This window comes from Polypterus senegalus, chromosome 17 (genome assembly GCF_016835505.1).
Source record: "Polypterus senegalus isolate Bchr_013 chromosome 17, ASM1683550v1, whole genome shotgun sequence".
In the NCBI taxonomy this organism is placed as follows: domain Eukaryota; kingdom Metazoa; phylum Chordata; class Cladistia; order Polypteriformes; family Polypteridae; genus Polypterus; species Polypterus senegalus.
In genome coordinates, this window is record NC_053170.1 from 72,437,929 (window position 1) to 72,726,286 (window position 288,358).

At 38.4% G+C, this 288,358-nt stretch overlaps 2 protein-coding genes and 1 long non-coding RNA gene across 11 annotated transcripts in view; 1 reads left to right on the top strand and 2 right to left on the bottom strand.

The window, feature by feature from the left end:
- Nucleotides 1-10,310: 10,310 nt before the first annotated feature.
- On the bottom strand, nt 10,311-28,831 carry LOC120517561. The gene is made up of 3 exons (XR_005631055.1): nt 28,757-28,831; nt 15,997-16,147; nt 10,311-10,942 (listed from the first exon to the last, which is right to left on the bottom strand). It is a non-coding gene; the product is annotated as an uncharacterized LOC120517561 (long non-coding RNA).
- LOC120517560 (potassium voltage-gated channel subfamily KQT member 4-like) lies at nt 28,011-219,047 on the top strand. Of its 3 annotated transcripts, none has more exons than XM_039739960.1 (15): nt 28,011-29,203; nt 136,839-136,929; nt 137,021-137,147; nt 137,728-137,903; nt 141,869-141,994; nt 143,431-143,541; nt 148,434-148,529; nt 151,369-151,457; nt 155,265-155,420; nt 158,639-158,695; nt 161,212-161,435; nt 163,459-163,561; nt 190,802-190,933; nt 212,147-212,285; nt 216,408-219,047. In XM_039739960.1, the coding sequence occupies exons 1-15, from the start codon at nt 28,905-28,907 to the stop codon at nt 216,618-216,620; spliced, it is 2,139 nt and encodes a 712-aa protein (XP_039595894.1). In that variant the 5' UTR covers nt 28,011-28,904; the 3' UTR covers nt 216,621-219,047. The 3 variants fall into 3 exon arrangements, with proteins under 3 accessions (XP_039595894.1, XP_039595895.1, XP_039595896.1); XM_039739961.1 differs by having other exon boundaries at nt 161,212-161,429; XM_039739962.1 differs by lacking the exon at nt 158,639-158,695.
- Nucleotides 219,048-280,076: 61,029 nt separating this feature from the next.
- LOC120517354 (gap junction beta-3 protein-like) overlaps nt 280,077-288,358 on the bottom strand; it is a 12,618-nt gene continuing 4,336 nt past the window's right edge. For 5 of the 7 annotated variants that reach the window (XM_039739614.1, XM_039739613.1, XM_039739612.1 and 2 more), the window contains exon 2: nt 280,077-284,296. In XM_039739614.1, coding sequence (XP_039595548.1) covers nt 283,435-284,238 — 804 coding nt within the window. In that variant the 5' untranslated portion in view covers nt 284,239-284,296 and the 3' untranslated portion in view covers nt 280,077-283,434. Of the gene's footprint in view, nt 284,297-284,383; nt 284,447-288,358 lie in introns of all 7 variants that reach the window. The other 2 variants (XM_039739609.1, XM_039739610.1) reach the window with 1 other exon arrangement.

Sequence of the window (288,358 nt, forward strand, 5' to 3'; positions counted from 1 at the left end):
TATAGATGTGGTGTTTTACTAAATGTTGTTTTGTACCATTGTTGTGGGGAGGACTTCAACTCCATACTGCCATTTTCAAACTTTCCGGGGTTCTCTGGACAATACCTACAAGATCCAAAATGAATATGCACTTTAAAAAAGAAAAAATCCCCAAGTTAAATTTTGTCATATGCTTCTTCTGATATTTCTAATTATATGACATTTTTATTTTTTATTCAGTTAATTTTATACATTTTACATTAATTTTGCCATGCTTTAATTGTATGTCAGCAATGCCTTTCCCTTAAGTTGTTTTTCTTGTACTTTGAATTTCAAGGTGCTATTCTTACCTTCCCACGTTTCAGTAGGATTAAATATTATGTTGTATATAACATAAAATTGTTTAGAAACATCTGGAGCAGACTGTTTCCGGTTGCTCAGTATGTGCTGTCTTCAAGGGACGTGTGTGTTTTTATTTTTATATATATATATAATAGTGTGAATTTTGTTCTCCTGGATTTTTTTTTTTTTTTTAATTTTTTTGTTTTTTTTAGCATGTAATTGAACTGGAACCACGACCTAAAATAAACTTTTTTTTCCTTTGTTTTGGCAGTGATGCCTAAGTTTATTTGTTATTCGTGTTATCCATTTTACTGAATATTAAATATATGTGAGGCTGGGAAGTAATAGAGTGTGTTGAAATTGTAAAATATTGCATATAATACTGCCCTATTAAATGAATAGTGAATAATAAAATGAACTGATTTTGCACACTTCAGATATATAATTGTATGCCATATATTTGATGATCATTTCATCACATGACTGACTGCAATAATTATGACTTTTTTTTTAGTACCATTTATTCTTTAATATTTCCTGGCTTTGCAGATTAAAGCCCTTTGCTGGTTTGATCATCAATATTTATGTAAACCACAAGGTGGCAGCATCCACATTACATGCACTTCTCCGTGTAGTTGTATGACTGTTCTTCCAAAAAATTGCATCAAAACTTTATCCTATGGTAGTGATGTCTCTGAATCACTTACTTCCAATGACTTCCTCAGCATTACAAAACATTTATCAAACCAGTTGTATTTAAATTGTTGAACTTGAAAGCAGACTATGTGGTGTAGTGGTTAAGGCTTTGGACTTCAACCTCTGAAGTTGTGGGTCCAAATCTCCCTACTGGCACATTCTGTGGCCATGAGTAATTCACTTGACCTGGCTGTGTTCAAATTGGATAACCAAAAGGAATGTAACCATTTGTATCATAAATGTTGCAAGTTGCCTTGGATAAAAGTGTCAGCCAAATAAATGAATGAAATGAATGGAAAGGAGAATTTTCTTCTAGTTTGATCAGCTTTACGGACCTTAGCTGGCACTACAGTTTATTTTTGGTATTCTGTAGAAAACCTATCATTGTCTTCCCTGAAGTGTGTTTTTTTTTTATATATAATTACCTGGAGTTTAAAATCTGCCTACACTCAAATTTTATTGTTTAAACTGATAAATTATGTCTATTTTTAATTTGAAAATCCCTTCAAACCTAGCATTAATTTACCTGAAAGTTACTTTTGGTGTTTCAGTATGAGTCTTCAACAGAGGCCAACAGTACACAGTATGATTACCTTAATCGTATGTTTTATTTTTGCTAGATATCCTTTTCCCACAGATCTGGTTGACTACACATTTGAAAAAACTATTAACCCATTGTTTAGTTGAGTTGGGAACAGTGGCTTAAACAGCGACACATTTATTTTCTTTCTACAGTTTTGTCCGGCTTTTTCTCATTTTTCACTATTTAGCAGTGTTGTGCAAATGGTTGTTTCCTGCCAAGTACCTGATTTTCCTAGGGTAGACTCTGTCCATCATAAACCTTAACTGCATTTAGAGGAATTTGGAAATGGAAGGCAGGAATAATTGTCTTTCTCATTATTGGAATTGCCTAATACTTGATTTTTAATCAGACAGGAAAATGTGACATGTCTGTGACTTACTTTATTTACAGTGAACTATTTTAGAGTTCTGGTCATGGGTAATCCTTTGTAAGCACAGTGGTTGAAGGTCATTTTCACATCTGGTTTGCTGCTTTTGTAATCTTGAACAAATTAGGATTTGTTTTCTCATTGTAGAGGTGTATCTGTTGTATTGAATTCCCTATAACTAGTCCTTTTTTAGACAGACATCTTCATACATTTAAAAAGTTATCAAGTTAGTGTACTGTTTCCATGAGTTTTGATAATTAAGATACTAACGTAAGCATGAATTTGACAGTGCAAGATGCATTTCTAACTTTATCTGTGTCTATCCTGAGCAAAGGCTGATAGTTCTGGATCCACACTGTTTACACATCCCAGCATTGGAACATTAGAACAGTTATGGTAAGAAATGGCCAACTTAAGCTTGTACATTCATTCCGTGTGTCAGGGTTCATTACGTGATGAAAAACCTTGAAACATTTTTGCAGAATCAGCCCTTGACAAATTTCCAGCTTTGTCCCCATATTCTTGTTACAGAAATTTTAAAGGAACAGCTGGGATCTACTGTACTGTTTCCCTTCATAATTTTGAACACTTCAATCACATTACCTGTTAATTTTTGTTTGCTTAACTTGAAATGATTGTGCCCTTTTAGTTTCTCCATATCTCTCATAGCCCATTCCTCTTGACTTTTCTAGTACTGTTGTCTAAACCCCCCCCCCAAAATATGGAAGCCAAAGCTGTACATAATACAGTGCATTATATAACTTAAGCATAACCTCCCTTGGCTTACACACACATCTTATTTAGCTTTCTTGATTGCGTTTGTAATCTATTTGGATGCGGACAGTGACAAGTCCACTATGACTCCCAGGTCCTTCTCATAAAGTCTGTTTTAATTGGAATACTTTACATTTATTTAACTGTATGTGGCAGATTAAAATTAATGTATTTACCCAGCCTGTATTCTGTTCTAGTGCATCTAATTTATCTGATACTATTAACCATCCCTTAAAAGTTTTTGCAGATTGCTTTTCAATTTGTTAGATTGCATTCTGTGTTCACAGTTGCGTAGTTACTTTATTGAATTTATTTCCCAGAAGTAAAGAAAAGGCATGGCAAAAAGAGCAGCAAGTAAGAGTATATACTTATATATTTGTGAAATCTCTGCAATGTGTGTTTTGTTCTGGGAGATTGAGGTTTGTTGAGGAGTAATTAAACACATTTACCATCTTAGATGGAACAAATGCTACTACATCAGACTTAACTGAATTTAAAGGGTTAAATACAAGTGGTAAGATTTCTGTAGAAGATGAAAGTTTGAAAGGTAGTCCAAGAGGTGCATGGTGGGATGATAAAAAAGCCAGCATCAGAATGTGCAGATTGTAACCATAGGGTAAGCAGCACAGACTGGTAGTTTTAAGCACAAAGTAATTTCTGGGCAGTTTTAGCAGAATCTCAGCATGGAAGGGTGTGAACCCAAGAGGAAAGAAGAGCAAGAAACATTTCACCTAACAATTATATTGCTTTCCTCATGTGTTTTTTTCCAACTAACAAAAAAAAGTAATAATGTTTAATAGAGAATGAAAAGAGTAAAAAATGTTTATAATACAAGCTGATGGTGATCAATGCTATACAATGGCAAATAATACACAAAAATGTCCATGGAAGAAGAAAAGCTAACATTACTGCTGTCCGATAATCCACATGTGAGTTATCCAGCCAGCCTGTTTGGCTAGTAATGCTTATACTATATCGTTATCTTTGTCTTCAAACCTGCCTAAAAGTGAATGTCTGAAATGCTCTGGGTGTTAAATGTATGGATAACTTGTTTATCACAAGTTGTGGGTAACTTTTTTCAGGAAGTTTTTCCTCATGACAGCGAGGTCATAGAGTGACATATATTGTGCTTGGATGTCCTTCCAAAGGTAAACCTTATACTTTTCACTTGTGCTGGTTGGTACTGGAAAAGTCACTAAAAGTCCTGGAATTTGAATGAACCCTGAATTCACATGGAATTGTGGTTTTGAACTGACAACAGAACTCTTGACCAATGGAAAAAGTGGAAGAGGTACATCTTCAATTATGGAAATGTATTTTGTGTTTCGAGAAGTATTTCCTGTGTTTTGCAAGTTGTGAGCAGACACCTGGATAATCGACTTGTGGATTATATGATCTGATTAGCATAAGATTATACCCCTAAGATGTTTTTTGCATATTTTGCTGATGTACTGCATTAGTCATCATTGGCTTGTGTTGTATCATATGTTTTTATCTTCATGAAAACCTGAGATTAAAATTTTTATCTTTGGTAACGTACAACAGTGAAGGGGGGATGTTAAGATTTCAATCTTAAAGAAAGTGTGGAGTAATTGCATTGGTCCCCCTTCTGACTTTGCCCAAATGAAGGCAGATGTCATTATATCTGAAACCCTTAATTGAATCCAGACTACTGCACCAGGTCAGTCTGCCTTTTTAAAGTTAACATGCTAGTAACCACTAAAGTTTGTACCACTCCTTGGTACTCTTTTCCCAACCCAGGATGGCATGATTACACTACCAGAAAGATTGGTAAAGAAAAAAGAAAAACAATATGAATAAATGATCTGCACCATAAATGAAGAACACTACCTTACTATCCTCACAAGTACAGAGCACACCAACAAAAGCTGAAATAAAGTTAGTATTGTGAACAAATCGGCCATTTACATCAATCCCAAGCTGCAGTACTCTCCTCACTTTGATGGATTACTAGACGGGATACACGAATGATAGAAAATGAATACACAAATAACAATAATCATAAAAGATTAACTAAGAATGAGAAAAATTATCCTTTAAATCTACATAAGTGTTTTTTTTTTTTTTGTTTTTTTTTTTATGACTGTTGTTGCAAGGCTTACACCAAGTACTGCCTCAATACTGAAAAACTTCTCATGTGGGTATGTCAGGCCCTCTCCCCTGTTCCCCATAAAAATTAAAATTATACTGTTTCATTGCCCAGACCTCCTGCCTTCCAAAAATGAACCTGAGATCACCTGCATTTTCCTGTAGGGAGCGTTGTTTTCCCCGTGATATCCATGACTTCCTCTCTCCTCCCCTCCCTTGTGCACCTTCTCTTTTTTAGGTATGCTCAGCGGCTCCCCTTTTAGCTTTTGTTGGTGCTTTCTTTCCAGGTAGTTCATAGGTTTCTAATTTCTGTACAGATTCTTGACTGTAATGATGAAAAGGTGTAGCCTGACAATGACACCAAACACACATGACAGCTGTTACAAATTTATTTTTGTTTATTATTTTGAATTACTCTGTCAACATTGTTGGTCCTCTTTCTGACCCTTCAGTCTCTACATAGTGTGTTTGCTCTCGTTATGAAGCAATTTAAGAATCTGTGGTATCACAAGTCTATGAGTGAGACTGGGGTTGAAGTTACATAATAATAGATTACTGTGCACTAAATTGCCTGGCCTGTATGGTAGCCATCTGAGCTAATTCTGCTAAGGATGGAGACTAAAGTGACTGTGCTGGTTGATGCCTAAAAATAGCAGGACATCGGGGCAGCATGTGACTGCCATACCTCTCAGGAACCACAACATCTGCGAACAGTGGGCACCTTAATAACAGCAGTTTCACAAGTGTGTTTGCTAAAATGGTGGTCTGATATTCTAACAGACATAATCCTGTTTTGTTAGTTAACAGTTGACTCATTGATGGAGCACTTCTTGGCTGCCTGCTTCCTCTCGGCGGGCCTGCGTCTGGAAGCGGGGCATTACTGCCACTGAATCAACAGCATTCAAGTTACTCAAACGTCATACAGTAAGTGGTTGGGTGTCTACGGTGAGAGAGAGTTGACTTTGCTTGTTTTTCCCCTTGCCAAGGCCCACGTTTTTCCATCCATAAAAGCTATGTGACCTGATCCCAGCTGGCAGACTTGCAGTTATTTATTTTATTTATTTATTTTTTTATTAAATAAGTTTGGTGTTTACTTCTGTCCTTAATGCCAGTAAGTCAGTCTGTTGTGTGCAAGAACGCAATAGTCTAACCTTAACAAATCTGTTCTGTAATATGTAGATTTGTATACATAGGTTCAAATAACAGACTACATTAACACCATTATTTTCTGCAAAGCTCTTAAAATATTTCCTGCATTGAGAGGTGAAACAAAGTGGCACTTTTTATTGGCTAACTGACTAGATTACAATGTGCAAGCTTTGAAGGCAGCTCGGGCCTTTCTTCAGGCAAGATGTAATCATGTTAACAGGTAGGCTTTGATTGTTGCTATTAAGACTGGGCACACAACTCGCTGTTTTTGATCACAAATTCACAATCCCCTGTATTTTGATTAAGTTCATCATATAAGAGAAACCATGCAGTGCACAGAATTGTAGGATAGGCCACACACACACACACTTTGTCACCACAGATGTTGCTGCTGCAATGGTGTAATTGCCAGCCATTTAAAGTGGCCAAGTGACGGAGGCTCTGTAATTTGTAATGTGTCAGCCCATCAAGTAATACATTTCTTAAGAAGGTTTGCATCTCCTCAACCCTGGAATCGGTCAGGGTCACTGGAAAGTGGATGAATGGACAGTATGGTGTGTGTTTAATATTTGCTTCTCAATCCTGTTCAGGAAGCAGTGTTGGTTGCCATTTACTTGTAATTCTAACTAATTTTTTAAGCCTCAATAAACATGTTATACTAAAATGGCATTTACTTTTACAAATGCATCATTTTAATCATTCATTTACATCACTGAATGATTCTGAAAATGTTATTTTGCTAAATGAAAAGCACACACAAGTAAGACAGATAAGGAAATGGAAAAATTTTACTTCATAATAGTAATACAACACAGTTGTTGCATTAGATCTCCACCCAGAGCCTGCCACGCTCAGGGTTGTCAAGTGCTGCAGTAGGTGGCAAAGGCCACACAAAGTATTGCCAGCAACCGGCTGCCATCTGTTCAGGATGTGTACAACACACACTGGCTTAGAAGGGTATGCCACATCATTAGAGACCTCCTCCATCCTGCATGGTCGCTTTTCTCCCTCCTCTGTTCTAGCAGACAGTACACAAGATTCCATGACAGGGATTCAGCTCATTAGCTGTTCATACTGACTTAGTGTTTCTTTTTTATATTTTTATATACTAGGGGGCTCTGCCCCTTGCTCGCTTCGCTCACCAACCCCTGGGCGGGCACTACACACTAGCCACTTCACGGCTCTGTCGTTTGCATATGGGGAAGCGAATGTACAATTCAAACAGATTATTTTCATGGGAATTGTTACTTATGCATCATCTTTCGGCTTTTCCCCTCGGGTGTTACCACAGCGGATCATCTGTTACTTATGCATAGTAGAACTAAATATTTTACATTACAATGAGTAATTAACCATAGTAAAATGTATCCTATCACTCATACATAAATTACGCAATAACATTACGATACATTCTTCTTTCATCAGTAATTCAGCCGGTGGAAGACCGGATGGTGTTAATGGTTGTAGTTATTTTATTGGATATTGTAAATTGATGTTCTCATCTTCCGCACCCTCACCACCAACTGTTTCAGCATAGTCTATTGATACGCATGTAACCAATTTGCTGTGTAACCGATCGACTATTTTCACGTTAATTTGTTTGACTTCATCGTTTCTTGGTGCTAGGGTTCTCCGTGTACTCATTTCTTCTGTTGATAACAATATGTCTTCTTTAATTGGGAACTGAAGTGAGGAAATCGTAAAAATGTATAAGAGCTGAGAGCGCAGGAACTTTGTCCGACCAAAAGCATTTACACGAATGAGAGGCGAGGGGACCATGAGCATGGGCCGTTAACCGGAAATGGCTGAGATGAGGGCAGGACTTGAAAAAAATCTCTTGACAATAGTCTTGTCTCAAGATTTTCTTTTATTATCTATCTATCTATCTATCTATGTATGTATGTGTGTATATGTATGTTATGACATTTTATTTATTATTTAATGTTTACGTTCATTGTCGTTTATTGGTATTTTACTACTGTGGTAGACATGCAAGGAATGTGTAGTGATTGTGTGGATTTACAGTATTTTTATTTGTTAATTATGAAGTATCTTTTATAATATCCTATCCTATAAATATCCTTTTCCATTTTTGGATGTGTATATTTAAGTTATTTTGTAATGTTTAATATTTTCCTTGTTTCATTTTGTGTCATTTATTTTTTTTTTCTTATTTCTTGACAAGATGACTTTTTTTCCACCCTTCCCAATCACATGGCTACCGTGATCTATGCCAGACTTCAAGTATAAAGTATGGCGCTGTACGGTATTAGTCGATATTGTACAGTGAATATTTTCTGCAATAAAAAACCTTCCTAATATTTGTTAGTTTTCTTTTTGAGTAGGCTAGTATTACGTTTGTCTTTTTCGTGACTTCGACCCTGTTTTTTTCCTCACTCACTCTTGAATTTGCTCTCGCCCTTTGGTTTTGACATTGTGATTGTTATGCCTTTCTTCTTTTGACCTCACGCCCCCAGCCACGTCTTCAGCCATTCATTTCATATCCTGGATATTAACCACATAATTTTTAACATATAAAGCATTAAATGGCCAAGGTCCGGCTTACTTGTCTGAACTTATCATGACTTACAAAACTGAGCGCACATTAAGATCTCAAGATGCCGGTCTGGTTTTGATTCCAAGGATTAATAAAATAACAGTGGGAGGTCGAGCTTTTAGTTACAGGGCCCCTAAACTGTGGAATGGTCTTCCTGCTTCCATAAGAGATGCCCCTTCAGTCTCAGCCTTTAAATCTCGGCTGAAGACTCACTACTTCAGTTCAGCATATCCTGACTAGAGCTGCTGATTAACTGTACACACTGCATGTTTTTTGTTAGTCATTAGCACTAAAACATAAGTAACATGATAGTTATAATTTGTTACTAACCCTCACCTATTCTGTTCTCAGTACTCAAATGTGGCAATTGGTGCCACGGCCCACCTGCTAAGTTGTTTGCCTGCCTGTGGTAAAGGCATCCCTGATGGAGGATCACAGGAATCATGGGACAAAGGAGTCCTTTCATCGGATTGGCTGGCTGAGCAACTTTTCAGCCGTGAAATGGCCAAATGGGGAGGCAGCTTGATGGATGAGGTCTCCAGGACTCTAAAAATATCCAAATCTTGTTATGTGATATCATCTACTGTTAAATTCTGCTCCGTACTTCTAAAATTTTAATTTTTATGCTGTATTGAGGATTGTTCTGTTCTGTGTATTGTATTGTATTGACCCCCTTCTTTTGACACCCACTGCACGCCCAACCTACCAGGAAAGGGGACTCTCTTTGAACTGCCTTTCCCAAGGTTTCTTCCATTTTTCCCTACGAGGTTTTTTTGGGAGTTTTTCCTTGTTTTCTCAGAGAGTCAAGGCTGGGGTGCTGTCAAGAGGCAGGGCCTGTTAAAGCCCATTGTGGCACTTCCTGTGTGATTTTGGGCTATACAAAAATAAACTGTATTGTATTGTATAATATTATCAGGCACTTCTCACAACAGAATGTCATTGTACAAGTGTGGTACCACTGATTCGCTGATTTGGCTGACACCTTTATCTCAGGTGACGTAAAATTTCATGTATTTCTTATGTTTTTCCAAGTTCAAGCAAAGGCAAATGAAGAGAACCCTTGCTTATGGTTACACAGTATTATTAATGGAATTTGATCCTAGTCTAAAGTCATAATTCCTACTACACATCCTACAGATATGGTGTTGAATTGCACACCCAGTTATTGTTTGTGTGAATTTTTCATTACCTTTGTCCCTGTGTTGAGTGGGCTTTCCTCCTGTTGTTCTTGTCTTCCTCAAGCAACCCCCAAAGATTTGCCTGTTAGGTGATTTGGTGATTGTGAATTTTCCCAATGTGTGAGTTAGGCTCCGTGAAGCATGTCCAGGGCTGTTTTCTGTCTTGTGCCCAATGCTGCTGTGGATTGCCTACAGAACGCACAACCCTAAATTGGGTTAAGTAGGTATAACAATGTTATGTACAACTAACAATAAATTTAAACTTGAGTGTTTAAAGAGTAGCAGTGAAACCAGCATTATTTCAATATCTGTGTGCTCATCTATTCGTTTAAAAGGGAATAAGAAACCTCCATTTTGCAGAACTAATCTGTGTTTCTGGCCAGGTGCTGTATTTCTATTTTCACACAGATGGCACATCACAAACCTTTGCAGTTAAAAAAAAAAGCATTGTCTTTGTCATTCCAACAGATGGTGCATTACAGGAATTAACAGTACAAATCCTATACCAAATGGCATACAACACAGCCATATGCATTCCGTTTGTCATTCCAGCAGATGACGCATCAATGCATTGTACAACATGCATTATGACATAAATTCCAATAGTGCACTGTAAAAGGTGTTGCTGGGGTCTACATTGATTTCATAGAAATGTTAATTCTCCAAGATGCCAATAGATAAAGTGCAGCCACAAACATGCAAGTTGTGAATTAAACATGATCTTAAAGAATGTTTGTTTGAGCTGGAAATCAGGGGGAGGATTAAGAGGCACCGACTTCCAGGTATGGCTTCCTGAATGGTACTAATATGCGCAAATAAGATGAATCACATTTGTGCAAAGTACAATCTCCTAATAGTGATTTAGTCTAAAACTTACATTTGTATTATTGCACACTTCAAATGATTTTTCAAAAGATTCTCTGGAGGATTCAGGATTGGTGGGAAGACCATCAGTAATCTCAGGTAGGCTGATGACATTGTTTTATTGTCTGTGTCGCCAAAATAACTACAAGAGTTGGTGTGCTGAGTTGAAAGGGCTTCAGAAGAGTATGTCATACTGATCAGTGCAACAAAAATGAAAGTAATGATGAAGAACTTTCAGTCATGGAGAATGGAGGCATGTGCAGTCAAGGAGGAGAACAAAGGATGCTGTCTCTGCAGGTGTGGTGAAGTTGAGATGGGCCATGGGAATGACAGTGATGATTAAGCTGAAATATATAGAGAAAAACAAGTCAGTCAGCAGCACCACAAAGCTGTGTTTAATGAAAGCCTTGGTCTGGCCAGTAGTGATGTATGAATGCAAGGTCTGCATCTTGAAGAATCATCAGGCTTTCTAAAATAAATGCATCAGAAAGTTGCTGAGAGTCTTATAGACTACAACAGGGGTACCCAACTCTGGTCCAAGAGAGCTGCAATCGCTGCAGGTTTTTATTCTAACTGCTTTCTTAATTAGTGACTTGTTTTTGCTGCTAATTAACATCTTTTAAATTCATTTTAATTTACTTGTTTTTTAAGATTAGTTTCACTGGATTTCTTCATCGTTCCTCTGAATTGCTTCATTGCTTTCTTTAAACGGGACCCAAACAAAAATGAAATGTGAAGTGAGTGAGCCAACAGCAAACCAACTAAGTCAGGGCCTCAAACGCCAACCAATTTCATTCCAACCAGCTGCTTAATGAGGTGCTGATTCTGTTCATTAATTAATTCCATGGCTTGTTGCTGCTCCCGTGGTGCATTAGCAGACATTTCTGAAATTGTTGATTTTCTATTTTCTAATAGCTCTGTTAAAGTGTTTTGAGGACCTGAGCAGACCAACATTCCTGAGACCTTCACCTTCCTTTACTTACAGATATTGTATGATTGACACAGTTTGCTGGTCATGTTTTGGTTCATTTTGTATGTTATTATTGTTTGGCTGTTAATTAGGGAAAAAAGAAACAAGGAGTCTAAGTCTTCAAGAACAAGTCAATTAAAATTAATTGAAAAGAAGTTAATTAGCAGGTGTTTTATCGGTAGAGTAATATATGTATTGCTCTATTTTCCCCTATTGTATTATTAATATACAGCCTTAGAATGCCTAAACTCACAGACTTACCACTGTTTATAAGATATTATTTTATATAACTTCTTCCCACCTTCCCTTCTATATCTATAACCTCAGGTAATTAGATGTAGTAAAAGGACAAGCAGGAGTTAAGTTACACATAAAATAATGTATTACTGATAATATTCATAAATAATAACAAAATGCAAAGTACATTTGAATATTGGCAGCCATACAACCTGATTAAATGGTGATGTGTAATTCAGGTGGCACACAGACTTGCAGTTACTTAAAATGTCTCTAGTTAAGGCATCGTTGGTGCTCAGCTTTCAGCCACATGTCTGTTCAATATGGCTGCTGAGCTGTGCTCTTCATTGTGTTGTCTTCATCATCACAGGTTAGCAAGAGAGATGTTTCTTCATCATATGTTGGTTAGAGAGAGGGAATGTGATTGAGCAAATACATTTATAGATGTTCTCTCCAATTCCTAGAACCAATAGGACATCATGGTACTTAAAGGCCTCTGAGACAAGCCAATTCCAAACAGCCATACCTCAGACCAATGAGAGAAATAGTACATTTAACACCTCAACCCCCACACAAGACCATATGTTAAGCTAACCTGGTTTTGTGTGGGGGATGAGACAAAGACTTTAGCAGTGAAATACTCAAACTGGTTTAAGACACATCCCCCCAAATCCTGTCATAAAATTACAAAGAGACCGTCATAAAAAAGGGGGGGGGTGCAAACATGAATATCTCTCACCACTTGGTTTGCCTAAATTATAAATAAAGACATACAAAACATTTATCAAGTTATATGCAAAATCTCACATCACAACAGCAGGAAAAACAGGTCACTAATGAGCTCACAGTCAGCACAGGATCCACATAGGACTGCTGCCTCAGCCCCAAACTCTTCACCCTGTACACTTAAGCCTCCACCCAGGATAATGCCATCGTCATTAAATATGATGATGACACCACCATCCTTGGGCTTATCGGGGGTTTGCTCGAACGAGTCAGGGTACAGTACCCTGGTAAACCACATTCTTGTCTATTGGAGAGGAGAATGAACTCATCCCCAACACAGACAAGACCAAAGAAATAATACTGGACTTTAGGAAGAATCCTCCCCATCTACAGCCTCTTATCATCAAAGGGACTTAGGTGGAGAGGGCCGACATCCACAGATTCCTGGGACTGCAGGTTACATCAGTCCTGAGCTGGACTGTTAACACCACAGCCAGAGTGAAAAAAGCCCAGGAAAGGCTTTATTTCACTAGGCTGCTCAGGAAAGCTGACCTGAACCATCGCCCTCTCACCCAGGCCTACAGAGGATTGATAGAGAGTATTCTCACCGCAAGCATCACTGTCTGATATGGAAACACCACACAGGCAGAGAGGAAGGCTTTGCAAAGAGTCATAAAGATTGCGGAGAGGATCATGGGTACAAAACTTCCTTCTATGGACTCCATGGATGCACATCGCTATCGGAAAAGAGCAGAGGGAATTATCAGGGACTCGCTCCATCCAGCTCACTTTCTGCTCAGATACAAAAACTGGATGTATAATCTGAGACACAGCAGAGCGGACAGCATCATCACTCACAGAACAAGGTTTTTCAATAGCTTTTTCCCCGCCACAGTCAGACTGATGGCAAAACAAATTACTGAACATGTGAAATAACCTCACACTACCTCACTTCACTTGTCATGTAAATGACGAGTGATAAATGTGAAATATTTAAACTGTGCAATATAATTGTATTTCTTTGTGTAGATATTACCACAATTTTGTATAGTATTGGTATAATTAATATTATGTATTTATATTGTTTTATTGTTTTGTACTTTTTTTCTTTTTAAATGTTTACTATGATGATTCTGAAAAAGCTCTGCACAAGAATTCCAATGTGCTTTGACTGTCGGTTTTATGCACAAATGGCAAGTAAAGAAACCTTAACCTAACCTTAACTTTCCTCCTGTTGTTTGGACAAAAGGATGGACAGAAATAACTTAGAATTTCATATTTTCATGGAGAATAGAGACAACAAATTTTCTGATACAATGAGGACCAAAAATGAAAAACAGGAACCCCCAATATCAAAATATCCATTAAAAAACCCTGATTATTTATCTTGCATAAACAGATATTTAGTCATATGTTCACAACACCCAAAATGCGCACTTTTGATAAAATACTGTTAAATAAACATTTTCTGGAAAATCTCGGGCGGCACGGTGGCGCAGTGGTAGTGCTGCTGCCTCGCAGTTAGGAGACCTGGGTTCGCTTCTCGGGTCCCCTGCGTGGAGTTTGCATGTTCTCCCCGTGTCTGTGTGGGTTTCCTCCGGGCGCTCCGGTTTCCTTCCACAATCCAAAGACATGCAGGTTAGGTGGATTGGCGATTCCAAATTGGCCCTAGTGTGTGCTTGGTATGTGGGTGTGTTTGTGTGTGTCCTGCGGTGGGTTGGCACTCTGCCCAGGATTGGTTCCTGCCTTGTGCCCTGTGTTGGCTGGGATTGGCTCCAGCAGACCCCCGTGACCCTGTGTTTGGATTCAGCGGGTTAGTAAATGGATGGATGGATGGAAAATCTCATAAACAACAGTGAAGTGCACTCAAACAAAACTGAGCTTTTTCTTGGTTTTCACTGCATCCAACGAGAGGTGAATACCAGATACAAAAATGATCAATTCTGGCTGCAATATTCCTTTAGGAATAAAAAAATTTCCTTCTCTCCGTGCAGAAATCAGTCGAATCAAAATTATTCACAATGGAAAAGTGAAGTCCAATAGTCCAGAAGTCCAGTGTGCCTAGTGGAAGGATGACTGACAAAGCGTTCAAATGGATTCAGACAGAAAAATATGGACGTACCATGTGGGAACATGAACTACAAGTTGAAGTGTGAAGTATAAGGTTGAACCAGACAGATCTATAGGAATAAAAGACCTTAGCTACAGAAACTGCATCTTGGGACATGGAACACAACTTCTCTAGAGTTGAAGGATCCAGAGATTGTCAAGGAGTTTGAAAAATGCAAACTAAATATATTCAAATTTGGGAGAGACTTGAGGGGGGGTTTGTGAAAGGTTACTTAAAGCCCCTCTGCTATATGCTGTACATTTGGAGTTTATACTGTTGGAATAAAATGTTTCCTCATTTAAATTACAGGCTACAGAGAATAAACCTCTGAACACAGTGTTCATGTATATGCCTATTAACTATTTGGAATATATAGTCTTTTTACAAACCCTGGATTTAGTGCTTGAAAGGATACTACCTTCCACACTCCTATTAAAAGACTTCATTGCTCTCCTGTGGAATGATGAATGATGAAGATACCTGGAGGTTAAGTGTTAGAGCAGCCTGCCTAATCTGATTCAGAATGGTAAATTATCATTTGATTTCTGTGTTACTCATGGATTGCCTATAATAGGCAAACATAATATTGCTCAGAAATGCATCTGGTACCAAAGTGTCTTTAGCCAACGATCACGGATCAACTTCAAAGTTATGTAATTGGATTTCAGACTATAACCTCAGGTAAGGAGAGGTGCTGAGCTGTTAACTGTTTACCACTTGGTGGTGAGCTCTACTCAGGAAAGTATCTGGAAAGTAGACTCTGTCTGAAAATGTAACTTCAGGTCCAGGAGAAACAAGCAAATATTGTCCTGGACATAGGGCAGGATTAGAATTTATTGTATTAATGCTTTGAGGGCTTATGAGAATTTGATGATCTTGTCTTTATGTGGTTTTTGGATATGACAAAAGCTTAGGAATGTAAAAGCTACAGGTATTTGGGGAAGATATTACAAGAGCATGAGGTTATGGCGCCATTGCTGTGTGCCATTCAAACTTTGCATTTATGGTGCAATAGTTGTGTTCATATACTTGAGGTTAACACTGAATGCAAAATCAGCTGCACAGGATTGTTGTAGTGGTAAACAGGAGAATCGTCTTAGGACAATTATTTTGATTTATCAGTCAACCAGTCTATACAGTATCATCATCCTCGCCTACATTCATGAGCTCTTTTCTGAAAGAAACAGATAGCAAGTGTATGGTATTCTTAATGACATTTCTGTACAGTATTCCTGGATACAATATATTAGCTAGGCTGAGAAGTTCAAAGTGGAACTGCTAATCAAGAACAGTTGTTGAGGTCATTTGTGAAATATAGATAATAGCCCCCCTGAACATCTCCTATTGGTCTTTACCCTTCATTGTCCACTTTGGTCCCAGGTGCAGATCCAGGAGATGCTGGAAGGATTCTATATCTTGTTTGCCCTGGAAGCATGTGGGAATTCTCCAGGGGTAGCTGGAACCTATTACTGTTGCCATGATGGTCTGGTAGTCCAACTCCGCGTGCTGCCACAGGAAAAATGGAAGAAAGTGAACTGTGATGGTCATCTTAGTTATTTGTTTTTATGGACACTACGATTTTATTCCCACATAACAAAGATTTACTTGTTAGATTCATCTGTTGGCATTACATTGATGAGTTGGATTGTAAACGTATGTAAATAAATGAGACTGTTGATTGCATTCACTACACTGTTGGCACGCAGACTTATTCTGATAAACTGGAAGAACCCAAACTCTCCTCTTTTAAGTCAGTGGGAAACTGATGTGTTATATTATTTAAAATTGGAAAAAATCAAATACTCAGTTAGAGGATCTGTGCAGACTTTTTTCAAAACATGGCAGGATCTAATCAGTAATATTTTGAAATGATTTTATAAAGCACAGAGAATTTGTTGATTTAGGTATTTTTAAAAGCCTTAAATTTTACACCGTTTGGCTTGCTCTCTCTCTCAAGGGTGGGGATCGATCTGTTCTTAGCATAATTCTTTTTTTTTTTGTAAAACTTGATTGCTATGTATTGATTGTAATAAAATTAATAAATAAATAAATAAAAAAAAATAAAAAAAAAAAAAATAAATGAGACTGTGCTGACCAGATTGTCTGCGGTGGGTTGGCACCCTGCCCAGGATTGGTTCCTGCCTTGTGCCCTGTGTTGGCTGGGATTGGCTCCAGCAGACCCCCGTGACCCTGTATTCGGATTCAGCGGGTTAGAAAATGGATGGATGGATGACCAGATTGTCCTGTGATAGACTTATGTCCTGCCTGGATTGCTACCTTTCACACACTAAGTGCCACTAGGATAGGCGCTTGCTGCTTGACAACCCCAAACTATTTGGATTATCAGTAATGTAAGCTTACCCCTGTATATTATGAGGTGCTTTTGTCTCATCATCTTGATGAGAAGATGTTAACCTGTCCACACTGAATTCTACATAATCACACAGCCTTGGAGCTACAAGGAGATTCTTCTGCTGAAGTTGTGTCAAAAATCAAAGTATCACAGCAAAATGCCAAAAAAGATTACACATACTACAACAGCTGTAAATATAATGATATTATGAACAGTGTCCTTCAGGAGAATTCATACTTCTTTAATGCCACCGTAATAATTAAAAAAGCATTTTTCTAAAGTCCTAAATGTTACATGCATTAAGCATATTTTGTAGAACACCATTAATTTTAATTTAACAACTTACTCTTTATAAAAAGCAGGAAGCTCCCTTATTAGAAGGTGGCATGTAATGTCTTTCCCTTTGCATTAATTTCAAAGGACACCTCTGAGACAAGCATTTCTGGTCCAGAAGTGCATCTGACATTTTCTTTCTGTAATTAGACCTAACCTATGGCATTAGTTATTATATATGAAGAAGTATAGAGAAGGCAGAAGGAGTTGCATTGTGTCTTTGTGGACCTGGAGAAAGCATATGACAGGGTGCCTTGAGAGGAGTTGTGGTATTGTATGATGAAGTCGGGAGTGGCAGAGAAGTATGTAAGAGTTGTACAGGATACGTACGAGGGAAGTATGACTGTGGTGAGGTCTGCTGTAGGAGTGACAGATGCATTCCAAGTGGAGGTGGGATTACATCAGGGATCGGCTCTGAGCCCTTTCTTATTTGCAATGGTGATGGACAGGTTGACAGACGAGATTAGACAGCAGTGCCTGTGACTATGATATTTACTGATGACATTGTGATCTGTAGCAATAGTAGGGAGTAGGCTGAGGAGACCCTGAAGAGGTGGAGATATGCTCTAGAGAGGAGAGGAATGAAGGTCAGTAGGAACAAGACAGAATACATGTGTGTAAATTAAAGGGACGTCAGTGGAATGCTGAGGATGCAGGGAGTAGAGTTGGTGAAGGTGGATGAGTTTAAATACTTGGGATCAACAATTCAGAGTAATGTGGATTGTGGAAGAGAGTGCAGGTAGGGTGGAATGGGTGGAGAAGAGTGTAAGGTGTAATTTGTGACAGACAGTTATCAGCAAGAGTGAAAGGGAAGATCTAGAGGACAGTAGTGAGACCAGCTTTGTTATATGGGTTGGAGACGGCAGCACTGACCAGAAAGAAGGAGACAGAGCTGGAGGTAGCAGAGTTAAAGATGTTAAGATTTGCATTGGGTGTGACAAGGATGGATAGGATTAGAAATGAGTACATTAGAGGGTCAGCTCAAGTTGGATGGTTGGGAGACAAAGTCAGAGAGGCAAGATTGTGTTGGTTTGGATGTGTGCAGAGGAGAGATCCTGAGTATATTGGGAGACGGATGCTAAGGATAGAGCTGCCAGGCAAGAGGAAATGAGGAACGCCTGAGAGAAGGTTTATGGATGTGGAGAGAGAGGACATGCAGGTGATGGGTGTGACAGAGCAAGATGCAGAGGACAGGAAGATATGGAAGAAGATGATCCGCTATGGGAACTCCTAATGGGAGCAGCCAAAAGAAGAAGAAGAAAAATATATATATATATATATATATATATATAGTCACACATGTGTGCTTGGACAATAATCTAACGATTTAGGTATAATTTATCACCAAGACATAAAGAGACACTGTCTAATAATGTTCTCTCTTCAACTTCCTTGTCTCTGGAAAGGGGAAAATTGACACCTCTCCCACTCTGATTTCACTTCCAGGGTCAGACCACCTGGACCCACCTCTTCTGCCCAAAACTCCAACATAAGAGAAAGCAACACGATCTTGAGCAGACTGTCTGAATTTTATGAAGTTTCAATCTTGCACTTTAACACGTGTTTTATTTTATGCCTTTTGCGTAACTTCAGTATGCAGGGTTTGTGTTTGGGTATCCCAGACCCTTTATATTGTGCCTTTGTCTCTTTACAATAGATATACTGTATATATTAGACATATATAAACTAAATGTGTGTGTGTGTGTGTGTGTATGTGGAGCAGTCTTCTCTGCTCATTCTGAACCACAGCCACTAGATAGTGCATGCATGCACTTTTACATTTTTTTGGAACTTGCTACGAAAGACCTGTGTGCAACAAATGCCAATGCAATAACAACGTTGAGCTAATGACACAGATGAAGAGACAAAAATTTGAAATGAAGGAATCAGCTCAGCTCAACAACGTGCAGGTGGAAACACATCAGCAACGGAAGGCAAGGCTTGAAGTTTTTACTAAAAACATTGTCTATCTGGAGGTATTTTCTCGAAACAAAGACTGGTATGACTCGTATGCCAGTGATATGGGTAAGATATGGTATCACCAGTGTCTTTTTATGAAAGCCAGTGGGGCAGTAAGCACAAGGTGGGTCTTTCATAGACAAATACAAACACCAGGGTAAAATCAAGCTTTTTCTTATGTTATGAACATCGTAGAATCAAATTTTGAATCTCATTTGATTACAAATTCTTGACTCATTCACCAAACCTCCTTTTACATGGAGGTAATTAATCTTACTGAGACAGTTAACATAGACTAATTCTACATATTTCATTAAAATATAAGGGTCTTTCCTTTAAGAGTCATAAAGAAAGGAAGCAGCATGCATAAAGCTCAAGTGTCTAAAGTAAAAATGGGAAAGCAATGCCAAGATTTTCAGAGATTCCACTTTCATGAATATCAGGTACTTACTCACTGAAACAGAAACACAATTTAACAACTACCACTTTTCAGTATACTTTTCCAAACTACCTTTTTATTTGTGATGCATTTCTTTCTATCTATCTATCTATCTATCTATCTATCTATCTATCTATCTATCTATCTATCTATCTATCTATCTTTTTAGTTAGTCAATAAAAGGTGTCATTTTGCTTGACTTCTCATTGCATCCATAATGGCTAACACGGTACAACACCCTAGTACTACACCAATCAAGATAAAGAGAATAGTATCAATCTCACACCATATTCCTTATTTGGATAAGAATTACACTGTATGGATAATACAATTAATGCAAGACTTAACAGTTCCATGAAAACCCTAAATACAAAGAGGACTGTTTGATTTATGTTAGGTAGATTGCCCAGAGGGGACTGGGCGGTCTCTTGGTCTGGAAGCCCTACAGATTTTATTTTTTTTCTCCAGCTTTTGGAGTTTTTTTTTTTGTTTGTTTTTTCTGTCCACCCTGGCCATCGGACCTTACTTATTCTATGTTAATTAATGTTGACTTATGTTTATTTTTTATTGTGTCTTCTATTTTTCTATTCTTCATTTTGTAAAGCACTTTGAGCTACATTTTTTTGTATGAAAATGTACTATATAAATAAATGTTGATTGATTGAGTGAACAGTTGATCATGTGATTTCCTTGTCTCCATCTTGGATACAACTGGCAAGAATTCTTATTTGCATAGAAAAGAATATAAAAAAAATAACGCATAACGATAATACACACAAAGTTTCCCTTACCATTCCCATCTAGGGTTTGTTCCTGCCCTGCTATCCTGCTTTGAGCAGGTTTCAGAATGTTATGCTCTGTTATAAGCTTTAGAAGTATACAGTCCTTTTTTAATGCCATTTTTAAGGCATAATGTTAATAAATATAGGGTAAAAAGAGAAAAGTTGTTTATATAGAATGGTGGAGGTGGATGGTGACTCTTAAAACTCTGAGGTGGTAGGCAGGGATGAGGAAAATAATCTGGTCACCTCAAATCCAGCTCCCAGAATCAGGGAATAGTGGGAGACTCTTTCATTGAAGGATTGAAACTCAAGACAGGGGGTCTTATTTGGTGTGTTGCCTCCTGGGCACACAGGTGAGAGACCTCCCTGGAAGTGTTTGGCCATACAGTAGCAGGGATAGATGTCATTGTTACTGTTCATGTTGGAACAAATGGAATACTGTATGTAAGAAAAGGCTGCCAGTTCTGCAATGTGAATTTAAAGATAGGTGGTCTACTCTGAAGTTCTGTATATGCCACGTGTCACTTCATGTATGACTGATAAGATTAGAAGAGTTGTCTCAAAACTTGATTCAGGATAGAGGAGCAGAGTTTTTTTGGCCATTGGGACTCCTGAAACAGATGGCATCAGTTTGACCATGACAAGATACAGTCGGCCCCGTGGGGATCCAATATACCGGAAAGTCATATAAGTCAAGTAGAGTATAAACTAGGGAATGTTTAAAATATTCAAAAATGCTGTTTAAATGTAGTGGAAATTCTAAAGCAGTCAAAAGTACATTTTTAACCAGGATGCAAAATTATTCAGTCTGGCTAACATGTTCAGTTTCGTCTTTGGTTAATTAGGTCAACGCCATAGGAGAGCTCAGACATGACACATTGAAGTCTGTTGGAGTTATGGTGAATACCATGCTTTTTATTTGAATTTCTGTTTTGTTTTTTTCTGGTTTTTGTTTTTTGGACTTTTTATTAGATTTTGTTATTGGATTTGTGTATTGGAACTTATTTGCCTTTGGATTGCCATTTGGCAACTCAAGGTGCCCCTTTTCTGTTCCTTTGAGCTTCTTTGCTGTTTTGTAATTTTTCACAATAAAACCTTTTATTGATAAAGATTCTTTGTTGTCCTTATCTGTGCAAGCCAAAGTTTTATTGGTCATCCTCTTCTTGTATGGCTTTTGATATATTTTAGGAATATTTTTGAGGCCTAATTCCTCTTTTAAACTTTAAGGCTTGAGGCAGGCCGGTAGAGCTTAGATTAGGCCCCTTAGGGTAAGGCCTTTTCCAGGCATTCATAGGAGGCCTGGCCTTTCAGTTATGCCTTTTGGGGCTTCAAAACCCAATCTCATTATGATTCTGACTCCAGTTCATGACAGACAGGATTCTTTGCGTCATTATTCAGAAGAAAAGTTGGTGTTCTGTCAAGTAATGGAGCAAATGACAGGCCCCACGCAAGAAATGTAGGGACTAGAAGATAAACACTCAAATGTCTGAGCCCAATCATAAATTAAAAATCAGAGTCAAAAGGCAGAGCTTTGTTTCAATAACCAGTAAGCAAAATAACAAATAAAGTAAGTCATCAGGTTTCTTCTAATCTTAGACACAAAACGGCCAACGAGATGACCTTTTAAACCCTCACCAATTATCCCGATGTCATGATCCTTGAGGTCATGACCCAAGATACCAGGACCTGCATCTTGACAACTGAAGCCACAAAATGGCAGCCAAACAGACTAAAAAAATGGTGTCCAAAAAGATATTAAATATAAGTCCATTTTTAAACGAAGGTCCCAATCAACAAAATAACCACACAAAAAAAATTCCCAGAGTTTATAAACTCCATTAACAACACCTTAGTGATTTTTATAGCCTCAGAAAAGCCTTAAAAATTTCAAAAGAAATTATATTCATAACAGGGCCCCCTGACTATAACGCACTCTCCAAACATGCCCATTAGGCTTTTGGGGAACCATTTATGAAACCTAGAAAGTAGATAAGATTAATTAATGTCATTGAAATCAATCCTAGGGTGGTCCTCTAAGCCATAATTTTTCCAGTGCACAACATACTTGACCTCTTTATTCCGGGAAGGAGAATCTAAACTGGACTGAATCTGGAATTCTTCAGAACCATCCAAATACACCTGGGGAGGAGGAGTCTTATTAAAATAATATAGACTACAACTCAGACATTTTAACCAGGAAACATGACATGTATAATGTATCTTAAAGTGGATGGGCAAAGCTAGCCCATAAGAAACTAGTCCCACTCACCTTCTGATGACCTAAGAGTCTATATAACCCATTGCCAGTTTACAGGACAGTACCTTTAGGCAGATATCATGTATTTCCAGACATATTTTTTGCCTCGTTTACTGGAGCTGACCTCTTTTCATGGTCTACAAAACTCTGAGGCAATTTAGCCCACCATTATCAAATTTACTAAACCAGCAGCGACATAATCTTCAAAAGAGTTAAGATATTTAGCTACATTAAGAACTAAGGATGTAACTGATGGAAGATCCACGAGGACTAAAACCATACAAGCAATTAATCTTAGACATTATAATTGTTGAATGATAAAGAACATTTCTCACAAATTCTGCCAACAGCAGGAAATCAATTCAATTAGACTGACATAAACTGCTTAAACATCTAAAGAATTTCTTAGGGTCTTGATTATACCTTTCTGTTTGTCCATTGGCTTGAGGATAATATCCTGAGGTCATATTTACTGTACATCGCATATTATCAAAAAACACCTTTCAAAACTTAGAAATAAACTGATGGCCATGATCTGATATAGTAGAGCTGGCAAAGCAATATATTGGAAATAAAGATTAGTGCTAATTTATTAGCCAAATAGAGTTTCTTAAGTAAAATGAAATGTGCACATTTGAAGAAATGATTGGCAATTACACAAATAGTTGAGTGGCCATCAGAAGGAGAGAAATCGATGATAAAGCCCATCGAGTGTGTCTCCCATGAATTTGAAAGGCTAAGAACAGGTTGCAACAAACTTACATGGAGAACCTGAGAGGATTTTGCCCTACAGAAAAACTCACAATATATTTCCTGGTGTTTTTTTGCATATTTTCCCATTTTAAATATCTCTTGAGGTTTCCTAGAATTTGTGACACTCCCAGGTGGTCAAACATATTAGACCTCAGAGCCCAATCAAATAACTTACTATGTAGCTTTGGAGGAACATAATAAATACACTTTGGTAATGTCTTGATGCATGCTCAATAATCCAGGTAAGGACATTCTAGAAAGTTAATTCTGTTCACCTGGACATAGTTTTTTTTCCGATATGTTTCATCACTCATCCAAGAGACTTCCTCAATCTCAGTAGACTGCAGGTTTCTCCAGCCTTATAAACAGTACCTTGGCCTAATGACCAAACTAGCACCATTGACTAACAATGGGCTGAAGAAGAGCTACCTCGTCAGGCCAGGACTCCACAGTCTTTTGACATCTACAGGACAGTGGTCACTATTTCAGTGATGAAGATGTGCACATCCTGGACAGGGAGGAACGCTGCTTTGACCGAGGAGTCAAAGAGGCCATTTACGTGAAAAAGGAACAATCAATCAATCAATCAACATTTATTTATATAGCACATATTCATACAAAAAAAATGTAGCTCAAAGTGCTTTACAAAATGAATAGTGAAATAGAAGACACAATAAAAAATAAACATAAGTCAACATTAATTAACATAGAATAAGAGTAAGGTCCGATGGCCAGGGTGGACAGAAAAACAAAAAAAACTCCAAAGGCTGGAGAAAAAAATAAAATCTGTAGGGGTTCCAGACCAAGAGACCGCCCAGTCCCCTCTGGGCAATCTACCTAACATAAGTCAAACAGTCCTCTTTGTATTTAGGGTTTTCATGGAAGGACCTGATGATGATGGTCACGTAGACTTCTGGCTTTCAGAAACGACCATCTCTGAACTGAGGAGGGGGCCTAAGGGTACACATCTTTCACCATGTTACAATGTGGTGACTGCAGCCATTCCTCAGCTCTCTGTGAATGGTACTCATGGCCATTGATCAATGGACAATTTGCATATCACTGATCACATGGCTCATTGTTAGTCAATGGTGCTAGTTCGGTCATTAGGCCAAGGTACTGTTTATAAGGTTGGAGAAACCTGCAGTCAACTGAGACTGAGGAAGTCACTTGGATGAGTGATGAAACATATCAGCAAAAAAATATATCTTGATGAACAGAATCAACTTTCTAGAACACTTTGGTAATGTTACAGTTGGAGGCATAGTAGACTAGACTCTGTACATTCCATTTAACAAAATGTTTTACACAATCCACATTAATCATCCTTCAACATCTGCAGATGTTCTACCAGATGGTTGTGGCGAGTGCCCTCTTCTACGCGGTGGTGTGCTGGGTTGGCAGCATAAAGATGAAAGACGCCTCACGACTGGACATACTTGTTAAGAAGGCAGGCTGTATTGTAGGAGTAAAGTTGGACAGTTTAACATCTGTGGCAGAGCGACAGGCACTAAGCAAACTCCTGTCAATCATGAAGAATCCACTGCATCCATTGAACAGTGTCATCTCCAGGCAGAGGAGTAGCTTCAGTGACAGACTTTTGTCACTGTCCTGCTCCACTGACAGACTAAAGAGATCGTTCCTCCCCCACACTATGCGACTCTTCAATTCCACCCGGGGGAGTAAATGCTAACATTCATTTTATTTTTATTTTTTTCATTTTTATTACTATTTAATTTAATATTGTTTCTTTGTATCAGTATACTGCTGCTGGATTATGTGAATTTCCCCTTGGGATTAATAAAGTATCTATCTATCTATCTATCTATCTATCTATCTATCTATCTAATCTGTTTTTGAATTTTAGGAGACATTAATCAGTTAAAATGAAAAAATGTGATCCTTTCAGATTATGACTTTTGCTATGTTTCTTTCCAGGTCTTGCCACAACTGCAAAAACTAATTAAAGCAAATACAGAGGTATCATCCTCACTGTGACTAGTTCAGAAATATATTTTATGTTATTTGAATAATTTTAGGAAAATAATTACCTCATACTAATAGAAATTCACTTCAAAGCATAAAGTAAATATTATCAATTAGGAAGACCTTCAATACAGAAATCCCTGTTCTGATTTGCATTTATTCTACCCGAGGGCAAGAAGAGGACCAGAAGATTAAATGTAGTCAAAACCAAAAATTAAACCTTAAAGATAAAACTTTTTTCTACCAAAGTGTGATCGATTACCAGAAAGCAAAGTGAGAGAGAAAACAGTAAGATTGGAAATTAGAAATTCAAGAAAGAAATACATGCTAAGGTTGATAGTTCTATTAACCAAATCCTGAATATGGAATGAGTCGTTGTGCTGTATTTATAGGGCTCTACTGATGACACCAGGTGACAAGGTGACATCCGAAACGACATTCTGTGGCATCCGGGAGCAGCATGCCAATAACAGGAATCATGGCACTGCCCAAATGCAAAACAAAACAATGAATGAATCATTACATTCATGAAACATAATACAAGGACACCATACAGAAAAGATCTAAAACCCATATCCCCACATATATTTATGTTCTAAAAAAATGTGTTTTAGGAGAAAAGAAATCTGAAATTGAACAAATCATAACAGCTTTGGCCCAGCTGACTAGTGCAGAATACAAGACATGTGGCAAAATCAAATGAGAGTTGACCAAATGCATTAGGTGTAGTCTACTCAGACACATAAAGTAAATCTGACATTTTCCTGCCTTGTGCCCAATGATTGCTGGAATACTTTACAGCATCCTGGTGATCCATTTACTCTGGATAAATGAGTTTAGAAAATGAATATTAGAAAGATCAGTCCCTTCAGTTATTTATTTTTTTTAAGTATAAGGAACAAACACTGTCATTCACCATCTACTGTCAGCACTGACTCTGACTGATGTGGCTTCAGAGCATTGAAGGCTAGAACAGTCACATGAGTCTTACCAATAATCTCAATATAATTGATAAATTTTGCAGATGAAAATCAGTTGGTTTAGCTATATAATTAAACCTTAGTGACTATTACTGGATGTTAAAGAAATGTATCATTTGAAATATATTGCTTCTCTGTGCAATTATGTTTGTGTTGCAGTGGTTAACATTACTGCCTCATAACTTCAGAAAACAGCTCATACAGTATCTGGACTCATCATTGCCTGACTGGAGATTGCATGTCCTCTGGTTTTTATTCCAAAAAACGTGCAGATTAGGTTAGCTGGTAACTCGAGACACACCCATCTTAAGTGCCCAAGAATACTTTACAACAGACTGGCATCCAGTCCAGGATCAGTCCCTGTCTTGTAGTACTGCAAAGATAATCTCAGTCTCCTCTCCTATAAACTGAACTGTACAAATTAAAAATGAATCGATTTATGTAAATATTTTACCTTAATGACTGGAAATGCGATGGCAATTGCATATTTTGTAGCAGCTAACAGAGATCCCAGCTCTCCTGGTGTTACCCTGAAATCAAGTTCTCCTTTCTGACTTCCCCATGTGATCCATAATCTCCTCAAAATTCAACCCGGATTTATTCTTCAGCTGACACCACTGGCCCAAGCAATCATATACTAATAAGAAGGCGTCTGTACATTTTTTTAAGGAAAGCATTGGTACATATTTTAAGGGTTTAAATATTAGGACAAAGTTATTGAAATCTGAAAAAACCCATAAATTAGTTTCTTGAAATTAATTAGTATAACTGAACCACATTCGTTTGCTAGGCTCTGCGATGGCCTGGTACACCATGAAGAAATGTATTACAAATTGCACCCGTGTCTAGAAGAAGCTGGTCTAGATTAATGTACTGGAGAAGCTATTTTCAGCAGTTCGTTACAGTGCCCATTCATCCACACTCCCACAATGGGCATATTTATAGTGAAGAAATGGTATTAGGTGACTTATTCATTTGAAGCTACAATGACGATGCATAGTTAAAGGCTAAACGTAATGGACGAATGCTGCGCGATTGCTTCATTTATGACTTGTAAAGGAAGGAGACCAGCGTATTGCCTATTTGCGCAAAACTAAAAAAGTAAAAACTTTTTTTTTTTCTTTTTCATAACATGATGATCCATCATTGATGACACGGGAGTATATCTCTGATTAAAATAATTGGCGTGTATTAACCTTTCATTTCTGGAGCACTGCATGTATCTCTTATTGCGGAGGTCCCCCGAAAAACAAATGGTCTATCTGGGAACATTCTGCTCCTGATTTGCCAGTGTGAAGCGCTTCGATACTGCGACTCCTCGATCCTTGGTTATCAAATCATAAAGCTAAAAAAAAAGGTACGGTTGTAAGCAAACAGCAGGTGCAAGCCAGTTGGGGGTTGTGATTTGTGAACAAATCCCCGAAGGAAAGAGAGAGCGAGTGAGCGAGCAATGGAGCGAGAGAGAGAGAGAATGTGTGTGAGAGAAACAGAGAGAGAGAGAGAGAGAGAGAGCTGGGGGGAGGCGAGCGAGCCAGTCAGCTCCTCCACCACAGGGACCATCTCTCCACTTTGCTGACATTAACCAGCCGCTTGATGCCATGTAAACTTGCTCTGTTAGGAACTGTTATCGCAGATAGCTGCGTGAAGCGAAGCAGATCCCCATTGAACGAGAAGCGGCGAGGACTTCAGGGCCCCCATCTCAGAAGCTTTGCCAGGAACCCAGCGGCATCCCCCGACAGATTTAAAAGCAACGCTCGTCCAAGAAAAGTTTCTTCTAAAGGCTCAAAAATAGTGTTTTAAAAACTGCTCCCCTGAGACAGCGTTGACGATGACGATGGAAGCAAATTGAGAAACAAATGCGAGATGGAATTAAGCAAGTCGGGCTACCGTATAAAAATGACTGTAAAGTTTTGAGCAACACAGCGGACTTTATGTGAATGCAGTGTTTTAGATTGTAATTAATATGAGGATTAACAGATATGTCATCATTTCTTTGTGTCTGATTCAGATTTTCTATCGGTGGAATTCCTGTGTACCCAGTATCTGACCTTTTATGAACTCTTAAAGTAGTCGGAAAAGTCGAAAGAAAAAAATGTCCCAGAGAATGAAAAAGTGCAGAAAGCGAATTTCCTAAAGAGTTCGCCTCACAAAGGTTTGTAGTTCAGGTTGCCAAAGTGCTCCTCTTATGTTATAAAACTGGCACTGCGAGAACGAGAAATTGAGGCTGTTTTAAAAAGCAGACAATTCTGTAAAAACAGATGAAAGTTACTTACAGAGCGACAGTCATTGGAATGGCCTCATTGTGTTTCGAGCACAGCAACTAAGGCGTACATTACCGGACAATGACCCTACTTTGAATAGGACACTGAAGTAAAAAAAAAAAGGAAAGGAAAATCGAAATATTAATTTTGTTAAAACGGTATGGTGGGAAGCTCTTCCAACAACGGCGGCACGAGGATGCTCTCCCCTACTGGAGGCAGCGGCGACAGGCGAGTGGAGTTCGTGGCGCTGACGGCGGTCCATACAGAAAGAAGCGAGCCGTCTTCTCCGGAGCGCGGTCAACACACCCGCACAGGTCTGCTTGGGACCCCTTTACCTACGCCCCCTGGAGGGAGGGCTGTGAACTCTGCATCCAGTAAACGCTACCGTAGGCTCCAGAACTGCCTGTACAACGTACTGGAGCGACCCCGGGGCTGGGCGTTCATCTACCATGCATTCATGTAAGTTTTCCGAAGGGATCCTCGCCAGGGGTGTTGGGGTAAAAAGTGTATTGTTAAAAGGATGAAACTGTCTCCGTATTCGTGTGTTATAGCTGAGGGCTTTTATTTCAGCTAGTACGCTCAGAAGAGTTTAATATCTGGTACGAAATCTAAGAAGCCCATCGTGGTTACTAACCGTTTTATGTGGTCGTCTTGAAGAGCCGTCTTTGACTCTGCATTATTTGTTTAATCAGTACTCTCCAGGCACGCAGAAGGAACATAAATCATTAAGGTGCGTGTTAGGTACAAAGTGTATCAAACGCAGGGCAGACAATGCAGCCTGAGTCATGTGGCAGTATTAATATCAAGTACACCTCAGCTGCTGACATTGACTGAACGGCTAATAACTTTGAAATCAGCTGACAGTTTTACCGAGTGCACGTGAGCACACAGTCACAATCCCATAGTGAATCAAAACTGTACTTTTTACAGCCACGTTTAGCCTTTCCTCTTCTTAGTAGTCTTTTGTTTACTTCCACACTGTTCGGTAAAATGCGTTTGAAGCCCTTGTTCCCAAGCTGGTATTACCCCGTATACAGTGTAGTACCCAAAGCAAATGGGTTTAAACGGCTGATTATCTCAGTCTTTGTTTAAACAACAACTCCAGCCATGCGTCCAATTCAGAATCCCGAAAGGAACGGTTTGTAGACATTGTGAATCATGATATATAAAATGGTCCATACAGTAAAAGAGATAACAAGTAGTTTTCTTTTGTGTTCCATCTGATTCAGTTCTTTTTTGTGATTTAAATGACATCGATGACACCCGGTTATAGTTTCTTTGGATTTAAAACCGGATTTCCTATACTTCATAACTGATGAAATTGTTCAGTGCTGGCTTTTATCTTCTGTGGCATATCCTGCTGAAAAGCTTCATGTTGTAATTTTTGTTTAAAAATTGCTAGGTGAATAAGCGTAATTTGAGCTTTCCTGATCGTGAAGAGATTGCTGAGATTCAAAATGTGTCCCTAGCAGAGCACGTGGCTGAAAGCGAATACACTGGGCGTGCTGATGTCCTGCGTGCGCTCGTCACACTCCCGCGGGGATTCGCTGTCGTCGCTTCTCCACTTCGTGAGCTCAGCTGTTCTTTTGGAATTCTATCTATCTATCTATCTATCTATCTATCTATCTATCTATCTATCTATCTATCTATTTCAGTTCCTGCATTTCCGTTCACGCATATTTTCGGAGTTTTTGTTCCGGTAAATAATTCAGATAAATAAAAAAGATATATTCTGCAAACTGTTCGTTAACTGTTTGTTTTCACGAAAAAGGGACAAATTTAGTTTATTTAGTTGTGTTGTTCTCAATTTTCTGACCACTCTAAAATATTCATTGCACAACTGGGAAGAAGTTGGAAACTCAAACACCGTTAAAGTTGGACCAGCTGTCGCTCGTGTCTGTCATACACCAGAGAGTCGCATGCAGGTGGAAAACTGCAAAAACTGCAGACATGCCAGCTTTCGTTTACTTTGATCAAAGTGATTAAATGCCTGGTAACTTTATTAATAATTATTTCAGAGAAATTACGGTCCAGTGACAATGTGCTTGTTTTCATTGTTCTAAAGATTATAACTCTTTCATATAAACTAAATTGTACTAAAAAGGGAGGAGCTGCGAATAGGTGAGGACTGTTGATTCCTATAAAAGTCTTATCGATATCTGCATTGATTTTTGATGAAAGATTGAAAATTTGCATTTCACACTATTCACCTTGAAGAAGATGCTGGCATTTGATGAGAAAGTCACAATTTGCTTTTTTAATCAGATGTAAACACTATTTTGTGTTGACGTTTGTTGTTATAGTACAATTATTGAGGTTGTATGTCTCTTTAATTAAGAGAGGGTTAACGTATTCTTAGCAAGGTCTCACCTTAATTCCTATGATATCGCATGATAACAAATACATTATATAAATAACAAATTAGCCCCTAAGTTTCATGATATCAAACTTTCTATATATGCGTCTTTAAGGGTTAATTCGGCACAATACAAGTTAATTTAATACTGCCAATGATTTTGTTCTTATACGCTATACACAATGTAAAAATACTGATTTTTTGTGGGGGAATCCAAGCCAAGACCATTTTCATTTTGTTATAATTGCTTTGTGCTGTTAAGTTTACGGAGACGAGCTGGTAAGGCGCTAGCCTGTCGGGTCCTCGACAGCTACTTGATATAGGAGCGCTCAGCCTTTGTGTTTACTTTGTTACGAAGATCACTGCAGACAACAGTTGGAAACAGGCTACGCACAGAAGCCCCGGACATGCCTTAAGTCATCCTGTTGGCAGTGGAGTGCTGGATTCTGGCAAAGGCACAGTCGAAAGCGTTGTTAAGATAACAACGCAGATTTGTATTGTCAGTTAAGGCAGTATTGATCAGTTGTCCAGATAGTTTGTGCAATCGCAGTTTGATGAGTATGTCTTGTAATGTGGCACAGAAGGAAAATTAAAAAGATCATGCACGTTTTGGTTTAGAATGACGAGTCACCAACTGACCTTTAAGTATCCAAACAAGAGCTTCGGGCGCGAGACAGAAGGGAGCCACATACGATATAATATAATGTAATATGCGGCCGCATTGTAGTGCATATGAAAAGCAAGCAGGCAGGTGCGAAGCTTCCCGTTATACCGGAGGATGAGGCAGTGAGAATGCATGGGTGGTGCTGAAGGGCATTTTAAGTGAATGTTCCTGAGTAACTACACTTCCACGAGAGTTTGGCTTGTGCTAAAAGTTAAAGTGAAAACATGTAGGACTTGCGCTACAATCAACAGATGCGCAGCCTCTCTGGCGCTTGACGGCAGATGAGTGAGATGCGTGGAGATCGACCGCAGGGACACCTCCCGCTCCATTACCATTCCTTGCAGTGAGCTTTTGATTTTTCCACATTAATCCACGCTATTCTTTGTTCCCATGTATCCCTTTTAACTGCAGCATAAAGGGCACTTCTTAATTTAGAAAAACCGCCTACGAGCGGCCAGCGTATTTCATAGCAATGTTCGTAGTGAGTCACTAATGATGCGCCTTATGGAATAGTACATTAAGAACATAAATGTTTTACAGCAAGTGGCGATAGAGGTGAAAGCAGAATTGTTGGAAAAGTCTCATCAAGTCTGATAATCCGTGATTTTGTTTGGCAGTGCATTGTTCGCATATACAGCAGGTAGTACTTCTACCTCAGAGTTTTTGGAGCCGGCGGTGTGGAGTGTGGTCATCCTCTCCGTGGATTTTCCAAACTGTACTGGTGTTTTCCTTCTATTTTGACGACTGTAGTTGGCCCAGTATGTGAGTGTGAAGATTAACGAGCTTTCAGTGCAGAGCTGTCGATTAACGCACAGGACTTTTTTTGTGAACTGAAGTAGGTATACCTCAGGTTAAATGTGGGAGAATGAGTTGGGTGTTCCCTCTTTCTCCCGGTGGCACGTGTATTCTATGTGAAACATTTTGTTCTCATTAATTGATCTGCAACTCAATTTATGTGTAAAAAACGAGTTTTTTTTTTTTTTTTGCGACTTTTCATTTTAATCTTGCGTTTCAGTGGAATAGCTGGCTTAGTTCCACATGGCTTTCTAATGTTAAAAACAAAATAATGAAAGATCGATGTATTGCTTTGCATTCGGCGCCCCTTCATTGTTACCTGGAATACTTAGGGAAAAGCTTGTGTCCCCAGAATAGTATGTATGTATGTAGTTTATAGAGAGATGTATGGGACAGTTGCAATTCAATCGTTAAAAGTCCTAAATTCAAGTAAATGGTTTTAACTTGGACCCACACTCCTCCATAAACGTCTCCGTAAATATAAGTAGGACAACGGGACACTGAACGCGATGAATGTTTGTCTTACAAATGAGCAGAGCTCTGGCCTTCAAAGCTTGTCATCAGACGCCCGAGATAAGGGCTCCACTTTAAGGGCCACTCATTCCGATAATAATAGCTTATACTCCGCTCTAGTGCTTGCCTTTATCTTGAACATGGATTCGCTTTGTTCCTGCTTCATGTATGTAATTCAGTGCAACACTTCTAAATAATCGCTGTAACCTGTGCTTGTCTGGCCTCGGCTGCTTTAAATATTTGGTACAGACATATTAATCTCGAGCCTTGGGACGGGACAACTGGTCTTCCCAGTGAACTCGCACTCATGGAGCACGGCCGCTGTGTTCAAAAGTGATCAAAAGTGAAAGGGTCCTTCTGAAGCGGGACAACTGGCATAATTCTGGTCGACAAAATAACTAGCAATTTTCATTATCTTGTGCAGTCAAAACCTGGGAATTTAGCGGATCATCCAACAGTGCCCCTGCGTTTGTCTGTAACTAACGCATGTAACGTACTTACTTCGCGATTTGTTGGGTTATTTTCAGCGGACGTATTTTATTTTATTTTTGTGTTTTCCCTTTACGGTATCTTCAACCGAACATTTTGAGATGTGAGATTTATACAGTCCCTGCGGGAAGAAACAAGAAACACGACTAACGTATAACTGTCTCCAGCTTGAAGAGTGAACTGCAAAAGTCTGCAGATTGCCATTCAGATTAATCGGTGCTATTGCTCTGTCCTTCACCTGTTGCCACTTCATGAGTTTTTAATGTAAACAACGTTATGGGTGATTTGAGCTGCTTTGTATAAGTGCAGCGCAAAGAACCTTGAACAATTTTGTGCACATTTGGTTCGCGGGGTTAACCTGAAAACACCTCCCAACGTCGGATTAGCCGTAGCTGCCTTGTACCAGTCGGCGGATTTGGTTCTTTGAGTTTATCATTAAATATGATCGAGTCTCTCCGTTCATTACGTGGCTTCATTAACAGCTATGTCTTGCGCGCTAAAGGTCTATGAAATTTGGTACCCAACGTTTTGTTTTCTGACATAAGACCCTCAATACCACCCACTTCCCTAATGCTTGCTCGACACTCAGTTGTACGCAGTCTAGTGCCACACGGGTGCCACCCTTCATTCTGGAAACCCATCAAAAACAGATTTGTATTGTACGGAGTATTTTATTTTGACACGGCTCTTGCGAGATTTCAGATTACTTTTTGAGAAAATCATTTGGAGCAATCCAATCTTTCATACTAACATAAAAAGTTTTTTTTTTTTTTTAGTTTGCGCGTCTTCTAAATAGCCTACCTCCCGTCAGTAACCCTGCACGATATGAAGTCATTTATAGGCTGCCAGTTTGTATCATAGACCTCCAAAACTTTCAAGGACACTCCATCCCTGTCATACACGACAGTTTCTCTCTTTTTTATTTTTACATAACCATTGACGATTTTTCTAGGAACCCCCTAATTCTTACTAGAATCACTGGCTGCTTTACAGTCACTCTGTTCTACATTTGTCATTTTAATGAGCTCCAATCGCAGAAGCCGACGCATGCTGCTTCGTGCACCATCACGTCGTAGGCATCTGAAGCGAATCGACACGCTGAGCCATTTAATTGCTTTGCTTTTCCAGTTTACGCGCTTTTTCTTTATCGCAGACTAGTTGTACTTGCGGTAAATCAGCTATGTGCTGGGTCGTTATAAAAGATGGAAAGTTGAGATACATGGTGAGTTGGCGGTGACAGCTGCCTCACTTGGGCTGGCCTGAAAGGGTGAGACAGGAGTTAGACTTTTTAACTGTGGCTGGATGAACTAAAACTAGACAAGATAACTCTGGAGGCCCTGGGGTTTGAAGATGTTGCGCTGGGAATTTGGGCGTTGGGTGGTGATCGTAATATGTCAGCTAATTTGTTATCAGGTGAAAGTTTTTTTAACCCTCACCATACCAATCGTAAACAGGAAAGATCAATATTGTCCATATTGTTATACTGCTTACCCCCAAGGGTCCTGGCATTTATAGTTTTGAATAATATCGCTCTTTCGTCCGTAAAGCACCTTGCCCATGCCCAAATTTGGAAGGCGCTATACGAAGGTAAGTTGGATTGTAGTTAACTGGGCTACATCTGCTTGTGTTAGACCCTGCCTACTGGGTAACTGTAATGCTTTTCCAGAGCTGAACCAACTAGACTCGGAACATTGGTGCAATGTAACCCTCAGATCAGTTGTGAGTCGTAGAGAGAAACGTCTTGATATTTAAAGTCACATTTATTTATTTGTTTATTTCGTGGTGTAAGTAAAACAAACCAGGCGGAAAGTGTATAAAAAGCAACCTAAAGCAAATAAAAAAGCAGCCTACAAACATTCCGTCTGTCACGCTGAAAAGAACATTTTCACATTGATCGAAAGTGCAAATTATAAAGCTGAACAGATAGTTTTGTACGGGCTGCGATTGCGCGAAGATCAGCAGGAGCGTGTCATCTCTGATCCATTGCACTCAGCTCGCTGTCTAATTAGCCGCGCACTACGAAAAGAATGAAAAAGAAAAGTGCTCAGCGCCGCTATTCCCTCAACACACAGCGGCCGCACCGATAACCTGATTTATTCGGTGAAGCTCCTCCTGGTGATTCAAGCTGTTAATGGCGCTATATAAAATAAAGACTGGTTGATTGCTCTCGCGGCTTTATTACTCATCGCAAAGACTCGCAGGCAGGGGTCAGCTACTAAATGGCGGGGTTAGGAAGTTTGCTCTGAAGTGCATAGTCTTCAGTTCATTCGGGATAATTTTTTAGTTGTCAGATCACCACCATACCCCCTCTCTCTCTCTCTCTCTCTCTCTCGCAGTTAGCCGCGCACTCTTATGTCTTCAGAGGCGACCTTGAAGCGTCAGTATGCCCTCCCGGTTGTCCGTCATGCGACCCCATTACCGTTTACTGAAAGCTTTTAAGGCGGACTGAGTTTGGCGACCAGAGCTTTGGGTGGGGGAGCTTGTCAGACACAGAATGTTGCTCCTGAGCCGAAGAGCTGAGCTTGCACCTCACAGTTATGGACATTTACATTGAAACGGGGAGCTTCAGGCTCAAAATGCCACTGAGGTTCCATTGTGCAGTGCTTTAAAGACGGTAATATTTATTTTCAGTGTTACACATTTGGAAAAAGTGGGTAAAAATTACTTACACACTGACAAAAAAATTATGGCTGGGTACACAAATTTTGTCTGTGTAGTCTTCATCAGGTGCGTGCATTTGCAAGGATAAAGTGATGACAAACAACTAATGAATGACCTGGACCAGTGCTTTACATGTATGGTCAGCATTTGAGGATTTTGAATCTGAAACATATAAAATAATGACGACTTTCAAATAGTGGTCCATTGAGTAAAACTAAACTCACCTTGGATTCCAGTAATATTTCAAGACCAGTTTGAGGTTTAACCGTTCCCAGTATGTTACTTAGCACTACTCTGTTAAGAATGTGATTCTTTGTATTAAACACAGAGCATGACACTCATTGGTCTAGCTATAACTGATGTTAGAGGTGGAGATGTGTCTAGTTATTTCTTACAAGACACCATGAGTATCTCCTTCATTCACAATATAGGCCGAATAATCAGGGCGTCCACTTACAAACTGGCACGTCTCTGGACACCTCCGCTCCAGCAGGTTTACTCTGTATGGGACTTTGACTGATGAGCTCTCTGTATGGATCTGGCAAGCTTTCACAGGATATTGTGAGGTAAGAAGGAAGTTTATTTTGCACATGAGTTCATCCTGTCCCTTCCGGTTGGTTGTTCACTGTAACTGGTGCTCCCTCGCAGACAGCTTGCTTGTAACTTTGGTTCTCCCAACAGAGGGAGGAAAACAGTGATAAATGAGGCTGGTGACTCAAGATTTCTGTAGCAGTCGTTTTTGCCTACAAAACATGGATTTTGCAAAAATCACCAATCACACGATGGTTTCCCTGAAAGTGAAGGATGCTTGCAGTTAACTAAGAACTAACGTGCCAATGTCTCATTCAAGGTACTGTCCCTTTTCCCTGCATACCTCTCTTGCGTTCACATTTTGATATCTCACATTTCTGCTACCTGCAATAATGGGCATTATGTACAGTTTGCTCTGTTTATCAGGCACTAAACTGTGGCAACACAATGATGCTGGTACTTCCATTGTAAAACCAGACCCTCATTCATGTTGCCTTTCAAAAGTGCTTTTCCTGAAAAATGCTTTCCTGGATTATTCATGAAACCTGCCCTTATGATTTACCAGACTGACCTACTGTTCCAACCACTGACATATGTAAGGAATGAGCAGAAGAGTGCTGTTTGAGGGACCAAAGCACCTCTTCATTTGCTGGCTACCTTATTTGTTGTCACAATCATGCTGCGCATTTGGAGGAGCTCAGGACCCATCACGGCGGTGGGCTGGGAACAGCAGTCAACCACAGAATAGCAGCTTGTGTAGAAGGAGGACAGTCAAGTCAACGTTTGATAATGAAAGTGGGAGCTGCCTGGCCATAGAGAATCACAGGCCAAAGAATTGAACGTCAACAGAGCATTCTCAGTGTGACTTTGCATGAATTGTGCAACAATGTTCTAGACCAGGGTGCCAATCTTTGGTGGACTTCTGAAGGTAAAGCACATCAACTGCCATTATGCTCTTGGCTTCACTTTCATTTTTAAAATTAATTTTATTGAGCATAAAGATTGTTTTCTTTTGTGAATGCCTGGAAATACTGCAATATCGTTTTAGATGTTTTGGGAGCTGAGACGTGTAAGCATATTAATTAATGATTGATACGTTTGGATAGCAATGTCACTTTGTTTTTTTCGTTACCTACATTCATCAGTACCACATGAATAGACCAGCCTATTGCAATGTTTAAGTTATCAATGAGCAATTTAATATTTGAGAACAGTACTTATTTTTATTATTATTTTGTGCATGTTGAAAGGACTGTTTTACCAAAGCAAAACAAAATGGCAATTTTACAAACATCTAATGCATAAAAGACAACTTTTAGACATGCTCTTCATAAAGCTTTTGTTTCGCAAAGGCTTTGACATTAATGTTGCTTCAGGGTTAATGCTTTACCTATTGAGCTCTAAACAGGCATTTTATTAAAAAGGAGTGGTGCAATAATGTTACTATTATAAAATTAAGCAAGGTTTATTTTATATAGCACCTTTTCACAATACCATTCTTTCCATTCATGGAATATTTGCAGGTTGGAGTGACACAAAGTCCAGTGTTTTAGCTTTTGCTTTTGATATAAACGTTAGCGTCACATTCTCAAAAATTGTGGAATCCAGTTTAGGCTTGCAGAGGTGCTGGACCCCATCTCAGCAACACTTCATTCAAGGTAGACCCATCCCTGGGTGGGATACCAGTCCTTTAAAAGACCCAGGTATGCACACCTCTGTTCACATGGGCTCAATTTAAAATGCATTGTGAAACTATTGTGCACGTCTTTGGGGATGTGGGATGAAAACATGAGTAGGCCTAACTGAGAAAAAAAAGGCGATAGACACCCAGAAAATGTGGAAACTACACAGAAACACTGATCAGGCATGGGTTTCAAACCAAGATGTCGGGACCTGTGAAGGAGCAGTGCTTAATCTCTGTGACACTGTGATGGCCAGAAAATTGGAGTGGACTCAAACTCCTCACAGAAATCAATGGAGCATGGAATCCAAACCCACGCTGCTGCATCCATAATATTTTTCTTAAATGTGATGCATTTTCTCAGTTTTTGACTGTGTTAAGGCTTCTCCATAAATTTTAAATAATTCAGTGATCTAACTCATACTAGGAACAATACTCAAATGTTACAGTGCTTTGTTTTTCACATAATCAATTTTAATGCATGCAAACATTCTTATCTGTCATGTATGTGCCCATAAACGAACCTCCCAAGCCTTCCAGTAGGCCCAGTAGGTACCCAGTGATTTATAGTTTAACATCCATTCAGTGGTCTAACAATCAATAGATTATCTGAAGAATACAATGGCAACCATGAACTGGTCATTGTTTGACCACTGATACATGGTGAACTCGAGGAATCCTAAATGATGGTGCGTTAAAATCTTTGTCAAGGTAACAAAGAGTTGACATCGGAAGTGAACTGTGTACTGTGCACTTGGATATAGAAATGAAAGTTGTTATCTTCTTTATTGGTGTTATTGAACAAGTAAGACACTGTTTGCCTGCTGTAATATTCAGATGCATTTGGAGACTTGGTTAGCTGGTTTGAAAGCTAGAGCATTTTTAAATTTTGTAATGACTTCAACAAACAGTTTGTCATCCTAATTTTGTCCATTACATGTTTTTGTAATTGTCATATTCAAAAATCATAGTGATAACAGAATGTAATTATAAGTATTAGCAGTGTACATAAACATGTTTGTTGAAACCATTTTAAAATATCACGTGGCTTAAACTGCTTTCACAGAGAGTAAAATTCAACTCAAGTGATGTAAAGGTTCACGTGCTGTTGTACGTTGTTCTTGGATGTGGAGGGTCTGCGGCTAATTGTAGTTTAAATTCCTTAAACACAATATTTCTCAAAGAAGTAACTAATCTGTCTTAAGCTAAAATTGTTCACTACATCTGAGCCTGATAGACAGTGGATCATTGTGACTCTTTGATAATTAATTACAGTGTCAGAAAAAAATTTGAATCACTGTAATCGTCAGTTAATACAGCATTGAGGTTGTTTTTGTTGGAATGCAAATACTGAGTTCAAGTTTAGTCACACTAGCATAAAGTGCTGCTGAGCCATCTTCAATATATTTTTATATAAGTTAAGTTGCTTTTATTCTTTCGTTTATGAACATAAACATCATGTCACTTACCCAACTTTGATTTCAAGGAGCAGAAGATGTGAGCTGCCGTGACTGAGGTTTGTGCAGATGCCACACAGCCACAGAGACTAATGTGAGAAGGGGTGGAGGCAGTATTGCGGTAAAATAAGAGAACGGTACAGTGACAGATAAATACATAATATCATAACTACCATATTTAATAAATAAAGTTTTTAGCAAACTGACATCTAACGTACCTTTCATGTCAAGCAATCTGAGGTCATCCAACCCCTTCCAATTTTGACCCCACCATGTCCTGCAGTGAGACATGCTTGCTTCAGTCAGACTTTGACATGCAGTTTAGGCTGTAGTTGTGATATTTCAGTGAGAACTAATCCATCTCAACAAATGTTCTTGAAGAACAAGTGAGCCAAATTTTGACATAATTAGTCCACCGGGAGCCGTGTTTTTATACAAACACACATAAAATTGGGGCTCCTATTTGACAAAGTGTCATTTTTTGTATGAGTTAAGTGTTATTTTCCAACCATCCATCCATCCATTATCCAACCCGCTATATCCTAACTACAGGGCCACGGGAGTCTCCTGGAGTCAAACCCAGCCAACACAGGGCACAAGGCAGGAAACAAACCCTGGACAGGGTGCCAGCCCACCACAGCTTGTTTTCTATATGTATATTTGCTTAAGATTCAAAAGACAGAACATTTAAAGGCCAGTTGCAAATATTATCCCTAAAATTAATCGGATTAATGGATGAAAAATTATGTACAGTATTTGTGAAATCCTCATGAGATGCCATTAAATGATCATTTAGCTCATCAGGTGACATGGATTTATAGTTTTGACTTATGTAATAATCTTTTGACGTCCTTTGAAGTGATCTGGCATGTACTCAGTATTTACAGAATAGGCTTTGATCCAACATGACCCTCAACAGAATGAATAAAAGTGAGTAACACAAGGAATACGTTTTCCATCGAACACAGTGAGCTGGACTAGTGCTGATGCTGGCGGTACAAATATGTGTCTGCCTTTTTAAGGGACATAGTTAGACTCATTCACTATATGCAAAGCAGTTTTAAAAGTGACAGTGATTCCCGTGCTTTTATATTACACAAGAAATTAGTGAAGAACGAAGTACGAGGCTACAGCATGAAGCTGAAAGGAAGCAATTCTGTTGCCAAAGTGAAACCACCGCCCTAATGCACAAGTGAGGCGAGCACATCGGCAAAACGAAACAACCAACTCTGCATTTAAATTTTTTTTCTGATGATTTCAATAGTTTCTAGGAGCCCGGCCGTTTTACAGCACAGGCTTACACAGCTATATACATATATATAAAACTAACATTCCCAAATCTCCTTAATTCAATTCTGGGTCATAGGAAAATCTGTGGACATGGCAACACCCCATTGTAGGGTCCACTCACACACACACCCGCACTCACACGTTGCCAATTTGAAATCTCCAGTCAACTTAACCAGCAAATCTTTGGTAATGAAGGAGGAAAACCCATGCATTTATGAACCATATCTAGGAATGGAATTAAAACTCAAAAACTGTATTTTTGCTAATAGGGCATGTTTCATTTGTTTAATAAATAACGTGAGATCAGTCAATTTAAGAGTTTAAACCATTTTACACAAACACACTTTTTACAGTGATGCACGATGACACAGATTAGCTTGATATACTCTAAACATCAATAGCTAACTCTTACACCACACTCAAGGATATCATAAATGTATAATGTAAAAAGGTCACGGCAGGCCAGAGTCTGTCTCTGCAGCACGAGGCACAAGACCGGAAACAGCCATGAGGGGATTGCAGTCCATTGCAGAACCCATAATAATTGATATGTTGCATATTGTTGTACAAATTATACAATGTGATGATCTGGTGCTGTGTCAGTGACCAGTGATGTCTAATATTATCAGTCTCTATTTGTCAAAGTGATGCAAAGGGCCACAGCAGGATACACAGAAAAAAAAAGAAACAGCAAGGGAAGGGGTCAGTAACAGCAGGTTATATCTCCCACATTTATATTAAAAAAAAAGCTAAGAAATAGTATCACAATATGAGTGAAGTTCTTCCCGGATTTCTCTCTAAGCACCGAAATGCAAAGCTTCCATCATACCTTGGGTCTCCTCTCAGTATCCCTGTGAACTCCTACTTTCACATTAAATTTTTGTTTCACTCACTCTAAAATGAGAACAGAGTACTCCCTATAGAAATACTAGGTCATAAAAACCAGCACCAGTGGCTACCAAGCATCATATTTTAAATCATGTCCCATAAAACACCACGGGGTACTTAAGACTTTCAAATACCCATGTCCTGTTAAATGTATGTGCAAAGAAAAGGAGTTGGTTCATTGTTAAAGAGCAAATTCTGCATTGTTTATTCTGTATGAGACTGGAGTTCAAGCACCATGATGAAGGTGGTCCAGGTAGGCTTGTCACTACCGGACACTATCATGTCACAGTTTTTAAAATTTGAGATTATCACCCAAGCCAGCCAATATGGCGCGCCTATCTTAGACTGTCTTACAATAATTCTGTGGCATAATAAACTTGACACTCCTCCTGTATGACTTGTTCTTTGTTTTTTCATGCAAATGTCATCTACTGCAGACTTACCAAGATGGAGTTTCAAAACCATCATGAAATGGATGCAATCCATAAGAAACACATTCAGCACTAACTTCTCCAAGTAAGGTGTGTGCAGCAGGTTTTAGAGGTACCCCCTATTGCTGATAGCAGCCTGGAAACCAGCTTGTTGTCATTCTTAGGAAAATGTTCTTCACAGTTTGATACTCCATGTCTGTCCAGTCGATGATTTGGCCCACCTGTGTTGGCTCAACATCATGTAGTGAATAGATCAGCACATCTCTTGAATGTCTAGAACATATGGCCTTAGATCAGTTGATTCAACTACAAAGTTGATCATTGATTTTTGGCCCTATGTCCACTCAGGTAAACTTATAATTCTCATCCAAAACAAATGCAATAACAGTTGAAACTTGACTTCAGATTAGGCAAGTCGTTCCTCTCTGTCAAACCCTTCCAGCTCATCAGTTGACATGTACTCCAGGTATCTCCATCATTCTCTCATATGATTGTTAAACTCTTTCAGTAGGAGTACACACTGAGCCAGTGTACCCAGTCAAACAGTGAACTTATTTTCTATATTATAAGCCCACTTTAGTCAAAGGTTTGCTCTCTTTAAATTTAAATTTCATTGAAGTGACTGTCTCATTCATGGGTTACAACGTCCAACAGCACAGCTCGCAGATGTCAGCTTGTGATCAGGCCCAAGCCTGCCCATGGATTCTACTGTAGAAAAACAGAGCAGGAGAGAGAGAGATCATCCTCAATTAGAAAATCTGGATATAGAGCAGGGCGGCACAGTGGCACAGTGGGTAGTGCTGCTGCCTCACAGTTAGGGGACCTGGGTTCGCCTCCCAGGTCCTCTCTGCATGGAACTTGCATGCTCTCCCCATGTCTGCGTGGGTTTCCTCCGGGTGCTCCGGTTTCATCCCACAGTCTAAAGACATGCAGGTTAGGTGTATTGGTGATCCTAAAATTGTGCTGCGTGTGTGTATGCCCTTTGGTGGGCTGGTGCCCTGCATGGAGTTTGTTTCCTGCCTTGTGCCCTGGGATTGGCTATAGCAGACTCCTGTGGCCCTGTAGTTGGATAATGGATGGATGGATATAGAGCAAGTATTGGGCCCAGAGGAGAGTCTGACTGGATTTAGTTCCAAAGGCCCCCTGCCAGTAAATTGACACCCCATTTTTCAAGGGATAACATCCATTGCCAAAGTCTAGTCTGGATACATGTTCATCTGACCCCTAGCTTCCACTTTATAGTTAACGAATCCAAATGATTGATGAACAAGTTTGGGATCTAATTTGAATTTTAAGAATGTACTGTGACAAAAATGAGTGGAAGCAAACTTTTATTTAACAATTGAAATGAGAAATGCCTCTGAAAATATTATTGCATGAATAAAAAGAAATGGAGAGTTAGTGTTTTATTACTAAGAAGTTGAGGCAGACATTAGTTACAATTGTGGAATCAGGACTGTACAGCTGGCCATGTCCCTTATGGAGTCTCCCTGATTTCAGTTTTTGGCCTGCAGTTTCAGGTACCTCACCTGCTATTGATGCACGGCATTTATTCGTCATGCATGCATTTTTTTCCCATTTCTGAAAATGAGGAGGTCGAGACCCTCTTGTACTCAGCAGAAGATGACTAATTATAGTGGCACTGGTTCCTTTTGAAATCACAGGTCTCCTCTGATGGTTTGTCTTTCTCCCTGAAAATGCAGCTGAGCATTTCCCCTCGAGTCAGGTGCCTGGTTTCTCTGAGTCATTTGCCCAACGGATTTAAAGCCATCACTCCTGGACTAGTCTCCTTACATTATATGAATGCCAGATGTCTACAGTGACCCTGCTTTTAAGATGGGGAAAGATAGTGAGAAATACTGTATCTTCAGATAAAAGAAGCAGTATTGTTCAAAAGCATTCTTTTCTTACAAATATCTCAACGATGTAAGTAGTATATTCCAAAGGGAATCTTAAAGCAACATAGGCTTGGCAAACTTGCATTCTTGTACTGTTGGGGTCAAATAAATCTCCAACGGGCTTCCCTCTGTGGCTCATTTCCCATCATTATCTGGCTTTGCAATAATAATGAACCTTTGGGAGAAATGCTTTCAGGGCTGTTGCTGGTGACCTTACAGTGATGGCTGCCACTGAACATCAGGCCATCTCCATCTTGGTGAGGTTGCTGACTCTTTGGTTTTCAGGTAATGAAAGATATCGTTGTTGGTAAGAACGATAAGAACGGGCATGGTTAATTGATGTGGTGTATTTTATTTTTTCTTCATTAAGCGTGTTTGTTAAGATTTTTCTTTCAACATGAACAAGGTAATTGTGAATTTCAATTTACTGTATATCAATAATGAAAGTGACCGTTCCTTTGTCGAAAAACAGTCAAACTTGTCAACTAACTGCACAGAATTCATTTAGAGGCAAAACAATTCATTAATGTTGGTGAGGAAGGAGGGGGGTAAGGGTTGTCTTCTTCTCACCCAGGTTTTTAGTGGCCATCCACATGGGGTTTAGCAGCTGAGCTAGCTTCTGCTATGGCCTCCAACATAAAAGCATAAGATTAAATTGTTGTTAAGAGATTTAATTTAAAACAGCTGGCTGTATATAACGTGGGAACTCTTGCTATGGCAACAGGGCTCAAACAAATTCATAATAAAGAGCATTATTTATAACGAGGAGGCCACTGAGCTCGAGAGGTGTAATCGCCCAGTGGAGAGGTAGACAGGCTGGACTCTGGTGGAAGATTAATGTGAGGTTATGTTTAGACTGCACGTGTCTCTTTAAAAACAGGTACCTGTCTAGTGCAGCGGCTGGGTCTCCTCCCTCTCCCTCTCCCTCTCTCCCTCTCTCGTTCACTTTTTGTGTAAAATCCCTGACACTGCATAAAGCCACTCTCATGTTTTTCAGCAATGAAATAGAGGTCATAATGATTTCTAAAAATATCATTTTTTACTTTGAATGTTGCTGTAGCAAAATAAAGATGTTTTTCTTTTTTGCTTTTTTTCCTTTCCAGTATTGGAGAATTGGACTAATATCTTTTCTTAATATTTTAACAATTTCAGTATAAATCTTAAAAAATTAACGACATTTTTCTTTTCTTTGCTATTACAAGGGAAACTTGTAGAAGCCCAGCAGCTTGGCCGCTTTCTTATATGGCTTTGGCTGCACTCTTTTGTCACATTTGTTCAGTTGTTTTTAATGGGCAGCTGACAAATTGCTGACACACTCTAAGAGCTGCCAGGAAATCCCTGTTCCCTGTTCTTTAGGGGACTCAAGTTAAAATAAAGCTTTCTCACATGACTTTTGTAACCTGCTCAGCAGATCAGATGCGTATGCCGGGATGTGGAACGAGGAAAGCTTCTACTCCTTCATGTACAGTATTTCAGTGATTTGCTGCCAGTGGCTTCAGGGTATGCTGTGTGTGTGTACTTACTTATACATTACTATTTTATTCTATTATTATAGTAACAAAGTTTAAGAACCTAATGAAAAGTGAATGTGTGTATTTGCATAAACAATTAGCTGCTTTACAAATACAGGTAACTGAGTTTCACTTGCGGTGCAGAGTTGTCTGTACAGGTTTTCTTTGAATATTATTATTGCCTTCAAGCATTCAAAAACTTGAACACTGGATTCGTTAGTGACTCTGAATTGGCCAAGCATGACGGAGTTTAGTCGTGAGGATGAGTAGGTGATGGGCTGGTGCCCCATCCAGGGTGAGTTTCCTGCCTTGAACCTGATGCTGCTGAGATAGCCATTTAAAACAAATTTTAAGTGGATTTTTGCAGCACCTAAACTCGAGTGTTACCAAACGAACTGACTGAATGTATTTACTAGAATGACTTTAAATAGCTCATAACCCAGTACTCTGTTAGACACCTTTTCATCTTCTTCTCATGATGCCTTAGCAATATCAATAGTAACTACTAAACAAACTGCGTGGATATTGCATAATGATTTGTGTTTTATTTAATTTTATTAATCCATTTTTATTCCTACTTTGTAAATTACAAGGTTTGTAGGATACGATATTAACTTAGAGGTAAGATCCATTCCAGATTGTGACACCAGGCCATTATTGGGTGTTTTTAAAAACAAACTTATACTCATTGATGCTAGACCAAATTAGACATACAAATTAAATATTTATGCACATCTTAGGAAAGAGGAATGTCCAGAGAAATGTATCATGGACACAAGAGACAAATTGAAACGTGGACTGTAGCTGGGCCGGGAATGAAAATTAAAGCCCAGGAGTGTGAGCTAGCAGCACCAGCCATTTCAACTCTGACGTATTATATTGTATATGCTGACATATTGTACTTTAACTTACCAGGTTTCATTTGTTGTGTGTGGGGATACATAACATTAAGTTAAATGAAGAAGCAGGATTTGTTTGGGCCTTTTATTATTGATAGATGCTTCTTGATCCAATTCTCCCCTCGCTGCAGTTTTTTCTTTCACTCGACATTTAGTAAACTTAACTCTAGTTCAAGACGTTGACTTTGGAAACCTGTATTCTGTCTCTTCTATTTGCTACTGTAGGACTAAGTAAATTATTTATAACTGTTAATCTTCAATCTGTTGACCAGACACAGGTATAATATTCAAAGGTGCTGCTCTTCCATGTTGTTCAGAATTGAGCTTGCTCAGTAATTATCTATTAAAAGACATTTTTAAAAGAGTCAAAATCTGAAGATGCCAGTCAGAGTGTAAATGCAGTCCTGTTGATCTAATGAATCATGACGGTAATATATGAATGACTACTTGTCATCCTTCCATATTTTGTTGCAGATTTTTCAGTTACAGGATTGTAGGGAGTCCCGACACAAGGCAGGAAACAACAAGGAACGGGGCACTCATACACGTCTTTGGAGCACTTTTCATTTGTTTATCATATCAATGGTGTCTATTTTGAATTTATGGTTATGAAGGGAAAAATAAAAATCAACTTTTTGATAAAAATATTAATTTAGTTTATTCAGTTTTCTTCTGGAGACATCGGTGGCTATTTAAATGAAGGATAACACTTAAGTTTAGGTATTGCAAAAATGCATCTATTATTCACATGTAACAAGATTTTCACAAAGGCTTCTTTGGTCTTCATAACTCTTATAAAACAACAGCACATAGGTTATTCATCTCTGTGCTGTGTGGCATATTGACATTGTTGTAAAATGACTTATTAATATGAAGGATTCATAGGTCTTATACTAAATATGGAATATCAAGAGAAACGTGTCTCAGTTAAGCCACCTCAGACCACTTCAAAGTGAAGATATGTTAGTAGGTCCCATTGCAGAGATGAATAAATGCTTTTTCTGACGCTATGCAAGTTTAATGAAGACACAAATTTAAGGTCTTGTTATGTAGTAGTAAATGTGTAATAGATGCATTTTTGCAGCACCTTAACTGAAGTGTTACAAAATGAACTGACTGAATGTATTGACTAGAATGACTTTATTATATGCCATGACCCTTGTGAGTTTTATACTCTGTTTGGCAGCTTTTCATCTTCTTCTCATGATGCCTGGCAATATCAATGGTAACTACTAAACAAATTGCATACACACTGTATATACAGTGTATGCAAAATTCACCAATGGATTGTATCAATGTTTGTAAGACAGGGCCGTGAAGAAGGCCTTCATATGGGAAAACTACAAGAACGTATCTGAAGTTGCATTTGAAGTGTGATATACCTGTGATATGGTGTAATCCTCAAAAGTTTATCAGTGTCCAGTTTTCATGGAATAAACCGGGGCAAGTAACTATGCGTTTCATAAATATCAGAATGGTGAGAGACTCCATGAGACACAATTTTTCCTGATATGTGAAATGCTGAATGGAGTTAGCTTTACTGAGAACAGGCTTTTGGTAAACTGATGGAGTTTATCATATTGTAATGCATAGTCTCAACAGGAAAACAGGTAACTAAAACTTAAAAAGACGTACCAAAGTGTGTAATAAGAAAGATTAATGGTGAAGGCTACTGCACAATAACATTTTAAGAATACAATTATGGAAAAAATAATAGAGTGATTTGCTGATTGTGAATGGCAACAACAAATTTATTCCTAAAATACAAACACCCATGCTTGCTCACAGCAGACTTGTTTAAAGTAATCCTAACACACACAACTTTGGGCAGTTGGAAGAAAGTGGAGAGTCCATTTGGACATGGGATAAATCTTCACAAGGCTGGGATTTTAATCTTAGTCACTGACTTCAAAACTCAGTAATGGAATGAAGAAAATAAAAAGTTACTCTAATCTAGGAGTTAATACTCAATCGGGGAGGAAGAGGCTGGCTGTACTGAAAATGCACAGTCGCTGTGGCACTCCCAGGGCTGACATGAGCTGACCTGTTTTGCAGCATGCTTCATTGTTCCAACTGCATGGCACATTACAAAAAGCTTCACAAGCTAATCCTCTGTAAATGTCAAGCAGTCAGAAGAGCCTTCTATCCAAATATCTGAAAAGAAGGAAATGCTCTGGTCTCTGGTCTTTGATCTAGTACAGACTCAGAAAGTAAGTCTGCAATATTTCAAGAGTTGTCTCTCCAATCCGTTTATTTTAACTTTCATTCGCTTCATAAGGCAAGGTGCGTTTAAGCTTTATTTCTGTGACCTGCACATCTCAGAGCTAAAAGACTATTATTCATGGCAGAGGGAAATAGACTTTGAAGTGAACCGTGTGTCAAGTCCTCTTCCCATTGGGTTCATCTTTGCTAAAGTCTGCACATTCACTGTCAACTGACCCTGTGAGTCCATGTGATAACAGGCTAGACTACTGGTGTCAATGAGAAATTAAGCTAAATAAATCATTTCGCTTTCAAAGTCACAGAGATGACGCTGTGTAGAGTTAGGGTAGTGAGGCTGGCCTTGTCTAACCTGCTGTGATGAGAGCTGGTTAGGAGAGTGGGGGTACATCTAGAATATCAGATGAAAGGAGAATTAAAGGTGTATGCGAATTTAGTAAAAACAAAAGGCTTATTATTTGGATTAGACAATCCTGAAAAAATTACTGATATATCATGATGCTTCACTCTATATTATTTAAATATAACTTCCTAAAATAAAAAAATACAGAATCTTTGAGTGATGATCCCTAATACAAATCTTGTGTTACTTCAGATCCTAAATTGTCCTTAGTGTGTGCTTGGTGTGTGGGTGTGTGTGCCCTGCGGTGGGCTGGCGCCCTGCCTGGGGTTTGTTTCCTGTCTTGCGCCCTGTGTTGGCTGGGAATGGCTCCAGCAGACCCCCGTGACCCTGTAGTTAGGATATAGCGGGTTTGATAATAGATGGATGGATGTTACTTCAGAATTTTTATTGTATGGAAGATTATTCGTTCCAAAGTTAAATGCAATCCAGTGTGTTAACCGCATTGCAATGCAATGGATATGTATGTGGTGCATTTAATTCTGGCACAGTTTTATGGTCATAATTAACTGATGATTGATTGATTTCTTTTCACTACAGCACACAGTGTTTGTGTTCGTATAAAATACTATACAAAAGTGTATTGAATTTTAATTCATGTCCATAGATTACATTTCAAAAATGAAAGTAAAGCAAATGTATTGCATTTTGCTTAGTGGCTGCTCCGAGTATGCTGCACTTCGATTCAATACCACACGTTAATCATGCCAGACTGGCACAAGGGGTCCCTATGAACATGGGGGGAACATGCAAGGTTTGTGCAGGAGGCATCTCTGCCGGAAGTCAAACCCAGGAGCCAACTAGAGAGAGCCAGCAAGTCTAACTGCTGCACTGGCTGCTCAGTTCCTCTGATTCTTTTAATTCCATTACTGTGAGCTGTACCATTTGTATTTCTCTCACTCATGTTGTTCCAAAAAGCTTAAATTAAGTTGGCACTACCAGCACTCCAGAACCTATTGTTATTTTCCACATGGAGTGAAAAGCAGTCTACTGTAGAGTATCCAAAACTATCCTAACCTGCCAGGAAACAATAACTGCTCTTGAAGAAAGAGTGAAGCAGTAGGGGACATGGTGAAAGGAAATTACAAAAAGTTAAAAATTGGCTCTTCTAATGGTAAGGGGCATAACGAACTAGAGAAGGGAAGGAAGTAATTATCAAGTGAGAATGGAATGTTTCTATCTAAAGAAAGCAGCAGAGTGGAAAGTGAAACAATTGAGTTTCCCTTTTTTGTAAATCAAGCAGTCATAGACTTCGAGAACACACAGCCCCTTCAGGCAAAGTGCAAATAAATCATCTGTGTTGTTTGAATGTGCATTCGTTGATTTGCATGGCAGTTGCAGTAGCCATGTGGTCAGTCCTACAACTACAACCCTTGAGCTGATCACATAAGCAGCAGACTCTTTGAAGGCAGGTGTAATGTAAAGTTATATTTCATACTTTTTGATAATTGTTTGTAAATTGTCATTTAAGAATTAATTGGTGACTTAAAGAAACAGCTTTTTGAAAATAAGCCATTGTAATTTTCTTCCCGCAAAGTTTTAGGAATGCTACCACTGATAAGAACTTTTTTAAGAGATGCTTTGGGGAATGCAGTTGGAGTGGGGAGGGGTAGAAGGCTTTAAATCAATCTACTTGTAACTGGCTTAGCAAAGCTGCAAGACATTCGATGAGCCATCCGCCCAGGACTCGACAAGTAGAATTATTCGGTTGGTTACTGGATCTGAGTCATGACTCCTTAGGATTGCTATGAAATAGGGAGCCAGCTTGTCCTCTTGGTCCATGGGTACATTAAGACAGTCAGTCTAAGATAAAGACAGAATTAACAAAGAAGCACATTCTTTCTGCCATTTTTTAATCCATGGAGGAGGGAAGGACTATCTCTATTGGCATCAGTATTCAAAGTTCACACAGGAGCAAAGATCAAGACCAAGCCACTTGGCAGTTAAACAAGATGAACTGATTATTATCCAGGTTGTATTATTATTATTTTGCCAACACACACATTTGAAGTCTGCTAATATTTTGGGGCACATTATCAGTTATACCTAATTAAATAGTAGCAGAAATGCCCGGCTGTCGTTTAGGTTGGAGAAACGTGAAACAGTTTCCATTTATTATTTGGCAATTAATTTATTATTTGAATATTGTTTAAAAGTCCATCCATCCCGCTGTATCCTAACACAGGGTCTGCTGGAGCCAATCCCAGCCAACACAGGGTGCCAAGCAGGAAATAAACCTCAGGCAGGGCGCCAGCCCACTGCAGTGCACACACACACCAAGCACAATTTAGGATCGCTAATGCACCTAACCTGCATGTCTTTGGATTGTGGGAGGAAACCGGAGTACCCGGAGGAAACCCACGCAGACACGGGGAGAACATGCAAACTCCACACAGGGAGGACCAAAGAAACGAACCCGGGTCTCCTAACTGCGAGGCAGAAGCGCTACCCACTGCGCCACTCTGTTCAAAAGTCAAACTGCCATTATTAATGAATAACGGATTATCCCTGCTACAAATCATTTAGAGTACCTTATGATAACCTGTGTTTTTTATTTCACCATTAGGAGCACAAACTTATAAATTCTTTCCTGATCCTACTTTGGAACAGGTGGCGTATAGCTGGCCATGTAAAAAGCACGGTTCTTTGAGGTAAACTCCAGTAACTTTAAGAGATTCTCCTTGCACTTTATTTATGGACATCGCAAATGCAAGATGTACTGAAAATTAAAGTTATTTGAAGTTCATTGGTATCATAGGTATACGTGGAATGAAAAGATTACTCTCCATATCCGGTTAGAATAGTAACCTTGATCACATGTGGATGATGTGACAGTGTTGCCACATTTCTCACAAATAATTTTTTTAATGTAAATTAGAATTTGCTGTGTTAGGGTTTTTTTTAATATTTCAAATCATGTTCACACATGTAAATTTTTTTTATTAATTACCAAAAGCTTTTAGATATTTACTCTACCTCTCACTTGCATTGTGACAAACATTGGAACAGACACACTTTCTTACTTATTTATTAGATGTAACTTCTTCTCTTGCCTGTTCTGGTGCTCTATATTGTTGCCTGAGGTCATAGACAGAAAAGGTAACATAACATATAAGGGCTATGGCAAGGTTTTGGAGGCATTTTGTTAGGCTGTGCATAATAAAGAGTATAAAGAGGAAAATAGGGTTACCTCAGGACCCTAACATGACAACACAGAATGGATGTGAACGCTTGGCCAACTGAAGGCATTTCTTTTTTTTTCTTTTTTACAAATTAACCACTATACAGGTGTGGAAACATTTCTGTTTTGTTTTCAGTGAAATGTTAATGTTATCGAATGCTTGTTATGACAAGGATCACTTCAGTGGCATCTTTAATAGGTTCAACTGCTTTGGCATCATCTCTTAGAGTAGAAGTGCTGTAGGTCCATTCTGTAGTAGGGTGATTAAAAAGAATTGTTACAAGATCTTACATCTGAGTGCACCTGCAGAAGCTCATAAAGCCCTGTTTCTGGGTTGGACATTAATACTTGTAAAAAATTGTCAGCTAGTGCCACTGTGCCCTTCCCCATCATTGGTGATGACAAGAGGTTGGTCTAGGTTCTTATTTTGTTCCAATTACCCACTCAGGAAGGATTAACTTTGTTTATAGCAGCAGCTCTAACTCTTAATTTTCTTGTTTTTCGTTTTGCACGAAGATTATAGTCAAAGTGGCAAGAGAAGTTTATATGGGGATGGGGGGTGAGCGGTGGTATGATGGATGCTTCTCAGCATGTAGCTCAACATGTTTCCAGGGTTTTAAGTAGTAAGCAACCAGTGATTGATGCTGAGAGATAGATGCTCCCTAGCAACTGAGAGATGAAGCTTGAAAGGAAGCAGAATAGTTCAAGGAGGAGGGAAGAATGACATCTGTTGACATGCCATTGGAGACTGAAAAAGATGTCTGCTTGTCCATGCGCTTTGACCTTCAGAACGAAATAGAACATCAATAAATCTGAAGGAGCTGTTCTCTGCATTTATGGTTGTGGCCCATAGGGAATGCTTGTGAATCTTCACCAATGCCAAAATAGAATCAAATAGGCCAAGGAAGTACAATACAGTAAATGGTGATTTTATTACAAAATAAACAGACAAGAGAGGGATTATGAATCGGGGTAAACATAATACAGAAATGAATAAAAGGGGAAACAGCTGCCATTCAGGTTTGCCTGGTATTACTTGTCCCTCACTCTCATTTTGGAGGGTCTAACACACATGCCCTATAGTGGCAGTGCTGTGCAGAAAGTTGGGGGTGAGTGAAAGCATGAGCTCAACTGATGTCACTAGGATGTCTCTGCATGTCAGAGAATGGATGGTCCTCTATTGCTCTTGCTGTAGACAATCTGCTTCTGAGCACTATTTTAATCCTGATGTTGCAAGTTTGTGACTAACCACTGACAGTTACCGCAGTGCAAAATTTGGGATGCATCATGTTGTGATCCTACAACAAAATAAACTTGCAACTTCGTATAACACATTCTGTCACATAAGCTGTCGTTACCTCTCATTCACCACCTTCACCTTAACTCTTCTAGACAGATAAATTCTTGTCAAGATTTGCTGTTCCAAGTTCACTCTTTCAGGTTCTTTGGATGGAAGGGCCTTTTAATTCCTCTCTTGTTACCATTTAAGTGATTGCACCCATTTATCTCAGAATTACTTCCTGGGTTAAGGGTCATCACCACTTGGATCTGAGACATCTGATTAGAGCACCACAATGCAGGTCATGTTTTCCTTGCAATCCCAGACCTAATTATGTGATTAAAGGGCCAGAACGGCACGATAACCCTTTTACAGGTTTTTAAAGGGATTTCTTTCAGGATCATTTTTATCTTGATTTTATGTTAAAACAAGCAGAAAATGTGGAGTATTGGTTAAGGCATTGAACTTTACACCACACTTTTATTTGTGGCTCACTCTGTGACACAAAACAAGCCACTTATCCTGCCTCTGTTCCAGCTGTAATAAATACAAGTAAACATTTGTAACATGTTCTGGTCACACAAGTTGCCTTGGGTAAAGGAGTCTACCACAGCTACAATAATAGACTTCAATCACATAAGCAGTTTGCAGTGGGATGTGCAGTACGTCATGCTGGATCTTGTTCTCTATTACAAAGAGATGGCCCAGCCTTACAAAAAACACCTAGCTTAGTTTACGATGACTGGCTTCTTCACTCAAATTATGGTTAGATGAACAAAATCCTGAAATTGCCAAAACAGAAGTCTGCTCCTGTTGCCCACACCCACCAAAGACATAAACTCAGACTCCATGATATATCCTTACTGTGATGGAAGCAGCACATTAGCAGCTACTTAGAGGCTGAGATAGTACATTATGCACCTATTACAGCTCACTGGAAGTTACTTACTGACACCAGACAAAGTGCTATAGGGCAGCTTGCCAAGGGACAAGCATCTATGGCAAAGAGGGCAGTCTGCTGTGCTTAATGTGCTGTATAGTTCAGTGCCCAAATGGCAAATTTTAAGAAATCCTCAATCATTTTTCAGTAGAAAATTGGCAGCTCCTACCATGTAGTAGCATTGTAAGCCAAACTGATTCCCCACTCGTGCTCGTCTCATAGACTGCTGTCACCAACCCACTAGTGAAGTTTCTCCATCTCTGTCGGTATTGTTTCTGTATTCTTCTTTGTTTGCAACTTCAGGTTATATCAAATAGGACCCAGTGCTTTTTCTGAACTACTGTTTGGACAATTCAAGCTCCTGTCATCTCAGTTCCTTAATCATTGCTTATCTCATTATCCACCTCTGTCACCTGGATGACCAGCATAACCTTTCTTTTTGGACACTTGCTTCCATTTGTCAGCCTGTCATTTATAAGGATGCTTAATGTCAGAACCAAGGTAATTAAGTTGTTGTCTCTTTTATGGTTCTTCACCTTAGCTGAAAAAGTCGGTGGACAGGAATGAAAGTGAAAACTGATATCCTGTGGTTAGTAAGTGTTACCAGCAAATCAGAGAGCTGTACACAACAGAGGGGCATGCAGCTCAAAGGTGGAAATTCCCACTTTTGGAGGCTCAGACACGATAGGTTTAAGCAGAGGTGGCTGTAGGGATAGCTTCATCTTCAGCTGAGCAAAGTGTTACGAATATCAGCAAGCAGCTGTCCTGATCAGCAGGCACAAGTTTTCCGAATGTGTTTAAAGGGTAGCCACGAGATACCTGGGATTGCTTTAACGTGACAGATCATCTGAATCAGTAAAATAGACGAGGATAGTACTCTTCTGAGCAGCTGTGCTAGTGGGACTGCATTTGAGGTTACAGGGGTTGTTTTGTGTCCATCATGCTACAAAACAGAGAAAGCAACGCTTGAACCCATGCAGAGAGCAACTAAATGCATCAGAAGATGAAAGGGCTTGTCCGTCTTTGTTGTGTTAAGGACATTAACCTGCTTATTTTATAACAACTAAGTCTGTACTGATAAAGTTGATTCAGCTAGACTATGCCAGTTATACTTCAAATCTGGTACTGTGGATATTAAGTGCAAAGCAATTCAATATGGAAATTAGGGAGCAGCTCTTATTGTGAAGGACCATGGAAATCCCTAATAAACTAACAAGTCAGGTAGATGAAACTGAAACTTTCACAAAAAAATGTGTGGATGTGGTATTGGAGACACTTAACTTTAATAAACTGAACCCAGATTAATGGATCCAATGGCCTCCACTTTTTTGTACAATTTATGTGAACTTTAGCACCTTGATGAGAAACCCAAGAGACTATCAGAATATAGCAGATGTTGAGCATAGTTTTGCACTGTTTAACATTATTATTGTTTTTAACAGATTATTATTTGGCCATTTTTATATATTTTTTGCATTTTTGCCTTTGCACAGTTAATGATGTTATCGAGAAAACTCTGAAGGATACAATTGCTGTGCCACTTGCATTGTCATAATGTTCAAACATGCACACTTTTCCACAGAAACATTTTGTATTTAAACTTGTGCCTTACAGTTCTTCCTTCCCTGAAATTCTATGTGTTACTAGCCAGAGAAAATGAAAATAAATTTAGTACAAAATTTATGTGTACATGCTGAATATTGTTTTCATACCAGACTCTGCCAGTAAACAATAACAAATACAGCAATCCAGTGATCGTATTATTTGTTGAATCATATCATATTGTATTGTATTAGGTGTGCCTGCCCTTTTACGCAAACTGTTCCTTATCAAGGATGGCTGGTGGCGTCCTTACCTGGGAAATAAGACAGGTTACACAAGGCTTTATCTTCCGCAGGACACTAGATAGTACGAGCCCAGGCTTAGATTCCCACATCGGTGCCAGAAAGGCATAACGGGTATTGTAGTCCCAAGAACAGCCATGTTGGGTCCCATGGGGAATGCCACTGGGAGCTGTAGGACTAGGGAGTCCTTACATCATGGGGTGTCTGCCTCACCCAGAAGTGCTGACAGACCACGTGTGTGGAAGATTGGGAGCACATCCAGGGCAGTTAAAATAAGGAGCTGCCTTCCTTACATCATGGAGCCTGACTCTGGTGGAGGACGAAGCCTGTGAGAGGAGCGAAGGATGCATTGATAGACAGAGCGAGGAAAAGACAAAGAGTGTGCTGTATTGTGTTTGCTGTACTTGTGGCTGAGGTGGTGGGAAACCATTATGAAAGAAGAGTTTTCCCAAAGTAAAACACTCTTTGCCTTTTAACCTGTGTGACTGGTGGTGCTAGCATCCCAGAAGCAGCTGCTCTGCAGCAGTTTTCTTGCGCAACCATTTCTTGACTTTGCAAAGTATGGTGAGATAAACAATGAACATCCAATGACTGGTATTTTTGGAGGAGAAAACATCTTGTTAATGAAAAGGGTTAGAGGAGAGTTGCTGGGCTTGGCTCAGTTAGCTGACAGGCCACAAATACCCCAATAACAGCTCATTACAAAAGTGGGATGCAGAATGAGCACCACATCAAACTTTGAGGTGGACCAGATGTGGAAACAGAAGCCTATGACGGGTCCACTCTTGTTAGCTTAGTGTTAGAAGATCAGGGTAGAGTATACATGTAATTACCAAAACTAGATGACTGAATATAGGAACAGTGTCACCTGGACTGACAAATCTTGATTTCTGATGTTGACCTATTGATGGTAAGATTGGAATTTGATGTAAACAGCTTGAATTTATGTATTTGTCCTGCCTGTTGTCAGCAGTATCTAGTTTAGATAGTCTAATAGCTTGAGGAATGTTTTCTGGCACATATTGGACTGATGAGCATCATCTACATGTCATTGAGTGCCTAACATCACTGTTGACCATCTACATCCCCACAGTCTACCATTTCTCAAATGGACACTTCCACTAATATATTGCGCCATTTCACAAAGCACTTATCATCTCGAGTCAGTTTCCGTGAATATCACAGTGATTTCAGTTTACTCCAGTGGCACAGGCCTCAGTATGACAATGAAACGTCTGAGATGCAGTGGAACGGGAGGTTTGCAGCATAGATATCTGGCAATAAATGTGCAGGAACCGTGCAATACTATAGAAGCAGCATGAACCACAAGGCCTGAGGAGTGATTCCAACGCCAAATCCTTTTCTAAATGTGAGCTACTACTCATCACTTGATACAAATACCTAATAAAGTGACAATGAGTGTACATCAGTGAAGTGAAAAATGGCAAAACACATTTAATGTTTGTTACTATGGGTGCTGCTTCTGGGACAAAATTGAAAGTATTGGTTGAGAAACAACACCTATTTTGTTATGTGATCAAAAAAATAGTGTTTTTTATTAAATAAATGGTACTAGTTCAAAATTGGTCAGATCAGGTCAGTTGAGGTTAGGAAGCATGCACTAGCACATTGCATTGCCGCAGCCACCACCCAACAAAACAGGTTGGGATCCTGGTTGGCGACCTCCTAGGCAGACAAGATGTCCAGTCCCACCCTCCAGAAATGACCATCTATATGCTTTAGGTGTTATATATGTCCTCTTGGCTTGGTTCAGCTGCCCGGGTCCTCAGCAATGAGGATTTTGCCAGCTGGATCACCCTCGGGGAATTGTGCCACATGGCCGTAGAGGCGTAACTGAGGTTGCCTCACGGTTCAAGCAAGGTGCTTCATTCGGGACTCCATGAGCAACCACTTGTTTAACACAAAGTCAAACCAGCGGTACCCAAGGATTCTCCAAAGAGACACAGTACCAAAGGAGTCCAGTGTTCATTTCAGGTTACTGGATAGCATCCATGTCTCACAACCGTATAACAAAACTGGAAGCACCAGGACTCTAAAGACTTGGACCTTCGTCTTTTTGCAAAGATATTGGGAGCGCCACCCACTGATCTTGATCATATGGCTTTTTCCTTCTTTGCTCTTCAGCCATTTTTCAAACTGTCACTGGTTTACACTGTACTGCATTCAATGTTTTTCTGCCGTGTGTGTAGCTCTTTTATAATATACAACAGCAAAGCATGTTCATGAAAGGACTTCCCATTTGACCGGCAATTGAACTGGTTAGTCTAATTTTAATGTTATTTCCTAATGTTATTTCATCATGCGTTTTGTGGTCCACGTAAGAAGTGCATCATACTGGTTCTTGACAGGATTATCCTTTGTTAAAATTAGATGAGTAATGTGCAGTAAGCCCATTCCTCCACACTGCAGTTTTTATTGGCTAAAGTGTGTTGGAGGGACTACTTGTGAAAAACCCTGCTGTCTTAGTGGTGCCCACACTTATCTTCTAAGTAAAGAAACACAAAGGGCCAGAATTTATTCTAACATGCTGACTTTTTATAGGAACTTCATGGTAACCACCGACCCATTTAGAGGTTTTCAGTCTATGGGAGCAGAGGACACATATGCACCCTTGGGCTATTTCTGTCCCATGCTCACAGCTTAGACCCTCATACAGAGGAATATACTGTCTTAAACAGAACCTATAGCCCCTTTAGTTTTTTCACTAACCTCTCAATCCACATGCCTGTGGAGTTTGCTTTTGTTGCTTATCCAATGAACAGTAAGCTTGTGGTTTCTATTTTTTCTGTTTAGTGAGTTGTGTCATTGGGTTAAAACATTTATTACAAGTATTGTATGCCTTGGACTATTTAAAAGGTGTTAATGATCAGCGCTTAAAGACCATGCTGTTTACATTGGGCTGTGTGCCACGTGTGGGATTTCATCGAGACAGCTAAGTGGGTTTTCTCTCTCACTTCCATTTAGAATGTCTCATTAGGAGCCTTGCATAACCTCTAAACATTACAGTGCTGGAAATATTTATACTAGGAGGCCTGTAGCCTCGTACATCAGGCCCTGGATTTGCCATTTACTTCTTGTGCGCTTTGCTCTGCTCAATGAGCTGTGGTACCTGCAGCAACTGAGATGGCATTGTCTAAAGAGGGCAGTGATAAAATGCAGAACGTTGAAAAGTTCATATGTCTAACTCATTATTCACCTCATGAACACACAATAAGACTTCATTTTACTGCACCTTCCTATGCTGCATAACCTCCCAAGGTACATTGCACTGTACTATAATGACATTTGAAGTACTGGGTGGTTATGTGGAGTTGCCCAGGACTGGTACCCTACCTCAGGTCTGGCACCAGTGACCCTGAGCAAGATAAAGTGTCTGTGATTTATAAGAATAAATTATGATTATTATTATGGAGGATCTGTGGTGGGCTGACCGAGGTTTGTTTCCTGCCTTGCGCCCTGTGCTGGCTGAGATTGGTTCCAGCAGATCCCCTGTAGTTAGGATATAGTGGGTTGGATAATGGATGGATGGATGAATTATGGAGGATTATGTTTGACAAAATTAAATAAATACTCAGATAAAGAAATATATTCTGAAATGTGACAATAAATACATAAAAGCACAATAACAGGTGACCATAAATAATTCAAAGTGTTATGAAATGTGTTTTTTCATGCTTATTTCTTTATGTATTTATTTGTTTGTTTCTTCATTTATTTAACTGAGAGACGCACAAGCAACATAAATTATTGCTTAAGATTTAAACTGTAATTTTCAGTAATCAAATTTCAGACGGTGGGTTCCAGAGGGTACTGCTGCAAAAAGTGGTTGTGGAAGTAAAAGAATGAGCATGGGAGGAGTTGGAAGAGGTCATGGAGAAAGACTATCAGATAGCCTTGAGGATGTTTGGGCTAACTGTTTGACAGCTCAGATGGAGAACGTGTAACCATGCCCGGACTGAGTTAAGCAAGGATGGAGAAGTGTTGTCCTTTGATATACTCAACCTGGTGGATATGCCTTCCTATCAGGACATTTGGTGGGGAGGATCTCATCACTGTTGCTGAATTTACTATGTTAGTCAGAGGACTCCAAGTAGGTAAGGCTGCTGGGGTATATGAAAACACAACTGGAGATGCTAAAAGCACAGAACATTGCTGAGATAGTTAATTTGTCTATTTGGTGTCACATGGAAGACTGGTAAAGCACCCTTGGAATAGCAGACTGGTGTGGTGGTCCCCATATTTAAGAAAGATGTCCAAAGGGTGTACTCCAGCTAAAGATGGATCATATTCCTCAGCCTTCCAGGTAAGTCTTGGGCCAACATGCTGGAGGGAAGACTCTATTCAATTCAAGCACTGCAGACATGATGAAGTGAAGTATGGCTGAGATGCCAGCTTCCTGGTAAGTAACAATAGGTAGCTGATACAAATTGACAAAAATCCAAATAAGTTCTTCAGTGTAAATATGTAGCATTGGCTCTCTCAATTTGAAAAAGTCAATGTTTTGATTGCATATCTTTCATTGTGAATATTGTCAGTTCATTTTCAAACACAAGTAGTACAGTTAGATAACAGGAACACTAAGTGAGCAAATAATGGCAAATTGTGATACATATTTTTTTGTTAAAGTGTGTCATGATGGCAAAGTGGTTAGTGCTGCTGCCTCACAGCCTGTGATTGAATCCCTGCCTGGGTTTTTGGCTGTTTGAAGTAAACATGTTGTCTCCGGGTGTGTGTGTCTCTTCCTCTGCACTCTCCTGTTTCCCAAGCATTTGATTGATAATGCCAGACAGGCCTCATATTATGTTTTACCCTGGCTCGTTTCCTTTCCTTTTATTCATTTATTGTGTGCGTTCATTTATTATTTAGTTATTAGATTATTTGTTTGCATTCTCTTTTTATATTTTAACAATTATGGTCTTGTTAAAATTTGATTCTGTGTTATGTGTATTTTGTTTTAACGTATTATCTGCCTTTCATCTTGTTTGTGAAACCACAGGGGGCAGGGCCCCCAATATTATAACTGAGGGGCCACTCTTAGCCTGTATACTCAGAGTTGAAAGTCAGCATCTCTTTTCGGACCATTGCTATATATTGCGAGCTCTTCTGCTTTGGCTTCATTTTGATTCTGTAAGTTCTTTCTTTTCTGCATTTGCGGTTTTTGGTCTTTTACTTGTGATTGATGATTTAGTGTTATTGGTTCATGGACTGGTTTAGTTACATTTGTAGGCCACCTTTTTAGACATAACTTTGCTATCTTTTGCTTTTGAGCTAATTTTGTAAATTGAACTTTAATTATTAAGTGACTTTGTTGTGTTATTGTGGGTCTGAGGTTTGACATTTATCCTCTTTTGACTTTTTCTAAGTTTTGAACATTTTTGGGCCTTTTCTCCAATTCGTAGTATGTGTAGGCCGAAGCCTGCTGTTTAGGGAAAGGCTGATTTTGACTTTTTGACCTTATTTGAAGCCCAAAGCAGAATTTTGAAGTCTTTCCCTTGTTTAGAGAGGATCCTGCAAGAATCACAACATATATAAATAAGTGTGCCTACTCCATGGTTGCTCCTGGCATTATATGTAATGCTTTATGGATAGAAATATAGAGGGATTTATTATTAAAGAAGGTTGCACTATAGCAGTATAATTGTGCCTTGTGAAAATATAATTATCCCCTTAGATGCAATGGTTACTCAAGCTTTAGCAGCAATAATCAAACACTGTCTGTTTTTATTGATCAATCTCTTACACTGCCGTGGAGGAATTCTGACCCAATTCTTATTGAAGAATTGCTTTAAGTCTTTCACATTTCTACCTGTCCTGATAATAATGTACCTTGGAAGAAAGGCACAAGTATAATTTGTAAAGAGTGATATACTTTAGATATACAGTACATAGTAGAAAAGAAACAAACATGTCCAAGAGGGGATCCTGTTTAAATGTCACAAGGCAAGGAATTTCAAATAAAAGATGTGAGACATGGCAATGCTTTCCTGTGTCAATCTTGGTTTTGATCTTTCCTCATTGAAGGTAATCTGTCAGATGATGACCATCTTCTGGTTGGTGCCATCCTCTTATTCTAATTGACCTTGGGGAGGGGGGTTGGCAGAGTTATCATCACCCAGAGCAGATGTCAGCACAATTCAACACTAAAAAGGGAAACAGAGACTTTATTAAAGCCGATGTTCTCCCTTTGCTCCCATGACCACGAAACACTCCCCAAACTCATTTACAATGCCATAAAAAGTTGCATATCCATTTGTTTTTTCAGTACTTTAAACCTGATGTAGCAGATTGTTTGCCATCAACTATACTTCAAGTTTAATTGACTGGTGTTTACTCCTCCATGCAAGAATGCTGTGTGAGCTTTTCACCTATGCCACGTTACCCGCTGTCTCTGCCACTTGCTCTGCAGAATTACCCAAAACCCTTAGAACTCAGTACAAGAAAACAATTTTCTTATAGTTCAATCTTTCTCCTTTATTTTACTTTTCCCATGTATTGACCATCTTCCTACCTTCCATTCCAGTTTTTATGGTATATTGAAATTCCACTGCAGTCTTCTTTGTCTTTTATATTTCTCTAGACTTTCTGACATTATTATGATACAGAAAAAGTAAAAGGAACATATGTGAAAGTTAAAACCTTCTTCGTGTTTCTCAATGAATAATTACATCCAACTGTCACCACATATACAATTTAACCTGACAAGGTCTTCTAAGTTTTTGATATTCTCTGTTAGCTAATTTTCCCTAACATTATTAGTACTAGAGTGTTGTACCGTGTTAGCCATTATGAATGTAGAGAAAAGCCAAGCAAAATGACACCTTTTATTGGCTAACTAAAAAGATTACAATATGCAGACTTTTGAGGCAACTCAGGCCCCTTCTTCAGGCAATCTTGAATTGCCTTGAAAGCTTGCATATTGTAATCTTTTTAGGTGGCCAATAAAAGATGTCATTTTCCTTGGCTTTTTCCTAACATTATTAGTAATTTATTGACTTAATGGAACAAAGACCTAAGGCAGAAGGTGGCATAGCTCTACCTAACTTTCAGTTTTATTACTGGGCTGCAAATATTCAAGCTATAAAAACCTGGACATGGACACAAATAAATGAACACACACAGGCTTGGTCCGCAATAGAAATAAAATCCTGCATTAATTCTTTATATTCCTTGCTTTGCAACCCAATTAATACAAGTTATTTCCAACTAACAACCCAATTGTGCTTCACGCACACAGAATATGGAACCAATGTAGGAAGTATTTTTAAGATAGAGAAGCTTTTAACTGTGGCACCTTTGCACAAGAACCACCTTGTCAAACGTATGCAGTTTTTAATGTCTGGAAAACATTTGGGATTAAATCACTTAGAGATCTTTATATAGACAACATCTTTGCATCCTACAAACAATTACATTCCAAATTTATCTTTCCAGCAACACATTTCTTTCACTATCTTCAAATTAGAAACTTTGTTAAACAGAATCTTCCCATTTTTCCTCACCTCCCATATACCTCTATGCCTGAAAAAATATTGATCAGTCTTGAGGACTCAGACAACATTTCTGTAATATATAAAATTATTTTAAAGTCCCTGCCTTTTAAACATCCCAGCGGTACAGCGGGAAAAGGATCTCACACTCGACATCTCAGAAAATGGAAGGTAGCAATGCACAGAATTCACTCGAGCTCGATATGTACAAAGCATAGTTATTCAGCTCAAAATTATATATTGAGCACATCTCTCTCATTTAAAATGAACCTCTGTTCATCCATAGTTACAATTTTTGGCAAAGTTTAATTCTTGTAAAGTGAATTTTTTGACTGGTTAAATCTGGAGCTGCTGGTTATACAAACTTACAAAATTCTAAGTAAAATGCAACATAACAGGAAAGATCACTGTTTATCTCATACTTTGCAAAAGAGATGATAACCATGAATCAGAAAGTGGAAATAAAGAGAATTACATTAACGGCCACAGTCATGTTACTGGCCAGAAAGACAACTTTGCTCCTCAATGTACATGTACATGTCTGCTTCTGTGTCAGATCTGATGTTGCATGGTCATTTCCTTTGAGATAACAGATAAAGGGAGCGATGATCATAGAGCTTCATTGACTGAGATTTCTTCAAAAATTGTGTTAGCAGGCTAATACGTTGGATAAGCTTGCAATCCCAGATTAAAAGAATCATCATATAGATTGAGATATTAGGAGATAGCTTATTTAAAGAGGTACAGCATATGTATCATCGTAACGTTTGTGAAACATCTATTCCCACCATTGAAGATTAACATAAACACAGATGCACACACATACATATAGAGAACCTTGCCACTATTACCAGCAATAGCAAACCTAAAAACGCAACTCTTTTGGTTTTATGCCACTTATCAACCAAAAAAGTCCGACTTTTACCACAGTTGTTCTAATTATTGAGAAGCAACCTCAATAACTTTGATAAACCCTGTAGGTAAGAAAGCAAAATCTTCCCACAGTTGGTGCTCTTTTATTATTTAAATCACTCTAGATAAAAAGAAAAGTATAAAAAAAAAGAAAAACCAGCACATTATTTATTAATTTATAACAATACCAAAATAGAAGAAAATACAATAGAAAATAAAATAGAGATGGCAAAGTCTGGATATGAACAGATCGTGTTATTCATAGGTTACGTTTTCTGATGTCCAAATCAGATGACCTCACATCTCCTGATCTCTCATGTCGTTTCCTACGTTGTTGCCTTTGTGTCATTGTTTTTTGGGCCTGTGGATGAGCCATGTTTATGTGAAAATGTACACATGGGTTTTTGAGACATGTGACATATACACGTTTGATTGGCAATCTTGTCCTTATGATGAATGACTCTGATCAGAGTGTTTGATCTTTAAGTACCTCTCAAGCTGTAAACTAATTCTGTAATTTCTAGTCCTGCAGTGTCCATACATTCCCAGAGTATAAAATAATGTGGCTCTGTGGAGTGTACTTGCCTTCTTTTCTTTCCACCATTAAGGTGTAAACCAGTTAACACTGACTAATACATCACAGAAAGAATGTGAGGAAGGATGCTTGCAATGCCTGTAAATTCAGTTCATCCTGGCTTGTTTGAGAAAGATAATTAAAACTTAATGTAATCATTCTGCAGTTTAAGAAAATTGAAGATTTTCCTCTCCAGGACAGTAGAATATCTGTGCATACATCATATAGCCGTGGAGATGACAGTTGACTCCTTATGTTTAGCACCCATTGACCATCTGCTGAAAAAAATGTTTGTTTTAATATACAGTAATCCCTCCTCGATCGCGGGGGTTGTGTTCCAGACCCCCCCGCGATAGGTGAAAATCCGCGAAGTAGAAACCATATGTTTCTATGGTTATTTTTATATATTTTAAGCCCTTATAAACTCTCCCACACTGTTTATAAATATTCCCCGCAGAGTTATACAGCATAATCCCTTTGTATTCTCTTAGATATTAGGTAAGATTCATTGAAATTATGTATGTAAGCACACTGTTTATATACAGTAAAACCTAAATATTATTTTAAAGATATCGAGTGTCTCCGATAGCACATATGTTACAGCCATTACGATAGACATGCCACCAGCAATAAATACGTACAATACAAGAAAAATAGTATACAGTAAATGTGTGTACAGTGACACTAAACGCACGTACATGTACTAAGTACTGTAAGTAGAAAATTAATTATGGTTACTCACCACCAATGACACGATGACTTGTCCGATAACAATGAGTTTTATTTTACTGCACAACAAAGGAGAGCGTTACAGCCCTTAAAGGAGCCACTTCAGGCGATTGTGTAGCACTGCCGTTGTTCTTCTGGCAGTCTTCAATTCAAATCCCTAAAGCAGATTCCATCCGGACTACTGCCTTATTACATCCACTTACAACTCGTTTTGCACCCTGGTTAAAAGGACACTGCAGCCGTAGATCTTATATTCCTTTCCTACTTTTTAAATAAAAAGAATCGTAGCCTTCAACAAATCCAAAACGTTTACCTTTTCGGCAATCATTAACATCTTCCGTCTGCACTTGGCCACGGCCCCTGAAGCAGTAGCAGATCATTTTGGAGCCATAATGAAGGGCTTGACTATGCACAAAGATAAACACAAAAGAGCACAACTCTTTACACAGCGAAACACGTTGATGCTGAATGAGCGAGACGAGACTTCCTGGTTAACACTGCATTCAGCAAGCAGGAACTTAACTGCGTGCTCTGATTGGTTAGCTTCTCAGTCATCCACCAATAGCGTTCCTTGTATGAAATCAACTGGGCAAACCAACTGAGGAAGCATGTACAGGAAGTAAAAAGACACATTGTCCGCAGAACTCGCGAAGCAGCGAAAAATCCGCATTATATATTTAATTATGCTTTCATATAAAATCCGCGATAGAGTGAAGCCGCGAAAGTCGAAGCGCGATATAGCGAGGGATTACTGTATAACTAAAGGTAAAGATGAAAGTACAGGAGTGTGGTGGCCCTTCACAGTCCGTGTCATGTTTCAATTCCCAATTTGGTCAATTAGCCTGTGTTGGTTTTTACTCGGGACACAAGTGTGATGGGTAGCACTAAGCTGCCCCAGAGTTTTTGTGTGTGTGTTGTGAGTCTTCTGTGTGATGAACTGCAGTCCTGTCTGGGTCTGGGTCTGAAATTCTCATTAGTGCTGCCAGGGTGGGCCCCAGCTGCCCCTGACCTTGAAGTAGCATAGACAGATGGATTAAAAGAAATGTGAATCGGAGACACCAAATACTGGTTAAGAAATCCTTGCCAAAATTCATCCATTTGTTGCTCTTGGGCTGTCATGTGAGTTGAAATTTTGGCAGTGAGCAGAATGCTTGATTTTTAGAGATCCTCAGGGTTACATATATTATATCTTTGTGTATCCACTGGTTTCTTTTACTAGTCCAAATATTTGCTGTCAGGTTGAATGGCATGGCTAAACTATCCAGAAGAGCTGATGTCAGGGATTTCGTAAGAAATGTGAGGGAACATTTTAGGAAAAATGTCTTTTCCAAGGCAACCTATGAGAAACGAACTAAGGACTGTACTGTGGAAAATCTTTATTGGCTCAACTTATGTGAGAAAACTAAAAGAGCAAAAACTTTGTAAGATTAATCAATTTAACCCTATAGTGGCTCTAAGGTTCAGAAATTAGAGAGCTGGCTGGGGAGATCGTGTTTTAAGATCGTGGTGATTTTTTATTTGGGTGCAGCTAAGAAAGGTGAGAGTTAAAGGATGTCACCACTCTACTTGAGTCAAAGTTCAAATAGCCCAAGGCTCTTAAAAACAATCCCAAACAGCAGAAGTCAAACTACCTGCGGCTGTGAGAAGGAAAAGGTGTTGCGTCAGGTTTTGTATGACAAACTCAAAGTGGTGTGAGTGGCACTTAGACTTCTCTCTTAACATCTTTTGGTATAACTCCTTAAGGTGTGACCTGAAAGAGGGTAGTATTTTAGCACAATTGGACAGAGCAGTGTACCAACAATTAAAGTATGAGAAATTACCATAGAAGACCCTGATAAGCAACCTCACATTTTTAACTTCTGTAACATTTTCACAAGAGGCCTTGCTATAATTCCATAACAACATGGAGCTGCAAAGACACTGAAAATGTCATTTGTGAAGTGCAACCTGAGTAGGTTCTTAAGTTAAACACTAATACAATACTACTAATGGAATAGTGGAAGGTTAAACAAACAAGTAAGAAAATGTCTGCAAGACAACATGCTGGTGCACTCCTAGACGCTTCTAGCTGGTTTGAAAGAGTATTTTAAAATGTTCTAGTCACTTTATCAAAGAGTTTGTGATCACAATTTTGTTTATTACATATTTTGTAACCGTGAGTAATATTCAAAAATAACAGTGAGAACAGAATCTAATTACATGTTTTAGTATTGTGCATAAAGCATGTTTTTAAATACAATTTTACATTTTCCTGTGGCTGAAATTGCTTTACAAACAGCAGATTCCTACTCAAGTGATGCAAACATTCTGTGCTATTGTTAATTATTGGATGTGGACAATCCTGTGACAAAGTGGAGTTCATATTTCTTAAATATATTTTTTTTTCAAAGAAATACCTGACAGGGGTTTAAAATACATGCTGAAAGTCTTAAGCTAAAACTGTTGGCTGCATCCAAACATAATAGATGACAGATCATTGTGACATTTTGCTGATTAATTACAGTGGCAGAGAAATATCAAATCATTATAATCTTTAGAACACCCTGTCTGGGTATTGTTCCTGCCTTGCACCTGATGACTGCTGGGATAGATTTCAGACGCCCAGTAATCCCTGCCCTGAATAAGGAAAATGTTATAAAAATGAATGTATGGATGGATGGATAATCTTTAGGTTGTTTTTAGTGTGATGGAAGCACTAAGTACACATTTAGTCAATGCAGCATAAAGTGTCACTGGGCCAATTTCCATACATTTCTACTTAAGTTAAATTGCTTTTCTTTTTTAATTTTATGGGCATGAACACTGTGTCACTAGCTTTGGTTTCAAGGAGCAGCAGGATATCAGCGGCTGTGACTGAGGGTCACACAAGATGGTTTTCAGCTGCAGAGAAGAATTCAGGATGGGGCCGTGGCAGAAGCCAGACTGTTAGGATATAATATGACCCACCACTGTATTGTGATACATTAAGGAACAGTGATAAATTACCATAAAAAGTTATGTGAATTTCCCCTTGGGTTAATAAAGTATCTATCTATCTATCTATCTATCTATCTATCTATCTATCTATCTATCTATCTATCTATCTATCTATCTATCTATCTATCTAAATGAATCAACAATATCATTTCTACCAAACTGAATAAAGAAAGATTATCATTATTTGCAGAATAAATAAATAAATAAATACATATCTGACATTATACCTTCCATATATGGTAATTCTCGGACATTCAACCCTGTACACATCTGACCCCATCCCAGCTTGAGCTTCAGCACTCACGACTGTCTGTGTTTCACTGTTTTGCTGTTAGGAGCAAATGATTCATGAGTGAAAGAAAAAAAATATTAAAAAATATACAAGTTGAAGTACCTGCATTGTAAAATTGAAATAGTAATCTAATTTGTAGTTAAAGGGGCTCAGAGCATTTGTCTGTTTTAAGACAGGCAAGTATGCAAATTCTCCAGTGCTTCTAAATGGGAGATTTTTTAATTTCACAAATGTGTACAGCACGCTGTTTGTAAGATATCTCAAAAAAACCTCCACAGTCCATATAAATGTCCTTTAAGAATAAGTGTGCCAAATTTTAACAAAATTTATTTGCATGAGAGTCATGTTCTTTCGCGCAGCCTGACAGACAGATAGACACATTTATATGTGAACACAACTGAAAAGGTCAAGGTCAGTGCCTCGGCAAGAACTTAAAGATGTTACCACCAGCAGAAAGGTCTTGCTAAGCTGTTGAATACAAAGTCCCAAAACTATGACAATGACCAAAAGTGCAGAGATATAGACAAGAGTGTGAGTCCATGTTTGTCAGTTATTTCTTTATTATAGTGAATGTTTGTTTGTGGTTCGCTTCCCGGGTCCTCCCTGCGTGGAGTTTGCATGTTCTCCCCGTGTCTGCGTGGGTTTCCTCCGGCGCTCGGTTTCTCTCCAATCCAAAGACATGCAGGTTAGGTGGATTGGCAATTCTGAATTGGCCCTAGTGTGTGCTTGGTGTGTGGGTGTGTTTGTGCATGTCCTGCGGTGGGTTGGCACCCTGGCCAGGATAGGTTCCTGCCTTGTGCCCTGTGTTGGCTGGGATTGGCTCCAGCAGACCCCCGTGACCCTGTATTCGGATTCAGCGGCTTAGAAAATGGATGGATGGATGGAAGTTTGCTTTGTTGCTCTGGTGCTTTGCTCAAACAAACACATATTATCCATCCATCCATTATCTAACCCGCTGAATCCGAATACAGGGTCACGGGGGTCTGCTGGAGCCAATCCCAGCCAACACAGGAACCAATCCTGGGCAGGGTGCCAACCCACCACAGGACACACACAAACACACCAAGCACAGACTAGGGCCAATTCAGAATTGCCAATCCACCTAACCTGCATGTCTTTGGATTGTGGGAGGAAACCGAGCACCCGGAGGAAACCCACGCAGACACGGGAGAACATGCAACTCCATCCAGGGAGGACCCGGGAAGCAAACCCGGGTCTCCTAACTGCGAGGCAGTAGCGCTACCACTGCGCCACCGTGCCACCAACACATATTATTATTATTATTATTAAATTATCAACAAGTCATCATGTTAACAATTTTAGTGACACACTCTCTCAGTGTATGTGTGTATATTTAATTATACTAGATGGACAATTAGAATTATTACCAAAATATCAGGAGATAAAAAGAGGTTTATTGAGTCAAATCAAGAGGGAGAGAAGTTGGAAGCAGGCACTGAAGCAGTGTGATGCTGCACCAACCACACAACAAACTACCTGAGTGCAGTCAAACAATGGGTGACACCTCAGCACCACACTAGTCTGAATGGAGTCGAACAGGATGATTTATTTTTACAGTGGCTGGAGTGCCAATCCTGCCATCAAAATCAAAAGGAGAGTTGGTAAATAAAGAAGAGGCATAAAACTGGGCAATTAAGCAATATCAGTAACCAAAACAAAAACTAAAAGCCAAAAATACACAACGTAAAGCCCTAGCAATCATCCATCTATCCTCCAACCCTCTATATCCTAACTACAGGGTCACAGGGGTCTGCTGGAGCCAATCCCAGCCAACACAAGGCACAAGGCAGGAAACAAACCCTGGACAGTGCGCCAGCCCACCGCAGGGTGTGCAAACACACACACACACACCAAGCACACACTAGGGTCAATTTAGACTCGCCAATCCACCTAACCTGCATGTCTTTGGACTGTGGGAGAAAACCGGAGTACCCGGAGGAAACCGACACAAACACGGGAAGAACATGCAAACTCCACGCAGGGAGGACCCAGGAAGCGAACACGGGTCTCCTAACTGAGAGGCAGCTGCACTACCCACTGCGTCACCGTGCCGCCCATGCCCTAGCAATCACTATTTCGTAATTAATTTCCAACAGTAAATTGACTTCTGTTAACTTTTTATATAAATCCAAATGCCTGGAACTCGATTATTCGATATTTAACATCCTTAGGAAACATTGCATATTTCTTTTCTGGAAGCCACTCAATCTCCATTGCATGTGTCCTCGTCCTTTGCCATTCCTGTGCACCAATGCACAGCGATATCTCCACGCTCCAGTAGCCCAAGCATAGCCCTATCCCTGTGCCATCTTGGTGGTTAATTCACAAAACAATCAGTTGCTGTTAAAATACATACACAGCAGGCCATTTTGCCCTTTCATTTTCAGTTCATTGTACAACATTTACACCAATCACTGGTGTGCTATTGTTTTCATACTATAAGACATTTTTTTCAATATTGTCTAAGATTATACAATACAATACAATTTATTTTTGTATAACCCAAATCACACAAGGAGTGCCACATTGGGCTTTAACAGGGCCTACCTTTTGACACCCCCCGAGCCTTGACTCTCTAAGAATACAAGGAGAAACTCCCCAAAAAAACCTTGTAGTGTAAAAAAATGGGAGAAACCTTGGGGAAGGCATTTCAAGAGAGACCCCTTTGCAGGTAGGTTGGGCATGCAGTGAGTGTCAAAAAGAAGGGGGTAAATACAATACAATATACAGAACAGAACACAAGTAATCCTCAATACAATATAATAGTACAATAGAAATATTTCAAGAACCGAGAAGAATTGAATAGTAGATGATATTACATAATATGATTTGGATTTGTTTAGAGTCCTGGGGCCTCATGCATAATGCCGTGCGAAGAATTCACACTATAACGTGGTATACAGACAAAAGCGGAAATGTTCATATGCACAAAAAAATCCAGATGCATAAATATGTGCATTCGTCAACTTCCACGTTCTTCCGCTACATAAATCCCAGTCAGCATGAAAAGTAACACACGTGCACGTGCCTGCTGTCCCAACCCAACTCCTCCCAGAATTACGCCTCTTTGAATAAGCAAAGCAATATAAATATATATAAATAGTTCTGTGAAAAGGCACTGGGAAAAGCATGGGGGGAAATAGAAGAATTTCAGCGAATACCAAATGGAGGCAAGGAAAAACATACTATTTGTTGGTTTAAACAGTGGTAAAAACAACAAAATGAAGTTGATCGAGTGACATAGATTGTGTTACAAACTCGAATGTTCAAGTTCACAAAGTTGCACAGTGCCCAAAATTAAAAAGAAGTTGTTAGATATCAAAGTTGCTGTGAAAAGGCGAGTCGTAGCCCACCGTCTGAGTGTCATATGAAAACTTATTAGGGTACAGAAAAAAAATAGGCACACAGTGGGAAAAAAGCACGAAATATCAACTTTAATCTCGAAATTTCCACTTTAATCACATAATTTATTTTGTCATTAAAGTAGAACATCATAAAATTCATCTTAAAATCGTTTAATTTACTAATTTCTCAAATCCCATTGTAACTAAAGTAGCACATTAAATGCTTTGTTTTGTATTTGATCTTCTATGTGCTCTATGTGTGTGAATCACTACGTACTTTTTAAACGCTCTTTCTCTTCCTCTGACAGGATGCAAAATCCATTACATTCGTGATATTACAGCTCTCTGAATCATTAAAATACTGAGATGTATACTTGATATCATTTTCATGATGATATGAGTTAAAGCATGTTATTAAACATGGGAACACGGTGGCACAGTGATTGTTCATGCCTCACACAAGATGCTTGCTGCGACGTGCGCGACCTACGATGAAGTATTTTATTGTAGCAGTACTGTCTCTTTCAAACGTACTAACCTCCAATTCCTGTCTTTACTTTTCTTTCTCCAAATACCCAATTGCCACACAATCACCTCTGTAATAGACATTAAGCCATCTGTAAACTTAGAACGCTGATTCTTCAAAACCTTTAAGGCACATTGAAATATCTTCGTAGTACATGTTAAATTATTCTATCCATCCAGTGTTGCGCCAGTCCCAGCAAGAATACAGCGCGAGGCAGGAACAATCCGTGAACGGAGCGCCAGCGCCTTGCTAGCGATGCGGCACTGTGTCCTCACATGTTTGATTATTAACAATATAGATTATTTAAATGAAGTTAAAGTTTTATCTGTATAATATAAACATATTTTGCTGCATTTCATCTTAAAAATGATATTGTCATCATATGTAAATATGCGCTTTATAAAGTGGCTCAGGTTGTGCAATATTATAACTGTATCGCAAGTGTACAGTGAGGTAATTGTACTTATACGTACAAACAGTTCTACAAGGAGCACTTTATGGACTGATTGAGTGCGTTTAGAGTTCTTGGGATGAATGTTTCTGAACCGCGAGGAAAGGCTCTGAAGTGTTTGCCGTATGAGTGCAGTTCAATAAACAGCATGGCTGAGGAAGCATTTGCTTGATGCTGTATACCGATAATTCTCTTTCCAATCAGCTGCTGTAGAGCTGTGATTCCCCACTCAGATACACTGTTTTGACGCCGGGTGCCACCAGTCTGCAAAACAGAGAGCAGGACTTGTGTACGCCAGGGTATGAGCTACCGCGGAAATGTGCATGGCTTTATGCCAAGTTTAGGTTTTATACATTGCAATTTGAATGTGGAAATGTTCATACGCAACATTTTTGTGCGTACGCACCATTTATACAGTATATGAGGCCCCTGGAGACATCAGTCATCAAACTGCCTCCCCCTATTGGCCATTCCACCGCTGAGTCAGTGCTGGGCTAGCCAATCCAATGAAAGAACCCCTCTACCTGACGATCTTCCATCAGAGATGACTTTATCTTAGGCAGGCAGAACAACTTGGCAGGTGGACCGTAGCACCAAATGCCACATTTGGGTACTGAGAAGACAAACAGAATAGGTGAGGGTTAGTAACAAATTATAACTGTCATATTACTTATGTTTTAGTGCTAATGACTAACTGTATGCACAGTTATGTAAACAACACAAAGAGCAAAATTAGTGACATATTTTATTTCTACAAAGCACAGTTTAAAAAAATACAAGAATCCATGTCTTGTGAAAGGTAGCTTCCGGGATCAGAGTAATTGGGAAGTCTACCTCTCCACCGACTTATACAGGTCTTCATGACAAAATCATTTTAAAGTTTGTTTGGATAAAATTGTAGGCTTATGAAATAGAGAAACAAAATCGAGTTGAGAGAAAAGGTAAAAGGACAAATACAGAGTTTCATAATGCTTTATTTTTGTCTCTGTGCCCTTTTATTTTACAATAAAAAAAGCAGGAAGATGAATTGTTTTGCTCATTATCAAAAACAAGAAGCCTCTGCAAATCAATGCTTTGTTCGCTTTCTTTATTATCAGTCATTACTTGTGTGGTTTTGTTTTGAACAATGTCTTATGTACTGTAAGTACTTCATCTGTGTGTAAAAGTATTTCTTTATTCACCTACTAACGAGCTCAGTCATTTAACATGTAACTAAACCAATGTCACATTTAATTTTTCTTATGTTCAAAATTTTTACCTTTCTTAGCCCTGCCCTGTATAATATTTTATTATGAACAAAACATCTTGATAACTAAAGGAGTTCACACATGAAATAACCTCTGGTAAAATGTCTCATATTGCAATCCTGCTAGTCCTCTTTTTAGACATTGTGTTCATTGAACAGAATCTTAAAAAATAGGTTTGACTAAATTATGCCCCTAAAAATGAAAAAAAAGACCAAACCAAACATTCTTATCAGTTTGCATATTTGATAAATGCAAATTATATTTTTGGGTTCAGAAAACACCTGAATGGATCCACAGTAGTTTTTACTTGTGAAAAATGCCGTCTAAGTATGACCATCCTGAGATATCATTTCACGGTTGGGGGAGCCAAATTTTCTCAGAGTGGTGCCACACACTGGCATATGCTGCAGAGAAGATAAACAGAACAGGAACAACTTAGTACAAGCTGTGGTAGATAGGGGGCGCTCTCGCTCCCTTGAACCCCTGTCCACGACTCCAGACACCAGGTAAAAGTCCAAACCTTGACTTTATTCAATCGCCACAGTGCACAAAGCACCCTCTCCTCCACTATATTCATACAAATCAATAATAATCACAAACAAACAATCCTCCAGCTCCCAGACGCGTTGCCACCCTTCCACCCAGCTCAGCTCGCTGTCTGGGAGCTCCCACAGTCCTTTTATATCTCCTGACCCGGAAGTGTTCCTAACCCCCAGTCCATGTGACTCTCAATCACTTCCGGGTCAGGTACAAGTTCTTTTCTTCACCCCGGAAGCACTTCATTCCTCTTGTCCACATGTGCTTCCGGGGCGTAGGGAAAATATCCGTTGTGCACCCCTGCAGTGTCCCCTAGTGGCCCCCATTGCACCCAGCATGGCTGTGCATAAAACTCCATTGTCCATGATGCCCTGCTGATCTTTTGGGGACCTCCATGCTGCAAGGAGGGCTCCACCTGGTGGCTTGGGGGTATTGGCTGGGATAAACAGCCGGCCATCCTCCACAAAGCCAATCACAACATTTGCCACAATTAATAAAATGCAGACACAACAGCAAGTCACATGTGGAAGAAACCCCCGAAAAAGACAGGAATAGTTCAACCAATCAGTCTTTATTCAGGCACCGGTGAGTACATGGATTCATGTGTTGCAAGATCCCCCTTTGTGGTCGGCTTTATATTTTTTTCCCTCCCTTCACCTTCCCCTTACTGATCAAAAAGAATAATATCTTTTACCCACGCATTTAATTTTATTATGCAAATTGGCCATCTGTTTCTTTTTTGTGTATGTGTCAGATGGACCCTAAAGAAGGAAAGCTCATCTTACCTGTCTGTTTCTAACAGACGTGTTCATGAAGAGGAAATTATCCTGGGTCAGCTTACTGCACCCTGTCTTATGACAGACACCTGTATGAATAACCTGCCATTATAGCAAAACAGCTTTGTCAGCTTTTAACCCTTAGTAGCCTGCAAGCAGTTCATTTTTCTTTCAAACACACCAAAGTACTTTCTTTGGAATGCTTCTTTGAAAACTTGCACATTTGCTAGAAATGTATGTGTTGCAGCTCATAATGCTTGGACACGTGAGGAAAATCTATGTAATATGACATGTAATGCATAAATGGAGTATCAGAATCATAGAGACGCACAGTTGGAGGGGCTTCTCAAGCAGCAGAATTTCTTGCTGAAAGTGAATCAGCAAACAATAAAATTGTTTAGTTTGTTGGGTTTATGTAAATGTTCATTACTATAAAAATTAAAATGTGACAAATGCAGTGAAAGCACCTAGAAACGTATTTGAATTATTGGTAGTGAATGGGCTGGAGTATGTAGTTAGAAGTAATTACTGCACTTAAGGACAGTATAATTCAGTGGCTTATTCTGGATTTGCTCACCGACATTTGCAAAAATGAAAGCCCGGTCAACAATATCATGCCCACAGAAAACAACAGAATAAAGGTTATTTTGCGTTAGCTCTGAAATAGCAGATTAATCTTCAGCGCTGTCCAGGGTTATCCCCAGGCCAATGTTTCAGACTTTTTTTCAGAATTTTGTTTGCTTTAACCCCTGTTAAGTGTGCTCAGTTCAGACTTACTAGTAGCAAAACCACCAAAATCTAAGATAATTCCTTTTTTTAATTGAAAGACAAACCTTTTTCTCTAATTGCATGTTTATTGTAGTAAAGCAGTTAATTAATAATATAAATAAAGAAATATTATCGTATATTTGAGTGCCATCCACATAAGAATGAGTATATTTACTGTGCTTACCAGTCTTACAATGCCAATGGGAAGGAGAGAATTCCATCAGCATTTTATATATTGAAATTGATTGAATAAATACTAAGTGAACCAAATAGAAAAGCATTCCAATAAACTGTCAGACCTTTGTGTTGTAGTTGAATTTTAATCTAAAACCATAATGAAGATGACATTTCCTATACTTATGAGGAAATTAAAATATAAATTTAAACCACAAGTTGAGGCTGTTTTTGTACAGTGACTGGATTGGCAGTCATAATAAAATTTCTTATTGATGTCACGTTTTTCCTAAACATTTTCAGAGAAAAGTTACATTTGAAATCAGTTTATACTTCTTAAAAACAGACACATGCTGTCTTCTTGGAATGATTGACTGATACTGAAAGGTGTATTAATTATGTCCAGTGTTGGGGTGCAATTGCTGTAGGGAAGTTTTCCAGAAATCTAACTTGATTTAGGTTTAATAAAGAGGCAGAAAGTTTCATTTTATCTGTATGTAAAATCTCCGTTCTCTTACTAAGGTAGTAAGTGTGTAAGATTACACATAGTTTATTATTAAAGAAATTCATAAAGTAATTGATATTATTATTGGTAAGACTTGTGACACACATTTTTCATTTCTTGCTTGTAAGGGTAGTTATTATTAGATGTGAAACACAAGTTAGTGTCAGGGTGGTATTTCACTTGTACCTCTGGGAATTCTAATATTGCAGACAATGTAGTTAGGATATAGCGGGTTGGATAATGGATGGATGGAATTGACAAGAGTATTTGCTTTATTTTCAGCACAAACAGGCATGCTGCAATCTTTTAAATTAAGAAATCATCTCCTGGATTTTGGGCAGGTAAATTTTGATGTCTTGATTGATGCTCTATGATTGTGAACCATACACTTGAATGTGAATTTGGTGCTGCTTCTGGCTTTGCCCACTCTCTTGAGGCCAGCTCGATCTAACCTAATTAAGGCCATTAAGTTTTTGAAATATTTAAAGCTGTCAGGGTGCTTATGTGCTCCTGTAATTTACTGTATGTGGTATAATTTTCCTACTATCTATACTAATAAAAGGCAAAACCCTCACTGACTCACTCACTCACTCACTGACTCATCACTAATTCTCCAATTTCCCGTGTAGGTAGAAGGCTGAAATTTGGCAGGCTTATTCCTTACTGCTTACTTACAAAAGTTAAGCAGGTTTCATTTCGAAATTCTACGTGTAACAGTCATAACGGTTGACAACGTTCGCCATGTTGAAGTTTCTTATTTATGGCCCCATCTTCACGAAATTTGGTAGGCGGCTTCCCTGCGCTAACCGAAACCAATGTATGTACTTATTTTGGTGGTATGATGCCACTGTTGGCCGCCATATTGAACTTTTCAACGGTCTTTGTTACTTATGGGAAATTTGATACGCGGGTTCCCAACGCTAACTGAATCCTACTTACGTACATATATACGTCCATAGGCTGCAGCTCGGTCACCATGTGAGGCGGCGTTGGGTCCCCCATCCCAACGCCTCCCACGTTGTTGGCTGCCTGCCTATATAAGGCCGTCCGTCACTCCAGTCTCTACATTACCTTCCTTGCTACGCCACGGGATTCACGTCTCCCTGCTGATAACTACAGCCTTTTAATTTAATTCACGGCTTCTCCGCTCTTTTATTGTTCGTTTATTACGATTATAGTTATTGTATAGGTATTTTAGACTTACTTTACATTGTTCAGGTACCCATTTCCTTTATCATTCCAACCGTAACCCCATTACCATGTCTATCAAGGTGATCACCATCGATCAAAGAACTGTCACTTACCAAGTGGTTTCCATGCCCAGAGATGGCACCTGCCTTTTCCATTCTCTTTGTTACATATTGCACGGCCGTATCAGGCTCAATCTTGATATCCGGAGGAACATTGTGTCTTATGAATTGAATGACTGGGACAGGTTCAAGGTGTGGACTGATGACGGTACAGGAGATAATCAGACTACACAGGAGCAGTATAAGAGTGAAATGTTTAAGCCCTTCACCTATGGATCTGCATGTGAGTTGATGGCGGCTGCTGAATTGTTCGGTTGTCGCTTTCTAGTGTACCAAAATGGCCAAATATTTCACACCTTTTGACAACCGCCAATGCCTCTTAAATATCTTAGATTCACAGGTGACGATTTCAGTAGTGGACACTTTGATGTTTATGAATGTTTAAACTCTCAAAAGCTGTATGTGAAGTTATCGATGAAACCGGTTGTATGCTTACAACGCTTGACAGATGCCGAATGTCACTTCAACACAAGTTCTGCAAATACTGTCGTAATTGAAACAAACCATGAAACTCAAACCGATTATGACAGCAGCAATCCAAGCTGTGAGATTTGAGACAAGATTACTGTTCACATGGCCAACTGTACGTTGCATGCTTAAGAGTAAGCTCAGCGCACAGCTTGGTCATATTACAACCGGAGGGCCGAACTGACAACGTGGAATCCAAAGAGATCCTTAACAAACAATTATTGGTATATTTTCCCTCAGTTTAAAAAGGTTTAATTTTCTTCTTAATAAAAATTTTAAGGCAGTACTTCGCTGCTGCAAAGCGCGAGTATTTTGCTAGTCTCTAAATAAAGTGAGGTTTGTTTTGGCATTTAAATGTTTAACGACAGCCGGTGAAACTGACATATCACAGAAGATGAAAAGGAGACTTTTGCTAATTTTAAATCTGAATTAAATGCCACTTGCAAAAGCAGTATTGAACACATTGCATAGGATGACTGATCTGAAAGTAATTTCTGATGGTAGTGAATTGATTGAACTCCACTGAAAGAATCTGTGAATACTGATTCAAACTTTAGTATATTATGTGAAATGTGATGTCAGTCAGGTGAGCTTTGCTGAATCTGTAAATGCACACCATGACACTGCAGGCAATTTTAGACCCTACTGGTGTGAAGTATGCAACATTGTGCTGTCCATTGCAGTCCTTGTACAGTTCAGATCAAGAATAGTAAAGACTCGTCACTCACTCTTTTGTGCAGAGTAGAAAGACTAAACAGAATATCACGCAGAAACCATTATTTGATAAAGCAGAGAAAAAGCATTAGAACAGTAGGAAAATGTTATTTTCTTGAAAGATGTTAATTAGAAGTAATCTGAAATATGTCACTGACATTAAAATGCATGACATTGTGTTTCCCACACAAATAGTCCAAGAGACTTGCACTGCTGAAACTAAGTGAAGAAACAAGTTTAGAACAGAATCACTTGCACATCTTAAAGCATCACATTTTAAAGCATTGTACTGTGGGTATTTGGCGACATTGCTGCCCCTAAGCAAGCATCTTTCTTGTATTTACTATTGATTAGTCAGTGACAAGGCTGCCTCCCTATTTGTAAGGCACATTGGAAGTGCTGGGGTGCTTTTGTCTGGGCTATTAATGGTGTAGAAATTGTTAAAGAAATATGGGACAGCACTTCATTTGGCATTTTTTATCCATGATCTGATCCTGCAATGCCCATATTCAGGGATATGGTGCACCAGAGTCTCTCTCACACTCTCGTATTCACGGCACACACACATGTAAGGTCAGTTTAGAGGTGGCACATGTTAGGAATGATGGAAGAAAACCACAGCACCTGAAAAAAAAAAAACAGTTACGGGGGGAAGGTACAAACAGCAGCCATTACTCAAACCCTGGACTCTGCCAATAATTTTGCATTTTATGTCATGGGCATACAAACCCATTAAAAGGTGCGTTTCAGGGAGAAGTGGAAAATAAGCTCTACTGCATTTTTAAATACAGGTATATCTGAAGTCAGATTATTGTGTCTTTTTTTTACAACATTTATCAAGTTCAGACAGTTTCTTCTGTTCCAATGCAGTTAATTGAATGTATACAGAATACAAAGCGTAGACTGTAAAAATAGTGTATATGTAAAGTAGAAAAGAAGCATATAATTGTTAAGTAAAAGAACAGTTTATCTAGCTTTTGCCTTTGGCTTTTTTGTGAATTATTCATTTTGTTCTTTGTGACTGGCCACTAAAGGCTGCTTTGAAACTATTGACACTACTGACATAAGCACTGAAGTTTGCTGAACTCACTTATTTTAAAAGCACAGCAGCATGTAGCATTTCTAAAAACCAGACGTCTTATTCTGCGCTTTTTTGAAGAATCTTCATTCAGTTTTGTATTGTTCCTTTCAATCCTGATATCTGTGACAGCAGTCTTGCTTTAGCTGCAGGATTTATAGTGCTGGATATTTCATATTGGTGTAATAGTTGGGACTACTGTTTCTCAGCTATTACTGTCTGTGTGGAGTTTGTCTGATCTCTACGTAGTCTCTTTTACTTCCCTAACACACACACATCCATCCATCCATATACAGTTGTGTTTGAAAGTTTGTGAACCCTTTAGAATTTTCTATATTTCTGCATAAATATGACCTAAAACATCATCAGATTTTCACTCAAGTCCTAAAAGTAGATACAGAGAAACCAGTTAAACAAATGAGACAAAAATATTATACTTGGTCATTTATTTCTTAAGGAAAATTATCGAATATTACATATTTGTGAGTGGCAAAGTATGTGAACTTTTGCTTTCAGTATCTGGTGTGACACCCCTTTGCTGCAATAACTGCAACTAAACGTTTCCGGTAACTTTTGATTATTCCTACACACTGGCTTGGAGGAATTTTAGCCCATTCCTCTGTACAGAACAGCTTCAACTCTGGGATGTTGGTGGGTTTCCTCACATTAACTGCTCGCTTCAGGTCCTTCCACAACATTTCAATTGGATTAAGGTCAGGACTTTGACTTGGCCATTCCAAAACATTAACTGACCCACCTTCTCTTGAGATTCCGTTCATGGACAGATGTCCTGACATTTTCCTTTAGAATTCTCTGATATAATTCAGAATTCATTGTTCCATCAATGAAGGCAAGCCGTCCTGGCCCAGAGGCAGCAAAACAGGCCCAAACCATGATACTACCACCACCATGTTTCACAAATGGGATAAGGTTCTTATGCTGGAATGCAGTGTTTTCCTTTCTCCAAACATAACGCTTTTCATTTAAACCAAAAAGTTCTATTTTGGTCTCATCCGTCCACAAAACATTCTTCCAATAGCCTTCTGGTTTGTTCACGTGATCTTTAGCAAACTGCAGACGAGCAGCAATGTTTTTTTGGAGAGCAGTGGCTTTCTCCTTGCAACCCTGCCATGTACACCATTGTTGTTCAGTGTTCTGCTGATAGTCGACTCATGAACATGAACATTAGCCAATGTTAGAGAGGCCTTCAGTTGCTTAGAAGTTACACTGGGGTCCTTTGTGACCTCGCCGACTATTACATGCCTTGGTCTTGGAGTGATCTTTGTTGGTCAACCCCTCCTGGGGAGGGTAACAATGGTCTTGAATTTTCTCCATTTGTACACAATCTGTCTGCCTGTGGATTGGTGGAGTCCAAACTATTTACAGATGGTTTTGTAAAACTTTCCAGCCTGATGAGCAGAAACAACTCTTTTGCTGAGGTCTTCAAAAATCTTGTTTGTTTTTGCCATGATACACTTCCACAAACATGTGTTGTGAAGAGCAGACTTTGATAGATCCCTGTTCTTTAAATAACACAGGGTGCCCACTCACACCTGATTGTCATCCCATTGATTGAAAACACCTGACTCTAATTTCACCTTCAAACTAACTGCTAATCCTAGAGGTTCATATACCTTTGCCACTCACAAATATGTAATATTCGATCATTTTTCTCAATAAATAAATGACCAAGTATAATATTTTTGTCTCATTTGTTTAACTGGTTTCTCTTTATCTACTTTTAGGACTTGAGTGAAAATCTGATGATGTTTTAGGTCATATGTATGCAGAAATATAGAAAATTCTAAAGGGTTCACAAACTTTCAAGCACAACTGTATCTATTTTATTAAGCTTCTTGTTCTGTTACAGGCCACTCAGACCCCTCATTTCTAAATATTGGATTAAATACCGTTGCTGTCTCTTTACTGCCTATGCTAAATAATTTGCAGCAAATTTCCCTGTATTTCTTGTATGAATTTTTTGCTCACACCTATTCATCTGAAAAAATTTCAGCTTCTACGAGTCCTTCATGATCTCTTTCCATCTTCAATGCCTATTGACAATTTTGGAGTCCCTTTAAAGAAATTTGTTGATGCAGACTGTTTACCTATCATTGGAGGAACACTGCAAATGTCTTGCCAGCTAGACACTTCCATAAACTAAGATAAGATAAGATAAGATCTTAAATCATCTTAATCCAATTCATGGCCTTTTAGGCCAGAGACTCTCTTTACAGCAAAGGGAACAAAGCAGGAAACAGCCCAGGAGAGTCCACTGTAGGGCCCGCTTACACATATATACTTAAATTCAGACAGGGGACAATTTTAAATTACCAGGCAACCTAACCTGTAGTCTTTGAGGATATGGGAGGAAAGCTAGGCTAGGAAGAACATCCACACTCCTTACGGCATGAGTTTTATACTTAGGAAGCAACACTTTTATACTTATAATTATATAAGTATAATATACTATATAAATATAATATTTAAAGTATATACATATATATCACTTCCTGGGTCCTCCCTGCATGGAGTTTGCATGTTCTCCCCGTGTCTGTGTGGGTTTCCTCCGGGTTCTCTGGTTTCCTCCCACAGTCCAAAGACATGCAGTTTAGGTGCATTGGCGATCCTAAATTGTCCCTAGTGTGTGCTTGGTGTGTGTGTGCCCTGCAGCTGGGCTGGCTCCCTGCCTGGGGTTTATTTCCTACCTTGCACCCTGTGTTGGCTGGGATTTGCTCCAACAGACCCCCGTGACCCTGTAGTTAGGATATAGTGGGTTGGATAATGGATGAATGGATATACATATATATATCTATACTAATAAAAGGCAAAACCCTCACTAACTGACTCACTGACTCATCACTAATTCTCCAACTTCCCGTGTTGGTAGAAGGCTGAATTTTGGCAGGCTCATTCCTCGGCTCACGTGAACTGACTGTGAACGCAGTACACAGACAACAAGCAAAAGCTCCAAAGAGCGCAGAACAAAAAACGCATTACACAATTGAGAAGGCAGCAAAAAAATATGAAGCGAGTGACGCATACAAGCATATTCATAAGTGCAGCTACTGCAGAAACAAAGCACACGGTGGAAAAAGTTAGTGAGAAGACGCAAGGTATAAACGAGACTTTTGATCACTTTTAAAGTGTTAAAATTGCTGGTGAAGGACTGTGCTTATGCAAACGAAGATGAGATGGTCAGGGATAGAACACTGTTTGGCACAAACTCAGCAAAAGTGCGAGAGAGACTTTTAAGTGCCGGGTCTGAGCTAACATTAAATAAAGCCGTGGACATCGCAAGATCGCACGAGAGAGCAAACCTTTGATGCATGTACTCCAAGCGGCTCATGTGAACTGACTATGAACGCAGTACACAGACAAAAAGCAAAAGCTCCAAAGAGCGCTGAACAAAAAACGCATTACACAATTGAGAAGGCAGCAAAAGAATATGAAGCGAGTGATGCATACAAGCATATTCATAAGTGCAGCTACTGCGGAAACAGCACACGGTGGAAAAAGTCAATGTCCAGCTAAAGGAAGACAGTGTAAAAAATGTGGTAAATTGAACCACTTCGCTAAAGTTTGCAGGACTGGGAAAAGGTAAACCCGTGCATGCATTGTGTGATGTCTCAGATAAAGAGGAAGACGAGCAGTTTATTGATGCAGTAAGAAAGGAACAACCCTCTGAAGCTGAACAAGCCTTTGTAGACATATCAATAGGAAAGCAAGTTGTAAAGCTTAAGTTTAAATTAAGTTCATAGACATGCTGACGCTAAATATTCGCAGGCAAATCCACAACTTAATACCGGGAATGCCTGTTAAACATCTTAGATTCACGAGTACCGATTTGGGTAGCGAACACTTCGATGAATGAAACCTGTTATCTTTACAACGGTTGACAAACACGGAATGTAACTTGAATACAACACATCCTCCAAATACAAACCTGATTGAAAGAAATAATGATAATCAAATCCTTGATGACAGCAACACTCATAACAGTCACAAAACAATTACATTGACAATCATATTACGTTATTTTTAAAATGTTTCCTTTTCTTTTTCATAACTTCTTTAACACACTACTTCTCCGCTGCGAAGCGTGGGTATTTTGCTAGTATATATATATATATATATATATATCTTATACATAAAAGTCTACGCTTGGAAGTGTGTGTGTCTGTCTGGCCTGGAAGTGAGAGGTGGAGTTGGGGTAAGGGCTCCACCTCCGAGAATACACAAGCAAGGCCAGCACGTCGGCAAAACGAAACCTCTGAAAAAAGAGTCACTTGCTTAGTGGCTAATACAGAAGTGAGGTGAGCACGCTGGCAAAACGAAACCTCCTAGGAGAGAGATGCCCAGAGTACCTTTCAATTAATTGACATCTCTACATTTCAATTTTTTCTCTGATGATTTCAGTAGTTTCTCGGACCCCGTGCTTTTTACAGCAATATATATTACGCAGCTATATATATTTCGTGAACTTGCTATTTTTCATTACAAGGTTGTAGGGAGACAGAGCTTATAATGGCAACATCAGTCACAAGTCAAGAATTAACACAGGTTTTTCAAAGAGCACACTCATGCAGTCACCCATTCTGTCTAATTAATGGGCCAATAGAGTTACAATTTAACCTGAAATTAATGCCTTCAGGATGTGTGAGGAACTTGAAATATCTAAATACAGTCGCCATGGACATGGGAAGGCTAGGAATCAAAGCATGGCATTTAATATAGTACCACTTTACCCTTTTTTTTAAACATTGTTTTGCTGATTTACAAAGCACTTTGCAATACTACAGTATAACAGTCAAAGATGTTATATAAAATAAATTGACCTATTGATTCAGAATTCCAAGATGCCAAGAAAGAATGGCAGAAGAAGAAAAAGTTAATTCACAAAAGAGGACCATGCTGTGCATCGAAAGTTAGAAATGAATGATTAATAATGCACAAGTCCAGGTTATTATCTCCTCTGCTGGCCTTGCTCTCACTTGTTCGCTTTCTATCTAATTGGTCATGTTGTGAGAAGGGGAGGATTATGTATAGTTAATGCCTCAGGCGGGGATCGAACAATGGGCCTACCCAAGTGCCATGACTTCCTGAGATCAACTGCCAACAGAGCAATTAAAAAAAAGCAGTGTCTCAGATTTACGAGCCTTGCTGAACAAGTGGGCGCCGCTGTCATTTTTTGCCAGCAGCTTATCAGAAGTTCATCTGATGTGATTGCAGTAAAATGCCTGTCAATTCTGTTTGTGGAATAGGGGCTACAGTTAGTAAAGCACTGACCATCAGCTACTTAGAGCTGCCGTCCTCATTTGCTTAAAAGCTCCTCTTCATAAAGCAGTTCTTCAAAATTGTCAAATCCGCTGTGCTGAGGAGAGACCAGCAGGCTAGTGAAGTTTGTGGGACTCAGGACTGAGGCATAGTGCTTCCACAGGCTTAGTATGCACTTAAACTTAGGAGGTGTTTATCTTTCTAGAAGATCATGGACTAATGGGGTTTCCTAGCATTTTGCACAGACAGAGAATTTTGCTGGAATATGGGATCATGGGGTCTTCACCAGTTTCAAAACCAAGAGGCTCACTCTGGAATTCTCTCCAAGTTTTGATTACAGAGGACAGGTTTTGGTGTGTGGACTTTTGGGGTTTCTTCCTGCGTTCACAAACTTTCACAAAGTACTGTTGCCTGCAGCCCTGCTCTCTGTCAGAAGCACTTTCTAACATACTTTTTGGACATTTTTATTTATTTATTTAATTTTGTCCCTGATATTCCTCCAAACGCATCATGAAATACAACTTGAAATACACCTGTCACTTTCATTTGTCAGAGGTGAGAGGGTGGGCTCCAGAGATGGTGGGCCCTAGAACACTGTTTTGATGGTTGAATCACCTTCTGTAGATTGCTCATGCTTAATTCAATATGTCTGTGTGGGAGATAGGGGCAGGGCCATCTTAACACATGGGCATGCTGGGCAGTTGCCCGCGGGCCCCACAAGCATAGGGGCCCCATGCTAATCTATGTATGTTGGGACTTGCTGTCAATAAATAAATACTATTCAATACTAAACTATAAATATTTGTTATTGTGTTACAAGTGGACATTGGCATTCGCCTCTGATTTAGTTTCACAGTCACCTCTGCAACATCACTTGCATGTATGTGTATGGATCTCACGCATTATATAACGTAAAAGCGTATGTTAACGTCACTTCAACTTAATTCTCTGCAAAGAAATTCTGCAAATATTTGTGTTGAACACTTGATTAAAAATGAATAATTTATAGTAATTTCATACTGTGCCATCTCTGTCTATATGGTTTATCAATTGAGTATCATTTATATGTTGAAATATTTGTGTTTTTCAAGGCTCATGTTATATCGTTTAAACATTTGTGTTAATTAATCTTTGCTGTACAGCATGTTTTTTAATGTTTAAACACTGATTTTGCTGTAAGTACCTATGCAATAAATATATTTTTAATGTTATCATTACCATTTACATTTTTATTCCTGTGAGTGGTGGTGTAGGTAGGGGCTAAAGTGCACTGCTTTGCCGTGGGGGCCTATAATGCTGTTAAGGCAGGCCTGAATAGGGGTAATGGGACAGCGCAAGAATTAATTAGAAAAATACTTACTACTGCCAATGAAATGGTTTCTGCCAAAGTCATCACGTATTTCAGAGAGAAAATTGAAGATTTATCAGAGGAAATTACACTGTTGATGGCCCTTTCAGACCGTAAAATCGTTTAAACTATTTTTGAAGACAGCAAAGAACTTGGTGCAATGGACTAGGCTACACGTCGGATCAGGTGAGGAAGTGTCCTGCCCTGGACGCCCATCCTTTTACATTCCAACTGAGTCAATAGAACACTTTCTTTTATGCAGTTTAAAAGTATCACAGATTGCAGATCTATACTTATACTATACTATTATACTTCAACTTTATTGTCATATGTACTCAATGCAATGAAAATCTCCAGTAATAAGCAAGAATACACAGCAAATATAGTAGAGTCTCGCTTATCCTACCTTCACTTATCCAACATTCTGTATTATCCAACGTCCCACCACAAAAAAACTCATCAATCGGCAACAAGAACTGCAAGTTGCGAGCATGAGCGTAGTCTATTTTTAGTTGCTAAGTTCATTTTTTCAGTTAAATTTTTCTGTTTTGGTTGTAAAACATGATTACAGTGGATTATGTGGCCAGCCCTCTTTGGCGTGTGTGTGTGTGCGCGTGTGTCTCTTTCGCTTGCGTGTGTGTGCGCCTGTGTCTCTCTTGCTCGTGTGTGTGTGTGTGTGTGTGCGCGCCTGTGTCTCTCTCGCACACGTGTGTGTGTGTGTCCGCCTGTGTCTCTCTCGCACGGCCTCTCTCGTGCGCGTGTGTGTTCGTGCGTATGTGTCTCTCTTTCTCTCTTGCGTGTGTGTGTGTGCGTGTGTCTCTCTCTCTCGCACGACTGTGTGTGTGCGTGTGTCTCTTTCACGCACGCGCATGTGTCTGTCTGTGTCTCTCTCTCGCGCTCTTTCTCTCTCGCTGCACAGGGAATACACAGGGAGAGACTGAACACGTGCGGAAATCATTAGCGCGCACAAACAGAAAGGGAAACTGGCTCGTTCGTATACCTAGTGTGTGGTTATGAACAGATGCAAAAGTTTGGTGAACTTTTTGGTCATAACCCGATTTGTACGTGTCCAGAGACGTTTGTAAACCAAGGTTCCACTGTATTAGGTTCGTAATGTGTAAAATTATAAAATAGTTTGACGTTTAATAGGCTTCTTCTTAACACCTCCCATTATCCAACATTTTCACTTATCTGACGTTCTGCCGGCCCGTTTATGTCGAATAAGCGAGACTCTGCTGAAACAAGAAAATGAACACAATGTTCAAATAAACACTTGCATACAATTCAAATTAAAAAGTAAAGATATGCCTTTTGAGTCAACCAGACTATATCATTTACTGAAACAAGTACTAAAGCCATGAAAATTAAAAACAAGCTTTGCCGCCATGAGTCCCAAAATCAATCCAAAATATGCTCAGGAAGTACTTAGTGACAAAAAAAAAAATCATATCTAGGAGTGTTTGGGAGAATTTTTCTTCTGGAGTTCTACATAATTGCATTCTGTAGAAACAGCATTTTCTTTAATGAGAACAATTTAAGTGCTGCTGTTTGCAGGTATGAGACTGTTGCATTTGAAACATCTTAGACAATTTTGGAAATCGTACTACAATTATCTTTGTGACCTTTTGTTTGATTGTCCCTCTAATTTTAATTGTGATGACTCAAGGCTTTGTTCCAAGTAGAAATAACAGTATTGCTAGAAATGCCTTCTACTGGAGAGCTCATTAGTGAACATTACCTGGCAGTGAACAGATGCTGGTTAAAGGTATCTCCTGCCAAGTCAACACACCCTCTCTCCCTGGAGAGAAGCCAATTGTGATCTCTCCAGATACGTCTCCTTTACTTTTCAGGTAATGAGTAATATGAAATGGGAAAGCAATTCTGTTGTGTGCAGTCTGAAATTTTTATTTACTTTTTAAAGTTAATGTTCTTTCTTTTGTTTAGAATATTTAGTCAACAGATGTCAGGACCACTGTATTTTTTGTTTATTTCACATTTATTACTAGAATCTTTTAATTAACACAATATGTTAATAAAATTTGTCCTGTCAGCAACCTGTAACCTTTAAATAATCATCAGAGTGATAAGATTTTTTTTGATGAGTCAGGCATTATTTCATAGGGTGGCTTGACTACAACACAGATGGAAAATAAGTAACGGCCCAGTTGTGGTGCAATGCTTATCGCTTTCATTTTGCCTACATACCACTATGGAATGAAAGTAACAAACTCATCCATATTTGACTTCCATAATACAAATCACAAATCAGCCGTTATTAAACCATATCTCATTTATTCTATGGGCCAGAAGTGGGCCACAACACAGCCAAAACAGAGCCTTCTAAAGGCAACGTGTGAAGAACACCTGGGCCAGAGCACATCAATACGTAAGCCTTCATAGCACCTCATTTGAAGTACGATTTGAGCCAGAGCACAGGCAAAACAAAACTTACTGAAAAAACACTATACTAAATATTCAAAAAGAAGAGCAAAGACTAGATGCAACCATTCGTTAAACATTTGTATTAATCTTGAAAGCAAGAAATAACATTGCTTGAATTCAGAAAACAAAAGGGTATCTCAACAATGGTAGAATAAATTAAAAGTACATTTAAGAATGGCAGGTAAGCAAAACTATACTTGATTATAATTTTTATTTTTTAAAGACATTTTTTCAAATTATAAATAAAATACTTTCTCAAACAAAGTTTTACAGATGCTGTTTCTGAAATTTTGCCCTGAACTCTCATTGTTAATACAGTTTTTCAGGTAATGTGAAAAATATACATTTACTAAAAATGTGAACATTAATTGTATTAAAATTCACAAGGACATCATTCAAGAATAGACTTTTAAAGATGTTAAATATCTGCTGTCATCCACTTCAAGAGGCGGTTTTACAGCACTTCCTGGCTTGGAGCCCCCCACCCTGGCGCCATCGCTTCACCCAGTCCAGGGTTCCATTTTTTGATCAGTCGCTCTTGAAGTCAGGTGGTATTGACAGTTTGCATCTTAACATGAAAATTAAAAGCAGACAATTTTACAAATGCATCAGCAACTATAGTGGTAAAATATGCACTACTGGGCACAAAATGTTACTTTTAATTGAATTTGACAATTTTTACTTTATATATTGCACAGGTATATGCATCAGGAACCTGTTTGTGACAGAAAAAATGTAGTTTAGATTTCCAAACAGTAAAATATTACAGCGACATTTGTGTATGATGGCACAGAAAACACATATAATGATGAAACAGAGATGAAAAAGTAATTAAACAAGTGCAATAGGTGCCGGTGATCAGTAACATACTTATATGTATAAACTGAGCCAAACTATTAACTAAAACAGAATAGAGACGCATAGAGGGAGTAAAACTGAATGAGGATCAAACCATACTATTGCTGAGGTCATGGCAGTTTAACATTCAAATCTTAAAAATATCAGTGGTGCTCAACAGGAAGGTACCAAGCACAAATCCAGCAGACAGGTTGTTTCTATACGTGTGCTCTCCAAGCTCTTCTGCAAAAGCACAAAAGGGAAAAACTGTTGACAAGAAACACAGCAGTCAGCCATATATTGTAGCAGACAATTAGTGATACCATTTGAAATCAGGAGATTTTCAGTACCGCTATCAGCTTGGGACTTGCAGAACCTATTTGACCTTGATAAATCCATCTAATGTTTGGGAAAGCCATGCTAGAAGTGGTCTTAAGTGGAAGAGCTGTAACTAAAAAGTATTTTTCCAAGTTGGAAAGAAGGCAAGTGATTCACCTCCACACTTAAGGGTCGGGGTGCAAAAAAATTGACAGCAGTGCATCTGTAATGGTGTATCAAATTTGAAAATGTAACAAAGGGCAGGCATCTCCTGAAGGGCTGGAGAGCACAAGAGGGATTGATGCCTGCAGGTCCCCTCCAGGTTTGGGATTGCATTTCAGCAAATCTTCTAAGAAGTATCGGCAACTACACCAAGCAAAGGAATTGTACAGCAGATGGTAAGACCCCCACAGACCCCTGATCTCAACAACATCAAGCCATGCACTCAGAGATTGCATGCAGAAGTAAGAGAGAGAGAGACCCAGTGACAGCCTACCAGATGATTACCTTCAAAAACTGCCCAAAAGAAGTGAGGCCACAGCAAATATTAATTGGATGCAGTTTTTTGTTTGCTCTCTAGAAGTTTTGTTGATTAAAGCAATTCATGTCATTATTTTTGGGAGCATCCTACTTAATAGCATTTAATCACAAGTGTCTGAAACTTTTGCGCAGTACTCTTATACACTGTCATTAAAGTGTCCTTGCCAAGTAGATCTTTTACAGTTAAATGTAGCCCGTTATAACACTGTTAACCCAAAATGGAAATGATAGTTTGTTGTATTTGTACCACATTAGGTCTAGAATGCATATTCCATTAAAATCCCTGAATGCTTCTGGTTACTCTTAGGCCTTATTAGGCCAAAAACTGCAATTCCAGGCATGCTGTACTTTTCTTTAATTGTATTTTGGCAGGGTTTGCTATGGAATCTAAATGGTATGCAACCCTCACATATGGCTGAAAAAACAGTATCTACTTTTGGCCCATAATCAAATTGTCTACATGTTCTTTGCATATGGGCCATGTTTGGTCCAGCATACAAATGGCATGAACGCTCCTAAATGTGGCTGGTTACAGTTTGGCCATAATTGGCCCATACCGTTAATGCCAGACATACCTAACATGTGACTGACTGTGTCTGGGCCTTGTTTGTGCCCTTGTTTAGTCCAGAATCCTTATACCATAAAATCGTTAATTGTGGCTGGTGCAATTTGGGCCATAATACATTTGCCATTGCCATAACTGAACCTTAAGTGCCTAAATCAACTACATTTGGCACAGAATAGTCTGCTATCATGGAAGCAAATACTTTCAAAATTAACAATAACAACAGGTAGAACAGAAAAGCCAAAGGAACACCAATCAGAAAAACAAGGATAGGTTTTGGCAGTGGTAACAATCTCAATTTTCAAATGACATAGGCTGTTCTTGCTCCTGTGTCACTCACAACCTCATGTGACAAAACGCCTCATGTTTTGCATCTTGGTTCTCCAGAGGGCTGCCAATCTCAAGAGTCTTCCCATTCTTTTCCCATAAGTCATTGAAGCTACTTTATGTGGCTTCTTAATTATTTATCCTGGTGTCTTTGACACACAAAAAGCATTGGTTGCATCTGAAGATTTCTTTATTCTCTTTTGCTTGTTTGTTACATTGTCTGTGTGCCTTACGATTTATTAGTATATGAGGCTCTGTGAGAATGTGCCTGGAAAAGAAGGTGCATCAAGAATCAGACTTCTTAAAATCAGAAACTGAATATCGACTGTGGCTGATAGCCAGGGCAATGTAAGGCCCGGGGGAGAGAGCTTTTTCAGGACATTTTCTTCCCTTGACCAATATAAGGCAGCCTCCTTAGCTTACAGTGGGGCCAAGAGCTTAGAGCACGGAAGATAAAACCCTCTTTGGGCCCATGGCCACCACCAGGGGGCGTATGGACGTTTACATGGCCCTGTTTGAGAAGGTCACTGGACACCTGGAGTCCTTCCGGGCGTCCTATAAAAGGGACCAGTTGCCACTACTCAACAGCCAGAATCAGGAGGAAGAAAGATGAAGCTGCTGAGGAGGACTGGAGGTGAAAGGACTGTTCTTTGGTGCTGTGTTTTGCTGAAGATATTGTGTTCTTGTGGAGAGCGAAGAAAGCAATTCCCCATGTAAAAATAAAGGTGTGCTGTGCAACATTTGTGTCTCTGTCTTTCTGTGTCGCAGTTGGGGTGACTGGAGCACCCCAGTATTCCACACTATATGTAATGTCCTATATTTTAAAATGTGCTGAAAGACAGCTATGGCCAAATCCATGGTTACGTTACATGAAAGCTGTTACACAAAATATGTATCATACAAGTTATGATTCCAGCCACTAAGACGGCTAACAGAATGTTAGGTTAAATAGCACTGTGTGTAGAGTACGTGTCCAAGGAGGTTATGCTCAACCTTTACAATGCACTGGTGAAACCTCATTTGGAGTACTGTGTGCAGATTTGGTCTCCAGGGTACAAAAAGAACATAGCAGCGCTAGAAAAGGTCCAGAGAAGAGCAACTAGGCTGATTCCAGGGCTAAAGGGGATGAATTATGAGGATCAGTTAAAAGAGCTGAGCCTTTTTAGTTTAAGCAAAAGAATATTAACAACAGACAGGACTGAAGTGTTTAAAATTATGAAGGGAATTAAAACTGTGGATGTTATTTTAAAGTGAGTTCATCAAGAACATATGGACACAGTTGGAGATTTGTTAAGGATAAATTTCATACTTTCATTAGGCAGTTTTTCTTTACACAGAGAACCACAGACACTTGGAATAAGCTACCAAGTAGTGTGGTAGACAGTAAGACTTTCAAAACTAGAATTGATGTTATTTTGGAAGAATTAATTGGATAGGCCTAGCGAGCTTGTTGGAGTGAATGACCTGTTCTCGTCTAGATTGCTCTAATGTTCCAACACCATAGCACAGAAGTGCTTCATTCATTCAGAACAAGGCTATGCTTCGATGTTGAAACACCCAATTATTTACAATATGAGCAGTTATGCTTCGTGACTTTAAGTCATACCGGCATGTTTGCTGAATGGTGTCCTGTGGCACAAATTACATTTTTTACATTTGTTTTTGAAAAGGGAATATTTTAACTAGAAATGTGGTACTGGTCCTGCAAAGGTTGTGGAGTAGTCAATTTCTGTAGTCCCAGAATATCTCACACGCACACCTCCAGAGAGATGCTGAGGGAAATGGGCAATAAGGAAAGAGTGCTGAAGTGACACAGGCATTCTTAGAAGATGGTACTCATGTAAAGATTGCCCTAGTCCTTTTGGAAACTGGTTCCAGGCTGATGTTCCACAAAAAAAATGAATAATGAGTAACACAATCTTGTTTCAGCTATTATTAAATGGTCAAGGTGCAACTAACCACCTGCTGTTTTAGGTGATGGTTCACAATAGTTTGACACGCGTTGCTTTGGATGTGTCCTGCTTGAAAGTATTCTCCAGACTTTACACGTTGATACACATTGCTTCTGTGTGTGTCAATCCCTTGGTCATAAGTCTCAAAGGTGTTATGATGTTAAGTGTTTGAATTTTCACATACCATTTCTGCATGAAATCCACAATTTTATTGTAATTTTGAGCATGTCATTGTCTTTTATCATTGTTTTTACACCATTAGAACACTTTCATTTTGTTTGTTGTTTTTAACCACAGATGTTGCCATTTCGTGTATATTTAGTTGGCTGTGGCCCTTTTGGGACCCTGTTGCCACCATGTGATGGCCAAAGTTGTGACATGTGGTGTCATAGTGTCAAGATTTTGGATTTGAAATAAACAAACTTCTCTTCAGTTTTCTTTTTTTGTATTATTATTAATCCACTTTGTCCCGAAAGGCGCATAAGGCTTCAACAATTTGCCTCCATCTGGTCTTGTCTTGAGCTACATGTTCTTCTTCACCCCGTGTTATGCCAATCTCGTTCAGCTCATTTATCACAGATCACCGCCAGGTTGTTTGAGGTAGGCCTTGTTTGCACTTCACAGGTAGTGTCCATCTCTTTTGATTTAGCTAGCATTATAATCAATTCAGGATGAAATGGCTTTGCATGCTTTTTGAGTAATATTTCTCTTTTTTTAATTGGACTTTGACATTTTGGTACTTTTGAACGTCTTGCTTTTGACCCTTCCTTTTCTCATACCACGATTTTTATTTCATCTTGTGGTCCTAGCCTTCTTTGTTCCTTTTGGCCTGACATCTTTTGTACCTTGACAGAACAATGGGTATACCAGGATTCTTGGCTGAGATTCACCCAACACTACTTCTCCGTCTGTATGAATACTTCAGTATTCCAGATGCAGTTGGTTGTGATTGTCAGTTTATAGCAGACAATGTAATAGCAAGTGGGGAATGAATCTTACCTGCAGATGCTCTTTAACCATGGAGCTATTCAGTGATCCATGAAGGACAGTACATTTCTGTATACAGATGTTATGAGGGACTCTTGTGTAGTTCACTGGCACTCCCACAATGTTGTTCTTCTAAGTGTTCAAGTTTTTCCTAAAAGGCCTAAAGTATTTTCTGCAACCATCATTACCAGCAGTGTCCCTCTGTCCCTTCTGTATGGCCAATTGGTACCACAGTGAGTCAAATGATCATATTTCCTCCTGAAAACCAATAATCTAGCCACTGTCAATCTCATTTAATTATTTATATAACTTAAAAAAAAAAATCATGAAAGAATTGTTGATGTACTTCTGAGATGATATGAGTAACTCAAGGAACTTTGCTCTTGCCCTCTTCTCTTATTTCCTTTTTTTGTGAATCTCTAATGGCAGTCATGAGTGTAAAGGATACACTACCCTAATCATTTGCACCTGGGCTTGCTCCCACAGAAAGGAATTATTGTCCGTATTTGAACTTATCATATCTTAGGTTCAATTTTGCCACTTACTTAGTATGCAGTTCTCAGTTACTGCTGAGCCATCATAGGCACATACTAAATGTCCCCAAATGAGGCATGCTGCCACTGCCTCATGTAGGGACTTTCACACTTTGTAATGATGACGTTTGTTAGGAAATAACTACCAAAGATATGGTTTTTTGATTAAAAAGACAACCACATCGTGAAAAGAAAAGACTATTAATGGTTTCAGTGACCTTTTAATTTGCTGCTGCTAGTACACTTTAATTAATTGGAGAAAGTGCTGAAATGCCAGCAAAAAAAAGTATACGTAAACGATATCTAAATGTCTGGCACTAATTAATGAGGGTATTTATTGATCTTTTCAAAATCCTGATCGGGTGACTGGTTTCATAAGTGATGTGCTGGCATAATAAATAACTGATCTTATGAATATGAGTCATTGCCCAAATCTGTGCTTTTTCTATTTCGGTTTAAGAGTAACTTTCTAAGACAGGATAGTCGGAACAGAAAGCATTGAACTAACAGATGAAAGTGAACACTAGGACATTTTCCTCATTTGCAGTTTTTTGTTGAAGAGCTAATTTTTCATGGCACCATCTTTTATGTATCCCATGGTCAATGAATCCATGTGGAGGACTTTCCAGAAACATTGCACCTGTTTGACAGATTATGGACATAACCATCATGGCCTTATCCAGAATGAAAGCCCTCAACAGTTTGGAAATACACCAGAGGGCTGTGCCATTTAAATATGACCTAGTGTCCAGTGCTACGATAGTACACCAGGCTCTCCTGCCAACTAGGATAAGTAGACTTAATGTGGTAAGAGTTCTTTTAGCTAGGAGTTTCATACCTGTGCTTCTAGTCATAAAAATACAACATGGGGCAGGAAGACTAATCAATGTTTCAATGTTCCTACTCTTAACTTTAGCGGCATTCTGTCATTTGTTTTGTAATTTTAGGCAGAACTGCTGGTGCCTTCTGAAAGTTTTCACAGGGTCAGTGGTTAGAGATTAATGTTTAGTGCTGCTTTCCACCTCCTTTGGTGTCCTCTCATACCATAACCCGGTAGTTATAACATATTAACTGTTGAATCTACAATAAAAGAGTAATGAAAGACATCTCAAATGGAATAGTATTGACTATGGCCCTAGCATCCATGGTCTATAGGTCAGACTTTATGAATCACATACAGTACATGCAGTACCTTTTGCTTAATCCTTACACTAAACATTTTTTTTCTCAACTTCCGTTATTGAGCCAAAACATAATTGCAACCAGAATTAAATTAAAGTAGGTTTTTATGATAAGACAAATCTCTGCAAAATGCAACCCCAAATCAGATAAAGTTAGGATGGTATGGGAAAAACAAATTTAAAAAAGCAGCAATTCTTAAATTTTAGTAACTTTTAATTCATTGCAGACAGTCTGAACCCAAGATATTTCATGTTTTGCCTGGTCAACTTCATTTCATTTGTTAAACTGGGACGGTAAAGCATTCACCACTTTGTCGCCATTCTTTCTCACAACACCAAAAACACATTTAGGAACTGAGGATACCAAGTGATAAAGCATTTCCGGTGTTATTTTGTCTCATTCTTCCTGCAAACACGTCTTAAGGTGTGCAACAATATGGGGTCATCACATTGTTGCATTTTTTCCTTCAAAATTCACCACACATTATCTATTGGGGACAGGTCAGAACTGAAGGCAGCTCAGTCCAGTTCCCATACCCTCTTCTTCTGTAGCCATGGCTTTGTAATGTGGGCAGAATGCAGTTTTGCATTGTTTTGCTGTTGAAAAATGCATGGACGTTGCTGGAAGAGATGTTGTCTTGAAGGCAGCTCTAAAATCTCAGTGTACTTTTCTGTATTAATGCTGCCATCACCAAGATGTATAAATTACCTTTGCCAAGGGCACTAACACAACCTCATACCCTGACAGACCCTGGCTTTTGGACTTGTTGCTGATAACAGTCTACGTGGTCTTTTTCGTCTTTGGTCTGGAGCACACAGCGTCCAATTCTGACAATAAAGATCTAGAATACTGATTTGACTGACCACAGTACACATTTGCACTGCGTGATGGTCCATCCCAGACACCTTCGAGCCCAGAGAAAACAATGCCACTTCTGGACATGAATAACATAAGGCTTCTTTTCTGCACAGTAGTTGTAAGTAGCATTTGTGAATGTACAGTAACTCCGTATTGCAGTGCTTGACAAAGGTTTGCCAAAGTAATCCCTTGCCCATGTGGTTATATTGATGAATGGCGAATCTTAATGAAGTGCCTTCTATGGGATCAGAGATCACGGGTGTTCAGCTTAACCTTGCGCCCTTGCCCTTTATGCACTGAAATTCCACCAGATTGCTTGAATCGTTTAATGATATGCACTGTAGAGGGAGAAATATACAAACATTGTGTTTAAACATTTCAATACTTTTCTCATGCATTTGTTGAGAAACTGAAGATCCTGTACCTCTCTTTACTCCTCAAAGACTCAGCCTTTTATAGATACTGCTTTTGTACCAAATCGAGATTACACCTGTTCACATCACCTACTTGAAATCACATCATTATTTAATTACTTTATCTCATTACTTGTCCTTGTTTCATCTCAACTTTTTTGGAATGTGCTGCAGGCCAGACATGCATTAATGGATGTATATTAGCAAATGAAATGAAGTTGACCAGAAAATACATAAAATATCATGGGTTCATATTGTCTGCAATAAAATATAAGTCAAAGTAAATTTAAGAAACATTTTTTTTGATTGTTTTTGTTTTTCCTGTTCCATACCGTCCCTGCTTTTTCTTATTTGGGGTTGTAGTTAGATGGTGGGATGGTACAGAAGGTATCTAGAAAGTGTTGAGTTTAAGGTCTTACTGGATTTTCTTACAGGTTCTCCAGTATCCTTACACATCCTAATAATGTGCAAGGTTGGACTATAGTCAACTGTAAATCGTTATGGTGTGAGAGATTGGTATCTTACCCAGGGATGGTTCCTGCCTTGTTCCAGAAACTGCTGATTTTCTGTGATCCTGTAATGAAAAATAGGTTCTTTAAACAAATTCAATCAAATTATTAAAATAGCATTAAAAGTGCCTAGTATACAAATATAAATGCAACAATCTGCAATGCAATCCTCCAGCTGTAAACATAGACAGAACATGAGAAGAACAAGAATCAAAGTCTTTTTGAGCCCAAATGTTCTAGAGACCTCTTAACAAGTTCACACCTTCAGTCACAAAGAGTTCATCACAAAGGACCTGCCAATTAACTCTAATTACCAAAAGCGTAGCTTACCAAAGTCGACAAAGTCAAGGGCTGGCAGGATTCCATGCTTCAGCTAATTAACTTTCAAAACAGGAAAAATGGGTTTAAAACAAATTGCCAAATTAACTGCACTTTTTTGTAAATGATCAAATTAACAAGGTTGTTATTTAGCAGGCACACTGAAGAGTATGTTAAGTGGTTTTAATCAAGAGGACAATCAACAAATAGTTTTAGAAGTTCGGAAGCTCTGTGTTGACTCAGACAAGCAGGCCACCAGCTGGGAAAAGAAATGCAGCACAACTCACTTAAATAATAAAAAAACAGGTGAAAATGAAAGCTTAGTGTTGAGTAAGCATATCTGTGGCTGAGACCAGGGGATTACAGATGAATATTTTTCCTCCCAGTTTAGCAACAAGTTAGCATAAATGAATCAAGGGTCTGGACCTGAAGATGTGATGGCTTGGATCATGGGTGTGCAGGCTGGTTGTCCTTTCAATGTCTGTTGGAGTTTAATATTGTACAAAAATGTCAAACAATACAGCACTACTTATAAATCACAGCAGTTTCTTATGTTGGAATTTTTTTTTTTTGTAGAGGATGTTGGGCAGGAAAAACTGTATGAGGTTTCAACATTTTAACCATTCAGAACTGACTGGTCCTCATTTTTGAGCCTCCTGTTTTAGAAACAGCTGCCTATTTCTAAGGGGGAACAGCAGTTAGTCCTGGTTTTTAGATCCCAAGCCTGGCTACTGTCCGGGTGGAGTTTGCACAGTCATGGTCGCTCTGAGTGAGCTTTCCTATAGGTACTCCAAGTTTCCACACACATCCTGGAAATTGTGCTGGTTAGGTTGACCAATTGTTGACACTAAAATAGCTGAGTGTAGGTGTGTGTGCAAGTGGGCCCTGAAATGGACTAACAAATCCCAGGCAGGGCACCAGCCCACCAGTGGGGACACACACACACACGCATGTCTTTGGACAGTGGGAGGAAACCCACACAGACACGGGAAGAACATGCAAACTCCACACAGAAAGGACCTGGGAAGCGAACCCAGGTCTCCTTACTGCGAGGCAGCAGTGCTACCACTGTGCCACTGTGTTGCCCAGCCCATGGGAATGCTTACTACAAATTAATTGTAATTCGCATACCCTGTGGCAAGCAGTTACCGTATATACTCACGTATAAGTTCTCCCGTGGATGTCAGGGCTTGATTTTACCATATAATTTCCAGTATTTTATAATGTCAGTCGAATGTGGAAAACTCATCCGATTGGTCCAAGAGATTATGATATGCTTTTGCCCACCTGAGAGAGTAATCATGGAGCACACTGCCTTTTTTTATGTATTGTGCCTACGTGACCACACGGTAATACCCAAACTATTTTCGAAGCGATGTTTGCTATGGCGTTATTTCAGTGCCACTATTCTGAGCGCACGTAAAAAAATATTGCAAGTGCAAGTGTTGCATTTTGAGGAGAAATTTATTTTGAGCGTACAAAAGCTGAATTTGAGTGAACAAAATTCATTGCTGCGTGCAAAAAATGTATTTCAGTGTTTGCACTTATCCATATACACACACACAATAGCACCCCCTCTCGCTCAGTTTTTTCATTTGCGCTTGCTCAATGTGTTGCTTGCGCTCACAACATTCTCTGCTGCGAGCGCTCAACTCTCTGTACACCGTTATAAGTGTGCCACAAAACCAACCAATCACAGACTTGGTTTCAAAAATTCTGATTGGCTCTTATGGTCTCCAATCAGCTCGCTAGCTGCTGCATTCCGGAAACAGTCCGAAATGTAGCTAAATCCAGCTAAACTCAATTAAACCCCAATTTTAAAATAAAATAATTAAAGATATTATCCGCAAATTGGGGTTTAAATGAAAAAACTGAGCGAGAGGGGGTGCTATTGTGTGTGTGTATATGGATAAGTGCAAACACTGAAATACATTTTTTGCACGCAGCAATGAATTTTGTTCACTCAAATTCAGCTTTTGTACGCTCAAAATAAATTTCTCCTCAAAATGCAACACTTGCACTTGCAATATTTTTTTACGTGTGCTCAGAATAGTGGCACTGAAATAACGCCATAGTTTGCACTGTTTTGCGTTTTTTGTATCTTACACCCTCATACACCTTTATTGTAAGAGCATCCCTTATCTACAATGGAGCGTTCAATCAGAAGAAAATATGAAGCTGGTTTTAAATTAAAAGTTGTTGAAGTGGTGAAAGAAATTGATAACTGCACTGCTGCAACAAAATTTGATGTGTCTGAGAAACTGAGGTAATCCCATTTTTAATTTGCAAAATGGACAGACATTTCCATTCAAATCCACTAAAGATTTTTGTTCATCCAAAGATAGCTAATTATGCAGATCCAGATCATCTGGATGACTTTAATTTATGCAAAGACGATTCCAGTTCAGCGTGAAGGCGATTCTTCAAATCGTCAGTTCATACACTTCTCGATGGTCTGGAATTTTTCGGGTGATTTAATAAGTTATAGCGTAATGAAAATTGCATAATTAGATCTGGACCACTCTATATATAACAAATAATACTCATCAGCCATTTGATAATAGATGTGTACTTTTAACAAAACCAGTCTGAGCTTGTGACATTTCCTTAAACTAGTATCTTGACATCATTGTCCAGTAGGGAGGTTGGTCTGTAGTACGTACAGTCTAAGAGGTTTTATATTTTTCTTTTAAAAATCCATTATTGTTGCACAGTGTATTGTTTTTGGTAATATGCTATCTTTTCTAGCTTTCTCAAACATTTTTTTTTTAATAAAATTCCTGCTTTTTTATGGAATTTAATAATAATAATTCATTACATTTATATAGCGCTTTTCCCAGTACTCAAAGCACTATCCACACAGGGAAAAACCGGGAAGCGAACCCACAATCTTCTTACTGCAAAGCAGCAGCACTACCCCTGCGCCACCAGTGAGGAAGCATCAATGGTTTATTTAGCCACTCTTACCACAATTACATTTTACATTTAAATCACTGGTATGACATAAATTGTTTTTTAAATCCGATAGTTTTTCTTTTGTGTTCACTAATTTTACCTTCATTTATATTGTTAAGTCTATAAAGTTTCATTCTAAACTTCCTTTTTATATATTTGTTGAGCTAAAATGTTATTTGCAATGTTTCTTTGTGTCTTTAATAAGAATGGAGGGGCTTTTTTCTTTCTTTTGTGGTCAAAAATGAATTCTGCTTGTAATGAAGACCACCTAATAATAATTTATTTCCCAGTGTAGAGAGCTCACTGATTTTTTTCATATACTTTATAGGTTATTAGAATAATTTTGTCAAGAACAGGCCATTCAGGTCAGTTTGCCAATACTTTTCACCTAGATTCTCCAAATAACATCAAGTGAAGATCAGAAGGTCCTAAAGTTCCACTTTCTACCACACTACTGTGATGTTCCACGCTTTCAGCCAAGGGCACTATCTTTAGTTCCAGAACATCATTACCAAGATGGACTAGGGTGAGTGAGGAGGAAGGCAAGACTTAGTATTTAAAAGAATAGCAGTTTTAATGCAATAAATAATGAATAAATAAATACTTTAAAAATACTTTTTAAATCACAGTTCTCTGCATGATATTATTCTTCCTTCATCCTTATCAATCCACTCACATAGGCACCCTTATCCCTTTCTGCCATGCAGACCCGAACTGTCACCTTATTCGGTAACCTGTAGTTTCCAGAGATGCCACCTCATTAGGTCTCCACAGCTCCCCAGGATGCTATGCCTTTCACACAGATTTGATCATGTTTTTGATTTGCTGCTATTCATTTGGTCTCCCCTCATTCTTATCTACCCCTCTATTCAGTAGTCGCACTCTCGAGCCTTCAGTCAATGATTGGTCCTGCTCCGTTTGAATTATTCAGGACAGTTGATACTGCCTGTCCTGCACTCCCAACATGGAATACTTACCATGCCCAACAGTCCAAAGCAAGCATCTGCTTTTGCTCCTTTTATTTTTTTTCTTAGGTTTTACTCACACTAGCAATTCATTCCATGCCTGAGCATGTTTGTCTGCAAGTAACCCCCAAACGTCTAGTTTGTTTGACTAGTGTGATTGCTCCATGCCAGGCCAACTGTACTGTGCTCTGGCCCACTTGAAAGAGGTGGACTCGAGCACAGTTCAATAGGATTAAGGAACAGTGTGATCGCTAAACGTGCCCGAGCACAGAACACAAACATGATGTCAATAAAGCAAGTAGCCAGATAGTGCAATTCTCCTCTCATTCAGTACCATTTGAGTTAAAAAACAGGTTTTTCTTTTCACCTTACACATGAACTTGAATTGTAGTTAGCAAGAAAAGCTGAAAATTACTCCCTTAACATCATTTGTCTCCTCTGGTGAGTCGCTGGGGCTGCAACCCAGCCGGGATGCCAGGAAGGACTGGTAGGTGGCATGTACGTCTTCCAGGCCACGAGGGGGCAAAAACAGGAGAAGAGCAAGGAGGATCAAGCCTGTTGGGGCCCGTGGCCACTGCCAGGGGGTGCCCCGAATCTCAGAGGGCCCGGGAACTATCTACTTCCGCCACACCTGGATAGATGGAGAAGGGATGCCCGGAGTGCTTCCGAGTTATAAAAAGGCCTGCCTTCCTACAGTCTGGGAGCTAGAGTTGGTAGTGGGAGTGGGACGAAGCTCCCGTGGAGAGAGGAAAGGCCGTCCAAGGACATTAAAGAGGAAAGTCTGGAGGAAAGGTGACTAGGGCGAATAGCCCAGTGTACTGTGTGGGACCGTGTTGTGATGTCGGAAAATAAAACATGCTTTTTTATAAAGATGCGGTGTCTGTCTGGTGGTGTTCGGGCATGTCTCACACTCCATAAAAATCTTCTTGTACGTGCAGCACGATTAACAGCAAAATACTGCACTGCACACTTGATTATTCTGTAAAACATTATCCTGCCCCACATGACCCCGGAAGAATGCAAAATAAGTAAAATCATTTTGATATACATGCTGTCCCTCCACGTTCAGTTCCTGTTTTGGCTTTACACATGGTCATGATGAAAGGGTTTCCAGACCCAGAACATTAAGTACAGTGTGAGTGCAGGCCAGCAGGGGGTAGGGACGGGGGGCAATTGTGCTTGGGCACAGTACGAAACAACCATGCCTGGTGTGAGTACACCCTTATTTTCTTTTTTTTTTCTCCCTTTCTAGCACTGATCCACCATTTCCTTTATCCTGTGGCAAACTCTAGTTGATACCAGTCTATTACATGCGACACCTGTGTGATTAACTAAATACTGGTGATCACACGTGTTCACATGCAAAACGCTCATTCACTGTTCCAGCAAACTTTTGCTCTTTATGTTTTGTAATTTATTCTTATGCAAAACATAATAAATGTTTTTTTTCCTCAAATGTTCTTTTCAGTATTTCTGCAGATAGTTTGGATGTTGGTCTTAACGAAAAGATCAATTTGTGTGGAAATTAATAAAATGTAGTTAGTATTATTGAACTGAGTGTCAATTTCTCAGTTGTATTAGTGGAAAATAATGATTAGAGTTTCAAAATGCAAGGAGCATAGTGAGAAATAACAAGAACCACAAAGTTGAAAGATTAAGAGTGGACAAAGTCACTGTCAATTAAAAGGAACTTAATTTGTGAGTTACTCTGATGCACTGGAAAAAAAAAAGAAATATTGGCATAAAGCTCTTTATCAACAAAATTTCGCCGTCTGCATGGAAAAAATTAAACAAGACTTGCATAGATGGTCAACCCTTCATCTCACACTAGCTGGAAGAATTAACACTTTTAAGATGAATATTCTTCCTAAGCTCCTTTTTTTATTCCAAAACATTCCAATATACATTAATAAATCGTTCTTTAAGCAATTAGATTCAACAATAACCTCATTTATTTGGAATTCAAAACATCCACGCATCAAAAGAGCGACCCTACAAAGACAAAAGGCAGAAGGCGGCATGGCTCTACCTAACTTCCAGTTTTATTACTGGGCAGCAAATATGCAGGCGATAAGAACCTGGACACAAACAGAAGAACATACACAGGCTTGGACAGCAATAGAAGTAAAATCCTGCAGTACTGCTTTGTGTTCCCTGCTCTGCGCTCCAATAAACACACGTTATCGGCAATATACTAATAACCCAATTGTGCTCCACTCACTTAGAATCTGGAACCAATGTAGAAAGCATTTTAAGACAGAGAAGCTTCTATCTGTGGCACCCCTGCAAAAGAACCACCTCTTTCAACCCTCACAAACATGTGCAGTTTTTAATATTTGGAAAAAATGTGGAATTAACTTGCTTAAAGATCTTTATATAGAAAACGTCTTTGCATCCTATGAACAATTACATTCCAAATTTTACATTCCAGCTACACATTTCTTTCACTATCTTCAAATCAGGAACTTTGTTAAACAGAACCTTCCCGATTTTCCTCATCTTCCACCCTCATCCATGCTGGAAAAAATATTGCTCAATCTCAAGGACTTAGACACAATCTCTACAATATATAAAATCATTTTACAATCCCTCCCTTTCAAAGATCCAAGAGGACACTGGGAAAAAGATCTCTCAATTAATATATCAGAAAAAGAGTGGAAAGTAGCAATGCAGAGAATTCATTCGAGCTCCATATGCGCAAAGCATACAATTATACAACTTAAAATTATATATCGAGCACATCTGTCTCGACTAAAACTCTCCAAAATGTTTCCAGGGCATGATCCAACCTGCGAACGTTGCAACCAAGTCCCAGCCTCACTGGGTCACATGTTCTGGGCCTGCACCAAATTAACATTATTCTGGACAAAAATTTTTAATTACCTGTCAGACAGCCTTGGACTCACAATCCCTCCTAACCCATTAACAGCTGTGTTTGGTGTTCTTCCAGATAAGTTAAAAGTGGAGAAAGACAAACAAATTGTGATTGCATTCACTACACTCCTGGCACGCAGACTTATTCTGATAAACTGGAAGAACCCAAACTCTCCTCTTTCAAGTCAGTGGGAAACCGATGTGTTATATTATTTGAAATTGGAAAAAATCAGATACTCAGTTAGAGGATCTGTACAGACTTTTTTCAAAACATGGCAGGATCTAATCAGCAATATTTTAAAATAAGTTCATAAAGCACAGAGAATTTATTAGTTTAGGTATTTTTACAAGCCTTAAATTTCACACCGTTTGCCTTGCTCTCTCTCTCAGGGGTGGGGATCGATTTGTCCTTAACTCAATTTTTCTTTTTGTAAAAACTTGATTGATTTGTATGGATTGCAATAAAATTAATATAATATTGATATAATAATAATAAAAAAAAAGAAATATTGTCTCAAATTATTGATGCAGCTTTATATATTGTAGTTCCATTTGTTGATGAGTTAATCCAGGTCTAATAAGCAATTAAAATCTCCTACCATTATAATAAAAGCATATATTGGGTTCCCCTCTGGGCTGGCAGCTTGGCCTTTGCCACGTATGTAGCACACTGGTAGGGATCTTTCCACAACTACAGCGCTAGGCAGATTAGGGCCCACATCAGAGCCTATGTCTGTCACCTCTTCCTCTGCATCATGCTGTAACAAGCTGTATCTTGCCAATCTTTCTGGCTTAAACAGCTCATAATGAAGTTGTCATTTTGGGTTAATATAGTGCTCCTTGCCACAGGAATCCTATCCAATAATATTAGAAAGCAGAGAGCTTGAATAATTAAAGAATAATGATATGAGGCACTGCTGCAAGATTAATTCCTAACTAGTGTAGGCTAATTTCTTTAAATTGGTAAATCACATTCCCAAAACCTGTCCACTATATAATAAAACACTAAGGTCTGTGTGTCCAGTCCCTCTGAACAATCTGATTGGTCAGTTTGGTTTTGGTGATGTGACGAGTGAGGAAGTGAGAATGTGAGAGGCATAAGGAGGTGTATGAGGCATCCTGACTGAGCTGCCTCCAAAGATGGCAAGTATAAAACCAGGTAGTAGGTGACAAAATAATGACAGAATCTGAGAATCAGGCTTAAAGGGAACATGCTTAAGAGACTGCACATCTATGAAGAGACATTTACAAACACTTGAATACAGAAGACAGACACTGAAGGTAGGGCAAGAGATAGCAAATATCTTTTAATTGCTCTCTTATTTGTCTTACGCAGGTGCCCTGGCTATTTTTTTTTACTAAAATATCACTTTCAGGGTGCAAGTCATATTCCTGCCTCCACCTCCAGCAGGTATCGGAAGTTGATTAATCTCAAATAAATCTTGAGCATAAATGCCCCAATATAAAACCTTCTTAACTATAATTTTTGTTTGGTTTTACCGAGAACAGGGCTGGCAACAGACAATGTTCAAACAGGGACATTGTAGTTTTAACAGATAGGCACCCATAAAATGGATGAAATAGGAGATGCTATATGCATGGCATAGCTCAGCCTGGTGTAATTATTTATAGAATATGATCATTTCAAATGCTAAAACCCTCTGAGCAAACCATCATGAGATCAAAATGACGAAAATCCGGTCAATTAATGACTAGGTAGTGTAAATTGTAAAATAAACCTCTACAGGAAATAAGCAAAATTTGATTCTGTACTCAGTAAACCATCTGAAGATGATGACTGTGGACAGAGTATTTCCTTCCATTCAGTTCTGCATTTCTTTGTCATATCTTTTTTGAATACATGCTGTAGATGATGTCCTTGTCTTTAATGCATCATACTCTGTGCCTAGAAACCACATTTTTAAGAGAAGAGAAAAAGCCTTCACAGATTGCAATAAAAGCACCAAAGAGCAAAACCAGCTGTAAAACTGTCAACGGCGTGGGCATTGCTGTAGGAGTTTTGTGTGTGTTTTGCCAAACGCAGTGTTAAATGCAGTTGCACATCTTAGTCTGCAAATGCTTCTTATTTGTGTTTACTGTGAGTTTCACACTAGACAGAAGGTGAATTTCTTTAGCGTACAAAATTGTTTAGTGTATCTAAAATCAATAATATCTTTAGTACTTTAGCACTGTATGTCTTAGAAGCAGAAGTTTGTTTTTTTTAATTAAAAAAAACATTTTCTTCCCCTTTGATCAATAATCCATGAGCCTGAATTTGTCTTTTCTTGCATAATCCTACAAGAACATTCTCCAAGCTTCCATCAACAAATAACCAGTACAAAGCGGTTTTAAAAATCGTATCAATGTGTCTCCTTTGTAAATGACAGATACTCTAGGATTTCTGAAAAAAAATTTGTAGAGCATTTCACACACATTAAAAACTTTCAAACTGCTTCTTCTGTGGAGCAGGCGTATACAACAGCAAGATGGAGCTGGTGGTTTGTAAAGTGCATGGGTGGTATTTCACTCTTTAGTGTCTGTTGGAACAGCTACTGCACCCATAAATGTATCCCAGATATGAGTAAGAAACCACTGTAGCACTGACTAAAAATCTTGGATGTTCCAAGCCCAGCTCATTTTAGTTTAGCTATAACAGTTTCCATCAGTTTATGTTCCACCATAAGACACAAAGGTCAAAGTCAGCAAATGCTGTCCTCTTGGTTGTCTCTTTTGATAAAAAGAAACTTCATCATTATTGATATTTCCTTGTATTCAGTTTGATCATGTGTCCTGTCAACTTTGAAACCAACATCATTCACAATGGCATCTCACACAACACTACTCATTATTGCAGTCAGTTAATTTTATATAGCATCACTTGTGTAGATTAATTCAAATGAATTACATTTATTTAGTGTTTTTCTGCCCTACTCAAAGCACTTTACATAGACAATTAGGAACCGCTTAATACACCAAAATGTGTAGCATCCTCCTGGATGATGAGATGCCAGACATTTTTACACCAGTACACTTGCCACACATTAGCATTTAGATGATGAAGTTACCAAGTTAGAAACAGGGCATGATTAAGGGGCCAGAATGACCGGAACATGGTGGCTAATTCAGGTAGGACACTGGAAAGCACTCTACTATTTTTCAAAAGGAACCCAGGAGTTTTTAATGACCAGAGAAAGTCAGTACCTTGGTTTTACATCTCATCTAAAGGACATCACTTAACTGGGACACTGGGATCCACACACAAGTCACAGTGTACATGCCCTCTAATGACATCACCAACACCCCTTCCAGAAGCAACCCAACATTTTCTTAGATGGCTCCCCATCCAAGTAATATGGCTTAGCTTATGGTGGATTGCCTACTCTGAAAAACACGCGGTATGGCTGCATCCTATAATGTGCAATGGTTTTGACCTATTCTGGCTAATACTGACACTTTCCTATGTGTATATTGTTTTCTTACCTACTCTGAAATACTTTGGAAGACGTCTAGATTGTCTCTCAAAGCAAATGACTTCTAACTAATAACACTGTGTACAGTATGTAATGCTGTAGCAGTGATTTCTGTCTAGGTCATACTCAGCATGGAAATGTCTATGCACATTTTTTAAAAATAGAATTTAAAGTGCTATTTTCATTTATTCAATTATTTTATTTATATGTAATGTTTAATATGCATTATATATATATATATATATTATATATATATATATTATAACAGTGAATTATAATGGGCAGAATGGTGGCTCTGAGGCTAGGGATTTGCACTGGCAATTGGAAAGTTGACAGGCTGAAAAAATGTAAATGCCAGAAGCGACTCTACCCTGTTGGGCCCTTGAGCAAGGCCCTTTACAAGCAATTGCTCCGTCCTGGGTATGACATTAATATGCATCCAGCCCTTCAAGTAGGCCCTTCAACCTACAGGGAAAAACCTGGGGGTTTGTAGCAGAATTGGCACTCCAGCCACCATTAAAAACCTCACATTGGTTCCACTCCATCTGAACTAGTGTGGTGCTGAGGTGTCACCTATTGCATGGCTGCACTTGGGTCCTAATCGGGGATCCTGAGGTGGTTTGTCATGTGGTGGGTGCGGCAATGCGCTGTATCAGTCCGTGCTCCTAACCTCCTTTCTGAGAGCTATAAAACTGAGGTCTTAATAGCAGGGCCTGTTTTGATTGCAGTCCTTTAGACAATGCAGCCCACTCTCGGAAATTCTGAATGTTGTGTGAGGGACACATCATTTAGTTCCTGCAGGCATGGCACTGGCACTGGTTTTGTTCAAACCAGCTGGAATTGAATTCTATGTCCTCATTTGGCCCTTCGCTAAAGCATTTAGGATTTTGTCTTGCTGCTCACTGTAGTTAAACCCATTCCTTGAAGACCTCAACAATCCCTGAAGCACAGTTTCAGCACAGTCTGGTTGTCTATATTTCAATCATGGCCCTTATCTAATTAAAGCTGGCGTCTCTGTACCCCAGTCGTCTTGTTGTCCAACTCAGATGATATGCACTGATTATGGCAGATGATGTAGTCAGCTGATTAAGAATCTGGAGTTGGATTTGTATTCTTGAAACTTGAAGCTCATACCAGGCACATGGACAGTAAACCACTGACGACTGATATTGTTGAAAAGTTTTTTTTTGTTTATACTAGAAGGCTCCGCCCTCTGCTCGCTTCTCTCGCCCATTCCGGGTTTGGTTTACCAGATATACAATTTAAAGAGATTGTTATTTTTGTGGGAATTATTACATATGCATTATTTTCACTTTTACGTTAAAACTTTTGTAAAAACAATACTTGTCCTTTATTTCCAGCCCTGGGCTTGATTCCATCTCTTTCTCGCAGGATGCATAACGCTGCTTGCCTTGTGAAGGGCGTGCGGCTGAACACACACTAAGGAGATGCTATTGGATCATCTGCTGTCATTGTGCTGCTGACGAGCTGCCTGTTCTGCTTGTCTCGCTGCCCAATCATTTCCAAGCCTGTACAACAGCTGTTCTTTTTCCACTTCGTGTCTCTGACGCTTGCGTTGTGAAGGGGGGTTAGGGTGGCTGAACACACGCAAGGAGAAGCGGTCAGATAATCTGCTGGCTTTCTGCTGCTGGTGAGCTGCGTGTTTTGCTTGTTGCTTGTCGTTGTTTTAAGAGCTGGGAAAAAGTTCAAGTGTCTCTCGCGGGACTTGATTTTTTATAATAGAGAGATATCTTTGCAATAAAGAAGAGAATGACTAGATCATAACAATCTCAATGAGCCAAAAGATTAAATATATAGCTGCACCTATGGCATAGAATGACAAACAGTATCATGGTCAAGGCTCAAGTGAATTGAATCTGCTGCTTCTATGCAGAAGTCTTTCTCACCCAGGAACTGACTCACGGACACTCAACACCAGAATTATATTAAAGGCTTTCTTTAGAGTTGCAAAATCTGTAAAAAAATATTTTTAAACCACTCAATAGTCTGTCCTAGATTCCATTTGATGTGTTTTCCTTTGTTTCCTTTCACCCTAATGTTTGCATGATACTTATCATCTGAGCTGTGTGCTGAAATCTAATCTTTGGCTTTCATCAACCATTGTATTCTTCTCATTTGAGTTTTTTAGTTGTTGAGAAGTGACAGGGATTTATGTGTACTGTGGCCGATAGTAAGCTCACTTCTCCTCTGTTAAATTCAGATAATTAAGGAGAAAGTGCAGGACCATGGGGCCAGGGTTTTATGTACTTTTTAAATGTCAGCATAGTCAAGGAAATTACTATCTTTCCCCAGTTTTGTTGGTTCTTTTCAGTGGCTGGGAAGTGGGACTGGGGTCTTAATTGCTTGGCTAGGACATAATCTAACAGTGTGTTCTACTTACGTTATTTCATGCAGCACAGGTTACATAATTTAACATATCCATCCATTTTCATTCCAATTTTTCTTGGATGAAGACTGTAGTAAGCCAGCAACCAGCCCATGCTGCAGTGAGTGTAAAGTACCAATAAGTCATGAAAAAAATGCAAGTCCATTGCAAGACACACTTGCAAATGAGCGTATTCTCGCACACACTCTTTTCTAGCAGAGAATCTTAGACATGACAGTCAGCCTAGCAGCATGTCTTTAGTTGGTGGGTGAAAATGACAGTATCTGCACGTAAGTCATTACAATCCTTCTTGTCATTTTTTAAAAGTACTTAATCCAGTTTTAGGATCACATGGGTCTATGGCTTATCTCACTAGTATTGGGAACAGAGGCAGGAACTAGTCATGAATGGGTTGCTGGTTTAATACAGGACACTCTTTAAGACATCTATAAGCAATATCCCTTAATGGGGAACAGTTTAGAGTTGCCAGTAATCTTAATATGTTTTAGAAAGTGGAAGGTGGACTGGAGTACCTGGAGAAGTACGAAGGTGCAGACACTTTACAGACTATAACCTGAACAAGATTGAACCAGAGTATCTTAAGGTCTGAGACAGCAGTGCTAACCTCTGTGCCACATTGTCACCCTAATATTGACAGTGTCATTACTTTTTTAAGGAACTTAGTTACATTATTCATTACTTACCAAAAAAAACAGCTAAATATACATTTACTATAAAATGTAACATGTTACAAACAGTGTGTTACTTATTCTTCTTTTTTGTGTAACCTGAATATTTCATTGACTAGCATTTGGTACTAAATCTGAAACTCATATATGGACCTTCATGAAGCTAACCTGAAACACACCCAAATTTGATTATTCTCTTGTGTTTCATTAATGCTTTTAGACCAGGGGTCCTCAATTCACAGGGCCGCAGTGGCTGCAGATTTTCCCTTCAGCCAGTTTCCTAATTAGAAGATGGTCCTTGCTGAGAATGAAACTTGGTATTTAACTGTTTGGCTTCTTAGTGCTTTTATTCATTTAAGAGAAATTTTAATTGCACTGTAGAGATTCCTTCTCTGAGAACATTATCCATAGGTTTTGTAGACCAGAACAGATTTAAACTTAAAGGTTCTTCCAATTCCTCTCTCATTTATTTTGAAACATATTTTTAACACAGATACTTCATGGTGTATATGTACAGGTTTAAAAGGAAGCACGTTAGCTGGAGAGTTGCTGGTTTATTTTTTTTCTGCATTTCATTATTAACTAATGTCTAATTAAGAAAACAGGTAACAATTAAAACTTAAATGCAGCTACTAAAAACTAAAATAGGCAATTAAGGGCCCTGAATGGCAACAGGCAAGATACCTAAAATTAAGCTCAAAAATTGTTTTGCTTTAGTAGTAAATAAATGGGGTCTAATTAAAAATTGGTTAAAATGAAAACCTGCAGGCCACTGCGGACCTCTAGGACTGTAACTGAGGACCACTGATCTGCAATTTGTCTTTGTAATTTGTTTACATTCATAATCTTCTTATATAATACGTTACCATGGCTGTCTGTTTGTCTGTCCAGGATTTAAAATCACCTGTAGCTCGGAAACCGTTTGAACTATTGACCTGAAATTTGGGACACATATACTGAGTAATGTCTACTATCCACTTTCGGGGTGATGATTGACCTCCAAGGTTATTCCTTTTTAATTTTTATTTTATTTTATTGTAGAATCAATTCTCGGCCGCAGCCAGCATGCATACGGGCGCCGTTCTCATCCCTACCACCTTCTCCATCACTTGCCCTACCTCTTCATATCTTAAATCATTCTTGAGGCAGATTGAAGAGTTAGGTGCCATCTTAAGTGAAACATTAAGGAAAACGTACTAAGTAATTGCAACACAAACACTGACTTAATCAGTTTTAATGCGAAAAGATGCCGACGAAAGAAGAGAAGAAGTGGGGCGCTAGGGTGAAGAAAAGAAGTGCTGCTCAGGAAGCAGCAAGCGCATCAATCTCTGAGCAAACAAATGCTAAACAGAGACAGAGTATGAAAACTAGGAATTCTCAAGCCAAGTGTATTCACTGCATGTTATCCTGCGCCGTTACTGGTGTATTGTATATGTGTTGATGTACTGTATGGTGTTCACAGGTAGCTTTCTTTGTATGAATTATTTGTTGCTTTATTTCACCACCTTTGTCTGTCATTTCTTTTTGTATCAATTTAAATTGTAAAATGTTTTTCAGGTCATGTTCCTAATACCATAATACTGATGATTTATTGCATACTTTAAAAAAAGACAAATTGTTATCCATGAGATCTTTTTTAGCATAATACAAATATTTTCTTTACTTTAAACGAATATTTGCTTACCAGAAATCTTTTTATACTGCAACCATTTCCTTAATTCTTTTTTTGATGTAGGCAGAGATGTGTGTACACATTGACAGGACAAATTTTGTTGTGCGTAGAGTTAAGAGAAAGGTGTAAAATTGCAGAGAGAAAATGAAAAGGAGCAACAGTTATTAGCTCTTCTCTACATCCACATCCTTAGCAATAGAAATGAAGAAGTGAAGCTGGACAAGAGAGAAAATGCATACAAGCCTGTGAGCCCCTTAGGGCTGTGCTTGATATACTGTAAATGAACAGTGTGGAAGCAAAATATTGTTTTCCTTATATTATACAGAATTTACACTCAAAATTTTCTATACTTCGGAAAGCAGGTAATTTCTTATTGGAAGTGACAAGACAGTTAAACAGGTGGACCACTGGGTGAATAGCTTGCTCTGCAGATTGAATTTCTTGGGTTTTTTTAAATACATTTATGTTTAATATAATTTAAAACATTTAATTGGTGATCAGTCAATATTTTCATTCTTATGTATGGTCAAAAAAATCTTGAGATTGTGCGAACAAGTCACCAGAATATGATTCCTTCCCAGAGTTTTTTTGCTCATTTTTCTGTATTAGGGTGAGAAGCTCAAAATATTAAAGTACCTTCGATTGTAAGCGCTGCTTCTCTGCATCAAGAAAAGACAGTGGAGTTGGTATGGATCTGTAGGTTGATTAACCTGGACTGGGAGTGTCTAGAAATTCCCCAGGACAAGGTTGTGGATACGGAAGATATGGTGACATGGACTGTCTTGGTCATCATGCTGCTAATAGGACTGTCATTGGGTGAGCCTTGAGAATGTGAATTGAAGCATTTACTTGGTGTTAACTGGCCAAATGGGAAAAGAACTTTGACTACTAAGGACAAGGATTCAAAGCTTGCCAGAGTTTAGCCCAGCCCCCAGCACAACTTCCTAGTATCAAACATTTTCTGCCTAAACACGATAGTTAATATTTAGTAAATAACAAAAATCCCCAGAAATAGCATCTATACAACCATGCTGTCAATATCAAGTATATACTGTACATCATATATTATACATCTATATATCATTTTTGTTTGTCTTCATTAGGAGAATACAAAAATGATACTCTCATGTCAATACAACCAATTTAACGTGCGTACATTAAACAAAATACCTTATTTACATCAACTCTGCTAAGAATAGTAGTAGTTCAGTTGTGTGTTAGCAGTCGACAAATAAAGCCTATGTAATGGCACATGCTTACAAATTGTAAAATTGCATAAACATTCAATTACCAACAAAGTCATGACTGCTGATCATGCAGGAGAAGTCGTATTCCTTCCACGTATTAAGTTAGATACTGATGATACTTCAGCAAGTAGATTAACATTTATCTTGCATAAACAACAATTTTCAGTAGTTTTAGAATTTGCTATAACTATACATAAATCTCAGGGCCAGTTTTGACCGTGTTTGAATATACCAATAGACAGATAGTGAACAAAGCAAGCTGTCAAGGTGGGGTTGAGTTGCCAGTGGTGGCAAGGGGGACACCCACCCCTAGGGTAATATATAAAAAGATAGCACCTTATTGCTGCATGTAATTTAATAAAATAATACAATTTGTTTACTCAAAGACAAATTAATGAACACAACACTAATAATACAGCTAATAGTCACTAACATCAATTATATTGAACACTACCTGCTGCCACTGAGTATTATTTAGCAATGTTCATCGTAATGGACAAAGTTAGAAGGAATTGAAGCACTAAGGTCACTCATTATTTTTAACACAAGATAATTAAATCAAAGAAAATGCATTTTATTTGTACCCTTACAATGTCAGACATAACAAGATTAAAGTACAGTGTGTTTAGTTGGATAAAACAGATTAAAAAATAGATGGATTTGTGAATAAAAATAGGTAACCATTTACTGTAGGTGAAATCTAATTAGAAATCTAATATTGTGGGTCGCATAATCACATGATATCCATAAAGCTGGTCATCGTGACGTGACATACATCCCTTTCTTTCTGAAGAGCATCAGACTTGGCTTTCATTGTAATCAAAATATTTAAATGCATACATAAATGGTGTTGTTTTTTGTTCCATTTTCTGCATATTCCAGTTTGTCTTGCTTTGCCTTTTACAGTTTATTTTTTCTTGAGAATTAAAATCAGCAGGTTTTCCGTAAGCGTAAAGCTGAGCTATCAGTTTTTAGGGGTTATATTGCTATGTAAGCAAAGCCGGGCCACTCCAGGTGACAGCTGGAAAGCAAATCAATCTATTTTTTCTTCTTTATTTGTAAGATACTGTATTGTGCCATTCAAGTCATTCCCCACAGGACACTAATTTCACTTCTAAGCATAGTGATGGTGTTGCCTGCATGGGCAGTGCCCGTGCGGCTGTTTCCTGTTCACACAATCCATCATCTGATTTGTTTGTAGTGCTCTGTCATTGCTGGAAAACAGTGGACTCACATGTTTTTGCCTACTCAGTTTTCTCCATTTGATTTATACGTCATTTTTTTTAAAGTGGGTTCTTTCTTTCTTTCTTTCTTTCTTTCTTTCTTTCTTTTCCTATCACATCTACTACTTCATACGTCATTTTTTTAAAGTGGGTTCTTTCTTTCTTTCTTTCTTTTCCTATCACATCTACTACTTGCAATCTGCTAACTTGCAGGCATTTTGACAAAGGCTATAAAACCATCTCCAAGCACCTTGGTGTTCTGTAACAACAGTTGCAAATATTAAGAAGTTTAAGCTCCATGGGACTGTAGCCAACCTCCCTGGACAAAGTCACACAAGGAAAATCGATCCCAGAATGGAAAAAAGAATAGTGAGAATGATAGACATAAAGCCAAGGACAACTTCCAAAGAGATACAAGCTGAACTCCAAGGTCAAGGTCTATCAGTGTCTGATCGCATCATCCATTGCTTTTGAGTGACAATGATCTCAATGGAGGGAGGATTCCACTGTTGAAAGAAAAACATAAAACAACCAGACTGGAATTTGCCAAAATGTCTATTGACAAGCAGCAATGCTTCAAGGAGAATGTCCTTTGGGCGGATGAGATAAAACTGGTACTTTTTGGCAAATTATATCAGCTCTGTGTCCACAGACAAAAATAAGCTTTCAACGAAACAAACACCATAACTATGGTTGTGTTTCCGGGCTGCTTTGCAGCATCTGGTACAGGAGAGCTTTGAGTCTGTGCAGGAAACGGCGAAATCTCCAGTCTATCAAGACATTCTGGAGTGAAACATACTACCCTGTAAGAAAGCTCTGTTTCAGGCTCAGGTTAGTGTTCCTCCAACAGGATAATAACCGAAAACACACAGCTACAAGCACCCAGGAAAGAAATGAAACATGCAGTCTGGAGAAGGCACCCTTCAAACCTGGCCCAGCTCGATCAGCTTGCCAAGGAAGAGTGGGCCAAACAACCTGCTGACAGGTGCAGAAGTGTCATTGAGAGTCACTTGTTTCCAGTGATTGCCACTAAAGGTTGAGCAACAAAATGTTAGGTTAATGGTCCCATTATTTTTGTCCATGCCATTTGCATTTGTGTTATTAATTGAAATATTCTGTTACATGAAAACTCCAAAGCAAAATCAGATTTTTGTTAAATACAGAATTGTCAGTGATTGGTGCCAATTACATTTGTCAATTTCAAGTTATTTCAGAGACAATTGTGAGTTCTTTATTTTGTGGAGGAGTACCAACAAGTTTCTTCAAGGCTTCACATGAACACGGAACCTGTATAGTTAGGCGACTACAAAGGAAAGGCCGCACTTCTTTATCTCTGCTTGCTTAACTTTGTATACTGATATCTACAAATTACAGTAAAGCAGAGAACAAACACAGAGGTTGACAAACTGTTATCAGTGCCTTCAGGAAGAAATCAGTTGAAGGCAGACTTGCTACTGTCAGTCACAACTGAACAACCATACAGTATACTTGGAATTCAATGCAGGACACACATTTGGCACCCAGACCTTTAGTGATTTGTGTATTGATAATACCTTTTTGAACAATGACTCTTTGTCCTACATATGGGCCCTCACAAAAACATTTCAATTACATGCAAGTCAGAGACTTTACTAAAAATAACAAATTATTTCCCTCATTTATCCCACTTATTGACTATAAGGCTTTAATACAAAGGGCTAATATACAAACTATACCTCCACTTTTATAAAAAAAAATACATTCTTAGACATCTAAGGCTACACTGTAAACAGGACCTTACATTATTCTTATCATCTGTACACTGTGTACGAGTGTGCTGCTCCACTTTTCGTGAAATGTGTGTCATTTGTGTATGTTTACTATGTCCACTACTCCATCAGGAACTGTTTAGTTGTGACACTTTGTGGTATTTTGTTTTTAAACTTGTTAAAGTTTCAGTGTAGTGGTTATTTTTGAAGCACACAGAGAGAAAGGAGTTTGTTCTAATTTCTGCTATAACTTTCTAAGTTTTCTTACTAATTTAGTTCTCAGACAGGATCAGACTTCCTTAACTGAAATACTAATTTGGTTCATTATGGCTTTTACATTTTTTAGTTATCATTTTATCTGTACGGACAGTGTACAAACTTACATAGTCTGTGTGTAGCAGAGCTGTTGAACTAGTGAAGCAGAAAGAGGCTTCTTGGAGGGAAGATTATTGTGTTATGGCAGTGCTGGAGACCACTGGTGGCAGATTCACAGCATGTGCTTAATGAAGCAGATGATTAATTGACTTTCATTTATATCCTTATGATGAAAACCATCTCAGTGTAGATGTTTAGCATTACACTTACCAGAGGCTCTGTGTAGTTTCTGCTAGGCTTTCGTTTGTCTTATCCTGTTCTACCGGATGTTGGCATCTCTCCTCTGGGTTCTCTGGTACATCCTAAAAAGTGTTGATTAGACTCATTGGTATTTCTGAATTGGCTCCCTGTGATTTACAAATAATGCGAATTTGCGTGCAATTTGTAAAGCACAATATAAACCTGTAGTTCCTAATCTTGCTTCTGGGAACCCATTATAGGTTCTGGTTTTTGTTACAGCTGAATTGTTTTTTTAGAAGCTAATCTCTGCTGTAAAGTCAATTTATTACTTAATTAAATTAATAGTTCCATTCTCTGTTTCTTTGGTCTCAGAAGTGACCCAAACTGCAGGTTATACGTATGTGTAGAAAAATGTATAAAGTGTAAATAGCTTTATAAGATTTCTTGCTAGAAGTATCCACCAAATTAATAAATAAGTAATTTCCCTGCAATGAACTGGCATCCTGCTGAGCCATAGCTCAACCATAGCTCTATACTGCACTGAGTGTATTTTAAAAATGAATACTTTTTTGTGATCAAATTTGTAATAAAAATAAATAAATAATTATTTGTAATAATTTAGTTCTCACAATTCATCCTTTATCTTCATTCAATTTCTTGTTGGAATTACAAGCCCATAATTGCTTCTTTTTTTTCTGTAAACCAGCTACCAACTGGAATTCATTCTCTCATTGATTTATTTCCTAAATTTGGTTATTACAATGCAGTGGCATTAGTTTGGTTCTGGGAGAAAGTCAAGAACATATTCTCAGTTAAGCACCCATTCATTCAGGACTTTCCCACACATACACACAGACACACGTGCCAGCATTCACTCAGATCAGAACAGTTTAGAGTGACCAGTACACCTGACCTGCATGTTTTCAGGACAGAGGAGAAAAACTGAGTAATTAAAAAAAGAATCTGATATGGGGAGAACATGCAAACTACATACAGACAGTGACTGGGCCACTTGGCAGCTGTTGTGTGGCAGCAGCACTTACCACTTCAGCAATATACACCTCTGCCAGTTTAAAAAGGAAAGCGAACAATAAGGTGGACAGCAGAGAAGCAGGTAGCAGGCCGTTATTTGATGTGTTTATAATTAAGAGGTGGTCTCTATAACATGTTTAGAGGGAATTAATAGTGACTAATTATATTTGTTTGCATAACATTTGTTGGTTTTCCTGAAAATGAAAAGTCTGGTCAAATAGGAGTTCTTTATACAGATGAAAAAGAAATAACTGAATGAGTTTTGGTGCTCATGAATGACAAACATTGGCTTCTAATTAAGAAACTCTTTGGATTGAAACTTTCTACTTGCAGTGGTTCATCTAGAGCAGGTTTAGACACTTCAAACATAAACTAAACATCAGACTTTTTAAATGTACTTTACAGTCAAGTTGTTAACTGCTTAACATCCCTTCATGACTGTGACTGTAACACTGACTTGGACCTTTTATGATCAGACTTCACCCCCCAGTTATCAATAATTCTCACTTTTTTCCTCCATGTTACTTTCCTCTATTGCATCACTTATTTTTTCTGTCATTCCTTTTTTAGTTGATTTTTTTTGTCATAATGTCACAATTGTATACTATTGACTAATATGACTATTATTCATATTTAGCTTGTGCTCTTTTATATTATTATATGTTGTGTGTGTGATTTTTTTTTTCCTGCAATAGTTCATTTGGTTTAATTTTCCATGCATTATGCTTTGGTTCCTAGTAGTGCTTTTATTTTCCTATAGAGATTCTTATTTCTGAATATTGCATTCTGTCTTTATTTCCTTTCATCATTTTGTCGAGCATGGGAAAGGTACCATATAAATAAAATGTATTATTATTATTATTATTATTATTATTATTATATCCTCTGCTCAGCACATGGCCTTTTAGTTTTTTCCTCCTCTGTATTGTTATTTTTCTTCATTGCTGTCTAAAATGTTTCTTTTTACTTAAATCTGTAGCATTTACTCTTCATCAAAGATTGTGAATATTTGCCTCATTGTGAGCATCGCTTATTTTATTAAAAATAAGACACGAAGACTCTTTGAAGGTAAAAAAAATAAGACATCCACACTAAGAATTCCAAGAGGTCAACAGATATTTATAGACTGAGAACAGAATTGCTGCAGCACATTTGTGAAAGTCACAAGTCGGAGACAGACATTGGATTCTTCTGCACGGAAAAGGGTGCTGATCTGATATGCATGTGAACTGCATCTGTGGTACTGCTTCTCCTGAAGGAGCCTTCTTAATGTTAAGAGTACCACACTCACCATGTAGCACATCACCGGAATGCCACACCACATACAGTAGCAGCACAGGGTACACCAAAGCCTAGCAACTTTGGATAAATATAGATTGCCCTACAAATGAGTATGAATCTAAAGTCAATTTCATATTTACTTCAATTGACTCTACTACAATATCACCTCTAAAAGCAGATGGGCTACAAAATATTTAATTTAATAAATTATTAATGTCTTGATATGTCATTTTTATTAAAAAGAATAAGTAAATATAATTTAAAAAACAGAGTCAAGAGAAATCTAGCCATTGTCCATTTTATTTTTCTCTACTGTTTTCATTGATTTTTCTCCAGGCAATAAACCTTTCCTCATACATGTTAATTGACATAGGAGTACCCTGCTGTAGTTTACCATGATTTCCAAGGTTGGATCTGTTACAGTACTCTAAAAAGTCTAAAACTCAAACTAGTTAATTCACTCTAAAAGTCAGCGATACTCCAGACACCAGGTAATAGTCAAACTAGCACCTACCACACTCCTCACAAATCTCTTTCCACTAATAATCAATAACCTCTCCTCCTAGACATCCCACCCAGCACAGCTCAGTGTCTGGATGGGAGCCCCTGACCCGGAGGTGTTCCTGTCGCAGCAGTCCACAGTTCCTTATTCCTTCCGGGTCAGGGCAATATATATATATATATATACTCCCGGTCATATAATACTCCTGGTAGGTATATATAAACACCACAGAGTCCATAAGGCCCTGCTGGATCGGGCATGATCCCGCTGTATGCGGATAGTCTTATATATATATATATATATATATATATATATATATATATATATATATATATATATATATATATATATAAATTTATTGTAAATGTGTGCAGCAGTTGTGGCCTATCCCTTGACAAGACCACAGTTCATTATTACAATGGGTAGCAAGATATATGTCACATACTGGGGATGTAGAGTGAGAAACTATGGGAGAACAAATGATTTTGTAATGAAATGGGTAGACAGAAAGGAGCTTTTGTATTTTGCAAAATAAACACAAGAAACATTGAACAAGAGTTGGCTTTCCAAGTTGGAAAAATCACATTTAGTAGATGTAAGTAGTTTTAGGAACACAAACTGTTTACATTATTGAATTCAAAAAGAAATACTGTAGTTATATTTTTCCCCATTCAATTTTTCCAGGGTCTTTTGAAATGATGGATGACATAGTAAAGGTGGACCAGTGGGCAAAGATGACTGACCATCACAGCTTTGTCAGGACTATGGGAGAAGAAGACAGGAAAGTGGGTCCCTTTTGCATAATCACAGTGAAGTTAAGTGATCAGGCACATAAAAACATCCTTAACACTACTATAGTACATAGTGAGTCTATAAATATATGTCAGGATATTTGTGTTGCATTGACACTTTTTGACTCCTGTCAGTGTGAGTACTATAACACATGCATAAAATAAATAACATAAAATATCTGCCATGGATTTTAATTCTCCTGTTCAGTTGCAGGAAATCATAGTGTTACACACCATATATTTGGTCAGAGCTTGCACTCTAAAAATGCTTGATGCTGTATTTCCCAATTTCTTTTGAATTAGTATTATTTAACTCTTTCTTAGGACATAATAGAATCTTTTAATAAAATATATTAGAAGCTTGTTGCCACTCCTTGTTCTTGAAACAAAGGAGTGTCCTTTACAAAAAGTTAAATGTGAGCTTAGTGTGCACCAAAGGTGACACCTAGCCTCAGTGATTGGGGCGCCTGAGGCTTCAGAGACTGTAGACTGAATTCTGTGCCTGATCTTGGCGTGGAGCTCCTTTTTTGCTCTTTTGCGATGCAGTTAGTTTTCATATATTATCACTTATTTCAGGAGAAGCAGCTGCACTTGATCAATGATGAGATACTGAGGAGACTGAAAGATTGCTGACTGTTTTCATGCTTTCTTTTACCGCAGGGATTCCAAAACGCCTTGGGTTGTAAGCCACAGATATTGATTTCACAAAAGTCTTTGCATTTCAGCAATTGTCTGGGCCTCTTTTGCCACCTAACAGAAAGCTTGCTTTTCCTCAACTAGACTCTCGTGTCGACCTGGTCTAATCATTCAGTAGCTAGAAAAAGGGACACGCTAAGATGGCTCTTAGAAATTTTCAGTTGAGATGAGGACATTATTGCTGTGGGTCAGTGGGGCACTGACTAATGTAGAATGGCTTGTTTAAGCTGACCTCAATCTTCTGTGGGTTTCCCTGATGAGGAACCACAGATGGCTTAAGGTTTAATGTCTGCTGCCAAGCAGACAGACCAGCCTCTACCGAGACTAACTTGTAATAGACTCTGTCAACTGTGGAAAATGGATCTGTTGCCAGGAATACACATACTCACTCAACTGCACAGCCAATAGAAATTGTCAACCAGCAGTCTTGCCCAAACCCAAGGGATGTTGGGAAGCAGGGGCATGAAGGCAAGGGAATGAACATGCAGCAAAGAGATGGCCACATGGGACAGAAATTCAGCGTTTAGTTTTGTCTGTCCATTTTATACCAATACAGGAGCGTGCCTCTGCAATGAGAATAATACACATTTGGAAAGTAATGGATGCAAATGAATCTGGACTAGACATTCAATTTAAGCATATGCCAGTACTCCCTCCCCGCAGCTAATACACCATTAATTGGTGATGTTTCTTTAGTAAAGATGCAAGGAGTGCAAATCTTTATGTTATTATCTTTAATGGTATGAAACTCCATCTTCTGGACATTTTAGTGGGGGGCCATCTGATTGTATTGCTCATGTATGTGCAGGAATACAATCTATTCATATCTCTTAATGGCACTGCTTCAAATTGCATCTCATCAGCAAAAGCCCCTCCACCCTGCTGAATCAGCCTAGGTTTACTGGAACACTTGAAAGTTTCTCATGAATCCATGTGTAAAAAAAAAAGAAAAGAAATGAACAACAACTACCACCACAGTCTCCATTTTGCAGTTTTGGATTTCGCTATGGTCAATTACTTCTTTGAGCTTCCCATAAACTTAATTGACTGAAGCAAATTCTTCAGTCAAAAGAATTAGGACCAAACGAATGGCATATGGAGTGCAGCAGTGCTAAAGTTAGCAGTGGCATCACATGACATAAGTCTGTCAAGCTATCTGTCAGTTTTCTGTCCCTGCTTTTCCTCCTATTTGGGGCAGTGAGGAGTTGAAGTCTGTCATAGTGGTGGTTAGCACTGGACCAGTGCCATAGTCAGCCACAAGAGGGAAATTTGAAGACTCCAGAGGATCAAGAAATATGGCAGTAGGCTGGAGTTCCTGAAAGATAACCTTGCAAACACCATAGGGAAAGGAATCCAAAATGAAAATGGAATTGGCTTAAAATAACAATGAGAAGTTAAAAAGTTCTTTGTTATTTATGTATGAATTTGTTTTTCATCAAGTCATACAGCACATGTGTATATGTAATGTTTGCATTTTACCAATATTCTGTAACATCTATTCATGCATATTTTGAATCAGCACCATCTTGGCGACAATTGTGTACAATCTGAGCCAATTACAGCAGCATAAGAAGAAAGAAAACCCTGAACGGAATTCCAGTCAGACACACCCCACACATTAGGCTAATTTATGATCTCTAATAATATTTCAATATATGTCATGTACTGTAAGGCTAAAAATAATGGTGGCTGGTTGTGCCCTAAAGATGTTATAGAGATGGGCAGATAACATATTTTATATATTTTTTTAAAAATAATGTTCTACATCTTGATAGGTGATAAATTCAAAAAAGTCATACTAAGCATCATTATACGCTAGGTTTAATCAGATCCTCAGAAACTGAAGAAGCTCAAAGAACCTTAGATGATATGGCAGCAGCCTCTGTCCAACAACTTGAGTACCGTATGGCTCAAGCAAAAAACTACCACTGTGTCAGATTTTGAATTATGTTTAGTCTTATGCATGAAGGATTTTTTAAAGGAATCTCTTAGACATGTTTTTGCACAACTAATGAGATTTAATACTGTTAATCTTTGCGATCATTAGTCTGTGCAGAATTTGGATAAATGTCTCCATGATTCTTGACTTCTGGAAGTGAGCACAGTGATAGACAGGCACAGTCGTTTGTCCCTTAAAGGATTCACCACACCAAAGGCACTATACTACACTCCACCTTTGTGAACCGTGTTTGTAGGTATGCTATTTGAAAAGGTCTGTCTATGTGTGCATTACTGTAGGGATCTTTAAGAGCAACATGTACTGGAGTGCCTTGGAAGTGCATGGGGTGCATGAGACTAAAACATAAAAGGAATAAAATGGTTTTAATGTTGATAGCCTTCTGCCAGCTCTAATTAATTAGTACATTTGAAATAGACCCCCGTGACCCTGTAGTTAGGATATAGCGGGTTGGATAATGGATGGATGGATAGTTTAAATCATGTTCAGAGGGTTAACTTTTTAGGAAAAAAATAAAACATGAAAAAGCATTAGAATTTTTAAAAATTGTTTCCCTAAACTAATAATGGCATGACTAACATTATCAGATGGTTATAATCCGTTTCAGGGGTGCAATCAGGGAAAGACTGTATCTATTTTTGCATAATCATGTTAATTTTTATTGGCTTATTTATCAAACTTCATTTTGGAAAAGCCCAGGGACAAAATCTGATATTAAAAAAAAACTTGCAGAACCAAAATGAAAATGTTGTGGCTTCTGTCTCTGAGAATATTTCCTTTTTCTATTGTTACTTCCTGTAACATCGCTGTGTAGAGTCTGGGTGTGGTAATGTGCCCACCCAAGCATTACCAAAGAAAGAAAAAAATATTTTTCAGGTGCCTGCATTTTTCAGGAAAGGAGAACAGAAAAAGAAAAAATGGTGTTTACCCTTCTTGTTCAGCAGATGAAAAGACAAGACAATACTTTCACTAGCAATTTAGCACAGCTTCAGTGGTGCGTTGTAGCGGGCTGTTGGCGAAATGGCCACAAGTCGCCATGGAAGCTATATTGCTTTACATTCAGTCCAATTCTTTTATAGTGGCTCATGGCCACCTGCTACTGGATAAAGTAAGAGAAAAAGATGCAAAGTGTTTAGTTTAGTTTACCACAGAGAGCTAAAGGGATCCTGGAGGTTAACAATTATAGGCATTAACTTACCCTCTTACCTTCAGTACAGAGTCGTAAAGTGTTCAAGTTCTGTCCCCATACTTGCAAGTGTGCACACCCAAAAGGCTGCTTGTATTTTAATAGAGGCTTTGCAGAAATGGGAGTGAAGTGATGATGAATGATGTAGGAATGTGCCTGCATCACCTGCAGTTGGTTAGAGGGTGCTGGAGAGCTTCAAGATTATTTAGCAAAATGGCGGCAAGTATAAAAGGCACTTCCTGCATGCAGTTATAGTGGTGTATCTTAGCCTTAAAGTACATCAAACATTATTTTTGTATAGGCCTATATTTTCCTTTGTATATATATCCACAAAAAAAGAAGATCACGTAAAAATCACATGTTGGATCTCAGTGAATAAAATATTCAAGTGGAATAGCTCTACTGAGTAGTACTGTGTAATTTGTTGCAATAAAATATACATTACTCCTGTATTTCTTTTAGATTTTTGTGAGTTATGTGTTTCATAATATTTGATGTACTGTAGACTAACAAATCAAGTCAAACTATCTTAGAAAGTGGAATTTTGGGGAATTTATTTGAATTCAGTTCCTGACATTCCAATTCAATTCCAATTCCATTTCCCTTTAGCTGCATACAATTCTATTTCCAATTCCAATTCCAGGAAGTGAATTGGGATTTACCATGCATTTTCAATTCAATTCATGAATGGCCCCAACCCTGATGTGCAACCTAAATCGGCTACAGGTACCGCCTCATGCTACCAGTTGTGACAAGGGCATTAGCAAAATGGAAAACTTGAAAAGAATCAGTCAGGGAGGTTAAGAAGAGAGCAATTATCTGTGGCCACCACCTACAAAAGCATTCCCTTTCTTGCTGTTGCCTCTCCAGTGCACTTGTTGTCACTTTCATTTGCACCAAAGCAGGTGAAGTTGATTCACAATCGATTATGCTTCCTAACTAGACAGATTGATATACCTTAAGGTTAATTGACTTGGTGTTAGACTGTGATGATTAAGTGTTCCGATAATTTATTTCAGCAGTATATGTATATACAGTACCTGTATATATGCATAGGTCTGAATCACAATCTGATTATTTGGGTGATGATCTACCAGGTAGCCGTTATGGTTAGTCGGCCAGTTGGCAAACATCCGCCACTCCCTCTCAGTTGTGAGAGGCACATCGTAGGCATGTTATATAGTAACTGTCAAATTAGATAGATAAATCTTTATTGTCATTGTCACTTTTATAAAAGAACAACAAAATTATACAAAGAGTACACAACACATGCTTTGCCCTAATTGGGGCTCATCAAGTGTACATATATCTGCTTCCCCTTGGACGTGCCAAGTATTATAGTCTCAGAGGACAGCCCTGTTGGATCCCGTGGTGGCCACCAAGGGGAACTGGACGATTGGGGAGTCTCTGTGTCATGGAGTTTCCGCCTCACCTGGAAGTGCTTACAGATCACATGTGCGGAAGATCATACCTTAATCCATGAAGCCAGAGTCAGATGGAAGGTGGATGAAGCTTGTGTGGAGGAGTGGAGGATGCAGTAAAAGACCAAGAAAAGGAAGACAAAGAGTGTGTTTATTGCACTGTATATTGCTTAATGCATATACATGTGGCTCTGATGGTGGGAAACACTTGTTAAAAAGAGTTTTCACCAATGAAAAACTCATTGGGTTTTTACCTTGTGTCCATGAGTGTTTGTGTTGGGTGTTTGGAGAACTGGAACACCACCTGGTGTCCAGTAAATAAATATATATACTGTATATACGTGTGTGTGTGTGTGTGTAATAGTATAGTTTTGAGGGAGGTATTTATGTGAATTGGGTTTGTGGTAAACTTTTTCTCTATTGTATATACACTGATTTTTCTCCTTGTAAATATTTTTGTGGATCATACTATTCAAAGAAGAGTGTTTTGTGTAGTATCCTCCTGTCTGCATTTTTTTATTCTGGAAAACTGATGATGTTTCTGTATATACATTTATTGTTCTCTCTTTTATTTGCGGAAGAACTCAATGTAGATATTGTACAGTTTCACTACTTTTTTTGGTACATTGCATTTTTGTGTTATTTTTTTGTGTCAGTTGTGGTGAGAAGTGTGTAAAAATCCTGCCTGGCACTATTTGATATGCACCTGTAAATAAAAACACACTTTTGGTTTGCAATTGAACCTTTTTGTGTCTGTGCCTTAATGCCTAACATCTCTCATTTCTGATGTTGATTGATTGTAGAAGAAGTACAAGACACCCAGTGTGTAGTCTGATGCCCTCTTTCCCAACACACGGGGTGTCACACCAGGCAACAGGGGTCTACCACTGCGGCAAATCCTGTATTACATGGCATCCGGGGATTGGTACTTTATGCTAATTATAAAATGCTTGCTTTGTTTCAGCAGCGTTTAATCCCCACCTTATGTACATGGAGATCGTGACGGGCTGGATCAACTTCTATCTTCTAAGGGAAAAAGTAGTTCAGAGTTATTTCTACACTTTTTTTAACACACCTGATGAGGATTAATTGTGAAAAGTAACCGTCTTATACATTTTATGTTGGACTGAAATAACTTTACTGACTTCTTTCATATGTCAATTGATTAGCTTTATTGTATTTTGTATGTAACTTTTTTGAATTTGACTTAAGTTATTTGTTGGCAAATGCTTCTGGAGTTAATGTATATATTTATAAACTTTTGTCAAACAAAGCACACTGTGTGTAAAAAGTGAATTCTCAATACTTAGCTGTGTCGCAGATAACGCTCTTGTCCATCTCTTCAACCCTCAGGTACCACTCCAGACACCGGATAAAAGTCCAAGACTTCTTTATTAAATAACAATAACGTGCACAAAGCACCCTCCACACTACTCATAAACTAAATAAACAACAATACTACTCTCACCTCCTCGCCCAGACACTTTGCCCCTCTAGCTCCCAGCTCAGCTCAGTCTCAGGGCTTTCCCACAGTCCTTTTATACACCCTGACCCGGAGGTGTTCCTACCCAATCAGTCCACAGTTCCTTATTCCTTCCGGGTCCGGGTAAACAGTCCCTTTCTTCAACCCGGGAGCACGTCGTTCCTTCCTGTCACGTGACTGTGACGTACTCCCGGGTTATAGGGCACATAAGAGCCCACGAGCCCCCTCCCGGTGGCCCCCAAGGTATCCAGCAGGGCTGTGTATAAACACTACATAGTCCATGAGGCCCTGCTGGAACTCAGGGCACGATCCTGCTGTCTGGAGAGCTCCTCCTGGCGGCCTGGGGGTGAGGGCCGGAGTAAGAAGCCGGCAGTCCTCCACAGCTGTAAGTGTCTACTTATATAAATACAGTATTGTAAGTGTAACACAGTCTTCATTTATGAGCTCAGAATGCTGTACACTTTAACAAATACAGTTACAACAAAAATAATTTTCAATAAAAACATAATGAACCATTTAGTAAAACATTAAAACATCACAGAATATGTACACAGAAATACATAACATGTTTTGGAAACCGGGGCGCTCCAGTTGCCCCAACCCCGACACAGAGAGGCAGAGACACAAGTTCAGCACATTTATTTTCACATGTGGAGCGCATCTCCCTCCCTGCCCACAGTGGCACAGTACATAAGCACTAAATACAGTCCTTCTTCTTCCTTCTACTTCTTCTCTCTTTGTCGTCAGCCTCCACTTCTCTTGGCAAGCTTCATCCCTCTTCCTCCTGACTCTGGCTCCCCGAATGGAGTGAGGAGGCTTGTTTTAAGCAGGCCCTGGGAGTGTTCCTGACGGCTTGTTAATCAGACCTGGAATCATCCCTGGTGTGGTGAAAGCCCCCTGTAGGGCTCTGCAGCTCCCCATAGCTGTCCAAATGGAACCCAATAGGGCTGGAAAACACTCCAACTACCAGCGTGCCCCGAGGGAATCCATGGTGCCACAGCGGCCCAGGAGGGCTGCCCTCTAGCGTCCCGGGGAAGATAGTGCCCTGTCGATATTCTCTACATCGGTCCTTCCATCCAGCTGCTGTCCTGGCCAGGTAATGGCTGTGGACGCCTGTCACAATGTTTATTAAGTTTCTGTAGTTATTAGCGCTCCCCACAATCCCAGGACAGGCCTAAGCAGATGTAGAGAATGGATGGTTGGCTAAACAGAGACCATTCTTTTCCCAGTTTTTACATATAAATTGGATCATTAAAGCTGCTAATAGTAATCATGTAAATAAAGGCTAATATCAACATGTTAAGCTGAGGCCAGCAGAGGAGAAAAAAACAAAAAACAAAACTCCAGTCTACATGCAGCTGGTTGCAGAGAAAATAATCCTCAGGACCAACAGTCGAGATAAAAACAGAAGTCAATGTCCATCAGACTAACTGGTGTCCATGATTTTGTTTAATTATGACAGTGGTCTGACGCTGGATTAGCTAGATACTTGCTTTTTTTAGCAACTGCTTATGTTGGCCTTATTGATTTAACTTTGGTTGACTTACTTCTTCAGCCTAATTATTTTTTAACACTTTGATCTACATATGTCTATAAAAAAGGCAGTAAAGAAAAAAATGGAAAAATTTTTTTTTTAGAAAGGCAAAGAGTAGGTTTTCCTAAACCAAGGATTTCATAGTGTAGTACTGTATATATGAATTATGAAAATCTGCAATATGAGCTCACATGCTTTCAAGCAACACTGCCTTTGAAATGATTTTATTTATGTGTTCAGCTAATAAATAGTTATATTATTGTTCTCCCTTTACTTCCAGAATCAGTCACCACTGCTTCACATCATGTTTATGAAATAACGTAAGATGAACTGCAACTTGTCAAAATTTTGCTATGGAGCCAGTTTCCACTGTCCATTTAATCTGAGGTTTTTGGTTTGTCAGATCTTTCAGAAAGAGCTGGGTTTTTTCACCCTCTCCCTCTATTCCAGGCATATACATACACAAGAAATGTAAGCAATTTTCATCATAACACAAATGTTCAGCCATTCGTCAGTCCTTGTACCTATCTGTGTAGGACTCTATACATCTATCAATGTAGGTCTGACCAGTTTATGGACTCCAGTGTGTGTCTGACACCCTTTATAAATAAAGGGACTTTATATTTTATAGCAAACACTCAGTGACAGCTGTCAGTTTATTTTTCCTTGGTTTTTACTATATGTGCTGCTAATTCATTTTTTCTGGTTAATTTTAAGTAACAAACTTTATGTGGAGTTTAAACATCAGTACCACAGAATCTCCTCTACAGGCCAACCATAATGCTTTTCAGTGATATCACAAAAGTGAACTCACACTTCAGCCCAGGGTGACCCTCTTCCATCTTTTATATGATTTTACATTTCTAGCCTTTGTCAGAGTGTTAGTGTGAAATGAGTTGCTGCTATCTCATCTTTAAATTTGCAGGTAACCTTCTATCTGAAGCCATTGGGTAGATGTATTGTGTTTGCCTGAATCTCTAAGATGCCATTGCAGAGTGCTAGAGTTAGAAATACTATATAAGATAGACCTCACTGACTTTATAATGTAAATGACTTGAGTTTCAACTGCTTTAGACATTAGTCACAAAATTTACATGTCATTAGATGGCAAAACTAAGACCAGAGTTTGAAGTGTAATTAAAAATAGATTTAGTTATCATTTTGCAGTAAATATGTTGTTGTCTGTAAAGCTTCTTCAGCAGACACATTCAAATCGCTCTTCCTTTTCTCTCATACATTTTCATATTTGGAACTTTGCTCTCTTATCTTATATATGGACTGTTCAGATCTTAATTTTTCAGTATCGTCATCTCACACCATCAATCTGCTCCTACATACTCAGTTTACTTATGCTGTATGTAGGTTCATCATGATTTGCTTCTTTGTACTTTTTCAGGGCTGACCATGTATTTCATCTTGTTACATGTTGTTGCTCTTACTTGCTTTGTAAAGTGCCTCATATATAACATATAAATGAATTTATTCACTTGGTGCACATTTAAGTGAGACTTTTCAGACTAGGTTTCCTCTTATTGCATGGCACCAGACTCCTTCAGTTTTTCCTGTGAGGTGATGCTAACAGTTTGATCTTTAAATCATGTTGCACAGTTTACAAAGGCAAAACTTTTTCTGGTGACCAGTACAATGAATACTCTAGGAGAGGCAATAATGCTTAGCCTGATGGGATGCTGCTCCCTGATTGGCTGGTTGGAGAGCATTTCTAAACTCCATCCTCACATGGCTGCCTGAGTGTAGCCTGTGTGCTCGGGCCAAACAGCAGTGTGGAGAACAGCCCTTAGCCCTTTGGAAGTGGACCTAAAGCTGCCAGCCAGTCTTTGGATCACTGGCCAAGACAAGCATCGATATCGAGGCTGTGAGAAAAGCATCTTAAAATACTTTTGTGTAGAAATGTGATGCCACAGTGTCAGCAGAGTGAAAGTCACAAGCGATGCTGGGTTCTTGGCAGCTTGTCATGCAGAAGGGATTTGCTGTTCCTGCCCATATAAAAATCAGGAATCAAGCTGTGCGCTGAAAGCTATTGCATTTTTTGTTTTAAAATGTTCTCCTTCTAGGCTCTGTAAATACTCTCAAAATAAAACGACACACCATGCTTTTTCACAGAACACTGAAGCTAAACTTGAAAGGTTCAATTAATGCATGTGTTTTTGTTGTTCTGCTGAGCTCTGCATTGGCAACAGTGACTTTTTGCAAATGAGAAAGTCACTGAGAAGTGCTAAAGATGAAGGTAATGAAATGTGAGTAAGTGTCCTCTGTCGCTGACCTCCTGACCTTTAGAGAAGGTGGCATGCCAGCTTACCTGCTGACCTAACAGCTCTTCTGTCATATTTTATGGATGTAGCATTTTTAGATTTAGTTTGATTTCTCCCAGTACCTCATTGGTGAGCAGACCATCGATTTGCGGTTCAGTGGAGATGTTTCAAATGTCAGAACATCAGCAGTTACTTTGAAGAGTGTGTGCGCGTGCATGCGCAAGCCTTTACATGAGGTTGCTGTGCCAGTTTCTGGCATTTAACCTGCTCTTCTTTCCTGTTCTGCTTACAAATTACAGTAAACATAAGGTATAAAAGTTAGGCCTGCTAGTTTGCAGTCTATTATGAAGCAACATCATGGGAAACAACGGCCGTGTCAAGAGGACAGTGACTGTGGGATGCACCTCTACTTGGCAATGTAACTTGGTAGCAGTTTTGGAAGATGAGGAATATAATTATTTGACTAAATCTAATTACGTGTAGATCTTGGCATCACATGAAAGACTAATATCGCTTTATATTTTACCTCTAGCAGTGAATTACATTTAAGTAATATTTTTGATGATGACAATGTTATCTCTGAAGCTGCATAATATAAAAAATGTTTCCTTCTCATTTTGTGGCCATACTCTAGGTGGCTTTATCTACAGTTTTTTAAATTATATTATCGCTAGCTGCATTTGGTCTTCAGGATAAAAAACAACCCAAAGACCCCCTAGCAGTTTCACTATATTCATGAACTTGGAGTGGCATTAGCCAACTCTTAAGGATTACCCAGGCAGAGGACGTGGACCCACCTGTGCTTGCTGCCCCACTGGCTTTCATAATAAGTTTTTAACTTTTTTTTTTTTTACTTTTTAACAAGTCGTCCTCAGATGTGTATTTTTCCTCAAGAATCACTTTGCCCTGGGAGACTAAATTAGAGCTGGTGGTTGAACCTGAAACTATGTGGATTAATACTTTGTGGGAATAGCATCTATGAAAGGCAGTATATGAAACAACATTTGATTGGGCACATTCTTACAAGCATATTCTCAATATTCAATATTCTTTATTTGTCACATACACAAGTATAACATGTAGTGAATTGGGCCCTGAATCAACTATGCAATAAAGTTAACAAATAGATAATTAAATTAAGTTAAATTTAAATTTAAAAAATTAAACAAAAAAAAGAAGAAATTTAAGTTAAAACGAAAATTTAAAAGGTACAACTAAGGTGATACAATATATATGGAAATATTATATATCCAAAGCATTACAAGTAATCAAGATCTGAGCTGTGTGCAAATATAAGAGCATAGAATATTTTTATACTGTGAAGTGCAGTGTACTGGTTACAATAGATATAAATGACATGGTGGCAGCTAAGAAGCAATGAGATAGAGAATTCAGTTTGTGTTAATGAACAGTTGAAAAAAATTGTGGAGGCACATCCAGGGCAAGTCGTCTTATAGCCTGTGGATAGAAGATTCTCCTGAGCCTCTCTGTTCTGGCCATAATGCTCTGTTTGCCTGATTTCTGTAGACCAAAATGATAGCTTCTGGGATGAATTGAGTATGTGATGATCCTAGCTGCACTGATCATGAATCTCCAAGTACAGATATCCTGCAGAGATGATAGATCAGATCTTGTACAGGGTTCTGCCATCTGGATCACTTTCTGTAGTTCCTTAATTCCATATGCAGATGTTCCCAAACCAGGAGGTGATGTTCTGAATCAAGACACTTTCTACAGCACCAAAGTAAAAAGTTCTTATGATCACTGGAGAAACCCAAAAATTACCTAACTGCCTATGATGGTAAAGACATTGCCTTGCCTATTTGGATTTGGCTTGAATATGAACAGTTCATGTCAAATCCTCCTGTGTTGTGAACCTCCAGATACCCTCTCCACTGTGACTCTATTGATCTATTTGTGTAGGACCACTGCTATCTCCTTCTGAAGTCCACCACCAACTCCTTGGTTTTGCTGACATTCATTTGGAGGCAGTTCTTCTGACACCATGATGCCAGGTTCTCCACTTCCTCCATGTATACTGTCTTATCATTGTTGGAGATGAAGCCCAGCACCATTGTGTCATCAGCAAATTTGATGGTGGAGTTGGACGCATATGTGGCCACACAGTCAGGAGTGTAGAGGGTGTAGAGCAAAGGGCTGAGTACACAGCTTTATGGTGCTCCCATTTTAAGTGTGATAATGTTGGAGGCACAAATACCAACTCTCAACATCCACGGTCTCCCTATGGAGAAGTTGAAAACCTAGGCATACTAGGCATACAAACCTGTTAAGTCCCAGGTCTCTCAGCTTGGTGAACAGTCTATGGGGTAGACAATTGTATTTAGACCTGAACTTGAACTATGAATCAGTGAACAGCAATCTTACATAGTTCCCCTGCTTCATATCCATGTGGCTGAGGATAGTATGCAGGATGTGGAAGATGGCATTCTCTGTTCATCTATTGGGGTGGTAAGTAAACTGGAATGGGTCTGTGGAGCTGGAGATGGATGCTGTAATTAAGACTTTAATGAGCCTCTCAAAAACCTTCATGACTACCGAGGTTAGTACAACAGGTTGGTAGAAATTTAGGCACAAGGGTTTGTTGTTCTTTGGTATTGGGACAATAGTGAACCTTTTAACGCATATAGGAACCAAAGAGTGAATATATACTGTAGGCAGATAATGTCTACCAGGTACAGCCTGTCTGAAAGACCAAAGTTTAATCACCAAGAACGTTATGCTTTAAAAATAATTTTTGGGCAATTGTTTTATGGCAGAATGGCTGTCAACTTTGGCTGACTCATTTACAGTATATGTGCTGTTTTCTCTTTCTTCTAAGGAAGCCTCAATGGCCTAAAATGAGATGCCTTTTAAATTGCGTTTCCCCTTCTTATTTATTTTGTCTCTTTGCAGATTCCTTCTGGTCTTCAGCTGCCTGGTGCTTTCAGTCTTTTCTACCATCCCAGACCACCAAAAAATGGCCAATGAGGGCCTCTTCATTTTGGTAAGCAATTGTCACCATCTTATTTGCGCCTCACCTTTCATGATTAAAAGTGCATCTCACCTCTTTCTGTGTTCTCTCTCACCTCCTTCAGGAGTTTGCCATGATAGTTGTGTTTGGGCTGGAGTATATCATCAGGATCTGGTCAGCAGGATGCTGCTGTCGTTATCGTGGTTGGCAAGGGCGGCTCAGGTTTGCCAGAAAGCCATTCTGTGTCATAGGTTAGTCATACTACTGTAATAAAATTACTCTGTTCACCATTTCATTATCTAATTTTTTTTTCTGTTCATTTTTTGAATCTGCTTTTAAACCTTATGCCATAAAATATCAATTCTGATTGGTATTCCTCTGATGCCTAAATCATTTTGAGAGTTGTGTACTAAAAGGACCTGCATAAAAATGGGAGTCTTTATTATAAACAGACCCCCTTCAGGTGGCCCTACATCTCCCCAGCCAAACTGGGAAGTTGAGCACTAATATCACATCAATCAAAGTTGTACAGAATTTGTGATTTGTGGTTCCAGCTGGAGGGTAAGCTCTGTCATTGTCACACTAGGAAGAAAGGTGAGGGGGAGCAGCCTCTTGTCCTGGAAATAACTCAGTACCAGAGTCTGTGCGAGGGTAAACCCAACTGAGTCCAAGGTGGGCTATACATTAGGAAGAGCACTACTCAAATGACACCCAGTATATGTTAGCCATACTCACTTCAAAAAGAACTACAAAAATTACTAAAACTAATTAACTCCATGTCCATATCAGCTTGTTTTGTTCTGCTGACAGGCTGTCCATCCTGCTTTTCAGATTTCATTGTTTTTGTGGCATCGGTGGCCGTGATTGCCGCTGGGACACAGGGGAACATCTTTGCCACCTCAGCACTGCGCAGCATGCGTTTTCTTCAAATCTTACGCATGGTACGGATGGACAGGAGGGGTGGCACATGGAAGCTCCTCGGATCTGTGGTATATGCACACAGTAAGGTACAGGAACAGTCTTTATGATAGTAATGGACAATTTTTGCTTTTAGAATGTGAATTAATGTGCCATTGCACAGCAAAGTGCCACTAAGATTTTATTTCAAATGAGCTCTGTAGTCACATATTAGAAATGATGTCATTACAATTAAAAAACACTTTGCATCAATAGATTCATGACTTTGTCAGGAAAGTGCAGGTTTGATGACTCAACTGTTATGAGTAGAGAACTTAATTTCTTGCTAAAATTGGCCCCTTAAGAGTACTAAACAAATGTTAAATACTTGAAATATGTTCACATGGTACATCCAGTCTTTGCATGTGTCTCTGATTGAGTGATATTGTTGCCTCATGGCTGACACTTCTAGAATTGAAGAGAATGTATGTCCTCTTAATGTCTTTGGCACTGAGTGAAATACTAGCAACGCATGTGTATTGGAAGTGGTTCAAAGCTTGTGCTTTGCTTGATGGAAGGTCAACAAGTGGAAAGATTTAGAAACCGTTCAGCCCACTGCCTACTGGACATAAGATAAAAAATGTATTTCCCTACAGCCACTCTTTTGAATGCAGTTTCCACCTGATCAGTTTTTATGCTAACATCATAGATTATGATTCTAGTAAGACTTTTTTGATATTGTCCCCTTTTGGCTTTGTGACTGGTCTTTAGTTGCCTGAATTAAGGTTTGTATGCCCTGGATGTTTTTAGACTGATATGTTCAGTACAGTGGGGGGTGTTGCTGTAGCAGAGATGTACTGCCCTGCTTTTGTCTAAGTGGAGTTTCCATGTTCTCCCCAAGTCTTTGTAGCAAGTCCTCAGTTGCTGCACTATGCATTGTGTAATAAAAGGTAAATCAGATGGGAGTCAGTTTGAGTCCCTTCAGTTTACTGAGGTAGAAAACATGGGTGCTGAATAAAATGACAACAAAAACATAACAATATCGAAAAAAAGAGTGATTAAAGGCAGACAGTCTCTCGTCACACATACTGTACCTGCTATCCTCAGCCAAATCAAAGATAACATTAACTCATCAAACCACAATATTATAATGCTACATAAATTAATACCACATATTAAGCGCAAGTAAGAAAAGATATGTGTTGTGCATTATTAAGGTGCATTCAGTTAGCTAGTTTGAAAGTTGTAGCATTTTAACATTTTCTAGTCACTTCATCAAAGAGTTTTTATCTTAATTTTATGTGTTACTAGGGGGCTTTTCCCCCTGCTCACTTTGCTTGCCAGCAACCTCGGGCGGTTCTGCCGCTTGCATATGGGGATGCGAATGTACAATTTAAACAGATTGTTATTTTGATGGGAATTGCTACATATGCCTAATAGAACTAACTATTTTACATTACAGAGAGTAGTAAAACGTAATAATTTGAAAGTAAATTGTGTTTCATGTTGCATTAGAGTTATTCATTGCATAATACAATTTCATTCTGTTTGGCTTTGAAATTAACACGCAAATATTTTTTAAACTTACACTTTTACTGTAAAACTTCAGTAAAAACATTTTTTTGAATTACATTTTCATCAATATCATATTGAATTTTGATTCTGTGATTGGACTTTCATCGTGACAATGCAAGGTATAACTGCCTTTGATTGAATTTTGTTTCTTTCTCTTTGATAAATAAAACGACTTTTTTCAAATGTTTGTCTCAATTTGCCGGGTAACTGATCGTCAATTTTGCCATTGATTTGTTTAACTTCATTGTTTTTCGGTGATATGATTGCCCGTGTACTCATTTCTTCTGTTGATAACCCTTCGTGATGAAATTCTTCATTACGATTTGGACATAATACGTCTTCTTTAATTGAGAACTTAAAGTGAGGAAAATGTAAAAATGTATAAGAGCTGGGAGAGCAGGAACTGTGACTGTCAAAAGCATTCACACGAATGAGAGGTGTGTGTGGTTGAATATGGTTTAGAGGAGGGTAGGACTTGAAAAAATCTCATGGCCAAAGTCTTGTCTCGCAGGACTTGAAAAAATCTCTTGAAAAAAGTCTTGTCTCATCTCAGGATTATTTTATATAATAGAGCAGCGTTTCTCAACCTTTAAATATTTGCGACCCGAGTTTTCATAACAGTTTTAATCGCACCCCCTAACGTTTTTTTGAAAGGAGCCCACTAATACCAATTTGTTCTTTTTTAATTAATAACATCATAGATGCATATTTTATTATCTACGGTGCGCTGGTGCTTGCACCCTGTGTTGGCTGGATTGGCTCCAGCATACCCCCGTGACCCTCTAGTTAGGATATAGCAGGTTGGATAATGGTTGGATGGATGAATATTTTATTATACCTACTTAATATCAACATTTATCTAACTCTATATTTATTTTTATAGTATCAGAATGTAGTTTAAGTTCATTTGTTTTGGTTTCAATAGATGGATTTTTCATATTTTCGATTCTTGTTTTCTTTTTTTCACATCTTCGCGCCCCCCTTTTTGTTACTTTGCGCCCCCCCAAAGGGGGCCCGCCCCACAGGTTGAGAACCACTGTAATAGAGAGACATACTTTTGTAAATGCAAGTCATATTCAGAAATCACAGTAGTAGTGGAAATAACTACTTTCACTATTAATAGTTTTTTAATACCATTTTATAATATTATGTGGATAATATTGCTTTCATATTCAGTGAAGAAAAGATTAATGTGCTATTGAACTTCAAATTTATTAAACACAACATTTTAAAAGTACTCAATAGAGATTTAAAATCTGTACTGAAGTCTCAAGCTAAAATTGTTGGCTACACAATAGTAATAGATTTTTGTGGCATTTTGTGCTGATAAATTACAATATCACAGAAAAATTGAATCAATATAATCCTTACAAATGCAGCACTGCGGTTGTTTTTAGTGTAATGGGAACACTGAATACACATTTATCCAATGTAGCATAAAGTGTCACCAAGCCATCTTTCATGCCTTTTTATATAGGTTAAATTGCTTTTCTTTTTCACTTTTATGGACATGAAAATCATGTCACTAAACTGCTTCTACTGAGATTTGCACAAGACACCTTGAAGCCGCAGAGACAAACATGGAATGTGGTGGAGGCAGAAGGCAGACTGTTAGTATTTAACAAGACCCACCTCTGCATTAAGTACATAATGAACTACAATTATAACGATGAATGAACAAACAATAAAAACAATATAATTACTACCATATTGATAAATAAAAAATATTATTATTAGTGAATTAAACAAATAAATATATATATATATAAAACGCCATACCTTACTTACATGGTTATACTTGGTCAAACAACTCTGCCCACTTTTGACCCCATCCTATCCCCAAGTCCTGCAATAAGGTGTATTTACTTACTGCAACACAATTGCAGGTGTTGTACAGTTATGCCATCAGAAGTGGGTGTTAAATGAGTAAAACGTTTGTATGTGGGTGCAGGTCTGCAAGAGTGGGCCTTGCAATGGACTGGCTCCCTACCTTGCATTCAGGACCCTGAATTGGATTAAAGCAGGTTTGAGAAGGAAATGAAAAAATGTGGTTTATAATTTGTGATTCATGACATCATGTATAAACTCTCAGTCTGGGAAGTAGTGTAGATAATGGAGGGATTTTTCAGGTTTAGACCTTTCTATAGATTCTCCTCTCTGTAATTTATCTTATCTTAAAGCACAAAGTGGCATAAAATTGCACAGAGATGATTTGAAATTATGCGCTTAGTATGTTTAGAGTAAAGCTGCTTTCATGGAGATTAAAGAACAAGGTCTGCAAAAGCACATAACTTATGGTTTGATTGAGTTTGCTAATAATGAATGGGTTTTAACTGTGTGTCCTTTGTGCTCTAAAGGAATTTAAGTGTGTATGCTTGCGACTGCCCCTGGATGGTATGTGTGCTCAGATATTGTTAACAACTCTTTGGCTTGAATGATTTTCTAATGGCATTTAACCTGAATGTGTTGACAGTTCCAGTTTGCCTTTATCTGTGTGCAGGAGCTCATCACAGCTTGGTACATTGGATTTCTGGTCCTCATTTTTGCCTCTTTCCTGGTCTACTTGGCAGAAAAAGACGTCAACACTGAATTTGCCACCTACGCTGACTCACTGTGGTGGGGGACAGTAAGTATCCTCTTTTAATTTTTATTTTTTTTATTTTATTTTTTCTCCAGCCGTCTGGAGTTTTTTTGTTTTTTCTGTCCCCCCTGGGCATTGAACCTTACTCTTATTCGATGTTAATTAATGTTGATTTATTTTGTTTTATAATTGTGTCTTTCATTTTTCTATTCTTTAATATGTAAAGCACTTTGAGCTACTGTTTGTATGAAAATGTGCTATATAAATAAATGTTGTTGTTGTTGTTGTTAATGCTCCACGGAGGTATCACAAGCAAGAAATGCAAGTTACGCAGGAAGCTTACATATAATAACAGGCTTTATGTTGAAAATGTCTCTTTGAATTTAGTTAAAAAAGAATTTTAAGTTGGATGGCACATTTACTTTATTGCGATGACAGCACCACTTGCATGGAACTTAACTTAGTGAAGCTTATTCAAATAAAGCATCAATACACATGTACAGTATAGGGACACCAAAAGTTGTCCTTCCCCTTGACAAATATTTCTAAAATTAATTTCTTAAAAACATTTAAACAAGTTCTTCATAAAAGTGCAGTGGACTATATGATGAAGGTGTTGGGTTAGTGCATTTCACACTCTTCTGGTTTGTGTACTGTTATAAAACCTAGCTTTCCAAATTATGCTAAATATAATGGATAACCACTGTTGGCTTTTATTCTAAGTTTGTATGTTCTCCTTATGGTCCTGTGACTCCCAGTTCAAAGTCTGTGCCTGTGTCCTGCAGTGGATCGGCTGAAACTCCATCCAGAGTTAGCACCTGATCTTGAGCAGACAAAAAAGCTGGCATTTGATAAAATCCCTTTCATGAGATGTTCTTAGCTCTTTATATCTTAGCTCACAAACTGTATGAGTGTTTTGTAGTGACATAATATCTATATAAATATGTCAATGTTGTGAATTTAAAGTCATTCTTGTCCATGATATGTTTTGGCTCTGTATGAAGAATCTAAACTAACACGTGAATCTGTGTGCATTGCTCTGTGAAATATTGCAGCGTTTGCTGATTTGTCAGCCAGCAGCAGAAAATAGACCTACACTGAAACGTCAGAGAAACTATTCTTCTCCTGTCATGGGATTTTGGATACGTATATAAAAGTATGCATATGTAAGCAGCTCATGTGCAAGACAAGAAACAGCCTTCCATATGAAGTTTGTCCAAGTTTCTAGGCTCTATAGGCTGTAGGCACAGCATATCATCCTGCTAATAGCAGAGTGTGCTGTTTCTCTGTAGGGGGATTCCCTTAGCTCTGCCACCACACAAGTACAGCTTCAGCAGCCAGCCATGTCTCATATATTACAGGCTGTTACATCCTCTAGTTTTCTCTTTGAGACAGGAATTTGAATGCCTGACAAGGTGGAGAACCGCACTAAGGCTAATTTGATACTGAGTGATGTTTGTTTCATTTTATCTCCTCTGCAGATTACTCTCACTACTATTGGCTATGGAGACAAGACTCCGAGAACCTGGTTAGGTCGTGTTCTGGCTGCAGGCTTTGCTCTCCTGGGCGTTTCATTCTTTGCTCTTCCAGCGGTAAGTGCGAAGGACACTTGCCGGCATAAAATTGCAATTTAAGCTTATTTTTAAATAGCACAGTTTGCATTTATAGTTTCAGAATTCTATATATATTTACAGATATAAAATAACATCTATTTAAAGAACAAGATACATTGAGTAACAGAAGCAACAAGAGGACAAAAGTAAAAAATAGAAAATATTTAATAATCAAAGCTAAAAACAAATTCCTAAAGACAATAATATGTCTAAAGTCAGAAAATCACCAAAAGCAAAATACTGTAAATCTTCATCTTGTGAAAGTCCAAAGCAATAAAAACATAATCCAGAAAATGGCCAGAATCAAGGTGCCAGAAAACCTCTGACAAATAATATAATTTTGAATTATTAAGGACCTATTGAAAGAGAGAGATGGGGCAAAATGCTGTGGACAGGACAGCTCCTCAGTTCTTTCAGTAACTGCAGCTATACCTGAAGGAGTTTGATTAAATGTGGGCCATGTTCCTTTATGATAAAGGCTACATGGGAAGTAACAAACAAACATTGGGAAAAGGAATAAGGGATAGGAAAAAGACAAGGGGTCATGTGGCCCAAATGAGAGCATGAAACTAACAATAATATAAATAAAAATCTGCTGCTGGCTCCGTGATTGGAGGTATATGGTTACTTTTAAAAGTCACACTTTGCGTACATCTTTATTCTGAATGGTCCTCAACTTTTAGGTATGCAGATCATCAGAAAAATATTACATAAATGGTGTACTTAGAGTTTATAGACGTCATGGAGATAAACCCATTTGACATAATCGGTGTCACATTTACTCAGAGATTTTCATTGGAAAATATTGTGAATTAGGGAGAGTCATGGAGCTTGCTTTTTAGTCATTCTGGTACATGTTCACACTATATTGTGTTAATATTAGGGCTGGGCAAGTTAATGTGTTATTATTATTATTATTTTGAAAGCTTCAGTCTCGCTAGCGACCGATAGAGATAAGTGATCTTCTTGTTACAGTGCTTTTCGATACGTTTTTGCTAGAAGAAAAGTTAGCTTTGTAGATTTGACCTCGATTCCCTGCGTGTGCATGAGTAGTGAAGAACAAACAGCTTCTAAAATAGCATGTGAAGAGATACCAAAGTGAATGTTCAAATCAAAATAATCTATGGATGACTTTTTTGTATTATCGCTGCATCAGACTCTGATTTGTCAGACTCTGATTTTGATGCAAGTGATCTGGAGATTTGGATCGAAAACAAAAGTGGGTACCATCATTAGCTGATCGGTCTCCAGCTGATCGTGGTGATGAATATGTTCGTGAAGCTGATGCATCTGTGGCCACGTTCACCTGGGAGGACAGACACGATGGCAGATGGTACAAACCATATGGCGTCTCACTACAACTGCCACACTCGCGCACCTGTCTCACAAAGACAGCCAGGCAGCCAGCCCACTGTGCATTCCTGCTGGCTGTCGAGTCACCCCTCGTGCAGCTGCTGCTGCCACAAACTGCAAACAGGCGTCAACAGTAGGCACAACAGGCAGCAACAGATGTTTTATGTTGATTTATGTGTGAAACCATTGTTTTGTGCACTTTTCAGATAACTGAGTTTTTTGGAAAAAATATTAGCCCTCAAAGAGTTGCTACTGAACACAGACTGTTTATGCTGCTCCCTGATAAAAACAAAATGTTTCTGCTGGTATGTGTTCAGATAAAAAAGAAAACAGATTTCGAAATGCTGACTTGTTGTAGCTCGGAAGGTGCCTGTTATAATGTTGTGATCATGCCTCTGGACTCTGTGGGTAACTTGTTTTTCTATAACAAACTAGATAAAACGTTAATGTCCTGGCAGTGGCAAATAGCTTTGGTTTTATATTTGATTTGATTAAATTATTGTTTAAGTTGAGATTTACAAGAAATATTTTAACTGCTACTATGTAGGTCCTCTCTTCCCGACCCCTGTGTTAGCCACCTTGAGTGGCATCAGCCAGACCGCTTGGGGTCGGTTGTCCTCCAGTCTTCCTTCATACACATGTGGATGTCTCTCTGATCCCTAGGGAGGACGCCACCTCAATCGTACTCACTCTTCAAAGAATAATCAACGGGCACATTTCAAACCTACAGCACCAAACCCTTGCTCCTACCCGGACCAAACGACTTTGCTGCCTTTCTCCTGTCTGGCTGGCTGGCTGGCATTCTCACAGTTCTTTTGTGCTGTTTCTTCCCTTTTCTCTCCCTTTTTTTCTGTGCAAGCCCATACTTATACGTGGGTGCAGCATCTGAATCACACACTGCAGATAGTCAATAAAGTAATTGAGAATGATTGCACCCTCCCGTGCAGGTGCGTCTCACCCCTATTACTTCACCAACTACCCACAGCTATGCGAGTTTGCCCACAGAAACTGCAACGGCCAATGGATTAAATAAAACCAGTCCTTCTTTCTGACCCGTGGAAAAAGCCACTTTTTCCTTAGGAGACAAAGATCTATCTATCTATCTATCTATCTATCTATCTATCTATCTATCTATCTATCTATCTATCTATCTATCTATCTATCTATCTATCTATCTATCTATCTGTCTGTGGACAGTCCTTCAATATACTGGCACATACAAGTCCAGGTTTAATGTTAGAAAATGACCCAAACACATTTATCTTTAAAGTTATAAAACACAAAGATTGGAGAGATCCACACAGCAAGAACACAAATTCCTGCTTCCTTCCTGGCCACTAATATAGTTTTTTGTTTTTTTTTTCCTATCTGAAAAATGGGATGATTTGCCCTCTTGCCCATTTTCTAAGAACCACCAAAACATTCTCCTTCCTTACTTCCGCTCTAACTCTCACTCAGTTTTGCTCCACTCATCTCTTTCTTCACTGTGAATTCTTCTACCAACCCAAGACTCAGTACAACTTTAGTCTGATCTACTTTACACTTCATTGAATCATTTTAATTAAATGAAGATTAAAAGATGAAATGATTGAAGCAGAGTACCTAAAATTATTAAGGTGAATTCTTATAGTGAATCCCAGCTGTTACTTTATAATGTGTTCTTCAACAAGAACGTGGGGTCACAGATAGAAACTTGTTAAAGAAACATTTCACATAATTGTTAGAATTTTTTTTTTCTCAAACATACGCATAGAACCACAGTCATATGGAATAAATAAGCAAATAGTGTGATTGAGATTAAGAGTTTAGGGATCTTCAAATCTTTACTTGATTTTATTTTGGAAAATCTAGGTGAGCAGGATTGTCAAACTAATAGTCTATTCTCTTCAAAATTCTTCTAACATTTATGGTACCATGCAAGTGTTATGTCTTTAGTGTGCCAGGCTAAAGCACTCTCTGATGACTCTGATGCTATCCCTAAATAGACCCTAATAGCCAGATCTTTGCAGCAGCTCTCAAGCTTCCTGCTCCCTTTCTCTCTCTCTCTCTCACTCTCTGTCTTCCCCTCATAGCCAGATGAATCCAACCTGCCTAGAGTTATTATACTGTTTTCCATTTCCTGGCTCATTTGGTTAGAAGGTCAGGCACTCTTAGTGTGCAGTGAGTTGTTTTGCAGGCCCTGTAATGTCATTGGGACACGTTGCAATCTCACTACTAAAGAGCCATTGATGATAGGGAATACCATCCTGCTGGAGCACTCACTCTGTCTACACGTGGTTGCCATTATGGCACTATTCCACTATTCCAGTTGCAGAGATTTTCAGCAATTATTTGGTCATGTTTTCTCCCAACTTGCTGATTTCTCTTTTCAACACTTGTCAGTTGGGCATCTTGTCAATGTAACTAGACACCACCATAATGGGATGTAAGTAGTGATGAGCAAGCATGCTTGGCCGAACATGTGTTTGGCTCGAGCATCACTATGCTCAGAGCATGGCGCTACTCGGATGAGCACTACATGTGCTCATGTGCCATGCTTGAGTCTCCACCCGCACATTTCTCAGACAAACTGGTTCCCAGCAGCGACTTGGGAGTCCAAGATGCATCCAGACATCGTCCCCATGCTGTTCCCGGTCCATTTGGGTGGTGTTCCTGTCACTTTCTGACCTTTTCCAATGGACCAGGCACCCTCGCCTCTTCAGAGCAGGGGGTGCCTGGTTGTCTCCCATTGACTTACATTATACTCGGGCGCTCGGTAGAGCACATGAACATCATAATGTGTTCGGACTGAACACCCGAACACTTTGGTGCTCGCTCATCACTAGATGTAAGATATAAATTATATTTTATTTTTAATATTTAAGAAGGCACTGTAGTGCACAGCAGGGATCTCACCTACATTTTCAAGGTATGATGCTTCATGAATTCATTTTGACTGCCCACTTCAAGTAATTAATAATTTTGTGGACAATTATCATTTTTTTTTTTGTCAAAATAAGAGTAAGTGAAACTGAGCATTGTTATTGGAAATATAACTAATGTGGATGTAAATCCTTCATTTTAGAGAAGTTTTTGGTGCCATGTCTCTGATCACTGTGGTCATTGCTACTTTACTCTCATGGTGGTTTGGGTTGCCACTGCTTTGGTGAAGTTTGTGAGTACAGCAGGACCTAAACAAGCAACTGGCAGCACAGTGACACTGTTAGTTGATGTTGTTGATTATTTTCAATAACCTAAAGGGCACCCATTCTTTAAGTCAGCCAGTAAGGTAACAGCTGGACAGATTCCAGAGATCATTGTCCCCATTTGCAAGACAATTTTGAGTCTGGCCAATATTTTGCCCAGTTTTCATGTTTGTTATATATCTTTTGATATTACAGTTTTAGCAATTTAATAATCATTATTGCAGATGAAATTGTAAAATGGATCCTCTATGTGTGCTAATGTTAGCAAATTAATAAATATTTCTGTTTTTCTACTTCAGTTCTTTCCAACTTAGTGTTGCTATAATTTCACAGGGAATTCTAGGTTCTGGCTTTGCCTTGAAAGTTCAGGAGCAGCATCGACAGAAGCATTTTGAAAAGAGGCGGGCACCAGCTGCCAACCTCATTCAGGTAAGCAGTTTCTCTTTTATTTGGGAACCAGCTGACCATGTCTGGTAAAAATTTGGGCTGCCCACATTATCAAGCTGGCACCCATTACAAATGGCCTTCCATTTGCATCAATGTGAAAAAAATACAAGAGGTTTGTTAGTTACAGAATGTATCCTCTGTAAAATATGAACAATTCAGACTGGCTTACCTGGCAGTGCGTGATCCTGTCTCACACCATTTCTGTGAGGTGTAGCTCTGGCCTATTGCAGCCCCAATCATGATTTTTTTTAAAAGACAGTCGGTACAACCTGGTACTTGTTTGAGCTAAATGTACTACATTGCATAGTAAATATTACTCTTTGAATTTAAAAATTGTTCTTTATGTTCTTCCTTTTTGGAAATGGGCCTCGGTTTTCCAAACCTACTTGGTCCAATACATGAATGCAAGGGCAGGAATCTATATAGGCTACACTGAATGTGAGGCAGTGACCAGCCTTAGGTGAGATGCCAGCCTGCAGTAGAGTACATTCATGCACATATCTGATCAAACATGAACAGGTTAGAGTCACCAGTAAACCAAAAGTGCATGAAGAAAAGAGGAGACAGATGGAAGTTGACCGGGCCAGGATATTAACCCAGGTCTCTAGAGTCATCAGGCTGTGGTCCTAATTATTGTGCCAAAATGTCACCCTTGACTTCACCGGAAAGAGCTAAATTTTAAAGATACTTCGGTCACAAAATGCACCACTTTTGTAATCCCATATTTGCTAACATTAGCATTGTTGGAGACATCCTAAAAAATAGTCAGTCTTCATTTATTTTGAGCATTTTGGTTCATTTTGTTTTTACTATACAACATGAAAGACACAGGTGAATACGAGCTGTAAAATACTAACATTGTGATATGAAAATAAAGTGCTCTGGCACACTGTGAATTAGGACTGTCTCTACCCTATTGGTCTCTTTCTTTCTGTAGAAGAAATGTTAGCTGAAATTGCTTATTAGATTTGAGTGTAGTGTTCACATGCATTGTGTCCCCACTGTTCAATGCTTGTTGTTTGTACTTCAAGTGAAAATTTTGTTAATGTTGCTTAAAGAAATATATTTGTTGTTTTTTTTTAACCAAAGAGGTGAATTCTTACAAAAGCTTTATCAGTATTTGAATAATGAACTGTTTAAGATTTTTCAGAAATCATTTATTGTTCAAATATGATGTTAATGGTTAGTAACATGTATCACATATGGAAACATACGTTTGAAGCCTGCATAGTTTTAAATGAACATATGCATTGTGACCACTGGGGAGTGTTTCAGCACCCCAAACCCCAGACACAAACTGCTCAGGCACAAGTTCCAGGTTCAAATCAAAGGTGTATTATAATAAATTGCCTTAACAAAGGCTTTGCTTTTTTGGTATAATAACCTTAAGACAAGCACAAACATCATCGTTCTTCTCTTCTTCCTTTCTCCTCCACTCCTGGCTGGGGAGCTTTGCTTTCCTTCTACCTGACTCCAACTCGCCTGGGTTAGACAGATTGAATCCTTTTATCCCGTACTAGGGCATATCCCATTGGAAGCATCTCCCAGTCAATGGGAACTCACATAAAGTTCCCAGCATGCTGTGCAGGTGTCCATTTGGATACCAATCCCCAGGATTGCTGCCATTTAGGGTATGGAGTCCTACCTGATCTCTCCATTAAGTTGTCCTTCCATCCATGTAAGGATCCTTTATTCACCCCTGCTGGGATGCTGAGATACTCCACAAATTGTTTGCTCCAAAGAGAGGAAGACTCTTGCCTTTTCTTCCTCCCAGTCCCCTAGCCAAGTAATGGTGTGACATCCATGACAACATATATTCTAATTATATATTTTAAATAAGAATCTTTCTTTTCTAAATTATTGGCTCAACCCTGTTGGGAGAGCAATGAATGTTGAATACAATAACTGAGTGCTTCCAGTCTTACTTTAGAGACCAATTGAAATCCACTAAAACAATAATAAATATTGAAATGGGAAGAGTTGAGTCCATTAGACATAATGGATTGGCATTTTGTTTTCTCAGTAGGGATACAAATTCAACTTTAGCTTGTGGCAATTACAAAGGAGAACAATAAATTGCAATGTTCTGCAGAATTGATTCAAAATATTTCTCATATTGCAGAACATATAAATCACAATATTACCATATTGTGACCCAAGTATTATGATAATATTGTATTTTGGAGTTCCTGGCAATCTACACCCTATATACTGTATATTTAACACATATTTAGAAGCACATGATGTGCATAACTGGTGGAGAAATGTTTGCAAAATGCAAACTAGTTTATTATTGTAGCGATGACAATGGTTAGGTGTTGAGTTAAACTGGACCATCACAACACTTGAGCCCCAAATTGAAATTCAGGTTTTAGTAAAATTGGCCGTGTCCTTTTGCACTCATCTTCACTGTTAATGCTACATTGTTACAGATGTGTTTTTGTACAAGTGTCAGTATGCTTTCTGTCCACCAATGGCATCCACTGCTGCCAGGACAGCTCCTTAAAAATCATAGAAACAAAAAATGAATGGATGTGCCTGCTGTGTACTGATGACAGGCAAATATATGGAAGAATGAGAGTGAATCCAGTAGATAAACAGCTTGAAATCTGCTTCTGAATTTTGCTCCCTCTTTTGACAGTTTTCTAAGATACTGCTTGGTAGCTACTCAACCCAAATATACAGTATGTTGTGGTTGTATGCTAAGAGCTGCTCTATGATGGCATGTGCCTGTTTTATGCATTGATTATGATATAATATAGATATAAGTATGACTGAAATAAAAAGTTATGGTGGTTTGTGTAAAAATGTCTACCAACAGGCTGCTTGGCGACTCTATTCAACTGATGTGAACCACTCTTACCTGACTGCGACCTGGTATTTCTATGATACCATGCTACCATCATTCAGGTAGGTGTGAAAATGTGGGGAGGCTGATAGGCTGTAGTAGCAGATTGGAGAGTCGTACCCTTAAATAAAAATAAACCATTCTGCTAAGGCAACCACTCCATCTTGTCATGCTTGACTTCTATAAATAGAAATGTAGCTTTTGATTCTATCATTATATACCTTGTTTTGAGTTGTGTCTCAAGCTATAAAAGAGGGTATGACTGCTACATCTGCAAAATACTTGGAAGGAAATGAACTGTACAAAGTGGAAGAAGAATAACTAAAGTTTGAAGCCCCACATTTTAGAACTTGAGCTGGAATAAAGTCCTTCTTTCCAAGAAGGATGTAGGCACAATCTACATATATAAATGTAGATAATCCATCCATCCATCCATCATCCAACCCGCTATATCCTAACTACAGGGTCACGTGGGTCTGCTGGAGACAATAGAGTAGATAATGAGAGTTTAATTTATTATATCGCATTATATGTTATTATAACATTTTGCCCAAGTCAGATGTATTTGTGTAGGTTAAGATTTGGGAACAAGCTCATTTTTTTTACCTATTATCAATTTGTCTAAGGTCTCCAATACATCATATAACCTTGGGGAGATGAGTAAATGCCAAGTAAAACAATATTGAAGAGAACAATCTGGTGACTATATTAACCGACAAATAGCAATTATATATAAAGACAAAAAAAGCAAATGGTGCATGAAGAAACTAAACCTTACACTGTGCATATACAAAAATATATACAACCTCTTACATAAACACTTACTCTCCCCTAGGAGAGCCCATAATTGTGCAGACAGTTTCTTGTATGTGTACACCAGCACAACAGCTGATATTATTGTCGAGTGATTAATTAGTTCCAAAAAAGACAAGCAAACACATTTGTTTTACATTCAAGTCAGGAAATGATGAACTTTTAAGTTACATTCCTGCCTAATACTCATACATATGTATATTTCTATTGTAGTGGCAAATGCCTTCTCAGTGATTCAGAGGCATTGTGAGAAACCCACCAGTGTCTCCCAGTCTCAGTTTAGCCACAACTTATCAGCTACTTTCTTTCCTAAGAATAGGACTTCTTCCTGAGATTTTGGTAATCAACTTAACTCCATTTTTGTTCCAGTGGGAATGTAATGTGTTTTTCTCCTCTTCAATCCACAAGTTGTTTTTTTGTTTTTAGAAGGATTAAATTAAAACCCATCTAGGTGTTTGATGTCATATGAAAACAAAAATAAAAAATGCATAATTGTTACTGGTCAGCTTACATAAAGCAACATCCTTTTTAAGGCAGTGAACTGAGCAGAGGTGTTGACAACCTGCATAATAAGTAAAGTGATTTGTGTGTGGTGTACAGTATGTAAAATGAGGTACATCAGACTTGTGATTCCTGGTATTGTTCTTGACAGCCAATTAAGAACATTAAGGGCAAGTTTTAATAAAGCATTTGCAAGGCCATTATCAAATATAAAAAAACCTTTAGTCTGTAACTCCCCAAGTTCTAGACTAAATGCACATACTATACTGAAATACACAAACACTAATGAATAACACAGTGTACACCAGGGGTGCCCAAGACGTCGATCACAATCGACCGGTAGATCGGAAAGGTAGTGTACGTAGATTGTGTTGCAATCAAAAAAAAAAAAAATTAAACGTTAGTCTATCATATATCCTCCCTATGCCATTTGCCACTTGATTGACATACAGGGAGGCCAGTCTGAGATCTCTTTTCTTCTAACACACTGGTCATCCCGCACGCACGATCAAACACGCAAGCTGCTACAAAACTCTGGTTAGCCTTCCAATTTATATCGACTAAAGAAGGGATTTCAAAAATAAATTGTTTGGGAAGGGTATGGGCTGGATGTGGAATTGCGGAAGAGGATTTTTTTTCTCACAATGTCACAATTGAAGTGCGTTTGTCTGATCTGCCAATCTATCATTGCTCTTCCAAAGAAGGAAAACGTGGAAAGGCATTTTCGAACTGTTCATAAAAACTATGAAACTGACTTCCTTCTGAAAAGCGTTCTGAGAAAGAGAAAGGACAGGGAACTAAAATCGCAGTTAATCGGACAGACGTCATTTTTCACTCAGCTGAATTCAAAAGCAAAGGCAGACACACCGAAGCATCGTTCTGGGTGAGTCACTCGATCATAAAGCATAAGAAGTCCTTCCAAGAGCTACCTCCTTGACTGCATTATTCGGCTCTACTTATTTATGCGAGTCAACCTTTTCATGAAGATTATTAAATCCAAATACTGTAGTGACCATAAATGTGTAATGTATTGAATTGTTATTGTGCCATAAACGTTATTCAGTTATGCAAGGTATAACAATATATATTTTATGTATAAAGTATACTCAGTAAATATATATATATATATATATATATATATATATATATATATATATATATATATATATATATATATATATATATATATATAATTTTAATGTAGGTAGATCATTTCGACCTGTTCATTTTAAAAGTAGCTTGCAAGCCGAAAAAGTGTGGGCACCCCTGGTGTAGACCAAACTGGGCTCCATGATGGTATGACGTTTTAACACAGGATTTATTAGAAAGACCACAATATTTGTTGGTGGAAGTGTTCTAGCTTATTATAGACAATTGAACTTAGTGTTTAATTTATAACATTTCAATAGGTAAGGAACAATGTAATTCTGAATGTAACTTCATTATTATACATAAAACTGTTACAGAAAAAAATAATGGGATTCCAAGTCGTGTAACTCCCAGAACATTCTGATGAGTATTTTTAAAATATGTATTTCCAACACTGACATTTTGCAAGATCTAATCCTGGCCACTTGATTTTCAGCCTCACTGTCATTCATTTAATAGATGGAATGCTTTCGAAGCTTTCAATGTGAAAAATGAATGATTATTGACAATTTGTTTTAGATCATTTATCTGTTTATTAAGATTAATGTTTAGGTACAATACATGAAATTTGCAAAGAGGTCTGAATATTAATAATTCTGCATTCCATACATCATTTATGTTATGCTTGCATATTTTGAGACTCAGCTGAAAAAGAAAATAATGACCCTGCACTAGCCTACTTTTTACAACCATAAAAGTGCATTTATGGGTAATAATTAGATATTGGCTGCCATGTTTTTATGTTAAGTGGAGTAGTAGATATTAAGAAAAAACTGCATGGACCCCCAAACGTATTAAAAATGCAAATGCTGTTAAGTTTCCCTCTCAATTCCTAAATCATATTTTACAAAGTCATCTTAAGTTCTCCCCAATTACTATGATATCAAACCCAGGTCACCTCCGAGTTTTTCCACAATGTAGGATCTTCCAAGTGTGTACCCCTTTCAAGGTTTACTAGTTTTGTTTTTAGGGTTCACTTCAAAATACAGCATTACCTTATTAGAAAAGACCAATCACCAAATTTCGCTTAGTCTTTACATGCAGAGGTCATGGTGCACAAGCATTAAATTTCAATATAATTAACACATCTGTATTTTGAAGTGAATCCTATTTTTAATTTGTTTACTTTCTAGACTTTTGTTTAATTTCATTCAATTTGTCATTATTTTTAAGTATTTCATTTAATGATTAGGTGATTTTAAAAAGACAGGCAATTCAAGACTGGTTCAACTTTTGAATTATCAGTGCAGATAATCCTGTGATGCTTATTTAACAGCACTGTCTTTTTAAAAAAATCATTTCACAGTTTATATTATTTCATCCTTCTTTTTTATTTCCAAATTGTTTTTGTTTCTTCTTTTTGTGTATGATACCTTACCACCAACCCAATCCCCACCCTTCCCCAGAGAGCTATCTCTCTTGTTTAGCCACCTTCACCGCTCACGGGCCAGAGGTGTACGCAATTTGGCCCTGAAGAAATTTAATGAAAACTCTGCTGTACAGAATGGCGGCCTTCTGATGGAACACAAGTCACAAGTTTCCCCTGACCTGCTAGGGGAGAGGTAGGGCTCATCTTGTTCTGGTGTACTGGCTCTTCACAGGTCAGAATGGTGGGTAACCCCATCTCAAGATGAGGTGTGCACGTCTGGAAACACACACAAATGAACCTTCACCTTGCATATAATATGCATTTCTCTTTTTTCTGTTTGTCTGATTTATGAAACAACAGGTGGTTAACAATGGACATCACCTTGATTACTTTTCTTTATTATTCAGAATCCTATTTCCATAATGCATGAGTTTACTTTGTGCCATGATCCCTGTCAGTGGTATCACTTTCTTGAAACTCACCCATGACTGCAGTCATTTGTGATCAACCATTCTGCCTTTCCCTAGTCATTTTATTAATTGTACAGATCACCCCCAAATAGAAGCAAGTGACACCAGGAAGATGTAAGGACAGGTGACTATGTTTTGGCCCTGCTAGGTTTATGACATACCTCCCTGTCTATCTTCACCTTATAGCAAACCATAATATTAATAATAGTAATAATAAGTGTAAAGTTGCCTTGCCACCATACTTGAATGTCCTGCTTCTCTGCGAGACTTGGGGTTGGGCTGTGACTCCAGTTTCATCTCTTCAAAGACTTGTACTTTATTCCTTACTGTTACTGTTTCTGTCTTTTCCCCTATCTTTCTCATGTCACATCTATTCACCGCAGTAAACACAGAGAGAAGGAGGAGGCCTTGTTCAGGTTTGTTGAGCCCTGGAGGCGTCATGGAAGGGAAATATTTCATATTTCTTACAGCAAATCTACTTTGCTTTTTGCTTAGCTGTTTTTTTTTTTAATGTTTCCAAACATATTAGCGGAGTGTTGTAGTCCCACTCTTTCTCTTCTTTTATAGTTTAAATCTCTGTGTTTTACGGTTTGGGGTGGCGTAAAAATATTTTGGGATACTTTTGATATTAGAAGAAGCTTGCTATCCTTTTTTATTCCGCACACCTCATCAGCTTGTTGCCACTCTCCACTGACAGAGATAACCTCAGCCTCATTCCCCCTGTCCAGAGGTAATGAAGTATTTCATAATTGATTTGCTGACACAGTAAATCATGTGCTCCTAAATTAGACTTAATCTGAACTGAACATCAAAACCCATTTTAATGCTGACATTCACGATGTCAGAATTACAGTTGACCAATGAAGCAATAGATATTTGAGATATAAATATGTGTCTGAATTCTCCTTTGTGGAGGAGGTCACTTTGCTGATAGGGACCCTGCTTTAGCTGTTAAACTTCTTTAGCTAATACTCATTTCAGGAGATCTACTGCATTTCCCAAAATGTACAAAGAGCATTCCGTATGCTCTTTGTGTTGATAGCTTTCAGATCTTTGCCTTCTGATTCTGTTCTCCAGACTCTTTTTCCTTCTTCTTTGTCAATGACTAGATTAAATAAATATACTGGATGTTATGCATGACCCTTTCTGCTTGTGGGTAAATTTTGGTTGTGCTTACTGTAGCATACATCTGAGAAAAAAATATTGTATTCCAGATGTTCTTCCTTCTTTTGGACTCTACAACAAAAGATATGTGTCCACGTCTGTTGGTCTGATTGGCATCTCGATTCCCCGAAATGATTATGGCCTTGATGGGTTGGAATGATCTTTCTGGAGGAGAGGGTGAAACCATATACTGGGGAAACTTACGGCAAAACCGTATCTAGCATACAGTAAGCATTTGAATACTAATGCGGTGGCAATTATTATCAAGGCAGACCTCACTGAAGACTTAAAAGAGCAACATCACAAATATTTCATAGGGCTGGCTTAAAAGTTTTTTTTTTTTATAAATATAAGCAAACATTTCAAATAAATTCCCTCTCTGTTACTGATCACCATCTCTCCATTGCAAGTGCTTCTTATGTTATGCAGTCAAAAAGACCTGTTTAGAACTGCCTATGTATTTACATATCTCAAGAACTGCTCACAACACTTAAGGACGCTGAAAGCTAAGGTGGGAAATTCTACAGTCACTCAGGCCTTGTGAAGGAGCTACTTGAGCACAGCATTTTTTGAGAACCAGCCACTACTGAAAAAACAAAACTGTGAAGAAAATAAACGGATTAAGTCATGCCGTACCAAGCTGATGGGAATTATATTAAGAAAAAAAAAAAGATTTTTGGTTTGTTTCCCAGAAAAGCACCACTAATCCCAGTTCTTGGTTAACTCCTTCCTGGCATCAAACACAAGTCAGGGCAGGAATCCCTACAATACAGCCTGTACAGGGCTGGGGTTGCCAGGCTCCTAGGTGTACGCTCCTCCATCTCTCTTACGTGTGAGTTTGCGTCATTGCTTGCAAGTATCTCGCACTTCCTTCTAAACGTATTTTCTTTGTTGCTTATCTGTCCCAGTTTCCTTGGCTGCATGTTCTTCTGCCCTAAAATGATTTATTTATTTTAAAAGTAGCTATATTTTTGCCTCAGTCCTTACATTCACATTTCATTGCCATTCTTTTCTTAAACCCATCTCAGTCATTCATTAACATTCCCATCATTAACAGCCATTGTCTTCCTAATACAGCACACTTATGTTTCTGTTGTTCTGTGTTATACTTAAATTAGCAATTCTGTAATTAATATTTTTCTTTCATATTTTTTACCCTGTAAAACTCTCTGCATTTATTGTTCTGTTAAACTTCTTTTCCTTAAATACGTCCATTTGTTAAAATTCCTTTTCTTCTCATATTTACACTTAATTTTGTACTCTTAAAATATGTTTTCCCTCCTCTGTTTCGGACTTCCTTTTCTCTTGTTTAAATCCCACTTTCTGTCTTATGCCATCTTATTTATCTCCTTATTCCACATTATTTAAACTCCTTTTTATTTACTTTGTTAACTATTCTTTCTCTCATATATACATTCTTTTACTTTATGTGTTTATTATCATTTTACTTCAATTTGTATTTTACTTGTAAAAAACTAATTTTCCTGCCCCCATTTCTTCACTTAAACTTCTTTTTTCTTTTTTGTTCTTATCTAAATGTCCTTTTATCTACTTTGTTCTCTTGTATATGCTTTAACCTTTTTTTGCTAAAATGTGTTCAATTGCATTCTTCTGTTTGCTGCCTTCATTGTCCAAGTTATTATTTTTTTTCTTAACAACGTTATAATTCCCTAGAAGAATTCACTTTTTTCCCCCTTATATTAAGTCCCTCCTGCTTCTCTCATTCCTTGATTTAACCTTCTTTTCTTGTCCTCTTGATTTCTGTGTCTCTCCTCAGTCAGCTCTTTAATGGTAAGCGGAGTTTCTTCTGGATTCACGGCGGCCGCAAGCAGAGGTATCACGCGCCCTGCATCGGTGCCTTGCCCTCATGCCAGTGCTCTTGATTCCGGAATGTCAGATGAGCGAATCCTCGTGCATGCTGAGCTGCTAAACTTGTGTAAAGCCCTTGGGTCAGAGGTCTGTTAGGCCTGCTGGCTTTTTTTCGCATTGACACCTGAGTGGATGCACTTTTGATTTTAAGTTGTGATAAGATGATTTTGTTTAGTGGTTGTGTGTTTTTTAAGAACTTTTCCTTGGGGACTTCTTGTATTTTGTCTTAGGTTGTGGAGAGGGATTGTGCATGTTGTAGTGAAAAGAGATGAAGCAGAATAAATAGGGTGCCAAGGTGAAAAATAAAATTGATTTTCGACTAAATTCCTGTACATTGCAATTTGCCATCTTTAAAAGTTACAATACATTTAAAGCAACTTCATGTTGAAAATCTATTTTCTTTCTCATTATGGTCATGTAGTATGGCTAAAGTGCACCACAACTGCATTTTGTCTGCAAAGTTCAATAAAGGGTTCTTTTTTACTGTTTTGTTTTTTTTTTGCCACACTTTGTTGACTGCTGTTGAGAAAGATGGTTTCAAGAGTCATCTCCTCCATGATGTCACAAAAATGCAGATAAGCAATATCTTGGTTTAGGTTTAATAGTATTTGAACAATAAGGAAGATCACATCTATATTATATTTTTACTAAAGTGATCTCAATGGCTAACAGTTATCTTAGTGGGATTTCCAGTGAGATATGGTGGAGATCTTTTTGGAACATTGCAAGACCACATCATCATAGGGCTTCACTCACTTTTTGGTAAAATGGGACTGTGTCTATGCATGTTGAGCTTGTGTTTGCATGATTAGGACAAACCACAGCAGTTAAGAAACATGTATTGGTATTTCATTGTGCCTGGATAATCTACTGAGAGGAAAACGGAAATGACTTCAGACTTACCTAAATATCTAGAGTGAATATACTATATTAGCACTAACCTGTTCAATGCTCAACTGATTTGTAAAGCTCTCTTGGCCTTCGAAAACTGGGATGTTCAGCATGACTAGTGGGCTTTATACCTTCTTCTCCTAGAGTAATCTTTCCTCCACAACAAATGCCACTGCTGCAAATTAGGTGACATCTACAAGTCCATTTTAAAAGCACTTGTCCCCTAATCCTGGTCTATTGTCACAGATGATTACCCTAAACAAAACTTATAAACTTTATTATAAATCAAACTACTAAGAACCTTAATACAATTAAAAATGTGGTTCTTCTATCCAAGCTCTTCTTTAACCTGGACTTTGTATTAACAATCAATTCAAATCTCAACTTCTTTATGTCACTTTATGAGATGCCAAATGCCTTTTCACGTGGATTCTGTGTAGAGCTATTTACTGTACATATGCTTTCTTTTGCATACCCTTTGCTCTTTGCATGGGCATCTTAATAGGATCTGCTAGTTTTCCACTGTTCTTCTAGCACCTATATAGTTGTGACCTTTAGAGTATGAGTAACCTCAACTGAAATACACTGCTGTTTATTTAACTATACCAGGCTATGGTGCGCCTGCTGCTTCTTGTGAGACAATGTTTAGTTTGACCACAGTAACCAAATGCTAAAAGACACAATGCATTTTTATAAAGCATGTTTGATTCCAGATGTTACTGTTTATAATGTTGTTGGAAATGCAGCAACTGCATTAATTGACTTTGAAAAATAATGTTATTGTGTCTATTATGTAATCAGATCTATATGAATTTGCACCAAGCTAATTGCATAATTCAGAGAGTGTTTTTTAGGTGTTTACAGCTCAACTAGAGGAAGGAGAATGGGGAAAAAACTCCCTGTTCAGCAGTTCAGCTATATGAAACTGAAATATCATAGAAATTGAATTAGATTGATGTTTGGAATCTTCTCAAAGACAAAATGCAAGTCAGCATAGCTCCTTGTTGATTTGGAGCTTATCAACACCCTAGTTACATTGTTATCATAATTTCTAAGAAAACTATATCACAGATTTGTATGGTAGCTAGCATTCTGTCAGATGGAGTAGGTGAAATATGGCAATGACACTGGAGAGGGGTAGCCTCCAAGGTGCTCATTTCTGATCCTCTGGGAAGAAGTTTGATGTCGCACCTTCAGACAACACCATTCATTAGGGAAGAGTCAGAAGAGGTAGCAAATTGTTGACCTAAGAATCTCTTGCAGATCCCCTATGTTTTGAAAGCACCTGCTTAATTGCTTATGTCTGTTTGTCCATACTTATGAGCAACTTAGTAAAAATAAAAGTAATGTCAATATAGTACAGTTTTATTGTAAAGCACGCTCCAGATCTAATTAAAACTTCTTGGGCCCACATGTCATTAGATACATATACTCATGGCGAAGTCTATATATTTATTGAATTAAACTGGCTTTCTGTCTTGCAGATATTTAGAAAATTATATCATTTTATCTGTATGTACATCTATATAACACAAGGGAGATTTGTTTTTAAAGTTTAATGCTGTTTTTCTCCTCCTGGTGGCATTTCAGTGGGAAAATTGGATTTCGGGAACGGATCAGAATGAACAACTCCCGGAGCCAGGGATTCCAAAAAAAACCTCATGTTGTTCCAACTGTCCGAAACTCACCCAGCACAGAGAATGTTCCAGAAACAACCAGCCCAACCAAAGTACAAAAGAGCTGGAGTTTCAATGACCGCACTCGATTCCGTGCCTCACTGAGGCTTAAGCCTCGGCCAACTGTTGAGAGTGAGTGTACGTCTATAATCACATATTCTATTGAAAAAAGAGAGAAAACCCATGCAAAATGTGAAAAAAACAAAACAGGGTCATTTCCACACTGAAAAAAATAAAAAGAAGGTTAGAGACAAAGTGTTTTGGTTAATGAACCTTACTTTATCATGTATGGAGACAACTTGTAGCTATTTTATCCCTTTGATAGGTTATCTAATGTTTTTAAGATATTGCTTTTCACAGACGATACTGCTCCCAACATTCCAGTTAACTTCCATGTCTTTTGAAACATTGGTGTTGGATATTTCATTCTTTTAGTCAGCTTGTGTACTACATATGGTGGTTTTCTCTGCCTATTTTGCTCTCGTACCACACCACAAAGATGTGCAGGTCAGGTTGAAAAATGCTTCTGAATTTATCCTGAATGAGTGAGTGTGGCTGTTCACATCAGTGTGCCCTATGATGTTCTCTGTCTATGGTTGGCTGCAGCTCCTCACATCCAAGTAATGGAATACCTGAGTTTAGAACATTGATGGATGGGCTTGTCCAATAGATGACCTCTTCCAAACACTACATTCTAAACAAATTAGAGTTGATTTTTTTTTTGTTTTTGCTTTGGATCTTGTGATGAGGAAGCAGCATTTTCACTTCCTTGCAAAGAAAACACACTTTCTTACAAACTTAAGTGTCATATCTTGAGGTAATAAAATTATTTTTAAGTGGTTGTTTCTCAAATACAAAAAGTCTTTTCCAGACCTGGGGGCTTTCACCACATGGAATGGTGTATACCCACCCACGAAAGCATGTCTTTTAATTTTATCAAATCTGTTGAGACAGAATTTTGTTACTGAAGATTTTCTTTTTTTTTTCTTTTTGTTAATTTTATTACAATCCATACAAATCAATCAAGTTTTTACAAAAAAGAAAAATTGAGTTAAGAACAGATTGATCCCCACCCCTGAGAGAGCAAGACGAACGGTGTTAAATTTAAGACTTGTAAACATACCTAAATTAATAAATTCTCTGTGCTTTATGAACTTATTTTAAAATATTACTGATTAGATCCTGCCATGTTTTGAAAAAAGTCTGTACGGATCCTCTAACTGAGTATTTGATTTTTTCCAATTTTAAATAGTATAACACATCAGTTTCCCACTGACTTAAAAGAGGAGAGTTTGGGTTCTTCCAGTTTATCAGAATAAGTCTGCGTGCCAAGAGTGTAGTGAATGCAATCACAATTTGTTTGTCCTTCTCCACTTTAAGCCCCTCTGGAAGGACCCCAAACACAGCTGTTAATGGGTTAGGAGGGATCTTTATATAGACAACGTCTTTGCATCCTATGAACAATTACATTCCAAATTTAACATTCCAGCTACACATTTCTTTCACTATCTTCAAATCAGGAACTTTGTTAAACAGAACCTTCCAGATTATCCTCATCTTGCACCCTCATCCACACTGGAAAAAATATTGCTCAATCTCAAGGACTTAGACTCCATCTCTACAATATATAAAATCATTTTACAATCCCTCCCTTTCAAAGAACCGAGAGGACACTGGAAAAAAGATCTCTTAATCAATATATCAGAAAAGGAGTGGAAAGTAGCAATGCAGAGAATTCACTCGAGCTCCATATGCGCAAAGCATACAATTATACAACTTAAAATTATATATCGAGCACATCTGTCTCGACTAAAACTCTCCAAAATGTTTCCAGGACATGATCCAACCTGTGAACGTTGCAACCAAGCCACAGCCTCACTGGGTCACATGTTCTGGGCCTGCACCAAATTAACATTATTCTGGACAAAAATTTTTAATTACCTCTCAGATAGCCTTGGACTCACAATCCCTCCTAACCCATTAACAGCTGTTACTGAAGATTTTCTAATCTTTCTTTTGTGTTTTAAGTTATGTTGGAAGTCTCCACGATTGTTCATATGAACATCCAAAAACATGGGAGATGTGAATGTTATTTGGCATTCTCAGGCAGGTGACAAACACTTGGCACATCATTTTTTCTCATTTTTCATTTAAATGACAGTGGAAGGAGCATCAGAAGATGCAAATGATGAGAAAACTACTCACTGTGACCTCACCATGGAGGAAATCATGCCAGCGGTGAAGACATTGATAAGGGCAGTCAGGTAAGTCAGTAATAGCTACCATTGCAGCCCCCTTAACCAGTATAAAAAGAGCACTGAGTTCAGTGCTGTCTTATTATACTATTTTAAAATGTAGCAAAGTACTGAGGCTCAAAATATTAATAAATGGCCTACTTGCTGGTTCGGTTCAATGGCGAAAGTCCTTGGACAGTTAGCTTCAGATTTTAATCTAGGCCTCAGGCAGAAGACATGGTATTCACTTGCTTTGTTCTGCTTTTTTCATTGCAATTGTTTTATTTTTTTTTTTTAATTATTGACTTTTAGCTTAGTTTTTCTTGTAATTTTCAGACAGTCCTAGAACTATTTAGATATATTTTTGTCTTAGCGGCTATCCCACATATTTGCAGGGTCCACTGTCTGGCATGCACATTTCCACTTGGCATAGCTGAGAGCATCCTCGAGTGCAACGTCACCGTGCTTCATAGCATCCTTAATTTGGTCCATGCACTGGTGCTTAAGTAGGCCAGATGGTCAGCTGAAACAGAGTTTAGGTTGCGCTACTGAGTCACTGGCACATAGGAAGTCATGTCCATACCACTGGAGCCTGACCTTGTGCATCTTCCCAGTGATGGGCACAACATCCATCATTCATTGGATGTCCTCGTTCATGACGCGGTCAAGTTGGGTGAGCCCTAGTGAACATCGAAACATCTTCATTTCCATGGTGTGGAGGAGCTGCTTGTGTTTCACGTTTACTGGCCAGCATTCTCATCCATAAATTATGACTGGGCGAACAACCACTTTATAGGTTTTCACCTTCAAGTAGATGGTCATCTTCCAGTCACAATGGACGTCGGAGACTTGCTTCCATTTCAACCAGGCCACATTGAAGTGGGTCTGAGAATCAGGTAGAGTGTTGATGTCCAAGGAGAGGATCAAGCTGAGGTATCGAAATTGCATAATCTTCTTAATGTCATGGCCATCGACTCATATGCTACTATCTGTCTGTTTGACATATTCAGGATATTTCATCAGGTTTAAGCACTTTATTTTTTGTGACTATATAGTATGTAAATAAATAAAAAATATTAAGATACTATATAGTCTGAAAATCAACTGCAATTGACCACATGTCTGTTGATGATTATACACCTACGAAACATTTGAGAAGGTGACATTCTCAAGGTTATGACCAATGTCTGAGATCTCATGCAGAAGGTGCCACATTTTAAAGCACTATTGTCACTTTTTCATAAATATCTTTGGAGTGCATATTTTAGGTAAAACTGGATGACTTTTCATTCCTTCCTACTTTCCCCCCATTTTTGCCCCCCAGTATAATTTTTCTGATGTTGCCAAACTTTCTTGTTGATGGAGTGTGTAGTGAATTGAGCATTTCTAATACTGATGAAGAACTGCAAAGGAAAATTTGGAGCAGAGACCTAGAAAGATGGTTAGCTAATACATTACTTTATGATGACTTACGTTCAACTTCTAAATTAAATGCAGTCATAACAAAATAAATGATACACTAACATTCAGGTTTAACTTCTCTTACACAGTTACTGAAGCTAGACATCATCCCAGTTATAGCTGCCACCTATTTCATATAAAGTGTAACACAGAATTTCCAGGTCACTTCATCAGTAAACTATTCATTAAAAACTTTAGCAGCAGCCTAATGAATTTCAACCATAGTTTTATCGTATAGGAACAATAGGGCACACAACCCACAAATCAAACACACACTATCAAAATAGTCTTCCTATCCATTTATCTTGAATTTTCTACCTAAACTGTGTAGCACATTGATTTCATAATTCCCTCTAGAAACTTTGTATCAAGTTGAGAAGCTATGTTGTAAATTTATCTTACCATAGTGTTCTTAGAAAAATTAACCTCACTTACATTTTTAGCTATTCTTCTAAGTGGTTCAAGCAAATATTCCTCTGTAGCTGGATAGGTAAAATCCTCTAATGTATAATTCTTCAAAGACTTTCAGCTGAAGACAACCTTCTATTTGAAAAAAATGTATTTTATTTCTACAGTCACCATCTAAATGACAGGAACATCAGTTCTCTAGAAGGAAGATCCACCCAAACGAAGTCCTCCTAGTTTACACATGCATTGCTGAGATGGTACCAGATGTTCCTCCTGTGACCTAGCAAGAAACATTAATCAATTTCTCATCACCTTATATACTGTGATTAATGGCAAGCAACAATATAATATGCATTACAAAGCCAACAATATTACCATACAACAAACACACTACAATATCGAAACAGATTCATGCATAACTGACAGTAAAAATGCACCACTGGTTGACATCAAGAGGACCTGAGACATTTAGCGCAGGTGTCAAAAGAAACTATACAAACCCAAGAAAGCTATCACATTCAATTTATAAACAGCAAATCAGGGTTTAATTCAAAGTGCTAGGCATGAAGATATGGAAATCAAATACAACTATAGAAAAATTTACATAAAGCGGATCCTGGTCCTGAACTATATGAGACCTCTTGTGCAAAATCACCTGGACCCACTGCAGTTTTTGCCTATTGGACAAAGACTGGAGGGGATAATGCAATTTTCTAGCATTGTGAAGATTATGTTTTTAGTTTATTTCTCCAGAGCCCTCAGTACCATCCTGCCATCCATTTTAAGGGATAAACTCAGAGATATGCAGGTGGATGAGCCTGTGGTGTCCTGGATAAAAGACAATCTATCCAGCAAACCACAGCTTGTGAGACTCAAGGGCTGTGTTTCTGATATGGATGTAAGCAGCACTGATGCACCACAATGAACAGTCCTGTCTCCAATTCTCTTTGCTCTGTACTTCTCAGAATATAAATATAACACCAGGTCATGTCACCTGCAGAAATTCTCAGATGATTCTGCATGTATGGGTAGTATTAATAAGAAAGGGAAGAGCAGGCTCTTTTTTCTTAGGAGACTGCATTCATTTAATGTGGGAAGTGACATCTTTTGCATTTTTTACAACTCCGTGATGGCCAGTGTGATTTTGTATGCTGTGATGAGCTGGGCTGGTAACATCACTTCAAGAGAAGCCCACTGAATCAACAAGCCAATTAAAAGGGCAGCCTCAATTATGGGATGCACTCTGGACACCTTGGATGAAGTAGCACAGGCAAGAGTTAAAACAAAACTGAGTGTCATTATGAACAATTCTGCACGTCCTCTCTCTAACACACTAACACTGAGCACTTTCAGGTAAAGAATTATTCAGCAAAAGTGTGTCAAGAAACTACAGTAATACGTCTGCATAATGCCTCACTGTGTCTGTTTTCTTTTTTTTTAATCATTCTGGTGTGTCTTCAGATGAAAGTGTTTGTACATTCTGTTTATATTCATCCATCTATTTATTTAGAAAGACACATTTTTTTCCCTGGGGACTAACAAAGTTCTGTCTATTGAAAGTAAGAAAAAAATGCAAATTGGATGTTTCTAAGTAGAGATTTGAAGGCTAGCAGACCAACTTAGTATTTTACACTGATGTAACAGGAGTATATCATGCTTAAAAGCAGCGTTTTTTAACTCTTTGAAGGGAGAGTAATTAAAAAGGCAAAATAAAAATCTTGTTTTAATCATTGAAATAGAAAGAGCCTAATGAAAAGACCTGGGGCCTCATGTATAAACGGTGCGTACGCACAGAAATGTTGCGTAAGAACTTTTCCACGTTCAAATCGCGATGTATAAAACCTACACTTGGCGTAAAGCTACGCACTTTTCCACGGTACCTCATACCTTGTCATACGCAAGTTCTCCGCTCGGTTTTGCAGACTGGCGGCACCCAGCGTCAAAGTAGTGCTACTGTTCCTGTGTGGTTACACCTTATTTTCCTGACGCGGCTTTATAAATACACTGAAACTAACCGCATATTCTTTATTAGTGTAACGCATCTGATTGTAATTAACCAGTAACAATATAATGGTCCAGGGAATAGCCATAGTATTCCAAATACTATAACTGCTTTAGCGTTGTTACTCTCACTGCACCTTCTTCTTCTTTCCGCTGCTCCCGTTAGGAGTTGCCACAGCGGATCATCTTTTTCCATATTACTCTCACTGCACCACTCAGAGTATTTATATCACTGTATCTGAGTGTGAATCACAGCAGCAGCTGATCGGAAAGAGAATTATCGGTATACGGCATTAAGCACATGCTGTCTCGGCAATGGCAAAACGTTTCAAAGCCTTACCTGTACGGACCTCGCGGTTCAGAAACAATTTCATCCCAAGAACTATAAACGCACTCAATCAAGTGCTCCTTGTAGAACTGTTTGTACTTATAAGTACAATTACCTCACTGTAAACTTGCACTATAGTTATAATATTACACAACCTGCGCCACTTTATAAAGCGCGTATTTACATATGATGACGATATTTTTAAGATGAAATGCAGCAAAATATGTTTATTATATTTTACAGATAAAACTTAATAACGTGGTTTAACTCCTATCATCATAAAAATGATATCACGTATACATCTCAGTATTTTAGTTATTCAGAGAGCTGTAATATCACGAATGTAATGGATTCTGTGTCCAGTTGGAGGAAGAGAGCCGGTTTAAAAAGCAAGTAGTGATTCACACACATAGGCACATAGAAGATCAAATACAAAACAAAGCATTTAACGTGCTACTTTAATTACGATGTGATTTGAGAAACTGGTTAATTAAACGATTTTAAGAAGAAGTTTATGATGTTTTACTTCAATGACAAAATAAACTATGTGATTAAAGTGGAAATGTCGAGATTGAAGTTGACATTTTGTGCTTTTTCCCCACTGTGTGCCTTTTTTTCTCTGTACCCTAATAAGCTTTCATATGACACTCAGACAGTGGGCTACAACTCGGCTTTTCACAGCGACTTTGATATGTGACTTCTTTTTTATTTCCGGCACTGTGCGATTTTGTGAATGTGAGCTTTCAAGTTTCTCCAACACGCTATGTCACTCGATCAACTTCATTTTGTTGATTATACCACGGTTTATTTGAACAAATAGTATGTTTTTCCTTTGCCTCCACTTGGTATTCGCTGAAATTCTTATATTTTCCCGTGCTTTTCCTATTGTCTTTTCACAGAAGGCTGAGCTTAAGGCGATTTATATTGATTTGCATATTCAAAGAGGCGTAATTCTGGGGGGTGTTGGGGCGTTACATAAAGCGCGTGCACGAGCATTACTTTTCACGCTGATCGGGATTTATGTAGCGGAAGAACGTGGAAGTTGGAGTACGCACAGATTCCTGCATCAGGATTTTTCTGGACGTAAGAACATTTCGGCTTTTGTTCTTACGCCATATTATAGTGCGAGTTCTACGCACGGCGTTATACATGAGGACCCTGGGAAGGGCATTTTATAAGGAGCCTCTAATAAGACTTTGCCAAGTTATAAATAATTGGGTTTTGGGACAGTAATGAAGATGGGACATTCTCATCTGCCTTATGGTATCCTTGAGTAAAACGATTCTAAAGACAATATTTGACAGCAAAGTAGTGCAGATGAGCCAAGTGAGGGGTAATAACATTTTGAATGGTCCAGACTCTGAAAACATGTTTTGGCCCATTACTGCTAAGCTATTCCAACCCCCAATAATAAGCTGTTGCAAAGGATAAACCATAAATAAATCACACTTTATTAGCCAGTAATATCCTCACTCAAAGAAAGATTCCAGTGTGCCATTAGCTGGCTAATACCAAAGGATAATCAGCAGCTACTTTACAAAAGGTTTATTTATCCCTTATAGTCATTATTAAGATCTGAAGTTTACAGTTATAAAGTTTGTACAATAATACTTTAGAGTGTTATTTTCTCATGTAGTCAACTTTCTTGTACCAGCCAATCAATCAGACATTGTCAGGTGCTGCAGATGCTGTGCCAGTATGTAAAGGAAAATATTAAGTGCTGAATCAGTGGAAACTCACCAACAAACTCTGGTCTCAAGGGTCTGTTGCACAAGTGATTCTTCCAAACATATCTTAATTTTCCTAATCTACTGCCCTTCTGATGCCAAAGTACAGTCCGGCAGTTGCATAACGCATCATATGAGGGGCAGGTTTGATCATCAAGTCCCCTGGGATCTGAACACCTGGTCCAAGTGCTTAAAAACCACACAGTGGAGATATGTGTCTACGGTCCCTTGATACAGACAAACCAGGTTTTATAAAAATAAGAAAAGACTCCAGTAAATCAAGATATGCTGTTCACTGTTTACGGCACACTTTTCACCCATGTTTGACAGATACGTGTTTGATTATTTCCCAACAACCTGGTGCATACTGCTAATGTAGCCGTGGAGTCCAGAATCTTGTAGCTCAATTTGTCTTTCCAGATTTCCCTACTTTTCGGTTTATTTTGCACTTGAGCCACCTGTAAATGTTGCGTATAATTAGTCATCTTGTTTAGAATCGTTGACTTCTGGTTTGTATTCACAGATAGAGCCTGTGTAGCAACAGTAACATAATGAATCAAACTCATAGGTCAAAGCTTGGCTCTACCAGCAACTCTCTGGGTGGTTTGAAAAATAAAAGCAGACTCCATTGTGCCCTGTGTAGATAATGAATATCAACACTTGTCCTGCAATGTCACCTGCAGTGATTCAGTAGTTAGCAGCTTGTGAAAAACTCTTGAACGAGCGAGGACTTTACCATACTCTCAGAATATGTTCACACTAGTCTCATAATATAAGGCCCACGTTTGTGTTTTCTTATTTACAAAATTCTGTTACAAAAATGATACACTGAAAAATAACTCAGTAAATGGTACACTTTTTGTTTCTACATTTTGTTATGTTTTATTTATATGAAAACAGCATTCTTCAGGGATACATAATAAAGTACAGTGCGTCACCTAGGAAGCCTTTGCCTAAAAGCACAACTTCAATTAAAATAAAAGTCGAAAAAGAAAAGGTAAAATTAGTAACTGCTAAACTGCTGAGCCTTCGCTTCTAACAGCCTGTCTAGTTTATCAAAGTCGCATTAAGGAATGCAGCGTGTGCTGTTTGGGGGATACGCCACCATGCAAGATGCTGCTGCTCACAATGGCAGAAAAAGCCATAGCTTCATAGCAAGGTGTCACTGCCATCCCACTTGGAGCTCCCGGGAGCCTTTCCTGAGGCTCCCTCTCTTGGATTCTTTTCTCTTGGATTGTAATCAGCACTCCTGAGAGGTGACAGTTGTAGCAGCCTTTTGTTGTCTTTAAGAAAGTCTCTAAGGAATTTTTCATTTTTCAGTTGGCACTCCTCATCTGCAAGTTTTGGATATACTGTAGTAACCGTTCACAGCTAGAGGAGCCATAGCCATAGCCACTACCATGTCTACATTTTTGTAATCACTGTTTATGCGATGTGGCTTTTATTTTATTATCAAATATTAATTTCACAGAAATTATACCTAATGCGTTCCTTATGAATGTTCACATTGCAGAGTGCAGCATACAGTTAATGATTTCAGACATGTATTTTGCTCTCCCTAGGGCATCAGTTGAGAATGTTGAATATTTGAAATGTTTGAGACATCCACTGTGTAAGGATTAGAGTTTTAAAAGTGTTTGGGCAAATTTAACATTGCTTTAAAAAGAATAAATACTGTACTATAAAGCCAAAAAAAAAAAAACAAAGTGAACAAAACACCAATATGCCAAACAATAGCAATTAAAGTGATTTGGCTCTGCATTATTGGTATGTTATTGAGGTGGGATGATTGTGAGATGCGTGAAAGTGGTGTAATTGGTGAGATTATGACAACAGTGGAAGATTTGCATTAGTAGTAAGCAGAGATAAGGAGGTGAGTGGTAAGCTGAGGTGGAGGTGTTGTAGGGTTTGGCGTGGGGTATGGTGTGTAACTACTCGGCTGTTGATTTTCTTATACTTGCCGCTCCAAGCTGTACAAGACATTTAAATGACTGGCTGGCTCAGGATTCCCATATTTGATGCAAGAATTCTAAACCATGTGAAATCCACAAGTCATTTGCTAAGCTTTTCATTTTTGTTTTCTCCCTTAATACAAAGCCTTTGCCAAGTTATGCCCATTTTTCAATTGGTTTATACTGACTACTGTGCACATAGTGGTCTGTATTTACCATTTCTAACAAATTAGATAATGTAAAGGCTATCTATTTACAAATAAATATTCTGCTGTTCATTTATTGGGAACATGACTTTACCTGTATAGAAGGCCTAATTATGAGGCTTGGCCTGCTACACCTATTGAATTGCATGGTAAGTCTTCTGTGTGGTGCTACAGCTAAATTCAATCAGAAGTGAACACCCATTGATTTCCAGTGTACAAACTGTAGCGTGGAGCACGCTGAAGGGAAGGAGCCTCATATTTAGGAGCTACTAAAAGGAGCTGGAGCAGCCGTGTGGTCTTAGTATTTTATAAAATAGCCCTGACCACAGAAGTGAAGGTGAAAGGCATCATTTACTTTTGGAATAGGTGAGATTTGGATAACAGTCTACAGAGCAAAGCAATAAGGGAATGAGAGAAAAGGATGAAGAGCAGATTGTGCATGGAGTAAGTAGGCAAGCAGTCTGCACTTAGTTGCCAGAGTACTCTGGTTTGTGCCCTCCCATTTTTATAGGGGCCATTTGTGTAGTAAAAGTCATTCACTTGTACATTTCATTGTTTTGTGCCAGTATGTTTTTCGTTTAGGGAGCTTTTAGAAGTGTCCGTTATAAAATAAACAGATTATACAGAGTGCTATTTGGAGGTAGGCTGTCTATCCATTCAACATTCTGGGAGTCTTTCTTCTATTAATCACCTGGGGCCTCATGTATAAACGGTGCGTACGCACAGAAATGTTGCATAAGAACTTTTCCACGTTCAAATCGCGATGTATAAAACCTACACTTGGCGTAAAGCCACGCACTTTTCCACGGTACCTCATGCCTTGTCGTACGCAAGTTCTCCGCTCGGTTTTGCAGACTGGCGGCACCCAGCGTCAAAGCAATGGTACTGTTCCTGTGTGGTTACTCCTTTATTTAACTGACGCGGCTTTATAAATACACTGAAACTAACCGCATATTGTTTATTAGTGTAATGCATCTGATTGTAATTAACTTGTAACAATATAATGGTGCAGGGAATAGCCATAGTATTCCAAATACCAGAACTGCTTTAGTGTTGTTACTCTCACTTCTTCTCCTTCTTCTTCTTCTTCTTCTTTCAGCTCCTCCCGTTAGGAGTTGCCACAGCGGATCATCTTTTTCCATATTACTCTCACTGCACCACTCAGAGTATTTATATCACTGTATCTGAGTGTGAATCACAGCAGCAGCTGATCGGAAAGAGAATTATCGATATACAGCTTCAAGAACACGCTGCCTCAGCCACGGCTAAACGTTTTAAAGCCTTTCCTGTACAGACCTCGCGGTTCAGAAACAGTTTCATCCCAAGAACTTTAAATGCACTCAATCAATTGCACCTTGTAGAACTGTTTGTACTTATAAGTACAATCACCTCACTGTAAACTTGCACTACAGTTATAATATCGCACAACCTGAGCCACTTTATAAAGCGCGTATTTACATATGATGACAATACCATTTTTAAGGTGAAATGCAGCAAAATATGTTTATTAAATTATACAGATAAAACTTTAATTATTTAAATAATCTATATTCTTCACTGGGAGTGTCGTTAAGGATAGAATAATTAAACATTTACTACGAAGATATTTCAATGTTCTTTAAACGTTTTGAAGAATCGGCGCTAAGCTTACAGATGGCTTAACTTCTATTACAGAGCTGATTGTATGGTGATCGGTTACTTGGGGAAAGAAAAGCACTGACTGCAGTGACGGCTACGCCAATATATATTGAATATAAAACAGAAAGAGAAAATAACAACACAGCTAAAAACGCAGCGACAAAAGTTAAATGCTTGTGTCATGAGCACGAGGCGGCTATGCAGTGTCTACAACGCACAAGGCCATCCACCGTGCATAAGATACTTTACTGACATTGGCTGGCGAAAGAGCCACCGATTCTTCCTCTGCCCAGTGCCACCACAAGCTTAGAGCCGCCCCTGAGTACTGCTGCAATAAATTATTTCATCGAAGTGAAACATGTTTAATAACGTGCTTTAACTTCTATCATCATGAAAATGATATCACGTATACATCTCAGTATTTTAGTTATTCAGAGAGCTGTAATATCACAAATGTAATGGATTCTGTGTCCTGTCGGAGGAAGAGAGCCGGTTTAAGAAGCAAGTAGTGATTCACACACACAGAGCACATAGAAGATCAAATACAAAACAAAGCATTTAACGTGCTACTTTAATTACGATGTGATTTGAGAAACTGGTTAATTAAACGATTTTAAGATGATGTTTATGATGTTCTACTTTAATGACAAAATAAAATACGTGATTAAAGTGGAAATTTCGAGATTGAAGTTGAAATTCCGTGCTTTTTCCTCACTGTATGCCTTTTTTTCTCTGTACCTTAATAACCTTTCATATGACACTCAGACAGTGGGCTTACAACTCGGCTTTTCACGGCGACTTTGATATGTGACTTTTTTTTTATTTCCGGCACTGTGCGATTTTGTGGATGTGAGCTTTCAAGTTTCTCCAACACGCTATGTCATTCGATCAACTTCCTTTTGTTGATTATACCACGGTTTATTTGAACAAATAGTATGTTTTTCCTTTGCCTCCACTTGGTATTCGCTGAAATTCTTATATTTTCCCCCGTGCTTTTCCCATTGTCTTTTCACAGAAGGCTGCGCTTAAGGGCGATTTATATTATTTTGCATATTCAAAGAGGCGTAATTCTGGGAGGAGTTGGGGCGTTACATAAAGCGCGTGCACGAGCGTTAGTTTTCACGCTGATCGGGATTTATGTAGCGGAAGAACGTGGAAGTTGGAGTACGCACAGATTCCTACATCTGGATTTTTGTGTGCGTAAGCACATTTCAGCTTTTGTGCTTACGCCATGTTATAGTGCGAGTTCTACGCACAGCGTTATACATGAGGCCCCTGAGGAAGAGTAAAACCCTATCTGGTATCATCAGACACAAGACAGCAATTAATCAAGGTGGTTTAACATAATGGATAAAGAACTGTACAATAAACCATAGCAGCTTTTATTTCAGTTCATGTGTGTCCTTGACTAAGTTATTATACAGTGTATCTATAATTGTAATATGCCTTAGAAGACTCGAGTGTTTGCAGTAGAAAGATGCTAAGGTTAGGGTAAAGGGTAAATTTGTCAAGGGTAAATTTCACACAAACATTAGCAAGTTTTTCTTTACACAGAGAACCATAGACAGTTGGAATAAGCTACTAAGTAGTTTGGTACACAGTAGAACTTCAGGGACTTTCAAAACTCAACATGATGTTTTTTTTTAGAAGAATTAAGTGGATAGGACTGGTGAGCTATGTTGTGCTGAATGGCCTGCTCTCGTCTAGAATGTTCAAATGGCCTAATGCTATATACAGTATAATAAAGGCTCTTTGTTTGTATATTCCTTGAGAGATCATCAGTTCATTGCAAGGAACACTAAACACTGACCCGTGCTCAAAGACACACATGCTAGGCCATTTAACCTGAAATTCATTGGAGAGTAAAACTGACTAGACAAAGAACCCATTTGGGCAAAAGTGAAATGTGCAACTTCCTTACAGACAGAAAAAAGCAGCACTGTTGTTATGCCACCAAGAAAGCCTTAATAAAAACATTTGCATTTCATGTTGTTTACTATTTTTAAAAAACAGGCATTATCCTTTATATAGCAAAGTATATGTGACTTTTTGAAATATGCAAGTGCATCACAATTGGAACTTTAAAAGATAATAAAGTCTTTAACTTTTACCGTAACAGTTGTGAGTCACCTGCTTCTTGTCATTGCTTAATTCTTTTTCACTTGACAGGGGGTCTCTCCTGTAGAGAATACATAAACGTGATGTTTCATGGGTCTCACTTAGCCGCGGTCGCTACATACACGCACACTTCCTAGGGAGTACACAAAGTTAAGCGTCGACTGAAGGTGTCTTCCTGAGTGTTCTGCTCTGATCAGTTGGTGTTAGAAAGACATGAAAATAGCTGATTATTGAAAAGATGTGCAAATATGTGTCTTTATTAATAGAATATAAAAAGTTATTATTTTTTGGAACTGAAAAAATGCACATAAAATATATTAATTAAGGAATCCATTCCCGGACGGATTTATCCATTCCCGGGAATTTGGGAATCCCACATGTCATTCCCGGGCTCCCAGGGATAACACAGTGCACTGGCATCTCACATGTGAACGGTTTAGAATGACTGACACTTATTTTTAATAAAACTACTGCAATAAAACTATAAACTACACCAATAAAAGACTAACCTTATCTACAAGCAGTTCATGCTGTCATATAAGTACATGTGTCTAGTTCAGGGGTGCCCACACTTTTTCGGCTTGCAAGCTACTTTTAAAATGACCAGGTTGAAATGATCTACCTACATTAAAAATTATATATATATATATATATATATATATATATATATATATATATATATATATATATATATATATATATATATATATATATATATATATATATATATATATATACATACACATAGCATTCAAAGTCTGAATCACAATCTGATGGGTGGTTACTTACCAGGTAATGTGTGTGGTTGGTCTGCGATTTGGCAAACATTCGCCATGGGTGCCCTCTCAGCTGCGAGAAGCAGATCATAGAATTTTACATAGTTAACTGTCAAATAATGCAAGAAGTACACGACATGTGTTTTGCCCTATTTTGGGCTCATCAGGTGTACACACTCCACTGCACCCCTCATCAGGGATCGAACCTCGGACATCAGACAAATGCACTTTGATTGTGACATTGTGAGAAAAAAAAATCCACTTCCAATTCCACATCCAGCCCATACCCTCCCTAAACATTTTTTTTTTAAATCCCTTCTTTAGTCGATATAAATTGTAAGGCTAACTAGATTACAGCCGGAGTTTTGCAGTAGCTCGCGTGTTTGATCGTGTGTGCAGGATGACCAGTGTGTTAGAAGAAAAGACATCTCAGACTGGCCTGTATGACAATCAAGTGGCAAATGCCATAGGGAGGATATAATGTATGATAGCCAAATGTTTAAAAATAATTTTTTTTGAATGCAACGCAATCTACCTACACTACCTTTGTGATCTACCGGTCGATTGCAATCGACGCATTGGGCACCCCGATCTAGTTAGTTGCGGTAATAAGAGCATAGAAAGCACAACATGTCTAGCGTGCGGTTGTCCAGGCGAAAGCACACCTTCGTGCAGAGTATGCCAGCCGCTGAGAAAACACGCTCTGCCTCCACTGAAGTAGGCGGCACAGTCATCAGATACTGATACACTTGTTCTAAACAACACCCTCGCTTGCCGTTGCTCTGAAACACTGCCATTTCAGCTTTTACTGATGCATCCAGTTTCTTGTCATCATTCTGTGATGGCAAGTTTCTTGGCACAGATAATGCGGATGCAACTGAATGACGCATTGCAATTTCAAGTTGCTGTTCAAAGCTGTTGTCTGACAGACATCAATGAAGTCTGCCCCATCCCAGCATTTGTGAGCTGCAGAGTGCAGACTCCTCCTAGTCCACTGTGCTCAGTCTTACTCAGGGCCAGGTGACTGACTGCTGCTGGTCTGTTGTTGACTAAATTAGTCGGCAACACACTACACCGTGGGCCAAAAAAACGTGCCACTTAATTATTTTCAACTATAACTCTGTTATTTCTTGATTGATTTTTACACTTTTACATGCTATATATGTGAGCTTGGCAGTTCCCGGTTTCCCAGGAATTACAGCAGTTTCATTCAAAGTAATGTGGGAATGAAAAATGTCCAGGAATCTCTGTAATTGGGAGCCCGGGAATGGATTCCCTAATATTAATGTTATTCTGCTTGATTCTAAAGAAATGGATACCCTAAAAGCCATTGCTATGCTTATTTTCATTTATTGCCTAGGCTTCAATATAAAGTTGAATCTTTTGTAATCTGGGGTTATTTGCTGTGTTTATAGTTGATTGTTGTTACAGCGTTAGAAATATGTATGATGTATATTGTCCTTTGACTGTTTTGTGGGACGAGTCAATTATCAGATTCCCAGTTTCATGAACTCTAATTTCTTAATGTTCCTATACCTTTTTCTGTCACCCAATAATTACAGTTACTGTTTGGTAAAACTTCTCTTTTTATTAGCCATAATGGTATTTTTGCAAATAATTTACTTAAGTTGGGTTTTTATCTTTGTTGCAGAATTCTCATCAGCAAAGTTAAACCTGTTCTCTTGACAGATACTGTATATTTTATGCAAGACAATCCCTTTGCTTTCACTTCACCCAGAGTTCCCAGTTAGTGATTAGTTTTGCCCCAATTTTGTACCAATTGTCCCTTACAGAAAAAAGTAGTTGCTATAAAAGATCCTTCCCAATTATTCTGTAACACATCTAAATTGGAGTTTAATGAAATTAGGAAGGACATTAATATTACTACGTTAAAGAAAGAAGTAGTCACTTTGCCCATTCTTTATCGACTAGAAATGAAACCATTATTGGAAATCAGTTTGTGAGATTTTAGCTCTATGTGTACTGTTAATTCTAAGATCTAATTCAAGAACTTGGCTGTGTGATAAGAAACACTGAACTGACATTTCACTTGTGATAAAACAGCAGCATTTTATAGTTTTAGCCTTCTAAGGGATTGCTGGCCAGTTTTGCATAGGGAAAGGAAGAGACTAGACAAGGGACACAGTGAGGATTTTATCTCCAATTCACATCTCTGACATTCTCTGATTTCAGGTATTGTCTCAAAAACTTCCACCCTGAAACCAGCTCAGGAGCATGAAAAAACCCTTCTAGTCATGCCATGTTAAGTTCAGCTGTCACCCTTTACAAAGGGTAATTCTCCACCAGCTGTGTGTGTGTGTGTCTGCATTGTTTCTTTGAAAACGTGCGTGTGTGTTTGTATGTGCATTTTTTTTTTATTTCCTTGTCAGCACTTTGTGAAAAGCACAGGGTGGCAGAAACTAATGAGATAGGCACTTCTCTTACCTGAGACAGGACAGGATAAATGTGTGTTCATACATATGAGAAGGGAAAAAAATGCAAGAAAGCAAAAACAAACAAAAGAATGAGTGCGTCATAAAGAAAATGTCAGTTCCGGAAAAGCTAGGTGGGCTGCTGTCTTCCACAGGCATCAGATGGAAGTTATAGCTTGTTCCCACCAAATGCTCAGTGTCTGCAGTTTCCTTCCCCAATGGGCTGTGTTCTGAATCTCCATTGTAACACATAGCTAATGCCCGATGAACATTGTGATAGAGCGCAGAGATCATTTAAAAACAAGAAGGTTTTTTTGAGGATTTGTGGACACGAGCTGTAATGTTTCTGAGCAGCAAACTGCTACAGTGTGCTTATCTTTAAATATTATTTCAGCCATTTCACCTGGACCCACTGTAGTTTCCCTGTCAGACAAAGATTGGAGTGGAGGATGCAAATCTGTCTGCTCAGTAAGGCTTATTCTTACCTGGACAAAGCTGGTGAGGATTATGGTTTTTGATTTTCCAGCATTTTCAGTACCATCCAGCCATCCCTGTTAAGGGGTAAACTCAGAGATATACAGGTGGATGAGCCTGTGGTGTCCTGACTATCTGTTGGGCAAACTGCAGTTTGTGAGACTCAAAGATTGTGTTTCTCTAACAAAGGTGAGCAACACTGGAGAACCACAAGGTCACGTTGTTAATATAAATTCAAAGATGATTCTGTACTTATGGGTGTATTGATAATGTGGACGAGGCAGATATAGGAGTCAGCTGGAGAGGTTTGTTTGTCTGCATCTTAACATCAGCAAAACCAAGGAACTGGTTATTAACTCTCATCGCACCAAAAAGCCTCTATGTCCGGTCACTTTTCAGGGAGTGAATGTAAAGGTGGTTCACTCCCACAAGTACAAGGGCATCCACATTAATGACATGTTGGACTGGTCTCAGAACACGGAGGAACTATATAAAAAAAGGGTAGAATAGGTTATTTTTCATTAGGCAACTGCGTTCCTTTAATGTGGGAAGTGACATCCTTCATATCTTCTATAACTCTGTGATGGTCAGCGTGATTTTCTATGCTGTGGTGTGCTGGGCTGCTAGCATCATTTCAAGAGAGGCCCACTGAATTAACAAGCTAGTTATAGGCTCAGTTATAGGCCACAATTTAGACCCCTGGAGTTAGTAGCAAAGGAGAGAATTAAAACAAAACTGAGTGCCATTATGAAAGATGCTGCATATCCTCTCAGAAACACTAACTCTGAGCACTTTAAATGAATTATTTAGCAGAAGTGTGTCAAGAAATGCTACAGGGGCTCAAATATACCAATGCCAATAAAATATGTCTACATAAGGCCTCACTGTGACTGTCATGTGAGAAGTTTTCTTTCTTTTTAATTTTCTTGCTTTATAGTCATTCTGTTGTGTGGTTAGACCAAAGTGTGTCTGTGTTTGTGTATTTATGTATGTATTTATTTAAAGAGCAAATAAAGTTGTCTATCTATCTATCTATCTATCTATCTATCTATCTATCTATCTATCTATCTATCTATCTATCTATCTATCTATCTCTTTGAGGGCTATCATAACAATTCTAAGTCTTCATCAGCTGTTGAAAAGAATATGATCCAAAGCCATTTTTAGCCTTCCTCATTTCTCATTATCAGATTTTCTTGTTCAGTTATAATAATGTCCATTTTCAGAGCTTGAAAGTTCCATGCACAAGTCGAGTTGGAGGCATATGAGAATACATGTAAATGTTAAGATTATAGAGAGATTGAAAGATTTACAGTATCTCCATTCTTCGTCCTATTCTGACATTTATTGTACATTTACATTTATATTTACATTTATTTGCTTGCGGGACACTTATATCCAAAGTGACTTACAAAAGAAGCTAACAAGCTTAAGTTGGAAAGCATTTTTAATGTGAAGGCAGAGCATAAATCCACAATAACAATTAAACTTGTACTGTATTTACTTAATTAATTATTTTTTTAAATTCACTTGTTTGATGTGCTGTAGATTCCTGCAATCAACCTAATCGGTATTTCTTTGAAATCTGGTAGTACCCAGAGGAAAAAAAAAAAAAATAAAACCAGTGTAAATTCCCAACAAATAGTGACCAGACAGAGATATGTAGATGTGAGTATATGCTCTGTTACTGTTTGCTCTCCATTTTAACTCAAAATAGACCTTTCATTTTACAAAGTGGAATAAAACCCATTTTCCAGTAAATAACAAATGTAACACCATCATAAGAAAAAATTTGTGAACTGTGAATTAGAGTTGCTGGTAAAATTGATTATAATTTAATCTATATCCATATGTGTGGCATATTGATGTATATGTGGCATATTTTTTATACATACTGTATAGTTCCCCCATGTATGTATATATACTGTATATATAGTCTTTTGCACAGTTATTACCGCCCCCTGATAAAGATCACTAAAAAAGTTTACAAAAAAAAATCACCTTTTGGTGAATAATCATAGTCTCACACTAAAAAATGAGTATATTCCAACCTTTAAGTGAAGTGAATTTATTCTGAGAAAAAAATAATTCTTCATCAAGAAATAATTATTTTTAACAAAACCACATGTGTCACGATTATTGACACCCCTTCAGTTGATAGTTTTTATAGCCTCCCTTTACCAATAAAAAAGCACTGAGTTTTCTCCTATAACATCATTTAAAGTTGTGGAATATAAAGTAAGGAATCTAAGACCATTCCTCTTTGCAGAATCACTCAAGATCATCCAGGGTTCAAGGGTCCTCCTGTGTGCCCTGTCTTCTTCAACTCAGCCCTCAGGTTTTCACTGAGGTTGAGGTCCGGGAACTGAGAAGTCCATGACAAGATCTTGATTTTGTGTTGTTTTAAGCAATTTTGTGTTGAATTGAACATGCTGTACATTTTAGACCATTGTCCTATTTAAAGAGTCAGCAGCCACCCAGTTTTAGTTTCTTGGCAGAGTCATCCAGATTTAAATTTTAAATCTCCTGGTATTTCATGGAGTCCATGATGCCATGTACACTCAAACGTCTCCCAGGGCCTATAAAGGGAAAACAGACCCACAACAACATAGAATGTCCACCATACTTGACTGTGGCAATCAGGTTCAGTCATAGTTTTTATTGTAAAATCACCTTGAGTGCTTGTTGCCAAAAGACTTGATATTTATTTTGTCTGATCATAGAATGTGATTATAATCAGTTCCAATAGATTGTAACAAAGTCTAGGTTGCTTATGTTTGTGTTTTTTCAAGTGGAAAGGCTTTTTTTTCTAGCAGGCCTTCCAAATAATCTGTTGGCATTAAGGTGATGTCTGATGGTGCTTTTGGAGACTTATTGACCCTAAGATATTACTTTTTTTTATATTTCTCCAACAGTGATCCTTGATTTTTGTTTTTTTTTTTTTTTACGTCTCCTACCATCCCTCACATTGTGTGTGGGGTTGAAATAAACTTAAATCCTCTTCCAGGGATGCTGGTGGCAGTTCCAGTTGATTTGAAGTTTTTAATTATTACCACAAGTATAGATATGGGTATTTCCAGGTGATTAGCAATTTTTTATAGCCATTCCCCAACTTAAAAAGGTCAACTCACTTTCCAGCAGAGAAAAAACGATTCTGGGATTTTGGCTTTAGATGCAGAGTTTAAAAAAAAAAGCCATATATAAAACTGCCAAATAAAAAGAAAAATGGCAAAAGAACACAGGCATTGGACAGAAAATGACCTGAAAAACATATTATGGTCATCTTTTCCCTGTTTCAGAAGACAACTGGTATTTAGCGTGTGTTTAAGGAAGAAGCCAGCAGAGGATGTGCAGGACATTTGTTTTTCAAACTACAGATTCTGATGTTCTTATCCTTTTATGTATCTGGGTCTACCCCTTGTTTTTCTGTCATGGTTAGATCCACTTTGCTCTCTTCTCTCAAGACAGTAACAGACACCTTTGTATGAAATCAATCAGTCACAAAGAATAACCTTCATTCTGCAAAAGAGCAAAAGACTGGCATTCCCATAGTTCACAAGGCTAATTCAGTTATTATGCTCTGCATCTCTGCTTCAGTGGTAGGCACAAGGTAAATTTGTTACAACATACAATCAAGTGAGCTATGAACGGCAAATATGTTTGTGAATATACTGTTTACTTTCAGGACATTCCATATGTTCTCACTATTAGGTTTCATGGCTTTGATGCTTGACATGCTGTTACAGAAGTGAGATGCTTTCTTTTACACTGCTTGATGTATAGACATTCTTAGAGCTGCCACTTCATAGGGTCTATGAGATACACACATGGCTACTGGCCCAAAGATACAACCTTCATCTTTTTCATTCAGCAATGAAAGGTATCCTTCAACCCATTGCGGCAGTGTTAAGACACTTGCCTCCATTTACACAGCAGAGGATCCTCCTTTTACCAACTGTTAACACATTTAAATGAAATTAAACATGCTACTTAAATGGAAGTCTCATCATAAAGGATTGTCAAAGTTTAAATTTATTGGCAAATTACAATGGATTGTTTGTACATTTTTATAGTTGCAATAACTCATAGATATGTGAAGTGACTTGCTCAGGGTCTCAAAGAGATGTCATAACAGTGTACAGATAGATAGATAGATAGATAGATAGATAGATAGATAGATAGATAGATAGATAGATAGATAGATAGATAGATAGATAGATAGATAGATAGATAGATAGATAGATGTACTTTATTTGTACCCAAGGTGAAACTGGAACTTCAAGGAAGCTTGAGAAAGAGTGAAAGAGAGAAAGAAAGAGAAATTTATAAAATATATATAAGTAATAAAACAAACGACAACCTTATTAACACAAATAAAAACTTCTGCATTAATAATAGGGCTATAAGTGATGTGACAGATAGAGGCCGCTATCGTTCTCTTGAACCCTCAGACTAGACGCCAGACACCAGGTAAAAGTCCAACAAGTTGACTTTTTATTATTGCACAGTGCACAAAGCACTCTCCTCTCCATAATACTCATTCAATAAACAATAATCCACAATAATACAATCCTCCAACTATCCCAGACGCGTTGCCATCTTTCCGACCAGGTCAGCTCAATGCTCTGGTGTTTCTCAGAGTCCTTTATAGTCCTTGACCCGGAAGTGTTTCGAACCTTCAGTCCACGTGACCTCATATCACTTCCAGGTCAGATAAAAAGTCCTCTTCTTCATTCCAGAAGTATGTCACTTCCGCTGTCGCTTTGCCTATGATGTACTTCCCGATTATAGGGCACATATGACTCTCTGGGCCTCCCTGCAGCGTCCTCTGTTGGCCCCTGTGGTATCCAGCAGGGCTGTAGAGGAAAACACCATTGTCCACGATTCCCTGCTGGTATCCAGGGCACCTCCATGCTGCAGGGAGAGCTCCATCTGGCAGCCTGGGGGTATTGGCTGGGATGACAAGCCGGCCATAGGCCACAGTGGAAATAAGATGGTCAGACCTGCCCAGATGTTCATCTGAAGGCATTAACATTTGAATAATGCAGGTCCAGCTTATTGCATCCGAAAAAAGAACATATTTTATATTTTTAATACAAATATATTATTATATAATATTTATACATTATATACTGTATTATATATTGTGGCCTGCATGGGGCGCTCCAGCTCCTCAAACCTGACACAGACAGATGCAGACACAAGTCCAGCACAACACAGGCTTTTGTTTTGTTGTGGGAAATGCATCCCAAATAGTGTTCCACCAACCAGCACAGTACAAAAGAAGTATAACACAAATAGCAGACAGCAATGCCTTTTTCTTTCTTTGTCTCTGCTCTGGCTCCTTGAATGAAGTAAGGTGATCCCTTTAATGCTGCAGCCGGGAGTATTTGAAGTGGCCCATTAGCATGATCCGGAAGCACTCTTGAGTGTGGCAGAAAAGCAACAAAATAGGACTTACTGATTCCTGCAGCATCCCTTTTCGGCACCTCCAGATCCCAAAAGTGCTAAGCCCACAAACTCCAAGTCCCAGCGTGCCCTGTGGGAATCCGGGGTGCTGCCACCTAGTACTCCGGGGTAGGTAATGTCATGTGCCTGTTCCCTCCCCCAGTCCTTCCAATAACAAGGCATCCTGGCCAGGTAGGGGTCCTGGGCTTCTACCACAGTACACAAAATAATATATTAATTGTATTATTATGTATATATTTAGTACATTTAATGTAATATACATCATAATTTAGCCTCAAGCTGCAGTGTATACAGTGCAAGAACCAACCTTGGATAGGATGCTTGTAACAACCAGCTCAAAATGTCTGCTACACCTCCAGACCAGAGGCCTAGAAAGAGCTTGGATTAGGCCAAGTTAACACCGTACTGCAAGTTTCCCAGTCTCATTATCAACAGTTCAAAGACAGTAAATAACAAAATATGAAAGTGAAAGGTAAATTTATTGTAAAGAAAGTTGAATACAGACATAAATAATTGAAGGCTCACCAATTAATACAGTGAATTAATAAAATGTATACTAGTCATGAAGACAGGTAACAGAATAAATATACTTTAAAAAATGCCTGAATCTTTCTTGAATGGAAATCCATCTCTCAAGTGTGCTCCGCTAAAGTCTCCTTCTCAGACTCTGTCATTATAAGGCGCCTTGCAGTTTGCTTTTATGCTTTTTGCCTCTGATGGCAACTCTTCTATGCCTTTACTCCTCCCTCTGTCTCACACTCACACTTCCTCTTTAAGTCGCATCATTAAAGCCAAATTGACCAATCATGTTGCTCATAAACACCCGATACACACAAAGACCTTGGCATTTTATTTTATAGTAGACATGCTGTGTAAATTTACATACACTAGAAAATTAACTGCCCTTATTTCCTCACCAAGTCAAAATTATACAAAATACATATAGAAGATAAATTATATACCTGTATGAACATTAACTTTTATTTACTTAGCATACACTAAAGCAACTTACAAAACAGGTCACACAAAATCAAGTAACATCAGTCTGGGGGACTGTTTGGGAACAAGTGTTACAAGACAAGTTTACAAAGTTGACTATCACAATTGAAGAGCTCCGTTCAAAAATACAAACTAGTAGCAATTCCTAGATTATAAAACTTAACAGCTAACATCAGATAGACAGAAATTCACTGAACAAGGGAGTCTTCAAATGCTTCATTGAGGGAAACAGAATTTCAAATGGAGACAGGCAGCTTGATCCACCATCTGAGAGCTACTTATGAAAAGAGTATGAATTTAGAATTAATACCACACTGAGTTGGCATCACAAGATACCCTTTATCAACAAACAGTTCAATCTTTGTCTCATCAGACCAGAGAATTTTGTTTCTCATGGTCTGAGAGTCCTTCAGGTGCTTTTTGGCAAACTCCAGGCGGGCTGCCATGTGCCTTTTACTAAGGAGTGGCTTCCGTCTGGCCACTCTACCATACAGGCCTGATTGGTGGATTGCTGCAGAGATGGTTGTCCTTCTGGAAGGTTCTCCTCTCCCCACAGAGGACCTCTGGAACTCTGACAGAGTGACCATCAAGCTCTTGATCACTTCCATGACTAAGGCCCTTCTCCCCCGATCGCTCAGTTTAGATGGCCGGCCAGCTCTAGGAAGAGTCCTGGTGGTTTTGAACTTCTTCCACTTACAGATGATGGAGGCCACTGTGCTCACTGGGACCTTCAAAGCAGCAGAAATTTTTCTGTAACCTTCCCAAGATTTGTGCCTCGAGACAATCCTTTCTCGGAGGTCGGCAGACAATTCTTTTGACTTCATGCTTGGTTTGTGCTCTGACATGAACTGTCAACTGTGGGACCTTATATAGACATGTGTATGCCTTTCCAAATCATGTCCAATCAACTGAATTTACCACAGGTGGACTCCAATTAAGCTGCAGAAACATCTCAAGGATGATCAGGGGAAAAAGGATGCACATGTCCTTTCTCAATTTTTTTATTTTTAATACATTTGCAAAAATCTCAAGTAAACTTTTTCATGTTGTCATTATGGGGTATTGTGTGTAGAATTCTGAGGAAAAAAATGAATTTAATCCATTTTGGAATAAGGCTGTAACATAACAAAATTTGGAAAAAGTGATGTGCTGTGAATTATTTCTGGATGCACCGTATATGGGTGCTGATCTATTTACTGCTCTGTGGGTAAGCATCAAGGATTGGAACTTAATATGTGCCCCGGCAGGTAGTCAATGTAGTGATCTGAAGAGAGCAATGACATGTGCCTACCTCAGCTGACTGAATGCCAAAACGTGCATTAAAAAAACATTTTAAATCATCTGCGGTGGCTTGGAAACACATGCCAGTGCTCGTGTCAGTGGAGCGTTGTAGTAGTCCAGACGTGACAAGACCAAAGTCTGGACCAGGAGATGTGCTGCATACTCTGTTATATATAGCCTGATCTTGCATAGCAACATGGTCTCTGAAGGGCAGCTTGTCATCGATCCTCACACCAAGGGTGCTTAACAACTTGGCGGTGGTTAGCGATAATGAACCAAGCTGAAAGGAGATGGGGTACAAACTGGATGACAAGAAGTTCCATCTTTGCCAGGTTGAACTGGAGATGATGTTCTTCATCCAGGTTTTCAATACAGGTTGAGCATCTCTAATCTGAAATAACAAAAACTGAAACTTTTGGGCACTAAAATGACGCCACCTATGTTGCTTTTAATTTTTTTTTACTGCTGAGAGGATGTGAACAACATATGTACAAATTCCAAATGGATTTGTTTGTTTTGATCAGGTTCTGGTGTCACATGAAGCACTGAGCGCCCTGAAGTGCTGTGACATGGGATGTTGATCGAACCTATGACACCTGAGCTGCAGTTCAAACCTTCTGTGCAGTAGCCATAAAAAAAAGGACAAGTCACGCTCATGGATTCAAGCTTGAAAACATGCATATGCCAAAAAACAGGAAAATGTTCTACACCAAGAAAAATAATCTGACTTATAAAACCTGGCATATGCACATTTCTACACAATTTATCTTTTTAAATCACAATCATCTTGTAAATGTACCTACGTGAATGTGTCTCAAAACTCATATTGGCATGGCAAAGGACTTGGGTGTTAATAGAATGTCATTGCTTACGATTAACAAATATAGCTTCATTCTTGCTCGGGCGCTCTTGTTGCAATATGTGTGCTCTGATTACATTACAAAAACTGGACACTGCTGCCAATTGCCTTTTTATTTTGCCAGTTTTTTTATGTTTGGCAAAAACATGTTATGTTTTATGTATGTACAAATACCCATACTATACAAAAACTAAATGTAGTGCCTCCTAAAGTCATCGTTTGCCTGTTTCAGATGACACTGGTTTTTGACGTGTATTTACAGAAGAGATCAACTGAGGATGTGCAAGGCGTTTGTTTCTCAAACTACACTCTGATGTTCTAGTGTTCTGATGCACTGGGCCTTCCCCTTTTTCTCTGTCCTGGTTAGAGGGCATAATGGATGGGGCCAGCTGTACAGTTTAGACAAACTAGGCTTAGAATGGAAAACTTGCACTCAATTACAACTTTCCAATCATACTCTTTCCTATTATTTTCACATACTAACGATGTTTGGCCTTTATGTCTGCCGAACTACACAATACAACAATAACAACAACAACAATGAAAATAGTAATAATCCTCAAACTGTAGCATAGAAAACACACTGGTAACTGTAAAATCCAAACTACCAACAGAAAATTAAAAATTAACGTGCATGTAGTGAAATAATGAGGTGAAGTTAAGCTTTTCCAGAATGCACAAGAATTAAGTTATTTTTACTAAAATGACTTTTGGATACATATGTAATACTAATACAATAAGGACATGTATTAATTTTTATTGTTTTATTTATATTTTTTGTATTTCAATAATTATTTATCCTTTGTATTTTTTTCCTCTTTACTTTTTGTAAAGTACTTTGAGCTACATACCTTGCTATTTAAATAAAGACAGCTACATTTTCAGGTTCTAAATAAACATATTTGATAGGTTTATGTGCTGCACACTTTTTCTGATGCCCTATTGGCTGCAATTCTAAGCTGCTCAGTGATGTCATGTACGGTAAATGTGCACCTTCAAATGGAATTAAAGGCAGCCGACTGAATTAGTTATTACAGCTTTCCACACTTTCAATCATGGCAACGTCTGACTGAGCCTTCAGAATGAAGTGCCCAGAGAATTATCATTTTTCCATTTTTTAGGTAAACAGTATGCAGTGCTTTCATTTTAATGCTGATCATTTTTAAATGGCTTTAATTAGTAAATGTAGGGTTATATCAGTAAACCTTAAAATGTTTAGTTAGTATCCCTTTTAAAATAGTAAACATTATTAATTATTAAAGAAACCTAATTGCTTCATACAGCTTTCAAATGGTATATATGATGAATTGTTGAATTATTTAATACAGCTTTTAGAATAATATATAACATGAAATGGAAGTGTGGTGTGTTTAAATTAGAGTTAAGTAAGACCCGCTTAATTAGGGAAGAAAGCATTTAAAGAGCAAGCAGAAGTTATAGTTAAATTATTTGACAAAGATTATAAAATAGTATAAAGTAAAATGTGGCTGTTTAAAATGTAAAATACAAAGGACCACAAGATGAATATACTGAGTAATCATTTTTAAAATTTCATGATTAATGTGACATTTTGACTCTTTAAATATTAAAAGCTGGAAATAGACGGTTTATGCTTAGGGTGTTTCTGCACCTTGGGATAACATTAGTTAAGATATTGTCTATGATGGGGCTTGTTGTAATTAATGTTAATTAATGGACATAACTTTTATAATTATGCTGGAGAAATAAGAAGTATTTAATTAGTTAATGCTGCTTATAAAATTATATGAACTGGAAATGATTAGATAATCCAACTTTTTAATCTGTATTAACTGTTAAATATGCAATTTATTTTAATGTGTGAATGTGTATTGCACTGAGCAATTAATGTGAGACTTGAGTTTGAAGCTGCACACCTCAATAAGCCCTAAATAAAGACACGTAAGTGTTCTGCTTTTCTGTACTACACGTAACACAGCATGTTTGAAGGTATCACAATGTTTTCCTTTTTCAGCCTTTTTTTTCTCCCCAATTGAGTTAACTTAGCAAAGCTAAATATATAATACCAGCGTGGCTGTGCACCTGAAGCCTGCGTGTGAGAGATAATGTTTCAACATAAAAAGCTGCTGCTCTGTACCCTGCTGACAATGAGCTTTGTGGCCATCCATCACTTCACCTCCTAGCACTTTAAGTGCTTGTGTTGGCTACATTCTGCTATGCTAGCAGCTCCAAAGCTAATAATAGGATAATAATTAGGAGAATTAACTCACATTTAGAAGGAGATAACTGGACACGCTCTCTTACTATCAAAGCGTGGGTTTCTATTATTGCTTTGTAGTAAAATGCACCATAAAGGCCACTTATGTACAGGCACACAGAGTACCCCAGAACAGTCCCACAATGCATCTCTGTCTCAGCGGGAATGAAAGTCTTAGCTTACCACAAATTTGCATTTTGAAATGAAATAAATTTTATTTAGCAATTCTACAACTAGAAGTGCTCTACAGTATTACATTTTACTGCCCCCTAATGGTGTATTAGGCAATACTGGCAGTTTGGTTTCATGTACAGATTTATATCTGCCTTTATTTTTCTTCTGCTTAGGTTATCAATTTTTTTTCACCATTTTAGAGGAAGAAAAATAAAAACCTATGTTCTCAGTGTTTTTGTCACTCATTCTACTTTAGGCTACGTCACCAGTGTCTAAATATTTCCCAACATTTTTCGCCTTTGTTGTGGTATTGTTCACCTATTTAGGTCAGGTCAGCTCTTCAGCCTTAATTATATTTTTTATTCTACTTCAGCTTCATAATAGGAATACATTGTTCAATCACTGTCCATGATAGTGACTAGATACAGCTTCTGTTGCATTGTCTTACAAACTGTTATTCTTATCAGCATTCTGTGACACTTCTGCTTCTCTCTTATGTCACGGTGACCTATTTGTCATGCACTCTTGTTGAATTTATTAACCATTTGGACTAGCATTTATATGTGATGCATTGTTTGATACATTACTTTGTTTTGTGCTGGCAGAGAGATTATGATAGCTCTTTCTAGGACTGTTGTTCTTTAAAGTAAAGTTTGAATGATCCTGCATTTTGATAATGAGATGTGCTCTCATTCTTGAAGACTTGCAAGTCATACAATTTCCTTTTGTAGGATACTGAAGTTCTTGGTTGCAAAAAGGAAATTCAAGGAGACCTTAAGACCATATGATGTAAAGGATGTAATAGAACAGTATTCAGCTGGACATCTTGACATGCTGGGACGTGTAAAGAGTCTTCAGACCAGGTAAACACATACAATGAAAATGGTAATGTGCATTCATCACAGGTTGGATTTTTTTTCATTTAGTCCTGGTTTTACCAAGCATTTACCACTTCTTTTAGATCTTTCAAACTCATTCTGGTATCAGTTCAGTGTGTTCTTTGCTATCCTCTTTTCCCTGTTTCAGTGACCTTTCCTAGCATTACTGTGTTTTACAATGAACTAGATTGCATTACATGTGAAAAGTAGGTCAGTCTTATTCTGGTCATGTGAGTTTCCAGCATAGCGTGGTCCAGACCCTCCCTGTTCATGACTGTGACTGTTTGATCTATGCAAAGCACCTTTCTCCAGCACCACAATTCAAATGTATACATTTTTCTTATGTCTGCTTTCTTCATTGCCCAGATTTCACACCTGTAAATTGCTATGGGGCAACATGATAGCATGGATCACTTGGTTGTGAAGCTAATGTCTTTGGTTTTTCAAATCTTATCCATACTGATTATTGCACTTCAATGCAATGCTATTCTTCTTTTAATTTTGGGGCCAGATTATCTCCCATTTTTGATATGTGAAAAATGAAATCTTGAACTGTTCCAAAGCCTTTGGTGTTGATTTTTATCATAACTTCTCAGCTTCCAGTTGTTATCATGAGTTTTGTTTTCTGGTTGTTAAGGTTCAATCCTACCTTTTAACTTTCATTTTTAACTTTGAGAATCAGATGTTTTGTATGCTTCTTATTTTCTGTGAGCAGAGATATATCATCTACCTATCTTGATTGTTAATGTTTCTGCCACTAGTTGTCACTCCGATTACTGACTCATCTAGGTTCATTTTTCTTAAAAATACTTCTGTATGTGTAGCTGTGTTTTTCCAAAATTACCAAAGTTCCACAGCTATAACTTAAAAAATGGGATTCAACAAAAGCCTGACGTGCCTGAAATGATTCCACAGACAACATATCTTCGTTTTTAAAAGTTTTACCTAAAAGTCAAAGTAAAACAGTTCACACAAAAAAGAAAATTAAAATAGCAAAGTTCTTGTTAAGAAAAGTTCTGTTCAAAGCTTAAATCTCGTTAAATTTCAAATCATTACAAATCACTTCAAAATGTTTCTGAACCATTTCAAAGTGACGACGACATTCAGAAAACTGTATTCCTATCCCATTTCTGAGTTGAAAATGGTCTTACAAGTCCCTGTTTACTAGGACCTATGCTGAACACAACTGACTTAATTATCACACTGTATCTCAGTTATAGCAAGAAAGTTCTATCTCTTACTAACTTACAGGGGGAAAAGACTATACCATTGTTTATGACTATGGAAGAAATTTATATTCTATTCAAATTAAGCAAACATTAAAATTAGTTTAACTCAAAACTTTAACTTTCTAAGACTGGCTCTTACAGAATGTATATTATACAGAAATGGACATAGTTTTGAGACCAGTCAGTGATTCCATACATTGTTCTGATAGTTGCTTCTTGATTTGTTCACCATGATCTCATTAGCTGAAGCAGGTGTGCCAGAATGCCCAGGACTTTAAATAACTTCCATAATTTATGTTCAACAATTTTTTCTAGGCGTGCTTAATTCCTGTTTCAAATGTGGAACCAGTGCTGACCCAGAACTGCCTCACCTAGTGACATCACTAGCACTGAATAAGTTCAGCAAGTGTCATCTTGCAGATGACAAGAATATACACAACACATTAGTCCTCTTAAATACCTACATGAATTTTTTTAATTTGTTTTCTTTTGAACACTACACACATTTTTGTTATGTTTTAGAAAAGTAATAAATTTTATAATTTAAAAATCAATTAATTAAATATAGCTCTTCATATTTTCTGAATACATTTTGAAATAATATATAACTCTCATTTAAATTCTCTTTTCCAACCCTAAGGTAACTCAGAAAAAAAATAGAACCAAGAAATTTGTTAACACAAAAATCACAGATTAGTATGTTAGCTACAGAGCTTAGGGCTAATAAGATTGATCGGCACTTAGCCCCAATATGATGTTTGGTGATGGGGTTACTAAAAGGCTGCAAAATACTATTTGAATTTCCCTAGTAGTTCATCAGTGAGTGAAGCTGATTTTTTCTAATGCAAATTATACAATACAACTTATTTTAAGTTTACATTAACATGGGATTTAGAAATCAGTTTAGAGCAAGCTAATAATGTAGTAAAGACATATCAATAATGTCCTCAAGATACACTGGTGTTCCATGCGGTATATCAAACAGGGCTATTAGAGGGTCAGGTCTACAATCATCTCTGATAAATACATACTGTAGTATGGTAGCAGAATAGGGTGTGTGCCCAGTATATAGGTAAAGCATGTGGCAAAGGTATGAGTTGTGCTTTCAAGTATTCAACATGGATACATTATGATAGTGAGTAGATTTTTGACATTCCAGGTCATGTGTAATGTGTTCAGACTTTTGTAAGAAAATTTGTCCTACACAGAATTGCACTGTATATCAATCAATTCTGCTTGCATCTAACATGCAGACATTTGAAAGATGTAGTAAAAGTTGCCATCTTGGAAAAGGTGAATCCTGATGTTGTTGACCTGCTTAAAGCCAAGCAAATCCAGATGTCAGAAGAAGATTTGGGTTTTATTTTCCTCGAAAAGTGAATGTGCAATAGATTATTAATGACAAGCAATGACCATCAAGGGGTCTTAGGAATGTGTTTATTTATACAAGATTTTCTGAAATATTTAACCTCGTTTGTTTATTATGTTCATCATGATAGCCCAACAAAGATGATTTGTATAAATATAATTAAACTAGCCATGTGCGCCCAACTACGTCGCGCGTGTTAAAGTTGTCTGTGAAGGGCACCCTGTTTAAACGCGGCTGCCAGTCGTGAACTGGGCCCTTCGTAGCACAGCATTATGATTTTTTATAAGGGAAACAAAATTACAAAATAAAACCCTTGGATATTGATTTGATAGGAACGGCCTACTCGGAATCACTGTTCGAATCGTAATTATGTGGTGGTGTAGGAGCATTTCTGCTTCTGTCCGTTCACAGTCCGTCTCGTTTTCACGATGCTGTCGTTTCCTCTCACGATCTCTTCTCAACCTTTCTCTAATCTCACAGGTTGCTTTGTGGCAATCCAAAGAGTAAGGAAATATACACGGAGCAATGGTTATAAAAGGGGGACACATAGGTATCCAGGCTCTTTAAAGCATAAATAGGGATCACTTCACTGACATGTGAGCAAGCCACAGTACAACTGTGAGACGCGCAGCACTCGCCGGCTACAACGTAACAATAATAATTTCCGGAACGTGCTGTTACATTGTCATTCATTTCACTGTCTTTCTTTCATTCATATGTTACGTAGGCACGTACCTTTTATCTTCGGCAATCTCATTCTCTAACCAGGCCTCAGGAGCTAACCAGCGTAACACTGTCCACCACCCCTTTTGTTATTCCGGCACATTGTTGACATCCGTGAGTAACAACAACGTACTAAACTGGAAGGTGGTCTACGCATGCGTGTATTTCGCGGACAAACAAAGGTCAAGATCTAAATGAAGATCTCTTTAGTTAATTTAAAGCACAACAATTTGTTTAGCTTGAATGTCTGTGTTTTGAGGTGTGACTGGAGTACTACAGTCTTCAGTAATATAAGCCTGGAGGAGATGCTTAATGCAAGGCCTATGTTTTAGCTGTCTCTCTACTGCCATCTAGTGCTTCTTCTTCTAATTCATTTGCGGACAAACAAAGATCAAGATCCAAATGAAGATTATATATAGAGATATTTATCCATATATTTAGTAATGACAATGAATTTGAACTTTTGCAAGATGTTGATCCAGCCTCCTTTATGGGACATTTTGACCAAAGTGACTGCCATCCCCGTATTGGTCTACCACATACAGACCTAATGGTTTGACGACACATGCATACTTAAATTGCATACATGCAACAATGCATACTTTGATTTTTTTTTCCTAAACAGGACCTCATAGCAGGGGAACACCTGTGCCACTATATTAGAAACTTGCAGAAATGCATCATGTATTAAGCCCAGGCAAAAAATAACCTTTCAGAATGGTTGTTCTTGATGAAATGTTGATTTCCTTTAACTCAATACATGTCAAGCAAAGTTAAAAAGTTTAGCATTAAGTTTTGGATAGCCCCTGAAATAAATAGCAAATATATGCTAAGGCCTGTTTCCTATTTGGAGGAAGGTCTCACCTGATTAGTTCATGAGTCAGAGACTGTGGTACTGTGACTAGCTGAGCCTCTTTCAAAGATAAAGGAAGGAATGTCACCATTGGCAGTAGTTTTTATTAGTTCCCTAGAAAACAAGTTACTTGTGACGAAAAACAAACCTGGGGCCTCATGCATAATGCCGTGCGTAGAATTCACACTATAACATGGCGTACGCACAAAAGCAGAAATGTGCTTACGCACAAAAAAATCCAGATGCATAAATCTGTGCGAATGCCAACTTCCACGTTCTTCCGCTACATAAATCCCGGTCAGCGTGAAAAGTAACGTATATGCACACACCTGCTGTCCCGCCCTGTCTCCTCCCAGAATTACACATCTTTGAATATGCAAATCATTATAAATAGCCCTTAAGCTCAGCATTCTGTGAAAAGGCAATGGCAAAAGCACTTAGGGAAATAGAAGAAATTCAGCGAATACCAAATGGAGGCAAATAAGTATTTATAAGTATTTGTTGGTTTAAACAGTGGTATAAACAACAAAAGGAACTTGATTAAGTAACATAGAGTGTCTGGGAAACTCGAAAGCTCAAGTTCACAAAGTCACACAGTGCCCAAAATAAAAAAGAAGTTGTCAGATATCAAAGTCGGCATGAAAAGGCAAGTTGTAGCCCACCGTCTGAGTTTCATATGAAAGCTTATTAGGGTACAGAAAAAAAAATAGGAACACATTGGGAAAAACACACAAAATCATGACATTTCCACTTTAATCAGGTAGTTTATTTTGTCATTAAATTAGAAAAGCACAAACTTCATCTTAAAATCGTTTAATTTACTAGTTTCTCAAATCTCGTCGTAACTAAAGTAGCACGTTAAATGCTTTGTTTTGTTTCATATTTGATCTTCTATGTGCTCTATGTGTGTGAATTACTACTTGCTTCTCCGAAAGGACACAGAATCCATTACATTCATAATATTACAGCTCTCTGAACAATTAAAATAATGAGATGTAACAAATAGACGCTTTTAGTGCGGAGGAACTTGATAAACCTCTGGCGTTATCAGAATTACTAGATGCTATAAAGTCACTCCAAGGTGGGAAAGCAGCAGGCCCTGATGGCTACCCTGCAGAATTTTACAAGAAATTCTCCGCTCAGCTAGCTCCCCTCCTATTAGCAACATTTACAGAAGCCAGAGATAACCAATCTCTTCCAAAACAAAATAAGGACTTATTACAATGTGCATCATACAGACCAATTTCACTTCTGAATAACGACGTTAAAATACTCTCTAAAATCTTAACCAGAAGGATGGAGAAAGTGCTCCCCTCGGTAATATCACAAGACCAAACTGGATTTATTAAGGGCCGGCACTTATCTTCAAATCTTCGACGCCTGTTTAATGTAATATACTCACCAACTAAATCACACACCCCAGAAATATTATTATCATTGGATGCAGAAAAAGCATTCGACATGATTGAATTTAAATACCTTTTTACTACATTGGAGAAGTTTGGGTTTGGCCCAAACATTTGTGCATGGATTAAATTACTGTATACTAACCCAGAAGCTTCAGTTTGTATCAATAACATTTGCTCAGACTACTTTAAACTAGAACGTGGCACTAGACAAGGATGCCCCTTGTCACCGCTGCTGTTTGCGATTGCCATTGAACCACTGGCAATGCATTGTTGAAATACTGATCAGATAAAGGGGATTAGCAGAGAAGGACTGGAACAGAAAATCTCATTATATGCAGATGATATGGTATTGTATATTTCGGACCCAGAAAATTCTGTGCCTGTTGTCTTAGCAGCACTCACAGAATTTCAAAAGATCTCTGGTCTCAGAATTAATCTGAATAAAAGTGTACTCTTTCCAGTGAATTCTCAAGCATATAATATTAGATTAGACACCCTACCTTTTATCATTGCAGAACAGTTTAAATACCTCGGGGTAAACATCACAAGTAAACATAAAGCTCTTTATCAACAAAATTTCGCCGTCTGCATGGAAAAAATTAAACAAGACTTGCATAGATGGTCAACCCTTCATCTCACACTAGCTGGAAGAATTAACACTGTTAAGATGAATATTCTTCCTAAACTCCTTTTTTTATTTCAAAACATCCCAATATACATTAATAAATCATTCTTTAGGCAATTAGATTCAACAATAACCTCATTTATTTGGAATTCAAAACATCCACGCATCAAAAGAGCGACCCTACAAAGACAAAAGGCAGAAGGTGGCATGGCTCTACCTAACATCCAGTTTTATTACTGGGCAGCAAATATACAGGCGATAAGAACTTGGACACAAATAGAAGAACATACACACGCTTGGACCACAATAGAAGTAAAATCCTGCAGTACTTCTTTGTATTCCCTGCTATGCGCTCCAATAAACACACGCTATCGGCAATATACAAATAACCCAATTGTGCTCCACTCACTTAGAATCTGGAGCCAATGTAGAAAGCATTTTAAGACGGAGAAGCTTCTATCTGTGGCACCTCTGCAAGAGAACCATCTCTTTCAACCTTCACAAACATATGCAGTTTTTAATATCTGGAAAAAATTTGGAATTAACTTGCTTAGAGATCTTTATATAGAAAACGTCTTTGCTTCCTATGAACAATTACATTCCAAATTTAACATTCCAGCTACACATTTCTTTCACTATCTTCAAATCAGGAACTTTGTTAAACAGAACCTTCCAGATTTTCCTCATCTTGCACCCTCATCCATGCTGGAAAAAATATTGCTCAATCTCAAGGACTTAGACTCCATTTCTGCAATATATAAAATCATTTTACAATCCCTCCCTTTCAAAGATCCAAGAGGACACTGGGAAAAAGATCTCTCAATTAATATGTCAGAAGAGGAGTGGAAAGTAGCAATGCAGAGAATTCACTCGAGCTCCATATGCGCAAAGCATACAATTATACAACTTAAAATTATTTATCGAGCACATCTGTCTCGACTAAAACTCTCCAAAATGTATCCAGGGCATGATCCAACCTGTGAACGCTGCAAACTAGTTCCAGCCTCACTGGGTCACATGTTCTGGGCCTGCACCAAATTAACATTATTCTGGACAAAAATGTTTAATTACCTCTCAGACAGCCTTGGACTCACAATCCCTCCTAACCCATTAACAGCTGTGTTTGGTGTTCTTCCAGAGGGGCTTAAACTGGAGAAAGACAAACTAATTGTGATTGCATTTACTACACTTTTGGCACGCAGACTTATTCTGATAAACTGGAAGAATCCAAACTCTCCTCTTTAAGTCAGTGGGAAACTGATGTGTTATATTATTTGAAAAAAATCAAATACTCAGTTAGAGGATCCGTACAGATGTTTTTCAAAACATGGCAGGATCTAATCAGTAATATTTTAAAATAAGTTCATGAAGCATAGAGAATTTATTAATTTAGGTATGTTTAAAAGCTGTAAAATTTTTATGCCGTTTGGCTTGCTCTCTCTCTCAAGGGTGGGGATCGATCTGTTCTTAACTCTATTTTTCTTTTTGTAAAAACTTGATTGCTTTGTATGGAGTGTAATAAAATTAATTAAAAGAAAAATAATAATGAGATGTATGGTATAATTTCCATTATGATAGAAGTTAAAGAATGTTATTAAACATGGGAACACGGTGGCACAGTGATTGCTCCTGCCTCACGCAAGATGCTTGCTGTGACGTGCGCGACCTTCGATGAAATAATTTATTGCAGCAGTACTGTCTTTTTCAAATGTACTAACCTCCAATTCCTGTCATTACTTTTTTTTCTCCAAATACCCAATCGCCACTCAATTAGCTCTGTAATAGACGTTAAGCCATCTGTGTATGCAGATTCTTCAAAACTTTTAAGGAACATTGAAATATCTTTGTAGTACATGTTAAATTATTCTAACCATCCAGTGTCGCGCCAGTCCCAGCAAGCATACAGCGCGAGACAGGAACAATCCATGAACGAAGCGCCAGCTCCTTACTAGCGCAGCAACACTGTGTCCTCACATGTTTAATTATTAACAATATAATTATTTAAATGAAGTTAAAGTTTTATCTGTATAATATAATAAACATATTCTGCTGCATTTCATCTTAAAAATGATATTGTCATCATATGTAAATACGCGCTTTATAAAGTGTCTCAGGTTGTGCAATATTATAACTGTAGTGCACGTTTACAGTGTGGTGTACAAACAGTTCTACAAAGAGCACTTGATGGACTGCTTGAGTGTGTTTAGAGTTCATGGGATGAAACTGTTTTTGAACCACGGGGTCCATACAGGAAAGGCTCTGAAGTGTTTGCCATGTGAGAGCAGTTCAATAGACAGCATGGCTGAGGCAGCATCTGCTTGATGCTATATACCGATAATTCTCTTTCCGATCAGCTGCTCCGAGTGGTGCAGTGTGAGTAATATAGAAAAAGATGGCCTGCTGTGGCAACCCCTAATGGGAGCAGCTGAGAGAAGAAAAAGAAGGTGCAGTGAGAGTAACAATGCTAAAGCAGCTATGGTATTTGGAATAGTTTGTCCATTCTGTGGACCATTATATTGTTACAGGTTAATTACAATCAGATGCATTAAAAATAATAAACAATATGTGTTTAATTTCAGTGTATTTATAAAGCCACGTCAGGGATGTGGATCTAAAAAAGAAAGGGTAATCACACAGGAACAGTAGCACTGCTTTGATGCTGGGTGCCGCCAGTGTGCAAAACCAAGCGGAGAACTTGCGTACGCCAGGGTTGGAGCTACCGTGGAAATGTGCGTGGCTTTATGCCAAGTTTAGGTTTTATACATCGTGATTTGAATGTGGAAACAGACTTACGCAACATTTTTGTGCGTACGGACTGTTTATACATGAGGCCCCTGGTGATTATAGTAAACAAAATGAGACAGGAGAAACCATGGCATGTTCTTCATGCTGAGAGAGATTGTCAAGACATAAGCCATCAAGAAATTACAGTTGAAATGTCAAGTGGGAGATGTGCACATAACAAAAACTTAAAAAATTAGTGCTGACTGTTTTGTGATCAGCCGACATACTGCTTCCCATCTACATACGTATACCATGAAATGAGTTTGCATTGCTGTAATTCTTATATGAACACAGACAAAAATAGTTTCTATTGTTCTAGTGTTTATTTGCATCCAGAAGATGGAAAAGTATTGTTTGCTTTTAACATTTAACATTTGGTTTTATGCTACTTACTAGCATGACTCTGCAAACTATTTTTTTAATTGAAAATGTATGCTAACATTTCAAGTGAACACAAATGCAAACAAGATGCTCTGTGCCAAGAAGTGACTTATTTTGTTTGCATACAATCAAGCTATTGATATCTCATGGCCATCTATTGCTTTTCTAATCAGAGTAAGTCACTCATTTTAGGTTGATCAGTGCAAAATAATAGGGAAAGGAAAGTTCAACTTGCAGTAGATGTACTTTTGTGAGTTAATAGTCTTTTTTAAAAAGACATACTAAATATCTGCATTCTGCTACTGCAGGGTGCTGATGGATTATCTGTCCTTGTAGCAGTTTTGTTGGGAAATTACCTTTAATGTCCAGACCTATCAGATGCAATGCTAAAAGAAGTTTACAGAATTATTCTACAAAATAACTTATTATTTCTTTTTTGTAACTTTGTGGCCAGCAGCACAACAGTGCTTTTCAACTATGGTCTATGGTCTAAATTGCAATGTATTGCACAGCGTACATCAACTTTTATTGCTCTCTCTTCTTCAGCTGCATGTACTCCATTCACAGCATCAGTTATCCAGGGCACCATTTAATAAAATAAAAACTGAGGTTTTTTGTTTTAGTGGCATTTAGAATAGGAGTCAAATAAAAGTATAAAGCAGAGATATGCTGTCAAAGGGAAAATGAAAGGAACCAGATGAATATACGGCATCACAAAATTGTTCACAAAGCTTCTGAACCTATGGACAGTTTTCTTAACTGTGATAATTATATTAACCAGTGCTGCTTTGGACACTTTGCGTTTCTGAGTGTTTAGGGGTGTGTGAAAGAGCCCTTAAGTACTGTTGCAAAGCAATGCTTGTAAATATTTTTATGTAGTTCTATTTCAAATTTCATAATGATTTTTTTAAGCAGAAGCTTATTAAGTATCTCTGTGTCTCTCTGTAAGTCTTAGTACAATGCAGGATTTAATGATTAGCAGGGTCAAATTTTTAACTTTAGTTTTAGGTGAAAATACTTCTAATAATTTTGCTGGTGAGGACTGTTTAAAGCTTTTGTGTAATTTCTTGATTTAGCTAAAACCTAGCAAAACTGCATCATTGGTTTCCATTATAACACTAGGAAAGTTAATTGTATTCTTGGTTGTCAGTCATATTCACTTATTTGAAGATGCTAAAATATGGGCAGGTTTTAACTTGGATACATGTGAAATAGAGGGCTTTATAACATTCTGACAGATAAGGAAAAATGAATACATAGCAGATGGCTAAATATAAGCAGATCCACTTAAAGAGAAAAACGAGTCTACCACAAGACAAATAACATTTAAAAATAATAAGCTTAATATAAAGTTTCTATAAAATTTTAGTTCTACAAGAGGAGGTGTGAGTTTCAAAAGTCTACTTCAGTCTGATCTGAATTTTACATATGTCTTAGATTATTCTCAGTTTATTAGCCTCTGAATGTGAATATGTAAATAACTATGCCTGCCTTTGTTATGTAAAAATAAGTGCTAATGCATCTGTATGAATATTTAAAAAGGCTTTCCATTTGCCATTATAATTGAGCTTAATTGGAAAAATGGAAGACAATAATCCATTCAAATGTTTTTTTTTCACTGTTACAATTACCCTGTGTTTTTCTAGTGACAGCTGAGAAAAAATATTAATCTCATGTTTTAGTGGAGAGCGGCAATCACAAAGTTCCTGAAACAATAGACTTCAATGCTCAGGAGGATCTTAAATCATAAAGCTTCATCCCATTTGTGTGTACACCACTATTGTCCATGAGGATATTTAGGAAATGGTTTATTTAACAATATTTTTGCCAAAATACATGCATTTGGGGCATTGTCAGCATGACATATACATTATGCAAGACAAGTAATTTTAGATTTTTAATGGGTGTTTTGATAATGTTTGTTGTTATTCAACCTGACAATAGGGATGCTGTCACTACTTTCTTTAGCTGCCTTGCGGCTATTAGATAGATAGATAGATAGATAGATAGATAGATAGATAGATAGATAGATAGATAGATAGATAGATAGATAGATAACTTTATTTGCTCTTTAAATAAATACATAAATACACACACACAGACACACTTTACTATAATATATATATACTATAACAGGTCACAACCCCAAACACGCATAAGAACGTCTGGGATAATAATAATAATAATAATAATAATAATAATAATAATAATAGAGCTGCTGCCATCTGGTAACAGACTTGTAGTTGGGAGTAAGATGTAGTCAGATCAGCCCGGTCATGCCACGAATTTACATTTAAAGACATTAATATTTAAATACAGCAGGTCCAGTTTCTTATATCCACAAATGAAAAGTGCTGATGGAAATGTGTTCCTTCCAAAGTACTCTGGGTTAAAGTCTCTACCATTCTAGGGTCAGAATGATTCATCATTAAAGTGTTAGTAACAAAGTGAATCATTCCTGTTGCTCAGTCAATAAACATTAAAACAGATGATAAGTGTTTCTCCCTAGGCAGAAACATTGTCTGATTCAGTCAGTTTTTTTAACGTCAGGATTACACATTATAGTTGTTATTGTAATGTGCTTGCTTTTTCAACATTGCTCCTTCACATAGATATCCAGTCCTCCTCCTGCCTTTTCAAGTCTGTCTGATCATATCAGATGAAACCCATTTAATATATAAATAGCATCTGAAATTGTTAATTTAAGCCAGTTCTTTCACAGTACCCATAATTCCATAGTACCTGAACTCATTGTGACTTGTCATTAGATGTAACAGTTCGTCCAGCTTATTCAAAAATGATCTAACATTCCTCATTCTATGTAGGCAGTGCAGATGTGAAACATTTCCACCTTATTTTATTCCTTGGAAGAGCTGTTCCTCCAGTCAGGTGTAACAAAGCTCCTTAGACGGTAGTGAACGCAGTGCTATCAGATGAATTCAGGAATATTTAATATACTCCAATTAATGTTCCTTATAATCTCTTAAATTTTCATATGTTGTAGATGTAAACTATCCTTCAGATCCTCTACACTCACCCTGTGACATCTCTCATGTTTGCAGCTTGTTCGAAAGACAGTTGAGATGAGCTGATGTCTAGGTTTGCAATTACAGCAGTATATCTCAACTTATAACTATATTGAGAAGCCAGATGTCAGATTACATCTAATCATAAAATTAACAATTGTTAAAAAAAAGTGCATGATAAACTACAAAGAAGAGAGAGAGAGACAGTCTGTGTTAAAGGTTGCACCTGGAGGTAGTAGTGTTTACAGCATCACATTTTTTAACTAAATGAAAAAAAACTGAAAAAACTTTTTTGCCCTTCAGCCTCCATTAATAGTATCAATAGCAGCTCAGTTCCACTACCTCCACATATTAGAAACCTTTGTAACATTTTTGATAACTTGATAAACAGATTTCTACTATGGTTAACAGCACCCTTTTCCAGCTTTGGGCCATCACTAAGGTAAAATCATTTCCGTCTATTAACAATTTGAAAAGGCTTATTCAAGGTTTTATTTCTCCTGTTTAGACTACTGTTATCACTTGCATACTGGTGTTTGTGACTCCCCTCTGTCTCACCTGCAAATAATGTAAAATGCTGCTGATAGAATTTTCATTGACAAAAAATGAGATCACATTTCGGTTGTGCTAGCTTCTCCCCATTGGCTCGATGTGAGGTGCAGGGTGATTTTAAGACTGTACAATTTGTTTTCAAAACTTTACATGGGTCAGCCCAACTTATCTTGGTGATTTTTTTCTACCCTCACACACCTTCCACATTTCTCAAGATCTCTGACTAATTATTATTGTTACACAACTGAAGCTTAGGAGTAACTGTGCCTCTGCTGTAGTGGGTGCTCAGCTCTTGAATAGCTTGCTTTTCTCGACTGACCATTTTAAATCTCAGTTAAATATGTATTTTTATTTATTTTTTATTTATTTATTTATTTTTTAATTTTATTGCACTCCATACAAAGCAATCAAGTTTTTACAAAAAGGAAAAATAGAGTTAAGAACAGATCGATCCCCACCCTTGAGAGAGAGAGCAAGCCAAACGGCATACAAATTTTACAGCTTTTAAACATACCTAAATTAATAAATTCTCTATGCTTCATGAACTTATTTTAAAATATTACTGATTAGGTCCTGCCATGTTTTGAAAAAAGTCTGTACGGATCCTCTAACTGATGTTAACTGGGACCCGGACACAGGCAGACGGACAACATAGTTCACCCGACACACTTTTATTTACAATATTTACAGTTTTAAATCAGTGCACTTCCCAGTGCCTCCAGCACCATTCCCCCAACTGTCCAGGCCTCACAGTCTCTGTGTCTTTCTCTTGACCGCCTCCCGTCCTCTCTCCAGCTCTGTCCTCTTTCACCCGACATCCATTATCGACTGAAGGGAGGCGGCCCCTTATATGGGAACCCGGATGGGCTCCAGCTGCTTCCAGGCAATCAGTCCTAGCCACACCCCAGTGTGGCGGAAGTGCCGCTGCGCACCCGGAAGCCGTCCGGGTGTCCCCTGTCGTCTTCCCCCCAGCACTTCCTGGTGTGGCGGAAGTGCTGGGCTCCAGGGTTCATCAGGCCCTCAATACAACCAGGGTGATCGCCCCCTCGCGGTCTGGAGGAGGCACAAGCCCTCCTCTGGTCCTCCTGGGCGTCCCGACCGGGGACCACACGGGATATTCCGGCATCGGGGCGCGGCTACGGGTCCCTACAGGGCTGGGCTTCCAAGCCCTGTACTCGAGGCCGCCAACATAACCAGATCGGACGCCCCATCGCGGTCTGGAGGAGGCACAAGCCCTCCTCTGGTCCTCCTGGGCGTCCCGGCCGGGGACCACACTGAGTATTTGATTTTTTCCAATTTCAAATAATATAACACATCGGTTTCCCACTGACTTAAAAGAAGAGATTTTGGGTTCTTCCAGTTTATCAGAATAAGTCTGCGTGCCAAAGTGTAGTGAATGCAATCACAATTTGTTTGTCTTTCTCCACTTTAAGCCCCTCTGGAAGAACACCAAACACAGCTGTTAATGGGTTAGGAGGGATTGTGAGTCCAAGGCTGTCTGAAGGTAATTAAAAATTTTGTCCAGAATAATGTTAATTTGTTGCAGTCCCAGAACATGTGATCCAGTGAGGTTCACAGGTTGGATCATGCCCTGGAAACATTTTGGAGAGTTTTAGTTGAGACAGATGTGCTCGATATATAATTTTGAGTTGTATAATTGTATGCTTTGCGCATATGGAGCTCGAATGAATTCTCTGCATTGCTACTTTCCACTCCTTTTCTGATATATTAATTGAGAGATCTTTTTCCCAGTGTCCTCTTGGATCTTTGAAAGGGAGGGATTGTAAAATGATTTTATATATTGTAGAGATGGAGTCTAAGTCCTTGAGATTGAGCAATATTTTTTCCAGCATGGATGAGGGTGCAAGATGAGGAAAATCTGGAAGGTTCTGTTTAACAAAGTTCCTGATTTGAAGATAGTGAAAGAAATGTGTAGCTGGAATGTTAAATTTGGAATGTAATTGTTCATAGGATGCAAAGACGTTGTCTATATAAAGATCTCTAAGCAAGTTAATTCCAAATTTTTCCAGATATTAAAACTGCATATGTTTGTGAAGGTTGAAAGAGGTGGTTCTCTTGCAGAGGTGCCACAGATAGAAGCTTCTCCGTCTTAAAATGCTTTCTACATTGGTTCCAGATTCTAAGTGAGTGGAGCACAATTGGGTTATTTGTGTATTGCCGATAACGTGTGTTTATTGGAGCACAGAGCAAGGAATACAAAGAAGTACTGCAGGATTTTACTTCTATTGCGGTCCAAGCCTGTGTATGTTCTTCTATTTGTGTCCAGGTTCTTATCGCCTGTATATTTGCTGCCCAGTAATAAAACTGGAAGTTAGGTAGAGCCAGGCCTTCTGCCTTTTGTCTTTGTAGGGTCGCTCTTTTGATGCGTGGATGTTTTGAATTCCAAATAAATGAGGTTATTGTTGAATCTAATTGCTTAAAGAATGATTTATTAATGTATATTGGGATGTTTTGAAATAAAAAGGAGCGTAGGAAGAATATTCATCTTAACAGTGTTAATTCTTCCAGCTAGTGTGAGATGAAGGGTTGACCATCTATGCAAGTCTTGTTTAATTTTTTCCATGCAGACGCGAAATTTTGTTGATAAAGAGCTTTATGTTTACTTGTGATGTTTACCCTAGGTATTTAAACTGTTCTGCAATGATAAAAGGTAGGTGTCTAATCTAATATTATATGCTTGAGAATTCACTGGAAAGAGTACACTTTTATTCAGATTAATTCTGAGACCAGAGATCTTTTGAAATTCTGTGAGTGCTGCTAAGACTGCAGGCACAGAATTTTCTGGGTCCATATATACAGTACCATATCATCTGCATATAATGAGATTTTCTGTTCCAGTCCTTCTCTGCTAATCCCCTTTATCTGATCAGTATTTCGACAATGTATTGCCAGTGGTTCAATGGCAATGCAAACAGCAGCGGTGAAAAGGGCATCCTTGTCTAGTGCCACGTTCTAGTTTAAAGTAGTCTGAGCAAATGTTGATGCAAACTGAAGCTTCTGGGTTAGTATACAGTAATTTAATCCATGCACAAATGTTGGGCCAAACCCAAACTTCTCCAATGTAGTAAAAGGTATTTCCATTCAATCATGTCAATGCTTTTTCTGCATCCAATGATAATAATATTTCTGGGGTGTTTGATTTAGTTGGTGAGTATATTACATTAAACAGGCTCGAAGATTTGAAGATAAGTGCGGCCCCTAATAAATCCAGTTTGGTCTTGTGATATTACAGGGGAGCACTTTCTCCATCCTTCTAGCTATGATTTTAGAGAGTATTTTAACGTCGTTATTCAGAAGTGAAATTGGTCTGTATGATGCACATTGTAATAAGTCCTTATTTTGTTTTGGAAAGACAGTGATTAGTGCTTGGCGAAAGGTTTGTGGAAGAGATTGGTTATCTCTGGCTTCTGTAAATGTTGCTAATAGGAGGGAGCTAGCTGAGCGGAGAATTTCTTGTAAAATTCTGCAGGGTAGCCATCAGGGCCTGCTGCTTTCCACCTTGGAGTGACTTTATAGCATCTAGTAATTCTGATAATGCCAGAGGTTTATCAAGTTCCTCCACACTAAAAGCGTCTATTTGTGGTATCTGTAATGTATCCAGAAATGCATTAGATTGTATTCTGTCTTCTTTAAACTCAGTAGTATATAGGGATTTATAGTAGTCTCTGAAAGTGTGCATTATATTTTTGTGTTCGATTTTATCTCCGTTGTGTTAGTGATTACGAGATTGCGTTGCACTTCTTGCTTGTGAATTTGTTGAGCTAAAAGCTTATTAGCTTTCTCTCCATGTTCATAATAATGATGTCTGGATTTGTAAATTAGTTGTTCAGTTTCTTTAGTTGTCAAGAGGTTTAATTCTGAATGTAGAGCCTGCCTCCTCCTATGTAGAGTCTCGCTTGGTAGTCTGGCATGTTCTTCATCTATTTTAGTAATTTCGCTTTTTATCTCTGCTACTTTCTTCACTTCGGATTTATTTCTGTGGGAAAGATATGAGATAATCTGTCCTCTTAAGAAGGCCTTAAGAGTTTCCCAGAGTATTCCTGCAGAGATCTGGGGATGTATTTGTCTCTAGAAAGAATTTGATTTGTTTGGATATAAATTCAGTACAATTCTCGTCAGCTAATAGAAGCGGGTTGAGGCCATCTGCGGGTGAGTGTATGGGGCTTAGTAATTTTAGCTCCAAGATCATAGGTGCATGGTCAGAAATAACAATAGCATCGTATTTACAAGATTTAATCTTAGGCAAGAAGTTATTGTCTATAAAGAAGTAATCAATCCTTGAGTAGCAATGATGTACTGGTGAGTAGAAAGAATATGTTCTTGAATTTGGGTTTAAAACCTCCAGGGATCTGATAAGTTGTGATCAGTTATAAACTTTGTAATTATCTTTTGGTGTTAGATGCGTTCCCCTGTGGAGGAAGTCCTATCTAAAAGTGGATTTAGAACACAATTAAAGTCCCCAGCCATTATAACTTTATGAGTGTTCAGATTGGGAATGGATGCAAATAAATTTTGTATAAATTCCTTATCATCAACATTAGGTGCATAAACATTTATCAAAATCATTTTACAGTTAGATAAGTCTCCCATGACCATTACATATCTCCCTTCAGGATCCAATACTACATCTGATGCTACAAATGGTACTGTTCTATGTATGAGAATTCCCACCCTCTAGTTTTCTTTGTAAAACTAGAATGGAACATTTGGCCAGTCCAGTCTTTTGCAGCCGGAACTGATCCTTGCTTAGTAAGTGGGTTTCCTGTAAAAATACTATTTTAGCATTTAGACCTGTTAGGTGAGAGTACTTTCTTTCTCTTTAATTCGTGATTCAGGCCTTTAACATTCCAGCTTACGAAGTTAACTGTCCCATCATGGAGACACTGATTCTGAGTTTTTGATGTCATTTTATAGTCTTAACTGGAAGTGAGACAGCTTAGGTCTTAATTTCCTATTTCCCTAGAGTTGTTGCCATGCAGCTTATTATTACGTTGGTAGTTATAATTATAAAGATTAATAGGATAGATTAGGTATAGATCAAGCCTGCTCTCTTTCTCTCCCCCCCTTAACCCCCCACCCTCCCTTTTTGCCTCCCCAAGTGAGGCTAAAACCCACTTCACGCAGTCCCAGTCCTCTGACATACCCAGAGACAGAGCACGTCCAAAGCAAAACAAGCCCCATGCAGCGGCTTTAGGGTTAAAAGATAGAGATATCTGTTACCAATATAGTCTTTAAAAAAGAAAAAAAAAAAAAGAATTTTGCACTTAAAATATATATATAGTCTTCAGCAATTTTAACGCATTAAGATGATACACCCAGATAATAAATGGTGTTAAAGATGTGTCCAGAATAATCATAGCAAGTCTTAATGCAGTAATAGCAATAACAATAAACCAAGGGTATGATATTGAACAGTCTCGTTTAGGGTAGAGATGAAATAATTAGAAAAAAAAAGAAAGAAAAAGTAATTAAGCACAATAAAACATAAACAGATAGTGCCCTAGTAATACTAAGTAATAATGAGAATATATGAGAATATATGCTGATAAAAAACCTGTATTTTAAAACGAATAGATCAGACAGTAGATTATTAATCCTTGCTTTATCATTAACCGCCATGACTCACTATTATGTATCAGAATAGTCCCGGGATCAGCTTTCTTAACTCCTTTTCTGCTTCTTCCTTGCTAACGAAGACATAGAAATGACCTTGCCATTCCACTTTAAGTTTTGCCGGATACAAGAGGCTGTATTTGACGCTGGCTTGCCGTGTTTGATGTTGTAGAAGGCTGCGCGTTTAGTAGCTGTTGCTGGAGAGAAGTCAGGAAGATACGAATGTGGTTATTTTCATATATAATATCTTCCTTGTTTCTGAGGAGTGCCATCACCTCTAGCTTTAAATGATAATCGTTCAAAATGAACTATAAAAGACCTTGGTCTGGGTCTAACGGTGTTTGATCCGCGTACGCGGTAAGCTGCTGCTATCTCAGATTCTGCTTTAAAGTCGTCCCGATTATTTTAGAAAAAGTTCAGCAGCGAATTTCACAGGGTTTGAACTTTCTCATTCTCAGGCAGACCTTCAATTCTGACATTATACCTTCTACTACCATCTTCCAAAGCAGCCAGTCTGTCTCGGAGTTTTTGCATTCGGAGCTGACATTTTCTGCTTTTTCTTCAGCACTGGTAGCTAAATTTTCAGCTAATTCAATCCTAGTTGTGAATGTCTCCTTGAGATCCTCGAGTTGATCAGTAAGCGTTTCAATTTTACCCAGCACCTGTCGCATTTCCACTTGCATTTCTTGTCGCAGCCTTTCATTTGCCTGTTGCAGCATCAGCCGCTGCGTTTCGTTTGCTTGCTGCCATTCCTGTTTCAATTCCAGCAACTCTTGTTTCAGCCTCTCATGTGCCTTTGCCCTTGCTTTCTCATTTGCCTTCTCGGTTTTCTTTATATCTTGTACGATCTCAGCGAGCATCACCTCCAGTTTAGACATTTTAATTGTGCTTTCTTGTACCGTAGGTGAAGCGTCAGGCTCTACTGTAGCCGGTTCCCCGCTATTCCCGGCTCGCGTGGAGTAGTTGAGAATGCGGACTGTAAGGCCCTTTCCAGTTTCAGGTGTTCTCTAATAAGCGAGCTATCGAGATCTGCACTCCCGGTCGTACATTTGCTCCCCTTTTCACTCTCAGCCGGCGACGATGTAGCGGACCTTGGTCCCGAAGAGTCTGTGCTTTCGCCCAGCTGTTCCAGGTCTCTCTCTGAAAGGCCGTATCTTGAGCTAGGGCTTGCTGATCTTGGCTTGGCTGCAGCTTTAGTTTTCTTTTCTTTCGGACCCCTTTCTTGCTAGCCATGTTTATATATGCTTACATATATACTGTAACAGTCTCCTTGGGTTTAATAAATGCAGGATATCTTAGGATAATAAGCAAATAATATGAAAAATAACACCGCTGCTAGTGGAGCTCCACTTTAGACGTCCATCTCTCGCATCGGACAAGACCAATGTATTTTTATTAACTTGCTTTTTTAGGTCACATTAATGGACCTTCTTGATGTTTTTGACTTTGTTGTCTTTTCTTTAATTGTATATTAATTTTATGATTGTACACTTACAGAATTTTTTTTTGGTTATGTATCCATTCTTGTTTCCTTTTTATATTTTTATTCTAACATCATATTCTGTTGTTGATTTTGTTGTTGCAAAGCACTTAAATGTGCTCTATAAATAAACTTGACTTGATTTAGTGTTATCCAGTGAGGTAATTTTCTGATAAAGATATTTGCTTACCCAATGGGAGTAATCTGGGAGATCCTGATGAATAAGAAACATGCATGGACTGACAGATAATGACTAGGCCATTACAACGCCTATATCAATTCTTTGCACCATCCACAGAGACACTGCATTTTACAGCTGATGCTAAGTAATGACATTGACTGTGATTTACAGAGATGAGTCTTGTTTCACTGCATGTATTGTGTCCACTGTTTACAAATAGCAAGCAGATATAAGTCATCATCGGGTATATGCGTTTTAAATAGTAATGGGCTGACATCAGGCCATCTTTGCAATGGATTAACACAGGGAATCAAGATGAAACACAATGTCATTTTGACAATATTCTTGAATAAAATGCTACTAGAACAGTTGTGCTTAAGAGTGTCCATGATAGCCAGTTCCCTCTGATGCTTGTTAGGTACAGTTTTACCATGAAACAATTGTTTATATGATCCAGTCAGTCATCATTTTTTTTTCGACATTATAACACTTGAACACTCATGACTGCTGTCTCTTGGGAAAATCGACATTGTATTTATACCTTTCTAAAGACAGTCATACTTCTTTCTCAGAGAACAAGTATGGTAAATTCTCGGACAGCAACTATAATTAATTCAGACTTTCTGTGTTAAACTAACCCCTTATTTGAAATTGTCATCAGATGGCCTCCTGACAGATGTTCAGTGTCATAAAGTTTTGGGGTATTTTTTGCGCTCATGTCTTATGATTTATGATGATGAACATTAAATCTTTGCTTGTTTAGTGCTCACATTTCCAAAATGCAACTAACATGTTTAGGCAGGCATTTCAGATCCATATATTGAATGCAGAAAACTTCCTGAAATATCAAATGCAAATAAAGACATGCAAAGAAATCCAGGCTACTTTAATCTGATTCTGTGTTTTATTTGGATCATCAACTTCTTGTCTTTCATTTTGTCTTCTTTCTAAGAGTGGATCAGATTGTAGGTCGTGGCTCCATCCAGACAGAGAAAAAGATAAGAAGTGAGAAAGGAGAAAAATCCCTCCCTGATCTGGATCCAGCGGATGAATTAAGTATGATGGGAAGAGTGGTAAAGGTAGAGAAGCAGGTGAGCCTGACCTGGTGCCTTTGTAACAAGGATTTCTACTATTCTAGCTTCCCTTTCTTAAAATGTCCTACTATCTAGAAAGCATTGAAGATTTGCAGTAAGTGAGTGTACCTCGTTTTATAATTGCATTAATAAACTAATAATTTTTTTGTCAAGCAGAAGAGCTGTAATTGTATAATAATAACAACAATAATAATAATTTTATTTATGTAGCAGCTTATCGTACATTAACACACGACTCAAAGTACTTTCCACAGATTAATCAACTAAAACAAAGATTTACCACATTTACTTGGATATTTATCATTAATTAATACTACGATAATCTATACTAATAAAAGGCAAAGCCCTCACTGACTCACTCATCACTAATTCTCCAACTTCCTGTGTAGGTAGAAGGCTGAAATTTGGCAGGCTCATTTCTTACAGTTTACTTACAAAGTTAAGCAGGTTTCATTTCAAAATTATACGAGTAACGGATATAACAGTCGACAACGTCTGCCATGTTAAACTTTCTTATTTATGGCCCCATCATCACGAAATTTGCTAGGCGGCTTCCCTGTGCTAACCAAAACCGATGTACGTACTTATTTCAGTGGTATGACGCCACTGTCGGCTGCCATATTGAACTTTATAATGATCTTTGTTACTTATGGGCCCATCTTCAAGAAATTTGGTACGTGGGTTCCCAGCGCTAACTTAATCCTACTTACATACATATATACGTCTATAGCCTGCAGCTCGGTCGCCGTGTGAGGCGGAGTTGGGTCCCCCATCCCCACGCCTCCCACGTAGTTGGCTGCCTGCCTATATAAGGCCATCCGTCACTCCGGTCTCTTCATTCCCTTCCTTGCTTCGCCACGGTAATCATGTCTCCCTGCTGATAAGTGCAGACTTTTTATTTAATCCATGGCTTCTCCGCTGTTTTATTGTTCATTTATTATGATTACAGTAATCCCTCCTCGATCGCGGGGGTTGCGTTCCAGAACCCCCCACGATAGACGAAATTCCGCGAAGTAGAACCCATATGTTTGTGTAGTTATTTTTATATATTTTAAGCCCTTATAAACTCTCCCACACTGTTAACATTATTAGAGCCCTCTAGACATGAAATAACACCCTTTAGTCAAAAGTTTAAACTGTCCTCCATGACAAGACAGAGATGACAGTTCTTTCTCACAATTAAAAGAATGCAAATAGATCTTCTTCTCTTCAGGAGCAGAGAATTTCAGAGGGAGAGAGAGAGAGCGCGGTCGCAAAGAAAAGCAAACAATCAAAAAATCAATACTTGTGCTTTTAAGTTTGCCGCGGCATTTTTAGAGGAGCGTCAGTATCTTTTAAGCAAGCAGCCTTTGTGCAAACAGCCCTCTGCTCACATCTCCTCCCCACGCAGAGAACGTCAGAGAGAGAGCGGGATTAAAGCAACAATCAAAAAATCAATATGTGTGCTTTTGTGCTTTTAAATATGCCGAGCACCGCAATAGAGCGGCATTTTTTTAGAGGAGCGTCAGTATCTTTTAAGCAAACAGCACCTCGGCTCACAGCCCCTCCGTCAGGCGCAGAGAATGTCAGAGAGGGTGAGAGAGAGGCAGAGACAAGCAAACAATCAAGCTCCGCGCGGGATGCATATCTTATAGCATTGAGGAGTTTTAGTTAATATGTAATACATGCTCTGATTGGGTAGCTTCTAATCCATCCGCCAATAGCGTCCCTTGTATGAAATCAACAGGGCAAACAAACTGAGGAAGCGTGTAGCATAAATTAAAAGACCCACTGTCTGCAGAAATCCGAACCAGAAAAATCTGTGATATATATTTAGATGTGCTTACATTTAAAATCCACGATAGAGTGAAACCGCGAAAGTCAAAGCGCGATATAGCGAGGGATTACTGTATAGTTATTGTGTAGGTATTTTAGACTTAGTTTACATTGTTCAGGTACCCATTTCCTTTATCATTCCAACTGTACCCCCATTAACATGTCTATCGAGGTGATCACCATCAATCAAAGAACTGTCACTTACCGAGTGGTTTACATGCCTGGAGATGGCACCTACCTTTTCCATTGTCTGTGTTACATATTGCACGGCCATATCAGGCTCACTCTTGATATCCGGAGGAACATTGTGTCTTATGTATTGAATGACTGGGACAGGTTCAAGGTGTGGACTAATGACGGTACAGGAGATAATTATACTACACAGGAGCACTATGAGAGTGAAATGCTTAAGCCCTTCACCTATGGTTCTGTATGTGAGTTGATGGCTGCCGCTGAATTGTTCGGTTGTCGCTTTCAAGTGTACCAAAATGGCCAAATATTTTACACTTTTGGACAACTGCCAATGCCTCTTAAACATCTTAGATTCACATGTGACGATTTGAGTAGTGGACACTTTGATGTTTATGAATGTTTAAACTCTCAAAAGCTAGATGCGAAGTTATTGATGAAACCGCTGTTGCGAAGCATGGGTATTTTGCTAGTTTCTAATAAATGTAAGTATATTAAATACATAATCAAACAGGTAATGTTAAGCAAAATTTTAACACTAAAGTGCAAAACAAACCATCATTCTTATCAGACAACGGTTTTCTAATCAAAATGTTTATACATTAAGGCAGACAAGAGAACAACCATATCTAATTAATATATATCTCCCTATTATATGAAAAAATCTTGGGATGAGTCGAGACCTGTTCAGAGAAATGAGACGTGACTTTCTCAGAAAGACATTTACACATCCCATGAGAGGAGACTTTGTGCCAAGAAATTTGACCATGCCCTTGGCCGGAAAAAGAAAAAGAAAAAGAGTAGATGACAAAATAGAACGTCGTAAATAATTCAAAAACGTTGGTGTGATACACATGCAGAGCAGGTTAGAGATAATGGAAGTAGGAAAATTCGAAACTCTCAAAAAAATGATAGTAAAGATCGCATTAGCACAAACAAACAGAAATTATTACTCAATGAAATAATGGAAAAGAGAAAATAGATCAAATATATTCTTCAGATTCAAAATTTAAGTTGGAGACTTGTTGGTCATCTCATTCATGTTGCCATCAGGGAAAAGTAGTGTTTCTTCCCAATGAAGAAGCGTATCCACGTATCCACGAATTAAAAGATTTTTTGTTTGGTGAAAGTGAAATCCACATACACTGTCACGCTTGGGTCACAGAGTTGCACAGATACTGAGGAGATTTTAGGGACAGAAACATTATTCAAACACTTCAAACAAACGTAAGTCTCTGTCAGGAGTGAATCGAGCTCCGTGTGTAGTCAGAGAGAACAGTTCTGTCTCTCAATTAAAAGAATAGAAAAATCTTACTCTTCATAGGGGTGCTTCTTGAGAGCAGGAGCCCCAACAGGAGCAGAGGATGTCTGGGGAGAAGAGAGACAAGGCAGTGAGACAAAAAGACAGTTACTATACAGGCTTTTAAATGTTCAAAGTACCGCACAAGATGCCGATCACACAGCCAGCAGCTGATCGAGCAAAGAGGAAGTAAAAATAAAAAAATGTATTTGTTCCCCATTGTATCACTGTTTAAGGGTTTTGAAGGAGCGACTACATCTCCTTGGGGTGCGTTCAGCCCCCCTCTTCATAACATGAGCGGTCAGAGACGCGGTGGCTGGCGCATAGCGCAGGTGTGGTTTGGGGGTTGGCAAGCGAAGTGAGCAAGGGGTGAAGCTCCTAATAAAAATAAATGCTGTATATACAGTATATATACTGTATATCTATATTTAACCTAGGCATACTGTATCATACTGTATGTACATGGTAACCCATTGAGTAGAAACGGTTTAATATTATTAAAGTTAATGAAAAGATACAAAGTAAATTAAACAGTCCATAGTGGTTTTCATTGATTTAGGATGTAGATGAAGTTATTGATTCCTGAATGTGAATGTTTAACCAGCTAACACTGAGGAGTGAAAAACAAAAAACAAAAAATGGGCCATAGGAGAAAAATAAACCTCTGGAGGGCCATGTTTGGAAGACAGAAACAAGCAAATCAAATAGTTAGGTCTGATGTTAGTTTCTGATTGCATATTATCTGCCCTGTTCTCTGTATTTTGCTACTGAAATCTTTTAACACTGATTGTAACAGCTGTCATCATTTTGTGCAGGTGCAGTCTATTGAGAACAAGTTGGATTTGCTCCTCAACTTTTACACACACTGCCTTCGGAAGGGTTCTTCATTCACTTTGGCAGCCATGCAACTTCCCTTGATAGATCCAGATCTGACTTCAGACTATCACAGTCCAGTGGACCAACGAGAACTCTTTCCTTCTGTCCAGACTCTCAACATCTCACAGTCAGAGAGTGGCACCATGGACTAATTCCACTAAACTCAATACACAGTACTATTACCAAGGCCTTTTATTCTGCCTTTAAAGCAAAATATGGCAAAGAAGAACACAGATGATATTCAAAGCATCTGTCATTAGCTATGCTGACTTTGGCATGGCCAAACATCTATAATACTTGAACTCGCCCAGGAGCAGCAAAACCTGCTTGAGGAGCTTATTGCTTAAACAAGCATTTCATGAATGTAAGAACCATTATTTTTGTGATACTGCCCCTTTAGCTTTTGTCCCTTTTTTAAAGGGAATTATGCAGCAGAAACTCCAAAACAGTGGCAGCACGCAGAAATGTCTTCCTTGCTCATTGGAGCAACACAGTGATTCTACAGATGCAACACCAGAACAAAACTGTTTTCAGAACCATTATGCTGTGACCACTGGGTGAGCGAAGAGATGGACATGGAATGGGGGGCTGCAAGTTCTAAAAGCAGCTTGCATGCTGCAACTTTTTTATTTTTTGATCAAAGTAGGCAATAATTATACTGTTTAGTGGGAATTGCACTTTTAGAATAATTTTTGGGTCGGTGTCCAGAGATCTCAGAACAGGCTGAGAAAAAACAAAAAGACAACAAATTTATATTTTCTGTTGTTTACTCTGTTCCAATGAAACTCAACTGCTGCCAAGGTGATTGCTGATCTGTGATGCCTTTCTTGTCTGCAATTCAGGGTCTATCTCCGTTTTTTGTACCTAACCTATGCACAAACCTATGTCTCTTATCTTTAGGAGTAGAATTATTCAGGGTTTCATTAACAGCGTGAAAACATAATTCTGTTAATTTTTTTTTTTCATTTATTTTTTGTCATAATTTCTTCTGTCTAACAATGAGGCTCTGGTACATATTTTTGGGATGGTCTTTCTTACAGGTCTCTCCATGCTGTTTTTGTGTTTTTCACTTCATGTCTCCAGTTCCTTCTTCTCCATTCTATTATAAGGACTATGACTTTCATCAAGCTAAGTTGGCTTTTCCAAACAGATTCTCTCTTTATCTTTTATAAATTCTTCCACAAAAGTGGCTATTTCAATGTGATTTTGAGTAAAGTGAATAGCTAAGTAGCAAGAACCAAAAAAAGAAAATGTAGTTAAAAAAAGCTAGTATGGGAATGATGCACAGTTGGTTAAAATTGTGGTCTTTCGGCCCTACTGCATATTAGGCTCAATCTACTGCTAAATTTGTTAACTTTTCTGAAATCCTGCAAATATTTCTGCAAAACCATTCCATCAGTAGCATAACAGTCTGCTTATTTTCCTCAGTAAATAATATTATTCTTCATTTACAGAATCATTGGCTTTTGAAAGCTTTTTCATAATTTCTTACATTTTTCATGCTTATCGCAGCACTTGTCTTTGTTAAGGGGGCACAGCAAGTGGATTCCTTCTGTCTAGTGCAGACGGCTTGGCTTTGATGCACAAAATATTCTTCTCAGAAGCACAAAGGACTCTAGTCAGATTGTACGTTTAATGCTCATATAAATCAAAAACCTACTGTCCCTCATTCCAGATGCTATATCTTCCACTTGCTTCCATTATTCTTTGCCACCAACAATTAATTTTTATTCTCAGTGAACTCTATCAGAAGGATAATCAAATTGTCAAATGCGATTGCTCCAACTATTTTAGATAACACGTTGTACAATGCACTAAAGGTGCTAATCAAGCCAATTATTTGAATTGAAGGTGTTGTACAACCACTTAAGGTTTTAGTCCTTGGGGAGCACCGTGGTCCTGTCCAAACAGATAATAGCCTGTGCATGTGTTAGAATTATTGTATCTTTTGTTTTAGAAACAACAACCCTCTGACACACATTTCTCGCTCCTACCACCACAGGTCTTACACGGGCTCATTCACAGACCAGTAAACACAATGTTCTAGTGAGTGTTTTCCTATCATGCGTTCCATCTGTAAATGGAAGTTGTCAAAAACAACTCATGTTTTGATTGCTATCAAGTTGCAAAAGTCAGAAACAGACTCATACAGTGCACATGAAGGGCCACTTTTAACTTGGCTTTTCCCAAAATCCTTACACACATCCTAATTTGTGTTCTCTGTTTGGACATCTGATAAGGTACCATCGCCTATTACACAACATTCAATATACTTCATTTTAGGCAACCATTTTTAGAGTTCCTACAGCAACCCAGAGTTGTGCAGATCTAATAATGTTTCAGTCGTTTCACATTGCCTGTCCATGTGTATGTTACACTGAGAGAAGAGAATAACAGCATTTTCTTCTGCACATGATATCTTTCTTTATGCACTCTGAAGAGCACATAATCACTTTCTCTTCTCATTCATCATGCTTCTCCTTTTTCTACATTCTAAAACACACCGTTCGCCATGCCTGCATGCCCCACACGCAACATTTGAATGCTGTGCGTGCTTAATCTGCATGCTTTTTACATGTTAAATCAGCATTAACCCCACTTCCTCATGCACTCAGTCCCACCCTGCATTTGTCCCTGCATCTTCCTGATATGTTACTAAATTTAAAGTAAAAAAAATAATAATTTTATGCAATAACAGGTAATGAATTTATAGAAGTCTTCCAATATGACTTAGGACTGTATGTTGTCAGATGGAAAGTGATTGATATTTACAAATGCAGTTTCAAGATGAATGAAAAAGGAACAAAAAGATTATTGATTGACTAGATTACCTCACTTGAATAAATTATTTCTTTGTTCAATAAAGTTTTAAGAAATATTAACCTGCTTTTTGTACTGGTCTTGTTGTGTTGTTTTCCACCAGCCGTATCATAATGTCACCACTAGGTGTCAGTCTAACGCTGTATTCATTAAATTCTCTCACCTGAGCTTATAGATTGCCTTAATAAAAATTGACAGTGAAAATTTTCAGAGACTGGCCACTAATACCCTTAATTGTTTTTATTTTTCAAATAAAGTAAAACGATTTAAAATGTGTGTTATGCATGGAAAGTAGGCCATTATCAGGTTCTGGGTAAACTTCTAGGTCTGATAAATGTATTCCTGTAATGACAGGCACAGTCTGATGGCCCAGCAACACTGAAGAAAGTTACTTGAATATGGCTAAGAATTTAACCTTTCTACATCTGTCGACTGGAAGCCAGTTTATTCAGGAAAACTGGACACCTGCATGCTTTTATTATTATTAACCTCATTTGTTTTTCTGTCTACTCACTCATTGTAAATTCATGTTTGAACATTAGAGCATTACAAAAATTTTGACAGGAATAGGCCATTCAGCCCAACAAGCTTTTCTATCCTGTTCACTTAGATTATCCAAAAACACATCAAGTCAATATTTGAAGGTCGCTAAAGTTTTTGATACCTCTTGTAATTTGTTCCATGTGCCATGGTTCTTTGTGTGAACAAAAACTTTCTAACAATTGTGTGAAAGCTAACCTTAACAAATTTCCAAATGTGTCCCTGTGTTCTTGATGCAGAATTTATTTTAATGTAACAGCTGGGGATCCACTGTACTAATTCTTTTCTTAATTTAAAAAACTTTAATCATGGCATCTATTATTCTCTTTTTGGTTAAAATGAAAATGTTCAACTCCTCCTTCAGTCTGTCCTCATAGCTCATGCCTCTTAGTCCTGGAATCAGCCTAGTCATTCTACTCTGGACTTTCTGTAGTACTGCTATGTCCTTTTTGTAGCCTGGAAACCAAAACTGCACACAGTACTCAAGATGAGGCCTTACCAGTGCATTATAAAGGCTGAGTATAACCTCCTTGGACTTGTACTCCACACATCGTGCTTTTGTAACATGGAGACCAAAACTGTCCGCAGTACTCCAGGTGAGGTCTTACTACACTGTTATATAACACTTAGGCATAACCCCCTTTGACTTGTACTCCACCCATCATGATACATACACACATACATATATAGCCTAACATCCTATTAGCCTTCTGCATTACTACTGTACACTGTCTAGATCAGGGGTCTCCAACTCCAGTCCTCGAGAGCTACTGTGGCTGCAGGTTTTCACTCTAACCCTTTTCTTAATTAGTGACCAGATTTTGCTGCCAATTAACTCTTTGCCTTAATTGTAATTGATGCACAACTTAAGACTCAGGCCCCTTAATTATTTATTTTTTCCTTATTTAGCAACCAAGCAATATTAAGACACAAAATGAACCAACGCATAAACAACAACCTGCATCCATCACAGAATAACTAAAAATAAAGAAAGATGAATGCCTCAGTAATGTTGAGGTGCTCCTGTCCAGAAAACATTTTGACACCACTCTTAAAAAAGAAAATCAACAGTTTTGGAAATGTTTGCCATGGCAGAATGAGCGTCATGGAATTAAATAACAGGTTTAATTAGCAACGAGAATTGGCTTCAAGTTAAGAAACTGAATGAAGTGAAGTTGGTTGGTGTTTGAGGCCCCAACTTAATTGGTCATCTGTTGGCTCACTTCACATCAAATTTATGTTTAGGTGCCGTTTAAGGAAAAAAGAATCAATTCAGCAGTCAGAGTCTCAAGAAATGTCAATTAAAATAAAAGATAATAGTTAATTTGCAGCAAAAACTAGTCACTACTTAAGAAAAGAGAATGAAAACTTGCAGCCACAGTAGCTCTGACTCTGAGCCCACTATGACTGCTAGGTCCTTCTCATAAATCTAAAAAAAAAAAATCTAAAATTTTTACTTCCTATGTGGAATTCTTTACATTTACTTACATTCATTTTTATCTGTCCTTCCACCTAGTTTCATATCATCTACAGACTTAACCAGCTAATTGATGATATTTTTGCCCAGACCATTCAAGTATATTCAAATTAGCAGCATCCCTAGCACTGATCCCTGAGGTACACCACTTTTAGCATCACCTAATTCTGAAAATATTTCCCTCACCATAGCCCTTTGCTTTCTGTGTCTGAGATAATCTAGTACCCACCTACACACCGTGCCCTGAATTCCCATTTATTTTAGTCTGATCACTAACCTTTCATGTAGTTCCTTATCAAACGACTTCTAAAAATGAATATAAATAACATACATTGCTCTCATTTAACTTTTTGTTGCTTACCCAGAGAATTCCAGCATATTAGTGTAGCATGACCTTCCTTGTTTGAAACCATGCTGTGTATTGGTAATTCTACTGTTCAAGATGTATGCTACTGAAGCTTTCCCTTAATAATTGCTTCCACTGATTTTCCTCACACACATTAGGTTTACTGGCCCAACTTGTGTGAATGTAAATGTAAATCCAATGCGATGTGAGAATGATAAATTCGTAGCATTGTGTTGCAGTGGTTAATGTCTGTGTGCAGTTCTTCCTGTAACTCTGTGGAATTTTCCTTTAACTGTCACATTCAGTGATGTGCTGGTTAGCCTTACTGCTCTGTGTGAGAGGGTACTGATGTGTGCGAGGGCTGGTGGCCCATCCAGGGTTTGTTCTTGCCATTTGGAAAATGTCAAAACCACATGTTCCTGTAAAGTCCTACCCATCCAAAAGTGTAGTTATAAATAGCTGAGTAAAAAAAAATGAAAATAAGGCTGACCTGTTCTTTAACATAATACATAAGTGGCGTAATGCAGACAATTTTCATGCACTGTAGCTAACAGACTGTTTTCATAGCATGAAAATTTTCATGGGTGTACTATCCACCATGCAGTCAGTCATTTCTGACAAATTATTAAGACAGGTTTTAGGGTGGTAGATCTGTGTTATGTTCAACACTGCTCCATCCGAACTCAATAATATTACAGGTGTACATTCAGACATTTTCATCAAATCATATTTTCTGAAAGGCTGCTATTATTTCCTTTTATAAATAGCAGACGTTCTGCCCAACAGTGTCAGGGTTTCAGAAGTTTTGTCTTTTTTCCATTAACTGATATTAAACATATTTAAAACAATAAAACAATGTATTCTTCTGGGCGAGCGCGCTTTACAAAATTGAGTTTGGTGTGGAGCTTGTGGAGTTTTGTCATGTCAGTTATTGCTTTTTTGCTGGAGAAAAAGAATACTAATCAGAGAATTTTAACATTTCATATCTTTCCCTATAAAATATGTGTTGTTCAACTTTTTATATGTTGTTCAGGATTTATTGAAGTGCCTGCACCTCTTGGCTGGTATCTCTCCAACTTTGAGTCGGTGAACATTTCACTACAATTGTGACAGTCACATTTCCTTCTTAGAAGTGAGCGCGATCAGCAGAGGGCAGCAGAGGCAAGGAGCTGAACCGTGCAATTGGCTGTAGGACAACAACATTTATGGCAGAGGTCCAGGACGGGCTTCTCTAGCTTTTGTGAGTGCCAGTGAAAGGTTTCCAGAAAAAGTGGACAAATTCTTTTTAAAGAGTAAAATAAAATGTCAAAACAATATTTTTATTTTTAAAAATACAGCTTGTAATACATGCATTGGATTTATCATGTACCTTTGTTACCATTAAGCCACAGACATGTAAGTACTACATTTTGAAGAAGTGGCCACCAACAGGCTATTTTGTTTCTTAATTTAATCCTAGTGTTTACCATTCAAACTTTTTAGCTGTTTCCTGCTATTGCTATCCTGAATCATGCTAAGTTAAAATAAAATATACCCTGACTGGCAATTTATACAGAAAAATATCGCACATGCAGTCATTTTAGAACAGTGTACTAATAAAGCGGAAGTAGAATATCAGCTTATGTTTAGGGAACCATTGTGAAAAAACGAGAAAGGCCAAATAATAAAATAAGTCAAGTGTTTTAGCAAAATGTCAAATGTCCTATAATTAGCAATTTTTCAACTTTTGGTTTTTGAGTCTCAGTTAGAACAAAACTCTTCACCAGGAGGTGTCACTTTATCTTGAGCTTTTCTTCATGATTCTCTCTTTTCTTATTGGTTTCCCAAAATCCCAGAACCTTGCTATTTTTGAGTAGCAGTATCAGTACTAAAAGTAACAGTAACAGTAGTAGTATTGTCATAAGTAGAGAATGCAGTGAAATTCTTACTTGCATGTAAATTAGTCATGCGTGAACCCTGCGGAATTTGCTTTACAAGGAGTTCGGCAAATTCATGAAACTTCACCCATCCTGTTGAAATGCATTGAAGTCAAGTGTCCATCCAGCATGCAACATATCGTCAGTCTCCAGTGCCACGACAAACGTGAACTCACAAAATATACACAACCTTACAGAACAGAAAAAGCAAATCAGCCCATCTCCTCACTCCTGCATCTGGAAAAAACATTAAAATAAAGTCTCTTGTTAAGGAGTTCCCAATTCTATTGGCCCTTAGCACTGATCTGTAAAATACTTAAATTCTGGGAAAAAATCAGTTATTCTGCATTTGTTTTAAGCTTTGAACTGAATATGTCAGCTCAGTACACCCCTCGAGATGTCTTCAACAGGGGGCAGAGGAATACAAAGCGGATCTTTAACACTCCACGGTGTCAGGCAGGTCTTATAGGGCTATATCTCGACTCAACTGATACCAAACTTCTTCCTTTGTCATCTACACTAATAAGCTTAAACACTACAACCACCTGCATAATATGCTACTGCTCCTCTGTGTGCCACCAAATCAGCTTCAACCTGCTGAGGTATGGACTCCACAAGACTTCTGAAGGTGTCCAATGGTATTTGGCACCAGGACATTAGCAGCAACTTTTTTAACTCCAGTGAGGTGTAATTTGCTGTTTCAACAGATAACAACAACAACAACATTTACTTATATAGCACATTTTCATACAAATAATGTAGCTCAAAGTGCTTTACATGATGAAGAAAGAGAAAAAAGATAAAGTAAGAATTAAAATTAGAGAACACTAATTAACATAGAATAAAAGTAAGGTCCGATGGCCAGGGAGGACTGAAAAAATAAAAAAAACTCCAGACGGCTGGAGAAAAAATAAAATCTGCAGGGGTTCCAGGCCATGAGACCACCCACCCCCTCTAAGCATTCTACCTAACATAAATGATCAGTCCTTATTGTATTCAGGGTTCTCATTTAAGGACTTGATGATGACAGCCACATGGACTTCTGGCCTTTAATCCATCAATGTAGGGACATCATGGTGCTTTGATTAGGTGGTGGTGGTGGTGCAGGTCACCACCACAGAAAACCGGAAAAAGAACAACAGAGAGAGTAGGGGTTAGTACAGATTTTGGAGCCACCATGAATAGTAATGATAATTAATTGAATATGCAGAGCATCAGGCTTAAATTAAAATAAAGTTATGAGAAAGCCATGTTAAGGTAATGTGCGTTTAGCAGTTTTTGAAAGTGCTCCACCGTATCAACCTGGCGAATTCCTATTGGCAGGCTATTCCAGATTTTAGGTGCATAACAGCAGAAGGCCGCCTCACTATTTCTTTTAAGTTTAGCTCTTGAAATTCTAAGCAGACACTCATTTGAAGATCTAAGGTTATGATTTGTAATATAAGATATCAGACACTCCGATACATAAGATGGAGCGAGATTATTTAAGGCTTTGTAAACTATAAGCAGTATTTTAAAGTCAATTCTGAATGACACAGGTAACCAGTGTAGTGACATCAAAACTGGAGAAATGTGCTCAGATTTTCTTTTCCTTGTTAGGATTCTAGCAGTTGCATTCTGTACTAATTGCAGTCAATTTATGTCTTTTTTGGGTAGTCCTGAGAGGAGTGCATTACAGTAATCTAGTCGACTGAAAACAAAAGTGTGAACTAATTTCTCAGCATCTTTCAATCATATCAGTGTTCTAACTTTTGCTATATTTCTTTAGTGAAAATCTGCTGTCCTAGTGATCTGATTAATATGCGATTTAAAATTCAGGTCACAGTCAACAATTACCCCTAAATTCTTTACCTCTATCTTGACTTTTAATCCTAATGCATCAAGTTTATTTCTAATAACCTCATTATATCCATTATTGTCAATCGCTAAAATTTCAGTTTTTTCTTTATTCAGCTTGAGAAAATGACTACTTATCCACTCAGAAACACAAGTAAGACATTGTGTTAGTGAAACAACAAAGTTGGGGTCATCAGGTGCTATTGATAAATACAGTTGCATGTCATCAGCACAGCTGTGGTAGTTCACGTTATGCCCTGAGATAATCTGACCTAATGGAAGCATGTAGATCGAAAAGAGCAGTGGACCCTGGATAGAGCCTTGTGGAACATCATATAGAATGACATGTGTCTTTGAGGTATAATTACCACAACTAGCAAAGAATTTTGTACCTGCCAGGTGGGATTCAAACCAATTTAAGACACTGCTAAAGAGGCCCACCCACTGACTAAGGCGATTTCTAAGAATATTGTGATCAATATTGCTCAATTGATGCTCAATTGGAGTGAGATCTGGAGAATTTGGAGACCAGAGGAACACCCTGAATTTTTTATCATGTTTCTTAAACCATCCCTGAACAATTTTTGGAGTCTGGCAGGGCGTTTTTGTTTAAGGATGCCACTTCCACTGGTTAATATCATTGCAGTGAATGGGTGTATCTGATCTGCAGTGATCTGCAACTCATCAAAAAAAGATCTGCATGAATTCCTGAATCCAGGGTTCCCCAGCAGAACATTGCCCAAAACATCACACTCCCTCCACTGGCTTGTCTTCTTCCCCCAGTGCATGTTGGTGTGCTTTTCACAAGGTAAATGATGCACAAGTACCCAGCCATCCACATGATACAACATAAAACAGGATTAATTGGGTGAAGTGATCCTCCCCATTAATCCAAAGTTCAGTTCTAATGTTTGTGTGCCCATTGTAGGTGTGTTTGATGGTAAACAGGGGTTAGCAGGAGCACCTTGACATGCACAGCTGCTAGAAGGTAGTCCATTTAATTTGCTTTATGCTGGAGTGGTCATAATGTTTTGGCCCATCAGTGTATTTCTCTCATGTTAAATCCACCTTGTTCTCCATATGGCCAGTAGTCATTTATGGACTAATTAGGTGTAGGAAGTCATCTCAGCTCTCAGGGCTCAGATTGAAGTGCAAGTTAGCCCAACTGGTGAAGTATATTCTCCTTGGCGAGTGCAGATGAACAAGAATATGTGTTGAAGGTTTAACAGATACTTCTATTATTCTTGCAGATTGGAACCATATTAACTAAACTTAGCTCTGTCAAAACTTTACAGTTTGGGTCCATGTTTCTACTTGAATTTTGTATATAAAATATATACAGTATATGGACTTTTTAACAAATTTTCATTTAAACAATGACAGTTTAGATTTAGTCTCATTAAAATTTCAATGAATTGTGCAATTTTCCAGATATTCAGAAACTTTTTTGTTTTATTTTAATGTACAAACATTTCTTGCCAATCGAAATCTAACATATCTTTTCAACACTTAGCAATCAAGCATTCCTTAGAAAATAAGTACAATTGCAGTGTATACATTTTATATGGAATTAAGAAAACATGCTGTGTCATTTACTTTGGAAAAAAATTGTACATGTATATATTTCAATATGTAATGCACTGTGCTTACCATTTTTCTTTCCTACCAGAACAACTTGCAGCTGAAAGCCTTTTGAAGGTGGAAAGATTTAAATGCACTCTAATATTCGAGTGCATGGCATCATCTTTGATGGTATTTTTGTCAGACGACCGAAGTTGTTTCATGATGGCGGCAGTGCTATTGTACACCAGACAGTGACAGTTTGGGACATACAGCCAGGCAGTGTCCCCCAAATTTTCCTGTGCTTGAATTCCCTTCGATATTCAACTACTGTCCAACCTGACAAGAAAGACAGAGTGAGAGAGAGGCAATGAGTGAATGCAAGAAATAATAATAAAATAAAATCACTTTGGAAACATAATTCAAAAACAGCACAGATCTGAAGGCACTGCACTCCATAGAAAATAATAAAAATAAAGTTCACAACAATAAAAATAAAATCTGTACCAACAAATTCATCAACAACATCTTTATCAGTCTGGTGGCGGAAAAAAGACAATAAAGAAAGTGGTTTTGGTGGGTAAATGAAATGCTAGAAAATGTCCTAAATGAAGGCAGAGTCTACACAAGGGGAGGCAGACGTTCCCACAACCGCAAGGGTCAGAATAAGCAGAGGTGCTCATAAAAGACCAAAGAGCTGTTTAAATTGTTATTGATGATTATGTTATGGAGGTGTTTGTGGTCTATAAGAACTGAAAAAAAAATCAATGAAATGTAACTTATTAATATTGTAATAAGTCAGGTGTCGCTTTGAGTTCTGCCCTTTTGGCCACCACTGCCACTTCTGGTTTGCCATTGAGCACACTTTTTATCTCCGACCTTATCTTTCTACTTAAGTTACTTCATAATTTCTGCTTTGCAGGAGATCCATGAAAGGAGGTGTCTTCATTTTGTAAGTTACCTAACCTTCTGTTTTTTTTTCTTTTGTAAGGCTATTATTGTTGTGATTGATGGTTTATCTGTTTCTGAGAACTTTTACCTTTTTTTGAACTTGTCATTTTTGACTTGCATGCTGCTGACTTTGTTCTTGCCTTGCCAATAATAAAGATTCATTTTCCCAATATTCTTAATTCAACACAAAATCATATACGGTAAAGAAATATATATATATATTTTTATTTTATTGATTTTATTGTAATCATTCCATACAAATAGATGAATTTTTACAAAAAATAGGATCGAAAACAAATCAACCCACACCCCTGAGAAAGAGAGCATGGCCAACAAAGTAAAACTTAAAGCTTGTAAAAATACATAAATTGATCAGTTTAATAGGCGGATAAAGATAAATGGAGAAGAAAAAGAAATGTGAAGAGAATTACTTCCTCAGTGCTTTAAGAGCTTATTCTAAAATATTATTGATTAGATCCTGCCAGATTTTAAAAAAGTTCTGCACAGATCCTCTAACTGAGAATTAGATTTTTTCCCATTTCAAATAGTATAAAACATTAGTTACCCACTGACTTAAAAGAGGAAAGTTAGTATTCTTACAGTTTAGCAAGATAAGTCTGCGTGCCAATAGTGTAGTGAAGGCAATCACAGTTTGTCCTTTTCAACTTTAAGCTCAACTGGAAGTACACAAAACACAGCTGTTAATGGCTTAGGAGGGATTGTGACACCAAGGCTGTCTGAAAGGCACTTAAAAAATTTTGGTCCAGAATGATGTTAAATTGGTGCAGGCCCAAAACATGTGACCCAGTGAGGCTGGAACTTGATTGCAGCGTTCACAGGTTGGATCTTGCCCTGGAAACATTTTGGAGAGTTTTAAGCAAGACAGATGTGCTCAATATATAATTTTGAGTTGAATAATTGTATTCTTTGCGCATATGGAGCTCAAGTGAATTCTCTGCATTTCTTCCTTCTACTCCTTTTCTGATATGTTGAGTGAGAGATCTTTTTCCCATTGTACTCTTGGATCTTTGAAAGGGAGGGACTATAAAATAATTGTATATACTGCAGAAAGCTCTCTGAGTCCTCAAAACTGAGCAATATTGTTTCCAGCATAGAGGAGGGTGCAAGATAAGGAAAATCAGGCAGGTTCTGTTTAACAAAGTTTCTAATTTGAAGATAGTGAAGGAAATGTGCTGCTGGAAAGTTAAATTTGGAGTGTAATTCATAGGATGCAAAGATGTTGTCTATATAAAGATCTCTAAGCAATTTAATCCCAAATGTTTTCCAGATATTAAAAACTGTTTGCGAGGGTTGAAAAAGGTGGTTCTCATGCAGAGGTGCCACAGATAAAATATTCTCCATCTCTGCAATATATAAAATTATTTTACAGTCCCTCCCTTTCAAAGATCCAAGAGGACACTGGGGAAAAAGATCTCTCAATTAATATATCAGAAAAGGAGTGGGAAATCGCAATGCAGAGAATTCACTCGATCTCCATATGTGCAAAGCATACAATTATTCAACTCAAAATTATATATCGAGCACATCTGTCTCACCTAAAACTGTCTGTAAGAGCCATTTTCCTAGTTCTGTAAAATTCATGAATATTTTACTAGATTGTGTTCGTATTTTCCTGTCATTTTCTAACAGCTTTGAGTGTACAATGTTCTCTAGTTAGTGTCTAGTCTTGCCTTGTGTAAGGTATAGAGGTATACGTTTTTTAACCGTGTTCGTGTTTGTGATTGTGAGCGTGCTTGCGCACGAGACCGTGCCAGAGCACATGTCTATGTGCCAACCAGCCTACCTGCCTTTTGAGTGTGAAGTAACTCGTAAAATAGCACTTTTATTTAAGTGTTGAACCGTATTCTTAAGGCATACAGAAGAAGAAATTACGAACCTTTAAGTATAGAAAGAAAGAAATAACGTTTAAGTATAGAAATAACTAAAGTTTCTCAAGAAAAGCTAAGTTTATAGAAGATACATTTTTTCTTTTCTTTGCCTTTATTCTACATGTGTAACTATTTTTCCTTTCATTCTTGTGTGGATTATTTGCCTTTAACTTTCACTAAATATTTTAAAACAAACTTTTGGACTTTTTGGACTTTCTTTGACACACGTCTTGCCCGTGCCTGACTTCGCCTTATGCATCGGCGGCTACACTGTTCAAAATGTTTCCAGGGCATGATCCAACCTGCGAACACTGCAATCAAGTCCCAGCCTCACTGGGTCACATGTTTTGGGCCTGCACCAAATTAACATCATTCTGGGCCAAAATTTTTAATTACCTTTTAGACAGCCTTGGTGTCACAATACCTTATAACCCATTAACAGCTGTGTTTGGTGTTCTTCCAGATGGGTTTAAAGTGGAGAAGGACAAACAAACTGTGATTGCATTCTCTACACTTTTGGCACACAGACATTTTGCTAAACTGGAAGAATCCTAACTCTCCTCTTTTAAGTCAGTGGGAAACCGATGTGTTATACTATTTGAAATTGGAAAAAATCAAATACTCAGAGGATCTGTACAGATTTTTTTCAAAACATGGCAGGATCTAATCAAGAATATTTTAGAATAAGTTCTTAAAGCATCAAGGAAGCAATTATTTCCGCATTTCTTTTTCTTCTCCATTCATCTCTATTGGCCTATCAAACTCATCAATTTAGGTATGTTTACAAGCCTTAAGCTTTACCCCATTGGCCATGCTCTCTCTCTCTCAGGGGTGGGGGTTGACTTCTTCTCAATCCTATTTTTTGTAAAAATCAATCGATTTGTATGGAATGATTACAATAAAATTAATTAAAAAAAATGCTTTCTACATTGGCTCCATATTCTGAGTGAGTGAAGCACAATTGGGTTATTAGTATATTGGCAATAACTTGCATTTATTGGGGCACAAAGCAGGGAATATAAAGAAGTACTGCAGGATTTTATTTCTATTACGGAACAAGACTGTTTATGTTCATCTATTTGTGTCCAGGTTTTTATAGCTTGTATGTTTTCTGCCCAGTAATAGAACTGAAAGTTAGATAGAGCCATGCCACCTTCTGCCCTAAGTCTTTGTAGGGTCGCTCTTTGGATACGTGGATGTTTTGAGTTCCAAATAAATATGGTTATGGTTGAATCTAATTGCTTAAAAAATCATTTATTGATGTATATTGGAATGTTTTGAAATAAAATGAGAAGCTTAGGATATTCATCTTAACAACGTTAATTCTTCCAGCTAGAATGAGATGAAGGGTTGACCATCTATGCAAGTCTTGCTTAATTTTTTCCATATAAACGGTGAAATTTTGTTGATAAAGAGCTTTATGTTTACTTGTGATATTTACCCCTAGGTATTTAAATTGATCTGCAATAATAAAAGGGAAGGTGTCCAATCTAATATTATATGCTTGAGAATTCACTGGAAAGAGCACACTTTCATTCAAGTTAATTCTGAGACCAGAGATCTTTTGAAATTCTGTAAGTGCTGTTAAGACTGCAGGCACAGTATTTTGTGGATCAGATATATACAGTACCATATCATCTGCATATAGAGAAGTTTTCTGTTTAAGTCCTTCTCTGATAGTCCCCTTTATCTGATAAGAATTTCGACAGTGAACTGCCAGTGATTCAATGGAGATTGCAAATAGCAGTGGTGATAAGGGGCATCCTTGTCTGGTACCACGTTCTAGTTTAAAGTAGTCTGAACAAATGTTGTTAATACAAACTGAAGCTTCTGGATTGGTATACAGTAGTCTCATCCATGTACAAATGTTCGGGCCAAACCCAAATTTCTCTAATGTAGTGAAAAGGTAGTTCCATTCAATCATGTCAAATGCTTTTTCTGCATCCAATGATAGTAATATCTCTGGGGTGTTTTACTTTGCTGGTGAATATATTACACTAGCAAAATACCCGCGCTTCGCAGCGGAGAAGTAGTGTGTTAAAGAAGTAATGAAAAAGAAAAGGAAACATTTTGAAAATAACATAACATGATTGTCAATGTAATTGTTTTGTCACTGTTATAAGTGTTTCTGTCATATATATATATATACATATACACACACACACACACATATAAACATATATATACATACATATCTGCATATATACATATACACACACACACACACACACACACACACATATATATATATATATACATACATACACATATATACAGTCTTTGGGGTGCGAGCAACTGTTGCTGGGGGTGCCAGAATCCATGAAGGAAGAAAAATGAAAAACATTATTTGTATAAAATCTTAATTTATGTATCCATTCCTAAATAATTAAATGGGCAGGCTATTTCGTATCAGTGCAATACGCTGCTTGTTAAAACGGATGACTCCCGCTCTTACGTGCAAGTCTTTGTGGATATTATGAACTATCGTTTCTGTTCAAGTTATATTTAAATTTTAAATAGAAGGAATTTTTATTTAGTCGACAGAAATATTATTCCGGAATAAATCAACTCAAACCTTAAATAACTTATATTTTGCTCTCCATAAAAATATATCCTGTCTAAATTATACAAGTTAGAAATGAAGTAAACGTTAAAAGAACAAAGATTAAAATTTCTTTACTCTTATGTAATTTTACATAAAAAATAAACTTAAATTTGAAATATCCCAAAAGATTTTGCTCTCCATAAAAATATATCCTGTCAAAATTATACAAATTCAAATATGAACATGCTGCATAACAAAACCTGGAAATATAAATAAAATTTGTTCTTTTCAGCAATAACAAATCAAATTATTCAGTTGTCTTTGCTCATATGTCATTTTATCAGAGCTGGACGCCTGGTATCTTTTTTTTGGCAACAAGTTCGTTTATGTTTGGTGTGAGGTTCTGTGTTGTGGAGATTGTCCGGATGGACAGCAGGTGCTCATCAGTGAGGCGACTCCTGTGTGCTGTTTTGTTAGTCTTCATGACTGAGAAGAGCTTCTCACACAGATATGTGCTACCAAACATGCACAAGGTTCGAGCCACATGTAGACGGAGCTGGAGCATTTCTGCGGGAATGGAGTGAATAAACTGTGCGGGCACTGCAGTATCGTACTTTGCTATTAGTGTGCTATTACACTGCAGCTCAATGACCTCCATCTGAATCTCCACAGGTGCAGTTTCCACATCGACGGCAAATGGGTTGCGAAACAACTCAAAATTCTTTTTTTGTTCTTCAAAGTCACCAAAGCGCCGTGCGAAATCAGTGCGCTCAGTTTATCAGCAAAGTGCGTATTTGAGAACACCGTTGTGCCGACTTGGTTTAACATTACTTGGCAACAGGGAAAGTGGGGCAAGTTGCACGGGTGCATTTGTGTCTCCCATAAAAGCAGCTTCACTTGAAATCACTTTGTGATTTTGCATGGGTAAAAACTACTGCTGGATTTAGGGTTGCCACTCGTCCTTTAAAATACGGAATCGTCCCGTATTTGAGAATGAAATTGCGCCTCCCGTTTTGAATCAATACGGGACGGGTTTTGTTCCGTATTTTTTTTATCATTTTTTTTAAAGCAGTGTCTCATGCAAATCATCCCACATGCATTTTATGAAGATGCCTCCTTTCCTACTTTTGATTGGGTAATACTTGATGTCATCGTTAGTTTGATTGGTCTTTTTAACTGTCCAGTGAGGAGGGCGGGTCTTTTAAGTAGAGTCTGCAAAGTGTGCGTCCCTTATTTTTTTGTATTAAAAGTGGTAACCCTAGCTGGATTCTTCTTTAACTCTTCTGCTTTCTATATCTTCTGCATTGCATTCAGGTCTTTCAAGTTATCATGATGTTTTGTCTCATAGTGCCGTCTTAGATTAAATTCTGTAATTACAGCCACATTAGCTCCACAAATGAGACACATGTGTTTACCGGTAATGTCAGTAAACATATAATCAGCCTCCCATCGGTTTTTAAGGGCTCTATTTTCAGAATCAACTTTTCTTTTCGGCATCGTGTGGGCTAGCTTCACAATAACTTGCAGCATCATAAGCTAGACTTGATTAACGCGGTAAGTGTTCGGCAAGGCAGCTGAAGCGCTGCATTATGGGATCTGTAGTTTATTGTGTTACCAGCGCTTCATATCCCTGGGCCATTAATAACAATAATATACAACTCTCGTTTATATCCTGCGTCCTCTCATTAAACTTGTATCCCGCATTACCCGTGGACATGCGCGGCAGCCTGTCTATGAACTTAATTTAAATTTTATGTTTACACCGTGCTTTGTTTCCGAAGTAGCAGCACTCATGAATATGGTTGTATATATGTCATTCGCTCGCTTCCTATTGTTTCGCTGCTTTCTCAATTATATAATGCATGTTTTCTTCAGTGTGTTTTGGAGCTCTTCCTGGTTTTCTACGTACTGCGTTAAAAGTCAGTTCATGTGATTACGTGGGAGGTGTGATGATGTCACACGAAACTCCGCCCCCACGGCTTTCGCTCAACTCCATTACAGTAAATGGAGAAAAATCGCTTCCAGTTATGACCATTACGCGTAGAATTTCGAAATGAAACCTGCCCAACTTTTGTAAGGAAGCTGTAAGGAATGAGCCTGCCAAATTTCAGCCTTCTACCTACACAGGAAGTTGGAGAATTAGTGATGAGTCAGTGAGTGAGTCGGTCAGTCAGTGAGGGCTTTGCCTTTTATTAGTATAGATTATACAGGCGTCGAAGATTGGAAGCTAAGTGTCGGCCTTTGATAAATTCAGTTTGATCTTGTGATATTACCGAAGGCAGCACTTTCTCTATCCTTCTAGCAAGGATTTTTGAGAGTATCTTAACATCATTATTCTGAAGTGAAATTGGTCTGTATGATGCACATTGTAATAAGTCCTTATTTTGTTTAGGAAATACAGTGATTAATGCTTGGTGAAAAGTTTGAGTTAGAATTTGATTATCTCTAGCTTCTGTAAATGTTACTAATAAGCGGGGAGAATTTCTTATTAAATTCCTCAGGGTAGTCATCAGGGCCTGCTGCTTTCCCACTTTGAAGTGACTTTATAGCATCTAATAATTCTGATAAGGCCAGAGGTTTATCCAGTTCCTCTGCACTAAAAGTATCTATTTTGGTATCTGTAATGTATCTAGAAATGTATTAGATTGTGTGTTGTCTTCTTTAAACTCAGTAGATTATAAGGATTTATAGTAATCTCAGAATGTGTGCATTATATTTTTATGGTCAATGATTTTATCTCCATTCTTGTTGGTGATTGCTGGGATTGCATTGTGAACTTCTTGCTTGTGGATTTGTTGAGCTAAGAGCTTATTAGCTTTCTCTCCATGTTCATAGTAATGATGTCTTGATTTAAAAATGAGTTGTTCAGTTTCTTTGGTTGTTAAGAGGTCGAGCTTTGAATGCAGAGCCTGCCTTTTCCTATGAAGAGCCCCACTTGGAAGCCTGGCATGTTCTTCATCTATTCTAGTAATTTCTCTGGTTAGGTCTGATACCGTCTTGGTTTCTAATTTATTTCTGTGGGAAAGATATGAAATAATCTGTCCTCTTAAAGAAGGCCTTTAGAGTTTACCAGAGTATTCCTGCATAGACCTCTGAGGTTGTATTTGTCTCTAGGAAGAAACGGATTTGTTTGGATATAAATTCTGTACAGTTCTTGTCTGCTAATAGAAGTGGGTTAAGACGCCATCTGCGAGAGTGTGGAGCATAATCATTTTGGCTCCAAGATCAGAGGGGCATGGTCAGAAATAACAATAGCGTCGTACTTTCGAGATTTAATCGTGAGCAAGAAATTATTATCTATAAAGAAATAATCAATACTTGAGTAGCAATGATGCACTGGTGAGTAGAAGGAATATGTTCTTGAGTTTGGGTTTCGAACCCTCCAGGGGTCTGATAGGTTGTGATCAGTTACAAACTGTGTAATTGTCTTTGCAGTGTTAGATGTCATCCCCCCTGTGACAGGAGACCTATCTAAGAGTGGATTTAAAACACATTTAAAGTCCCGAGCCATTATAATTTTATGAGTGTTCACATTGGGAATGAATGCAAATAAATTTTGCAGGAATTCCCTATCATCGACATTGGGTGCATAAACATTTATCAAAATCACTTTACAGTTAAATAAATTGCCCATGACAATCACATATCTCCCTTCAGGATCAGATACTACATCTGATACCACAAATGAGACTGTTCTAATATGAGAATTCCCTCACCTCTAGTTTTCTTTGTAAAGCTGGAATGGAACATTTGGCCAGTCCAGTGTTTTTGCAGCCGGAACTGATCCTTGTTTAGTAAGTGGGTCTCCTGTAAAAATACTATTTTAGCATTTAAACCTGTTAGGTGAGAGAATACTTTCTTTCTCTTTAATTCGTGATTCTGGCCTTTAACATTCCAGCTCACAAAGTTAATTGTCCCATCATGGAGACATTGATTCTGAATTTTTTATGTCATTTTGTAGTCTTAACTGGAAGTGAGACAGCTTTAACCTTAATTTCCAATTTTCCCATGAGTTATTGCCATGCAGCCTATTGTTACATTGGTAGTTATAATTATAAGGATTAAAAGAATAGATTAGATATAGCTTGCTCTCTTTTCCTCCCCCCCTTATCCCCCCAGCCCCTCATTTTGCCTCCCCACGTGAGGCTGGATCCCTCTTCACAAAATCCCAGTCCTCTGACATACCTAGAAGCAGAGTATGTCCAAATCAAATCAATCCCCCCAGCAGCGGCGTTTGAGGATTAAAAAATAGAGATATCTATTTCCAATAAACTTTAAATACTATAAGCATGAAATATAATCATCAGTCTTCAAATATTAAGACAGTAAACCCAGGGAATGGTGTTAAAAAGTGGTCCTGGATAAGCATAGTAAACCCAAATGCAATAATAACAATAACAATAAACCAAGGGTATGATGTTAAACAGTCTCCTTTAGAATAGTAAAAAAAAAAAAGCCTACTTTGATTTCTTCCACACATACAGTGGTGTGAAAAACTATTCGCCCCCTTCCTGATTTCTTATTCTTTTGCATGTTTGTCACACAAAATGTTTCTGATCATCAAACACATTTAACCATTAGTCAAGTATAACACAAGTAAACACAAAATGCAGTTTTTAAATGATGGTTTTTATTATTTAGGTAGAAAAAAAATCCAAACCTACATGGCCCTGTGTGAAAAAGTAATTGCCCCCTTGTTAAAAAATAACCTAACTGTGGTGTATCACACCTGAGTTAAATTTCCGTAGCCACCCCCAGGCCTGATTACTGCCACACCTGTTTCAATCAAGAAATCACTTAAATAGGAGCTGCCTGACACAGAGAAGTAGACCAAAAGCACCTCAAAAGCTAGACATCATGCCAAGATCCAAAGAAATTAAGGAACAAATGAGAACAGAAGTAATTGAGATTTATCAGTCTGGTAAAGGTTATAAAGCCATTTCTAAAGCTTTGGGACTCCAGCGAACCACAGTGAGAGCCATTATCCACAAATGGCAAAAACATGGAACAGTGGTGAACCTTCCCAGGAGTGGCCGGCCGACCAAAATTACCCCAAGAGTGCAGAGACGACTCATCCAAGTGGTCACAAAAGACCCCAGGACAACGTCCAAAGAACTGCAGGCCTCACTTGCCTCAATTAAGGTCAGTGTTCACGACTCCACCATAAGAAAGAGACTGTGCAAAAACGGCCTGCATGGCAGATTTCCAAGACGCAAACCACTGTTAAGCAAAAGAACATTAGGGCTCGTCTCAATTTTGCTAAGAAACATCTCAATGATTGCCAAGACTTTTGGGAAAATACCTTGTGGACTGATGAGACAAAAGTTGAACTTTTGGAAGGCAAATGTCCCGTTACATCTGGCGTAAAAGGAACACAGCATTTCAGAAAAAGAACATCATACCAACAGTAAAATACGGTGGTGGTAGTGTGATGGTCTGGGGTTGTTTTGCTGCTTCAGGACCTGGAAGGCTTGCTGTGATAGATGGAACCATGAATTCTACTGTCTACCAAAAATTCTGAAGGAGAATGTCCGGCCATCTGTTCGTCAACTCAAGCTGAAGCGATCTTGGGTGCTGCAACAGGACAATGACCCAAAACACACCAGCAAATCCACCTCTGAATGGCTGAAGAAAAACAAAATGAAGACTTTGGAGTGGCCTAGTCAAAGTCCTGACCTGAATCCAATTGAGATGCTATGGCATGACCTTAAAAAGGCGGTTCATGCTAGAAAACCCTCAAATAAAGCTGAATTACAACAATTCTGCAAAGATGAGTGGGCCAAAATTCCTCCAGAGCACTGTAAAAGACTCATTGCAAGTTATCTCAAACGCTTGATTGCAGTTATTGCTGCTAAGGGTGGCCCAACCAGTTATTAGGTTCAGGGGGCAATTACTTTTTCACACAGGGCCATGTAGGTTTGGATTTTTTTTTCTCCCTAAATAATAAAAACCATCTTTTAAAAACTGCATTTTGTGTTTACTTGTGTTATACTGTATTTGACTAATGGTTAAATGTGTTTGATGATCAGAAACATTTTGTGTGACAAACATGCAAAAAAATAAGAAATCAGGAAGGGGGCAAATAGTTTTTCACACCACTGTACGCCCATAATTGTAATTAAAACATAAACAAAAAGTTTCTGAGATGAGAAAAGGATGTATTATTATGGTACCTGTATCACTGCAAGCGGATCAGACAGCAGGTAATATCTTCTTGCCATGCCATGACAGGATGCAACTCACTATCGTATTTCAAATAAGTGTCGGTATCAGCATTCTTAATTCCTTTTCTGCTTCCTCCTTGCTGGAGAAGATGTAATATTTGTTTTGAATATCCATTTTCAGTTTGGCAGGATACAAGAGGCTGTATCTGATATTGGCTTTCCATAACCAATGTTCAATGTTGTAAAAAGTTGCACGTTTAGCAGCTGTTGAGGGTGAGAAATCAGGGAAAATACGAATGTGGTTATTTTCAAATATAATGTCTTGTTTATGTTTGACAAGTGCCATTACATTAAGCTTAAATTGTAATCTCTCGAAGCGGACAATTAGAGTCCTAGGTTTAGCGGTATTTGATCCACGTATGTGATAATCTGCCGCTATCTCGGTATCTGATTTAAAGTCCTCTCCAATTATTTTTGAGAACCTACAAATTTCACTGGGTTTGGACTTTTACGATTCTATAGCAGACCTTTGATTCTAATATTATTCCTTCTGCAACCATCTTTCAGAGCAGCAAATCTGTCTCCGAGTTTTTTGCATTCGGAATTCGCAGCTGTAGCTTTTCCATCGGCGGGTAGATGCCGAATGTTCCACTCTTTCAATTCGAGTCGTGAATGTCTGCTTAACATCTTCCAGCTGCTCGGTAAGTTCTCTCAGTTTAGACACATTATATTATATTTCTTAATTTTCCATTTTTTACTTTTTCTGTCTATTATATAATAGTCTAGTGTTGTCTAGATCACTCAACTGAAGCCACCATTAACATGCATCCAGCAGGGTCAGCACTGCTCTATTAACAGCATTGTTCACTTTTATTATGAATCAGTCTCTGCCAGGCAAAGAGCACTTCTGGACATCTGTGATGGGTGGTTGATGTGTTTTATGGCCAAGTGTAGACGGTTTGTGAGAAGAGGAGCTATATCAAAGTTCAACTTTTGGAATACTGCAGTCATGTCAACAAAGATTTAATGGCATTAACTTAAGAAATAAGGATCTTCTGAAAAACAACCCATGTTATATTTATTGGGCTTACAAAGGATAGGGCAGAGTGTAAAGAACAGAAAACTGGATAATGCTGTGCCAGCTTTGATTACTTAGAATTTACCAGAAGATAGTTGGAGATTCAGGACAAGCTCTGATTTTATGATGTCATTCATGTATCATATTGCCCATTAAACAGAAAAACAAAAAGCTGCAGGAAGTCCTCGTGGTGCAATAACACAATGATAAGCCACTAAACTGAGTGGAGCAGTTTGTGTGAAGCCTTCATCAGCTTTGATGCAGATTCAACTAACAAGCCCATGTGCCTTTACATTAGAACCACGTCTTCACTCTTTAAAGAAATTTTAATGATATGTGTGTTTCATTTCTACACCAAAAAGCAAGAAGACCTAATTTTTAGTAGTAGGTTTTTTTGCTCGTTATGGTATAATTCTTCTGCTTTTTTTAATATAGGAAATTGAATTTATGATTTTGAGAAAAATGTCAGTAGTTAATAAACAAATGCATTCTTGACAAGTAAGTATTAAGTGTTTTACAATATTATTCAACAATATTTATAAACACTTTTACTAACTTTACTGCTGCACAGGGTCTGAGTCCCATGAAAAAAAACCCTAATCACTAGGTATTTCTGTGTAGTTCCTGTCCATTTCTTTTCAGTTCCAAAGACATATGAGTTAGGTTTAGTAGCGAGAATATCCGAGACAAAGAAGTTTAACTTTCAGCATCCAGTTAGCTCTACAGCTGAATATTGTTATGTACCTTTATGTTCAACTTCAAGTTAGTACAGCAAGGCTTTGTTTTCAGACATTTCGCTCCGATGCAGAAAGCCAATCTAAATGTATCATTGCTATCCAGAGAAAGAAGTTTACGGTTACGAGTTTGTACCCGACATTTTTTGTGAGCCAGGTCAACGACTGCTGAAGAAGGGAGTGGTTCCTGTGTTGTTTGAGTGGAACATTTTCTCCTGGAGGTTTGCTAGAGGAGAAAGCAAGCAATGGAGGATGACACACTAGGTGTGGAGGAGGAGGATGAAATCCTCGAGGACCACGACTACACTTCAGCTCTGGATTCAGTAGTTTTTGACCTAGCACTTGATGAAAACATGTCTCTCAGAGAGAAGATCCTCCAGCTGAGGAAACAAATTGACACCCAAAATGAAGCAGGGGTATGGCATTCACCGTATTGGAGACATTCACTTGTGTACAAGGTAAGTTGTCCAGTAGACTCATGTCATTATTTATTAAGCTTACATATACATTCACCTGTTCCTAAATAAAGTTCAACTATCAATTACTGAAATTCTGTCTTTATAAGAAACCTAATGTAATCACATAATTGCCCCATAAAAGTTCATAGTAGACAAGTTTTTAATACGTCCAGATCTTACTTTTGTAACTGTGGCTGTAGCTTGAAACATATAGTTTGAAGCCCTTCTCCTTTTTAGTTCCTGATGTTTGGCACATTGTTTTAATAATGCGATTTACATTGTTTACCATAAGTCTGGGCACATCTTGAAGCAATCGGGTGAAAAATGCCATAGCTGGTCTGTTTTGATATCCGCACTGGAAGTGAAAACACTGGCTGATGTGGAATGCAGAGGAGAGGGTGCATAGCCTATTATCTCTTCAGCAAATGCTAAAGTGAGAGCATACATCACTGTAGTCTGTTACAGATTGGTCAAACAATAAGGGCAGAGGTCCATTTTTATAAAAAACTGAATTTACATAACAATGTTAAATTAATCCTGACATTTACCCTGATTTGTTTATTGGCCTACACCCAAATAACTTATTCAAATAAAAGTCTATTGTACTACACTCTTGTTCTTCTCATATCTCTTACAGTAGGTTCAGATATCTCCCTTAATCTCTGTGTATGTCTTGTTTACAGGACATCTGCTGATCTCATTTTGTGTATTAGGGCAACCATTTTCCTAGTACATCCTTGTCTCTTATTTACCACATTTCTAAAAGAAATGCTTATATATTTCAATGTGCATTGCAAACCAAAACACAACTACAGTATTGTTATTTCCAAATTATTCTCCCACAACATACATCTCAATAAATGCAACTGACCCAACTTCAGTTCTGCAGGGTGTGTGAAAAAGGTCTAAGTACAGAACACTGGGCCCACCAGCTATAATCCATGTATCATTAACTAGTAAGGCACTCATAACTTTAGCTGCTTTCTCTAGAGCACACATAGTCTTCAAATATGCTTTATTAACACTGACTATGAACACCTTCAAATTAATCCAAATAGAGAATCAAGTAAGCCAACATGGAGGATTAATCAGTTCACAAGATTTCCATCTTGAAACTAACAACAATTTAGCTGATATGGAGCCTTGTATAGAAACTTTTTTCTGAAGAGGACACTTTAAATGAAACTACATCTAATAAAATAAAGATATGCAGTGATGGGGACAAATCATACTTTATAAACATTGAAAGTAAATAACAAAGCTGAACAAAAGGAATAGACAGGTAAAAAAGTGCAAAACGCATGCAAAAAAACTAGAAATACTACATGTGCAAACAAAGAAGAAAGGATCAGTTCCTATGGATTATTAATGAAAAGTAGTCAAATATAACCAATGAATGAACTGGGCGAACTGATAGCTGGAGAGTCTGAAAAAAAGCCTGAAGTTATGGAAGGCAGCATTCCAACCACCAACTGAGGAACAGTCTTTAGACCTGATTTTTTAAATAAAGAAGGAGAGTGATGGAAGAAATTACAAAATAGAAAATACAAGGAATGAACAGGCTTATTAATTGAGTTAAAGATATATTATTGCAACACACCATTTTCCACAAGATGCAAAGCTGAAAGCCATACTGTATGATAATATTGGTCCAAAGTAAAGCTGAACTTATTTCTATCTGATTTTAATAAACAGATGTTGAAACAGAGAGTGTCAGGCTATTAGGGATGTCTCTATCTCAAGTCATGCACAGAACATTTTTAGTTAGGCAGCAAAGAAGGTTTCAAAATAGCCCAGTAAAACAAAGTAACATGAAGACGCCTAGTAAAGATATAGTCAATCCTAGATTGCTTCTCATGATAGTAGAAAGAAAATTATCCCAACACTGGATTTACAACATGAAAACTATCCTTCAGATTTAAATAAGTACAAAAATATCTGGAAAAATTGGAAGGAGACATTCAGTTAAGTAAATGGAGATCAAATTACATTTACATCAGTGTCAATGCACATGAAAAAATGTAAGAAACAGTTTTAAAAAGGATAGCTGAATATACTAAGCAAAAGGCAGTTTTTTGAGTATTGATTTAAAACACCTCACCAGAATCAAGACTTAATTTGCAATACACATATAATCGGGTTAAACGTACTGCGCTTTTTAGATGGAGCCAAGGATGCTGACACGACCCAAACGTGCTTACTATTACATCATGCTGCATCCTTTGCAATTTTTGAAGCATTACCGCGTCTACTTAATCACAGAAAGAAAACTGAAGGAACAGTTTTGCTGTGGCTGTGTTCCTGGCTTTAGTTTTGTCTGTTTTTTTTTTACTATTCTCTATAAACTATTTTGTTTTTGTCTTTTTTTAAGATAATGTATGTATTAATTACATTCTTCTCTTGTATGTTTTCCATTTAGTAAACTTTTTTAAATAATAATTTTTTACTTTCATTTTTCTTCTTGAACTCAGTTGTTTTAGGTTGCCGTTTGCCCTCGTCCCTTCATGTGGGCATCCCGGTGACACAGATGTCCAACTAATGGGGCTGCCACTTTAAGTGGCCCTGTTTGGGGGATCAGCAGACCTCAAGCTGAATGCTGGGGCACAGAGTTTGTCATCTATGACTGCGACTCCACTTTCCTCATTTCTTAAAATTTATATTATTTAGCTGAAAGTTAGAAAGATTGTGTTGCTTTTTGAATGTTTGTGTTTTGCGTTGCTTGGCCTTTACTTCTTTATTTTTGTTAGTGTTTTGGCCTTTATAATTACTTGACCCTCTCCCCTAATTGTATTTTGGAATTTTGGCTTATATTTTGATTGAATTTTACTTCTTTGGTGTACTTCTGAAATTTTGATCATCTATAATGCTTGGGTTTTTTTCTTTATTGTTTAGTTTTTTGCTTAGGCTTATTTTGTTATTGTTTTATGTTAATTGTGCCTTTTTGATTCTTTTTGAATGGTTTTTAATTAATTTGTTTCAGCAAATAACAAATTAAGCTTACCTCATCTTTTTGGAACCCATGGAGGAAATTTCTGTTTAGAAGTTCAAATGATATTAGTATTTGAAATCACTGCAGTGACGAATGTATGAGAAAATCTCAGGAGATGCCAAGCTCACCACATCTGCCACCAATCATAAAACAGTCAAAACTCCTTGTTTTACATGTCTTGCCCATTCTAATATTTAGTCACAGAACATGTAGACCTCTTGACCATATCTCTAAGTTATATGAATACTGCATTGCAGTATTTTAATTGACTGTTGGAAGGTGTGTCTGATAAAGTGACAACTGAATACATATTTGTTGCAATGCTATATAATATAAAAAAAGAAAAATTGAGCTTTGCAGTGGTATAGTGCTTCTGTCTCACTGCTCCAGGAGTTGTAGGTCTCTCTGTGCAGAGTTCTGTCTGAATGCATGCCATGTGTGTGACAGGTTCATTTATGATTGTAAATTAACTCTTTGTGTGTGGATGAGTGCCTTGCAATAGACTGGGTAAGCTACTCAAGGTTTGCCCCTGTCTTACATCGAGCATACAATCTGAACAGGTACTGGCTCACCGTGACCCTAAAACTGGTTGTAGTGGGTTTGCATGGGTATTTTATTAAATCTTTTATGGGCCAATACAGTTCTCTGTTTCTTGAAACTTCTTCTGTTTCTTTTGTTATGTTGACTTTACCACCGCACTCCTAGACTTCATCACTACCATCATCATACTCCCAGTATTTAACATAGCAATTCTAACACTTGCTCCCACATTTTTCCATTCATTCACAGTCTCTCCTCCAGTTTTGTCACTTTTCTGGCTTCTCCATGGTGCTTTAGGTCAAAAAACACCATAAGCTGCATTTATTATTTGAGGCCCCCAATTTTCTTTTGGGTATAGCTAGTACCCATTCCTTTGATACAGTATAACAATGATTTTAGGATAACGGAACACAATTTTGTAAAAAGAAAAATCCTAATTCTTCCATTTTTAGTTGCATTTTATGTCAGTCATCAGCAAGGTCACTATTTTATAATCTTAGGTAATAAGTGTAGCTGCTTACAATATATGTTGACAAAGTTGTGATACATATTTATTTTCCACTGGGTTTTAATGCTGCACTTGGACATTGCACATCAGTTCTATTTAATATTATTAGTATGAAAGCTCACAGTGTTTACACTGCTGACAAAAAGTTTTTTCTAATGTATTTATTTGGGATTTGATTAATGAGAATATTTGACGGGGAATTAAGAAACTGAACTTGTAATCTGTTAATAAAGTCGTCACAGCTTGTACCATCCTAGGAACATGACTGGAGCCTCAAAGCAAGAGACAAAAACTGTGATCAAAATTTCAAGAACAACAGCCAAAAAACATTGGTATGTTTTGAACAGATGTTTCTTACAAAGAGTGATTTGAAAAGGATTTTAAATCTGAAACTTAGATAAGAAAGTGATGACCTTTTATCCCATTGCGTCATTACTGAGAACATATGCCTAAAAAAGTATGAAGTGGCCCTAATTACTGAAATCCATTATGTTGTTGATTGTGAAAATACAAAATCGACGACAAAATGGTCTATCAAATTTCTAACTATTAAAACAAACACAATTTCCAAAAATTAACATTAGATTCGTATTCAGAACCACCAAGCTCCCCTAAACTGAATGTCAGACTTCAGAAATGAATGGAAAAAGTATAAAAAAGAAGTAGAAACCAAAATCCTAAAACCTTCTTGACTCGATGTTTTTTGGAGAATCTAGACTAACAGGATGGACTGGTTGGGCTGAATGGACTGTTCTTATCAAAACTTGCTTCAATGTTCTACTGGCACAGAATTGGATTAATCAGGATTCAAAAATATGCTATGATGTATTTTTGCCTATGTTTTTATTCCTAGACTTCTAATTGAAAAGTATATTGGTTGCATTTTATGCATGTGGAGCTATAACACATTTAATGACACATTAAGTTAATGGAGAGAGGGGACTGCAGTCCAGCATCTTACCCTCTATGTCACAGTTCTTACTTTTTAGACTGTAAAAAGTCCAAATGTCATATCTACACAATAACACATAGAGGAATTTTTAGTTAATTAGATGAAAAAGTGATTATTATAGCGAGTAAATTCTGCAAACAGTAGTAACCTCCTGTTAGTTTAAATTGAGAGGTCCTGAATTTGATCTTTTTGCTGAATTTGCTTGCTGTCTTAGCATTATCTTCAATCCTGATCTACCCTTTAGCGCTCGCATTGCTTCACTATCTAAGATCTGCTTCTTGCAGCAAAGAAATGTAAGAAAATAACAGTGGTTTCTTATTACACATCATGCAGAAAAGTTAGTTTGTGCATTTTTTTCAAGTTAAATTAAGTCCTTTAACACTTTGAGGTTCTGAAATCTTTACATTTCCAGCCTGCAATATAGTCAATATGCCAAACTGCATAAACACTTAAGCCATATAATGTCAGTTCTTATGATGCTATGCATCCACAAAGTCTTTATCTTCATTACCAACCCTGACAAACTTGAGTTTAACCTGAGAGCAGAATGAGAAATATTTCAGTTCAGTTTTATATATTTAAAATAAAACAGAAATATCATGCAATACAATATAAAAATACCATGCTGGCACAAAAATGTACTCAAAAAATAAATGACCACAACACCAAACAAATGCACATCAAAGCCAAAACAGGAAGCATAAATTAGAGTAAAAAATTTAGAGCCAAAAAATTTGAAAAACAGAATTTGTAACTAGCACTTGCAAAAAAAAAAAATAATTAGAGAATTTATCTGTAAGCTTGAACAATGAATGGGAGCGCAATGCCGGCTTAAATACTGCCGTAATTATGACATCATCTAGTGCAACTTCCAAAAAGATGCTTCCAGACAAATGGGCTAGAAAAATAAAAAGGTGTCATGATAATTCTAAAACATTGAAATAAATCCTACGTAATTGAAAGTGAAAGCAAAAATGACTTTTGGCACAGTTCAACACCTTAAAAGAAAAATACAAATGATCATAAAAATGTTCACAACCATAAAATGTAATTGTTCAAGAAGAAAAAAAAATTCTCCAAATATTTAAACATTTATTAAGAATTCAAGAATCATACAAGGGTGAACACAGTCAGTAGACAAAAAAGGACACAAAGTAAATAAAACTAAGACAACCATTAATAACCATACCGTTTAATAAAGGCAGCAAATCTTATCAAAAACCAAAAAAACAGCAGAAAAACAAAATGCTGAAGCAACTGTGAACATGGGCCGCTGGCTCTTAAGAAGTGCTGGGGGAAGTTCACCAGGCAAGTGTCAGGTGCCCCCAACCTCAACTCTACATAAAGAACACCGGGAACATATTATAAAGTACTGCTAAAATACTACAATCATAACTAAATATTATATAAATAATCAAAACAGTAACTCAACAAATAACAAAAAATATATCAAGAAGGAGAAGTACAAAGAGAAGATATCCATTTAAAGGACAGAGACCTGGCTAAACCATAACAACTACAGCAACCAGAAAAATCAAATTATCACAGCCCAGACTTCTAATTCCTGCTTGAAGTAAACCCCAAAAATAAATTCTCTTGTGACGGAGTTCCCTATTCTATTGTCCCTATTTGTAGAATGCTTAAACTATTAAAAAATCAATTGTTCAGCATGGTGGTGCAGTGGGTAGTGCTGCTGCCTTGCAGTTAGGAGACCTGGGTTCACTTCCCAGGTCCTCCCTGTGTGGAGTTTGCATGTTCTCTCTGTGTCTGCGTGGGTTTCCTTCTAGTGCTCTGGTTTCCTCACACAGTCCTAAGACATGCAGGTTAGGTGCATTGGCCATCCTAAATTGTGCTTGGTGTATGCGTGCACTGCAATGGGCTGGTGCCCTGCCCTGGGTTTGTTTCCTGCCTTGCACCCTGTGTTGGCTGCGATTGGACCCCGGTGACTCTGTAGTTATGATATAGCGGGTTGGATAATGGATGGATGGAAAAAATCTATTCTTTTGAGCTCAAATATATCAGAACACATTTGTAAAGCATCATAGGATGAAGTCGAAACATTAGTCACTTTTAAGTCCACTTAGTCCTGAACAGGGTCTCAGAGTTCTGCTGGAGCCTATCCCAGCTAGCATAGGAGACAAACCAGGAACAAACCCTGGACAGGGCACCAGTCAATCTCAGGGTGAACAAAAGTATGTTTGGACCCTTAGACAGCTCTGATAGGTTGCTTAATTTTTTGATTGCTCTTTTCTTTCAAATATAACATTAACATTACTTAATTAAAGTTTCTGAATTAAATTTAAATAAAAAAAAAAAACATCCAGGATTATTTACTAAAGAAAAAAAAAACAGCAGCATTGCTTCCAAGGTTATTTTCTGCCTAATGTCTTGTGATGCTCGGATAGATTCCAGCGCCTCATGTTACTGTGAAGATAATGCTTGTCCAGAAGATGGCTGGGTAGGAATGTGCAATGCATTACCAGGACTTGAGAATATGACAGGTTAAAGGTCAATCAGAGCCTGTGCTTAGATGTAAACCTTATGTTGACAAAATCTGACCCAGATCTTTATGAGAAGACATATTTAACAACTGATACCAGGACTATGTACCATGTCTAGTCCTTTTAAAACAAATGCTAATTTAATTGGTGAGAGAAAAATTCTGGAATTGAGCCACATACAAACCTTATTCTTAGCATAACTAATCATTGTAAGCCTCATTGCTCAGGAGGACATCTTCTAGCCAAAACTGATTGATTGTTTCCATTCTGTGTAATAGAGAAGAAAACACAAACTCTTATATATGAATAGTGGACTGTAGGAGATGGTCACAGGCCATTGCTGATCGCAAATCCCAAATAATTACCCAGGAAGTTAAAGTAATAAGAAATTGGTGTTTAAAAGGTATGGAATAATTGAAACAGTGACACAAGACAACAATAAAACATTATTGATAAAGATCTAAGCCTTCAGGACCTATGAACAGCACAAGTGACCCTAACTCCTACACAGTTTGACAGTCTGTCAAGTGACTTTGAGGAATGGTAACACGTTGCATTGAGGCTAAACCCTACTCTCTTGCACAAGTTCAGTCTTTGGGGACCCCTGTGGTTGCAGGTTTCTGTTCCAACCAGTTTCACAAACATTAGAAAATATTGAAATGCTTTCTACATTCCAATGACAAATGAGCAAACCCAGTTTAGTAATTCTGAAGCTGACACTAAAACATTGAAACTCACCAAGAGCAGCTTACTTAGTTAAAGTGGGAGTCCAGCTAAACCTGCAGCCACAAGAATTCCAAAACTATATACTGTATATACTGTATGTATCTGTATATATACACATCTATATACACATCTGTATCTGTATATATATATATATGTATTTTTTTTTTTTAAAGAATCAGTCTCAATACATGAAAAAGGTTGACATGCATATATTTTAGTTCCAGACTAAACTGACTTGAGGGGTGAAAAGATGGCAGATTTAAAAGCCAAAACCAGAAGTGTTGACATCTTATGGCCGGAACTGGTAGTGATGTTGTTTTAGGCGCCGGACTTGACATCAGTCTTGACGTCAGAACCTGAAATGGTGTCAGATAGGTTTTCCTGTATTTGACCTGCAGAGACAACAGAAGTAGGTTTACCACACACTGCCACCCCCTGGCCTGGCAAGTAATTGCCTTCACTTGGTCCACTCAGCTTCCTCCTAATTGCACATGTGTGACTATATATATATATACAGTTCAAAAAATTAAGAGAACTCTTAATCATCACAGTCTAACGCCAAGTCAGTTAAGCTTCAGGGATATCAATCTTGACTTATTCTTCTCTAGTTTTGTGTTTTGCTAGTATCCTTATCACTTCTAGTAGCGAGGCAGTACCTGCAGCGAAAACAGAATGTACAGGCAGTCCAGCTCCTCCAGGATGGCACATCCATACCTACCATTGCAAGAAAGTTTGCTGTGTCTACCAGCACAGTCTCAACAGCATAGAGGAGATACCAGGAGACGGGCCATTACATGAGTAGAGCTGGATAGGGCTGTAGAAGGGCATTAACCCAGCAATAGGATAAGCACTGCTTGAGCCCTACAAAATTACCTCTAGCTGGATACTGGTGTGCATGTTTTTGACCAAACTCTCAGAAACAGTCTCCATGAGGGTGGCATGATCATCTGACATCCTCTAGTGGGACCTGTGCTTACAGTCCATCACCATGCAGCTCATCTGACATTTGCCTAGAATACACCAATTGGCAGCTCCACCATTGGACCCTTGTTCTCTTCATAGATGAGAGAAGGTTTCCACTGAGCACATGTAACAGATATGAAAGAATCTAGAAATGCCATGGTGAATGTTATGTAGCCTGAAACATCCTCCAGCAGTGGGTCAGTGATGTTCTGAGGATTTATATCCTTAGAGGGTTGCACAGTCCTCCATGTGCTAGGCAACAGTACCCTGACTGCTGTTAGGTACTGGGATAAAATCCTCAGAGCCATTGTCAGACCTTACGCTGGTGCAGCATACCAGCAAACTAGTGGGTCCTTCCTGGTGAAGGACAGTGCTCGGCCTCAAGTGGCCAGAGTGTGTAGGCAGTTCCTGGAAGACAAAAGCATTAATTTTCACTGACTGGCCCACACATTCCCCAGATCTGAATCCAATTGAGAACCTCTGGGACATTATGTAGCAGTGCATCCAATGCTACTAAGAGCTGTCATTGTTCTTCTTCCTATCATGTAAATCACTGTGGTGTTATGGGTCCACAGCTCGTTGAGAAAAGGACGTTTTTAAATAATCACCGCACCCGAGGCGGTTTCGTGAGCGGGGCGTTGTTGTAGCGAGCCGCGGGGCAGTCGTCGATGTGGGCGTTTCTCACCGTGTGCACAGGTGAGGAACTGCCCACATTCGTGATTGCTCCCGTGTCTAATGCTACAGCTGTGATGGCCCCTCACGTTTTAAAAAGAAGCGCAAGTCGGTTGTGGGGAGGAAAAAAATGGAGAGAGAAAGGAAAGGAGAGGACGGAGGTTACCGGGAGCAGGAGAGGAAGCAGGTCAGTGAAAGAGAGAGAGAGAGCGAGCCGCGAAGAGCGAGCGAAGCGGACGGGCGAGCGAATGAGCGCTCATGGACAGCTGCGCAGAAGCTGGGTGTTAGGCCGACACCCAGGTGTTTGTGTTGATGTCGCTCCCGCTGAGCGATCAGGTAGCGGGAGTGACCAAGGGAAGGCGACTGGCCGCAGAGAGGCCATGGAAAGGCAGCGGAAGTCGGGAGACTTGGTGGTGGGAATCCCCAACGTGAGCGACCTGGCCGTTGGTGGAAACCAAGTTCTCCGGGACTGGGATGAGTGCCATACCGGAGCCAGGGATCGGGAGGTCTCCAGTCTCATGCGTGTGTTTGAGGAGGGCAGCTGCAGAGAGCGTCTTGCCTGCTGCTTGGCCCAAACGGGATAAGCAGGTGAGACGCTACCAGAAAAGCACCGGATTTGTTAGTGTTTTAAGACTGCTTCCATAAGAAGATTTAACCTCTCGTTTTAAAGGATTGTCTTTTCTTATTGTTGTTTTAACCTCCACGTTTTTTCATTTTATGGATTATTTATTGAAACTGCACTATTTATTGGAACACTGTTTTTGTTGACTGTTTTAATAAAAGCACTGTTGCACTTTCTACCTTCCCCTTGCTCAGTAATTTGCCTCCATTGACTAGCTCACTCGGTAACATTATTAACATTAACATTATTGTTGGGTTCAAGTGCTTCCAACAGCAATGGGAGTGTGGAGCCAGAACCCACATCGTCACAATCACCTTCTGCAGCAGAATGTTTGTGACAGACAGGAATTTCAAGACGTGCTCTCCAGAACTCTTCTGACAAAGCTCAAGGAAAACGAAACATGGTTGTTAACCACAGAAACAGATAACAGATATAGTACTGTGTAAAAGTCTTAAGTACTTATTGAAAGTTCACCAAAATATTTGTCTTATGAATGAAAAGAGATCTTTGTATGCATACAGCTCAATGTCTGGTTAAGCAAATATAACAAACTGGTGCTAATGACCAATGACATAGTGTATAGGTTGAAGCAAAGGGAATAACTGAATCAGAAGCAGCTGTGTAGGTGTTATAAAACTGGGCAAAGGACAACCACATACTAAAAAGATGAGGTTGCAGTAGATGCGGAGGTTTAACCTGCAAATCATAGACCATGGGAAAAGAGAGCATAGTGACTTGACACAAGGTGGTCATCATACAAAATCTCTCACAAGCAGAACATTTGCAGAAGAAAAGTGTTCCTAGATTTTCTGTCCCAGTTCTGCTGCAGAAGCAGAAACAAATGAACAAGGCTGAGGACCAGAAATGAGTGGTTGAACACAGAAACCGAGTGCAGCAAGTGAGTAATACATGAACCTTACTTATATTTGAAACTGAAAGATGTCCAGCACAGATGACAGCAAAGAACTGGCAGAAACATCTGAAATCCTGGTACATCTTTCTACAGTTTGGAAAAATCTTACTAAAGGTGATCTTTATAAAAGAGTTGAGCCCAAAAAGCCATTCCTCCAAGGTGGAAATAAATCCCAAACGACTCACCTATACATGAAAACTTTATGTGTGGATTCAAGTGTGAAAATATGAAAATACAGGAAAATGCATATGTCGAAAAGATTTATAAAAACTGGTGAACAGACATTTCTACTCAGTTTGCCTTTTAAAAATCACAATCACTTTGTAAGTGTGCATACGTCAATGTTGCCTCAAAATGCATCCTGAAATATTCATATATGGATCATGCTAATTAACCTCATTCATATGCAATCACAATGCTGCAGAACTTCATTGGCTGGCAGAGCAGATTCTATATGAAACACCCCACAGCTGAGAGTGCAAGATCATGTATGGCATTATAGCGCTTCTGTTCTGCTTTCTGGGTTTCTGGGAAAAGCGTAAGAAACCAGCACCTGAGCAGGTAGCCATTATCACTGGGCATATGTAATGGCATGATTGCTGTTACAATGAATAGTACAGGCCCTATGAAACACTGAGGGTTCAACCAATTACCTTACCAAAAATTCAGCCACCATGTAAAGTTCTGTTATGTCTGCCAAAACTACTTTGCATCAAAATTAGCCAATCACTGGTTGACCCAAGCCACCGAGCCATGGCATTTATCAGTCTCACAGATGACTTGTGCACTAAGGGAATGTCACTATTTACAGTTAACAAAACTAAGTCTTGCTTGTTGCCCGTATTGTAATTATGAGTGCAGTAAAGTGCTCAGATCACATTAGGACAAATGGACACTGCTGCAAATTTTCTTTTTATGCTGGCAAAAAACATGCTATGTTTTATGTATGTGCATCTACACCATACAAGAACTCGGTGTAGTACTTCCTCAGCCAGCTAATGGCTTCCACCACAGTGTGCATGATGGAATGAAGCTCGGCTAAGAAAATTCTTGACGTGTCAGCCAGTTCCCTGTGAAGTGACAACAGGTACTCAATGTAAACTGTCAAAAAAGCAAAAAAGTTGGTCAGTACACTTGCACGGCATTAGTCCTATAAAAAGGGAACTAAAATATAGTCTTTATATGTTGAGCACATTGTAATAAAGGCTTGATGTTATGAATTATTATGTATGCAAGTCCTCATTTAGCTGGTTTTGCTGCATTTCCCTACTTTATCAGGGGTGTCTTCATTTCCCAGATTCTCCAAAATGGGAAAAAAAATGGGTTAGAGTTCCCGTTAATATATTGTTCCCCTGTCAGGTTTTCTTTTGTAATCACAGCTTTTGAATGGAAGCGGCATATGCACATTTCGAGGCTTGTTTTGTGCATCTGCAAGCTTTATGAACGAGACCCATGGAGTGCAGAAATATGGCAGCTGACACTCTGGTCTGAGAAGTCAAAATGTGAAACTTTTGGATATAACAGACAATAATTTCCTTGCAGATTTTACACTGTATTTCTGCAAATGGAGTTAATGTTTTGATCAAAACTGATATCCTCCCCGCTGCTGAGATGTATAGGCAGATTCCTATCCATCATGCAGTGCCATCATGAGGTTGTCTGACTGATCCCAACTTCATTCTGCAGCATGACAAGGACTCCAAACACAAGGCCAAAATCCTAAAAAAAACTATCTGCAGCAGAAATGGCATGGCTCCCACAGAGCCCTGATCTCAACATAATCAAGCCAGCCTGGGATTACTTGCATAGATAGTAGCAATTAAGACAAAGTCTGCAGTGGAGCTGAGGCAAGTTCTCCAAGGAGCTCGGAGCAACCTACCACATGAGAATCTTCATGCAAGTGGATCTAAGAGAATTGCTGTAGTTTTTAAAGCAAACAGTGATCATAAAAAATATTGATTTCATTTAAATTTGTTTTCAATTTACTGTACTTTCTAGGAAATTGATTAATACAAACTATTTTTTAAAGCCTTTCCACTTTATATTATTTTTTCACGAGTGCCTAATTCTGTCGAACGGCAACCCTACATCAAACTGACTTCCTTTCAAAATCGAAAGAGGTCCATCACTGTTATCAGCTCTGGACTCACATGATTCACTGGAATCAAAGTACAACCCTCTACAGCCCAGAGACATATTTTCGGATGTGGTCTTCATGGAAAAGTTGAAACCAAGAAGCCATTTTTTTCCAAACAAAACTAAGAGACCCACTCACACGCAAACACACACAGAACCAAGGTTCTGAGCAATTGCTCATGCAGTATCATGAGGGAGGTGTCTGATCAGTCCCACCTTCATACTTCAGCAGGACAATGATCCCAAACACATGCACAAGGTTTTAAAGAAACGATCTTTATCAAAAAAGAGGAAGAAGCTCTGGAACAGGTGGTATGGCCTCCAGAGAGCCCTGACATCAATCTGAAGAGACCAAAGAAAGCAAGCCAGCTAAAGTCTGCAGATGAGCTGGGGTCATTTCTCCAAGATGCTTGGAACAAACTGCTAGCTGACTTTTTAATAGACTTTCACAACAGAGGATCTAAGAGAAAATGATGCAGTTTTAATGGCAAAGGGTGAATATACCAAATATTTAGTGTTTTCTACTGTTTGGTGATCTTTATTGTATTTATTTTTTATATTTAGGAAATTTTTGTTTCATTATTTTTCAAAGTATTTTAACTTGTGCGTAAAACTTTTTCACAGTACTGTTTCTCATACAAATATAATACTAAACATATTACTTTAATATTGCTTTAATAATAATTTTGTGTTCATCGTACAGACTTCCTAATTGTTATTGGTGGTAGTTAACATGGACAAACATCGTATTACTTCTTTGTATTTAACACTTGTCTGACTATTTCTGAACTTCTCAAGCCATTTGTAAACACAACACCGTGGCACAACACTGTCTCAATATTGTGCTGAAAACTTACTATAGATTTTGACCACTGGTACACTTATGGCCCATAAAAAGAGAATCATTTTTCTATGCTGCTAATGGTGAGAAGAACAGCCATGTTTACTCCTAGAAAAGAGCAAGAGATACTGTCTCCTCAAAGCTGAAACTTTACCCACTGTGACCACAGACTCACCATGTTTCAACATTTGTTTGGAGAAAGCTGTGTAGCCAATCCAAGAAAATTATCACAAAAGTGTGGATATTAATTATGGACTTACCCACATAGATGGATGCAAAAATATCTACACAAATATATAGATATATCGCCAGATTAGGCTTTGGCTCCTGTGAAAGACCAACCCAGCTACAGACAGACACCGAGACAAAACATCCCAAAACACACACTTTTATTATTTTTCTTCTTCTGCACACAGCACCAACCAATAAACAAATAGCTCACAATCCTCTTTCCATTCCTTTCCTTTCCTTTATTCTGCCGTCTTCACTCCTCTCTCACAAGCTCTGTCCTCTGCCACCTGACTCCGGCTCCCTGAGTAGAATGAGGCGGCCCCTTTTATGTTGCACCTGGATGTGCTCCAGGTGCACCCTGATAAACTTCCTGCAGCACTTCCTGGTGCTGTACAGGCACCTGGGAGCACTCCTGGTGCATTTGGTTCCTCTTCCGGCAGCACTTCCTGGTGTAGCAGAAGTGCTGCCATCCAGGGCTCCAGGATCGTCCAGGCGCCCCCTCCAACAGGGTTGAGCTTCCAAACTCCCAATCTGTGGCCCTGATGTAATCCAGGGGGGTTGCCCTTTTGTGTACTGGGAAGATATTTCCCCTATCCTGGTCCTTCCCTTCTCCAGGCATCCTGGTGGGGCAAGGACCCCGGTCATCTGCCACACTCCATTGTACCTTACAGATGTACAGTATTTATACCAGTGTATGTTTTCATGCATAACTGTTTAATCTTCCTTTTAAAGAAACCCTTTACTGATATAAGTAAATATTATTTTGCCATTTTAAAGAAGATGAATATTCTCATTTACTATGATGAGAGGTCTGTGGCACAGTGCAGTTTCTAAATAAATAGTTGTGTCCTGTGAAATGTAGGCTCCGATCGCATGTGAATGTGTGCAAGTATACTTCACTCTGGGGTTGATTAGGGTGCTTGGCTGACTACACACACACATGCAAATGTGAGTGGATCAGACAGGTGAGTCATTCACACCTCATAGTGGGCAAAGTACCAGACCTGCACTGGATCAGGCAGGATAAAAAAGAACATACACTGGACAGAAAGAGAGAAAAAAGAAACAGTAAAGAGAGACATGGAAGTTAAAGGAAGGGAGAGAAGCTGGCAGATGGGAAAGTGAACTCAGAGAAGGAGCATGTGGCCGTTGCTCCAGAGGGGGCTGAGGGTTGCTCCTGCTGAGCACCCTGTGAGCAGGAGTGATCAAACTGCTCCAGGAGGAATTGCCAAGAAATGGCACTTGGAGTTGGTAGAGGAAAAGCTTGGTGCAATGCCCCGTACACACTGATGGAATGGCAACAGGAGCCCAAGCTGGATCAAAGGCTTGGCTGGCTGATGTCTGTTCGTGCTGCGAAATCCGAAGACTTTAGAAAGCAGCAGAGCAGAGTCTTGTGGCTTTTAAAGAAAATGTTCACCCTTGTGTTTTAACCTTGTTTGAATGGATTATTTATTTGGATATGTTAACCTCCATGATTTTCACTGATTTTATTATTTATTTATTTAATGATGATTGATTTAATGCACTATTTCCACTGTTTAGTGCTCTTTTGAATTTCAATAAAATAACTGACACTCTTTGCATCAAACCCTTGCTGAATGTGTGTGTCCTCATTTGCCCAGCTCATCTCAGTACATGACTATCAACGTTAAGGAGTTGAAGAGCTTCCCAGATGTGACAAGGTAGTGTAGAGCTAACCCAGTCACATTTATTTTATAAAACTTTTGTGGTAATTGTGTGCTTTGTAAAAGGTGCCATATAAAAGGTAGCTTAATGGCTCCTCTGGATCATGAGGCATTGACTATTTCTCACCTTCATTCCACATCTCTTCTAATAATAAAATCTGTAATTGATTTTTGCTCAGCGGCTTGTCACTTGGCCTGTTTATCACCAGACGATCCTTCTCAAACCATTGCTGTTATCTTTTCTTTTTCTGCATGCTAACATGGTATATGTGCAATGTGAAGTTTATGCCTTTTGTTCTTGGAATGGTGACTTTGTGCAGATTTTTTTTTTTTGCTTCTCAGAATACTGTTTGGCCAGTTCTGCTGGGATTGTCTTTAATTCCTGCGTCTCTGAGCTTTGAAAATGGATGGGTAGAATTCTATCTTTCTATCGATATACTCTTACAGCACATACCCACTGGGTGAACTGAAACTTTTCTAGTATGACGACGGCTGGCATGATAAGCTCCCACACATCTTTAACAGATTAGCTGTATTGTAACTTGAATGGTGATGGAATGTGCTTTTGCCCAGTGGCAGCCGCACCCTTCATAAACCCAGACAAGCCCTTGAGTCATTTGGGATCTTCAAAGGAAGGTATCCTTGGCTACTTCTCTGCAACTTTATTCAGGTAATCATTTGAAATCAGAGGAAACAGGCATTGTCAATGCCAAGTGCAAAAACCCCAAAAAAGTAGATTGGGTGTACGTGCTTCTCCTCCCGGTCTATGAGAGCACCATGTAAAAAGCTCTCCTCTAATTAAATGAATCCGCTGTACTCTGGATAGCAACAGGAATCTCTCAAATACAACAAGATTTGTTGTTGCTGTGGCTGCTAGAAGATACTTTTTTCCTTTGCCAATAACTGGAAACAGATGCAAGGCAGTGACTCATCTTACCATTGCAAAACCATCTCTGCTGAAAGTATAGAAAGCCTTGCTTTGGATTCAGGCAGTGTCAGAAATAATCAACAGCCGTGTTCTTATGGTTGGGTGTTGCTTCCTTTCGGGAAGCCTTTTTTTTAATGGCAGGCGCTGACTGGGACTGCATTTTTTCCTTGATTACTCATATGTTGCCCATCTTGTTGGGGGGAGGGAAGGGCAGCGTGCAGAGAGCAGCTTGTTCAGGGGAATATTTAAGAGGCCTGAGAATGTCAGGAGGCATGGCCCGGTGATTATGGAGTTGAATTTTATACAGAAGTCTGATGGTTCATTTGCTGCCTTTAGGTTGATGTGTGACATTCAGTAAGTCACTTCACTCTCCTGTGCTCCATTTCTCAAAAACATTATGCTGTCTTTAGCGTGGTTAGGTGTTGTTAGGCAGAAATGCTTGCCGTCAGATTGGATCAGGGCACAAACAAGGCCTTAGAAATAAGAGAGATTGTGCTAGTTTTCGTGACATTGTGAGAGAATTAGCAATGCCAGTGAGCTGTGTAGTATGTTAAAGTAATTAGTTGATGTGCAGCACTATAACAGAACTCTTTCATGTTGTGAGGTGAAAGCTTGGAATTTACCAAGACAATAACCTTCCTTGCATTTCTAGAGATGACTAACTAGCTACTACTTGAAATTAGAGGTTTCTTAAGTCTGAGAAGGTGAATTTTTAAAAGCTTTTCTTTAACCACAAACTTACCTCTTAAGTAATCTCTGGACAGGCCTTAGAGGAAGATCACTCCTTACCAATAACGTATGGATATTGGGACAAAGAAAAGGAGCATTGTGGTGTGGCTTTTGAGGTAGGCAAATGGACAAGCCGCCATAACAATACACAAGGCTTTAACAGCTTTGTAGACAGGCCCAAAACAGCTAAAGTTTTTATTTGTTTTATATTATATACTTTTTGTTATTCCCTGTGTGTATCACACCCTTTTGTAGGTTATTGCTTGATAAAAGTATCTTTTCCTTGCACATAAGCTTCAACAAGATAAACGGTGGCATCATTTTGTTTTCAATTTTATGTTCAAACTTTCATTTTGAGACTAGACAGTGAAAGCCAATGATTAACTAAAAAATGTCCAGCACAGTCCATTGCTTTAGAATTTGCCATAATAAGTGGAAAACAAAGAAGGCAGATCTTGTGCTAGGAAATACTTCAAGGACAAAGTTTTATGGTGATCAGATGTGGCTGCATTGAATTTTTTGATCTTCACTCACCACCGAAAAATGAGGATGACTGCTGTCTCTACTGTAATTGAAGGCATCAGATTTGAAAAAAGCCACCAAGCTTGCTGTGTTTATGTTTCTTTAACTGTGGATAAAAACCAACAAAGGATTGTTGGTGCTCAATAAAATGCTCAGCTATCATGCATCCATTTTAAAATGTAAACTCCTACTGTGAAAGTGATGAGCTGCATCGTTTGAAAGGTTTGCCAGCCTTGTGCTGCTCAGCAAAACCCTGGCAGTATAGTGGTTAGTGGCAGTTGCACACACACACACCTCGGTGTTATGTGTTCAGATCATTTAGTTTGTTCTTTTTCTGTTATTGTGGTGTTTCTCACCTCAAATTCATGGGATTCTCAACTGGCCAATATGACTCCATGTGCCTTGCAATAGGCCAGCACCCTGCCCAATGGTGATCTGCACCAGTCGCTTTTAACTGCCAGCATATTTACTGGCTTGCTGCAATGCACAAGAGAATAAACAGGTGAGAAAAGGGATGGATGGAATAAACATTACACACAGTACGTATGTAATACGTTAAAGTAACAACATGGGGTGAAGTCTGCCTAGATTTAGTATTTTGTAATAATCAGGATAGAATTGAGTGCATAGAGGTGATTGAACCACTAGGGACAAGTGACCATAATATAGTACAGTTCTCAGTGATTTGGAACTTAAAGTTAAGTTTAACTTTGGTGGGGCAAATTTTGAGGAGATGCAGCAAAGTCTAAGGCGAATAGACTGGGATAAACTTTTAAGTGTGGAGACAATCGAGGAGCAGTGGAACAGGTTTAAAAATGTTTTACATATAATGCATGACAAGTAATACATAGATTTGGAATTATTAGGGAATAAAAAAACTGCAGTGAGTTAATAAAGAGTTGAAACATAAGCTGCAAAAGAAGAACAGCTGTATAAAGCATATAAGACTAATAACTCCAATGTGAATTGTAGGGCTTATGAGAACATGAGTGCAACCATTAATAAGGATATTAGGGAGCCTAAAAGACAGTTAGAGAGGAAGATTAGAACATAAGAACATTCTAGACGAGAACAGGCCATTCAGCCCAACAAAGCTCGCCAGTCCTATCCACTTTGTTCTTCCAAGAAAACATCAAGTCAAGTTTTGAAAGTCCCTAACGTCTTACTGTCTACCACACTACTTGGTAGCTTATTCCAAGTGTCTATCGTTCTTTGTGTAAAGAAAAACTTCCTAATGTTTATGTGAAATTTACCCTTAACAAGTTTCCAACTGTGTCCCCGTGTTCTTGATGAACTCATTTTAAAATAACAGTTTTGATCCACTGTTCTAATTCCTTTCATAATTTTAAACACTTCAATCGTATTACTGCTTAATCTTCTTTTGCTTAAACTGTAAAGGCTCAGCTCTTTTAATCTTTCCTCATAATTCAACCCCTGTAGACCTGGAATCAGCCTAGTCGCTCTTCTCTGGACCTTTTCTAGTGCTGCTATGTCCTTTTGTAGCCTGGAAACCAAAACTGCACACAGTACTCAAGATGAGGCCTCACCAGTGCATTATAAAGGTTGAGCATAACCTCCTTGGACTTGTACTCCACACATCGTGCTATATAACCTAACATTCTGTTAGCCTTCTTAATGGCTTCTGAACACTGTCGGGAAGTCGATAGCTTAGAGTCCATTATGACTCCTAAATCCTTCTCATATGGTGTACTCTCGGTTTTCCGACTGCTCATTGTGTATTCAAACCTAATATTGTTACATCCTATGTGTAATACTTTACATTTACTGACATTAAATTTCATCTGCCACAAATCTGCCCAAGCCTGTATGCTATCCAAGTCCTTCTGTAATGATATAACGGATTCCAAATTATCTGCTAATCCACCTATCTTGGTATCATCTGCAAACTTAACCAGCTTGTTACTTATATTCCTATCTAAATCATTTATATATATTAAAAATAGCAGCGCCCTAGCACTGACCCCTGTGGAACACCACTCTTAACATCGCCAGTTCTGATGAGGTTCCTCGCACCATCACCCTCTGCTTCCTGTGTCTGAGCCAATTCTGCACCCATCTAAAAACATCACCCTGAACTCCCACTTCTTTTAACTTGATGCCCAACCTCTCATGTGGCACCTTATCAAATGCTTTCTGAAAGTCCAGATAAATAATATCATAAGCTCCACTTTGATCATATCCTTTTATTGCCTCCTCATAGAATTCCAACATGTTAGTAAAACACGACCTCCCTCTTCTGAACCCATGCTGACTGTTCAGAATAACTCCTGTCCTTGCCATGTGTTGCTCAATCTTATCCTTAATAATTCCTTCCATTAATTTTCCTGTGATGCTTGTTAAGCTTACTGGCCTATAGTTGCTTGGATCTGCCCTGTCACCCTTTTTATATAATGGGATGATATTTGCCATTTTCCAGTCCTTTGGAATCTCTCCAGTGCACAGTGACTTCCTAAAATATGTGTCAAGGGTTTATATATGTACTCACTAGCCTCCTTAAGAACACGAGGATAAATATTATCTGGGCCTGGTGATTTGTTTGATTTCATCTTATTTAATCTGAGCAGCACTTCTCCCTCTACAATTTCCAAATCCCTCAGTACCTCCTTAGTAGTGTTTACCTCTGGAGGTTATCCACTTGCTCACTTGTAAACACCTCAGAAAAATGTAAGTTTAGGGCATCTGCTATTTCATTGTCTGTATCTTTTAATTCCCATTACTATTCCTGATGAACTTGACCTCCTCCTTAACTGTTCTTTTACTACTAAAATACTGAAAGAATCTCTTGGGGTCTTCTTTCACCTTATCTGCTATATTCCTCTCCAACTGTCTTTTAGCCTCTCTGATATCCTTCTTAATGGTTGCCCTCATGTTCTCATATGCTCTACGATTCTCTTTGCAGTCATTAGTCTTATATGCCTTATACAGCAGTTTTTCCTTTGCAACTTCTTTTTAAATCTTTATTAATCCACCATGGAGTTTTTTTTAGTTTCCTATTAATTCCAAATTTAGGTATGTATCTGTCCTGCATTACATGTAAAACATTTTTAAACCTGTTCCACTGCTCCTCGACTGTCTCCACATTTAAAAGCTTATCCCAGTCTATCCTACTTAGACTTTGTCGCATCTGCTCAAAATTAGCCCTACTAAAGTTCAACTTAACAATTTTAGTCTTTGCATCTGTACTCTTACAAAATACTGAGAATTGTATTACATTATGGTCACTTGACCCTAGTGGTTCAATCACCTCTACACCCTCAATTCTATCCTGATTATTACAGAATACTAAATCCAGACAGGCTTCACCCCTGTTGGTGCTTTAACATGCTGTGTTAAAAAACAGTCACTGATTACTTCCAAAAACTCCTGCTCTTGTGCTCCTCCACCTGCAAGGGTATCTAAGTTAATAGTTGTATAATTAAAGTCCTCCATGATTATAATATCTCCCTGTAAACTTGCCTTTTGATATTACTAAAAGATGTGTGTTGAAATTACTGTCTGAATTGGGTGGTCTATAACACACTCCTAAAATAAGACCTTTTCCCTAATATTTTCCAGGCGAAGCCACATGTCCTCACTAAGATGGGGCTCATCATCCAACTGAAGATGACTTACATTTAAACCCTGTTTGGCATAAACAGCAACCCCACCTCCTTTTCTGTTCTGTCTATCCTTCCTAAACAATGTGTATCCCTCTATGTTACACTCATCCCCATCTTTGTTATTTAGCCAGGTTTCTGTTATTGCTATAATGTCATAATAATGCTCTGCTACATACAGCTCCAACTCACTTACCTTATTTTTGATACTTCTAGCATTAAGGCAAGCTATTTTAAATGTGTTACTCCTTCTACATTTATGTTTGCTTAAAATTTACATTACTATGCATTTTTATTTCTACACCATTGTTTGTTCTTCCATGTATAGATCTAAACCTGGCCTGTCCTAAACTCCCTGCCCCCCATTCCCTAGTTTAAACAATCCTTGACTAGCCTACACATACATATGTGTATGTATATAGCAGATAAGGTGAATGACGACCCAAACAGATTCTTTCAGTATTTTAGTAGTAAAAGAACAGTCAAGCAAGAGATAAAGTGCATCAGGAGTAGTAAAGGGGAATTAAAAGATACAGATAGTGAAATAGTGGATTCTCTAAACTCACATTATTCTGTGGTCTTTACATGTGAGGAAGTGGATAACCTCCCAGCAGTTAAAGGGACTGCAAAGAACGTACTTAGTGAATTGGAAATTGTAGAGGGAGAAGTACTGCTCAGATTAAATAGGCTGAAATCAAACAAATCACCAGGACCAGATAATATTTACCCTCAAGTTCTTAAAGAGGTTAGCAAGTACATACTGTATATAAACACTTGATGAATATTTTTAGGAAGTCACTGCACACTGGGGAGATTCCAAAGGACTAGAAAATGGCAAATATCATCCCATTATATAAAAAGGATGTCAGGCAGATCCAAGCAGCTATAGGTCAGTAAGTTTAACCTGCATCACAGGAAAATTAATGGACGTAATTATTAAGGATGCGATTGAGCAACACATAGCAAGAACAGGAGTTTAATTGAACAGTCAGCATGGGTTCAGAAGAGGGAGGTCGTGTTTTACCAACATGCTGGAATTCTATGAGGAAGCAACAACAGGATATGATGAAAGTGGAGTAAATGAAATTGTTTATCTTGACTTTCACAAAGCATTAGATAAGGTGCCACGTTAGAGGTGAGAACTAACTAACAAACTAAAATAATTGGGAGTTAAGGGTGTTGTTTATACAGAGGTGCAAAATTGGCTCAGACATGGGAAGCAGAGGGTGATGGTATGAGGTACCTTGTCAGAATTGGATTATGTTAAGAGTGGTGTTCCAAAGGGTTTGGTACTAGGGCCACTGCTATTTTTAATATATGTAAATTATTTAGAAAGGAAAATATGTTAACAAGGTTGTTACATTTGCAGATGATCCCAAGTTAGGTGAACTGGCAGATAATCATTACAGATGGCAGATTAGCTTGGGCAGATTTGTGGCAGATTAAATTTAATGTAACTAAAATATTACATATAGGAAGTAAACATGTTAGGCTTGAATACACAATGGAATGTATTTTAAGAAAAGGATTTAGGAGTTGTAGTGGATTCAATACAACAGTGTTAAAGAAGTCATTAAAAAGGCAAACAGAACGTTAGGCTATATATCATGATGTGTAAAGTACAAGTCCAAGGAGGTTATGCTCAAACCTTATAACACACTGGTGAGGCCTCATCTGGAGTACTTTGTGCAATTTTGATCTCCACATTACAAACAGGACATAGCAGTGCTGGAAAAAGTCCAGAGAAGAGTGACTAGGCTGATTCCAGGGCTACAGGGGATAAATTATAAAGAAACATTTAAAGAGCTGGATCTTTTCAGTTTAAGCAAAAGAAGTTTAAGTGGAGACATGACTGAAGTGTTTAAAATTATGATGGGAATTAGTACATCAATAACATAAGGAATACGTTCATCAAGAACACAGGGACAGAGTTGGAAACTTGTTAAGGATAACTTTCGCACAAACATTAGGAAGTGTATCTTTACATAGATAACCATAAATGCTTGGAATAAGCTACTGTGACGGGCGGCCGGGTCCCATGCCTGGTCGGGACGCCCCTTCAACACTGGATCCGGGGGAGCAGCCATGGGATGCATTCTACGTCCCCCGGAATGCTTGGTGGCAGCCCTTCTGGGTTACATCGGGGCCACAGGTGTGGGACTTCAGGACTCAGACCTGTTGGGCTTCATGGCCACCACCCAGAGGAGCTGCATGGTTTAGCAAGCCTCTAAAGAATGCAGCCACACCCGGAAGTGCAGCCTAATTAGGCCAGTTACCACCTGGAGCACTTCCTGAAAGCATACAAAAAGAGCCTCCACTCAGGAGCCAGAATCGTGAGGAAGAGGACGAGGTTGCCTAGGAGGAGTGGTGGTCCAAAGGATTACGTTGTGTGGAGTTAAGTGCTTGTGGGACTGTGTATTGCCTGTGGGATTCACGGGGAAGACGTGCCCCACAGGTGAAGAAAAATAAAAGAGTCTTTGTTCTTTTACACGTGCCTCTGGGTCAGTCTGTGCCAAGTCGGGCGTAATATAGCACCTTCATTTTACACTGGCATAGTCGGCAGGATTCCAGTCTGTCCATTTGGACCGGGACCTGTGTTAAAAATTGTGTGAAGGCCCGGCATAGCAAAGCACAGCTGCGCAAGGCACATGCTCGACACAGCTGCACAGAGAGTGTGCTCCCGATGCAGCCATTGGCAAACAGGCAAGCACAGCGCACTGAAGCACACTCATGTGGCAGGGGCCGCAGGCAAGCATCGAGGAGCTCATAAAGACACTGCGTTAAATGGGGGAGAAAAAAAGTGGGCGGACACAGAAGTCAGCTGCAAGACGCGGCCACGTTAATCAGCACCATGGGTTACAGCAGGAGGTAGGTGAAGGGCCACGGGAAGGGTTTTCCGCATCTGCCTACCTCCTAGACGCCGAGGGGCGAAGCACCCATTGGTGGCTGGAGGACATGTGTCCGTAGCGTTATGGCGGAGCAAGCTCAGGAGAGAGCGAGGCAGAGCTGTGTCTTCCCTTTGGCCCTATCCATCGGCTGGGGGAGGAGAGCCCGGACGAGCTTCCCAATGTTGTGTCCCCGAAGGAGGTGCTGGAGCACCTCCCTAAAGCAGGTAAAGGGGGGGACGGCGTGTGTCAGTTGCTCGCCGAGGAAGGTTGGCAGGCGGGGGCAACGGACCTTCTCCCCACACCTCCAGATGACCCGAAGGGGCTTGTGGGGGACCCACAGTGCCTAGATGGCTTGCAGTCAGCAGGAGGGGACGAAGGGACTGAAACAATTAACTTGTCTTGGGCTGCACGGGAGGTGGAACTTGCCATCCTGCCCCTGCAGTCCTTGGTTAAGGTTTTTCAGGTCCTGCAGGAGACGAAGGAGAGATTGGACAAGAAACTCGGCGCCCCGTTAGGAGCCATTACCAAGTGGCTTTGCACATGTGGTGCGTCATCCTCCAGCCTGCAGGACACAGCAGTACAGGTAAGTGAAGCCTGTGCTATAGAGGAAAGGGGGCGGGACACAACGGCTGCAGTGATGGTTATTACTGCTTGCCAGGCCGCCCCGCCCACTACACGAGACGCTGCCGCGATGACCGACAGCCTGGCAGGGGAGTGCGCGGAGAGGCATCTGGTAGATGTCGGCTGCCAAACAACTCCACCCCGACTGCCGGCACCGGTCTCGCTGCCGTCTAAAGGGGTGCAGACAGTGAGGGGTCCATCTTCTTCCCTTAGAGGGTCCCAGACTGTCGGTGCACCCCAGAGAAATAGGAGGACCTGGGAGCTACATTAAAAAAGTTTGCTTTTGTTGAACAGATAGTGTGTTGAAGAAAGGAGTTTCAATGTATGTCCTTCCTCCATGGAGCTCATATTAACTGAAGTCCCAGACTTGTTTGTGTTGTGGTGTGTCCTATATAATATTATCTACATCATGTCCTTTTTCAGCCCGCTTTTCCTGATAAGAATCATAGTTTTAAGAGACATTGGACATAATTAGACAGACTAGACTTCTTTTATCCTAGTAGTAAACTTCAGTTCCTTTAGGGAATTTCCATATGCTCCCAGAGTAAATGAGAAACATAATCATTCAAGTGTGCCCTGTATCTTACTTTTGGCCTCTTCCTAGATGGTCTTGCCTAATTCATTAAGAGCGGTACAATGGCTGACCCCGTGCTCTGGCCTGCACAGGTCATGCAAAAAGACAGTTTCACTTTGGGGATTAATACAGTGTATCAAATACCATATACTTAATGTGGCTTGCATTGATCCAGAAGTTCCAGTGGTTTTCATAAATAATCAATCTCAACACCATGTCTTGGAGAGTGAGTCTAGCAGCTGAGTGCACAGTGAGCTGAATAAGACAACACCATACCAAGGGTATGGACAGAGGATCACTCAAGTAAAGTTCTTCTTTCACACCTGAAGCCATGAAACATGAGTGCACAAAGCAGTGGACAGTCCCATTCAAATAAAAATGGGAAACAAAGGATCATTAATTTACAGCTGAAAAGTTTATCACTTTTTGCCGATATACATAAGCAGTTATCCTTTTCCTATAATCCTTGTGCTTATCAATGAATTGTATTGTAACTCTAACATGGTAATCAAATCATAAACTGGAAGAAGTACCAAAAAGCACAGAAAACCCAAATTCAAAATGCTGGGAACAGCAGAAGGATTTAATTCACAATAGTCTTTAAGAGCAATCCGCAGTCTTTAAGACATGAAACACCGACTTTTAAAGCATCATGCATTTGATGTCATGCCGCATAGTTTCTTTGAACAACATCCCTAGAAATGTGCTGTTGCTTCTCAACAATTAAAAAAAGAAAATGGCTACATGGTTTGACAGCAAACATAACATTAATAAATTCATAATTGCTCCAAAGAAAAGAAAACAACAAAATAATGTTTCTTCTAAGTACTCTCGAATAAATAACCTCCAAAACACATATTTGAGTCAAAGAAAAAAATTATTACATGAATGAATAATTCTTAATGTTTCCTAATCCATAACTTAAATCATTAAGATTGACTGGTCTTTCTGGTATATCCATGTGGCTCAATGAGTTACAATAGTTAACCTCTCAAAATTCACATTTACCTATCATATAGTTATAGTTGATTACCATCAGCACAGAGTCTGAGTCTTTAACCAAGTATTTTTGAAAGATAAAAAAAACAAACATTTGTTCTAGTTATTTTTACAATATATACATTTAAGCTGTTAAGGTAAAAGTAATTAAAAAAACACAAAATAAAAAGAAATACAAATGAAAATACTGTAAATCAGCAGGCTTAATTTTTCACCAGTCATTTTCAAAAGACCTTTCCAAAACATAAATGATTTTTAAAACAAACATTCTGCTTGGGTATGTGGACTTCTTGCAGGTTTCTCTCAGTGCCTTAAAAAACAACTTTATTTTCAAAATGAATTTCTCACTACCTTGTGATGTGACAGGTAACAAAATGCAAACACTTGAGACATGAGCTCAAACATTTTCCACTTCTAGTCTGTTGTCCATACAGAGTTTCAAATAAACGTTTTTTTGATTAGCTGCACATTTCAGCTTCAGGCTTTTAAACTACACCTTGATATACAAGAAGTGCAAAGAAAGCAAGCAGTTCATCATAACTGACTTCACACTAAGTTGTACACTCTAGAATTGGGTATTTCTTTGGGTTCACAAACAGTTACATCTTACATGCCGTCATTAATGAACAGATTGAAATTCTGTGAGGAAACATCTGTACCTTATACATGTGTCTTGTGCCCTGGAGATCAGTGAATGGCACTTTTAAAAGTTGCTCAGCACTCTGGTCATATGATGCACATGCAAAAGTGCCATTTCAATTTACATTTGTGCAAAATCATTGACTTTGGTATGTTTTACTATCATTAAAACTAGAATCTCTCATGTTCTCTATGTCAGGGAGGTGCACAAAGGTGAGGACATCCCTGACTCTGACCCTGCCCCTATCCCCTAACTGGCCCAATTGCCTTTTCTCCGGTTATGACATAATTGATCCAGTACACAACTCCTTTTGTATTGTACAACAGGTAGGCTACTGAGGCTGGAAATGCACAAACAGAGAAAACGAATCACATATCTTGATATTGCCTTTTTTTTCCTAAGCTTTCAACTGTCAGTAGTCATCATCAGAGGAAAATGATTAAACATACAGGAATCAAAGGCAATATATAACAAAGGGGGTAGGTGGTTGAACAAGGGGGCAGATGAATAAGATGGGGTTCAGAGGGACAATACCTACCCTGGGACATGAGAGGGCAGCCACCTGGGTCTGCTTGGGGGCCACTGGAAGCTCATCCCTATGGGAGGATGTGGACACCGCCAGGGGGCACCTGGATGGTTATAGAACCCTGAATCGCAGCACTTCCGCCACACCAGGAAGTGCTGCCAGAAGAAATCTCAGGGGCACCTGGAGTGCTTTGAGGTGCTCTCCTGACACTTCCGCCACACCAGGAAGTGTCGTCAGACGGAGCACCTGGAGTCCATTCAGATCATTATAAAAGGGGCCGCTTCCCTCCAGTAGACGAGCCGGAGTTGGGAGGAAGGAGATGGAGCTTATGAGGAGGGGAATGGAGGTCAGAGAAAGAGAAAGAGAAACAAAAGAGACATGATTGTTGGTGATAAGACATTGTGGTGCTGTGTGTTAGTAAACATGTGTGTTTTGGACATTCTGGTGTCTGTCTGTCTGTGTCTGGGGCTGGCTTTCCACTATATATATGACACCAAAAAGAGGTCTGGGGCAACCACCTGTATACTTGATTCAGGATGCAAATTTGAGGTTTTTGTTGTACAGAATAATGACAACGTGAAAACGTGAGGTTTTTGCAAATTTATTAAAAATAAAAAACTGAGAAATCACATGTACATAAGTATTCACAGCCTTTGCTCAATACTTTGTCGATGCACCTTTGGCAGCAATTACAGCCTCAAGTCTTTTTGAATATGATGCCACAAGCTTGTCACACCTATCCTTGGCTAGTTTCGCCCATTCCTCTTTGCAGCACCTCTCAAGCTCCATCAGGTTGGATGGGAAGCGTCAGTGCACAGCCATTTTAAGATCTCTCCAGAGATGTTCAATCAGATTCAAGTCTGGGCTCTGGCTGGGCCACTCAAGGACATTCACAGAGTTGTCCTGAAGCCACTCCTTTGATAGTCTGAGGTCAAGAGCGCTCTGGAGCAGGTTTTCATCCAGGATGTCTCTGTACATTGCTGCAGTCATCTTTCCCTTTATCCTGACTAGTCTCCCAGTTTCTGCCGCTGAAAAACATCCCCACAGCATGATGCTGCCACCACCATGCTTCAATGTAGGGATGGTATTGGCCTGGTGATGAGCGGTGTCTGGTTTCCTCCAAATGAGACACCTGGCATTCACACAAAAGAGTTCAATCTTTGTCTCATCAGACCAGAGAATTTTGTTTCTCATGGTCTGAGAGTCCTTTAGGTGCCTTTTGGCAAACTCCAGACGGGCTGCCATGTGCCTTTTACTAAGGAGTGGCTTCCGTCTGGCCACTCTACCATACGGGCCTGATTGATGGATTGCTGCAAAGATGGTTGTCCTCCTGGAAGTTTCTCCTCTCTCCACAGAGGACCCCTGGAGCTCTGACTGAGTGACCATCGGGTTCTTGGTCACCTCCCTGACTAAGGGCCCTTCTCCCCCGATTGCTCAGTTTAGATGGCTGGCCAGCTCTAGGAAGAGTCCTGGTGGTTTCGAACTTCCTCCACTTACAGATGATGGAGGCCACTGTGCTCATTGGGACCTTCAAAGCAGCAGAAATTTTTCTGTAACCTTCCCCAGATTTGTGCCTCAAGACAATCCTGTCTCGGAGGTCTACAGACAATTCCTGTGACTTCATGCTTGGTTTGTGCTCTGACATGAACTGTCAACTGTGGGACCTTATATAGACAGGTGTGTGCCTTTCCAAATCATGTCCAATCAACTGAATTTACCACAGGTGGACTCCAATTCAGCTGCAGAAACATCTCAAGGATGATCAGGGGAAACAGGAAGCACCTGACCTTAATTTTGAGCTTCATGGAAAAGTCTGTGAATACTTATGTACATGTGCTTTCTCAATTTTTTTATTTTTAATAAATTTGCAAAAATCTCAAGTAAACTTTTTTCACGTTGTCATTATGGGGTGTTGTGTGTAGAATTCTGAGGAAAAAAATGAATTTAATCCATTTTGGAATAAGGCTGTAACATAACAAAATGTGGAAAAAGTGATCCGCTGTGAATACTTTCTGGATGCACTGTATATACATTTAAATATCCAGGAAATTAAAAACACATAAATAAAAGTTTGCACTAATTTGTGTCCAGGATTAAAATGATACAAATTCTGTCTCAGATAGTGCCTCTTCTCCCCTTTTGAATCAGTACTAACCAGTGCACGTCACTGTCACTGTCATTACTATAACACGACAAATCTTGTTCTTCTTCACATGTCATTCTGTTCCTAATGCCCAGAGTTTGCACTCTAGCTGCAACAAATGCTGTGTCAGCAGCCACTCTCTGCCAAACTCTGCAGTTCTCGGAATACAGGAAAGTTGGGGATCATGGGGTGCATGCAATTAACAATGAACAAGTTATTTCAAGCCTAACTTTAGAGAGGACTTGATTGGCCAGTCTACTAGCAAGAATTATTCTAAGAAAAAATTAAGAACAAATATTTTTATCTATCTATCTATCTATCTATCTATCTATCTATCTATCTATCTATCTATCTATCTATCTATCTATCTATCTATCTATCTATCTATCTATCTATTTCAATCTTGATTGATTTTTAGCTTTGTAGCTGCAAACCACATTAGCCTGTATAGAAGTCTGGGCCATGATTGTCAGTTTTATTACTTTATGATTTGTAGCTTTGCATAACACTTCATACTTGGTGAAAGAAAGCACTGAATAAAAGGCACTGACTAGAAATTGAAATCCTGAAAGTATTATGTGTAGCCATCTAATGAGATTACAAAGTAAACATGGCTGTATTTATTATTTAGTCACTTAAGGCACCATTTGTGTTTATAGTGGATAATATTTCAATACAGCAAGCAGTTTTTATCAGTCCTTCCCTTAGAATGCTTTGAAACATTATCCAGATTTAAAGGTGGACAGCGCTATTCAACACCTCAAACACAAACAATGGGTAACATTTACATGTGTACATTACAATTGCTGTCGGAGACTTCAGCAAAGCTAATTTCAGGAATGTCTACCCTGCATATCAACAGCATGCCATTTGCCCGGCGGTGCTTACCGCCTGCTCCTGTGTTACTGTGGCCCTACCTCAGACAGTCCGATTACCTATCAGAACTTCTGCTGCTACCTTACAAGCACAGACTGAAACATGAGGAGACAACAAGAAAAGTAATTCAATGTAGGACTAAAGAAACAGAGCAAAAACTGTGGGACTGCTTTGATTGTGTAAACTGGGGCATGTTCAGAGACTCCGCACCAAATCTTGGAAAGAATGCAAACATTGTAACGGATTTATTGAAAAATGCCCGGAAAACTTTGTGTTCCTTTGAAAACGATCCACATATTTTTTTAAAAAGTGGATCACTGGTGGCATCAGGAACTTACTGAAGGCATAAAGCAATGCATTTTGAAACAATGATATACTCTAGAAACATACAAAAAATGCAGATACAAAGTCAAAAAAGCAAAGTGACTAAATGTTTACCAGAGAAAAAAAAAAAAAAAACAAGTATAACAGTAATATTTGTGCACACTTTGGTTAGGAAAGATGTCTAATCCAGTCTCATCTGATGAACTTCATTGCATACAGCCCAACATTCAATTGCCTGCAGCACCATATGATTCATCTTTCTTTGTCTTTGTACATCATGTAACAAGGACTTTTAAAAAGCTAAAGTTCATAAGACATTCAGTCAAGATTTTAGGGAGTATTTTAAAAACCTTTTGTAACCAATTAACCAAACCCTTCAATGTTGTCTTTAATATTTCGCCTAATGAATCTGTGGCTGCTTCAAGATGACAATTATTCCTCTGATTAAAGAAAAGAAGAGTGGACTGTGTGAATAACTACAGCCTGGTATCACTCATCCCAATCATGTAAAGGTACATTGGGTGACTAGAATGTCGAGATACATCCAACAGAACATTCCATATAGTCGTGATCACCTCCAGTTTGCATATTATCACAACTGGTCCACAAAGGACGCCATTTCCTTTGCGATCCATGTCTTTCATAGCATGTCATTTATAGACTGCAGCTCAGCATTTAACGTTGTTGTACCAGCAATACTAACCACCAAATTCCTCAATCTCGGACTTAGCCCTACCATCTGCAGCTGGGATTTCTAACCAACAGACCACTGCATCACACTGTCAACCACACTCCCACATGCCCATCTACATCGAAGTAGATGCTTTTGAGATAGTGAGCAGCTTTACGTTTCTTGGAGTGATATTCATTGATAAACTGAAGTGGACACAATACATCTCACCTACTGTCAAGAAGACTCAAAAACATCATTTATTTTCTCAGACATCTGAGGACAGCTCAGATTTCTCTATCTATTCTCACTATGCTGTGACTAAGTTATTTAGGTGCACAGTGGTGTCCATTCTCACTAGCTACCAAACATCTTGATATGGCACCTGTTCAGTTCAAGATCATAAACCTTGGGGGCATGGGGGTGAAAGTGGAACAGAAAATTACCAGCACCCAGTCACCTTCTGTTCAGGCCATTTACAATATTTGCTGCCTCAGAAATCCAACAAAAATAATTATACACCTCAGTCATCTATCATCTATGTGCCATGGAGAACACTTAAGGGGACAACCCCCAAAACAAGCAGGGCCTGAAGATGCATTAAAGGCTTGGCAGAGCATCACCAGAGAAGATACCCAGCACCATCTATGAATTGCAGACTTGAAGCAGTCATTGTATGCAAAGGATATCCAAAAGTTAAGTGCTGAGGTTGAAACTGAGGACTTGCTGACCTGAACTTTACAAACGCTAGAGGCCACTGAGAGTCTTTTGTGTTTTCTGTGGTGTGAGAGTTAAATAAGAAAAAAATACATTTTGTTCTTAAAAACCTGGTTTTTAGTTGCCGCTAAGGAACCTTAAGAAATTTTTAAATCTTTTTTTCCCTTTAGAAAATTTTTTGCTTATTTTTCGCCCGCACAAGAACAAAAGTAGATGGGTGTTTGGAGGTGAGCTTGGAAAAGTTACTTGTAGAAAGCAGCTGTAACTGATATCGGCTTTTGTAAGCAAATAACCGCGTCGTCCTAACAGCGATTCTTTAGTTTAAGAGACAAGAAACAAAAAGGCCACGACTGACTTGAAAGCAATACAGTGGAAGGTTCAGTGGTGCGCAGGTAAGCGGGGAGCGTTAAGACGCCGATCAGGCACAAGGGGCTGTAGGAGCAGATAAGGTAGTAAAGTTTTATTTACTTGTTTATTTTAGATTGAACAGTTCTTAGCAGTCCAGAGGTAGAATTAATCGGGCGACAGCGGAAAGGTTCATTAATACGGGATAATACAAGCAGTGCGAATGGAGAGCTTATAAGTAAGAGGAGCGCAAAGTTAAGAGAAGAAACAGAGAAAAGTAAAGTTAACCTCACAGAACGACAAACAGCAGGCAGCTGAGAGGGAGAACAGTACAGTAGCTGAAGGGGACAGAAGGTGTAAAATAGCTGAGGCAGTTCTTAGTCTTACCATTTAAGTATTATAATATATATATATTATATATTATATAATTAAAACAAATAGTTAAGGCAGTTTTACTAATCCTAAATCAACTTTTAATAATGAGGCCAGTGCAATGCAAGTCCGGTTGGATGTTATACTATTTCGATGATGGTTTGGAAGAGCCTGTCTATGAGGGCTACATCTGCAGGAGATACCAGGCCAGTGTTGTGCATGAACTAATTCAAAAGAGCGCGTTCACTGAAAAAGCTAATTTTTCTAAGAACGGTGAACTTAACGTAACATATTTACAAGTGAAGAACTTGAACGTGTGTTTGTTCGGTTTTATGTAACATTCTGCATCTGGTTTAGGTCCAGATTAAACGTTTTGCCCTACCCTGTCATGTATGGGTGGAGCCGAACCCGAATACGGTATTCGGATAAGCACAGATAGTGAATTTTTACAAATATTTATTCCGTACAAATTGTTTGCCATTTATTTTCATTCGGAAAAAATAACGTCAAATCAAATAGGCACTGTCTGTGTCTGGCTGCTTGTGCTTAAGCTTGCACCCCTGCTGACGCAAGCACTCGATGAAGCTCCGCTTTCGCTTTTAGGAATACGTTGTACTTCGCGAGGCCACTTTATATTTTTCCCCGTTGGACATGCAATATGTGACGCGAATGTTGACCGGCAGCTTTATAGGTTAGTTCACCTACACGCTGGTCCCACTGTCACCATTTTAGTCACACGGTTGGAAATAGAGCGGTAATTTATATGTATACTGTACTTGCATCGTTTAATTTATCTTTTGACCGGGAGGATATTAGCATATAAGGTGGCGCGGGAGAAGATTCCAAACCAGACAGGTAGACATAGGTTGGTCACTGTCACAAGGCTTAAGGAAAGGGTTGCATACTGTCTGGGGGCATCAGCTCCAGAATATGAAGTGTCAAACTGTTATCACATCCTTGCAGAGCTGGAAAGTGTCTCTGATGATTCTGAGGTGGTAGGCAGGGATGAATAGCCCCAACAGGCCACCTCAAAACCATTTCCCAGAAAGAAAGAGATAGTGATAGTTGGGGTCTCAATCATTAGGGCAATTGAAGTGCAGGTGTGCTCCAGAGAGAGTCTCGCACGGTGTGTTGCCTTCTGGGTACACAGGTCGGGGACCTCCCTAGAAGGATGGATAGGCTCTTGGCCAGAGCTGGGGTGGATCCAGTTGTCATTGTCCACGTTGGAACAAATGACATACATAAGGGTAGTCTGTCAGTTCTGCGATCCAAATTCAAAGAGTTAGGTGCCAAGCTGAGGAGCAGAACTGACAAGGTAGTCTTCTCCGAAGTTCTGCCTGTGCCATGCGCCAGTCCAGGTAAGATTGAGGAGATTAGAAGGCTTAACGCGTGGCTCAAATCTTGGTGCAGAGTAGAAGAGCATAGGTTTATGGGGTACTGGGACTCCTTTTGGAATGGATGGGACCTGTTCTGCAATGAAGGGTTACATCTGAACTGGAGGGGTACCAATGTATTGGGGAGGTGTAATGAGTAGGCTAGTCAAGGATTGTTTAAACTAGGGAATGGGGGGCAGGGAGTTTAGGACAGGCCAGATTTAGATCTATACATGGAAGAACAAACAATGGTGTAGAAATAAAAATGCATAGTAATGTAAATTCTAAGACAAACATTTTAATGTAGAAGGAGTAACACATTAAAATAGCTTGCCTTAATGCTAGAAGTATCAAAAATAAGGTAAGTGAGTTGGAGTTGTATGTAGCAGAGCATAATTATGATATTATAGCAATAACAGAAACCTGGCTAAATAACAAAGATGGGGATGAGTGTAACATAGAGGGATACACATTTTTTAGGAAGGATAGACAGAACAGAAAAGGAGGTGGGGTTGCTGTTTATGCCAAACAGAATTTAAATGTAAGTCATCTTCAGTTGGATGATGAGCCCCATCTTAGTGAGGACATGTGGCTTTGCCTGGAAAATATTAGGGAAAAAGGTCTTATTTTAGGAGTGTGTTATAGACCACCCAATTCAGACAGTAATTTCAACACACATCTTTTTAGTAATATCAAAAAGGCAAGTTTACAGGGAGAGGACTTTAATTATACAAATATTAACTGGGATAACCTTGCAGATGGAGGAGCACAAGAGCAGGAGTTTTTAGAAGTAATCAGCGACTGTTTTTTAACACAGCATGTTAAAGCACCAACATGGGGTGAAGCCTGTCTGGATTTAGTATTCTGTAATAATCAGGATAGAATTGAGGGTGTAGAGGTGATTGAACCACTAGGGTCAAGTGACCATAATGTAATACAATTCTCAGTATTTTGTAAGAGTGTGGATGCAAAGACTAAAATTGTTAAGTTAACTTTGGTAGGGCAAAATTTTGAGCAGATGTGGAAAAGTCTAAGTATGATAGACTGGGATAAGCTTTTAAGTGTAGAGACAGTCAAGGAGCAGTGGAACGGGTTTAAAAATGTTTAACATGTAATGCAGGACAGATACATACCAAAATTTGGAATTAAATAGGAAATTAATAAAACAACAACTCCACGGTGGATTAATAAAGATTTAAAAAAAGTTGCAAAGGAAAAAACTGCTTTATAAGGCATATAAGACTAATGACTGCAAAGTGAATCGTAGAGTGTATGAGAACATGAGGGCAACCATTAAGAAGGATATCAGGGAGGCTAAAAGACAGCTGGAGAGGAATATAGCAGATAAGGTGAAAGAAGACCCTAAGAGATTCTTTCAGTATTTTAGTAGTAAAAGAAAAGTCAAGGAGGAGGTCAAGTGCATCAGGAATAGTAAAGAGTAATTAAAAGATACAGGCAATGAAATAGCAGATGCCCTAAACTTACATTTTTCTGAGGTCTTCACAAGTGAGCAAGTTGATAACCTCTCAGAGGTAAACGGGAGTACTAAGGAGGTACTGAGGGATTTGGAAATTGTAGAGTGAGAAGTGCTGCTCAGATTAAATAAGATGAAATCAAACAAATCACCAGGACCAGATAATATTTACCCTTGCAATCTTAAGGAGGCTAGTGAGTACATATATAAACCCTTGACACATATTTTTAGGAAGTGACTTTGCACTGGGGAGATTCTGAAGGACTGGAAAATGGTAAATATAATCCCATTATATAAAAAGGGTGACAGGGTTATAGAAAAAGATAATCCACTGTGGCAACCCCTAACGGGAGCAGCCAAAAGAGGAAGAAGATATAAAAAGGGTGGCAGGGCAGATCCAAGCAACTATAGACCAGTAAGCTTAACATGCATCACAGGAAAATTCATGGAAGAAATTATTAAGGATAAGATTGAGCAACACATGGCAAGGACAGGAGATATTCTGAACAGACAGCATGGGTTCAGAAGAGGGAGGTCGTGTTTTACTAACATGCTGGAATTCAATGAGGAGGCAACAAAAGGATACGATCCAAAAGCAGCATGATATTATTTATTGTGACTTTCAGAAAGCATTTGATAAGGAGCCACATGAGAGGTTGGGCATCAAACTAAAAGTAGTGGGAGTTCAGGGTGATGTTTTTAGATGGGTGCAGAATTGGCTCAGACATAGGAAGCAGAGGGTGATGGTGCAAAGAAATTTATCAGAACTGGCCGATGTTAAGACTGGTGTTCCACAGGGGTCAGTGCTAGGGCCTCTTCTACTTTTAATATATATAAATGATTTAGATAGGAATATAAGTAATAAGCTGGTTAATTTTGCAGATGATACCAAGATAGGTGGATTAGCAGATAATTTGGAATCCGTTATATCATTACAGAAGGACTTGGATAGCATACAGGCTTGGGCAGATTTGTGGCAGATGGAATTTAATGTCAGAAAATTTTAAGTATTACACATAGAAAGTAATAATGTTAGGTTTGAATACACAATGGGCAATCGGAAAATCAAGAGTATACCTTATGAGAAGGATATAGGATTCATAGTGTACTCTAAGCTGACAGTGTTCAGAAGCCATTAAGAAGGCAAACAGAATGTTAGGTTATATAGCACGTTCTGTGGAGTACAAGTCCAAGGAGGTTATGCTCAACCTTTATAATGCACTGGTAAGGCCTCATCTGGAGTATTGTGGGCAGTTTTGGTCTTCAGGCTACAAAAGAGGACATAGCAGCACTAGAAAAGGTCCAGAGAAGAGCGACTAGGCTGATTCCAGGGCTACAGGGGATTAATTATGAGGAAAGATTAAAAAAGCTGAGCATATACAGTTTAAGCAAAATAAGATTAAGAAGTGACATGATTGACATGTTTAAAATTATGAAGGGAATTATTGTGGTGGATCGAGACTGTTATTTTAAAATGAGTTTCTCAAGAAAATGGTTACTGTACACAGTTGGAAACTTAATAAGGGTAAATTTCACACAAACATTAGTAAGTTATTCTTTACACAAAAAATGATAAACACTTGGAATAAGCTACCAAGTAGTGTGGTAGACAAGACGTTAGGGACTTTCAAAACTCGACTTGATGTTTTTTTGGAAGAAATAAGTGGATAGGACTATCCTGCTTTGATGGGCTGAATGGCCTGTTCTTATCTAGATTGTTCTAATGTTCTAATATGGAACACAGTTCTAAATATCACTGGTTTATCATACCTGCCATTGCTCTGTCCCATTCATTCTGGTACCTTGAAATGGGGGGAGGGGTATAAAAAGTGTGATTACCACATAATGTGACAAAAATGCATGCACATTTTAAACTCTATCTATCCATCTATCTATCTATCTATAAACTGCTCAATTAAATTAAAAGAACACTTTGAAAACACATCAGATCTCAATGGGAAAAAAAATCATGCTGGATATCTGTACTGATATGGACTGGGTAATGTGTTAGGAATGAAAGGATGCCACATCATTAGATGGAAATGAATATTACCAACCTACAGAGGGCTGAATTCAAAGGCACCCCGAAAATCAAAGTGAAAAAAATGATGCGGAAGGCTAGCCCATTATGCAGAAATTTAATTGCAGCAACTCAAAATCATACTCAGTAGTTTGTACTGTATGTTCCCCACATGCTTGTATGCATGCCTAACAACATCGGGTCATGCTCCTAGTGCAACCTGGCGGCGTGGGATACACATACTATATGTAAACATAAACTTGCAAATGTATACTGTATATATATATATATATGTTTGCTATGAATAGTTTTTTGGCAGGCGTGTGTGTGTATTTTTAATTCTGTTCTTAGGAGGCACAAAAGTAGTAATATCACTGATGAACAAGCTCAATCAAAATCAGTTTTGTCCTCCTCTTCACTTACCTTTCCAGAACCCTCAGAGATGACAGTATAGCAATAACATGGGTGGTTCATCCTCCAAGTTGCCTCCAGTCCTAATTGAGTGACTGTTAACTTGTGGATTCAGACTGCATAAGTGTAAAATTGCAATTGAGACAGAAAATAATCTCAGATATCATGTCCTTGTTTTCAACCAATATTCAGAGCACTGGAATGCACATAATAATATGGAATACAATTCTATCATCAGGCAGAACATTTGTTTATTATCTTTATTAGCCTGCAAATATAAAATATGTAACATCAATATCAAGAAACAGTTACTATAATTTCCATAGGAAAAGATTTTTAAAAGTAATATATGACAGAAACATCTGCATATTAAACAAAGTATTAACTGAAGTTATGTCTAGGTGCTCTTTAATTCTCTCTGTTGCATGTTCACCATGGCAGCTGTTCTACAGGGCCTGGAGAATTTCTGGTGGCTCACTCACAATTTCATAATTTTTAATAGTGCAGAATTTTATTTTGATATAATAATCTAGACATAATGGATTTTATTGCCTATGGGCAGTTAGGGCAGAGAATGCAAAAAAAAAAATTCTAAATAAATGCTACACAGAGGCATTGCTCTGATGAAACAGCTTTTTAATAAAAGTAAAATCAGTGAGATTCTGAAGGACAACCCGAGCACCACAAGGCTGACACACATAATACAAAATTTAAAGTAAAAAGTGCTTGCTTGTCTGACAATTTCCATTTTTTACTTTCTCATTTTCATTAGTAAATCTACACAATATGTAAAATGTCCTGTAAAGGACTGATACCTGTTTTATGCCCAGAGCTGCCACGGTTGGTTCCAACCCTCTCAACTCTCTACTGCAAAGAATGAATGGATAAATATACAAAAGAATTGACTCTAAAAATTAATTAAACACAAGAAATCAATATGACAAACAGAACAAGGTAAACTGTACAAAAATACTTCTTTATAAAATCAAAGTCATATAAACTACAGACAAAATGTCATATATCCTTTAGTAAGGAGTTAAAGTATAAATCATCAGTATAAATAGACATTATTAATGCAATACAAATCTGAATAAGATGTTACGAGAGTAAAACCGTGACCTGGAATTGAACCCAAAACTAATTATTGACCAGAACCTTTTACTCAAAAAAGCAAAAATAAGCAAATTAGCAAAACAATCCAAAAAATGATGTCCAGTATATGCAGCTATTCCTGCTGAGTGCATCTCATCTTCTGTGGCTTTTAGCGCATCTATGAAACTTGAATGTGTCTGCCACTGCTGCTAATACACTTCACACGGTATCCCTGTCTTGCACTTTTTTTTAAATCTGTTCAGCTAATGTTTTTTCTTGATATCAGTTCCACTGCAATAATGCATTATTTTCCAGCTTTTTGTTCTCAATTCAAAGAAGAAAACATAAAAAAATCACATGTTCATATATCTCTGTTTTTCATCAAAATGGTCATCAAAGCTTTTGTTCTAATCAGACTTGGCTTGAACATCTACTTTCATAGAAGCATTCCATTACGCCTATTTTAACTTGCAGAAACATCCCAAGATAATATACTGTACGGAGACACCTAAGCCACACATATATTTCAGAAGAGTATGACGTTAAAATGTGATAGTTACTAGAAAAAAACATAGTCTCAATTGCATTAAAAGTAGTCTGATGAGTGACATACAGTATGTGCTCTCACTGTCTCCAGTATGTAAAGCAGCATGAAGATCAGTTTCTGCTCAGAGCAGGTAGAACTTTTTTGTTCACTACCTGTAAAGTAACAGATGCACATATCATTGTATCATGTTTTATAAAAAGCAATTGTTTAAATCATCAGAAACCACTGACAATTTCCAACTCTAACTCAGGTAAACATCAGTGCATATATGGTATAGGAATTTTTGTTGAATTCTTCCAAGCAGTCAGAACTTGCAAAATGTGTTTTTGTGCAGAAGTTAATGTTAATCAGACTTAACAATCAAAGCTATTACTGTACATAAATGTGACTTTAGATCTTAAAATGTCTTATTTGATCAGTCTATACTTTTCATTGTATTTTACTTATTTTTTCATTGTAAGATGATTTAATTAGCACATTTAAAAAATAAAATCTACAGACATTTAATAAGACTTGTATTTACACATACTGTACATATTAAGAGGCATTTTATGTATTTATTTCATGTTTTTCTTTAAAAATATATTAGTGAAAAGTGTACAGTATGTTGAACTCATCAAAAGGAAATGTGCTCTATAAAATAAATTGAAGCTAATCCAAATTTATGTTGAAAATACAACATTCTTACACTCAGTTATAACCAACTGGAAATGAGTTTTATGTAAGCATACCAAATAAATAAGAAATAAACATTTGTTTATCATGTAGTGTAAACACAGTTTGCCTAATATACACACTGTTCAACAAAGCTGTCAAGAACTGCTGCTTTAGATCATTCATGCTTTCTCCAAAATTTACAGCTCAAGGAAGCAACTTTAATGTTAACGCATTAAACACTTCTGTTCACCAGCAAACCACTTGTTGGCGTGTTTTGGTTTAAAGGTGCACAATAATTGAATCTTCCTGTGCTATAGTTGGAAAACCTGTACCACACCCCATTTAGTAATGTGAACCTTCTCACGGTTGCAGGCCTGAGCCTCACCTTATATAAGTATCGTTTGCTTAATCACTTTTCTAAGTAAACAATCTTTAAATGTAGATTCAGTCAGAAAGCATCCACTTTCATTCTGTTTTTTTATTCAACCTTCCTACCACCATATTGTCTGCAAATAACCATATATTAAAGGGAATAACTCCTTTATGATGAAATGCATAGGCTGACAAGCTGGATAGTTTAAAGGTTCCATCAGTACAATAAGCTTGCAGTTGTGTCACCTTTTTAGCATTTTGGTTCTCAAATAGCCATTCCTCTCTTACTTTTGTTCTTCTACTACCTGAATGAATTTGGATTCTAGTGATCTGAGTGTACTATAATTCTACTTAGGGATATTACATTATCCTAAAAGGACTCAAAGACTAGTGAGTGCATATTTAAGATGCCCCTAATGGTATGACTCTATGAATTAAGTTGTTTTGCTTACAGTATGTGATAAAGAACCTAGTCACAAAAACAAACAGTTACTGGACCTCTTACTCTGGCCAAAACATACCAAGCACTTACCTTTAAAAATCTGTCTCTGGTGGCAGTGACACAGCCCAAAACAACAATACAATCTGGCATCTACATTATTATGAATGCATATATATGCTTCAATACATCACAATGTCTGTTATTTTTGCAAAAATATTCCTTAGCCAAGTAGAATATTCAAACATTTAAAAACTGACAGTACTTAAGCATTCTTTCATGTTCAGATAAGGCATAGAAAAGTCTTCAATGATATCACAGAGCAAACAATATCACATCCATTATAATCTCTGGTTATTTCTGATTTGCATTTCCATTCCAGGATCAATTAGAATTCTTTAGTCTAAATGTGGTTCAAGCTGCAAACAAATAGAATTCAGCAGGAAAACATGGACCTGGCAGTCTCTGTCTTTCTGTCTCTTTCTTTCCATAAAAATCTAAACAGTAGAGAGATTGGGTGCTGAAGCCCGTAAATTATCGTTTTTGTTGAAAGGCTTTAGTTCCATGTGGTTCATGCCAGTGTTGCATTGGCAAGTAGAAGCTTTGCTGTAGGTCACAGAGTGCGCTTTTGATCGTTTTTTCACCTTTTGGGCACAACGAACGAATCTCTTTGTAATCAAATAGATGATTTCGCAAATGCTTAACACAATACATAATGCTGAGGCACCCACCATAAAGTAAGTGAAAACTCTTTTCTCTGTAGGGCGGCCAATAAAGCAATCAACTTGGTTCGGGCAAGGGTTAACCTCACATTTGACCATTCGTGGCAGATCAAAGCTGTTGTAGATATAGTGTAAGATGTAGAGGAAAGCAATTTCAATGCCCAGCTTAACAAACAAGCTGATCAAGTAGGTCCACCATAGGCCACCATGTTTCTTTCCAGTGTCCTTGTAGAGTTTGGCACAGTTTTCACCATGAAGTTTCTTGTGCTTTTTCTCACGGTCTTCCCTGTAAGCCACATGCATGACTACCATCAATGAAGGACATGTGACAAAGATAAGCTGAAGGGCCCATAACCGGATGTGGGAGATAGGAAAGAAAAAATCATAGCAAACATTACTGCACCCAGGCTGTCGGGTGTTACAGTCAAAGTCCTTCTGTTCATCTCCCCACACTCGTTCAGCAGCAACAACGTACACCATAACCCTGAACACAAATACGACTGACAACCAGATGCGTCCAAAAGCTGTTGAATACTTGTTCACTCCGCTAAGGAGGGCCTGGAAAGTCTTCCAGTCCATATCTGTATCAAATGGTTAGGTGTTAGGTGAGAATGAGGAAGTGATGAATCAATGAAATCTGTAAATGAAGAATATAGAAAGGGGTTATTTTTAGATTACTATATCTTTAGAATAAATAATGACACTGTTCATCAAACAGGAATACCTCATATCCTGAAACACTGCTTCTCATATGAAGTACACCACAGCATTCATTCACCCGTAACACCTGAAAAATTCATCCACATGTAAAGCACCCATGTAGTTTATTTGATCCTGAATTTACAAATATACTTCCTATCTTGCCCTCCAACACATTCTGCAAAATGAGGTAGATAATTATTTTAATGTAGTACTTCATTTAAAACCTGAATGATCACTTTGAAGAAACACAAGGGTATTATAACTTACAATAAAATCCAAAATAACTAAAGGGGAAAATACTCATACTTATATAAAAACAGCCAAAAGAGAGATTTTGGTTATTTTCACCCTTGCTCACTAGCACGAAAGAATGACCTGTGTGGACTTTTCAGTTTTTTCTCGTCCACATAAATGTTTTCGACGTTTCTCTGGAGTCCTCATACACTACAAATTTAGTCAGTGGGAGTAGGCGAGTGAGTGCAGTTGTGTGTGACTAAACCTGTAACAGACTGCCAATTCTTCCAAGCTCATGTTTTACCTAATGCCTGATCTTGCCAGAACAGGCAATCTCATGACCCTATTATTTAAAAGGCAAATTTTAAAAATGGACAGAAGGACAGCTGGGCATTGACACATTACTTTGTTTATCTTAGTGATTCTGAGTAAGCTCTGTCCTAAGCTCTTGAACATCATTTATGGAGTTTGAGTCTGATAAACCTTCTACTGCTTTGCATGTTTATACTTTAAAAAATATTAATAATACATTTGGTGTATATAACATCTTAACCACTTTCCCTTAACTATTATTTTAGTCTTCTTTTTTTTATTCTGCACTGTATTTTGTCTTCCTTCTAAGGACTATGAACTTACCATACTGGAGGGGCTTGTTTGATCTTTGGATTCAGCTCCCATAGCTAGGTTACCTTTGCCAAAAAAATCTGAAGAGCAGAATATAATATAGATTGCTATGAAATTTCTGTAAGAAAGGTGTAAACGCCTTACTAGTATCAGGAAAATACAGAAGGGCTCACTTGAAGCTGGGCCTGTGACTGTTTTTCATCAATGAGCAAATGACAGCTGCATAACACAACTACAACCACCCACAAGGTAAAAAAAAGAGAGATGGATGGGATGCCTGTCAGGTGACTAGCAGGAACAAAACTGATTTAAAGAGACACTAGGAATGGCATTGGGGCACGAAAAGAAATTTCACTGGTGGGATGACAACAGGCATTGGCTGAAAGTGATGGAAAAGTCACCAAGACATTGCTGGTCTTTCTTCTTGTATACAACTGATTCTGGAAGCCACCTGCTAGCAGTGGACAAGAGAGTTACTTCAATGTGAATGTGATGTATTTGGGCTTTGCAGTTAATGCAGACTATTCAGCCCTCTTCAATGTATCAAGCAGACTGGGATAAATAATATACAGTCAGCCTGCCTTATCCCTGGGTTTGGCATCTGTGGTTTTGATGCAATGCGGTTCAAAATAATATTCTCGGAAAAGAGCATCTGAAAATTCCACATGCAGCACTTCAAGATAATTACACACAAGAAACAATGCGTGCAGGCTGATGCCGCTTAGTCACGGCGTACCCCAGCCCATCCAACCCTCAGTCCCTCTGTATCTTCAAGTTGTTTTTGCACATCCATGGGGGGTCGTGGATGAATATACCTGCAGATAAAGCAGTTCGACCTGTAGTATAACAATGGCTTTGGCAACCTATTGTTGTAAAGCAGTTTTTTTAGGTAATGCTCTTTCTTTATCATTCTGCCCACATCTTTGTTTTCTTTTATGGTCAAAACCTATGAGTAATTACCTATGACTATGACTATGGTTGTATGTTCAAGTTCTAAAAACAAGGCCTGAGATTTGTAAGATATACTGCCACATGGTTGTGACTGTGCTATAGGAGTAAGACTTCAGAATAACATTATTACTTCTCCACATTGGGAAGGGCCAATTGAGACTATTTGGTGAGGATGCCCTCTAGACTCCACTTACAAAGTGTCTAATCAGAAGGCCTATCAGCAAACCCAGGGTGATTCAGAGGGATTGTGTCTTACTTAGCAAAAATCCCATAAGGACAGTTGTGATAGCTCAAAGAAAAAAGTGATGTCTAGGCTGCACTATGTCACCTCTTCTTGGAGTGACCCTCGTGGAATAAGCAAAACTAAAAATAGGTTTTTATGGTTTAAATTTATACTGTAAACTATGTCTAAAAAATTGAACTTCAGAGGCTCATGACTGCCAAATCTAAAAATAACAAAATCTATAAATTACACAATGTCCTAAATACTTTGTGTGAAGCACTGTACCTCTCCTTTTATGCATGAGTGTTCATTTGGTTCCTTCTCTGTGGCACTGTTGTAAAGGGCCTTGTCAGTACGGGTTGTAGTAAATAATACATTTTCATTGAATACTTTAGTATACAACATCTTGAAAACTTATCAAACTAAAATAATGTACATTTTAATAGCTGTGACCTTAATGTGTTGTGTAGAGTATTTAACAAGCTAAGCTTAATGTTTTTATTATAGAAATATTTTTCGCAGCAAATCTCAAACAAAAGTAATGACACCATATTTAAAACTATTCTACAGCTTTATGTAAACATGCAAGTATAGGCTGGCCACAGCACACTGCACTGACCCTGTACTAATTCTGTGGCCTCATCATGGGGTTCGTATGTATGGTGAAGGTCACGTTTCCTGATCTCACCCTGGGCTACAAGTACCACACAGTGCTCAGAACCCTGAGGTGTCAAGAAACTTGAATGGGTAACACTGCTACTGTCACAACTACAATTGCTGTCACCCATACTAGCTTTTCACAATATAATGTGTGTTGGGATCCTCACCTTTTTCACTACCCAGTTTTACCTCTTCAGTAGAAAAATAACTTATTCTTTCAGGGTGGCATTTACCCTGTTTTTCAGTTTGCGGCACTGACATGAACCTGGTAAGTGTTGTAAAAACCCAACATACCAAACATTCCCTAGAGACAAGTGGAAAATTCTGAATAAAATGTAACCATGGTGTAACTGCTTTATGAAAGTAGGTTCTCTTAAAATGGAATTCTCATTGCAGCAGTCTACTCATACTTCTGTAGTTCTTTTAACTATTTTCAGAGAATGTTTTCTTACTTAACTAGGCATGTCATGGGAGCTTTTGTTTGCTAACAGCATTGCAACATTTAGGTGAGAGGAGGCACAAGCTTCAACTATTGTGTTATCAGGACTTAAGGGTGTTTCTTCACTGCTGGAACGGGCTGTACATAATCACAGGAGCACAGTGATAAAATAAAATTCTACAGCTAAAAAAGACATGTTTAGAGGCTTTTTTCACTTCGCATTTTAGCTAGTTGACAGAGATTTGAACTAAAAAGAATTAATTCTGCAAGCCATGATCACCATTATTTCCATTTCAAAGTTTCAATTTGAGGCTTTAAACACTAAGATTGATGTACATATCAGGTGAAATCGGTCAAAATGCCTTTGCCATATAAAATCTGTAGTAAGTGCATATTTATAGCAATCAAATAGGCAAGAAGAACCCCACAACTGCGTTCCAAAAATGAACCTTCCAGTTACAATGAAGTATAAATCTGCTGCTTTTCAAAATTCTCCTTTTTTGCAAAATATGACAACAAATTTATAATTTGCCTTTAGCTTGCATTCCTTGAAAATTAGTCTGGTGTTTAAACTATTTTACTAGCTTTTTTTTACTACTTTTTCTCTTACAATATTATCTACATCTTTATTTACTGTACAATGGCTGACCCTGCGCTCTGACCCGAAGGGGTATGCGAAAACTAACGAATTCCTAATACAAGAAATTGTATAAGGCAAAATAAAGAACAAACAAAAAAATATCCCATCCATTTCAATTTAGTTCAGATGTCAAACATAACACTCTGCAATACATTAGAGTCTCATAATTGGATGAATAATTTTACTGCAAATTTCAAAACAAAAAAGTTTCCAGATTCTTTTTCAT

What these genes read in the sequence shown, in the direction of transcription:
- LOC120517560 (XM_039739960.1), top strand. Translation starts at nt 28,905, where the DNA reads ATGGTGGGAAGCTCTTCCAACAACGGCGGCACGAGGATGCTCTCCCCT. An exon ending in TGGTATATGCACACAGTAAG is followed by an intron (nt 137,904 to 141,868) that starts GTACAGGAACAG and finishes ATCTGTGTGCAG; the next exon opens with GAGCTCATCACAGCTTGGTA. An exon ending in ACTCACTGTGGTGGGGGACA is followed by an intron (nt 141,995 to 143,430) that starts GTAAGTATCCTC and finishes TCTCCTCTGCAG; the next exon opens with ATTACTCTCACTACTATTGG.